This window comes from Adiantum capillus-veneris, chromosome 4 (genome assembly GCF_014529385.1).
Source record: "Adiantum capillus-veneris isolate H3 chromosome 4, ASM1452938v2, whole genome shotgun sequence".
Taxonomy (NCBI): Eukaryota; Viridiplantae; Streptophyta; class Polypodiopsida; order Polypodiales; family Pteridaceae; genus Adiantum; species Adiantum capillus-veneris.
Genome location: NC_140934.1, coordinates 987,644 through 1,276,001, shown reverse-complemented (window position 1 = coordinate 1,276,001; position 288,358 = coordinate 987,644). Strand labels below are relative to the sequence as shown.

At 43.4% G+C, this 288,358-nt stretch overlaps 2 protein-coding genes and 3 pseudogenes across 3 annotated transcripts; 3 read left to right on the top strand and 2 right to left on the bottom strand.

The window, feature by feature from the left end:
* Positions 1 to 46,952: 46,952 nt before the first annotated feature.
* Positions 46,953 to 47,533, top strand: LOC147458602 (splicing factor U2af small subunit A-like; annotated as a pseudogene).
* Positions 47,534 to 148,167: 100,634 nt separating this feature from the next.
* On the top strand, positions 148,168 to 252,526 carry LOC147458600 (TOM1-like protein 1). 2 transcript variants are annotated; one of them, XM_086510053.1, is made up of 4 exons: positions 148,168 to 148,863; positions 149,235 to 149,486; positions 247,788 to 247,958; positions 251,835 to 252,526. In XM_086510053.1, exons 1-4 carry the CDS (start codon positions 148,297 to 148,299, stop codon positions 252,069 to 252,071), a joined length of 1,227 nt encoding a protein of 408 aa, XP_086366179.1. In that variant the 5' UTR covers positions 148,168 to 148,296; the 3' UTR covers positions 252,072 to 252,526. The 2 variants fall into 2 exon arrangements, with proteins under 2 accessions (XP_086366179.1, XP_086366180.1); XM_086510054.1 differs by lacking the exon at positions 247,788 to 247,958 and having other exon boundaries at positions 148,173 to 148,863; positions 251,835 to 252,433.
* On the bottom strand, positions 214,678 to 218,432 carry LOC147458601 (uncharacterized). The gene is made up of 6 exons (XM_086511701.1): positions 218,188 to 218,432; positions 216,325 to 217,240; positions 215,622 to 216,193; positions 215,172 to 215,523; positions 214,908 to 215,069; positions 214,678 to 214,824 (listed from the first exon to the last, which is right to left on the bottom strand). The coding sequence occupies exons 1-6, from the start codon at positions 218,430 to 218,432 to the stop codon at positions 214,678 to 214,680; spliced, it is 2,394 nt and encodes a 797-aa protein (XP_086367827.1).
* Positions 252,527 to 257,566: 5,040 nt separating the features above from the next.
* LOC147458599 (uncharacterized) lies at positions 257,567 to 270,392 on the bottom strand (annotated as a pseudogene).
* Positions 270,393 to 270,494: 102 nt separating this feature from the next.
* Positions 270,495 to 271,215, top strand: LOC147458598 (uncharacterized; annotated as a pseudogene).
* The last annotated feature ends 17,143 nt before the right edge of the window (positions 271,216 to 288,358 follow it).

Genomic DNA, 288,358 nt, shown 5'->3' with positions numbered 1-288,358 from the left:
CACCAGTTCAATTCCTACTTCCATCAATGCAACCACCGCCACAATCCCCACTTACACTCATCCTATGCCCACCACCAATTGGAAGCCGCACACTAAGTTTTGTTGGTCTTGCAAAAGAGGTCAAGATGAAGATAACAGAAGAAGGGTCAAGCGAGAAGTTTGTTCAAAGGACTGAAGCAGTGGAACAAGAGGTTAAAGAATCAAAAGATGCTACCCCAGTGAAGGAGGTAAGTCAAGAAAATTGTGTTACAAATGTTAGTACATCGCTAACCTTGAATGAAATAGACACCAAAGCAATCAATCAACAACATTGGGCAGTAATGGTAAGAAGGTTTAAGGTGTTGATCAAGCCTTGTCAGAGTAAGAGGAATGTAAAGAGCATGGAAGACCCAAGAGAAGAGGAAGACCAGCCTGCTAGCAAGGATTTACAGAAGATAGACAATGTATCAAGCAAAGGGGGAGTTTAACCAGAGGACCATAATGAAGAGGTAAGTATGAATGAAGGTTTGGATCTGGATATTGTTCCAGAGGCTTGGCAGCTGAGCAAGACTTTATTGTGTAGTATCATAGACTTGGAGATGGTTAATGCCTCTAGTCTACTGAAAGGTGTTATAAACTTGATGGGTAATGCCTCTAGTTTATGTGAGGTTGTTCAGAGTAAGTTTGATGATCAACATGTTGCCAACCTTTTAAGGATGTTCCAAACTCCTCCACAACATAGCATTGTGCTTGCATGAGATGCATCAGACCTATGGTTATGGTTAACCACTAGGACATATAGAGGTAAGATCAACATGGAGATAAAAGTTAAGGAGTTATGGATAGACAAAAGGCTGATAGAATGCAAGAATGAAGGCCTCTTTCCCAATTTGGTGCAAATTCCTACAAATAGTGCATCTTCTCTTTGGAGAGAGGTGAGTGGATTATGCTTGTATTTAAGCCGCAAGGTATGTGGCTTACTATCAACATCAGAAAAGACAGCTGACATGTTTGAGCACACCCAACAGGAGCAAGATATGCTTGCTGGTATTTCCAGCTGTGGCAGTAAGCAAGATTTTGAAGACAGCTGGAGCTCACCACACCAACAAGGCGGCCATATATGGTGGATTCTTGGCACACTCTTGGGAATCATAATCTTCAGTTCTGCCTTTGCAGGAGCCAAGATGCTCATTTTCCCTCTCGCTACTAGTGGTTACAAATTTGGTCCTATTTGGCATGCAAATTTTATTGTTCAGTCACTGCAGATAATGATCCTATTGTTTACCTGGGATCTGGGAGGACACTAGCATAAAGTTCTGGAAGCCATGGGCTTCCCATTTAATCAGCCCACACTATTCCAAGGAACAGGCTATCATCCGGACCTGTTGCAGATTCATGGATATCACAAAAATCTCACCAATGGCCAAATGAAATGGCTAGTCTAGAAGGCAACTCGATATCGGCTCCTATAGATCAACTAAAGAAGAATCAAAGGCAGGGCTAGAGACATGAATGCCTCTAGCCAAAAGGGGAGGGGTAATGATAGCCGGTTTTCAAAAATCAGGAAAAAAAAAGAGAAAAGTTTCTTTTTTCCTCTGCCCGAAGCATAGCGACACCGTCGGAGGGCTCGGCAATGTGCTGGTCAACTGGTGGGCCACGGAATGGCGCAATTTTAGCCCTTCATCCACGAGTATAAAAGACCTCGAGTGGCCCGTCTAACACTTTGAAAAGGAGGAAAATAATCTATCTAGTTAGTGAAAGGCTCTCCGTACGAGAAGACTTGCCTGCTCTAATCCAATATGCCACCCTCGTTTATGGCCACTTGCAAGCCGCGACCACAGATCCCCTTGCCCTCTTGGCCTCACCGACATCACCTAGCTTGTCACACCCTCGTCATCCCCTCAACCGCCTACAAGCCCTGACCCTCCCCTCGCTCTTGCCAAGCTTGGCCTTATACCCTGCTCGTCATCCCGCAAGGCTAGTGACCCCGTCAACACCACTTGCTCAGCTTGCCCCCTGCCATGGCCCACGCGGCCCAGCTCTGGCGGCACCCCTGGTCATGGCCCGTCACTGTCCATCATTAGCCCTCCGATGGCCGACTTTGACAAGCCGCAACCGCAAGAAAGAACCCCAATCGTGGAAGCTTAATAATGCAAAAAAATAAATAAATAAATAATTTCCTCCCCTACACTATAGCCACCCTCTCTCTCCCCCTTGCTCACGCATGCGTCCACAGGGGCCGCCCCTCCCTTGGCATCACTCTCTCCCTCTCCGCCATTATCTCTCTCTCTCTCTCTCTCTCTCTCTCTCTCTCTCTCTCTCTCTCTCTCTCTCTCTCTCTCTCTCTCTCTCTCTCTCTCCTCCCTCAGCCAGGTGCAAGTCAACCTCCCTCTCTCCTATCCATTATCTCTCTCTCTCGTTTCTTGTGTAGCGGCCAGACCAGTCCGAGAATCCCTCTCTCTCTCTAAACACCCACCACACACACACACACACACACACTCTCCCTCTTTCTCCCCAACTCCCTCTCCCTCTCCCACCCTCTCTCCCCCTCTTGCTCTCTCATGCTCACTCCCTCTCTTTCTTGCCTGTAGTCGGCACCAGCCAGGGAACATATTATTATTCTCTCTCTCTCTCTCTCTCTCTCTCTCTCTCTCTCTCTCTCTCTCTCTCTCTCTCTCTCTCTCTCTCTCTCTCTCTCTCTCTCTCTCTCTCTCTCTCTCTCTCTCTCTCTCTCTCTCTCTCTGTAGCTGCAACCACCTGAGAAATAATATATATATATCTCTCTCTCTCCCCACAAACCCTACACACACACACACACACACACTCTCACCCCCTCCCTCAATCTCGCCCTCTCTCTCTCTCTCTCTCTCTCTCTCTCTCTCTCTCTCTCTCTCTCTCTCTCTCTCTCTCTCTCGCGTACAAACACAGACACACACACACACACGCCCACACACTTACCCCAGTCTCTCTCTCCCCAACACCCTCCTCCTCTCCAACACTCCCTCTCTTTCTCTCTCTTTTTCTGCGTAAGCAGCTAGTATAAAAATGAATAAATAAACAAATATGTATATATAATAGTCCCTCTCTTTCTTTCTCGTTCCCACACACACACTCAGATACGTACATATACATACACACACACAACCCCCACATACATACACTCATAGCACCTACACCCTCACACAGTTACATATACCCACACATGCATTTACGCACTCACGAACATATGCACATACTACACGAGTACAAAGCACATGCATGCACACAATCAAATAACATAGCACGCCATACACACACACAAGAAGGAAAGCAAAAGAACTCGGCAATCGATGCCCAACACAAAAAGGAGAAAGACAACCAAATCATGTGGTGGCGACACCGAATCAAGAAATGATGCCCAAAGGCATGCCTCGACCGGCCCCAAAACTGGCAAAAGCGCTACACCGATGCACCATCTTCAGACAATCATAACTTTCACACCGAGAATCCGTTTGAGGAGCCGTCTAGACCAACTTGCAAAGCATCTAGAAGAGCATATTCTACAGTATCAAAATAGCATCTCAGGCACCTTTACTTGCCACCCCAACTGGACCATTTTGGGGACTTTTTGACCAAAAAAACCGCGTTAGACATACACTTCCACTATCATTTTCCTACCCAAGTCCTCCACATTGTCCTTGGCCCTTTGTCCTCCACTTGCTAGCACCCATGGCTTCGCATAGAGCGTTTTCTCGCAAAGACTGACTTTGGTTGCACCAGGATTCTACCTGCACGGTTGGGGAGAATACTATCGTTCTCACACATAGCCCTTATTGTAGTAGCATTCTTCAATCACTTGATTTGTCCATTTCTATTCAATGGTGCACCACTTTAGTTGCTTAGCCTCTGGCTTGGCAAATGGGCTAATCATCTTCAGCACCTCCCCTATGAGTCTCTCTTGATTTACCTTCGCTTCATTTCATTGTGCTAATTTCACAAAGTTAGTTCCACTTTGTTGAGATGATGATTCATCATCTCTGTCGCTTTGATCTCCATCCCTATAGATTGCACAATTATCCACTAGGAATAAAGCCTCTTTGGTTAACTCATCTAGAGTGGGGCTTTTCTTCATATACAAATCCTTTTGAAGGTCTGTATTTCTCAAGCCTTGGATAAATATCAACAGGAGTCTGGATTGAGTAGATAATTCTTCCATTGGAGATAATTTCACGTATCGTTTCAACCGTAGGGCTGCCTTCCTGACAAATTCCCCCTCTTTCTGCTTGAACTTGTGGATTTGAGAGACAATATTGTGGGCTATCTGTTAGAAAATAAGACGTAGCTAAATAGATAATTGAGTAGATTACTTAATGGAGAGAGACAGATTTATATACACGAGATTATAGAGTAGAGAGAGAGAGAGAGTACACATGATATACGTGGTTCACCCAATGTGGGCTACGTCCACGGAAAAGCAGTCACTCAATGGCTTTAGTACTTCAAAACAAGAAGTAGTTTACAAAGGGATTATACCCTTAATGGAGCTCCCGCCTTGCTTCACTCTCACCACCTCACACTCACCTTGTTGCATCAACTTCACACTATGAAATGTGTGTAGAAATGGCCTCCTTTTATAGGCCAATAGGGCTGCCCTCTCTTATGAGAGACAGCCATGTGTAGCCGCCCTTGTGCGAATAAGTCCAAATCGGACCCTCCAATCCGCCCATGTGTGGCCGCCCTTGAGAAGACAAGTCCGCTTTTGAATTCGGCCACCGGCCATTGACTTCCGACCACTGGCCACCGGTCATTGACTTCCGACCACCGGCCATCGGCCATTGACTACCGGCCACCGGCCAACCGACCGGTTGTTTTTCGACCACTTTTCGGCCGCCGTCCGGCCATAATATTCCGGCAAAAAAGAATATTCCGGCGAAAAAAGAAGTCTCGGGGGCCTCCGCCCCCAAGGCCTTTAAAGTTGCCCCTGATTCTTGTCCATGAAAATTTTGGTTTCCGGTGAGTGATTTTCCTTCACGCACGATAGCTTCTCCTCATAATGGGGGCCTTACAAATGTGCGCTTTTACCACAGAAAATTACAAGGGTAAATCAAGCTCCATACTTAACAATCTCCCACTTGGAGACTGATCTCCAAACCAAACCTGTGACTGCTTTCCATTCTGGCTTCTTATCCTTGAATGCCGATTGAAGATGAGCAAAAGCTCAACTTCTCCTTGTTGACCACCTTTGTAAACATCTCTGCAATATTTTCACTTGTATGCACCTTTCCTAGCTTTAGTTGTCCCTCTTCCAAAAGAGTGTGTATGAAGTGATATCTCACCTCAATGTGCTTTGTCCTTGAATGAAAGGCTGAGTTCTTCGCAAGATGGATAGCGCTTTGGCTATCACTGTACAAGACACAATTGTCTTGTTTGAATCCAAGCTCTTCTAAGAATCTGTGAAGCCACAGAATTTCTTTGCTTGCCTCCGTCATTGCTACATACTCTGCTTCCATGGTAGAAAGTGAAACCACTTTCTGCAGCTTTGAAGCCCAGCTTACTGTTGTGCCTCCAACCGTGAACACGTAGCCAGTAGTGCTCCTTCGAGTATCTTTGTCACCTGCCATATCTGCATCAGCATACCCTTCTAGAAAAATATCAGTTCCTCCAAAATACAAAGCATTTGTTGTTGTCCCTTTTAAATACCTAAGTATCCACTTCATAGCTTGCCAATGCTCTTTACCTGGGTTGTCCATGAACCTACTCACAACTCCCACTGCATGTGCAATGTCTGGCCTTGTCCATACCATAGCATACATTAGAGAACCTACCGTTGCAGCATATGGAACTTTAGACATATAGGCTATCTCCTCTTGTGTCTTTGGACACATATCCTTCGTTAGTTTAAAATGACCAGCCAAAGGTGTAGAAACTGGTTTTGCATTTTGCATTGCAAACCTTTCTAGTACCTTCTTGATGTAATCTTCTTGAGATAGCTTTATTGTCTTCTTCGTCCTGTCCCTTGATATTTTCATACCAAGTATCCTCTTTGCAGCACCTAAATCTTTCATTGAAAAAGATTTGGACAGCTCCTGTTTTAGGTCTTTGATGTCCTGCATGTTAGCACTTGCAATCAACATGTCATCAACATACAACATTAGGATGATGAATTTCCGATCTCCCAAATTCTCCGTGTAGACGCAGTGATCCAAGTTGCATCTTGTGAATCCATGATCCAACATCCATTGATCAAACTTCAAGTACCATTGTCTTGATGCTTGCTTTAAACCATACAAGATCTTCTTTAATCTGCAAACCATTTTCTCCTTACCTTTTACTTCATACCCCTTTGGTTGAAGCATGTAGAATTCCTCCTCTAATTCACCGTGAGGGAATGCCGTATTTACATCCATTTGCTCGAGATTTAGATCATGAGCAGCCACAAGGCTTAAAACAAGCCTAATTGAGTTCATTTTTACAACAGGAGAAAATATTTCATTGAAGTCAATACCTTTCTTTTGAGAAAAACCTTTTACCACAAGCCTAGACTTGTACCTTTTCTTCCCACCTTCTTCTTCCTTTAGCTTGTACACCCATTTGTTTTGAAGTGCCCGCTTACCTTTAGGCAACTCAACCAAATCCCATGTTTGGTTGCGATGTAGTGAGTCCATCTCCCCTTGCATGCTCTTCGTCCATTCTTCTTTGGATTCATGTTGCATAGCTTCTTCATATGATTCCGTCTCTCAAGAATCTGAGATCAAGAGATGGTTGAAGGAAGGAACAAACCTTTCTGGAGGTCTACTTGCTCTTGCAGATCTTCGGGGAATAGGTTGAGGCTCCTCATTTGGTTGACGTTATTGCACATTGTCACCGTTTGCAGTCCTTGAGTCTTCACCGTCCTCAAGCTCCATGTACTCATCACGTGTTTCTTTTGTTTGTTTTCTTTCCAAGTAATATTTATACATATTTTGTTCGTTAAAAATTACATCCCTACTCCTTAAGATTTTACGATCTTCAGGATTCCATAGGCGATACTCAAAGTCTCCTTCTCCACAGCCAATGAAGAAACACTTTTTGGACTTTGCATCTAACTTTGATCTTAGGCTTCTATCTATGTGCATGAAAGCCTCACACCCAAACACTTTGAGAAATGCATAATTCACCGATTTACCTGTCCATGCCTCTTCTGGAACTCCCCCATCCAATGCCGTTGAGGGTGACCGATTGATTAAGTACACAGACGTACTTACAGCTTCCGCCCAAAGCTCAAGCGGTAGGCCTGCATGTATCCGCATGCTTCGTGCTCGTTCCATGATTTTCCTGTTCATCCTTTCCGAAATCCCATTTTGTTGAGGTGTCCTTGGGGTTGTCCTTTGCCTCTGAATTCCATTGCTAGCACAAAAGCTTTCAAAAGCTTGGCTGCAATATTTGCCTCCATTGTCGGATCTGAGGCATTTAACCTTGGTACACCGCACTGTCAACTTCTGTAGTTGCTGCACAAGCTGAAGATTGCGTGCTAACAGTACACAAGTAAAGTGTACCGACTTTTTCACCCTTGGCAACCACCAAAGATCCCTTTGAGATCTTCCACCATTTGTTTCCGAATGCAATGTTGTGACCTTCATCGTCCAATTGTCCTGTAGAGATCAAATTTTTGCGAAGAGAAGGAACATGCCTAACATCTTTAAGCTTCCATTCATTTCCGTTAGCAGTTTTGACAGAAACTGTACCTTTGCCGACAATCTCACAAGATTCATCATCTCCCAAGTATACATACCCAAAATTACCTTTGGTGTAGTCTTGGAAATGTTGCTTGTGTGCTGTCGCATGGAATGAAGCCCCGGAATCTACTATCCAAGAATTAGACACATTGTCTAATGAGAGAATTAGAGCATCTTGCTCTACTTTACCTACCACATTGGCCTCCGATGTTGGCTTGTTGTCTTGAGACTCTGTCTCCTTCTTCTTCTTGGACCAGCAATCCTTCTTGACGTGGCCCTTCTTGCCGCAGTTCCAACATTCAAGAACTGACTTTGTGCGTGACTTGCTCCGCCTTGAGCGATCACGACCCTTTTGGTTTTTGAACCTCTCCTTAAGCCTTCCTCTTGTTTCCACTGATAGTGCAGCACTTGATGATTCTCTTGTGCTTCTCCTTCGCATTTCCTCGCTTAGGAGAACACCCACAACATCATCAAACTTAAGAGTATTTGTGCCAGAGATAGAATTACTTACAGCCATCACAAGGCTGTCCCAACTATCCGGTAGAGATGATAGTATAAGGAGAGCTCGCACTTCGTCATCGAAATTGATTTTCACTGATCGAAGTTGACTTATGTTTGTGTCAAAGTAATTTAGGTGTTCTGCAACTGAACCATTCTCTGCCATCTTTAGATTGAACAAGCGCTTCATAAAAAATACCTTATTGGATGCCGATGGTTTCTCGTAGAAGTCGTCAAGTGACTTCATCAAGTCCTCCGTGGTCTTCATCTCTGAAACATTGAAGGCCACCGTTGACGCCAAGCTTAGCCGGATTGTTCCCAGTGCCTTTCGATCAAGGACAATCCATGCTTCATCTGCCATTGTTGCGGGCTTCTTCGCAAGACCGCCTAGTGGAAAATAGAGGTCTTTCTAGTAGAGATAGTCTTCAATCTACATCTTCCAATGTTGGTAGTTTTTGCCGTTGAACTTCTCAATCTTGAGCTTCCCTTCCTCCGCCATAACTCCCACTCAATTCAAGGAATCCTTTCCTTGAGATAATTTAGCTACGAGCAAACCTTGCTCTGATACCAGTTGTTAGGAAATAAGACGTAGCTAAATAGATAATTGAGTAGATTAGTTAATGGACAGAGACAGATTTACTTAATGGAGAGAGACAGATTTATATACACGAGATTATAGAGTAGAGAGAGAGAGAGAGAGAGAGTACACATGATATACGTGGTTCACCCAATGTGGGCTACGTCCACGGGAAAGCAGCCACTCAATGGCTTTAGTACTTCAAAACAAGAAGTAGTTTACAAAGGGATTATACCCTTAATGGAGCTCCCGCCTTGCTTCACTCTCACCACCTCACACTCACCTTGTTGCATCAACTTCACACTATGAAATGTGTGTAGAAATGGCCTCCTTTTATAGGCCAAAAGGGCTGCCCTCTCTTATGAGAGACAGCCATGTGTAGCCGCCCTTGTGCGGTTAAGTCCAAATCGGACCCTCCAATGCGCCCATGTGTGGCCGCCCTTGAGAAGACAAGTCCGCTTTTGAATTCGGCCACCGGCCATTGACTTCCGACCACCGGCCAACCGACCGGTTGTTTTTCGACCACTTTTTGGCCGCCGTCCGGCCATAATATTCCTGCAAAAAAGAATATTCCGGCAGAAAAAAAAAGTTGCCCCCGAGGCCTTTAAAGTTGCCCCTGATTCTTGTTCGTGAAAATTTTGGTTTCCGGTGAGTGATTTTCCTTCACGCACGATGGCTTCTCCTCATAATGGGGGCCTTACAAATGTGCGATTTTACCACAGAAAATTACAAGGGTAAATCAGGATCCATACTTAACACTATCCCTCTTTGAGAGAATTCCTCCATAAATTCGTCAAAAACTTCTTGGATGATCTCAAAATCCCGTCTTTCAACAGAATCAAACCAAGTGGCGGCGTCCTCCTCTAAGGTGAGTCCAAATCCAACAAATTGTGTATCAAAGTCGCTAGCCTCTTCTACTCGGATCACTCTCAAGAACGTTGCCACGTGATCGCTAGGGTCTCCTTCTCCTGAATACCTCTTGTGGACCCAAGTTTAGACTTGAGAAGGTCTAATTCATCTGTGATCTACAAGACTAACTGTGGAATCTCCTCGTCTCGTTCATGTCTCAACCTTTCATCAACTACTTATTCCATTCCATAACCTCTATATGACCTTTCAACTAGTGGTTCCGTTACAAATCTTCTTTCGGTTTTGATTCTCTCCATATAGGGGAATCCTGTTGTGGCCGGCATCGTTGCCTGTCCCTTGCTCTCCTTAGGATAAGAATAAGACTAAGTGGGCATGGGTGAGACTATAGGGGTCACATATGATCCGTTTGTAATAGGGACTTATCCTCTATAGAACTCCTGTTCGCTTGTCACTACGAGTCGCAACCATGATTGCAACTTTTCAGGATTTGGGTTGAGATACAAAGGAAAAATTGGCGTTTCTATCGTCCCAGCTTGCTTAGTTGGAAATTTGGTCGTATCCTCTATTTCCTCAAAGGGATTGGTAGATTTACTAGGAGTAGGGTTTAGTCCTTGAGTGGCAGTGAGGTCTATTGGAATTACTCTAGTGGTTATCAATCTTGCTACCTATGCTTTCTCTATTGGCATATACTCTTGTCCATATTTTTCAACATATATTATGAGACTCCCTTCACGTGATTCATATGAGAACAAGTACAAAGTCTGTTCTGTGCCTAACTCAAAGGCATATGGTGTTGGACATCGGAAACATGTCTTGACTCTCCCATTCAAGTATTCATAGATTCCTACTATTCCTTGGTTAGTCACCACTTTAGTCACCTTCTTGTCAAACACTAGGGTGGTGTTAGAAAGGTCTATCCGAAGAGGTATTTCGGTAATTTTAAAAAACATCTTCCCTTTTACCACATTATCCCCATATTTGTTGTACTTATCTGGATCCTTAAGATAAGGTAATGTATTCCCTCATCATCACGGAATCTATCCCCATCATTGTAAACTAGAAGGGAATCCACTCATTCTACTAGTTTTTCCTCAATACATATGCTTTTTTGTCCCCTTTCATCAGCATATACCAGAGCCCCATGGGCATTTGGTCCTTCTAAGTAAAGGGTTGTAAACCTTATTTTCCGAGGAGGGTTCTTAGAGGTGCTACCTCCTCCTACTTGGCTTGGTCGATTAACAGCAGTATTCTAGTCAGCCATGAGGTAAAAAGATTGTTCAAAAGAGGTGTCATCCCACTACCATCTTCTATGATTGGTGCTAGTGGATCTATTCTAGCTTGGGCCACACTCTCCTCCATAGACACTAAGCTGACCTGATCTCCTTGCAAGATCTTTGGTCTCTTTGGAGGTTTCTCCCTGATCTTAAATACATTAATTCCTTAACACGCCACTATCAATTCAAACATTTTACCTTAAATGTTCACTCTGTGGTTCCTTACTTTGGCTATTTCAACTCTCCAATTGGTTGACTGATTGCACTTCCGATTGGTCTTGACTTGCTGGGACTTGTTTCTGGCTATCTGTACAAAACTTTAGACTCTGCAAATTTTTGTCAATAGTGATTATCACTGTAGTAACATTCAGTATATATTAGTAAGACCATGCTAGTACTTCCCGTCCAAAGTTTGTTTTGGGAAGGGTTGGGGTTCCTTGTGTATGTTCTTCTCACTGAATTGACTGGTAAAATGGGTTGTTAGAGTTGAGTGGAACACTCTAACTCTAACAGTTAACTGGAACACTCTAACTGCTAGGCTACCAACCGCCTCTCACCCATAGACTACCATTTTTGGAAGGTTTTGCACCAGTAGTGCACATCCCGTACTATGGAAGGCCACCAAAAAATTGCTCTTAAAATTTGAAACAAAATCTAGTCCTTACCTTGATGCTCACTCTCCTCATGACACTGTTGCAACACCATGTTGATTTCTTCCTTGTAAAGCACCCTTCGTAACACTTCATCTCGTGCGTAGACCATAAGATCTTCCCCTATCAAGGTGAACTTGCAAGCCTTCTGCACTATCTTCCTGTTCTGCAGCCTACATAAGCCTTCTGGACACTAGCCCAAAATCAAGAAGTCTTCTATCTCCTTCAAAGTTTCCCTCCCTGCATAAATGGTTGGGGCCAAATAAAAACCTGTAACATGTACCTGTACTCTATTGCTTGCAAGCTGGTATGCCTCTTGGTTTTTCTCCCTTTTGAAGTGCTTGAATTGAACCTTCTCAAAAAAATTCAACAAATTTTTAATGGCAAAAAACCAATGCTTCAATGAATCCTGCTTGTTGAGATGTAGCAGTAGATCTCCATGTAGCTCCATGAAGCCCTTGCCACGCATAATCTACCTTTGATTTGTCTTAGTAGATTTTCAAGGCCTCCATCTCTTACTCTACAAGCCATATCCAAGGTTAAATCCACAAGACATATACTTTCTCTTTCTCTCTCTCTTACACACACACACACACACACAAATTTTGAAGCACATACAAGCATCTTCAATCAACTATAGTGTTGGCATATATATACCATAATTTCTTGACAATACACTCATCCACCTTTGTAATCCGTTGGTTGAGAAACATTTAAAATCGATCAATGATAAGGATACCATATGGTTACCATGAAGATACCATTAGGTGACCTTCTGATTACCATAAGGCTCCTATAAATATTTATTATAACTATCTAAGGTAACCATAAAGATAGCCAATGATAAGGATACTATATGGTTACCATGAAGAAACCATCAGGTAACCTTCTGGTTACCATAAGGCTTATATAAAATATTTATTATAGTTATCTAAGGTAATCATAAAGATACCTAATGTAGCCATATGGTTACCCTAAAATAATGACTCAATAATATTTTGGTTACCATAAATTGTCCTTATGGCTACCCTAAGATAACCATAAAGATAACTAAGGTAACCCTAAGGTAATGAATTGATAACCTTTTGGTTTCCATAAGGCTACCATAAATTATCCTTATGGTTACCCTAAGGTCACCTTAAAGATACTTATTAAGGTAACCATATAGTTACACTATGTTAATGACTCAATAATCTTGTGGTTACCATAAGGCTACCATATGCATATAAACAACGCATGATCACCATAAGTAAACCTTTGTCTACCCTATGGTAACTATATGGCTATCATAAGGCTACCATCTACATACAAACATAAGCTAACCTTTTGGCTCTTGTAAGATAACCATAGTGCTATCACGAGCTAACCATATGGATACCATGTGGTTATCCTAAGGAAACTATGGGTGGATGCATGGTTAGGTGATACACTATTATAGTGGTAGCTATCACGTTTTTTAAATCAAAATATTAAATAATGAGTATCACTATCTAATTAGAAGTCTTTTCCAGGACCTATCATAGGAAGGACACATCAAACACCTTCAAATGAGCTATTGAACACTGAATTTGGAGGTGACATTGGAAAGTTGCGCTAGAACCTATAAGATGTCTTGAACATAGGTATTAAGTTCACCTTATCATGCTTACACCCCTATATGGTTACACTAAGGTAGCCATAGTAACCCTAAGGTCACTTTACCATTACCCTTGAGGTAACCATAAAGTAACCCTAATGAGAATATATGGATATCCTAAGGTTACCATGTGGCTACCTTGGCTACGCTATGGTAACCTTATTGTATCCATAAAGATACCATAAGTTACCTTGTGGTTAGCCTAAGGTAACCATAAGGTAATGACACATTGACCTTACGATTATTATAAGGTAACCATAAATTACCCCTATAGTTATCCTAACGTAACCATAAAGTAACCCTAAGGCTACTATATGGACACCTCAAAGTAACCATAAGGCAACCTTTTGGCTATCATAGGGTAACCTTTTAGCTACCATAAGGATACCATATGTTTTTCATAAAGATAACATATGATTATTATGTGGTTACCGTAAGATACTCATAAGGCTACCATATATGCCTACCTTAGGGTAACCATATGGCTACCTTGTGCTTTCCATAAGGCTACCATATGTTTACCCTAAGGTAACCATAATGTAATCTTATAGTTACTATATGGTTACCCAAAGGTAACCATATAGTAATCCTAAGGTTACTATATGTAATCATATGGTTACTATATGCTTACCCTAAGGTAACCGTAAATTAACCTTAAGGTTACTATATGACTACCCTAAGGTTACCCTGTGGACGTAATGGCTACTATATTGTTATCTCATGGCTACCTTACGGAAACCATAAGGTTACATTAAGGTTACCCTAAAGCTACCATATGGTTTTCATAATGCTACCATATGGTTACCATGTGGGTACCATAAGACTATCATTTGGTTGTCATGTGGATACCATATAATTACCATGTGGTTATGAATGGTTACCTTATGTCAACCATAAGACTACCTTTTAGGAACCATAAGGTTACTTTAAGGCTACCATATGGTTTCCATAAGGATACTATATTGTTACCATGTGGTTATCTTATGGAAACCCTAAGGCTACTTTATGGTAATTATAAGGTTACCATGTGGTTATCTTATGGAAACCCTAAGGCTACTATATAGTAATTATAAGGTTACCATGTGTGTGTGTGTGTGTGTGTGTGTGTGTGTGTGTGTGTGTGTGTGTGTGTGTGCACGTGTGTGTGTGGGAAACGAGTCAAAAGTTTTTGCTGGGTGTGTGTGTGAGTGTGTGTGTGTGTGTGTGTGTGTTGTTTGTGTGTGTGTGTGTGTGAAAGAGAGAGAGAGGGTGAGATAGAGGGGTCGCCGTTTCACTATCAATGAGAGTTCACTACCATCGTTGCCACCATAATGAAGGAAGGAGAGTTTGCCATTGCCACGATGGAGGCAGGTCACTCTAAGATTCTCTATGGTTTATTCACAAAGCTTCTTGTGTGTGAAAGCTTCAAAGAAGCTAGAAGTTTCTTTGAATCTTGTAGGGTTGTACGTGGTCTACACCTGCTATTCTTTTCAATTTAAAGATAGATTGTTTCCACATTTGTTTTTTCATTTGTTGCAATGTATATACCCACATTACAATGTATACATCCATGTCTACAGTTGCTATTATTGACACATTTATAACCGCATTGATTGTTTCTCAAGAAAAAAAAAAATTTCACAAATTCCAAAGACCTACCCACCTAAGGGCACCATGAGTAGCTATGGTCAATGGCTATGGTGAACTATTTCTAGATTTGAACTATAAATATAAATAAACCCCCCACCCCCCACCCCATATTATTTCTATATCATTTTTTACATGCAAATATTTTGGTTAATTTATTTCTTCTCATTTGATAGTTAAATAGGAAAAACGTATTGAAAACACTTACTTTCCCATAACGTGGTTGGGTCCTTTTTATCCTTTATGTTTTTTGAAGTTCTCAAACCCTCATGTAGGGTGCATAGGATATCATGGTCCCACCATCGAGACCAGCTTGGCATCGGTGGCTTAGTGATTGTATGCCCTATCCCCATACACAAATTGTAAGAAGCTCATTAGGAGAAATTTGGACTCAGTTTCGGCCCCATAATAAGTTCCACATCACCTTAGAGAGAGAAAATGAAAATGCTAAATAACACATTTTAGGTGATGCTTTTTTGAGCCAACAAGGCACCAAACTTTGTCTTTGTCAGGTAGCCACTGTTTCCCTTTTCTTATCCTTCATTCAGCGTTTTGGGAGAGGTCAGTGGGCGTTTTTAGATTTCAGCCCTAGCACTATTCCCTCTCTTGTAGATCAGCGAGTACTTTCAATTTCAGCCCTTTCGTCGCTAAAAGTTCGCAAGATCCACGAGCGCTAGCCTCTAGATAAGTTCAGTACTTTTGCAACCCATTGAGCCTCTCCTCGGTCCTTCCCTCAGGGGGACAGGCTCGTGTTTACACTCACTAGTCCGTACCATTGCGGTCGGGTACTTTGATAGCCCATTGAGCCTCTTCTTGGCCATTCCCTCACCACATTGAGTGCTCCCATTGCTACCCATCATTGGCATCATCAAGATATATGTTTTTAGCCTCTCATTCCTCACATCAGGAGTGCAATTTAGTCCCAGATCTACCCCTTGGTGGCTATCTGCAATCACACATCCAGAAGGATCCAAAGGTGCATCAAATCAGCCCCAAAGATGCCTTATCTCAAGGAGTTACCGTAGCGAAATTCCCCATTCGAGTCAGTAAAGTTTGCACTTGAGGTATTGCATGTGTGTACATTCCATTTAGGCAATCAAAAGCAAATACCTCATCAGCAATCGTGTGGGGGCCCCTTGAGAGGGTTGGTCGGGACCCCATTGGGTCTCTCTCTCTCTCTCTCTCTCTCTCTCTCTCTCTCTCTCTCTCTCTCTCTCTCTCTCTCTCTCAAGAAATAAGAGGAACCATCATTCATGCTAAGAAGCATTATTAACGCAAGGAAAGAAGTGAATATTTGTGGACGTGTAAAACTTAGATTTTCACCATTGCAATTTTGTTGCAACTAGCATTGGTATCAGAGCTTTGAAGATTTCGCACTAATCTACTATTCCCCAAAAAGTTTTTTTTGCCTCTCTTGTGTTTTTGCTTGTGTAGTTAGCCCTTTGGTGTATACTCCTCTCTCTCTTTGAAGAACATGCCTACCATTGTGTGTAGGATCATGCACCTTGAGCGTTGGGAAATAGCAACCAATTGTATATTGGGTGTCGCATACGGGTGCACTGACGAGGGGGTAGATAGTCTCTCAAAGAAGTCTGTGATCTTCCTTGAACCAAGAGCAAAATCCTTGCATGGTCAACACTCTTAGCGCTATGGAGACCTCCACCAATGAAGACGGCAAGCAAGTTCCACCTATGGATTCTCACATTGTGTGTAGGACCGTGCGCCTTAAGCGTCCGAAAATAGCAATCAATTGTATACCAGCTGTTGCATGTGGGGTTTGCCAAGAGGGTAGATAGTCTCCCAAAGATTAGTCTACAATCTTCCTTGAACCAAGAGTGGAAATCCTTGCATGGTCAATACTCATAGCAAGATGGAGACCTCCACCAATCAAGAAGGTAAGCAAGTTCCACCTATGGATCCTCCCATGAGTCCTCCCCCTACCCCTTCCTCTTTGCCGCTAAATCCCATGGATGCCATGATGCGGATGATGGTGGTGCAACATGAAGAATCATGCCATCAAGAGCATGTGGAAGTGGAGGAGGCACGTCGACTAGAGCGTGCAAAATCGATGGAGCGAGAGGAACTTCGACCGAAGCCGACGCTTGTAGGCTGGAAACGGCAGCCATGAGTGATCTCTTCACAACTCTAGAGGTCTGATCCAATACCCCACCTTCAAAGTTGGATTACAAAAATCTTGCCAAGACCATCACAAAGGTGACCAATGCTACATGAATGGCCAACAAATTAATTCCCAAGAAGATTACATTCAGTAAGTACAACGGTAAGATGGCTGCTATTGTCATTTATTCTTGGTTTTATCAATTTACATCGTATTTTGTGGCGGTTAAAAAGGCTGATAATAACAAAGTTCTCTTGGCTTCCATGTGTCTCACGGGTGATGTCATCACCGAGAAGGATGCATGAATGGAGAAAAAGGAGGAAGCCCACAAGGCATAGTTTGGAGGAGTTTGAGGAGGATCTAAAGACTTGCTTCTTGCCCTCACAGTATCTGAAGGGATTGAAGGAGGATTTTCGGCCTTTGTCTCAACAAAGTAAACATCTGATGTCATATGCTAACCGCATATCTCATCTAGTTGGACAATGGAGGAAATTGGATATGGAATGGTTGGAGGCCTTTCTCTTTGTATTGGACCTCTCAATCAAGTTTGACATGGAAGTCGGGGATCCAAAGACATTGCAAGAGGCTATATGCTTGACATGGAAGCCCGTGATCCGAAGACATTGCAAGAGGCTATATGCTTGGCTCAAGTTTGATGTGGAAGCTGGTGATCCGAAGACATTGCAAGAGGCTATACACTTGGCTCAACTCCAAGAGATGAAGAACAACAAGGGTAAGCTCAAAACGGCTAACGATAATGGTAACTCTTCCTCTCATGACTTCTCTAAAGACAATGACAACAATTCTAATGGAAATGGTAATAATAAAAAGATCTCTTCTAGTTCTTCTCAATCTAATTCTCCATCTACATCTCAATCTAAGGGCGATAAATCTAAGGAAAGGGGTGAAGGAAAATATGATAAACCTCAACTTGTTTTTGATGAAAAAATTGCTCAAGGAGTTTTAGCCTTTAGGTGGTCAGCTAAGTAGAGAAGAACAAGCATTGTATGCAAAGGAACGTAGGTGCTTCCATTGTCATGTTGTAGGTCACATGAAAAATGAGTGTCCTAAGAAATAATCTAAAAAGGAAACCTATACTGAATCACCTTTTGACTCTACACCTCAAGTGAATGCTATGAGTGTGGTAGAGCAAGAAGCTAAGCAGGAAGGGACTTTTGAAGAGGATGAACTCATAAATTATTATGGACATGCTAATGGTCAAAGGGTCATTGTGTGCTTGATTCTAGAAGTTCTCATGATGTCATAAGTGAATATCTTGTGAAACGTGCACACCTTCAGACTTCTCATATCCCCACACTCCTGGTGCTGGCGTTCTCTGAAGACATGGACTCTAAAGAATGTAATGATGTCAAATTGGTCATTCAACAAACTCAATTTACTTGTCGTTGTGTAGTTTCTAAGCTTGCAAGATTTGATATCATTTTGGGCAATAAGTGGTTTTGCATGTTTAAGCCTATTGTCGATTGGGAGAAGTGATATGTCTCATTAGTGACAATGTGTTGCAACCTATCCTCATTCGGGGCCAGAGTGGCATTCTCTCTCTCCCTCTCATTTCTCATGTCTAGGCTAAAAGAGAGCTATGTCGAGGAGCCCAAGTGGCGGTCATCTATATCAACCCCACATAACAAAACTTGGGTATTCCTGACAAGTATGGTGAGTTGTTTGAAAAGTCTGAGCACTTGTTTCTCTAGGACGATCTTCCATTTACACTCCTTTCCAAGAAACCTAAGGATCATGTCATCAAACTAGTGGATGGAGCTCAACCTGTAAGTTAGTGTAAGTTTCCATATTGTTTGAACAAGGATAATGAAGAGGAGCTAGAGCACCAACTAGGTGAGTTGTTGTATAGGGGTTTCCTACTGTAAGTCCTTTTGCTGCTCCAATTATTTTCGTTCATAAGAAAGATGGCTCATTGTGGTTATGCATGGATTATAGGGCCCTTAGTAAGATGACAGTCAATAATAAGTTTCATATGCCTCATATTAAGTACATCTTGGAGCGTCTCAATGGGGCTATCGTGTTTTCAAAGATTGACTTGAAAAGTGGCTAACACCAGGTAAGAATCACAAAGCGAGAAATCTATAAGATGACCTTTAGGACCGAGCGAGGATCCCTTTGTACTTTTTCCTTGAAAACGACCATGGTGAGGGTAGTGCAAGCCTTTGTACATGCCTTTTGAAGTGCAATCGAGCCACTACTGCCCCATCTTGCTGTTGTTTCTCCTTCCCCCCTTCTCTTTCTCCTGTTGTTGTGTTTCCCTTTGCTGCAGGCACTGTGGAGGTGTGTGCCCCCCCGGACCGATGGTGTTTTATGTGAGAGAGTGGATGTGTGTGTGTGTAAGGGTGGAGACAGATCATGGCAGTAGGTGTGCATTGTGCGGTGGATTTGTGGAGTGTGTGAGCAGTAGAAATTGAGAAGGCAGTAGTGAGAGGTGTGTTTTTGAAGGTGTTTTCTGAGAGGACATGGGTGTTGTGGATACCCTAAGCTATAGAGAGTCCCTTGTGTTTGTGTCAGGCGTGTTCCCCCTCTCCAACATGCACAACATATGAGGGTCTATATCATGCAAGGTCTTACTTCAAGGTCTTCCATCTCCTCTCCAATGCTTGAGGGTCTATATCATGCAAGATCTTACTTCAAGGTCTACCATCTCCTCTTCAATGCTTGAGGGTCTATATCATGCGAGGTCTTACTTCAAGGTCTACCATCTCCTCTCCAATGCTTGTCCAACCAAGGTTCCATTGAAGCATGGAGAGAAGCAAGGTCCACCACCCAAGCTAGTACTTGTTTCCACCACTTCAAAAACCCATGATATGTTGTCCATTGGGGTTTTTGTTTCAAGGTTCACTACTTGTCCAAGGTAGGTGCTCCACTGAAACATGGAAAGAAACAGGTCTCCTCCACTTGTATAAGCTAGGCCCCATTGAAACATGGAGAGAACAAGCTCTACCACTTGTCTGAGCTAGGCTTCATTGAAACGTGAAAAACCCATGATATGTTGTACATGGATGGTTTGGTTTCAAGAGGCACCACTTGATTAATCTAGGATACTTTGCAATATTTAGAGAGGTCGAGCTCCACCACTTGTCTGAGTTAGGCTCTACCAGAACATGGAGAGAAGAAAGCTTCACCACTTGTCCAACCTTGGCTAGAAGCAAGCTTAACCACTTGTACAACCTTGGCTTAATGTATGAAGATAATCAAGGTTCCACCACTTCTCCAAGATAGGCATATATAAGAACTTTAAGGTCCACCATGTGTACAGTCTATGATGGTTATAACAAGAGGGGTTTCATTTCAAGGTTGAACACATATCCACCTCTACTTCTCTAACCTCAACTCCATTGAAGCATGGAGAAAATCAAGGTCCACCACCAATCTAAGCTAGGATCCTTTGAAGCATGAAGACAAGCAACACTAGCTTTCCTAAATATGTATGTGGGAACCTCCACAAAGCCCATGATTTGTCAACATATCCTATGCTGCAACATGTGGAAATTGATTTGAAGGTCCACTCTATGTTCAAGCTAGAATTCATTTAAGCATGGAGAGAAGTAATATATACCTTAGTCCAAGATAGGATTCATTGAAACATGAGAGAAGAAAGGTTCACCACTTGTCCAAGCTATATGTGGGTAGTTCGGTTTGAAGGTACTTTACTTGTCTAAGGTGCACTTCATTGAAGCATGGAGAGAAAGAAGGTTTACCACATGCCCAAGATATGTTCCATTGAAACATAAATAGAAGCCATTTCCACCACTTTCTCAAGCTAATGTAACAAATTGGTGTTGTTTCAAAGTCCACCACAATTGTCTGAATTAAACTCCATGGTAGGTCCATCACTTGTCCAAGCTAGGCTAGATCTAATGTATCATATGAAGAGGATATTAACACAAGGTCTAAAACTTACGAAAGGCAAGATCTTAAGTCATTAAGTTTAGGTTAGTCTTATATTTTTAATCTAAGGATTCACCATTCAAACATTAACTACTTGATATGAAAAAGATAGACTCAATCAATACTATATAAAACAAAATCTAGCATTAAGAGTATCAAATTGCCAAAAAGAAACATTAACATGTTGGATAAGTGCAAAATGTACATCTCTCCATTTTCAAATAGTCCTCCAATGATAAATGATGCTCTTTGTCTTCTTCTTCTTCTTTTGGAGAAATCTCCTTTTCAATAGACACATTGTCATGTGGTTGTAACATGGATTGTTGGGTTTGAAGGTTGGCCCACTCTTTTATATCAGCATGGGCCTTAGCAAAGTCTAGAAGCTTGATTGCTAAGGTTTTTTGCTTCTCTAATCTCTCAACCAAGCACATAACTTCTTTTTTTTGTTGTAGTCTTTCTTGTGCAACCAAGGAACCATCACCAAAGAGATCAACACGCTTGCGGTCTTCAAAATTATGTGTGAATGTAGTGCTTGACCAAAGCACTTATTTTGGCTTCCAAATATCATAAATCTGACAATGTATTCATTTGCTACTTGAAGAAATGAACAATCAATCGACAGGAAATGTTACTCTGATCTTCTTCTTAATTATTCAAAAGCATTACCTTGTTCGAAGAAGGCAATAACTGCTAGGAAAATTGCTCCTTAGTGGAAAGTGATGCAAGACACCACAATGGTAGCTCAGATCATCTCCCAACCTTTGGAATGCACATTGTAAATTTGTAAATTTAGTGAAATCCACAAATGCAAGAAAGACAAACCTGGGATCTGTTGACCCTCCAGCAATAGCAAAAATCATATCCTAGCTCGCTCAATGGGCCCGTCAGACCTGTGTCTCGTCGTCGTACCCGTCCACATCCCATCGGCCTTGGTCCACGTAATCGGCCTCTTTGTTGTATCGCGTCTAGTGGAGAGTTGTAGGGTCACGAAGTCGTCAGAGGACAAACACCCGGCCCGTCAACCCACCTCGACGTAAAAGACATGTGTCGTCCTGTTTGGTAGTCGGTTTAGGCCCGTTGGTGCACCCAACATCAAACGGCCGGCCTCGTCATGGTGTCATTGTGGAGGTCATGTCATTGTCTCGGTGCTTCACACAGAGACTGGCTCTTCGTTCCTCTTATCGTCCCATTGTCAGATGATGCAGACGGCGTTGGGAGCGCCACGATGCCGCGGCAGAAATCACATTGCATCAACAACCATGGGGACCATTGCAATGCTTTGTTTTAATTAAACTGTCGAAACGGAGCAGGCCAAAGGGTGTTTGACGGAGTCGGTAGCACTGACGAGGCTCACGGTGTGCTTGAGATGGCCTCTATTAAACATGCGACCAATACACTTAAACAAGGTAGGATAATACTGTGAAGGGGAAGATGGAAATACCACGCTCCCAGTTGAATTAGAAGGTGTCACCACCATGGCTATTCTTGACAGTGGAGCTGGTGTAGCCATCGCGACAAAGGATGTATGGAAGAACTGGGGGAAACCAGCTTTGAGGACCACTAGGATGAAGTTGCAACTTGCTGATGGTTATATGGAGAGACCCATAGGACTTATGGCTTGTTTGGAAGGCAAGAAGTGAAAAACCCAAGAAACTTTAGGTACCATTTGCATAAGAGAGGTCTCACTAATGAGGGAGCACATCTCTCTCTGAAAGGCCTTGATCGCATCTATGGCCAGGGAGTCCATGCAAAATAAATTGTTTGTACCGGGACGGATGGAGTTGAAACAAACCCAGGGGTGAGACCATATAATTTTTGTAAATAACTGGTTAGTTTAGCACCTTCAGAAGAGAACTTGGCTAACTCTCCTTTATGAGCAAGTGTCAGGGCGAAAATGTTTTCAATGAATTCAGATAGCTCTGCCACCCCTTCCTTAGAATTGTTGACAAGTTGGGCAAGGGTATGGACACATTTATCAAACGACATGGTTTGAACCAAAGAGTTGGCTAGATCAGATGAAGCCCCTACTATCAGTTCAGATGCCATAGGGTCATGAATGCATCTAAGTGCTTGAAGTGAGGCTTTAGAAAGAGGCTTCGTAGGAAGCTTTAACCCTTGAGATAGTGCTAAGTTCTACATAGTCCATAAAAAGTTATTTAGAGAAATATACCACCAAATGTAAGAATTGTAGCCTCTTTAATCTTCAACTGACCAAGAGAACATATAAGGACCGTGTCAAGAGAGCCCCATCCCTCAAGGATCAGTCCAAGGTAAAACTATCTAGGACAGACATCAAGGGATTAAAATATAGTAACTAGGTCTTTTGAATAGTATCAATACTATTCTTAGTGCTAGGTGTGTGTGTTGTCCAATAACAATATAACATATACACCAAAGAATCCTTTCAAATTACAAAACACACTAGAAACTATGTCAATGAAACGGTGGTATAATTCCCATTCATAGTACAGAACAGTCTTTATACACAAGTGTTGAAATCAAATCCCAGAAGATATAATAGTCCGCCATCTTCAAGCCAAAGAACTTTGAAAACCATAGTGGAGAAGGTACCCCTCACCTACACCCATGGAAACAACACAACATATAGTCAGCATTGGCACCGTATGCAGGTGATGCATGGGTATCCCTCATGTTATAGATGTCACCCAACTAGATTGCTTTCAAAGACAAATAGTAAAAACCATAACATATATTTAGAGATGGTTTCATTTACAAGGGGTTGTAGGGAAGCCAAATGGAGCCCTTTTTGCTTTGCAAGTTCTCATCGGATAAGGTCGGGGACGAGTTTTATGAGGTTTTTTAGCCCCGAAGTGAACCACATATACATGTTTCTTAACTTTAGAAATTTTGGCATTAATTGTCGCTATTTTTTCCGGTTCAGGAATAGTGCTCATATGTGCAGTCCAACTATACTTTCGAGTCACCTATAACACAAAGAAATGTTAGTAATTGTGTACTACTCCTACCTAGATGGAGTCAAAGAAACCATTCTAGAGTCCCTTAGTTGTTCCATAAGCCAAGGGAGTGTATCATCAATGCCCATTACATAATATGAAAATGATGCAATAAGCCACCATATTCGGCCATATGAGCAGCCATAAGGTACCATGCACGGCCATACTTGGCAACCATATTCAACCACAACCCTGTTTAACCATATTCACAACCACTTGGCCATATGAGCAGCCATATCCAAACGTAGAAACCATATTTGGTGCCACATGGGAAGCCTTAAGTACCATGCACGACCATATTCGGCCTTATTTCACACCCTTCACCACCATAATCATAACCATATTCGGCCACAACCATTTTTAACCATATTCTCAACCAATCATTCACAACTAAATTCAACTACATGAGCAGCTTTGCCCATGATCTATCACATAATGATCAACAATTATAGACCATACTTGAGTAAGATAGGTAAGCTTAATACCAAACCCTAGAGGCACCACGTCAAAGAAATATAACCGCAGTAGCTGCCCCCAAAAAACATTACCAAGCCACTTGACTTAAACCCTAAGGTAAGTTAGTACCTACTATAAAATAGGGTCATCTACCAATTTGTAAGAGAAACCATCAGTCTTACAAGGTAACCATTAACCTGCATTGAAAAAGACCTTTCAATGTATTTTACTACCCATACACATCCCTACGACAGTTTATAGGTAAATATTGGCAATTATGATTGAACTCAAAAGAGATTTAAAAAACAGTGTTGTGGTTACCTAAGGGTCGAAGAAGTAGCCAATCATTCCCATAATAGTCATAAACAAGAGCATGCATGAGTTTTATACTGCTATATTGTTATACCGGTACTAGTGTACTGGTACTGCTATACTGCAATACTGGTATTTTCATATTGGTATACTGGTACTTGTCTTAGATTAAAAGTGCTAGTACTAGTTGTGGTAGCACTGGTAGTATTGGTATACTGGTATTGGTAGTACTGGTATATTGGTACTAGTATATTGGTACTGATACACCAAAGAATCCTTTCAAATTACAAAAGACACTAGAAATTATGTCAATGAAATGGTGGTATAATTCCCATCCATAGTACAGAATAGTCTTTATACATAAGTATTAAAATCAAGAGCCTGAAGATATAAAAGTCCGCCCTCTTCAAGTCAAGAAACATTGAAAACCATAATTGAGAAGGTAACCCTCACCAAAGGGTTGGAAGAAGTAGCCAACTATTTGCATAACAGTCATACATCGACTTAGTATAGTTAAGAACATGCATGAGTTCTACTACCATATCAAAGGTGAATCACAACACAACCAAGCAACTCAAACAATAGTCCATATTGGATACAAAGTCACCTGAGATTGAGTCGGAGCAGCTAGCTCCATAATAGCTTGCTTGTCTTTGCCTTTTGCCATAGAGCTAACAACACATATCCCCTTGCAAGTTAAATCCTCATAATCTTAAGGTACAGACAACCTTTCACTAGTACACACACATACCACAGACGCACACCTGTACCAATGCTAAGTGAGCATGGAATCTCACCTTTTATAGGCTTTGTTTCCAGTATCCACATTCCATTCATAGCAGCAAGGCGAGTTGAGGGCAAGGCAAGTCCGTCTTCAAGAGGGGGAAGAACCAACAGTTCCGCCTCATATAGAGAGAGTGTGTGTGTAAGAGAGAGAGAGAGAGAGAGAGAGAGAGAGAGAGAGAGAGAGAGAGAGCGTTAGCGATATGTTGTAGAGTCGATGTCGTAGGAGGGAGCCACCGCGTCATCAAGCATATTAGGACACATTGTACAGAGTGAGGCTAGCTCGTAAAAACCCATTAACTTCCTTAAATCACTAGGTGTTAGGTACAGTATATTACACAACCACCCACAAATTTCTTATTACAAATTTCACCTTGTAAATACAAACCCCTTTTTTTACAAGAGATTTCCTAGGTCAATACAAGATATTGAGGTTAATCCCCAGTTAGTTATACCGAGGTCATGGCAACAAGCCACTCCTATATCCAAAAGGAGTTTAATCCTTGTATTAATAGCAGCATGTATGTGTGTGTGTGTGTGTGTGTGTGTGTGTGTGTGTGTGTGTGTGACACACACACACACAGAGAGAATCGCTTGGAGGGCCCACAATGTGGTTGAGAGAGGAAACTGTGTAGGTTTAAGTCATGGCTGAAAGTATGAGGGAAGCAAGTTCAGATGTGAACAAATGTTGATCACTCTACTAGTGTGTGGTACTTATACTCTCTAGCTTATAGTGAACATAATGTACATAATCAATGTGACTCTTCTCCATTGCCTAAGTGCTCCATCTTGCATCAAAGGGAGTGGGAACTAACTTCAAAGGTTGCAGTAGTGCGTATTGTCAACAAGGGGAGGGACTCAAGCATATAAGTTGTGAGTACGGTTTCTAATTTTAGCGAAGAACATGATTGTGTAGTTGGGGGAAATATGCGTGGTGTAATGCATGAAGTGTGATTGGATTCTTTCACAACTAGATTGCATTTGTAGGTGTGTGTGTGTGTGTGTGTGTGTGTGTGTGTGAGTGAGAGAGAGAGAGAGAGAGAGAGAGAGAGAGATAAAATGTAAAGCTTTAAGAAAGGAGGCTTTTGAAGTTAAATGTAAAGGCTAAAGCCTAAAGAAAGTGGGCTTTTGAAGTTAAATGACAACTTCTAAAGCTCATAGAAAACAAGGTGAAAATTCACTATGGCCTACATAAGGCTATTTGAAAATGATTCCATAATAAAAGGCTTCTGTATGAGAGAGCAACATAGAAAGTGACTAGTGTGTACGTCTAGATGATGCCATGGCTTGACGGAGAATGGTTCCTATTGTAGCTTTTTGTTTTCTTTTTCTTTGCAACACTCACAATTGTGAGTGAATTATATTGAGCATCCAAAAAAATCACAAGGTTTTGTCATGCTCATGTTAAGCCATGACAACATCCAGGAATCATAATTACAATGGCTATTAGTGTTACCATATACATGTGGTAGTGATGTGTGTGAACACACTAGGACCGCCGGGGCATTTTTTCCCTCTTTAGGAGGTTTTTTCCCCCGTGCATTGTATATACGCCCATCACTCTAGGGCTATCCATCTTTCCATTGCACACTAAGGAATACACTCTCTATTGTGTGCCTTGAGCTTCCTTCGTCTTCTCCAAGCTGTGTGTGTTTCTCTGCAACCCTAATTCCAACAATTGGTATCAGAGCAGGTCACGTCCTCCCGGGCTTAGTCGCCAGCTGCTCCAGCACACGCCTGCTCACTTTCTCCGATTTCAGTGAGCTTTGGCGAGCGTTCGCAGGTCGACAAATATTTTGGGAAAGCTCAAAGAGCTAGGTCTGCTCAGAATTTTGATTTGGGCTCATTTCGGCCTCCGTTTCCACTACGGGCAGTACTGCACAGGTTATTTCGTCATTTTGTGCAGATTTTCTGTCAGTGCCGTTTTCTGCATAACAGGTGCCTTATAGTCTTCTACGGTTTGTGCTATATAGCACAAGTTGTTCCCGCTCCATTTCTCCTATTTTCGGGCAGTTTTCACATCAGGTGCAGCATTTACCATGGCTGACAACAACAACACAGATGTGTTCAAGATGTTTGCTGCTGAGGACAGGTTGGATGGGGACAACTACCCTATGTGGGCTTATATGATGCAACACGTTCTTGTGTCAAAAGGTGTCTGGAACATTGTGCAGGGCATTGATGTACGTCCTGGTTCTGAAGATGTAGGCGATATTGAGGATGTTGCAGGTCTTGCTGCAAGGATTGCAGCTGTTAGAGTTGTTTTGCCTACAACAGAACAAGCTCGTTGGGATGTTAAGGATGCGCAAGCTCATGCATTGATTGCGTTGTCTGTGAAGCGCACCATTATTCCTCACATCCGTTCAGCAAAATCTGCAAAACAGGCTTGGGATATTCTAGCAGGTCTTTATGCAAGCCGCAATGAGGCTAAAATTGCTTTGCTGCGTAAAGAGCTAGAGTCGAAGATTATGCATGAGGAAGATGATATGGACACTTTCCTTGCTAGTGTCAAGGATATCAATGAGCAACTCATTTCTGCAGGTGAAGTCATTTCTGACAGTTCCCTTGTGCAGACTGTTCTTGATGCCTTACCAGATTCCTACCAGACTTTTGCTAGTACTTGGAGACTGATGACCCAAGGAAATCCTGAAGTTGTCAAGTTTGATGCATTATGCACATTGCTGTTGCAAGAGTCACTTTCTAGAAAAAACAAGACTAGGCAGCGTGCAGTTGAACAGGCTTTTATTGCTTCTCAAAGAAAGGGTGGTAACAGTAATGCAGCCACTTCTTATGGTTCTGCTGCGAGTGGCAAAAATTATGTTCCTAATGCTTCTGCTGGCAGCACTTCGTCTGGCAATTCTGGTGATAAGGGCAAAAAGAAGATGCGTTGCCATTATTGTAAAGCCAATGATCACTTGATCAAGTCGTGTCCTAAGTTGAAGGCCAAAGAGGCTAAGAAGAAAGAGGGTGGTTCCACTGCAAATGCTGGTTCCACTACAAATGCAGCCATTGTTGAGTCTTCTGTGAAAGGAGATTGTGATGCTGATGTTGATGCAGAATGGGCTTTTAGCGCAGAGTGCACTTACAATCCTGCTGTCCATGATGCATGCTTGTCAGTTGCTGCAGATTCACATGTGTGGTATTTCGACAGTGGTGCTACAAAGCACATTGAGGTGCATTACCACTATGTCAGGGAGAGGCTCTCAGCAGGAGAGATCAGCTTGGCTTATGTGCCAACACAGGACAACCTTGCAGATCTTTTCACAAAGGCATTGTCTCGTGAGAAGCTTGAAGCTTTTCGCAAAGCTTTGGGCTTACTCCCCTTTGTGGACTGATCCTGTCCTCAGGGCATGGCACTTCCCTTTACTCATGTGCCAGCTCTCGTTCACCGCATCACTCCAGGGGGGATTTGTTACCATATACATGTGGTAGTGATGTGTGTGAACACACTAGGACCGCCGGGGCATTTTTTCCCTCTTTAGGAGGTTTTTTCCCCCGTGCATTGTATATACGCCCATCACTCTAGGGCTATCCATCTTTCCATTGCACACTAAGGAATACACTCTCTATTGTGTGCCTTGAGCTTCCTTCGTCTTCTCCAAGCTGTGTGTGTTTCTCTGCAACCCTAATTCCAACAATTAGAGCAGCCACTCCTACAGATGCCCAAGGTTTGCCCCCCGTCCCAGGTTTTTCATCTGCTAACAACAAGGCACAAGTAGTCCTAGAACAATCCTCCGAGTGATGCTTGCACCCGAGTGCCCATATTAGAACTTTGCTTTCCTGTATAATTTCTACGAAGCTTGCCACCTCAAATCCTCCTACAAAACCCCGGCGGTTCCTTGTTTGCCATACATTATGAAAGAAGTATCTGACAATTTGAGTGCTGACGAGAAGTGCAGGACTACCTAAGTTTTTACCTCCAAAGCATAGGTCAGCCTTGAAAAAACTAATTTTCCATGTTCTTTGGATCCACTTGCATACTTTCCCCGTGATGCTGGGCAGTCCATGAAAAGGTGGGTCAGATCTTCACTAGTCAGTCTGCACCCCGAGCATCGATCTGACCCAATCCCTCTCTCGTAAATCTTCACCCCCATCGGTAGAGCACCCCAAATAACCTTCCATAAGAAATCCTTCATGTACTGTGGAACCTTTGGCATCCATATGTTCTCCATTACATGCTCCCATCTTTCCTCCGGCCATTGCTTTTTCCATAGCTTATTAAGGGGGCTAGACCAATTCTTCTTTTGCATCATTGTCTAATAAATGATTTTATTATGGGGTTTCCACAAGAGATTGCTTCTGGGCCTTTTACCAGGCTTTCCAGTCCAACTCCGAGTCACAAATTGGCATCACTAGATTGTCAAGTTCTTTCATCACTTTGTGGACAAGCAAAACCTCCAAGCTATTGAGTTGGTACTCGGCAATCATAAGGTGAATGGTTTTCCAACTCTTATTGACACTATCCTAGAAGTGGTCAAGTCGGATCAGACCCTTATTATTCAACTTCCTTCAGCTTTTTGTTTTCTTAATCTATTTCTCCACTCAGTATTGTGAGTTTGGCAAAAAAAAAAAGTGACACTAGTTGCTTTTTTTTTTGCAAAACTCAAAATGGTGAGTGAATAATATTACCGGAACCACAAAATTATAATTTTAAGGCATGCTCGAGCCGAGCCATGACATCTAAATATATAGTTCATTATTACACTTTTTAGAAAAAACATAATACTTTATTGTGATATCATGACTTAAAATACTAGTGTCACTTTTAGTATTTTAAGACATGTGATATCACAATAAAATATTATTTTTTCTTTTAAAGTGTAAAAATGAACTATTTAGATTACAATATATTCCAAAAGCATATAAAAAATCGCTTGACACAATACTTAATGTCCCTCTTTAAAGGCACACATACACAAATGTCAACACCTTCTCACAAGGGCCCAGAAGAAATAATTTTTAAAAAAATTATTATCAATAGCTTGCCAGTGGTACTAATCCACAACCTTTATCCAATGGTCTAGAGATGCATCCAAAATCCAACCCTTTACTAAGGACTACTTATGTAGTCCAAAAAGGCTTTTGACATAGCACTAGGGCTAGCCATAGGCTATGTCAAAAGCCTTCTTTTTTGGCATGCTAAAGACCTTAGTATCATGTGGGTGAAGGTAGTTCAATTCTAATTGTGAGACATGTGTCTCTCAAAAGAGCCTAAAAGTCTTGAAGAAAAAGAAACGTTGTCCCTTTCAAATGTTATTTTCCAAAGTTACATTGGATTTTAAATCCTATTTCTCAAATCAAAGATTTTTTAAATGCTATTTTTCAAATCAAAGCGGCATTCACTTTTTGGGCATATTAAAAAAAGCTTTAAAGAACAAGGATTAAAGAGTGCATTCATAGGAGTTTGATCGCATGATGTGAACTAGGGATTCATTAAAAAAATTTAATATTGTAATTTATAAAGAGTCCTTTTATTTAAGGACTTTAAAAAAAATTCTTTCATTAAATTATTTTATAATTTTTTAGATTATTAAATCTATCTTTTCTTATAAAAGCAATAAAATAATTTTTTTGTTTTGGTTTGTCTATGTGCGTTGTTACTTTATTGTTTTTATTTGATTTCTTTTGTACTTTACTTATGCTAATGTGCAACGTGCACCTTTCACCTTATTGTTTAAGTGGGGTCTTTTGTAATATATAATCCATTTGTGATTATGTATGTATATTGAATAATACAATTTTATATTAAAACACAAAAAATACCATGTGTTTAGACTTACTCTCCATAATTCTCATTCTCCCCTTAATTCTCATTCTTCCCTTAACTTAGCACGCCTTCATGTCTTGTCACCTTGTTTTTTTTAATAACCTTCAAAAGCTGTCATTTAACTTCAAACCCCCCTTTCCTTAGGACATTTTAACACAAACACACACACACACCATAATTTCCTCTCTGCACCCACCCCACTCTCCTTCCTTAGCCTTTTTTTTTTCCCCCCCCCCCTTCCTCTCTCTTTGGTCCCCTCCCACCCCATATCCCCCCCTTTCCGTCCCCAATTTTTGGCACTCTCTCTCTTTTTGGCCCCCTCCCACTCTACACTCCTCCCTTCACCGCCCTCCCCCCCCCCCCCCCCCCCCCCCCCCCTCTCTCTCTCTCTCTCTCTCTCTCTCTCTCTCTCTCTCTCTCACACACACACACACACACACAAACATGGCCCAATGGATTTTGGTCTTTGAAGAATCCATTAGGTCACGCTTCATATATTACACCACTTATATTGCTTTCAACCATAAAACCATACTTTTTGTTTTTTTTTTTTTTTTTTAAACCGTATTTGCCTTTATATGTTTAAGCCTATCCTTTTGTCAATGGTACACATTATCTTAGCCATTTCGCTTAGCTCCCACTCCACCTCGATCCAAGAAAGGGCATCGAGGCAATGGAAAAGATTCACATCAACTATGCAAAATACGATCACTACCTCCCACCCAATATTCCTCTCTCCCTCCCCCTCCCTCTTCTTTTTTTTTTTCACTCACACACACACACATACACACAACCGCCAATATATTTTGGCTTCTAAAGAATCCAATGGGTCATCCTTTATACATTACACCATCCATATTGCCCCGACTATAAAACCATGTTCTTCACTAAAAAGTGAAACCCTACTTATCCTTATATGTTTGATCATATCCCTTTGTCGATGGTACACTTTCTTAGCCATTTGGAATAGCTACCACTCCCCTCGATGTGAGATGGAGCTTTGGAGCAATCATCAAGTATGCAAGAAGGGACACTAGAGCAATGAGAGAGAGAGAGAGAGAGAGAGAGAGAGAGAGACTACCTACTAAGAAAATTAGGGAGAGAGATGGAGATGGATAGATAGAGATGGTGCTACCCATGATATATATATATATATATATAGAATCCACATGAAAACTCAAATCATGTTAAAACTTGAAACCAGGGTGTGGATAAATCCTAAAACTTGTGGGAAAAGCAATCTGTGAAGAAGAAAATGAAAGATGTGTAAATCTAGAAGAGTCTTATTTTACGCACGTCGAAGATAGAAAACTCTCCAGAGGGGGTATTTTAACAAACTTTCAACTCATAGGGTCTATTTAGACCATAAGACAACTCCTCAGTGAGTGCTTTATTTTTGGGAACTTTTAATTTAGAGCTTTTTTGGAAATTATTTGGTCTTTTCAAGTTGTGAGTAGAATATGGAAAAGTCTTGTAGTTGTACAAAGTTTTTGACTTTCCATTGCATGATACTTTTTGTTTGTAGAATTTGAAAAAATCTTGTAGTTGTACAAAGTCGTTTGACTTTCCAATTGCATGATACTTTTTGTTTCGTATATTGTCAACCTTCACTTTCTCAATCCACTTTCAACATCCCAATTTCCTTAGCTTTCCAATTTCAAATTTCCCATTGCACCTCCCAATGTTTCAACTTAAAATAATTAAACACTTTTTCCTTTTTCAATTTGAGGAGACCTCATCAACTCTTAAAAACAAATAGTCTACTCCCTTTATGATAGGTTTTTAAGTCAAGGGAAACCGAGTGATAAGTGCATTGTGCTTAAAATCTACATAAAATACATGATCTCAAGTGTTGATTTAGTGGACCATACACATTAAAGTTAGTAGCAAAGCATTGAGTAAAAAGGTCCAAACAAGCCATGATTTAATAGTAACCTTGATTAGAAAGAGTAACACTGTGAGGAATATGTTGAGTCTATCGATCTTGAGCTTCATGAAGAGTGTCTCTCTATTAAGACAAACATTTCTTCAAACACTCGTTGTTTTAAGAGGAAATGTAATCACTAATCTTAGAGTCGTTGTCATTAATTTATTTGGGTTTTTAGCCATAATATATAGCATAGGATGTTTCTTTTTGTCATCTCTTATGTAGCATTTAATGGCCTAAAAACTTGTGTGTAGCGGAAATTAACATGAACATAGTGGGCATTTCATTAGAATAGATTCCGAATGAAAATTACAAGAGTGCTTGGGTGGAGAGAGCAACAAAAAGCATAGCACCTAGTTAGATAGCATGAACAATACTTTCAAAAGAGAGAGAAATTAAGCTATTGACAACTGTTGAGGACCGGATTTTCATGGAGCCCGTCCCCCCTCCAAAAGGCTTTGTATTATGGTTTCTCCCATCAAGAGAGACATTGTACAATACAATTCTTTGTGTTCCTTCAAAACTAGCTAGTGCAATGAAGATGAAAGCTTCATGCACTAAGCAAAACACTTATCAAACACAACATCGATTATCCCCGGTCTCAGACCCAAGACCTCACACACCTTCGAAGATGGTGAGAGCTAGCAGGGTATGAGAGTAGATTGAGAGGAAGTAGGAGTATTCTTACGAGAAAGATGTACATCTCCTCACATAATCACTCATATTAGCATAGCTTAGCTTAGTAATTAGCATGGTAGAGGAGATGAGCATGCATTGAAGCTTGGCTCTTGGTTGGATTTGCATCACAAAGCCAAGAGTTGGGAGAGAGAGTCTTCTTTACTTCACACATGAGATTTTGTGAGTGTGTGTGTACTAATGTCTTGCAAAAATCAGCCCCCTCTCTCTCTTGGTCGACCCCTCTTGCTATTTGCGCATTGCTACCCTCTCATTGGACCTCCCTAGGGCTAGCCAATGACAATTAAGCAGCATAAGTGATATCCTTCAGACATGTGTCCCCCTTTCCCCTTTTGTGAGAGTTGTAGGTAATTTAATAATTCAACTAAACTCTCATTGGACCCCTTTGCCTCCTAGCCAATAGGAATCAGGCGAGCCATTGGGCTGCTGAATGCTCATTGGTCCCCTTGGGAGACTGTCCAATAGTCTTCTAGAGGGCTTAATTCTCATTGGTTCTTTTATTAAGTGTTTTTAAATTTATTAAACTAGATTTACTCTAGCCTAATTCTCATTGGTCCACCTCCAAGGCCATCCAATAGGAATTGGGTACACCTTGTGGGCATCTAGGCTAGGGAGCTGACATGTGTCCCTCATTCCTTTTGTGTAAAGGGAGCTTGTGTGTGTGTGTGTGTGTGTGTGTGTGTGTGTGTGTGTGTGTGTGTGTGTGTGTGTGTGTGTGTGTGTGTGTGTGTGTGTGTGTGACTTTCTCTCTCATCCCCTACAAGCTAGGCTCGCCCCCTCTTATGTAGGGATTTGTAAATACTTTTTGACACACACAAAGCATCCAATTCCCCCATGGTTGACCTTTGGACACAACCTTTGAATTTTGGAACCTTAGCATTTTGGAAGTCTTAATGGGCTAAACCTTAGGGTCTTTTAAGCCCATTGTTGCACATGGATCTTTTGCAGATGAGATGGCCCCCCCTTTGGATCCCTATTTTCCCTCCTTTGGATCCCTACTGTGGCCGGTCTGCTAGCTTAACCAATATTCTAGATTTTTCTCCCCTAGCACTTCCCCATATTAAATGATCAGTTTAACATGAGAAAATCATTTAGGAGAATTAGATATTGATTATTATGACATTACCTCTCTCTTGAAATCATAGTCGTCCTGGACTATGGTGTAGAGAAGATAAAGCATATTCATGAGTCCTTTTCTTAGCGGGTAGAGGATCCCTATGTTACCCTACGACATCATTCCACAATGGATGATTAGTCCATTTGGTGCTTGAGAACCTAAGGCTGCCGCAAGCATGTCTGCACATTAGTCATATCAATCTTCCATATTAGAGTGACAAGTTCTACTTGGTGTTTGGGAGACGTTGTCTCCGCAAACTTGATCTAAGCATGCATACTACTTCATTTTTGTGCACAATAAAGAAAAAGAGAGTCTTATAAGACAAAAACTTTGTTCATTTTTAACATTTTGTACATTTGCTTACTCTTGGGAAGAATTGTAAGCATTGACAAGATTTAGGTTATCCTTTAATTGTATGCCTTGCATCCATCTGGCATCTTCAAAAGGATAATTCTTAAACTTAATAAGATATCGTCGGATAGTCTTACCGCCTCTTAGTACCTTGTCTTCATGTCGGAGAATGGACTCGGGCTGCAACACCTCCTCTTGGTCCTCGATCTCCGGTGGGTCTTCAATAGTTGTTTCTTGAGGTGGATCCCCTTTGTAAGGCTTTAATAGGCTCACATGAAAAGCATTGTGTATGAGCCAATGATTGGGAAACTTGAGTTGATAGGCCATCTCATCGATTGGCCTAAGAACTTGGAAGGGCCATAGTACCTTTTTGCTAGTTTAGCGTAGTACTTTTGGTGTCCCGTAGGATTCTTGCCCGTTGTGTGCCTTAATCGAGCCTTGGGAAACTTTAATAAGACCCAATCATTTTCTTTAAAGGATTGGGCTCTTATGTGCTTGTCAGCAGCAGCCTTTTGCCTTTGCTGTGAGATAGAGATAGCATCCTTAATCTTTTGAAAAGATTTTTGTAGGTCCCGGCTATACTCATCTGCAGTGAAGATCTTCCCATGTACCTTAAGTAGCAAGGGACTTTTTGATCTTCCCTCAATTACGTCGAAAGGTGCTTTTTCCATGGAAGTATGTACAGTGTTATTGTAATCATACTCCATCAAGGGTACGTACTTCTCCCATTGGGATCTTTGATCTACTTCTGTTACATAGGCTTTTAGTAGATCGAGAATTGTTAGGTTGGCTATTTCACTTTGGCCATCCGTTTGTGGATGATAGGCCGAAGAGAAATTTAGCCTTGTCCCTAAATTCTCAAAGAGATCCTTCCAGAAATTAATGGTCATTCTAGGATCTCTATCCGACACTATGGACATTGGCAAGCCATGGTACTTGAAATTTTTGGAAATGAAGAGGGTTGCCATTTAATGGGCTTTGATAGTCTTTTTGACAGGTATAAAATGAGCTTGTTTACTGAACCTGACTACTATCGTCCATATTCCCGTATTCCCATGGATAGACTTAGGCAATCCAAAGATAAAATCCATGGATATGCTCTCCCATGGTGAATTAGGGATTGGCAAGGGTTGAGGAAATCCAAGTTGCTTCCCTCTATCAAATTCTGTCTTTTGGCATACCACACATTTAGAAACATACTCTTGTATGTTCACTTTCATGGTAGGCCAATAGAAATATGTTTCAATTCCCTGTAAGGTAGACTGAATCCCTCTATGCCCCGCATAAGGTGGACCATGAGATTCATACATTACTTTCTCACGTAGTGAGTTAGTAACACATAGTCTATTGCCATAGAGAAGATAACCATCTTGTAAAGTAAATGGTTCTTCTTTCTTCCCTAATGCAAGGGCTGAAATCACATCTCTAAAATCGGGATCAATAGCATACTCATCTATCATTGAAGATAGATCATTGTGAGTTGCTATGGAAACCGCATTCACTCTCTGCCATCTTGAGAGTGCATCAGCTACTTGATTATGCTTGCTAGCAATGTGAGCAATATGAAAATGAAATTGCGAAAGGAAATTTGCCCACCTCATTTGTTTGTCAGAGATCTTGGTCTGCGTCATGAAGTACTTAAGACTTTGGTGATCCTTTCGCAGAATGAAAGGAGTCCCCAATAAATAGTGCTTCCATGAGTCTAAGGCATGTAGAACTGCAAGGAGTTCCTTTTCATATATGCCTAGAGCTTGCTCAACAGGGTCGAGCCTTCGACTTTCATAGCCTATGGTGTGCCCGTCTTGGAGCAAAACATCTCCAAGGCAATCACCACAAGCATCACATTGGACCTCAAATGGTTTTGAGAGATCGGGTAGTGTAAGCACAGGTTGAGAGATAAGCTTTTCAAAAGCATTGTTCTCCTTAGCAGACCATGTATACCTAACGCTTTTCTTTGTTAGTTCATGTAATGGTCCCGCAATTTGTGAGAACTTTTCTATGAAGCGTCTATAGTATGCACACATACCTATAAAGCTTCTTAGTTCATGAAGATTCTTTGGTTTAGGCCATCCTTTTATTACCTCTAACTTTGATGGATCCATTTGGATGCCATCTTGAGAGATAATGTGCCCTAAATATTGAATCTCTTGCAAGAAAAATTCACTTTTCTTTCGATTAACATAAAGTTTATTCTCTCTTAAAACTTGAAATATTACCTGGAGGTGTTTCTTGTGTTCGTCTAATGAATTAGAGTAGATGATAATATCATCAAAGAACACTCCAGTGAAGGTTCAATGAGGCCTGAACAGCTTCTCCATCAAGCGGTTGAATGTGGCTGGTGCATTGATCAAGCCAAAAGGCATGACAATGTATTCGTAAAGACCAAATGTAGTGCGAAATGCGGTCTTTACAATGTCTTAATCAACTATCCTTATTTGATGATAGACACTTTTTAGGTCAATCCTACTGAAGTAGGTTGATCCTTGTAGCTTATCAAATAGGTCTTCTACCCGTGGAACGGGAAACCTATTCTTGATAGTGATCCTATTTAGTGCTCTATAGTCAACACACATACGATGTGCCGTCTTTCTTTTGCACTAATAGCACAGGTGAGCAAAATGGAGATGAGCTAGGCCTAACCATGCCCTTCTCAACTAACTCATGCACTTGCCGCATAATCTCCTCTTGTTGAGCTTGAGAAACTCTATAGGGAGGTTTGTTAGGCGGTGAACTTCCTGGAAGAAGTTCAATTGCATGGTCATCATTACCTCATTTAGGATAGTAGCTCATAAGGGATGTCGTCAATAAAAAACATCTTGAAACCCCTTGAGAAAATTGGATAACTCTAATTCCTTTTGGTTGCTTTTATTTTCTTTTTCTAAAGCATTAGGTTCATTTTGAGAATCTTTAACAAAAATCATGTACACGGAAATAGAGCTCTTTATTGACTTGTTGAAAGTTGGTGTATGTACAATGGGAATAGTGTTACCCATTTCCTTAGCATCTATATACATGTCTTTTTCCCTGAACTTAAAGGAGATTCTCCTTTCAGGGAATTTAACATTGGCAGTCAGGCGATCAAACCATGGTGCCCCTAGGATTACATCCTCATGCTTGAGAGGAGAGATAAAGAAGTCCTCTTTGTCCACATAGCTTTGGACATGAAGCCTCAATTTCCCGATTAAGGGAGTGACTGAAGCTTCTTGCCCCTTGAAAGCACTGTTTGCGGGTAGGACATCTCCCATCTCGTAGGCTTGTATGCCTAGCTTGGTGGCCAACTCTATAGATATAAAATTGTGAGTAGAACTAGGGTCAAAGAGAATAAAAGCATCATGTTCTCTTACCTTTCCCCAAGCATGGCATGGAGGAGATCTTTTGTGGTGAGTTTGGTGAGTCTCCTCCTCTTGGATTTCAACCAAGGTAGCTTTAGGAGGATCTTGGCGGTTGTTCTTTTGGGGACAAGCGTGGTATGTATGCCCTTGTTCGCCACACTTGAAACACCGATTATCCTTGCGATAACACTCAATCTCTTCAGGAGAGAGTTTGTTTTTACCTTTGTAAACTCCCTTCTCTTTAGCTTTGTTGGAGTTCCCCTTAGGAGACTTTTGGACATTGTCCTTCCCCTTAGGCTCGTTGGAACCCTTGTTTTCCGTGGGCTTATTATTTCTTTTAGCCCCCATTTGGAAATTGATTCAAGAGGTCACCATAGTATGGTGTATTACTGTCGATATGGCCCGTGGACTTTGGGAGTTGACATACTCTGCCATTTCTTCGGTTAAGCCCGCACAAAATTGTTCCTTTTGCTCTCCAAAATCTAACTTTTTGAAGATAGTGGTTTTGAGTTGTAGGTCCCAAAACTTGTCTACATATTTGTGGATGGATTCATAGGGAGAGAGCTTTAAGCTTCTCCATTCGGTGAGTACTTTGGCTTTAGCCTCGGTGGCCAAAAACAACTTCATAATGGAATCTCTTAAAGCTTTCCATGTTCGCAGAGCTTCACCGTTGGCTCGTACGCTAGACCACCATTGCCTGGCGGACTTTTGAAAGTGCATAGCTACATGGCGTAGCTTAGAGGACTCCGTGAAGCCCTCATCTCCAAATGCCGCATCAAACTATTGGATAAAGGCCAAGACTTTGTCCGTAGCACCAAAGGTGCCATCATAGGTAAGGAAAGAGATGCTCTTCCCTCCCTCTTTGAACTTCTTCAGCTTGGACGACCTCTTCCATGCGGAATAGGATTTTCTATGGCCTCTTCTTTTTGATGGTTCAAAGGTTGCACCATCACTTTCTTCAGAAGGTGAAGAATTTGAGAAAGGTGGAGAAGAGGGTGACCTCTTTCTTGCCTTTTTCTTGTCTTGATCTTCATCGTCTTCACCATCACTTTCATGAGAGGAAGAGGATGAAGAAGATGGAGAAGAGGGTGTCCTCTTTCTCGCCTTTTTCTTCTCTTTCTTTTTATCATCCCTCTTTGAATTATGGTGTGGAGAAGGGTGTGATGGTCTTCTCCGCTTTGGGGGTGATGGAGAGCGTTTAGCCCGCCGTCTTCGTGGAGCCATCTCCGCCGAGGTGGCGGGAGACTCACTTCTTTCTCGTTCCTTTGGTGGAGGCTCTTGAGTTCTCCTTTGGGAAGGAGATGCATCATCAAGAAGTAAATTCTTGAGCCCTTTGTATGGATTCTCTTCTTCTTCCCGAATCGGAGAGAGACCTCTTTTGAAAGTCTCACAAGGAGGCTTCCTAGGTGTTCTCTCGTCATGGTGGTGAGCTTGGAAAATCCCATGAGCACGGAGCTGCCATTGCACTTCACTTTGGAGAGATGGATTGCCCATGGCTTGTTGAAGCCTAGAAGCAAGATAGTTAACAAGCATCGAAGCATCATTAGTAGCTTGCTCATTAGTAAAATCAAAGTTATCAACATTAATTTCACTCTCTTTACTATTCTTTGAATTGCTGAAAATCTGAATCTACAGATGAATGTTGGGGATGGACGATGCCCCCCAAGGCAACATCAAATGGTCTCTCTGACATGCAGCATCTCCCAATGGAACACACAACCCAACTCACGCAATGCCAGCACAGTAATACATCACGCACAACAGCAAAACAGGCTCAGCAGAGAAATAGGCTCAGTAGAGAAACAGACGCAACAGAGAGACAGACTCAGCAGGATCGCCAAATGTGTAGGGGTTCGGCAACACATGAAGAAAAACAAGCTAAACAATCCTCATAAGGCTTAATACAAGAATCAGACTCAGCAGAATAACACAGAGACAAGATCAAACAGAGCAAGGAGGAGAGATTAGGGAAAACTCAGAACTCGTATTCATCTTCAAGAAAGGCTTACAGCTCGAGAGATCATCCCTCCCAGTCGTCCTCTAAGCCCATGAATTGTCCAACACGAAACAGTTGTAACTGCCCAAAAGAAGTTCTTGGCCAAATATCTGACTAAGCAGAAATCCGACTCAGAAGAAATCCGACTCAGTATAAATCCGACCCAGTAGCATCTGACTGACCAGAATCCGACTGACCAACATCTGACTGACCACTAAATTGTCATACTGATGTGCCTGTCAACATCTACTTACTCACAGGCAATTAATAGTACCAACCATTTATAGCTAGCTTGAGGACCTCCCTTCTTGAGCAAGAAAAGAGAAGCCTTGTGCTCTGATACCAATGTAACATTTACTGGACTTAAAACTTGTGTGTAGCGGAAATTGTGGGCATTTCATTCGAATAGATTCCTAATGAAAATTACAAGAGTGCTTGGGTGGAGAGAGCAACAAAAAGCATAGCACCTAGTTAGATAGCATGAACAATACTTTCAAAAGAGAGAGAAATTAAGCTATTGACAACAGTTGAGGACCGGATTTTCATGGAGCCGGTCCCCCCTCCAAAAGGCTTTGTATTATGATTTCTCCCATCAAGAGAGACATTGTACAATACAATTCTTTGTGTTCCTTCAAGACTAGCTAGTGCAATGAAGATGAAATCTTCATGCACTAAGCAAAACACTTATCAAACACAACATCAATTATCCCCGGTCTCAGACCCAAGACCTCACACACCTTCAAAGATGGTGAGAGCTAGCAGGGTATGAGAGTAGATTGAGAGGAAGTAGGAGTATTCTTACAAGAAAGATGTACATCTCCTCACATAATCACTCATATTATCATAGCTTAGCTTAGTAATTAGTATGGTAGAGGAGATGAGCATGCATTGAAGCTTGGCTCTTGGTTGGATTTGCATCACAAATCCAAGAGTTGTTGGTGTAGGCCTCCCTTCTCACAAGCTTGGAGTAGATGGTAAGTTTTCTATTAAAGCTTGAGAAGGAGAGAGAGAGAGTCTTCTTTACTTCACACATGAGATTGTGTGAGTGTGTGTGTGATAATGCCTTGCAAAAATCAGCCCCCTCTCTCTCTCTTGGTCGACCCCTCTTGCTATTTGCTCATGCTACCCTCTCATTGGACCTCCCTAGGGCTAGCCAATGACAATTAAGCAGCATAAGTGATAGCCTTCTGACATGTGTCTCCCTTTCCCCTTTTGTGAGAGTTGTAGGTAATTTAATAATTCAACTAAACTCTCATTGGACCCCTTTGCCTCCTAGCCAATAGGAATCAGGCGAGCCATTGGGCTGCTGAATGCTCATTGGTCCCCTTGGGAGACTGTCCAATAGTCTTCTAGAGGGCTTAATTCTCATTGGTTCTTTTATTAAGTGTTTTTAAATTTATTAAACTAGATTTACTCTAGCCTAATTCTCATTGGTCCACCTCCAAGGCCATCCAATAGGAATTGGGTACACCTTGTGGGCATCTAGGCTAGGGAGCTGACATGTGTCCCTCATTCCTTTTGTGTAAAGGGAGCTTGTGTGTGTGTGTGTGTGTGTGTGTGTGTGTGTGTGTGTGTGTGTGTGTGACTTTCTCTCTCATCCCCTACAAGCTAGGCTCGCCCCCTCTTATGTAGGGATTTGTAAAGACTTTTTGACACACACAAAGCATCCAATTCCCCCATGGTTGACCTTTGGACACAACCTTTGAATTTTGGAACCTTAGCATTTTGGAAGTCTTAATGGGCTAAACCTTAGGGTCTTTTAAGCCCATTGTTGCACATGGATCTTTTGCAGATGGCCCCCCCTTTGGATCCCTACTGTGGCCGGTCTGCTAGCTTAACCAATATTCTAGATTTTTCTCCCCTGGCACTTCCCCATATTAAATGATCAGTTTAACATGAGAAAATCATTTAGGAGAATTAGATATTGATTATTATGACATCTTAAGACACCAACTTCTAGTTTCTAAAGGAAATAAGTTCTTGTGTAGGTAAGCAAAACAAGAAACGGAGATCTAGTGTGTCAAGGTGGAAAACAAGGGGTAAGAAGTGTCTAGAGAAATGCATAGAAATCCATTTGAGAAAATAGATATGGTGTAATATTAGTAGGCTATTTTAAAGATCTACCACCTAAAGTGAGTATGGGGTGCATGTTTACATGAGTCTTATAAACATGTATCCACTTTGAAAGGCAAGGGAATGAGAAAAAAGCAAGGCAAGGTGGCGGATCTTTAGAGGATACTCAGTGACAATGAATATGTACATTCCTCCTTCATCGATATGAAAAGAAACAATAAATCACATAATTGTTTTTTGTGTCACTAGCCCATTAAAGCTTCATTATGGTATATTAGCTCCAAATACTTTCTCTCATTTTTTGACGTTCCTTGTTTGTTGGTGTGTTGTGATTCCTTTTTTAAGTGCTAGGAGGCGTGGACCACCCCAACATACAAAGTATAAAATACATGAGAATTTATTAGGTAGGACAATACATAAAGAGGATACAAGTTCAAACCTTAAACTTTTTGAGCTAAAGCCCTAAGTCCATGTCTTACAAATATACATATCTTTTTTTATATGAAATGATGTTAAATCATAGCCACTTCCTCTTGTCCTTTGAGATCCATTCCAATGTGTAAGTATGTAATTATTTTTTGAATTCTTTTAGTATTGCATTAGGAAATCAAAACCATTAGCAGCGGTTGCAATGTCTTTTCCATTATTATGTCCAAAAACCTTTTTTTTTTAAGCCATACTAGCAATTGTGAGTGGAGTTACTATATTATCTCATCAACTAATCTACAATGAGCCTCAAGCACTACATGTGCCTTGAAGGGAAAACATTTCCAAAAAGGTGATGTAGAATTCATAACAAAAGACCCTTTTTATTCCTTATCCACTAGTAGCTTTATCCAAAGTTCAGCACTCTGCTTTTGCCATAGAGGGCACCGCCTGAGTAGCCAATATAACTTAGTGCATGTTTCCATTATTTGGCTTATGTAGATGTTCCAAATCTTGACCCTATTCAATATATAATCTTGGTGCTATCACACACAATATCATTGAATTGAGCTACCACAACATTTTTCTCAAAGACACAAAGGTTTTCAACTTTCCAAATGTGCTTCAGAGAGCAATATTTCACTCTATGAATGCACACAAGAAATGCTTGGTGCTAAAATATTCTTCCCCTTGAAACCAAGTCATTCCTAAAGAAGAGCACCTTCCAAGTCCTTTGTAGCCAATTGCAAATTTTGGTGACAAGACCTTGCAAGAAAGGGTAGTCTTTGAATAGATGCAAGGGATCTTCAAAAGCTGCTTTGTACCCAAAGCAACTATTTGTGCAAATCCCTTTGGCAAGAATCTTAATCCTAGTAGGGGTAGGCCCCCACAACACCTTCCAGGTGATTATCTTCATTGAGTGTGACCATTTTACTTCCCAAATGTTGTTTATACATTTTAGCGACTTCTCTTTTGATCAATTCACCCTTTGACAACTGGATGAGCGGAGTGAACTAGTCCACCCTATAATTCCATAGAACTTTGGCTTTACTGATCAATAGCCTTTCAATTTCACCAACTAGTACACATTCTTCCAACAAAAGTTGTCGTCATTCTAGAAAGTGTCAACTTGGAGATCCTTTGTTATTCCCCTTTTTAGTAACTTCCCTCCAAAAGATAATCCTTCTAGCTTGGAAATCCAAGGGACTAATGTAAGTCGGAGCACCTAAATATATAAAAGTCTCTTCCTATTCTAGTGATGATACCACTAATTTTCTCTTTTAAAGTATCTCCCCCCCAGCAGCTAAACCCCTTTAAAAAATCAAGCTAGGAGCTAGAAAATTGTCATGCACTTTGTATGATCCTTCCATGGGCCTCATCTCCAGAAGAACTCTACTTTGTCAATCATATCCCAAGCCATCACCGCCTCATCTTGCCTTTGATTTTTTAGGGAGACTACTAGCTTTGCACACATGGCTTTTGCGTGTAGTGTTGGGTTCAAGATCCCAATACCACCTAGGTCCCTTGATCTTATCACCCATTCTCATGTCCCCCACTACCATTGAGATGTGTCTCTTGTAATATTCTTCCATATGAACCTTTTGATGGGTTTTAAAATTTCTTTTCAATTGCATATGGCCATGTTTAAAACAGTTGAGACAAAGGATATGTATGTATGGAATCATGAAGGAGTTAATCATAGCCACTTTGTTGTGAAAGGGAAGAGTGCATTCTCCCATCTTCTCATGTTATTGTTAATTTTGTTTAGAACTCCATGTTTGTGTGAGATGTCCACCCCTACTGGTGCATTGAGTTTTTTGAACACTTTGACTTTTGAAATAATCTTTTGGCAGGGTTAATCGAGTTGTTTACAGCTAGTTGAAATCAATCTTGATTTTTTGATGCCACACTTAGGGGTTGATGTAGTTTCAAACATTTGCACATTCTTAAGAGTTCTTTTGAGCATTTGGGAGTTGGATTTTATGAAGAGTAGAGGATTGTCATCAAACAAACTGAGAATCATCCTTGAATCTCCCCTTCTGTACCATTTTCCTCAAGCAAAGACACAAGTGGATGTGAACCAATTGTAAAATGTAGCAAGGCAAATGGACCATTTTGCGGCACTCTTACTACATTGTGTCCAATAGTACGTTACATTACCTCAACCTGTTAGAGATTAATGTTATTAAACAACCTAATCTTTATTCTTGTACATGTGAAATCATTTGATCCTCTTACTAATGAAAGGGATATAACCCTACCTTTCTATTGGTCTCGAAGCCATTTTCCTTATGATCTTGCATGAAAATTTTCTCATGTTCGTGTTTATCATGTGCAAGTTATCTTGTTTGGTTCTCTCTCTCTCTCTCTCTCTCTCTCTCTCTCTCTCTCTCTCTCTCTCTCTCTCTCTCTCACACACACACACACACACACACACACACACATTGGACCCTAGAAAAACTGATGTTTGTGTTTGTGTTTGTGTTTGTGTTTGTGTTTGTGTTTCTGTGTCACAAAGTGTTTTTGTGTGTCTCTCTCACACACATTGGATCTCAATAAAACAAATGTGTGGTGTTTGTCTTTGTGTCTGTGTGTCCCAAAGTGAGATTGGTGGAAGAAGGGAAATAGTTTTTGGAGCAATGATTTCCACATATATTTTTTTCAATTGCATTATTATTTGCAAGATTCTTGGTATTCCCAACTAAGATCGTCAAGTTGTCTCTCTTGCATCCAATATTTTGTGTTGTTTCTACTTTCCTATTGTAGCTAATATAATCGTTAAAAGAACAGACTAGGGCAACGGATAGACTATGTGTTTGAATTTTGCAAGAAACTAATACTAATGTGCTAAAAATATAGTATATTTTTCCAAAAAGTGAGTGCATTTGCTTGATTGAAAAAAGGCCACGTTGGTGGACGGACTGCGTGCTCGTCCGCCAATGTGGCCTTTTTTCAATCAAGCAAATGCACTCACTTTTTGGAAAAATATAATATATTTTTAGCACATTAGTATTAGTTTCTTGCAAAATTTAAGCCAAAATCTTTTTTCTCCCTCTCAAGTGACCTACTTCAATTTCCAAACGGCTCAAGGCTCTCACCACGTGTGAATCGAGGCTACCTTGTGACAAGATACTTTATAAAATGTTTTTCAAATCTTGAGCTCAGTGGTCGTTTGTGCGCGCGGACGAGCAGCATGCTCTTGAACGAGAGAAGGACTCCTAGCCTGGCTCATCACATCCAGACCCTCCATCACCATTCCACTCCTATTGGTGGCTACGGATGATATGTGTCTTGAAGCGGCATGGGAACCTCAAGGTTCTTTGGATGCATACCTAGTAGAATTCCAAAACTTATGTCAGTGTGTCGACTATTGTGAAGCTGCTTGGCCCTCGCTTGCTCAAGTTCTTTGCAGGGAAGAAGCGACCTAATTGTTGGGAGCTTTGAAGGACCTGATCCCTATACTGTTGGCCTTGTTGGCACGTGAGGTGATGGCATCTCTCATTAACTCGTATGCGCAAAACAATTTCCCGCTCTCCACATATATGGAAGTGGCACCTTGAGGAGGATGCTTCAGTTATGTAGCTTGGAGCTGTTGAATGTGAATCTTGTGGTGTCATTAAGGCATATGCGAGAGGAAGAGATGTGCAGCCTCGTGTGCACGGTGCTATGTAGCTGGACGGCGAGGGGAGGAGAAAGTGGAGTTGCGGCCATGATTATGAGCCACCACAAATGATATCATCTACAAAATGATGATGGTCAAGAAGATAGAGGATGTTTTGTCAAAGAGTGGCAAGGGGAAATTGAAGCTGTTGAACTTGGTGGAGGAAATTCATTACCTGATGGGTATCTTTTATGTGGGTCATTTCATCCTAGCTTTCACCTGCAACCAGCTTGACAAAGAGAATGGCAGAGCACTTGGCATACATTTTTGGCACAATTGAAGGATAGAGTGAATTGTGCTTTCTACTTCAAGATCGGGGCATGCATGCTGGCATGGAGATCGTTGCTTCCTGGTATTTTGCAATTTTGCATTGCTTAGTCTTAAGGAGAATGTTTGGTAGATACTTTGCAACTTAGCAGACAAAGGACGAGGTGCAAAAAAGATTGGGGTTTTTTTTGGGGTGTGTGTGTGGAAGTTTCTGACCCTCTCTCCCTCTCCATTTCATTTTTGCCCAACACATCTACCTCAACATCTTTGAAGAGCTTGGGAAGTTTGAGGAGCTGGAGAGTTTACACATTTGCAATAATCTTGTCGTTGATCACATGGTTGGAAATGTGTATGCACAATTCCAGGAAGAGGAGCAAGACACTGCTGCTTTGCAAGGATTGACTGGACGATTTTATGTAGGCCACCCAATTATTGTAGATTGTTCACCGGTTATAGATTTTGGAGAGGCTACTTGTCAATAGTTTGAGGAAATTGTAACCAGGGTGGATGTTGCAACTTTATGCATGCTATGAAAATTGGCAAGGGAAATTGGTAGGGATCGAGCTCAAAAGAAATTTGTTTGGAAGCTATGGAAGGCATGTAGGAAGTAGGAGTTGCAACCCTCAAATCAAATTATAGTCCCTGGGGAGATTGCGACACACGAGAACGATATGGAAGTCACGGGCATTCAAGGTATGCTTATGAATATGGAGATTCTAATGTTCAGAGATCACATGTACAAACAATGTGAAATTTTACTCAGTTTTATCTTAGGCGCGCCTAAAATGGTTGCACCTATCTGTGGGGTCTACTTCAACTTTTATCACACAATTGGGGTCTCCACATCTTGCCAAAGTCAATCCTGGTGTCAAAATGACAAAACTGATTTTTTGGTTGGAGATTTGTTTTCAGCGCGCCTAAGATAAATCTTCTCTATTTCAACATATTTTTGGCCAATGTGACTTGGGTTAGATTTAACATGTGATTTCAAGCTTGTACAATGAGTTACACAAGGCTTCACTGTTTTTGATCCCGTAGCCTGGTTTTCTAGTTCTCTTGATGTTCTTACGCTTACACAACTCCAAATTTGATGAAACTTGCCGAGGAGGGGGATAATAATTATGCAAGCTTTTAATTTAGAGCTTTTGGTACAAATTTAGAGCTTCTTTAACTGTGTGATCAAATAGGCTTATTGTATATGAGAGTGTTCCCAAATGTACAACTCTTTGACATAATTTTAGATCTATATTTAAGAGTTCAAATTAAAATCTATTTTGTGTGCAAAGTTATATTCAACAAGAACATTTTTTGGATTCTTTAAGCTAAAACATAATGCATATCTTAAAATTGTATTATTTATACCCATTCTATCCCACAAAAATAGAATTTTACATACTTGTTCTATAGACATGTGTCTTTTCTCTTGTTTATTAATGGCTAACCTTAAGGTTACTGAGGACACAATGTAGCCTTTCTCCTCACAAAGAAGATTGAGAGCTAGTTGCTCTACTAATCTAGATTGAGGCACTTTGTAGTCTGAAAGGGTTTTCAAAAGTGAATCAGTAGTAGATATAATGCACTACATAATACAAAATATTTCTCAAACATCAGAACTTATCCATATCTTGCATAGCAAATCCAAGTGATTCTACCTTCCTCATTGTTGGGTATGCAAGCCCAATTGTGGGAATGTCTAGTGTGTCTGGTGTCTAGCCTGTGGGAATACCCTCATAAAGCATACAGGGAAAGGTTTGTTAAAGGTTAAGTTTTGCATGGCAAGGAAAATCTATATATTGTAAGCTTTACAAAGAATTAACAATCATAGCATGTGTTTGTTTTTCTTGCTGTGTCGAGTAACTCTCTCTCTCTCATTCTGCTCTTCTCTTAGCCATGGCACCCCACAAGCTACACCCACCATAGCCTCGACTCCCAACACTCATTACCATCCAAGCCCCTTTCTCTCCTAGATAAGGTTGGAGTATCCAATTTACCTATTATCATTTTAGTGGTTCTACCTACCTCATTATGATCCAAGACCCTTTCTCTGATAGATCAGGTTGGAGTAGCTACTATTGAAGCAGAGGAGAGGCAACTCACGGAGTGCCAACAATGAACCATGTTAGGAGAATTATAGCCAATACCATGCACTCTGCATGGTTGTAAATTTTTTACCTCATATTGTAATGTTTGCATATCACAAATAATCTTGGGATGAATCATAAAATGAAATAGACATTGAACATCAAGCAAAATACTTAGAACCATCCCACAAAATGATAAATGCCTTCACAAAATCATGACATAAATACACACCTATTCTTAGACACAAAAATAATAACAAATTCAAGTAGGCAACAAACCAAACCCCCATTGGAATCAAAACAAAGGTTCGGTGCATCTCAATGCAATTTTGTGAATATCTTGTTGGGAGAGGAAAGATTAAGTTCAAGATCTTGTAATTCAAAACATCTTTGTTTACTATATGTGAATGCTACATCCTAGCTTGCTTTAGATGTATATAAATATTCAAGCCACTTCTTAGATACCATAGTAGATAATATATCATTTACAAACATGATATGGTGAGTTAGTACTACTACACAATGCACACTCAAAGACAAACTTTTCTACCTCAAAATTTTCAACTTCAATAAGAACTCACAAGGAAAATCAAGCTTTATTAAAACCCAAAAATATAAAACATGCAAGAATAATGTCATCAAAATACATTTAGCTTCCATCATTAGGCCTGAGTGACTACATGCTTTGAGCACCATAACAAATGTGACTATATTTGGGGAGATCCTTTGCTATATTTGGACCTGACAAAAAATGATCATAGATCTTTCTTTGCCGACCCTTGCCAGCATATCCTTTTTATAATCTAGTCCCATACACTTCATCTAGAAACAAACCCTTGCTTTGCACGTGCAAAAGCAACCCACAAGAATTCACCATCAACTGGGTGTTGGGTACTTGCAATCGAAGATGTAGCAATTCTCTCGTTGTCCCTCTCTCAACTTAGAACTATAGCCAAAAGAGCTATGGGTGCTACACCAAATTCCTTTCTCTCTCTCTCTCTCTCTCTCTCTCTCTCTCTCTCTCTCTCTCTCTCTCTCTCTCTCTCTCTCTCTCTCTCTCTCTCTCTCTCTAAGAAATGTTGCCAATAGGGGTACGGGTGCTACACCAGATCCTCTCTTTGGGAAAACTTTTTCTATATTACAATTCTTGATATCTAAATATCTTTACATTTCATCCCTTACAATGCATCAATATACTTTTGCATTTGACATACACCGCAATATTCATCCTGCAAGTCAGTAAAGTTTGATCTCTATGCCTTGGTGGGCTTGGCGGAATATAGCCTCTGCTTAGTCAATCAAGCATGGACGTTCATGCCTCTTGAGAATTTATCTTTGAATTTACATTTCAAAAATCTTAGTCATTTAAGCATAAAAATTACCTCAAGCTTTGGGCAAGGTTCCGACAACCACTTTAAGCATCTTAGCACCTCATGCTTGGGTACGATTCCCACCTCGAGGTTAGCCCTAGCTTGCGTAAGGTCAAAGGATTTTTTAACACTAACTTTTGGAGGTCTTTAATGAAGCTAACCCTAAGGTCTTTTAAGCTCCACTAGATGCACATTGCTCTTTGATAGAATACCTCTGTTTGGACCTCTTTTGAGATGTAACCATCTCTCCTCTTAGTCCCTTGCTGAGGTAAATCTAGAAGCACTTATTGCACATTGCTTTTTGGTAGACCATCTGTTTGGTGGATACAGGCGTATACAGGCGTATGCACACCAAACCCTATGGACACTCTATTTTTTTTAAAGAAAGCCATATAATTCAGCCTAAGATGAGTTGTAATCATGATGTGATTAGACAATACCCTCTTTATTTCTCTAAGTCTACACCCTTGTAAGAGGACGGATGGCCATGAGAAAGCCCCCTAACTTTTAAAGTCAAAACCCTTAGTTTTGAGGGAAGAAGGATCGTTAGCTGGAAGAAGGAAAAAACATGCACTGTGGAGGCTTTTTGTGACTACAACTTGTAATCTTCTTTTCTCCTGAGCTGGTAATCAGAATTCAATTCCGAATATCACATTGCGTTCCTTGTCTCTTACTCTACAATCTAAGTGTAATCATTTTCAATTCTGATGTGGTTCGCGATGTACTATTTGTGAGCTAAATGTATTGATTTGGGGGTTAAAATGGTTGTTTTTTTATGTTTTGACCAGGATAAGTGTTTCTATGCTTAAGGAAGACCTTTCCAAGTACTTCTGTTTCAGTTTTTTGCACATTTTTTGTGACGGATCGTGATTTATGTACCTTGCTTGATGGTGATAGAACTTGGTAGGATTGAGTCCATAAGTGTTGTGATACCTCTCCTTAAGTTTCGTGGCATTCCAGATTTGTTTAATTACCAAAAAGGCGTGATGACGTAAAGTTGTGAGATTGGACGCATATTGATTGTCTAACTAGGAAGTGGTTGATTTGCTTTTATCATAGAACGAGCAGCGCCTGAGTTCACTTTGGTGAGATTGACACTCTCATTAAGTCTCCGTGCCCCATCCCGAGTCGCTTCCTTGCATATTGACATTATGTTAGTACAAAAGAGCTATGCTGCAAACGTCCGTCGCGACGACCCGCTAACATTGGCGCCGCTGCCGGGGAAACCGGTCCTCAGGTGGTGAGTGACTTAGTGTACAAAGAAAAAAAAAATCTCCCTTCAAGCTTTTGATACCCGTTCTGCTTACCCATAGACAGTGAAGCAGCTAGACGTAGGTTTAGTTCTTGATAGAGACTTGAGTCCAAGACTAGCCATTGCTATTCCTTAACAACAAAGAAAGTTGTGAGTGAAGTACAAGATAGTATTTCGTTCTTTGATTTTTCACATGCTTGGAAAGGCCTGTTCCACCACACACGTTGTTGTTATTTTCGTAATGTTAAGTTCAGTTATGTTTGCAGATTCATTTTAGTTTATAAGAGTAGGTTAGGAAACAAATTACACCATCATTTGTGGCCAAAAGGATCGAGGGAAAAACTATCAAAAACCTTATTTTGGTGTTGAAGACCATAACTCTGAAAAGATGAAGAAGTGATGGTCAGAGCTTCAAAACTGGACCAAACCCAGTAAAACTTTCAAGAAGGGGATAAAAACACTTATTGGAAAAGACTTGCAAAAAACTTCCAATTTGCCTATCCAACATGGATCGCGATCCATGTACCTTTTTGGCAAAATATGCCAAAATTATTTCCTTTGCTTAGAACAGGCTCTTAGGCATTAGAACCTTGAGTTTGGTGAGAATTAGAGGGCTAGAAGATTATAAAAATCAAAAGATTGGGGTGAGCATACCAAAACCTTGGAAAAAGGGGAAAACATGAAAAAACTGAACTTTTACTTGCCCAAATCCAAAAAGGGATGAGAATTGGGACGAACTAGAAGCAAGGAATCAAGAGAACCATATTTCATGTCTAGATGCTTCCCAACATGGATCGCGATCCATGTTCCAGGTAGACATCTGACAGTAAGATTTGACCAGTGTACTCCTGATTCCTAGTTGAACAACTTTTCCAAAAGGAGCCATAGACAAAAAGTGAAAAAAGATGGTCAAAATACCAAAAAAGGAGTGGTTTGCAAAAAACCTCAAAACAGACACAAAAGTCGTCTTTTCACTTGGAAAAAACTGATCAAATCTAAAAAGACTTGGGGAATAGCATCATCATACCTTGTGTGATCAGCTCACAAAGTGTCAGTCCAAAATCTGCCAAACATGGATCGCGATCCATGTACCTTTTTGGAAGTTTGAGCTGATAAAAGGCAAGCAAGGAAGTGACAACAGTTGGAGCACTTTATCCTAAAGGACCCTTATCAAAAAATTTCAAAATGTAAGGTTTCCAGTTTCTGAAACCTTAAAGATTGTATAAAGCTTAATCAATCTGATATGATTATTGAAATAGCAATGTAGAACTGTCTGACCGTGGCAAATATTGGTATTTTTTGAATCTTAAGCACAACAAACCCCGGGCTAAAAATTTTCAGAACAAAATTTCGATAAAATTTGGAAAAGTTACGGGCTCTGAAAGATTACACTAGGAATTTAATTAGTTAAGTAAAATTAATTGGTTTCATTAATTATTATCAATAACGACTTTCTTATCCTAAGGTTCTAGAAATTACTAATATTTCCAATTTTCATCATTAAAAATCAGAGAAATTAGTAAAAATCAATTCTGTGTATCAGGGGGGCTGTGTGGGGTAATGATGAACTCTCCCAGACTAGATTTAGCAGCAAGGGGCGTTCTTTGACCTAGTTATTGCCATTTTCCAGCATGTGAGTGCTCAGAAACCTATAAATATCACTCTTGCTTCACTACTTCAGACAGACTCGGAGTCTTGACACACTCTCTCTCATCTAGAAAGACCGCTACGCAGAAATCACTAGACATTAAGCTCTAGTTAATTAATATAAATGGTAATTAGCATAATCCTTCTTAATTAGCCAAGCTAGAGTAATCTATTTTCTTAATAAATTAAAGATTAGGTCTATGTATACTCATAAATCCTCTTTTAATTAAATATTCTCTATTGAATGTTGTAATTAAGCTTAGGGTTATTAAGATAATTAATTATTATATCATATTAGGGCTGAATTTGTCCATATTAACCATAAATTATTAGAAACTATATTAATTAAGTTTAGATTATGTTGAGATAATTATAAGAGCTGCATTAGATAGTCATTAAGCTAGAAAAATTATCTCATAATTTTTTGAGTAATTTTTATAATTAATTAGGAGGAATTACACTATTTTTTAGAAAAAATTAAAGAGAAAAATAATCAAATTGATTCAAAATGTTTTGATCTATTTATCAGAGGTTAATTACATGTTAGGGAACCTATGATAATTATGTAAAGCTCAAATAATTAATCTAACTTATTACTTTAGCAGAATTACTCTGTTCTTAGGATAAATTAAATAGGGAAAATTAACAAATTGATTCAAATTTCTTTGAGTTATTTCTTAGAGGTTAATTACGTGTTAGGAAACCCATAGCAATTATGTCAAGCTCATATAATTATTTTTTCTAATTACTCTAGCAGAATTACTCTATTTTTAGAACAAATTAAATCGGGGAGATTAGCAAATTGATTTAAACTACTTTGAGTTATTTAGTAGAGTTCAATTACATGCTACAAAACTCGTGCTAATTATGTCAAGCTCAGATAATTAATTTACCTAATTACTTTAGCAGAATTACTCTATTTTTAGGATAAATTAAATGGGGGAAATTAGCAAATTGATTCAAATTGATTTGAGTTATTTATCACAAGTTAATTACATGTTAGGAAACCTGTGATAATTATATCAAACTCAGATAACTAATTTACCTATTTACTTTAGTAGAACTACTCTATTTTTAGGACAAATCAAATGGGAAAAGTTAGCAAATTGATTCAAATTGCTTTGAGTTTTCTATTAGAGGTTAACCACATGCTAAAAAATCCGTGATAATTATGTCAAGCTCAAATAATCAACTTACCTAATTACTTTAGCAGAATTACTCTATTTTTAGAACAAATTAAATGAGGGAAATCAGCAAATTGATTCAAATTTCTATGAGTTATTTATCAGAGGTTAATTACATGTTAGAAAGTTCTTTTTAATTAGTTCAAGCTCAAATAATTAATTTACCTAATTACTTTAGTAGAATTACTCTATTTTTTGGACAAATTAAAAGGGGGAAATTAGTAAATTGATTCAAAATGCTTTGAGTTATTTATTATAGGTTAATTACATGCTTGCAAACCCATAATTATTCTTTTAATCTCAGATAATTAGTTTACCTAATTATCTTAGCAGAATTACACTGTTTTTAGGACAAATTAAAAGTGTGAAAATGCAAATTGATTCAAAATGCTTTAAGATAATTATCAAAGGTTAATTACATCTTTAAAAACCCATGATAATTATGTTAACCTCAGATTATTAGTTTACTTAATTATCTTAGTAGAATTACACTATTTTAAAGAGAAATTAAAAGTTTGAAAATAGAAAATTGATTCAAAATGCTTTAAGATAATTAATAAAGGTTATTTACACCTTAGGAAACCCGTGATAATTGTGTTACACTCATATAATTAGTTTACCTAATTATCCCAATAAAATTACATTATTTTTTAGGAAAAAATAAAAGGGGAAAATAGTAAATTAATCCAAAAACCTTTAATATAAATATCAAAGGTAGAACACACCTTGAGGAATCCGTGACAAATACCCCAACCTCAAATAAATAGTTTAAGTACTTATCTTCAATAAAAGTAACCGATTTTGCATATAAACTAGAGAAAGGAAATTAGTAAATGAATTTATCTACTTACCAAATAAATACCTGAGGTTCAAAATCACTATTGAAGGGTGGGAAAATCACCTCGGCATAAATGGTTGGTATAACAAATTACTATCAGTAAAATTCTACCTAAATTAGACCATAAGTATAGAAGGGAAAGGTTATAAATCAAATTTATGAAAATTCTTAGAATATATTCAATTTCAATTTAGGATGATTAATCCATTAGCCGATAGAAATTTATAATTTACTAAAGCTAAAATGGAATATAGATTAAGGATAAACCTAGTTAAAGGGCTTCCCAAATTAAATTGTAATTATTGAAAATTACTTATAGCATAAAGAAGTTATAGGAGGAATATCTCATCAAATTAACTATCAAGGATACCTACTTACTTCAAAAATCCTTATTTTTGGATTTTTTTTTAAAGGAAAAAAGAAGATTATTCAATTAAACTTCTAATCGATTAAGTCTTTTTATAAGGCTGCCGACATGGCTCCAAAGAGAACCAAGGGAAATCCTCTTACCAAGGAAGAGGATGTTAGCAATAAAAGAAATAAAGCCACTAATGACCATGAGGCTGGGCCTAGCCATAGGCCAATGGAGGAAAGTTTACGAGCTCCCGCCCAACAGCACATGGACGAGCAGTCCCAGGTGGATTTCTATTTTGTTCAATTAAATTTTTTAAAGTTCATTTTTAAGTTAGCATTGCATACATAAGGAGTGAGTACAAATAAGAAAAGAAATAATTGACCAAAAATGGAGGGTGACTTCCAACGTGCATTGTTATAATGTAGGAAAGAATTGTTTGGGTTAAAACTTGTTGAATTAAGAAAGATATGATTGATCATCCTTAAGACAGCTTGTCTCAAGACACCTCCGACTCCTTGGTATAAATTGATGATAATGATTGGCTTTCTAGCCACGGATAAGTCGGTTACCCCCATGAACATTGAGTTTCTACTCCGTGTCATGCCTCGATGTTTCTACATAGGTTAGGATACCGTTTTTTTATCCTAGGATAGCCGCTCAGTTACATGGGCAACTGGTTTAGTGTATGGGCACCCGGAACCTTGGGTAGGGGTTTATCCACTCCGGATTATGAATAAGGAATGGGTACCGTTTTTTTCACCGTTAGGTGGTCTTGAGACAAAAAGAGTACTGGTCGGGGTTATTATGGATAATGTTTTGATTGAGAGTACCCTGTCTTAAGTTTAAAGATGTCTGTTTGCTAAAAGAATATTTTCAATACTATTTTCAAGGGCTGTTTTAATAAAATCCTGTTATGAAGGATAAAAGGAATCATTATTTTAATTGTGATAAGAACGTGGTAATAATTAAAAAACAAGAGAATCATGTGTGAGTGGAGGGTGGTAAGTGGGGATTGACTAAGGTTGTCAATCATGGACGGGTGGACCTGATTAATCAAGTAACTATCCATCCTTGCGCACTAAAACGTTTAGAAAACTTCTTCACTTGGAAGAGGAGTCCACCAACGGCTGTGCCTTCACATTTGTTAGGGGGGAAAATGTTGGAATTAGGGTTGCAAAGAAACGCACACAGCTTGGAGAAGACAAAGGAAGCTCAAGGCACACAATAGAGAGTGTATTACTTAGTGTGCAATGGAAAGATAGATAGCCCTAGAGTGATGGGCGTGTATACAATGCACGGGGGAAAAAACCTCCTAAAGAGGGAAAAAATGCCCCGACGGTCCTAGTGACACATTCACACACATCAATACCACATGTAGATGGTAACAAATCCCTCCTGGAGTGATGCGGTGAACGAGAGCTGGCACATGAGTAAAGGGAACTGTCATGCCTTGAGGACATGATCAGTCTACAAAGGGGAGTAAGCCCAAAGCTTAGGGGAAAGCTTCAAGCTTCTCACGAGACAATGCCTTTGTGAAAAGATCTGCAAGGTTGTCCTGTGTTGGCACATAAGCCAAGCTGATCTCTCCTGATGAGAGCCTCTCCTTGACATAGTGGTAATGCACCTCAATGTGCTTTGTGCGAGCATGAAAAACTGGGTTCCTCGCAACTGCCAATGCGCTTTGACTGTCAGTGTAGATAGTGTTGGCAGTGTCCTGTCCAACACCCAAATCAGCCATAAGGTGTCTGAGCATACACACTCAACCCTAGCTGTGAAGACTCCCCTGTACTCAGCCTCACAACTCAAAGTGGCCACAGTAGGTTGCTTCTTGCTCAACCATGATATACATGAACTGACAAGCATGAAACAAAAACCACTTGTGGACACTCACGTGTCAAAACAACCAGCCCAATCTGAGTCCGAAAAATCATGTAAGTCTGGCGGAAATCATCCCCCCTTGGGATAAAACAAGCCAAGATGTAAAGTGCCACTAAGGTAGCACACAATCCTCTTGACAGCCTGCCAATGCTTAGACCCTGGGCTATGCATAAATCTGCTGACCTGTGAGATTGCAAACTGACTATCTGGCCTTGTGTTGCATACATAAATGAGGCAGCCAACAGGAGTTTGGTAAAGAGTGACATCATCAGGATCGCCAGCATCATGTAGACTCAACTTCAAACCTGTTTCCATGGGAGTGGAAATAGGTTTGCAATCCTCAATTCCAAACTTATATAGCAATGTCTCTATGTAACTTTTCTGGCACAAGGCAATACCACCATCACACTGCTTAAACTGTATACCCAAGTAATGATGCAATAGCCCCAAATATTTCATCTTGAAAGTAGCATTGAAATCAGCCTTAAATTCAGCAATATGTCTCTCATTTGGTCCAGTGATCAGCAAATCATCGACATAAAGAACCACAATTGATTAGCAAATCATCGACATAAAGAACCACAATGAGAAGTACATCATCCTCACGCTTTACATACAATGTGCTTTCTATTGGACTGTTACAAAAGCCTCGTTTAACCAAATGAGTGTCAGCTTTCTCATACCAAGCATGAGGAGATTGCTTCAACCCATACAAAGCCTTCTTACATCTACACACTTTGTCCTCTTGTCCTTTTATGAAAAAACTGCGAGGCTGCATTACATAAACTTCCTCAAATATGTCACCATTCAAGAAAGCAGTAACAATGTCTAATTGATGTACATCCCAACCAAAATGAGTTGCCAATGCACATAGAAAACACACAGTAGTCATACGACAAGCGGGAGCAAAAGTCTTTTCATAATCTATGCCTTTTTGTTGTGCATAACCCTTTGCAACAAGTCGAGCCTTATGGCGATCGATCTCACCATCCGGCTTGCGTTTCCACTTGTAAACCCACTTTGTACCAATGGTCTTTTGCCCAGGAGGCAAATCACATAAATTCCATGTGTCATTTTTTATAAGTTCATCATATTCTGATTGCATGGCAGCCATCCAATTTTCTGAATTATGTGCTTCATCAAAAGACAGAGGCTCCTCAACATCATGTAAACTAGACACAGCCAAAGCATAACAATATGATGCATAAGATGCATGGCGAGAGCCTGAACAAGTACGACTAGACAAAGGTGCATCCAATTTACTGTCATGCAAAGTGTGCTCCAGCCATTTTGGCATACCTCTAGCCTGCTCATTTTCAGCCCTTTCCTCATCAAGTACATCATGTACATCTGCATCAGTAATAGCCTGATCTATAACATTTTCAGAAACCCCCATAGGTTGTACGTTTGCCTCATTGGAACTTACATTCGTATTTCCACCACTGAAAAGAGGCAACAAAGTGTCATAAATGTCCTGTGAGCTTACATTACTGTCTCTAGTACATGACATCAAGGGCTGAATAGAATCTTCCACAAACACTACATCCCGTGAAACCAGAATATGTTTGCGGATGATCCAACCTGTAACCTTTTCTTTGAGCACTATAACCAACAAAATTACATTTGACAGCCTTATCATCCAATTTTCTGCGCTGTGTTTGTGGCACCAAAGCATATGCCAAACAGCCAAAAACACACATGTGCTCAATAGAAGGCTTTCTATCGTCCATGCTTCATATAGAGTAATAGACTGCAAAAATTTTGTAGGACACCTATTTAGTACGTAAGTGGCACACATGATGGCCTCAAGCCAAAAAGAATGCGGCAAAGCTTGACTTTTGACCATACATCGTGCCATTTTCGTAAGTGACCTGTTTTTCCTCTCAGCAACACCGTTTTGCTGAGGTATATAAGGCACTGTACATTGGTGTTTTATCCCACGACTAGCCAAAAATGCATTAAATTCATGAGACATATACTCCCCCCTCGATCAGAACGGAGGGTGCCCATAGTACATTTCGAGACATTTTCAGCCATAGCCAGAAATTATTTGAAGCACATAAAAACTTCGGACTTCGCTTTAAGCAGAAATACCCATGCATGCCTGGAGTAATCATCAACAAAAGTCACGAAGTACAGGTAATTGCCCAAGGACGGAGTTTGCATGGGCCCACAAACATCACTATGCACAAGGTGCAACCTGCATGTGGCCCGAACTGAACCATCCTTTGGAAACTTAGAACGCTGCATCTTACCCAAAATACAGCCTTCACAAACATGTCTGACAAGTGCGTCAAGAGGCGGAAAAGAAGCAACCATATTAGATTTCTGCAAACGCAGCAAACTGGCAAAATTCATATGACCAAAACGTGCATGCCAAAGTTTTGCATCTGAAATAGCCCTTGAATCTGCAACAGCATTTACAAAATTTTATCCACACTTGTCATACAAAGTGAGCTTACACAGTCCACGGCACAAAAGGCCAAATGCAACAATATCCTCACAAAATTGAGATCATGAACTGTACATCTATCATCCACAAATTTGACTACAAGTCCAAGTCTAGAAAGTGCCGATACAGACAAGAGATTCATCTTGATCCCAGGCACATAAAGTGCATCAACAAGTGTGAAAGAACTGCCATTAGCAGCAATAAGCACAATCTTTCCAACTCCCTGAACCAGATAAGAGGCATTGTTGGCACAAGTGACTGAATTCCCGTGAGGGACAGACTTGAGAGAGGTGAACAATTCACGATGTGAGGTAATGTGCTTTGTAGCACCATTGTCAAAATACCACACATGTGAATCTGCAGCAACTGACGAGCATGCATCATGGACAGCAAGATAATAAGTGCACTCTGCTAAAAGCCCATTCTGCATCAACATCATCATCACAATCTCCTTTTACAGAAGACTCAACAATGGCTGCATTTGTAGTGGAACCAGCATTTGCAGTGGAACCACCCTCTTTCTTCTTAGCCTCTTTGGCCTTCAACTTAGGACACGACTTGATCAAGTGATCATTAGCTTTACAATAATGGCAACGCATCTTCTTTTTGCCCTTATCACCAGAATTGCCAAACGAAGTGCTACCAGTAGAAGCATTAGGAACAGAATTTTTGCCACTCGCAGCAGAACCATAAGATGTGGCTGCATTGCTTCTAGCACCCTTTCTTTGAGAAGCAATAAAAGCTTGTTAAACTGCATGCTGTCTAGTCCTGTTTTTTTTGGAAAGTGACTCTTGCAACAGCAATGTGCATAATGCATCAAACTTGACAACTTCTGGATTTCATTGGGTCATAAGTCTCCAAGTACTAGCAAAAGTCTAGTAAGAATCTGGTAAGGCATCAAGAACAGTCTACACAAGGGAATTGTCTGAAATGACTTCACCTGCAGAAATAAGCTGCTCATTGATATCCTTGACACTAGCAAGGAAAGTGTCCATATCATCTTCCTCATGCATAATCTTCGACTCCAGCTCTTTACGCAGCAAAGCAATTTTAGCCTCATTGTGGCTTGCATAAAGGCTAGCCAGAATATCCCAAGCCTGTTTTGCAAATTTCGCTGAACGGATGTGAGGAACAATGGTATGCTTCACAGACAATGCAATCAATGCATGAGTCTGCGCATCCTTAACATCCCAACGAGCTTGTTCTACAGTAGGCAAATCAACTCTAACAGCAGCAATCCTTGCAGCAAGACCTGCAACATCCTCAACATCGCCTACATCCTCAGAACTAGGACGTATATCAATGCCCTGCACAATATTCTAGACGCCCTTTGACACAAGAACGTGTTGCATCCTATAAGACCACATAGGGTAATTGTCCCCATCCAACCTGTCCTCAGCAGCAAACATTTTGAACACATCTGTGTTGTTGTTGTCAGCCATGGTAAATGTTGCACCTGATGTGAAAAACTGCCCGAAAATAGGAGAAACAGAGCGGGAATAACCTGTGATATATAGCACAAACCGTAGCACCTGTAATGCAAAAAACGGCACTGACAGAAATTTTGCACAAAATGACGAAATAGCCTGTGCAGTACTCCCTGTAGTGGAAACGGAGACCGAAATGAGCCCAAATCAGAGAAAGTGAGCAGGCGTGTACTGGAGCAGCTGGCGACTAAGCCCGAGAGGACACAACCTGCTCTGATACCAATTGTTGGAATTAGGGTTGCAGAGAAACGCACACAGCTTGGAGAAGACGAAGGAAGCTCAAGGCACACAATAGACAGTGTATTACTTAGTGTGCATTGGAAAGATAGATAGCCCTAGAGTGATGGGCGTATATATAATGCACGGGGGAAAAAACCTCCTAAAGAGGGAAAAAATGTCCCGGCGGTCCTAGTGTGTTCACACACATCACTACCACATGTACATGGTAACAAAAAAAGCGTTGGTTGAGGATACCTTAGCCCAATTGTGGCAGTTATAGGGCCGAAATAGTTTTTTGGGCTTTTAATACGTTGTCTCGTTTTCGCTGCGAGACAGGACTAGGTCTTCTTCTAAGGCTATAGACCCAAGCCATTGTCAATGGTAAAGGTCTATTCCTTGGATTTTTCTTGTTTAGAGACTCTGATTTTTATCAAACCTAGAGACCTGTCAAGGACTCCATCCCGATCTTGGTATTGGCGGGTTGGGGACCTTACACAAAAAGAGGGCAAAAGGTGGAAAAAATCAGATCAAGGGGGAAACCGCTGAAATAAACCCTAAAATTCACTTTTGTCTGTCCTCAAAATCTTTAAAGCATTCAAAAACCATATAGTCAGCATCACTAGGCCAAGGACTAGCTGTGGGACAAAATTCAGTGTATTTTGACACAAAGGAACATGGATTGCGATCCATGTTCCCCTAACACAAATTGATACCAAACTAGTACCATAGCTAGAGAGCATCATAGAGAGTCTAGTTGTCCTTCCAGAGTTGAAATTGGATGCAAGAAACCATTCCAAAAGCTCAGAACTGACAGAAGCTCAAGCAAAGTGACAAAATCAACTTAGCCTCCAATCCAGAGATTCATTTCTAAAAAAATTGGTACCAAGAGACCTCTTAATCATGTTAAATCTGATGTTAGCAACAGAAGTTCAATTGGCTTCTCAACATGGATCGTGATCCATGTACCTTTGAGTCAGAATAGAGACAGAAACTTACCATACAAGGAGCTATTCCATAGCAACCTGGTGCTTCTTTCAAAATTGAAATTGGATCAAAATTGTTGAGGTTGTGTAGGGAATTGTGTGCTAAGTTTTGTCGAACAAAAGCAAGAACTAACAAGAACGGTTGTAAGCTTACAGGTATCAAACAAATTCTTGACAGGTTGCAAGTAATAGAAGATACTACCCAATAAGCAAGATCAAACGGGAGATTCAAACTATTTAATGAGGTAACTCGGTTTGGATTTTTTATTACCAATTCTTCATGAATTTGCGATCAGAAAGATTGTACCAGAATAGGAACCCCAACATCTTTGATCAATGGAGTAATCACTTGACGGAAGAAAGTGTGAACCAAAGACCACTGCCGCCTTTGGAACCCATTTTAGAGGAGAGTTTCTCTGACACTTTGGCTGAGAGATCATACGGCCTCATGACTAAAGATTCTAACAAGTCAAACCCTAAGGGAATAGCTTCGATGGGTGCAGGTCCTTCTCAACCTACATCTGAGTGAAATTGTTGAAATTGAAGTTTCAATTTGAAAATGTGCTTAAAGCCAAAATCTATAAGGATCGAATGGACCGCTACTGTGCTAAGTTGAAAAATAAGTCGAGTGAGTTCAGAGACCTTGTAGATGTTGATTATGACGGGGATAGATATTTTGACCGAGAGGGAATGATGTACCTAGTGGTTCATAACCCTTTTATTGTGGATAAATGGGGAATGACCGGCACCAAGGACAAGGTAGATAATGAGCTGGCTGATGCACCACCCAAAATGGAGAAACAAAATGTGGTACTCAAACGCACCAATGAGACAGAGCGCCTTAACACAGACAACACATATGTGGGGCTTTATAAGTTCAATAATGGAAAACAAACACTCTATTACAAATGTGACGAGCCCCACATCAAAGAATTAACAAACCAAAAAAACTTGTATATTTACACGTACATGGAGGGTAGAAGTATTCAGTGGTCATAATGGACAAGTATGGCCAAAATTACTCTCTAATGGATCAAAACAAATTAGAGAGATATACATATTTTGGAGGACCACTCCACCAATACTACGTAAATTCGAAAGAGGTAAAACCCACGACTACTCATATCAGACCTGAGACTGTACATGAGAGCCCCTTGAGAACCAGAGTGGAGGATTCTTATGGACATGAACGAGTCCTAAAAATAGAACCTTTAGGATCAACGGCGTCTAGGGCTTCCATGAAGACACATAGGGGCAGTAACACATATTTAGGAATTTTGGGAACTATTCAAGTCCATTTTTTCAAATGCTACCTAAACTAAAGTATTTTTTGTTAAGTTTGACCTCATACTTTGTACATATTTTGTTTCTCTATTGCAATGGATTCATTTACTAGAGTATTGAAGTATAACCCCGCTCATCTTTGCATATATCAACCTAAGTAGCTATGTAAAAAGATAATATTTACAACAAGATAAATATGAGCTTGGTAGCAATATCAAGGGGTTAACCAAACACATATGTGTCCTTTAACATTGTGTTTCCTCTTGTACATATTTTCTTTCTCTATCGCAATGGAATCATCTATTAGAGTGTTGAAGTATAACCCCACTCATCTTTGCATATATCAACCTAAGTAGCTATGAAAATATTGTTCTCCTAAAAACATTTTAAAGGCCTTCACCTGATCATTTCTACAATTTTGAGAAATGAAGGATGTTCATTGCATATTCCACTCATGTGAGGGTGGATGGCATCTTTTAAATCACAAATGTGGGGACTCTCTCTTATGGAGTGAATGATCGTGCTTGCTATTTCAATTGAATAATATGTAAATGTAGGGTACTTCCATGAAATTATTTTCATGGGTCTAGTACCCTTTGACTGCATGTATATCTTAAATATTAAGAAAAATATATAAATGCATTACTATCTAGCAAATCAAAGAGGATTGGGGTATGGTTGAACCTTTAGGAATACATCTAGCAAAGAGACGAACATAGATGAGAGAGAAGTAAAGAGGAGAGGGAGACAATACACTAGATGTAGAACCCCAAGAGTGTGTATAATAGACACACTAGACATGTATATATCACTTTAGGACCTAGGGTTAGGGAGCTATATATAGCACACATTATATATAGCTCCAACATTCCCACTCAAACAAAGGTTCCTGACTTTGGATGAAAAAACTTTTGGAGGGTCCATGGAAAAACCCATAGCTATACTATATACACATGCTGCTGGAAATTCAATAATCCTAAATATACATTTGAGTTGTAGAGTAGTCTCAATATCTTTGAGCCCCCGTACATGCTACTTGACATGATTTTTTTCCTGTAAACAATAGTAAGTCAAGAAACATATGAAGATGTGAAGGTTATAAATAACCATGTCACATTGTCTTAGAGTTGCAATGCTGCTCTAGAGACAACAGAGAAACAAACATGATATCGATGTAGTCACATGTGCACATGTATACAATGTTGGCACAAAATAGACATGATGGGGCCCCTAAAAATTCAAATCATATAATCGTCATGTTGTCATGTACCATGGCATCAAAGATGCTAACTTTAAATTTCTTATATGATCATCAAGTTTCAAATACAAAAATGAGATGCTAAAATTTACAACAATATCAATGATGATCATCAAAGGTCAAATACAAAATGAGATTCTGATATAGAAGACAATTTTTCTGTGATGAGTACCAAAGTAGCTTGATACAACTCACGGCTTCAAGAACCAAAAAACCATGGATGGAGAGAATAAAGATGAATACTTGCACTATTAGGAATGATGGCCATGGATGAAGAGAATGAAGACATATCATGTAGCCTCACCCTGCATCATCAAGATAATCAGTACATTACTTATGAAAATAGATGTATTTTTGAAATCATCTTATGGTAGCCTGCATGGCGATCTTCTAACATAATATGTAGTAAAACACCGGCATGCCATGGTCTCACATACCATGAAATCATGGAGCTCATCATGTCATTAGAGATGCTACAATATGAGCATGACAAATAAAGATTTGTAATCACTAATGACATGATGTACACACACAACCCCACCATGGTATCATGTATCGTGACTAATTGGAGAGAATAAAGCCACATCAAGATACATGAAACATCGTAAATGAATGTTGAATTAACCAATACTATGAAGCAATGCAAGAAATTATGCATCAATTCAAGTCCTCAGACATGGTAAGTCAATTGCAGCCCATGGATATCAAAACTCGCCTACCAGTGTCAAGAGTTCAAACCCCCTCCTATATGTTGTTAATCAGACTTTTACTTGTTTTTAGCATTCAGACAAGAGGCTTCTCACCATGAACACACAATGAACTTGATATGAACACACATTGCAACATGACACACTAATTAAAGCTTGCTTTGCCCCTCTTCTGAACAAAGAAGTAGCTAATAATGCATTCACTAAACACAGGGGCACATAGGGGCAGCGTGCGATCTTCCCTTACTATCTTTCAATCTTACAAAAGTCATCTTCCTACTTTAATTTTTAGTCACCCCATGGAAATTGATGTAAGTCATAGATTGATGAAGAGACAAATCCTACAATGATGAGGGATAACACATAATGGAAGGTAAAAATATGAATGTAAACTTATCATACAAGAGTTGGGAACTCCATATCCACGTGAGAAACCTCGTAGATGAAGTGATCATCATAGAAACTATGATACCATGTGGAACCTAAGGAAGATATAGCACAAAGGTTAACATAGACAAGACAAAAGTAGAGAGGAGAGGGAAGTGATACACCAGATGTAGAGGCTCAAGAGTGTGTAGAACATGCATAAGCACTAGACATGTATATATAACTGCTAGACTGTGCAGGGCATCTCTTTGAGACCAAAGGTAGGTAGTATCTCTCATGAAGGGCACAAGCATCCCTCATTTTGCAACTCAATAGCACATATATGAAGGATGTATCCATGAGATAATTTCATGGGGGTGGCATCCTTTGTTTATCTTCAATAGATTTAATAGTAGCTAGAAAATACAAAAGCATCATTATCAATTAGCATCATGGGGAGTGTGGTTCACCACTCAAATGCACAACCTTCTATCACATGCTTAATTGGTGGATACATCTTTTGACCACCAAGAATGGTAGAATTGTCTCTTAATAATAAGCACAAGCATGATTTCTTTTGGGAGAGAGTAGTATGTACTATGGGATCTAATTCCATGAGATAGTTCCATGGGGTAGTCACTATTTGTTTGTATTGACTACTTAATATTTTACCAACTAGAATTATTGAAGTCCCTCTCTATAGCCTCAAAATAAAATACCAATTCTATATATTCTAGTCTTATTATTAAACTAGGATAATAGAATCTATGCGTTTTCACATATCCATATCCTTCTTATGCGAATAACATTATACCTCACAAGACTTTTTAAGGATGAGCAAGGGATAATCCCCCAACAATCGGCTTTGATGTATTGAATAGATACAAAATGTTGAGTTAAGATATTCAAATGTTTAAAGAATTACTAGGCAAAAGTTTTCTAGCTAGAAATAGTCCTACTAGAGTGCTCATGAGGCTTGAATATTAAGTCTCTAGGTCATGAGGCTCAAGCGACTCATAAGGTAGAGACTTTGAAAGATGGATTTCAATTAGAAAGACTTTTTAAAGAGTCTATAGATCGTGAGGTTTTCATGAGCTAGAGATAGTGCAACATATAGTCTTGCAGATAGTTTCTAGAGATAGTGCAACATATAGTCTTGCAGATAGTTTCTAGAAAGAAATATTCCTCCAAGAGTTCTCATGAGGATTAATAATTGAATCTTTAGGTCATGAGGGTCAATAACCTCATAAGCTAGAGACTTTTAAAATGTATTTCAACTTGAAAGAGCTTTATAGAAGTCTACAGGTCATGAGGCTCTCAAGATTAGCATGATTGACACTCTTGAGGATGATTCCTAGCTCAAAATAGTCCCACTAGAGTGCTCACAGTCTTCAAAAGTGAGTCTCCAAGTCATGAGCTCAAACTTAAATTCGAGCCTAATGAGCTAGAGTCTCGAGAAGATGATCACAAAGAAAGAGTTGTGGAAGAGTCTCTAGTGAATGAGGCTCAAACTTAAGTTTGAGCCTCATGAGGTAGGACTCTTGTATATTGCTTCTAGCTTGGAACAGTCCTACAAGAGTGTTCGTGATGCTCAAAAATTGAGCTTTTTGATCATGAGACTCAAATACAATTTTAGGCCACATGAGACTCAAACAAAGGTTTAGGCCATACAACAATTCAAGCGTTGTGAGCTACACTCTTTTAAAAGTTTTCTAGGTAGAAAGAGCTTTACTAGAGTGTTCATGAGGCTTGAAAATTGAGTGTCCATGTCATGAGGCTCCAACTTAAGCTCGAGCCCCAAAGCTAAAGATTGAATGCTCCACTAAAACAAGTCATACTAGAGTGCTCACATGAGGCTTGAAAATTGAGCATCCAAGTCATGAGGCTCCAGCTTAAGTTTGAGCCCACAAACTATAAAGTGAATGCTCAACTAGATAGAATTTTGACAAGAGTCTTTGTCTCAAGAAGCTCGTGAACGTAAACTTGAGCCTCATGAGCTTGAAAATTGAGTCCCTAGGTCATGAGGCTCACTCTTTGAAGATGATTCATGGCTCACAAGAATACCACTAGAGTGCTCACAAGGCTTGAAAAGTGAGTCTCCAACTCATGAGGCTCAAACTTAAGTTCGACCTTCATGAGCTAGAGATTGAAGAAGATGATCAACTAGGAAGAGTTGTGGAAGACTCTCTGGTGCACAAGGCTCAAACTTAAGTTCAAGCCTCGTGAGATATGACTTTTTAAAAAAATAAAACGAGTACTCAAGCGTGCGAAAACGACTTCATAAGATTAGCATAGGTGCCAAAATTAGTGGGTAAAGATACGGAGAGTACCACCAAACGCGTTTCGCTCTAATGAGCTCATCAGTGGTGGTGTTAGAGGGAATGAGTTTGTAAGACAGGAGGAGGCAAGGGGTTTATAAAGGGAGCTTGGAGGAGTCTTTGGAGGTTTCTATCTTGGGGGGCATCACTTTTTGGGAGAAGTTGCTATTAAGGCCAAGTACTAGGGTGCAATGAGGGGGGGGGGGGGGGGGGGGGGGAAGTTATGGTGAGTTAGGTGTGGATGTCAAAAATACCGGGTTTCAAGGTACAAGTTTGTGGGAATGAGAGGTTGGGGGTAGAGGTGTGAGGGGGAGGGGCTATTTTAGGTGAGGGAGAAATGTAGTGATGAAAACAAGAGCGCAAGGAGTGTCCAAAGGATAATTCACGGGGAGGGAGGGCGGTTTATCCAAAAATTGAAGCTCTAGATGGTATGGTGCTTTTATTTTAAAAGGAAAATTCAGTAACCTCAATTAAAGGCTAGATGTATACAGGTGGTTTTGGGATGGCTTGGGAGGTTTTGAAAAGAAACTGTGTGCAAGGTAAAAAAGGGAGGGGGGGGGGGGTTAAGGAGGGTGTGAACTATGCACCAGTAGGCTGTGGATGTTGGGGCCTAAAGTCCCACAAATAGTAGGCCTAGGGAGGTAGGAGAGGTCAGCATCAAGCTGGCAAGCTTTTGAAATGGGATTGCTAATATTTTGAGAGGGTAGTAATCTTCTAGTTGTAGGTGTGAAGGGGATTTTGAACACGGTGGGTGGATTTTTTGTTATTTTGTGCCAAGGAAGAAGAGAGAGGTGCGGTTAAGGTAAGAGACCTTGCAAAAAACATTTTGGAGAAAGTTAGGTGGTAACCCTTAGCCCGAAGGCGTAAGTAGAAGAGGTTGCGGAGGTAGAGGTATCCCTTCACGGTTGATTCTCTAATACAATATCTTTTGAGCTATGAGATGATGAATGTGACTTTTTGATGTGTTGGGTGCCAGGAGATCCAAGGGATATAGTTGTAGGCATTCAAAGTTTTTTGAAAACAATGGGAATCCAAGAGGCTAGATGCAGCGAAGTGGGTACCTTCAAAGAATTCTATGTCAAGGATAATGGCCCGAGTAGAGGAGATGGTTTTAGAGATTTTGATGTGCTCTTGAAGAGGTTCACCATATGTGCTTAAGAGAAAAGTAAGGGTTTTGAGGGACCCTTTCCAAAGTCCAAAGGCATCATCCACATATCTTTTGAAGTAGAGAAGATTAGGGTTATGTAAGAGCGGGCAAGAGGCTTCCAAGTGGCAGAGGAAAAGACATGCATATACTACGGCAAAGTTTGAGCCCACGGAAGTGCCTTTGGCTTGTTTCCAAAATTTTCCTTTAAAGGTAATGTAGTGATGAGATAGTATGAGGGAGGCAAGGGAGAGTATAAAGTGAGATTCACATGCCTCACCTAAACTAGAAAGCAGGTATGAGACTCAAACAAAGTTCAAGGAAACTCTATGTAACTAGAGGTTAGTATCATAAATTTAGCCGTAACACATTACCATAGCCTCAACACATAGCTATTATTTTGTGTGTATACGCAATGACAAAATTGGAAACATGACCCTAACATTGTTGATATGGAAGAGCAATTGTTAATAAATAGCACTTCCATCAAATAGTGCACCACAAAACATTTTTTTTTTGCAAATTCAAGACATTTTAAATAGAGGCCAATGGAGTCAAAAGCATCATCTTCAAAGAGTACAATGTTAAGAAACATGGATAACAAATGAGAAACAAAAATGGACTTGTTTACAAGCCCTTACTAAAGCAATTCTAATGCCAAGGAGATCTCAAATGAAGATGGTATTTGGAAACACCAAGATAACAAAGGAAGAATAAGAACATGTTAACAAGTACTCTTAGTTATGTACTAAATTCATATTTACAACAAGATAAATGTGAGCTTGTAAGCAATATCAAGGGTTTAACCAAATACATATGTGTACTTTAACATTGTATTTCGTTTTGTACATATTTTGTTTCTCTATTGCAATGGATTCATTTACTAGAGTATTGAAGTATAACCCCGCTCATCTTTGCATATATCAACCTAAGTAGCTATGTAAAAAGATAATATTTACAACAAGACAAATATGAGCTTGGTAGCAATATCAAGGGGTTAACCAAACACATATGTGTCCTTTAACATTGTGTTTCCTCTTGTACATATTTTGTTTCTCTATCACAATGGAATCATCTATTAGAATGTTGAAGTATAACCCCACTCATCTTTGCATATATCAACCTAAGTAGCTATGCAAATATTGTTCTCCTAAAAACATTTTAAAGGCCTTCACCTGATCATTTCTACAGTTTTGTGAAATGAAGGATGTTCATTGCATATTCCACTCATGTGAGGGTGGATGGCATCTTTTAAATCACAAATGTGGGGACTCTCTCTTATGGAGTGAATGATCGTGCTTGCTATTTCAATTGAATAATATGTAAATGTAGGGTACTTCCATGAAATTATTTTCATGGGTCTAGTACCCTTTGACTGCATGTATATCTTAAATATTAAGAAAAAGATATAAATGCATTACTATCTAGCAAATCAAAGAGGATTGGGGTATTGTTGAACCTTTAGGAATATATCTTGCAAAGAGACGAACATAGTTTAGAGAGAAGTAAAGAGGAGAGGGAGACAATACACTAGATGTAGAACCCCAAGAGTGTGTATAATAGACACACTAGACATGTACATATCACTTTAGGACCTAGGGTTAGGGAGCTATATATAGCACACATTATATATAGCTCCAACATTCCCACTCAAACAAAGGTTCCTGACTTTGGATGAAAAAACTTTTGGAGGGTCCATGGAAAAATACATAGCTATACTATATACACATGCTACTGGAAATTCAATAATCCTAAATATACAATTGAGTTGTAGAGTAGTCTCCATATCTTTGAGCCCCCGTACATGCTACTTGACGTGATTTTTTTCCTGTAAACAATAGTAAGTCAAGAAACATATGAAGATGTGAAGGTTATAAATAACCATGTCATTGTCTTAGAGTTGCAATTCTGCTCTAGAGACAACAGAAAAACAAACATGATATCGATGTAGTCACATGTGCACATGTATACAATGTTGGCACAAAATAGACATGATGGGGCCCCTACAAATTCAAATCATATAATCGTCATGTTGTCATGTACCATGGCATCAAAGATGCTAACTTTAAATTTCTTATCTGATCATCAAGTTTCAAATACAAAAATGAGATGCTAAAATTGACAACAATATCAATGATGATCATCAAAGGTCAAATACAAAATGAGATGCTGATATAGAAGACAATTTTTCTGTGATGAGTACCAAAGTAGCTTGATACAACTCATGGCTTCAAGAACCAAAACCATGGATGGAGAGAATAAAGATGAATACTTGCACTATTAGGAATGATGGCCATGGATGAAGAGAATGAAGACATATCATATAGCCTCACCCTGCATCATCAAGATAATCAGTACATTACTTATGAAAATAGATGTATTTTTGAAATCATCTTATGGTAGCCTGCATGGCGATCTTCTAACATAATATGTAGTAAAACACCGGCATGCCATGGTCTCACATACCATGAAATCATGGAGCTCATCATGTCATTAGAGATGCTACAATATGAGCATGACAAATAAAGATTTTTAATCACTAATTACATGATGTACACACACAACCCCACCATGGTATCATGTATCGTGACTAATTGGAGAGAATAAAGCCACATCAGGATACATGAAACATCGTAAATGAATGTTGCATTAACCAATACTATGAAGCAATGCAAGAAATAATGTATGAATTCAAGTCCTCAGACATGGTAAGTCAATTGCAGCCCATGGATATCAAAACTCGCCTACCAGTGTCAAGAGTTCAAACCCCCTCCTATATGTTGTTAATCAGACTTTTACTTGTTTTTAGCATTCAGACGAGAGGCTTCTCACCATGAACACACAATGAACTTGATATGAACACACAATGCAACATGACACACTAATTATAGCTTGCTTTGCCCCTCTTCTGAACAAAGAAGTAGCTAATAATGTATTCACTAAACACAGGGGCACATAGGGGCAGCGTGGGATCTTCCCTTACTATCTTCTAATCTTACAAAACGCATCTTTCTACTTTAACTTTTAGTCACCCCATGGAAATTGATGAAAGAAATAGATTGATGAAGAGACAAATCCCACAATGATGAGGGATAACACATAATGGAAGGTAAAAATATGAATGTAAACTTATCATACAAGAGTTGGGAACTCCATATCCACGTGAGAAACCTCGTAGATGAAGTGATCATCATAGAAACTATAATACCATGTGGAACCTTAGGAAGATATAGCACAAAGGTTAACATAGACAAGACAAAAGTAGAGAGGAGAGGGAAGTGATACACCACATGTAGAGGCTCAAGAGTGTGTAGAACATGCATAAGCACTAGACATGTATATATAACTGCTAGACTGTGCAGGGCATCTCTTTGAGACCAAAGGTAGGTAGTATCTCTCATGAAGGGCACAAGCATCCCTCATTTTTCAACTCAATAGCACATATATGAAGGATGTATCCATGAGATAATTTCATGGGGGTGGCATCCGTTGTTTATCTTCAATAGATTTAATAGTAGCTAGAAAATACAAAAACATCATTATCAATTAGCATCAGGGGGAGTGTGGTTCACCACTCAAATGCACAACCTTCTATCACATGCTTGATTGGTGGATACATCTTTTGACCACCAAGAATGGTAGAATTTTCTCTTAATAATAAGCACAAGCATGATTTCTTTTGGGAGAGAGTAGTATGTACTATGGGATCTAATTCCATGAGATAGTTCCATGGGGTAGTCACTATTTGTTTGTATTGACTACTTGATTAGTAACTGAACAATCCAAAGCATCATGATCTAGTAGCTTTCAAATCCATTTACATAATATTTTACCAACTAGAATTATTGAACTCCCTCTCTATAGCCTCAAAATAAAATACCAATTCTATATATTCTAGTCTTATTATTAAACTAGGATAATAGAAGCTACGAGTTTTCACATATCCATATCCTTCTTATGCGAATAACATTATACCTCACAAGATTTTTTAAGGATGAGCAAGGGATAATCCCCCAACAATCGGCTTTAATGTATTGAATAGATACAAAATGTTGAGTTAAGATATTCAAATGTTTAAAGAATTACTAGGCAAAAGTTTTCTAGCTAGAAATAGTCCTACTAGAGTTATCATGAGGCTTGAATATTAAGTCTCTAGGTCATGAGGCTCAAGAGACTCATAAGGTAGAGACTTTGAAAGATGGATTTCAATTAGAAAGACTTTTTAAAGAGTCTATAGATCGTGAGGTTTTCATGAGCTAGAGATAGTGCAACATATAGTCTTGCAGATAGTTTCTAGAAAGAAATATTCCTCCAAGAGTTCTCATGAGGATTAATAATTGAATCTTTAGGTCATGAGGGTCAATAACCTTATAAGCTAGAGACTTTTAAAATGTATTTCAACTTGAACGAGCTTTATAGAACTCTACAGGTCATGAGGCTCTCAAGATTAGCATGATTGACACTCTTGAAGATGATTCCTAGCTCAAAATAGTCCCACTAGAGTGCTCACAGGCTTCAAAAGTGAGTCTCGAAGTCATGAGCTCAAACTTAAATTCGAGCCTCATGAGCTAGAGTCTCGAGAAGATGATCACAAAGAAAGAGTTGTGGAAGAGTCTCTAGTGCATGAGGCTCAAACTTAAGTTTGAGCCTAATGAGGTAGGGCTCTTGTAGATTGCTTCTAGCTTGGAAGAGTCCTACTAGAGTGTTCGTGATGCTCAAGAATTGAGCTTTTTGATCATGAGACTCAAATACAATTTTAGGCCACATGAGACTCAAACAAAGGTTTGGGCCATACAACAATTCAAGCGTTGTGAGCTACACTCTTTTAAAAGTTTTCTAGGTAGAAAGAGCTTTACTAGAGTGTTCATTAGGCTTGAAAATTGAGTGTCCATGTCATGAGGCTCCAACTTAAGTTCGAGCCCCAGAGCTAAAGATTAAATGCTCAACTAAAACAAGTCATACTAGAGTGCTCACATGAGGCTTGAAAATTGAGCATCCAAGTCATGAGGCTCCAGCTTAAGTTTGAGCCCACAAACTATAAAGTGAATGCTCAACTAAATAGAATTTTGACAAGAGTCTTTGTCTCAAGAAGCTCGTGAATGTAAACTTGAGCCTCATGAGCTAGAGACTTTTGCAAGTGGTTTCTAGCTAGAAAGAATCTTGTTAAAATCTGTAGCTTAGCAAGCTTGAAAATTGAGTCCCTAGGTCATGAGGCTCACTCTTTGAAGATGATTCATGGCTCACAAGAATACCACTAGAGTGCTCACAAGGCTTGAAAAGTGAGTCTCCCAGTCATGAGGCTCAAACTTAAGTTCGAGCTTCATGAGCTAGAGATTGAAGAAGATGATCAACTAGGAAGAGTTGTGGAAGACTCTCTGGTGCACAAGGCTCAAACTTAAGTTCGAGCCTCGTGAGATATGACTTTTTAAAAAAATAAAACGAGTACTCCAGCGTGCGAAAACGACTTCATAAGATTAGCATAGGTGCCAAAATTAGTGGGTAAAGATAGGGAGAGTACAACCAAAGGCGTTTCGCTCTAATGAGCTTATAAGTGGTGGTGTTAGAGGGAATGAGTTTGTAAGAGAGGAGGAGGCAAGGGTTTATAAAGGGAGCTTGGAGGAGTCTTGTGAGGTTTCTATCTTGGGGGACATCACTTTTTGGGAGAAGTGGCTTTAAAGGCCAAGTACTAGGGTGCAATGGGGGGGGGGGGGGGGGGGGGGGGTTATGGTGAGTTAGGTGTGGATGTCAAAAATACCGGGTTTCAAGGTACAAGTTTGTGGGAATGAGAGGTTGGGGGTAGAGGTGTGAGGGGGAGGGGCTATTTTAGGTGAGAGAGAAATGTAGTGATGAAAACAAGAGTGCAAGGAGTGTCCAAAGGATAATTCACGGGGAGGGAGGGCGGTTTATCCAAAAATTGAAGCTCTAGATGGTATGGTGCTTTTATTTTAAAAGGAAAATTCAGTAACCTCACTTAAAGGCTAGATGTATACAGGTGGTTTTGGGATGGCTTGGGAGGTTTTGAAAAGAGACTGTGTGCAGGGTAAAAAAAGGGAGCGGGGGGGGGGGGGGGGGGGTTTAAGGAGGGTGTGAACTATGCACCAGTAGGCTATGGATGTTGGGGCCGAAAGTCCAACAAATAGTAGGCCTAGGGAGGTAGGAGAGGTCAGCATCAAGCTGGCAAGCTTTTGAAATGGGATTGCTAATATTTTGAGAGGGTAGTAATCTTCTAGTTGTAGGTGTGAAGGGGATTTTGAACACGGTGGGTGGATTTTTTGTTATTTTGTGCCGAGGAAGGAGGAGAGAGGTGCGGTTAAGGTAAGAGACCTTGCAAAAAACATTTTGGAGGAAGTTAGGTGGGTAACCCTTAGCCCGAAGGCGTAAGTAGAAGAGGTTGCGGAGGTAGAGGTATCCCTTCAAGGTTGATTCTCTAATACAATATCTTTTGAGCTCTGAGATGATGAATGCGACTTTTTGATGTGTTGGGTGCCAGGAGATCCAAGGGATATAGTTGTAGGCATTCAAAGGTTTTTGAAAACAATGGGAATCCAAGAGGCTAGATGCAGCGAAGCGGGTACCTTTAAAGAATTCTATGTCGAGGATAATGGCCCGAGTAGAGGAGATGGTTTTAGAGATTTTGATGTGCTCTTGAAGAGCTTCACCATATGTGCTTAAGAAAAAAGTAAGGGTTTTGAGGGACCCTTTCCAAAGTCCAAAGGCATCATCCCATATCTTTTGAAGTAGAGAAGATTAGGGTTATGTAAGAGGGGGCAAGAGGCTTCCAGGTGGCAGAGACAAAGACATGCATATACCACGGAAAAGTTTGAGCCCATGGCAGTGCCTTTGGTTTGTTTCCAAAATTTTCCTTTAAAGGTAATGTAGTGATGAGATAGGATGAGGGAGGCAAGGGAGAGTATAAAGTGATATTTTTGCGGGTCAAAAAAGTTAGAGATGTAGGAGTTGAGAGCAATGAGGCCTTGCTTAATGGGGATGTTAGGGTATAAGCCTTCCACGTCAAAAGTAAAAAGGAGGGTGTTAGGTGGAAGGGGAAGTTTATCCAAGTCTTGGATGAGGGTAAGGGAGTTTGCAAGGTGTTGCTTTTGGCCAAGGAGGATTGGGTAGAGTTTTATAGGGAGCCAGATAGGTGCTTTTTCAAAAAGGTAACCCTTATAGGAGCATATAGGGCGAGAGACAATGGATGGTCGAGACTTTAGGAATAAAGTAGATAGGACAGGGTTTGCGAGGTTTATTAAGGGTGGAGAGAATAAAGTTCCGCTCCATAGAGGGGAGAGCGGAGTAGCGAAGGGTGATAGAGATAAGAAGGGAAGCTAAGAAGGCAAAAGGGAAGTTAAGGCAAGGTTCATAGGTGGAGTGGTTATTGAGATGTTAGAGGGCATCTTTCTCATACCAATCTAGTGGTAAGATAACTACGCCAAGGTTTTTGTCGACTGGTTTTATGATTATTGACGAGTCCAAGGAGAGGCTAGATAAAGCTTCAATGACAAAACGGGGTCTCTTTGAAGTGGGAAAATTACAAGCATTTAGCATGAGGTTAAAGTTATGATGGTTAGTGGACAAAATTTGGTTAAGATGGGGGTTTATTAGGGGGGGTTTCCAAAGTGAGTTGGTTTCCTTAAAAGGAGAGGGGGAGGAGGGTTTAAGGTTTTTGAAGAAAAACTTAAGATTGAGATTTCTTGAAAGATTGCGGTGTGAGTTGAGGAGCAAGAGAGGGGAAGGGTTTAGAGGGGGAGGGATGTATTTTAAGCCTAAGGCCAAACTTCTCCTTTTGGAGAGGGAGAGAGCTCGAGGTGCCAAATTGTGGATTTTGTAGTTAGAGATACCATGCTCCAAGGTTGAAACTTGAATTTTTCCAAAGAGCAAAAGTTTGTAGCCTTATGGATTAGTGAGTGGGAGCCGCAACTTTCTTCTAGTTCTTCCTTTGTGGGGTGGGGGTACGGGAGTGTTATTAGAAATCCAAATATATGGGAGGAGGGGGGGTTTAGAGAAGTAGAGGTGTACCCAAATGTATGGGTGACTAAACCCTAATCCCTCTTTTCCCGAGTGGTTATTCTTGTGGTGCATGGAAACATTACGGGAGTGATCCTTGTTGTGTGGGTGTGGGTAAGGGTGGTTGGGGATTTTTTGAGATAGAATAGAGGAGGGACTAATGGAGGTGGGTGTAGGATTGAGGATTTTAAGGGGGTAAAGAGGATAGGCGGGGGTGTTGGGAGAAGGAGTAAATTTAGGTTTTTTAGATAGAGGGAAGGACTTTTCAAGGGAGGGTTTGGAGGAAGGTTGAAAAGGTCGTTTGTTGGAGGTTATAAAGGATGGTTGGGGATAGGGGTGGTGGTGTTTAAAGGTTCTTGGCGTTACAACCGGTTTTTTGGAGAGGAGGTGGGCCGGTTTTTGAGAAGGAGGGAAGACCATCTTATGTGGGGAGGCGGAAGGGGAGGCATGACACTTGGGAGGAATTGTATGGAATTTTTTTGTGACAACTTGTTCCACAAGTTCTTTGATGGTTTGCTCCTTGGGGAGTGAGAGCACCTCTTCTTCAATGTTGTTGATGGCCTTCTTGCGGGCAAGTTTAGCTATATCCTCTTTTGAGGTAGCGAGGTGTGCATTTACAACGTGGGTTTGAATATCCGAGAGGAAGCTTAGGAGGGATGGGGCTTTACATTGTTGTAACTTGAGGCTCCAAGCATGTTTGGAGACTAAGGGTATGGAGACTTGGAGTAGCTTTAGTAGGAGATCATTGAGCCATTATTCTAGTAAAGCATGATAGCCATCAAGGTAGGTTTGCAAATTATCAATGAGGAGCGCTTGTGCTTGTACAAGAGCTTTTGTGCAATCTAATTGATATCTAATAGTGAGTGAGGCAAACTTAGCATTGAGGAGGGCTTGAGCTTGTGTATCCTCTAGGGATAGTTTTGTTGGCTTCATACAAAGGCTATTAGGTGCTCTTTGATTACAAAGTAGATCATTGAGGTGCTTAAGGAAGATTTTAGCTTTTCCTACTTTACCATGAAGCTTCTTATATTTTAAAAGTGAGTTGGAAATAATCACCTCAAAGTCCCGAGGTTGCTTGAGATGTGGGAGAACCTCTTCATTGGTAAGGGGGGCGGTTGAGGATAGGCCAACATGTTGAGGGGTTGACCGTTTGCCGGTTTGGGCTGGAATGGTCGTAGCCATAGTAGGGGTGCTAACATTATGGTTTAGTTCGCCGTTTCCTTTTGCAAGCACCGAAGAGAAATGAAAGGACTCCTCCAGAAGATGCTCTAATTCTTCCGTGATGTTTTCATAGGGGTTGGTTGTAGCGTCATCCTTATTTATAGAAAGTAGAGTCAAGGTGGTCGGGTGAGAAGCCGAGGTTTCCTCTCTGCATATGCGGCAGTCGAGATGAAACCGGGGAGCGAAGGGCCGATAGCCATAGAGGAAGGGAGATCCGGGGCGAGATTGTCGTGGGGTTGCGGCGGAGTTGGAGTGTTGGCATCCATTGGAATAGAGAAGGTGACCCAAGGGATTGTAGGGTGTAGGGCTAATGGCAAGGCGACCAAAAGTGGAGGTCTTGGCGGGTAAAATGAAAGTTTGAATCACTGTGTAGAGGACTGAGTATCAAGATCCAAGTTGGTTAATGAACAAGCTAAAGTTTAAAAAAAAGGAAGGTAAAGATTTTAAGCTAAAGGTTGGAGAGCTTAAGCACGGCTTATTGTGTAGGTGTGTGTTTGGTTATAGTAAAGGAAGTGGAGCAAATGGGCGGGGGTTTTTTGACAAAGGTAGGGGAGGGAGGGCAGTTAAACTCACAGGGGAAGCTTGTAAGAGAGAGGGAGCATGCGCTCCATGGTTGAATGTAGAAGGGCCTTTACATGCGCCATGTTGTAAGTAATGCCGCATTTTGTATGCAGTATGCCGTTACATGCGCCATGCCGTCAGTAATGCCGCCGATTACATTCAGTAAGTCGTCAGGTGCGCCAAGCTGCATGTGTTGCCGAATTTGCATGCAAGTGTGTTTCTTGTCAAGTGTGCCAAGTGTTGTAGGTATTGCAGCACAGGAGTGCTTTCCTCATTGCGGAATTGCAACGCAGCAGTGCTTTGCTTATGGTGATTAAAGCAGCGCAGCAGGAGCTCCGTCAGGTGCGCTAGGTGCTCCGTTAGGTGCACCAAGTGCTGCAGCGCAGCAGGGTTTTGCTCATGGTGGTTAAGGTGGCGCAGCAGAAGCTCCATCAGGTGTGTTGCAGCGCAGCAGGGCTTTCAACAGGGTTTAATGCAGCACAGCAGGGCCGTACACTACGCCAGGACGGCTGTCGCGGATGCCGAGCTGGAGTGGCGCGGGTCCTTGTGTGGTTGCCGCAGGTGTACATAGTAGCGCTGCTGCTATGGAGGCCATAGCCAAAGCTGCAAATTGAGCTATGCGATGCAGGGAAGGTAGTGAGTTAGGCGCAGCATGGGAGGAGTCTATTGTGCCGACGGCAGTGTAGGGTGTTTGCTAGGAGAGGATATGGGAAAAAGCACTTGGTGCTGGAGCTTACAAGTCGTTAGGCAAGACAATGGGGATGTGAAGGCAGTGGAGAGGCTGCTCGTTAGGCGAGAGAGTGGGAGGTACCTATTGAGGTGAAAGCGGGAACCCGTGTCTTGGGAGATGGGTGGAAAAGACCCAAAGGGTAGCCAGAGCTTAGGACCACGAAAATAGAGAGGATAAAAAACAAGCAAGTTAAATTTTGAAGGCTGTGGGTGTAAGGTTTCAATTCCAAGCAAGTTAAGTATTAAGGGTGTAGAGGCGTAAAGTCGTAAAAAGGGGAGGGGGGGTAACCAAGAGAAAAGGGCCGCGGGGCGGGAGGGGAGAAAAAGCCTTTGAAAAGGAAAGGAAAATTTGCTAAAAGCGGTGAAGGAGTGGAGAGAAGTCGTGCAACGCTTGTAATGATCAAAAATTCAAACTTTTTGAAAAATTAAACGAGTACTCAAGCGTGCAAAACGACTTCATAAGATTAGCATAGGTGCCAAAATTAGTGGGTAAAGATAGGGAGAGTACCACCAAACGCGTTTCGCTCTAATGAGCTCATCAGTGGTGGTGTTAGAGGGATTTATTTTGTAAGAGAGGAGGAGGCAAGGGGTTTATAAAGGGAGCTTGGAGGACTCTTTTGAGGTTTCTCTTGGGGGACATCACTTTTTGGGAGAAGTGGCTTTAAAGGCCAAGTACTAGGGAACAATGGGGGGGGGGGGGGGGGGGGGGGGGGGTGAAGTTATGGTGAGTTAGGTGTGGATGTCAAAAATACCAGGTTTCAAGGTACAAGTTTGTGGGAATGAGAGGTTGGGGGTAGAGGTGTGAGGGGGAGGGGCTATTTTAGGTGAGAGAGAAATGTAGTGATGAAAACAAGAGTGCAAGGAGTGTCCAAAGGATACTTCACGGGGAGGGAGGGCGGTTTATCCAAAAATTGAAGCTCTAGATGGTATGGTGCTTTTATTTTAAAAGGAAAATTCAGTAACCTGACTTAAAGGCTAGATGTATACAGGTGGTTTTGGGATGGCTTGGGAGGTTTTGAAAAGAGACTGTGTGCAGGGTAAAAAAAGGGAGCGGGGGGGGGGGGGGGTGGGTTTAAGGAGGGTGTGAACTATGCACCAGTAGGCTGTGGATGTTGGGGCCTAAATTCCAACAAATAGTAGGCCTAGGGAGGTAGGAGAGGTCAGCATCAAGCTGGCAAGCTTTTGAAATGGGATTGCTAATATTTTGAGAGGGTAGTAATCTTCTAGTGGTAGGTGTGAAGGGGATTTTGAACATAGTGGGTGGATTTTTTCTTATTTTGTGCCGAGGAAGGAGGAGAGAGGTGCGGTTAAGGTAAGAGACCTTGCAAAAAACATTTTGGAGGAAGTTAGGTGGGTAACCCTTAGCCCGAAGGCATAAGTAGAAGAGGTTGCGGAGGTAGAGGTATCCCTTCAAGGTTGATTCTCTAATACAATATCTTTTGAGCTATGAGATGATGAATGCGACTTTTTGATGTGTTGGGTGCCAGGAGATCCAAGGGATATAGTTGTAGGCATTCAAAGGTTTTTGAAAACAATGGGAATCCAAGAGGCTAGATGCAGCGAAGCGGGTACCTTTAAAGAATTCTATGTCAAGGATAATGGCCCGAGTAGAGGAGATGGTTTTAGAGATTTTGATGTGCTCTTGAAGAGGTTCACCATATGTGCTTAAGAGAAAAGTAAGGGTTTTGAGGGATCCTTTCCAAAGTCCAAAGGCATCATCCACATATCTTTTGAAGTAGAGAAGATTAGGGTTATGTAAGAGGGGGCAAGAGGCTTCCAAGTGGCAGAGGAAAAGACATGCATATACCACGGCAATGTTTGAGCCCATGGCAGTGCCTTTGGTTTGTTTCCAAAATTTTCCTTTTAAAGGTAATGTAGTGATGAGATAGTATGAGGGAGGCAAGGGAGAGTATAAAGTGAGATTCACATGCCTCACCTAAACTAGAAAGCAGGTATGAGACTCAAACAAAGTTCAAGGAAACTCTATGTAACTAGAGGTTAGTATCATAAATTTAGCCGTAACACATTACCATAGCCTCAACACATAGCTATTATTTTGTGTGTATACGCAATGACAAAATTGGAAACATGACCCTAACATTGTTGATATGGAAGAGCAATTGTTAATAAATAGCACTTCCATCAAATAGTGCACCACAAAACAATTTTTTTTTGCAAATTCAAGACATTTTAAATAGAGGCCAATGGAGTCAAAAGCATCATCTTCAAAGAGTACAATGTTAATAAACATGGATAACAAATGAGAAACAAAAATGGACTTGTTTACAAGCCCTTACTAAAGCAATTCTAATGCCAAGGAGATCTCAAATGAGGATGGTATTTGGAAACACCAAGATAACAAAGGAAGAATAAGAACATGTTAACAAGTACTCTTAGTTATGTACTAAATTCATATTTACAACAAGTTAAATGTGAGCTTGTAAGCAATATCAAGGGGTTAACCAAATACATATGTGTACTTTAACATTGTATTTCGTTTTGTACATATTTTGTTTCTCTATTGCAATGGATTCATTTACTAGAGTATTGAAGTATAACCCCGCTCATCTTTGCATATATCAACCTAAGTAGCTATGTAAAAAGATAATATTTACAACAAGATAAATATGAGCTTGGTAGCAATATCAAGGGGTTAACCAAATACATATGTGTCCTTTAACATTGTGTTTCCTCTTGTACATATATAGCAATGGAATCATCTATTAGAGTGTTGAAGTATAACCCCACTCATCTTTGCATATATCAACCTAAGTAGCTATGAAAATATTGTTCTCCTAAAAACATTTTAGAGGCCTTCACCTGATCACTTCTACAGTTTTGAAAAATGAAGGATGTTCATTGCATATTCCACTCATGTGAGGGTGGATGGCATCTTTTAAATCACAAATGTGAGGACTCTCTCTTATGGAGTGAATGATCATGCTTGCTATTTCAATTGAATAATATGTAAATGTAGGGTACTTCCATGAAATTATTTTCATGGGTCTAGTACCATTTGACTGCATGTATATCTTAAATATTAAGAAAAATATATAAATGCATTACTATCTAGCAAATCAAAGAGGATTGTGGTATGGTTGAACCTTTAGGAATATATCTAGCAAAGAGACGAACATAGATGAGAGAGAAGTAAAGAGGAGAGGGAGACAATACACTAGATGTAGAACCCCAAGAGTGTGTATAATAGACACACTAGACATGTATATATCACTTTAGGACCTAGGGTTAAGGAGCTATATATAGCACACATTATATATAGCTCCAACATTCCCACTCAAACAAAGGTTACTGACTTTGGATGAAAAAACTTATGGAGGGTCAATGGAAAAATCCATAGCTATACTATATACACATGCTGCTGGAAATTCACTAATCCTAAGTATACAATTGAGTTGTAGAGTAGTCTCAATACCTTTGAGCCCCCGTACATGCTACTTGACATGATTTTTTTCCTGTAAACAATAGTAAGTCAAGGAACATATGAAGATGTGAAGGTTATAAATAACCATGTCATTGTCTTAGAGTTGCAATGCTGCTCTAGAGACAACAGAGAAACAAACATGATATCGATGTAGTCACATGTGCAAATGTATACAATGCTAGCACAAAATAGACATGATGGGGCCCATAAAAATTCAAATCATATAATCGTCATGTTGTCATGTACCATGGCATCAAAGATGCTAACTTTAAATTTCTTATCTGATCATCAAGTTTCAAATACAAAAATGAGATGCTAAAATTGACAACAATATCAATGATGATCATCAAAGGTCAAATACAAAATGAGATGCTGATATAGAAGACAATTTTTTTGTGATGAGTACCAAAGTAGCTTGATACAACTCAGGGCTTCAAGAACCAAAACCATGGATGGAGAGAATAAAGATGAATACTTGCACTATTAGGAATGATGGCCATGGATGAAGAGAATGAAGACATATCATGTAGCCTCACCCTGTATCATCAAGATAATCAGTACATTACTTATGAAAATAGATGTATTTTTGAATTCATCTTATGGTAGCCTGCATGGCGATCTTCCAACATATTAGGTAGTAAAACACCGGCATGCCATGGTCTCACATACCATGAAATCATGGAGCTCATCATGTCATTAGAGATGCTACAATATGAGCATGACAAATAAAGATTTTTAATCACTAATGACATGATGTACACACACAACCCCACCATGGTATCATGTATCGTGACTAATTGGAGAGAATAAAGCCACATCATGATACATGAAACATCGTAAATGAATGTTGAATTAACCAATACTATGAAGCAATGCAAGAAATTATGTATCAATTCAAGTCCTCAGACATGGTAAGTCAATTGCAGCCCATGTATATCAAAACTCGCCTACTAGTATCAAGAGTTCAAACCCCCTCCTATATGTTGTTAATCAGACTTTTACTTGTTTTTAGCATTCAGACGAGAGGCTTCTCACCATGAACACACAATGAACTTGATATGAACACACAATGCAACATGACACACTAATTATAGCTTGCTTTGCCCCTCTTCTGAACAAAGAAGTAGCTAATAATATATAATTCACTAAACACAGGGGCACATAGGGGCAGCGTGGGATCTTCCCTTACTATCTTTCAATCTTACAAAAGGCATCTTTCTACTTTAATTTTTAGTCACCCCATGTAAATTGATGTAAGAAATAGATTGATGAAGAGACAAATCCCACAATGATGAGGGATAACACATAATGGAAGGTAAAAATATGAATGTAAACTTATCATACAAGAGTTGGGAACTCCATATCCACGTGAGAAACCTCGTAGATGAAGTGATCATCATAGAAGTTATGATACCATGTGGAACCTAAGGAAGATATAGCACAAAGGTTAACATAGACAAGACAAAAGTAGAGAGGAGAGGGAAGTGATACACCAGATGTAGAGGCTCAAGAGTGTGTAGAACATGCATAAGCACTAGACATGTATATATAACTGCTAGACTGTGCAGGGCATCTCTTTGAGACCAAAGATAGGTATTATCTCTCATGAAGGGCACAAGCATCCCTCATTTTGCAACTCAATAGCACATATATGAAGGATGTATCCATGAGATAATTTCATGGGGGTGGCATCCTTTGTTTATCTTCAATAGATTTAATAGTAGCTAGAAAATACAAAAGCATCATTATCAATAAGCATCAGAGGGATTGTGGTTCACCACTCAAACGCACAACCTTCTATCACATGCTTGATTGGTGGATACATCTTTTTGACCACCAAGAATGGTAGAATTGTCTCTTAATAATAAGCACAAGCATGATTTCTTTTGGGAGAGAGTAGTATGTACTATGGGATCTAATTACATGAGATAGTTCCATGGGGTAGTCACTATTTGTTTGTATTGCCTACTTGATTAGTAACTGAACAATCCAAAGCATCATGATCTAGTAGCTTTCAAATCCATTTTCATAAGATTTTACCAACTAGAATTATTGAAGTCCCTCTCTATAGCCTCAAAATAAAATACCAATTCTATATATTCTAGTCTTATTATTCAACTAGGATAATAGAAGCTACGAGTTTTCACATATCCATATCCTTCTTATGCGAATAACATTATACCTCACAAGATTTTTCAAGGATGGGCAAGGGATAATCCCCCAACAATCGGCTTTAATGTATTGAATAGATACAAAATGTTGAGTTAAGATATTCAAATGTTTAAAGAATTACTAGGCAAAAGTTTTCTAGCTAGAAATAGTCCTACTAGAGTCCTCATGAGGCTTGAATATTAAGTCTCTAGGTCATGAGGCTCAAGAGACTCATAAGGTAGAGACTTTGAAAGATGGATTTCAATTAGAAAGACTTTTTAAAGAGTCTATAGATCGTGAGGTTTTCATGAGCTAGAGATAGTGCAACATATAGTCTTGCAGATAGTTTCTAGAAAGAAATATTCCTCCAAGAGTTCTCATGAGGATTAATAATTGAATCTTTAGGTCATCAGGGTCAAGAACCTCATGAGCTAGAGACTTTTAAAATGTATTTCACATGAAAGAGCTTTATAGAAGTCTACAGGTCATGAGGCTCTCAAGATTAGCATTATTGACACTCTTGAAGATGATTCCTAGCTCAAAATAGTCCCACTAGAGTGCTCACAGGCTTCAAAAGTGAGTCTCCAAGTCATGAGCTCAAACTAAAATTCGAGCCTCATGAGCTAGAGTCTCGAGAAGATGATCACAAAGAAAGAGTTGTGGAAGAGTCTCTAGTGCATGAGGCTCAAACTTAAGTTTGAGCCTCATGAGGTAGGACTCTTGTAGATTGCTTCTAGCTTGGAAGCGTCCTACTAGAGTGTTCGTGATGCTCAAAAATTGAGCCTTTTGATCATGAGACTCAAATACAATTTTAGGCCACATGAGACTCAAACAAAGGTTTAGGCCATACAACAATTCAAGCCTTGTGAGCTACACTCTTTTAAAAGTTTTCTAGGTAGAAAGAGCTTTACTAGAGTGTTCATGAGGCTTGAAAATTGAGTGCCCATGTCATGAGGCTCCAACTTAAGTTCAAGCCCCAGAGCTAAAGATTGAATGCTCCACTAAAACAAGTCATACTAGAGTGCTCACATGAGGCTTGAAAATTGAGCATCCAAGTCATGAGGCTCCAGCTTAAGTTTGAGCCCACAAACTATAAAGTGAATGCTCAACTAGATAGAATTTTGACAAGAGTCTTTGTCTCAAGAAGCTCGTGAACGTAAACTTGAGCCTCATGAGCCATGGACTTTTCCAAGTGGTTTCTAGCTAGAAAGAATCTTGTTAAAATCTATAGCTTAGGAAGCTTGAAAATTGAGTCCCTAGGTCATGAGGCTCACTCTTTGAAGATGATTCATGGCTCACAAGAATACCACTAGAGTGCTCACAAGGCTTGAAAAGTGAGTCTCCAACTCATGAGGCTCAAACTTAAGTTCGACCTTCATGAGCTAGAGATTGAAGAAGATGATCAACTAGGAAGAGTTGTGGAAGACTCTCTGGTGCACAAGGCTCAAACTTAAGTTCAAGCCTCGTGAGATATGACTTTTTAAAAAAATAAAACAAGTACTCAAGCGTGCGAAAACGACTTCATAAGATTAGCATAGGTGCCAAAATTAGTGGGTAAAGATAGGGAGAGTACCACCAAACGCGTTTCGCTCTTATGAGCTCATCAGTGGTGGTGTTAGAGGGAATGAGTTTGTAAGAGAGGAGGAGGCAAGGGGTTTATAAAGGGAGCTTGGAGGAGTCTTTGGAGGTTTCTATCTTGGGGGGCATCACTTTTTGGGAGAAGTGGCTATTAAGGCCAAGTACTAGGGTGCAATGAGGGGGGGGGGAAGTTATGGTGAGTTAGGTGTGGATGTCAAAAATACCAGGTTTCAAGGTACAAGTTTGTGGGAATGAGAGGTTGGGGGTAGAGGTGTGAGGGGGAGGGGCTATTTTAGGTGAGGGAGAAATGTAGTGATGAAAACAAGAGCGCAAGGAGTGTCCAAAGGATAATTCACGGGGAGGGAGGGCGGTTTATCCAAAAATTGAAGCTCTAGATGGTATGGTGCTTTTATTTTAAAAGGAAAATTCAGTAACCTCAATTAAAGGCTAGATGTATACAGGTGGTTTTGGGATGGCTTGGGAGGTTTTGAAAAGAAACTGTGTGCAAGGTACAAAAAGGGAGGGGGGGGGGGGGGGTTAAGGAGGGTGTGAACTATGCACCAGTAGGCTGTGGATGTTGGGGCCTAAAGTCCCACAAATAGTAGGCCTAGGGAGGTAGGAGAGGTCAGCATCAAGCTGGCAAGCTTTTGAAATGGGATTGCTAATATTTTGAGACGGTAGTAATCTTCTAGTGGTAGGTGTGAAGGGGATTTTGAACACGGTGGGTGGATTTTTTGTTATTTTGTGCTGGGGAAGGAGGATAGAGGTGCGGTTAACGTAAGAGACCTTGCAAAAAACATTTTGGAGGAAGTTAGGTGGGTAACCCTTAGCCCGAAGGCGTAAGTAGAAGAGGTTGCGGAGGTAGAGTTGTCCCTTCAAGGTTGATTCTCTAATACAATAGCTTTTGAGCTCTGAGATGATGAATGTGACTTTTTGATGTGTTGGGTGCCAGGAGATCCAAGGGATATAGTTGTAGGCATTCAAAGGTTTTTGAAAACAATGGGAATCCAAGAGGCTAGATGCAGCGAATCGGGTACCTTTAAAGAATTCTATGTCGAGAATAATGGCCCGAGTAGAGGAGATGGTTTTAGAGATTTTGATGTGCTTTTAAAGAGCTTCACCATATGTGCTTAAGAGAAAAGTAAGGGTTTTGAGGGACCCTTTCCAAAGTCCAAAGGCATCATCCACATATCTTTTGAAGTAGAGAAGATTAGGGTTATGTAAGAGGGGGCAAGAGGCTTCCAAGTGGCAGAGACAAAGACATGCATATACCACGGAAAAGTTTGAGCCCATGGCAGTGCCATTGGTTTGTTTCCAAAATTTTCCTTTAAAGGTAATGTAGTGATGAGATAGGATGAGGGAGGCAAGGGAGAGTATAAAGTGAGATTTTTGCGGGTCAAAAAAGTTAGAGATGAAGGAGTTGAGAGCAATGAGGCCTTGCTTAATGGGGATGCTAGGGTATAAGCCTTCCACGTCAAAAGTAAAAAGGAGGGTGTTAGGTGGAAGGGGAAGTTTATCCAAGTCTTGGATGAGGGTAAGGCAGTTTTGAAGGTGTTGATTTTGGCCAAGGAGGATTGGGTAGAGTTCTATATGGAGCCAGATAGGTGCTTTTTTCAAATAGGTAACGTTTATAGGAGCATTTAAGGTGAGAGACAATGGATGGTTTGTGGAGTTTAGGGATAAAGTAGATAGGACAGGTTTTGGGAGGTTTATTAAGGGGATAGAGAATAAAGTTCCGCTCCATAGAGGGGAGAGCGGAGTAGCGAAGGGTGATAGAGGTAGAAGGGAAGCTAAGAAGGCAAAAGGGAAGTTAAGGCAAGGTTCATAGGTGGAGTGGTTATTGAGATGTGAGAGGGCATCTTTCTCATACCAATCTAGTGGTAAGATAACTACGCCAAGGTTTTTGTCGGCTGGTTTTATGATTATTGAAGAGTCCAAGGAGAGGCTAGATAAAGCTTCAATGACAAAACGGGGTCGCTTTGAAGTGGGCAAATTACAAGCATTTAGCATGAGGTTAAAGTTATGATGGTTAGTGGACAAAATTTGGTTAAGATGGGGGTTTATTAGGGGGGGTTTCCAAAGTGAGTTGGTTTCCTTAAAAGGAGAGGGGGAGGAGGGTTTAAGGCTTTTGAAGAAGAACTTAAGATTGAGATTTCTTGAAAGATTGTGGTGTGAGTTGAGGAGCAAGAGAGGGGAAGGGTTTAGAGGGGGAGGGATGTATTTTAAGCCTAAGGCCAAACATCGCCTTTTGGAGAGCGAGAGAGCTCGAGGTGCCAAATTGTGGATTTTGTAGTTAGAGATACCATGCTCCAAGGTTGAAACTTCCAAGAGGCTTCCAAGTGGCAGAGGAAAAGACATGCATATACCACGGCAAAGTTTGAGCCCATGGCAGTGCCTTTGGTTTGTTTCCAAAATTTTCCTTTAAAGGTAATGTAGTGATGAGATAGGATGAGGGAGGCAAGGGAGAGTATAAAGTGAGATTCCCATGCCTCACCTAAACTGGAAAGCAGGTATGAGACTCCAACAGGGTTCAAGGATACTCTATGTAACTAGAGGTTAGTATCATAAATTTAGCCTCAACACATAGCTATTATTTTGTGTGTATACACAATGACAAAATTGGAAACATGACTTTAACATTGTTGATATGGAAGAGCAATTGTTAATAAATAGCACTTCCATCAAATAGTGCACCACAAAACAATTTATTTTTTGCAAATTCAAGACATTTTAAATAGAGGCCAATGGAGTCAAAAGCATCATCTTCAAAGAGTACAATGTTAATAAACATGGATAACAAATGAGAAACAAAAATGGACTTGTTTACAAGCCCTTACTAAAGCAATTCTAATGCCAAGGGGATCTCAAGAAGATGGTATTTGGAAACACCAAGATAACAAATGAAGAATAAGAACATGTTAACAAGTACTCTTAGTTATGTACTAAATTCATATTTACAACAAGATAAATCTGAGCTTGTAAGCAATATCAAGGGGTTAACCAAATACATATGTGTACTTTAACATTGTATTTCCTTTTGTACATATTTTGTTTCTCTATTGCAATGGATTCATTTACTAGAGTATTGAAGTATAACCCCGCTCATCTTTGCATATATCAACCTAAGTAGCTATGTAAAAAGATAATATTTACAACAAGATAAATATGAGCTTGGTAGCAATATCAAGGGGTTAACCAAATACATATGTGTCCTTTAACATTGTGTTTCCTCTTGTACATATATCGCAATGGAATCATCTATTAGAGTGTTGAAGTATAACCCCACTCATCTTTGCATATATCAACCTAAGTAGCTATGAAAATATTGTTCTCCTAAAAACATTTTAGAGGCCTTCACCTGATCACTTCTACAGTTTTGAAAAATGAAGGATGTTCATTGCATATTCCACTCATGTGAGGGTGGATGGCATCTTTTAAATCACAAATGTGGGGACTCTCTCTTATGGAGTGAATGATCATGCTTGCTATTTCAATTGAATAATATGTAAATGTAGGGTACTTCCATGAAATTATTTTCATGGGTCTAGTACCATTTGACTGCATGTATATCTTAAATATTAAGAAAAATATATAAATGCACTACTATCTAGCAAATCAAAGAGGATTGCGGTATGGTTGAACCTTTAGGAATATATCTAGCAAAGAGACGAACATAGATGAGAGAGAAGTAAAGAGGAGAGGGAGACAATACACTAGATGTAGAACCCCAAGAGTGTGTATAATAGACACACTAGACATGTATATATCACTTTAGGACCTAGGGTTAAGGAGCTATATATAGCACACATTATATATAGCTCCAACATTCCCACTCAAAAAAAGGTTACTGACTTTGGATGAAAAAACTTATGGAGGGTCAATGGAAAAATCCATAGCTATACTATATACACATGCTGCTGGAAATTCACTAATCCTAAGTATACAATTGAGTTGTAGAGTAGTCTCAATACCTTTGAGCCCCCGTACATGCTACTTGACATGATTTTTTTCCTGTAAACAATAGTAAGTCAAGAAACATATGAAGATGTGAAGGTTATACATAACCATGTCATTGTCTTAGAGTTGCAATGCTGCTCAAGAGACAACAGAGAAACAAACATGATATCGATGTAGTCACATGTGCAAATGTATACAAAGATGAATACTTGCACTATTAGGAATGATGGCCATGGATGAAGAGAATGAAGACATATCATGTAGCCTCACCCTGCATCATCAAGGTAATCAGTACATTACTTATGAAAATAGATGTATTTTTGAAATCATCTTATGGTAGCCTGCATCGCGATCTTCTAACATAATATGTAGTAAAACACCGGCATGCCATGGTCTCACATACCATGAAATCAGTGAGCTCATCATGTCATTAGAGATGCTACAATATGAGCATGACAAATAAAGATTTTTAATCACTAATGACATGATGTATACACACAACCCCACCATGGTATCATGTATCGTGACTAATTGGAGAGAATAAAGCCACATCATGATACATGAAACATCGTAAATGAATGTTGAATTAACCAGTACTATGAAGCAATGCAAGAAATTATGCATCAATTCAAGTCCGCAGACATGGTAAGTCAATTGCAGCCCATGGATATCAAAACTCGCCTACCAGTATCAAGAGTTCAAACCCCCTCCTATATGTTGTTAATCAGACTTTTACTTGTTTTTAGCATTTAGACGAGAGGCTTCTCACCATGAACACACAATGAACTTGATATGAACACACAATGCAACATGACACACTAATTATAGCTTGCTTTGCCCCTCTTCTGAACAAAGAAGTAGCTAATAATGTATTCACTAAACACAGGGGCACATAGGGGCAGCGTGGGATCTTCCCTTACTATCTTTCAATCTTACAAAAGGCATCTTTCTACTTTAATTTTTAGTCACCCCATGTAAATTGATGTAAGAAATAGATTGATGAAGAGACAAATCCCACAATGATGAGGGATAACACATAATGGAAGGTAAAAATATGAATGTAAACTTATCATACAAGAGTTGGGAACTCCATATCCACGTGAGAAACCTCGTAGATGAAGTGATCATCATAGAAGTTATGATACCATGTGGAACCTAAGGAAGATATAGCACAAAGGTTAACATAGACAAGACAAAAGTAGAGAGGAGAGGCAAGTGATACACCAGATGTAGAGGCTCAAGAGTGTGTAGAACATGCATAAGCACTAGACATGTATATAACTGCTAGACTGTGCAGGGCATCTCTTTGAGACCAGAGGTAGGTATTATCTCTCATGAAGGGCACAAGCTAGCATCCCTCATTTTGCAACTCAATAGCACATATATGAAGGATGTATCCATGAGATAATTTCATGGGGGTGGCATCCTTTGTTTATCTTCAATAGATTTAATAGTAGCTAGAAAATAGAAAAGCATCATTATCAATTAGCATCAGGGGGATTGTGGTTCACCACTCAAATGCACAACCTTCTATCACATGCTTGATTGGTGGATACATCTTTTGACCACCAAGAATGGTAGAATTGTCTCTTAATAATAAGTACAAGCATGATTTCTTTTGGGAGAGAGTACTATGTACTATGGGATCTAATTCCATGAGATAGTTCTATGGGGTAGTCACTATTTGTTTGTATTGACTACTTGATTAGTAACTGAACAATCCAAAGCATCATGATCTAGTAGCTTTCAAATCCATTTTCATAAGATTTTACCAACTAGAATTATTGAAGTCCCTCTCTATAGCCTCAAAATAAAATACCAATTCTATATATTCTAGTCTTATTATTAAACTAGGATAATAAAAGCTACGAGTTTTCACATATCCATATCCTTCTTATGCGCATAACATTATACCTCACAAGATTTTTTAAGGATGAGCAAGGGATAATCCCCCAACAATCGGCTTTAATGTATTGAATAGATAAAAAATGTTGAGTTAAGATATTCAAATGTTTAAAGAATTACTAGGCAAAAGTTTTCTAGCTAGAAATAGTCCTACTAGAGTCCTCATGAGGCTTGAATATTAAGTCTCTAGGTCATGAGGCTCAAGAGACTCATAAGGTAGAGACTTTGAAAGATGGATTTCAATTAGAAAGACTTTTTAAAGAGTCTATAGATCATGAGGTTTTCATGAGCTAGAGATAGTGCAACATATAGTCTTGCAGATAGTTTCTAGAAAGAAATATTCCTCCAAGAGTTCTCATGAGGATTAATAATTGAGTCTTTAGGTCATCAGGGTCAAGAACCTCATGAGCTAGAGACTTTTAAAATGTATTTCACTTGAAAGAGCTTTATAGAAGTCTACAGGTCATGAGGCTCTCAAGATTAGCATGATTGACACTCTTGAAGATGATTCCTAGCTCAAAATAGTCCCACTAGAGTGCTCACAGGCTTCAAAAGTGAGTCTCCAAGTCATGAGCTCAAACTTAAATTCGAGCCTCATGAGCTAGAGTCTCGAGAAGATGATCACAAAGAAAGAGTTGTGGAAGAGTCTCTAGTGAATGAGGCTCAAACTTATGTTTGAGCCTCATGAGGTAGGACTCTTGTAGATTGCTTCTAGCTTGGAAGAGTCCTACTAGAGTGTTCGTGATGCTCAAAAATTGAGCCTTTTGATCATGAGACTCAAATACAATTTTAGGCCACATGAGACTCAAACAAAGGTTTAGGCCATACAACAATTCAAGCCTTGTGAGCTACACTCTTTTAAAAGTTTTCTAGGTAGAAAGAGCTTTACTAGAGTGTTCATGAGGCTTGAAAATTGAGTGTCCATGTCATGAGGCTCCAACTTAAGTTCGAGCCCCAGAGCTAAAGATTGAATGCTTCACTAAAACAAGTCATACTAGAGTTCTCACATGAGGCTTGAAAATTGAGCATCCAAGTCATGAGGCTCCAGCTTAAGGTTGAGCCCACAAGTTATAAAGTGAATGCTCAACTAGATAGAATTTTGACAAGAGTCTTTGTCTCAAGAAGCTCGTGAACGTAAACTTGAGCCTCATGAGCCATGGACTTTTGCAAGTGGTTTCTAGCTAGAAAGAATCTTGTTAAAATCTGTAGCTTAGGAAGCTTGAAAATTGAGTCCCTAGGTCATGAGGCTCACTCTTTGAAGATGATTCATGGCTCACAAGAATACCACTAGAGTGCTCACAAGGCTTGAAAAGTGAGTCTCCAAGTCATGAGGCTCAAACTTAAGTTCGAGCTTCATGAGCTAGAGATTGAAGAAGATGATCAACTAGGAAGAGTTGTGGAAGACTCTCTAGTGCACAAGGCTCAAACTTAAGTTCGAGCATCGGGAGATATGACTCTTGTCGATTTCTTCTAGCTTGGAAGAGTCGTGTTCATGATGCTTTAAAAATTGAGCCTTTAGGTCATGAGACTCAAACATAAGCTCACATCACATGAGGTAAACACTCAATTTGAGCCTTGTGAGATACAAACTCTTTTAAAAAGTTTTTAGGTAGAAGAGCTACCATAGAGTGCTCATGAGGCTTGAAAATTGAGTGTCATGAGGCTCGAACTTAAGTTCCACCCCTAGAGCTAGAGATTGAATGCTCCACTAAAATGAGACATATTGGAGTTCTCAAATAAGGCTTGAAAATTGAGCATCCAAGTCATGAGGCTCTTGCTCAAGCTTGAGCCCACAAACTATAGAGCGAATGCTCAACTAGATAGAATTTTGGCAAGAGTCTTTGTCTCAAGAAGCTCATGAACGTAAGCTTGAGCCTCATGAGCTAGAGACTTTTGCAAATGGTTTCTGGCTAGAAAGAATCTTGCTAAACTCTTTAGCTTAGGAGCCTTGAAAATTGAGTTTGTAGGTCATGAGGCTCAAACTTAAGTTCGAGGCTCATGAGCTAGAGACTCTAGAACCATCGAGTGACAGTGCATTGGTAGTTGGTACTAGTGGCTTTGTTTGTCATGGGGTTAAGCCTATTTGTCGTAGAGGTAGAAAAGCATTTAGGGCACTTGGCTAAGCTTTGCTAAGCTCTTTGAGTAGGTGTAACAAAAGGACAGCAAAAGAGAGTGTGTCTAGCTCTTGGGCAAAGAGAGTGCAAGTGCATGGGGTGAGCTCGGATGATATCTAAAAGAGAGGTGGTGCTCCCGCACACCACACACTTATCAATTTTGGACAGCTGCATGATCTTCACACATTATTGTAGGTTACGTACGTGTACACAAGATAAGCTAGGTCCAAGGACCAAAGGCGGTCGACCGCATATGGTTTCCCTTTCCTCTACTACTGCTGGTTTCATTGAGCAACACATTGGGTGCAACTGACATCGACTATGGAGAGGCTCACAAAAGAGGCACTGGAAGGCTCTATGCAAAGGCAAGGTTCACAATGGCTGCAGAATAACAAGGATACTTCGGTGCAGGCATCAACATGCCAGGTTTTTGGATGTGAAGTGCATAAAAGAGGCAAAGAAGTGAAGTGAACATGCAGCAAGAGGTAGAAGATTCAGCGGATGTTGTGAAGTGATGATCAGAGGTAGACGATCTTACTCATGCTACACACATCTACACATACCATCCGTGGCCCCCTTCGTCTCAAAGCTTGAAGACCTTGCCATCACCCACAGCCAGCATCGGTTGATACATGACGAGCAGAAGGTTCAACAGCCTGCTTTCGACAGGAGCCTCATGAAAGCATTCAACAGAGCTGCATTCCTTTATCGGTCGCATCGAAGCACGCCGATGCAGAAAATGTTGGAGCAAATGGTTACTCACATTAGGTGGACATCACAGTACTGAGCGGTTGAGTTTGAGTTTGAACCCCTTCAGCATCTTGACCAAGATGCTTTGGTATTCTATTTGCAGAATATCAAGCTATGTCAGCATTGCCGCAACTCATGGAGATTCAGCACGTCCCGTAAAGTGATCAGAGGTAGAAAATGTAGTGCATGCCGTGATCTGCACGTGTCCCATGAATTGATCAGAGGTAGACAACTTTAGATAGTAGCATGCCTGAACAGAGAGTGAAGGAGTTTGTGAGAGATGCGATTGGTTTTCTCTCTCTCTCTCTCTCTCTCTCTCTCTCTCTCTCTCTCTCACACACACACACACACAATCCACATGGAGTTTGGAGGGCTCAAGGCATAGCATATAGTGCCACAGTTCATGGCGTGCTCATGACATAGCAACGCGAGACAGGGCATGGCGGGCTCACGACACAGCTACGCGACAGGACATGGCTAACACGTCACTACTTCTCCATCATCAGTTTCAAATTTTGAAACTAACGTCTGATTACAAATTTGACTAACCTTGCTGTCAACTTTGACGAAGTTAGGGTCGCTTCACAAACGTTCGTAAATGTCCTCCACACCTTCCACGTGGGGACAAAAGATCGCACACTGCATGCGTTTTGGATGTCCACAAGCTGCACAGGATGGGTGATGGGGGAGATGCCATTCGAGCATTGCCACAATGTGTCCGCCGACTTAGCTACCAGCTAATGACCATCCACTTGGGTTGTGAAGCTATTTGAGGAATGTACGATGAAGTTGTGCCCTTCTATTGGAAGGATGCAATCATTTGAGAATATTTGTACTCGTTTGTGAAGCCACCCTTAGTTAGTGTACACAGTTTCTATGTGGTTCCTCACGCTTGCTCGAACTATAGCTCGAGCCTTGTTGCCTTCAAAACTTGTTGTCTTTGCCTCGAACTATAGCTCGAGCCTTTAGTCTTCGAAAACATGTTGCATGTAGTTGTGTAAAAGAAATATCAAGTCCTAGCTATGTATCATAAGCCTGTTTATACAATTTCTCATCATTGATCCTAGCCTATGACCTAAAACAATCTCATAAGATTTTGTGAACAGGGCACCACATACCTATCTTGGTGTTGTTGGGGCAAAGAATCACCATGTTGATGGGGGGCATGTGGTCCAAGCAGACGCTCATGAGTGTGAGTTTCTTACATCAAGAATGTATAACATCTCTTGCAAATTTCTTCTTGTTATTAGTTTTGATTTCTGTAATCTTGTAGTTTGCTATTTTGGATGTTTAAGCTAAAAATCACGTATCACGTGGAATCTTTGAATTGCAGGTCACTCTTGAAGCCTCAAACTCCAGTTTGAGCCTTGCTGGAAGAGTGTACAAGAGAAATGCTACAAAAGTTTTCAGATCAAAACATTCATCTTAATCCTTCTTGTTTTCAGTATGAGAGAATTTACAAGTTCCTAGTAAACTTTCACAAGATGTTTTACAAATTCTCAAAATACATCCCAGTGTGAACTCACAACATCACAGGGTTTTGTAATGGATGCATCACATATCTTGCTATGTACTATTGACCCTTTTCGTCCAATTGTACATGGCTAGGTATATGCTTCCCAAGAAAAATCTCCCGATGTTATGCTCTATAAAAAAACGATGAGATAAAATTCACCGCATTTCTACATGTCTTGTAACTTTGTACATGAAGCATCTTGGAATTTTGGGTTGTTTGATCGCATACTCTAAAACCAAATACTAATGGAAGTTTTGTGATGGGTGGCTCCTCGAGCATAAAATTAGATTGAACATGACATGCTTCTATAATCTTCACAAAAAGTACTTGGAAAGGCTTTTAGAACATCAACTTTCATTTGATTAGTTCAATTTTAAGATGCGAGAGAATTTGTAAGTTTCTTTCGATGTTCACAAGAAATTTTTAGTAAATTTTTATATGACTTCCTATTTGTGTCATATTATCTCAACATCATGAGCTTTTGTGTGGGGGCATCCTATACCTAGCTAGATGCAATTGACACTTGTTGGTATAATCTTCATAAAAAGTACTAGGAAAGTCCTTTTAGCTTAACAAATTCTCGTATTATTTCCCATATTGTGGCATACCACAATACCATGAGTTTTTTGTGTGGGAGGAACCACATACCTAACTTGGTTTTATTGGGACAACTAAACTCAAAGCAGATGGAAGACGAGTGTCCCCTTGATCTCCAATGCACATTGCTAGTATATGGCTTCTCCCTAGAAGCTCCTAATGTTGATCACTATATGGGAAAATGTGAGAGAAAGTACACAGCTTCCTACGTACAAGTGTATGCTACCACTTGTCAGTTTTTGCATGAAACTTTCTTTTGGGTTTTGGGTTGTTTTCTCTTGTAATGACTGTTCTAGCTAACTCACATTTCAACATTTCAGCTTTATTAAAACTCAAGCCCCCACTTTTAACCATCTAAGGTCCTCCAAGGTTCTTCAAATTCTCTTTCTACTTCTAGAATAAGGCAAAGTTGTTCACTTTACAATTCAATAATCAATGTTTCCCATTCCTTTGTATACTCTTCATCCCAATCTAAACATCAACAATTTCCAAGTTCTCTGTATATTCCTGATTCCCAGCACAATGCACTTTTTGCAAGTTAGTAGAATTAGACACGCAACTCTTGACAACAATGCAACCTAGCAAAGTTGACACCAACAGTTGACAATAATGCAACCTACTAACAATGCAAACTCTACTCTAGAACTTGACACCCAAATCTTGACAACAATGCAACCTAGCAAAGTTGACACCAATGGTTGAAAATAATGCAACGTACTAACAATGCAAACTCTGCTCTAGAGCTTGACACCAATGGTTGACAACAATGCAACCTAGCACAATGCAACCACCACCACTCAAGAACTTGGTTCACAAAAAATTGTCCCAAAATTCCTAAATATGTCTTCAGTATTGTTCCTGCATCACTTACACCACTGGAATCTCTCCGTCTATTACACGAGATCGACTTGATGAACGTATAGCGCATAGGAGACCATTGTTAGTACCAAGAGGAGATTATGAACCAAGAGAAGCCACACCAGGGGGACCAGAAGTTGTTAGAATGGTTGAAGAGGCCAGGCGCATGCGACCATCTCAGGTGGCAAAATGCTTACCCAAAAAGTATAATGGATCTGGAGATCCGTATGCCCATGTTTCAATCTTCAACAAGTATTGACAGCGGAACAGGTAATTGATTTCCACACTCGATATGAAGGATTTGGGTTGACATTGGAAGGTACTGCCCTGACTTGGTTCCAACCATTAAACAGCTTGGAATTCCCAAGTATTGAGTAACTTCTCAGAGAATTCATTGAGGAATTCTCAAAAAGAGGGATCAAGCATAACATTGTCTCCTAGATATATGCATTAGGAAAAAGAGAAAGTTAAGGAAGCATCACTTCGTTTCAAGCAGTACATAGAAAGATGGCCTGCTCGAGAACTACCTCAGGATGAAAGACTATCAGTCCTTTTCATAGAAGGATTGCAAAATGACACGCTCAAAAAGGACTTGCACTTGAAGGCATGTGTAACCTTTGAGCAAGTCACGAAAGAGGCTTTGTATCTTGTAGATAACTGCAAAGCATATGGGGAGGTGATTGAAGACCTCTTCAACCACGAGTGAGTCCACGACAAAATTTGGAGGGCAAAACCCAACTGTGCCAGATGTTGATCAAATGATCGAGGAAGTGATCAGGAGGATAAACCAAGGAAATAGGACGAACCCAAACACACGACAACTGGCCACCCAAAAATGCGATACTTGTGGAGGAGATCATCAACCCAGTGGTGCAACCTTCAACAAAGTCTAGGAGTGAACGCATAGCGAATATTGAAATGGTGTGCTACCGAACAAAAATGGACAGACCATAAAACTCACAAATGTTTCTATAATCGGAACTATGTTAGAGAGAGACAATACGGACCACAGGGGGGCAACAACTTCCGCCTCCTCCAAGGTACCTAGTGGGGCCAAATAATGCAATCTTGGGTCAGGAAAAAGCTCAACCTGTGTTGGGACATCAACCTCCCTTACACCAGGAAAATAGGGCTATGGTAAGGATTTCTCAACCCATAGAACCACCTTCTGATCAGAGTATGATCCAGGTAGTCTCATATCAAGAAGATTCAGACAATACTTATGAAATGGAAATTCATAGGAATGCATATGCTCTAGAGGGACATAATCCATGGATAATTCTGGAAGAAATGCCCAAGCCTTCATACATAGCACAACCAACCAAAAATCATTACTTGGTTGATGAGAATATGCTCATGTTTCTGGCAAATCAGGGCTATAAACCTAGGGGCTACCCTCCTAGAACATGACAACCGATGGGAGCTCCACAAGCTTCTCCACCAGCTATAGGACCATGCTATGAATGTGGCGGTGATCACTAGGCTAGAGTTTGTCCAAACAAAGGAGAACGGGTGAAATTTTTTGGATTATGTGACGGATGCACGACCGACCATCTTATTCCACATTGCCCAAAAAACCCCCAAAAAAAAAAGCAACCATGAATTAAATAGGGATTGTGCCAAGCTCAAGTGGATCAGAAACAGAACCTAGAATTCCGATAAACGCGATCACTAGAGCTCAAGCACATGAGGTAGCAAGGAGCATCCCAGCCAGCCAAACAAAGATAGACAACTTGTCTGTTCCAACCCCTAGAAAATCCTGGAAGGCAAAACGAAACAAGATGAAAGCCAAAAGAGAAAAGGAAAAAACGGCATTGGAAAACAAATTGCTGAAAACAGGGGAACGACTTCAAAGTGAAAGAGACCTTAAGGGCAACAACAAGATAAAGAAACCATCGGATCTGCCATCAGGAGGGTCATTATTAGTAGACAAGGTGTTCGAACCTTTGGATGCAATTCTGACAGCTTACGAGGCATGGCTAAAGCCTAACCAAACCCAAGAGGATAGGTGGTTAATGTACCCTCATCCAGGCTATGAGAAAAAGAGGCTAAAGATGTGCAAGGAGCTCTTCAAGCCGCTCAAGCGCTTATGGACCCATCAGTTCCTACGACTCCAAAAATCAAGGTACTCATACGAGAAAAGATTCACGAGTTAGAGGGGTGGGGAATTGAAGAGAATAACCTACCCAATCCTGTAGATGAAACACCTTTGGATACGAGGGTGGTAGCCAATACAACAGATGGAATGCATTCTCAAGTACCACTACCAATTCCGGAGGTATAAGAACAATGGGACAGATCAGGAATAAAAAAGATGGAAGTGCCACACTTGTGTCAGCTCCTATCCCAGAAATCCACCTACAGCATGAGCTATACCCAAATAACATCCGGTCATTGTATGGCGATGCAGGCACATCAATATCAAAAGACAGTAAACCGTAGTCATTGAAGACTTTACCTTCATTAATTGGTAACCCTGAAACTCGATCGGAAGTAAGGAAAGTCCCATCTCAATGGAAAGCCAATCCTAAGATGATGGATACTAAAACTCTTCACGAGTTGATGTCATCCCCTATACGTTGTACACTGACTCTGTCAGAGTTACCGCATATCAGACCGCATCTTTGGGACGAGGTCGGGAAAAAATTTGGAAAAAATAGGGCTGGTAACTCCTTCACCCGAGGCTTCTTGAAACACACTAAAGACACAACCCTTGAAACAAACTAAACATGAGCCAGTACCAGTAAACAAGGTAGGGGATTATTGTGAAGGTGAAGAAGGAAATATACCCTACCGGTAGAGTACAAGGACATAAAATCGGTAGTGATATTGGATAGTGGAACCGAAATTGTCATAGCCACCAAAGCAATGTGGAAAAAATGGGAAAAACCTGCTCTAAGAAAAACTAGAATGAAACTTCAACTAGCGGATGGGTACTTGGAGAGACCTATTGGAATCTTGGAGCAGATTGTAGTAACCTCTTGTGGAATTGCATATGAACACACATTTGCTATAATGAATTTCGATGAGAGCATCAATTTTGATATCATACTGGGTAGACCATTCATGCTTTAGCTCAAAATGGTGCAAGATTGGGGCTATGACTATATCTATGTCAGGAACAAGGATGTCACTACAAAAATTAGTGTCACGGATCATAGCTATAGAGACATAGAAAGAACCCCAGGAGAAGACTCACATTCCACAACTGACCAGGATGGAGGAATACCGGCTTGGCTCCAGAACAAAGCTCACCAATGGATAGGAGAAGCTTTGGATTGTGGAAGTCTAAAAAAGGAAAATTGCATTCTTGATAGGACTGCACAAGACGAAGCATACATACCAAATCCTTTTCCAGAAGAGATGTTCGAACCTTTTGGATGGCAACAAATACTAGCTACTCTTGATGTTTGTGTAAACGAGGTGACCCTCACCAAATTCTGTGATGAGGAAGGGTATGATATCATTCCATTCCAAATGATGAATGTCCGCCTAACTCCGAAGACAGAGGAAGACGTACCTGACAAGGAAGGGGTGGCCGAGTGCCGTCGCATAGTGGACAAAATCTCTGTAAGAGACCTTGTCCAAACGGATGAAGAAGATTTTCGAGACTCAACTGATAAGACGCTAGAGGATAACATGGACGACGAGCTATCTAGTAGCTCGAGTCAGAGCATCAAACAGAAGGATCGACGAGTGATCTACTATGATTTCCCAAACCAAAACCCTCAAAGACAATGCAAGTATCAAGATAAACACAAAAACAACCACAACAAGCACAACGAGGATGCAATACCTCTATTAACTGACAAAACACAGTACGTGAGGTTAGTCAAAGCAACTGACTGCCTCAAGGACAGGATATCAAAGCAATATATGAAACCTGACTCAAACAAAACAAAATCAAAACAAAATCAAAACAAAAACCAAAAAAAGAGAAAAATACCAAAAAATCGATTAAGTTGTTCAAAATGGAGCGCAAAGTCAAATACAATGAATTAAAACGAGCTTTGAAAGAAGTCTGAACAACAAAAATGGAAACTGATGAGGAATCAAATGATGATAAATTTGATGCACCTTCCCACTATAAGAAGTATACCATTCAGGATAGGAAGAGAGTGGTGCACAAACCCAAACAATTTCAAAGAATATCTCAGACAATTTCTGGAGATCTACATGGATGATCTTTGTGTTCATTCCCATCAACAAAGTGACCACATCACTCATCTGGGAAAAGTCTTTGAAAAATGCAGAACGTATCGTATTTGCTTAAACCCGAAAAAATGCGTCTTCATGGTAAGACAGGGTAGAATTTTGGGCCACATTGTGTCCAAAAACGGAATTTCAACTGATCAAGAAAAGGTGCAATAATTGTTGCACTACAGAGACCAACGAAGATAAAAGAAGTGCAAGCATTTATGGGGCATTGCGGATACTACATGCGTTTCATATATATGTATGTTGTAATAGCGAAGCCATTGTACGCCCTCATAACGAAGTTCAAATGGACGGACAAATGTGAGCAGGCTTTCCAAAAATTGAAGCAACATTTAATTTCGGCTCCAACTTTACAAGCCCCTAACTGGAGCAAAATCTTTCATGTCCATGTGGATGCATCAGCCTATGGCATCGGGTGCATATTAGCCCAGCCAGGAGAGAAGAAAATGGATTTTCCCATTTGCTACTCTAGTCGGCAACTAAACAATGCAGAGAGAAATTATACCACTACAGAAAGAGAAGGTCTGGGAATGATCTATGCTGTCAAGAAATTTAGACCTTACCTTCTAGCAAACAAGTTTGTCTTCTTCGTGGATCATCAAGCACTGCTATATCTAGTAAACAAACCTTGCAACACTGGAAGAATTGTTTGCTGGTTTATATTGTTGCTTGAGTTTGACTTCACGGTGGTCGTAAAAAAGGAAACCACACACCAAAGAGTAGATCATCTTTCACGACTATTTCAAGGGGAAGCACCTGAGGGTGTTGATGATGACCTTCCTGATTCATATATGTTTAACATAGAACTCGTGCCGAGATGGAGCAAAGATGTCGTTCCTCTACTCACAATAGACTCATTGCAGATAGAAAGACAACCATCAATTATCCATCAAACACGAAATCTCCAACTTTTAGCAAGACGGCTGTATGGATGGGATACTGATACTATGTGTACAGCCCAAAGATACCACCTTCTACCTCAAACAAGCTCATATACAAAATACGGGATTTCACACTGGTGAAACACATACAGGCCAATGGTTACAAAGACTAGGCGTCTACTGGCCAAACATGGAACACAGTGTCTATAAATATGTAAAATCATGTGATAGTTGTATAATGCAGCCCCCAGTGGAACATGCCACCATGTTTCGTGTAGTACAAGCACCTAAACGGAGTGCTCACATAGTTGAGTACTTAAAAAACCAAACCTTTCCAACGGAATGGGGCAAATCAAGAATGAAAATTGTCACAAAAGAGGCCAAACACTATCTACTCGTTGCCAACCAACTGTATAGGCGGGAAAAGAACAAACAATTACGGCTTTGTGCTACAGAAAGCGAATATTACATCATCCTAGATCAAGCACACTCAGGACAACCAGGGGGACACTTCCCTGTTGATAAAACGTCAAGGCTCGTGCTACACTCAGGCATATGGTGGCCAACCCTGTTCATGGATGCAGCAACATACGTCAAACGATGTGATGAATGTCAACGCACAAAACCACCCCAAAGGAGAGATGAAATGCCACTGAGGCCAATGATAGGTGTACGTGCTTTTACCAAATGGGGCATTGACTTCATTGGTCCCATCATACCTCTAGGATACAGGACTCACGCACAATACATCATCGTAGCAACAGACCACATGACAAAATGGGCGGAAGCAAAAGCAACCCAAAAAAATGATGCAAGGGCTACAGCTCGGTTCCTTTTTGAAAACGTCTTTACGCTATATGGACTACCAATCAAAATAGTGAGCAATAGGGGAACACACTTTGTGAACGACATCATTGAAAGCCTCCTTGATGAATTCATGGTGGTCCATCACAAGTCATCACCCTATCATCCGCAAGCCAGTGCACAGACAGAGAGTACCAACAAAATCCTATGCACCATGCTCACCAAGATAGTTAGTGACTCAAGGAATGATTGGGATCAAAAGCTACACACAGCCTTATGGGCTTACCGTGTAGGTTTTAAAACTTCCATTGGAACAACTCCCTTTAACCTGGTAGGTGAAAATGAAGAGAAATCAATGGACTTTGGATGTGGCTAATTTACAATCCATTATGTCGACACCAATTCAATTGCAAAAAGAAGAGACACAGACTAAACTTGTCAAGTCGGTACCTATGAATAAGGTCGACGACTATTGTGAAGGGAATGAGGGAAACATGACCCTTCCAATACAATATAATGAGGTAATAACTATGGCTATTTTAGACAGTGGAGCAGACATAGCCATAGCAACCAAAGCTATTTGGGAAGCTTGGGGAAACCCAGCAATTAGACAAACAAGAATGAAACTACAATTGGCAAAGGAACACAAAGAGAAACCAATAGGCCTACTAGAGAATGTGATAGTCACCTCCTGCGGGATTGACTACCAGCACACTTTTGCCATTGTAGACTTTGGTAAGAGACTCAATTATAAAATCATCTTTGGAAGACCGTTCATGAGACAAATACAATTAATCCAAGACTGGGGCAACAATTATCTCTACCTCAAACAAGTAGGGACAGTTACTCGAGTGAACTTGAAAGAGCATTCTTACAAGGATGCCTTGAGGACACCAATACAAGAATTGAACTCAAAAACTTGTGCGGAAATTAGCTGCCATCATGGGTACATAAAAACACTCCAATTTGGATATGTGGTGCTTCTCAATCGGGAAGCTTACAAAAGGAAGACTATGTTCTAGAAGAGATGTAAATGACGCAGATTACATATCAGAACCAGTACCTGAACATTCGTTTGAACCCTTTGAATGGACTCAAATCCTGGCCACCATGGATGTATGTGTTAATGAATATACAGCCACACAATATTGTGACGAAGAGGGATGTGATATAGTCCCCATCCACATTGTATCTCTTGAGATGATCAAGATGCAACATGTCTTCTCTGATCACTATTACAATGCTATGGATGAGTGGGAAGAATAACCAATTACAACTAAGGGATCAGACTCTGTGAAGGAGCAAGTAAGAGCCAAGCTTCTACTCAAAGGAAGGGAAGAAATATTTTTTGAGTTTCCAAACCAATACCAAAGATGCCAACAAAGATATCGGAAAAAACGAGACCATAGCTTAAGAAAGAAAACTACAAAATGACCATTGGAAACTAAAACTCAATTCTTAATGAAAGCGAACGTAGCGGACTGCATAAAAGACAAGATAATTGGAAGATAACTATAAGGTGCAAGCTTTGTCCTAGAATACAAGTCAAGGAGAGAAAAAGTGGAATTATCCCACATGAAGTGGTGCAAGGCTATAGAGCTACTTAAAGCTCCTTTCATGAATGAATAAACACAAGTCTATTTTGCATTACATCTCCCTTGTATTACATTACATTTTCTTGAGTGAAAATCTAGCCAACACAGACTCACTTCTGTGTGCAATTTTTCTCTTTCATCCATCCTAGCTAGCACGATCTCGTCCTTATCAAGTGGTATCAGAGCACGGTGGTGCATCCAAAGTTGGTATGTGCAGGGAAGTGCTCAATGCCAGGATGTGGATGCTAGCAGGTGTAAGACAAAGGGTTGTGGAAGACACAGGAAAGCAGGTGCTACGGGAAATGTATGCCTAATGCGGTTTTTAGGCCAAAAAGGCTCCAAAATGGTGCAGTTGGGAGTTGGGATGACATGTGAAGGTACCTAAAGTGAAATGTTTGTTCCCTAGAATGTGGAGTTCAAGTTGTTGTGCAGGCCGATCTAGACGGCTCGTCAAACGGAACCCCAATGTGAAAGATATTCAAGTTTAAAGATAGAAGGTTTGCACATCCCCGACAGATAGAGCAGTTGGGGACATATTGCTGGAGCAGATTTGGAGTGATAGACACGCACTTCTTGAATTATGGAGCATGCCTATCTTTTCAGATTGAAAATCAGAGCTCTACAAAGAAAGTTATGGTCAATTGAAAATTTATCGAGCATCGGGGTGCTCACCCGACTGCTTTGGAAATCGGTCCATCTAGCATCATTTTGGGTTCAGCTAGGTTCTCAAAGGTAGAGCACTTTATATGGATTTGGCAGGAAGTTGCTACTTGTCAATCGGATTCACAGGCGGCAAGATGTGCCAGTTTGAAAATTGAGTGCAGTTGCCCGAAGGAGAGTGGCAAATGATTTTTCTCGTTTTTAGTGGCCTTGGTTGGCGGCCTCAGCAAGGTCAAGATGTGGCAAGGCCGGCGGGAATCGGAGTCACTGGAGTGGACTACCAGTCGTTCATTATGGCAAGGCCATCAGACTTGTGAGCACCAAGTGGCAGGGTTGAGAAAGTGGAGTGGAGAAGTGTTTTTTTGTAGGACTATGGAGGTTCTTTTGAAGCCCATGGGCTTGGGATGAGGACAAGATGCCACATGGTGGCCACATTGGCCCCAAATGTGCAAGCAAGAACCAGGATTGGCGGGTACTTGTAGTGGTCCATGCCCCTTTAGCATTGTGTGAAGGGGGTGAGAGAGTTCTCTCCTAGTGCATAGCTATGACGCTCAGTGGGTTGGCATTGTTGTGTGCACCGCCACGGCGGGTAGTTGGAGGTTTTGGCACTTGAGGCATCACAACGGCACTCCTGGTGGTTGATGTCAGTTGGGTGGTAGTAAATATGCTATTGATGTGTCTGTCCCGTAAGGGGGTTGGTTTCCCACGGGCCATCGGCCCCCACATCTTTTGAAAACAAGGGCGAGGGCACTAGCGACCTCGCTAGTGCCTCCCTGGCTTGAAGTGAGCAGACGGGAAGACAAAGCTCCCGGGGTGTTCATGTGTAAAGGGGAGAGGGCACAAGGGGAGGACTCATATGGGGAGACAGAGCCCCACTGAGGGTGCTAGAGAAGAGAGAATCCAAAGTGTCTGGGCAATCAAAGAGAGGGGCAGATCCAAGAGCTAGAGTGGGCAATTAGAGGTCGATCAAAGGCAGGTAGAAGTGGTCAAAGGGTAGCCTCCCAAAGGTGGAAAAGGAGGAGAAAATAAAATACAAAACAATAAAAAATTCCTAGGGGCACTAGCGACAACGCTAGTGCACCCCCTCTCAAGTTCAAGTGCAAAGAGTAAGAGCGTATACAAGGCGGCTACCCCTCCCAAAAGTTACCAAATTGAGATGCAAGGTGGACCAATCATAGGCCAGTTGCCCAAATTGAAGAAGGCACCTCTGTAAAAGTCATTTCTTAGTCATTTTTAGGGGTTCTTTGCCTGCCCTTTGTAGGGGAGGCAAGGTAAATGGGTGTTTTTTTGTAAGGGTCTTTTTTGTGCAGAGTGTGTGCTTGCAAAGCCCCAAGTGTGTGTTTTCTCGCACGGTGACCATCTGGGTGTGTTGTTTGATGTAAATGAATTGTACATGGTGTTTTGAGCAGTGGTGAAGCTTCCATGGTGTTTCTCTCGCATTGTTTCCCCTCTACCCCTTCTCTACTTCTTCTGCTTGTGTGTGCGGTGCTGGTGCGGATGTGTGTCCCCCTGGGGCCCTTCTTTGTGTGCATAATGGAAGTGAGACTGTGGTTTTGTGTGCAACAACAGCGTGTGGTGTGAAGCGAGCCGTGACGTCCATGTGTAGCTGAATTTGTGCGTGTTTATGCATCGGTGTGAGTGCAGGCGGTGGCCTGCTAGCGTGTGTTGAGAGTTTCGAAGGTGAACTCTAGTGGATTGGCGTGTTGTGTATGCCCCTATAGAGAGGCAGTCTTTTTGTGTGTCAGGTGTGTTCCCCCATTCCCCCTCTCCATCTTCTGGTGCCCCCACTGAGGATCCGTTTGATGCTCCTAGTTGAAGTCAAAATGGTGATTTTTGTAATGCCAAAGGTGCGGCCTTTGAAGAGCAGGTGCTATTAGAGATGGCATGGACAAGTTTTCCCATTTTCATCGAGCTTGAAGATGCAAAAACTTGGTTCCAAGACTATGGATTGTTCGTGCGATATAGGTGTTCCCACTCCTGGTTCGCAATAAAGTGAGGCTATGGTTCAATGGCCTACATGATGAGGAAAAGAGTGATTGTGAAGCCCTAGAGGCGGCTTTTTTAAGCAAATATGTAGCGGATGCATAGCTGGACAAAGTGAAGAAAAAGCTTGATGGATTGAAGCAGAGCTTGTAAGAGGATTTTCAAGCATTCATATGGGAGTTCAAAGTCCTTTAGGGAAAGCTGATCAAGGTAACTGCTACAGAGAATATTGGTTTTTTAAAGTTGAGTAAATTCATGGATTTCCTGCATGAGGAAGTGCATGACAAGGTCAAAATAGATGGCCCGGTGTCGTATGAGGAAGTGGTGGCTTTAGTGAGAGGGCGGACCATAAAATTTATAAAGAAGCGTGCAGCTAGACGTGTTTTGCCAAGTGCGATGATGCCAAGTGGTGTGATGCGGTGTTAACCAAGGCACAAGTGATGCAAAGAGAAATGCATGTGCAAGAAGAAGCAAGGGTTCTTTGGCTACTGAGAGACAGGGTGGTTTCCATGTCGAGGATGCCGGCTAGAGAGGCTCCAATTGTGGAGGATGTACAGGTAGTTCTAGATCGGACAAAGGGTGTGTTGCCAAATCAAGGCATGGCTATAGAAGTTTCATTGAAGTGTGGAAAAAGTCAAAGATTGCGGTTTGCAGATGAGATTGAAGCAGTGAAGCTAGAGGAGCTTCCCGAGCTTGAGATTGAGGAAGAGGCTGATCCAAGTGACAGCAACTCTATGGATACAGACACGAGTTGGGGGACCAAATCGTCTCAATCCAGGTATGATGAGTATGATCTCTTGCATGTGATTGGAGAGGTAGTAAATGTGTGCGAGGAGCAGGATGAACTGCAAGCCGAGATGCTTGATGAAGACCAAGTGGAGTAGTCTAGGCCTATAGGTGATGATATGCAGGTAAAGGTGATGTGTGGTGCCATGCTAATGGCCGTGTTGATGAAAGTGGCAGTGGAATGTGCTATGGTAGTGCAACACGTGTGAAACTTGCCAAAAGGGATAGGGCATCCTTGCCTATGGTAGAGGAGCATGATGCAGGGGAACAACAAATGATTGAAGCCGACAAGCAGGTGGTGATAGTCGACCTTGAAGGGACAATGGACAAAACGAGGAGCTCGATGATGCTAGAATTGAGTGCATGATAGGTGAGAAGGCAAGTGTGGAGCCAAAGTGCAGCGGATGCGCTCTATGCCAAGTGGTATGGATTTCGAGGCAATGTCCAAGCTTTCCCAAGAGGTTTATGAGTGGCGGTTGAAGGGAATGCTGATAGAAGCAGTTGTGCAATGGGTTGTTGATCAAGTACATGATTTGGTAGAGGGGGACCTCACTTTACATGGTCGGGAAGGCGGGTTAGGTATGTGTGCAAGTATGTCTTTGGATGGTGAGCACAATGGTGCTCTATTTGGTGTGTTTGGTGATTCTAGGTTGCAAGTCAGCAGTTTGCCAATGACTGCATGGAGTGATAGAGATATGATGTTGGCATTTTGGGTGTGTGGTTGGTTATGTGCATTGGGGTGGCGCTATGCAAAGCTGTTACAGGTGGATGGAGGTGATTAATGGTAGGTGTTTGATCCAGGTGGATGATGACAAGTAAACCAGGGGATTTGGCAACCCGCTTGAGCAAAAATGGCGGGTAGTAGGTGAAATTTTTTGTACATATGGTAGGCAGTCTTGTGGTGTACAGAGAGCTTGTTTGGAGTGTGCAGTTTTAGAGTGCAATAACCATGTGTCTCAGGGGTGGGCAATGATGGTGCAGCCAAATTTGGTCTCTGTAGGGAAGTGCTCTATGCCAAGATGTGGATGCTAGCAAGCTTAAGACAAAGAGCTCAGGCCAATGTGGAAGACCCAGGCAAGCAGGTGCTAGAGGAAATGTATGCCTGATGTGGCTTTTTTGGCCAAAAAAGGCCCCAAAATGGTCCGGCTGGGATGACAAGTGAAGGTGCTTGAAGTGAAATGTTTGTGCCCTAGAATGTGGAGTTGTGAAAGCCAGTCAAGACGGCTCATCAAACAGAGCCCCGATGTGAAAGATATTCAAGTTTAAAGATAGAAGGTTTGTAGATCCCCGACGGACAGGACAATTGGGGACAGATTTCTAGAGCAAATTTGGAGTGATAGACGCGTACTGCTTGAATTATGGAGCATGCCTATCCTTTTGGATTGCAAATCAGAGCTCTACAAAAAAAGTTATGGTCAATTGAAAATTTGATGAGGGCCGGGTCTGTGCCCACCCAACCGCTTTGGGAATCAAGCCACCTAGCTTCATTTTGGGTTTGACCAGGTTGTCAAAGGTAGAGCACTTTATCTGGATTTGGCAAGAAGTCGTTGCCTGTCAATCGGATTCACAAGCGACAAGATGTACCAGTTTGAAAATTGAGTGTAGTTGCTCGGAGGAGAGTGGCAGATGATTTTTCTTGTTTTTAGTGGCCTTGGTTGGCAGTGGCAAGGTCAAGATGTGGCAAGGCCAGTGGAATGGAGTCTCTGGAGTGGATTATTGATCGGTCATTACGGCAAGGCAATCGAACTTTTGAGCACCAAGTGGCAAGGTTGAGAAGGTGGGGTGGAGAAGTGTTTTTCTTTTAGGACTATGAAGGTTCTTTTGAAACCCATGGGCTTGGGATGAGGATAGGATTCCATGTGGTGGACTCGTTGGCCCCCCATGCGCAAGCAAGAACCGGGATTGGAGGGTACTTGTGGTGAGTTGTGCCCCTTTAGCATTGTGTGAAGGGGGTGAGAGAGTTCTCTCCCAGTGCATAGCTATGGCGCTCAGTGGGTTGGCACTACTGTGCGCGTCGCCATGGCGGGCAGTTGGAGGTTTTGGCACTCAAGGCAGCACAATGGTACTCCTGGTGGTTGACACCAGTTGGGTGGTAATGAACACACTGCTGATGTGGGAATCCCGTAGGGGTTGGTTTCCCATGGGCCATCGGTCCCCCACATCTTTTGAAAGCAAGGGCGAGGGCACTAGCGACCTCGCTAGTTCCTCCCCAGCTTGAAGTGAGAAGGTAAGGCGAGCAGGCGAGAAGACAAAGCTCCCGGGGTGTTCATGTGTAAAGGGGAGAGGGCACAAGGGGAGGAGTCATATGGGGAGAGAGAGACCCGGACAGTGCTAGAGAATAAAGAATCCAAAGTGTTGGGGCAATCAGAGAGAGGGGCAAATCTAAGAGCTGGAGTGGGCAATTAGATGTCGGTCAAAGGCAGGTGGAAGTGGTCCAAGGATATCCTCCCAAAGGTGGAAAAGGAGGAGATAATAAAATACAAAAAAATAAAAAATACCTAGGGGCACTAGCGACATCGCTAGTGCATGCACCCCCTCTCAAGTTCAAGAGCAAAGAGTAGAGAGCAGATACAAGCGGCTACCCCTCCCAAAAGCTACCAAATTGAGATGCAAGGTGGACCAATCAGAGGCCGAGTTGCCCAAATTGACAAAGTCACCTCTATAGAAGTCATTTTCTAGCCATTTTTAGGGGTTCTTTGCCTGCCATGTAATGGAAATGGCCTATGAACTTTGAGAATATCGGAATTAAGAGAATTAGAGTGAGCATTTTTGTGAGATTACTTTGAGAACATAGAGGGTGAACTTAATTGATGGTAGCAACATGAACATAGTACTTAATTAACTTGGCATGAACAATACTTTTGCAAGAGAGAGAGTATTAGAGAACATGACAATAGTTGAGGACCGGATTCACTTGGAGCCAGTCCCCCCTCCAAAAGGCGTTTGTATTATAGATTTTCCCATCAAGAAAGACTTGTTACAACACAATCTTTGTGTTCCTTGTGACCTTGGTGATGCTGTAAAGATGGAAAACTTCATGCATCACGAGCTTAACATAAACTTTGCAAAAAGCATTAACTATCCCAAGCCTCAGTCCCAAGGCCTCAAACACCTTCGAAGGTGGAGAGAGCTAGCGGGGAATGAGGGTAGGGAAGAGGACGAAGAATCATCCGTAGGAGAAAGAAATTGTTCCTCACTTATCATCACTCTTCTTGCTTAGCATAGCATTATAGCATAGTAATGAAGATGAAGAAGAGGGCAAGCTTAAGCATCGTGTGCGCGTCTGTCGCACGTGTCAATGCAAGGAACTTGCCAATACACTGTGTGCGATCCACAAATGGCTCCAAGCACACAACAAGCCTAAACTAGTAAGCTTAAAGATGGCGATCCTATGTCACTCACCACTCTACGCTTGCTGTCGTGGAGGATTCCTCGCCGCGAAGAAGAGGGAGACGCCGCTATGCCACGCTCAACGTCTTCACCGCCGTCGTGCCTTTGTAATGCTCGATCGCACACACTCCCTCTCTCTCCCTCTCTCACTCTCTCACACATACACACACAAACACAAGGAGATGAAGAAGAAGAAGATGGAGATGGAGCAAGAGCACTCTTCAATTGCACAAATGAGAGAATGAGGTTTTTTAGGCTTATATTGACTTTTATATGGGTTCGCCCGTTCACATTTGGGCGCTCACACTTAGCCAATCTTACCCAAGCGTTAAACGTTCTAGTTTTAGAGTGCACCTCTCATTGGCGATCACTCTTAACCATTCCTATTGGACCGACAAGCCCGCTACCTGACTCCACCAAGTAAATAATACAACGTCTATCGTAGGTGATAGGGTGTCCGTGAGCCGTGAGAGTTAACATGCCCCCCTCCCTGATGTAGATTCCGTCTTCGGAAGCTATTGAGTTGAAGCTCGTTCGTCGAGGTGAAAGAGTGTTTGAGATGAATGTCCTTAGTCTTCTTCAGTCACTGCAAAATCAAACAACATTGGCACAGTAATTCCATTCTCATATATAATTAAAAAGCATATGTAGTTGTAGGCAGACAATTTGATTGGTAACATAATTTTAAACCATTTGTCAGCAATAAACATTAAATTTCAATATAATCAAACGCATAAACAATTGTAAAGGTAAAAATTAAACAAGTTTGGGGTCGCTAATTTAACGGTCAAAAGGCACTAAAGATCGACTATTAATACCATGGGTAAGCTTCTTAATTTGCTCTGGTCAATTAAGTTGTTTAATCGCAAGAGCCAAGTATTTCATGTTCGAGGGCTAACTAGAGGCTATACCTAGAAGACCTTGTAGTTAAGCTACGATAAAAGGAATTTCTCATGAAATCATCGTCTGACTGATTACTTTTTCTTTGACCCACCAAGTCTTTTCACAGTGATTCAATTTTGATGTGTGCTTATTTTGTATGCCTTGGGTTTTTTGTTTTTCAAGGAAAAGCGCCCACACGGGGAACCTCTAGGGCTCTAGTACCATAGGCGATACATGTGAGTAGAGTACCCAATCAAGCTGAGATTTCTCTTCCCGCTTTAAGATTTTACTTTTTTTTTTTGTTCATTTTCAACATTTTAATTTTGTAACTTTGAGGGGTCATATAACACTGTTACCCTCCCCAGGCTCATCACACTAGTAAACTCCCTTTATAATATTTAAGCTAAAGGTCAATAGGGACTAAGCCCACTAGAAAGCCCTAGTACCCTAGTGCATTTCACACAATGCTGCCTGAATCGGATTAAGAACCTAAGTAACCATTGATTATTAGGAAGGCATTCCCCATGGTATTAAGAGAAGATCTCTAACACCTAGCTTGGTCAAACTAGCTTAGTCGGACTGCTTGATTTTTAAACCTAGACAAGTGATTATGACAAAAAACTACATTGAATTTAATGTTTGATACTAAGCAAATGCACTAAATATTATGCTACCAATCACAATTAAAGTAGACAAACATGGATGCAAAAAGATAAGGGGCAATGCTAATGGACAAGAAACACCTGTTTGTGTTGATGGTCACGCTTGATTTGAAGTGTGAATGAGAGAAAGATTCCATGAAGGTCCAAATCCTAACAACAGCAACACATTCCTCTATACACTAGGAAACACAAAGAATACCTCTAGGAGGCACATCAATCGGAAGAAAGAACTTTGCTAATCACTAAAGTCTAAAACAGAAACACTCCTATCGTACTAATCTTACCTATCCTCCATCACTCAAGTGATGAGGATCAAAGGTGTTTTATGGCATAGGTTTTTGCTTCAGTGTACCGGATGCGAATGTGTAGGTCTGAGTCAATGTTTTGACTTTTATTGTGCACACTCGTTTGTTAATTGCTCTTGCTCTTTATTATTTTTGTTTTAAAGCTTTATATATACATTCCCTAAGATTGGGAGATTGAGAGGTCAGGGAGGAAGGTTAAGAGGGGAGCAAGTGAATTATGGATGTCAGCAAACACTCCCCCCTTCCTTGGGTAGATCATACTGTTTGAAATGTGTTCGTCAGCCTTTGAAACCAATTGTTCCAATTGGTGATAGGTGAGGATTTTTAACAATAGTTTTCTATTACCTTAGGTGCCTCGTCGAGTTGCAAGGGTGGTAAGGTACTCTCCCAGGATCGAACTTGAAGTGATTCATCAGGTGATGCTTGAACACTGGGAGGTGTGGATTCCTTTGTAGCTTCATGGAGGTTCACTATTGTAGGTGGAGGCTGGGAGAAGCTTTTACCTCTATGGATGCATTACATGAGGAGCTAAAAGATTCATGGGACTCCCCCCTTCCTGAGCTAGGTGGAACAAATCGTTCTTTCTTCGGTACCCAGACTAGCTCTGGAGCGGGTGTGTAGCATTCTATGAGTTTTTTATTTCCGCAATCGTTGATTCGTTTTGGAGCTACAGGATTGGGCACACATGGGTCGTTTTGGCACCCAGATTTGATCATTTTCTTGATAATAGCCTTGGGCTACCAATAGTCGTTTAGGAATCCAATGCCACATTTTTTTACTTTTCTTGGATCAAGTGGGACGTTTCTTACAAGGCTCTGTTTTTTAGCATCAGCCATGGTCGCTAAAGAAGCTTTAGGGACCCACTTGTATGTTCTCTTCGTTATATGAGGATGAATCTTATCAGAAGCTATATGCATTGCTTGTAGCATATTTAAGGGTACGAGTGGTGGCATTTCATCCCCCTCAGGTGTTACCCAGGTCGTCCCCCTATTTCCCCAAGTGTCTATGGCTGCCGCTAGGTGGACCCAATCCACATTGTCCGAGTCAGTCATCCCAGGTAGTACATCCATATAAGGAGAATCTTCCCCAACATCAGTGTCCACTTTACACATTGGAGAGGGGGAATAGGGGACACACCCAGCACACAACACAATGCCTCACTATAGCCCAGGGTATACACAGCACCCCAATCCACTAGAGTTCACCTTCAAAACTCAAAACTACCCGCAAACAAACCACCGCTTTCACACAACCATACGCACATACGCCTTGCAATGCACCAAATAGACTCAATCACTCCGCTTTGCTAAATTCACAGCCTTCCACACTCATACAACCTCTCTCTATCTCTCTTTGCACGACAAACCTCGGGGGGCACACACGCCTACACACGCCCGGAAACACACACACACAAGCAAAGAAGAGAAGGGGGAAAGGGGAATGACGGCCAGAAACAGTAGGGAATAGTCTTCTAGCATAGGCAATATCATGTACAACCAACACACCACCGGCATGAACCTCGGCAACCAAAAACAATGGCTCAAAGACCTTGGCAAAAAAGCTCACATTGGCCAAAGACCCTAAAAAATGAACATAAATCTCCTTTTATAGGGGTGTGCCTAGGAGTCCCTAAAAGAAAAATGGAATCCTCTTCCATGTCATGCACTTCATTTGGAGTTCCTTTTAGCATTTGATTGCATTGCCAACACTTGGCCTAGTTTGTTTTTGGAAACCTTTGCATGCTACACCTCTTGCCCTTATCCCTTCCACTTTGATTGACCTCCCGCACTTCCTTTTTGGCCTTTGAGCGCCCTTGGCTTGGCTTACATCTTCAACCCTTGTCGGCACCTCCTTTACAGCAGGACCCCTCCCCTACCAAGGCAATAGCGATGTCTCTATTGGGGGGGGGGGGGGGCTTCTCCTCAAAAAAATTAATCCCCTTACGAGCGCGGGCATAGCCCCTACTGCATGCCACATCATCAATGAACTCAACCACCGCGGGCGCCACCGCCGCCCCGCCTCACCGAAACCGCCACCGACGGCCACACCGCGCCGCGCGCAGCGCTACACCCACGAACGCCATAGCTACGGGGAGGGGAGCTCCCCTCCACCACTTGGATACCATTGGAGAGGTCACGCCGTAGCTTATATATCGCGGCCTCTTGGCCCCCGAATGCGCATGTGGGATTGTGAGTGCTGCCATGTGTCAGCTCCACAGGCCCACTGCCTTTTGAACTTCAAAAAAATCCCTTCATTTTCTTAAAACAAAAAACTTTTTGGCCTACCTTTATCTGGCTCTCCCATACTGGTCCAATCTCCTACTGCCAATCTGCAAAGCCCTTCTGAAACTCCATCTTCCTGGCTACAATCACCCTCTCTGTATCTACACTTTGACTCCTCGGCAACTTCGAAACAAGGCTTTCAAAAAGTGAAAAACTCATCTGCAATCCAATTTGGACAAAGGCATCCCATTTCCCGACTGCCATATCTTTCCGCTCCGGACTCCGTTTGGCATGGAGTCACTTCTTGCTAGCTCCGTATGATGCACATCCTACTCTAGAACTTCGTCGAGGCTCAAAAGATGCCATATTGCACATTTTCCAATGTGGCCAAGTGGGCTCAGACCCGGCCCCCGAAAAAACTTCAATTGATCATATCTTGCAAACCATGGCTCCGATCCGCAATTCGAAAAGACAAGTAGGCTCCATGAATTGAGCTCTACACATCTATACCCCAAGTTCCACTTGGATCACCTGTCCCCAGCTGCCCTGTCCGGCAAGAATCTACAAACCACTAAGCTTTAACCTTCAATAACTTGGGCTCCGTAGCTCGGATTGATAAGCCGTCTGGACCTGTTCCTTCAGCACTTCAAGCTCTTCATTCTTGGACCCAAAGGCTACTCCTTGCATCTCCTTCACTTGCTACCCCAACTGGCCCCTTATGGAGCCTTCCTTGGCCTATAAGCCGCATCATGCATACACTTCCGCTGCCACCTGCCATCCCATGATTTTCCTAGCTCCTTCAGTCCTTTGCCATGCCTCTGCTTGCCTGTACACATCTGTCCATGCCACCTTCTAGAGTCGAGACACTTTGGCTGCACCATCATTGCCCACCCCCCTGTTGAGCATTTATGCTCAACCACAAAAGAGCTTTATTCTACTATAAACTTCAAAACCTATCACACACTATGAGAAAACTAAAAACCATATGTACACTATTTTACTGCATCCTACTGCCAAACCTTCAAGTGGGTTGCCCCACCCCCTGCATAACATAGCTTCCACCTGGATCAAACACCTGGCTCTGTTCACTTTCATCCATCTGCAACAATCTCCAATAGTTTCCTACCCAAGCACCTAGACCTCCATGTGTGTAGGCTGCCCATAGCATACCTTCTGCACTCCATGCATTCCTTTGCAACCTGTCTACTCCATACCAAGCAGCACCAAGCATATAATCATTAAAAAAAACATGTACCTAACACCAGGTTATAACACATGTCTGACCCTCCCTCCCGACCAAATAAAGTGGAGGCCTTGAGCGTTTACCCATGTACCTGCTGAATTAGCCTCCATAGAGCTGTATCTACCATCTTTTTCATCAACCATAATTCACATACGTTCACTGGAAGCAAAGCCACTTCTTGAGATTCTCCTTTCTCCACCATTGGACATGTCTACTGCATTGGAATATCCTCCGTCTTTGGCATCACAACCTCCTCTTTGGCCACACACTCAATTCGAGCATCATATAGACCTTCCTTGTCAACCATCCCTTCAAGGTCGATCAGCACCACCGCTTGGTCAGCTTCAACCAACTGCTCTTCAATCACCTCTTCCACCGCTGCATCATGCTCCTCTATGGAAGAGAGAAACTCGTTCTCTATTGCATCCATCTCTATTTCCTCCATAGACACGGCCGCTTTATCTCTCTTGGAAAAATCCTGCACATGTTGCACCACCATGGCACCTTCCACTGCTACTTTCATCAGCACAGCCATTAGCATGGCACCACATACCACCTTCACCTGCATTCCATCATCTGTAGGTCTAGACCGCACCTTTTGGCTTTCATCAAGCACCTTGGCTTGCTCTGTTCCCTGCTCTTCTTGCACATGTGCTATCACCATATCATCAAACATATAAGAGGGAAACTTTACCTTTACCAGTTTGGGTTCATTAGATTCCGTCTCCTCGTCATAGGATGTGGACTCATTGATACTCTTCTCCTCGCTTGTATCCCAGCAAATTGAGCTTGTATCATCATCGGCATCGGCATCATATACCGACTCCATATCAACATCTGCATCCACTTGCTGCTCCACAAAAGCTTGACCATCTTCACCACTTTGCAAACTTTCTTCATCAGTTTTCGATCCCTTGGTATCTGCATCTCGATTGCATTCTGGTACCTTTTCATGCAAATCTTCCACAAGCACATGCTTTACCTCTTCAATCCGTACCGGAACCTCCACATCTGCTACCGCTTTTGCATCTTGGTTCACCTCGACATGGAGCTTCTCCTCGTTGACAAGATCTTCCACCCTCGGCACATGCACATCATAAATCGGAAACCTCCAAGGAACATAACCAATAGTAGGTATTACCTCCACAGGCCTTGCATTTTGCACAACTGGAATCACCTTTGGTTGGACCCAAGAGCACTTAGCCACCTCCGCAACAATAGGCATATAATCTGTTGGCTTTAACATACCCAACTCCAGCTTCCGCTTCACCTTTCTGCTCTTTATCTTTGCCAGATAGACCATGTCTCCATAGGTATCAGCACCATCTTCGACCTTTTCTCTAATCCTCGGATGCAAGCACTCTAACAACTTTGACAGCTTCAAAGATTGATTGCTTTTGACCCCAGTAGCAATCTCTAACTGCTTCCAACAAGCTTCAAACTGCTCAATGAAAATAGAGAAATCTTTACTTACATCCTGGTGTATCGCCTTCAACCTTGCACCGGCTTTTTCTGCCGTAATCACCTCTCGGAACTGCTCCAAAAACTGACTGTGCAACCTTTGCCATGATTCTCTATCACTACTCTCTAAACCTTTGAACCACACCTTGGCTCGTCCTCGCATCAACAACGGCACCGTCTGTAACCTTTTTGAATCCATACGCATCGACAACAACCATAATTCAAAATCAGCTAACCAATCCTCAGGATCCTTGACGCCCGTAAATATGGGGCCAAAACCTGGCTCCACTATCTCTCTCAGCTGCAACCTTGACCATCAAACATCTCGACCATCAGCCAACCGCTTCGTTGGCTAAAAAACCACTTCGAACCGCAACTTGGAGCATCAGACAGCTCCTCAGTGGGGGCACCAGAAGATGGAGAGGGGGAGTAGGGGACACACCCAGCACACAACACAATGCCTCACTATAGCCCAGGGTATACACAGCGCCCCAATCCACTAGAGTTCACCTTCAAAACTCAACACTACCCGCAAACAAACCACCGCTTTCACACAACCATACGCACATACGCCTTGCAATGCACCAAACAGACTCAATCACTCCGCTTCGCTCAATTCACAGCCTTCCACACTCATACAACCTCTCTCCATCTCTCTTTGCACGACAAACCTCGGGGGGCACACACACCTACACACTCCTAGAAACACACACACACACACAAGCAGAGAAGAGAAGGAGGAAGGGGGAATGACGCCCAAAAACAGTAGGGAATAGACTTCTAGCATAGGCAATATCATGTACAACCAGCATGAACCTCGGCAACCAAAAACAATGGCTCAAAGACCTTGGCAAAACACCTCAAGCAAAAAAGCTCACATTGGCCAAAGACCCTAAAAAATGAACATAAATCTCCTTTTATAGGGGTGTGCCTAGGAGTCCCAAAAAGAAATATGGAGTCCCCTTCCATGTCATGCACTTCATTTGGAGTTCCTTTTAGCATTTGATTGCATTGCCAACACTTGGCCTAGTTTGTTTTTGGAAACCTTTGCAGGCTACACCTCTTGCCCTTATCCCTTCCACTTTGGCTGGCCGCCCGGACTTCCTTTTTGGCCTTTGAGCACCCTTGGCTTGGCTTACATCTTCAACCCTTGTTGGCACCTCCTTTACAGCGCGACCCCTCCCCTACCAAGGCAATAGCGATGTTGCTTACAGGCGCGGGTATAGCCCCTACTGCATGCCACGTCATCAATGAACTCAACCACCGTGGGCACCACCGCCGCCCCGCCTCGCCGAAAGTGCCACCCAAAACCGCCGCCAACGGCCACACCGCGCCACGCGCAGCGCTACACCCACGGATGCCATAGCTACGGGGAGGGGATCTCCCCTCCACCACTTGGATACCATTGGAGAGGTCACGCCGTAGCTTATATATCGCGGCCTCCTGGCCCCCGACTGCACATGTGGGATTGTGAGGGCTGCCATGTGTCAGCTCCACACGCCCACTGCCTTTTGAACTTCAAAAAAATCCCTTCATTTTTTTAAAACAAAAAACTTTTTGGCCTACCTTTATCTGGCTCTCCCATACTGTTCCAATCTCCTACTGCCAATCTACAAAGCCCTTCTGAAACTCCATCTTCCCGGCTACAATCACCCTCTCTGTATCTACACTTTGACTCCTCGGCAACTTCGAAACAAGGCTTTCAAAAAGTGAAAAACTCATATGCAATCCAATTTGGACAAAGGCATCCCATTTCCCGACTGCCATATCTTTCCGCTCCGGACTCCGTTTGGCATGGAGTCACTTCTTGCTAGCTCCGTATGATGCACATCCTACTCTAGAACTTCGTCGAGGCTCAAAAGATGCCATATTGCACATTTTCCAATGTGGCCAAGTGGGCTCAGACCCGGCCCCCGAAAAAACTTCAATTGATCATATCTTGCAAACCATGGCTCCGATCCGCAATTCGAAAAGACAAGTAGGCTCCATGAATTGAGCTCTACACATCTATACCCCAAGTTCCACTTGGATCACCTGTCCCCAGCTGCCCTGTCCGGCAAGAATCTACAAACCACTAAGCTTTAACCTTCAATAACTTGGGCTCCGTAGCTCGGATTGATAAGCCGTCTGGACCTGTTCCTTCAGCACTTCAAGCTCTTCATTCTTGGACCCAAAGGCTACTCCTTGCATCTCCTTCACTTGCTACCCCAACTGGCCCCTTATGGAGCCTTCCTTGGCCTATAAGCCGCATCATGCATACACTTCCGCTGCCACCTGCCATCCCATGATTTTCCTAGCTCCTTCAGTCCTTTGCCATGCCTCTGCTTGCCTGTACACATCTGTCCATGCCACCTTCTAGAGTCGACACACTTTGGTTGCACCAACGTGTAACAATACTACAATGGGGCTGAGTGAACTGTGGTTTCAGATCTGTAGTCAATTATAAACTTGTTTCCTAGAGGATGTGCTCGACCAGTTACAAGATCCACTCGAATGACAGAATCTTGGAATTGCAAGTAGACATGGTTTTTAGACCAATCATGCACCATTTTTGCTTCCATCATGAAAGGACGTCCTAAGATCATTTCCGATGCCATAGTGTGTTTGGAGAAATCCATAACAATGAAGGTGATCCTTATTTTATGTCCAAAGACCTTGATCTTGAGATCTTCTAGCATCCCAATAGGTTTAATGATAGACCCATTGGCCATCTTCACTACAATGGTTGTAGTCGCAAGGTGAGGTCTTCCCATAGTTTCCCAGCAAATTTTAGTCACAATGCTAACCCCAGCGCCACCATCAAGGATTCCCTTCACAGTTAATCCCTTAGTAGTGATTGGTATGGTTGCATTGGATTCATCACCCTCAAAGTATTGTCCCAACTTGTTAACAGGTATTTCTATAACAAGGTTCTCATCTAGGTTGGGTTGTGGATCTAAGTGTTCCTCCTCTATTGGCATCTCCGCAGCTCCATCCATCTATGCAAATTGTGGTAGCCCAAACTTTAGTTCTCCATTAAGGAAGGCTCGAAGAGCTGAGAGATCAGGGTCTTTATATAGTTTGGACATGATGGTGGTTCTAACTTCTAAAGACATGAAATCCATCAATTTGGCAATGTTTAACGGCACCTTTTGGCTTTGAGTCCCTTTACGTGGGGAAGATGGGATCTCCATTTCTTTGATAGGATCAAGTAGTCCCTCTGTAAACATTCTTTCCATCAAGAAGTGAGTACGCCCACTTTCCCATGACTTTAAGTCACTTTCTTCTTAGATGACACTAGGTATGACTAAGGGTCTATGGACTTGGTGAGGTTGTTGTTGCGTAGGGAACACGGTGTCTGTAATCTGGATCTGCCTAGGTGCTGGTCCTAGATCCCTTTGCTTATCTTCTACCAAACTCCTTAATTGCTTGACTCGCTCAATCTCCTCTGTAGGGTTTGGATAAGTTCCGATCTTCTTCTTGGATCCCTGCCATTGTGGCTCATGAAGATCCTCCTTTTTGGTTTCTATCTTAGTGGTTGTTTTGGTCTCCATGGTTTCACCTACATCAGAATCTTCGTCAGCGTCGTTCATATATACGGGGTCGTCACTAGTCCCTATGTTGGTCTTTGAACTGGGGTCTGACTTCGCTGCTTTTTGCCATCTCTTCCTTCGTGTTTTCTTCTTTTTCTAAGATTGGGCAATTGATGTCGTGTCTCTTTTCTCAAGGATATAATTTTGTTTTTGGAGCATCCATCGTGTGAGTACGTTTACTGGTACCACAGGTGTACTGTGTGATGGCTCCTCGGTAACTTCAATCAAGTTTAATGGCATGATCTTCGGTGCATTTGGATTATTTGGACATTGGGCAATCAAATGATCTATGCCACATCGATTACACATGAGTATCGGCATTGTATCGGCATTGTAGATGTGCTCTCTTGATTGGTTTGCATTAGTGTGGCGTTCTTTTGTAGCCTAATAGGACACTCGGCTACACGATGTGGACCTCCACACTCATAGCATTGAAGAGGTGGTCTCTTAGCAGTGTAATTGATATTTTGGCCTCTTGTCGCAAGAGCAGCTACTTGATATACAGGTTTGACTTGTCTCCAATAGTTCTCCATGTAGTACTATGGACTTTCTTCAAGCATATCCATCCCATAGGCAATATTAGGATCTATATCTTCCTCACAGCCTTCCAAACAAGCAATAGATGACTCACAACCCACTTGATTCATAGAAGTGATTCTCGGATGTGGTGGTTGCGGTCCTAGCACTGGAGGTGGTAAGGGTGTTGTTTGAACAACATTTTGGGCCCTAGGGACCATGTGTTGTGATGTTTGTTCAAGAGGTGGGGCCGGCATCAATGCAGGAACTCGAGGTGTGTTTGTCCATGCTAAGGTTGGTCTATTGTCCATCGCGCGCTTAAATACTATGCAATCCTTAGCTTGATGACCATACCTCCCACAGGCATTGCAGTTCCCATTGAATTTTACTCTAAAAGTAGGGCATTCATTGGTACTATGCGGTCCATAGCATACTGAGCACCATAGTTGCTCCCTTCTTGGATACATATGATTGGTTTGCGGAGCACGGTTGTCTCTAAGACTCTCTTGAATAGCCTTGGTGAGATCTGCTAAAGTCATCTCAGGTATCTTTAGCTCCTTAGCAATAGGCTTTAAGGTCATTGGCTGATGCCCCGATGCTTGTGAGCTAATAGATTTAGGCTCAACAGAAACTCTTTCTCCTTGAATCATTAAATTATCCTCCAATTGGATCGCACTGGTGGTGACTGGTTTCCAAGTGGTGATACCTCTAATGACTAGACCATTGCAGATATCCTCATGTCGTAATCCCCTAATGAATATATCAAGAAATTGGTTATTATTGAAGCGCTCATTTGGATTGCAACGAGAATTCAAATGCTTCAAGCGACTAATAAAGTCTCTCACTGACTCTCCTTCCTCTCGTTGGGCTTTCTGGAGCTGAGAGGCTACACCCCAAAGCACTCACTCTCGTATGTATTCTTTCAAGAACAGACTCCTAAGAGTAGGGTAAATCGTTTTTTCTTCCACCCTTAGGGTTCTATACCAATCCCCTGCCTTCCCACTTAAGGTTAGGCTTAAAGCATTGCTCTTATGCAGGTCATTGTGTTCCCCTAGAGAATCGCATATTTTTTCAAACACTTCGATATGCTTTTCCACATCCCAGTCTCCACTAAATTTTTGTGTGAGCTTGGCTATTTGTACTGCCTTACTTCTAAGCTCTCTATCAGGCGTGTTACACATATTCTCAGCAATAGATCGACCAATAGCTTGAGCAAATGTTGCCAAGTCACCTAAGTGAGCAGGCACCGTGGGTGAAGGCGCTCCAGAGACTACATGTGAAGTAGGTATTGGCATTGGGTTCGGCGCGTAGGAAGCCCTTGGGTTCCACGTTGGGTACGGTGTTGTGCCATGTGGTGGCCCAAAGTTCATATGTGTGGCCCTAGGCATAGCATACGTCAGATGTGACATGCTAATGCTAGCCAGTATGGTCCCATGGAAATAAGAACTTGGGTGTTGTGGTTGTGGAGCATAGGTAGTTGAAACAATGGGTGGAGTAGGGACTACATGAGTACCAGGACCCATGGGTGTATACGATTGGTACACACTTGTAGGTACTGTTGTAGGCATTGAGCTACCATGTAACGATGATTTACTAGCAAACGAGGTCCATGGTGTATTTCTCGGCATGCCCATCATTGGGGTAGGCATGGTAGCCATGGTGTCATCAAGGGAAAGATGAGCTAGACTTGGAAAGGTAAAGCTATCACTTGTGGGCTCAGATTGCACCGAAATCCCTAGCAAAACAACATATGGGAGATCCATCGGACTTACCGAGGGAGACTCTATTTGCAATAAGGTCGGTTGTTTAGTCTTTCATGTATCTAAGAATCTCATGAGACTTGTTGAAGGCATGTTGATCCCCTTATTCTGTCTCTCTAACTCAATGACCCTATGGATGACCTCACAAACTCTTTGTTGTTGATCCTCTACACTAGTAGCACCCATTGTGGATTGTAGGACATCTAACCAACCCACGTGATAGGTGTGATTTGTGTATAGGTCGGTCACAGTTTTCGTTTGTAGTTCGTACTCCCAGTTCTCATTTAAGAACTCTCCATCTAGGATTGAGGTGCTAGGGGTGTCCTTTGAGCTAGATGCAATGTTTCTTTTTAGGGGTTGGCCCTTACGAGAGAGAGAGAGAGAGAGAGAGAGAGAGAGAGAGAGAGAGAGAGAGAGAGTATACACTCCCACCCCCCCCCACCCCTACACACACATTCTCTCATTGTATGGAGTGCAAAGTGCAAGAGCTCCATCTCCTTCTCCAAGCTTGTTGAGAAGTGGAGAGCCTACACCAACACTCTTGGCTATGGAACGCAAATCCAACCAAGAGCCATGCTTCAATGTGTTAACCGTCACGGCTCATGGACACCCTATCACCTACGACAGACGTTGTAGTATTTACTTGGTAGAGTCAAGTACCGGGCTTGTCTATCCAATAGGAATGATTAAGAGTGATCGCCGATGAGAGGCGCACTCTTAAACTGGAACGTTTAACGTTTGGGTAAGATTGGCTAAGTGTGAGTGTCCAAATGTGAACGGGCGAGCCCATATAAAGGTCAATCTAAACCTAAAAGACCTCATTCTCTCATTTGTGCAATTGAAGAGTGCTCTTGCTCCATCTCCATCTTCTTCTTCATCTCCTTGTGTGTGTGTATGTGTGAGAGAGTGAGAGAGGGAGAGAGAGGGAGTGTGTGTGTGGTTGAGCATTACAAAGGCACGACGACGGTGAAGCGGTTGAGCGCGGCGTCTCCCTCTTCTTCATGGCGAGGAATCCTTCATGAGAGCAAGCGTAGAGCGGTGAGTGACACACCATCGCTATCTTTGAGCTTACTAGTTTAGGCTTGTTGTGTGCTTGGAGCCATTTGTGGCTCGCACACAGTGTATCGGCAAGTTCCTTACATTAACACGTGCGACAGATACACACATTTTTGGCGCCGCTGCCAGGGAATGCCATACACTAAGCTTGAATGGCACTCTGTGCTTCTTTCGTGGTGCAATTTCAATTGTAGGAACAGTAGGGAAGGAGGGTGTGTGTGTTGAGAAGAAGGATTTTGTGTTACTACTGTGTATTTTTTTTTGTTAATGGAGTTTTCAAAGGTACTGTGTTTTTTCTCTGTGTAAGGTGTTAGTATTAAGGTTGTTAGTTCTGTGTAATGTAATGTATAGTAAGTAGCAAGTAGATCTGTGAGAGCTAATAGAGTGTGTTAGTGTGTAACAGTAGGTGTATTAGTTGGAAGTAGGTAGGTAGAGTGTGTGTGTGCTCTTGCGGAGGCCGCGGCGACCGTATCCTTTTTTTTTAAAAAAAAAAACTAAAAAAAAGTAAAAAAAATTTAAAGGTAGGACGGGATCGGGAATATCTTCCAGACCCAAGCCTAAGCTCGCGCTCAGGCTTAGGCCTCAGTCGCCTTTTAAAATTACATATTTTAGCTTCACATGTAGCTAAAAATCGATTTTTTGAGGACCAAAGGAGCTTCAGGTGTCCGAACGTTGTGCTGTAAAGCACACCGCGACCCTCTGAGTGAGACGCTTGTTTCGAGCTATCATACACTTTAATAAAAAAACCAATCATTAGAAAACATAAAAAAACATAAAAAAACGAGTGAAAACTGATGCCTAAAAAAGTAAGCGGTTAACCTTCGAGGTTATTCGCCGACGCTTGTAGGTTGTCAAAAGCACATGCATGTGTGCTCTGGTCGTGTGCTAGAGACGGAGCAACTAGAGAGAATTTTGACTTATGCGAGTTCTCAATATCCACCTACATTAGGTTCCCGGCCCTCGGTGGGGACCCAAGGTAGTACAAACCAAGACTCGAACATAGCGGCTAGTGACCCTTCCTCTGACTACGACATCATGGAGGGTTTCCCAATGCCTAATCCTGATAGCTTAAGCCAAGACATGCATGCCATGAGTCCACGGTCCGGGCCGAGCGTGCTTAGCCGCTTGAAGGAAACCTTTAGTAGAGCCACTCGCTCCGAACATGGAGCTAATGATGTAAATGAGGGGGGTGGGGAAGTAAATTTTCCATTCATGACCAACGTAGACCCTATGTCCTTAGAGGATGTGTACGTGAATACTCCATTCACTGCACCCGCTGACTCTTCAGAGCTATTCCCCTTCGAGGTTATATTACCTGATGGTAGAAGCCTTGCCGAAGTGCAAGAGGTTGAGTGGTATATCCTTGTAGCGAGGGAAAAGGAAATAGAGAGCTTACACAAGGCGGAGCAACAAAGAGAGTTAAAATCAAAAGCTCCTATGTCAATATCCTTGCTAGGACAGCAATCGAGTGCTCTCCTCTTTTTCCTCTTTGAGAGAAATAACTTAATTATTTATTTATTTTTATCTAAATTCTCATTGGACCCCTTTAAAACTTATCCAATAGCATTCAAACAAATCATGAGGGCCACATGTGGAGGATCATTTGAACATGTGCCTTTTATGCTTATTAAGTCATTTGGTTGAATTGAATACTTCAAGGACTTAGTCAATCAAGCATGGAAACGTTGATGCCTCTTGAGAGTTATCTTTGAATTGAATACTTCAAGAGCTTTAGTCATTTAAGCGTGTGAGAAACACCTCAAACTTTTGGGTAAGGTTCCCACTAACACTTAGCAAGCCAACAAACACCTCATGCTTGGGTAGGATTCCCACCTCAAGGTCAGCCCTAGCTTGCCTAAGGTCAAAATACTTTTGAACATTAACTTTTGGAGGTCTTTAATGAAGCTAACCCTATGGTCTTTAAGCTCCATTAGGTAGCATTGCTCTTTAATATACCATCTCTCATTTGGACCCCTTTTAACCTTGGCCCCGTGTTGAGACAGATCCATAAGCACATGTCTATATTCTAACCCTTGTTCCTGTTTATTCTCCCACATTAAATGATCAGTTTAATATGAGAAAACCATTTGGGTTGGTTAGATATTAGATTTTATGAAATTATCTCTATCTTGAAATCATAGTCATCGTCAACTATGAGGTAGAAGAGATAAAGTCTTAGTCCTTAGTCTACGTTTCTTAGCAAGTAGAGGATCCCTTTTCACCCTGTGACATCATTCCAAAATGCATGACTAGTCCATTTGGTGCTTGGAAGACATAGCTACCGCAAGCATGTCTGCTCTTTAGTCCATATCATACTCCCAAAGTAAAGTGACAAATTCTACTTGGTGTTTGAGTGACGTCGTCATCACAAACATGATTCTAAGCATGCATACTATTTAAATTTGTGCACAAAATAGGATTAGTCTTATAAGACAAAAACATTGTTCATTTAGAAAGCATTTACATTCGCTTACTCTACTGCAACATTGTAAGCATTGACAAGGTTCATACTATCCTTAAGTTGTATTCCTTGCATCCGTCTAGCATCTTCAAATGGATAATTTTTGAACTTAATAAGATACTGTCATATAATCTTACCATGCCGTAGTAAAGGATAACTTTGGGTTGTAGCACCTCTTCTTGGTCTTCAATTTTTGGAGGGTCTTCAATAATTGGTTCTATTGGTGGCTCTCCTTTGTAGGGCTTAAGTAGGCTCACATGAAAATCATTGTGTATGAGCCAATGGTTGGGCAACTTGAGTTGATAAGCCATGTCACTGATTGGCTTCAAGATTTGAAAAGGACCATAATATCTTTTTGCTAATTTAGCATAATACTTTTAATGGCCCGTAGGATTTTCTCTCGTCATTTGCCTCAATCGAGCCTTAGGAAACTTAAGTCCCAATCATTTTCTTTGAACGTTAAGGCCCTTCTCTGCTTGTCAGCAGCAACTTTTTGCCTTTGTGGAGAGATGGATATAGCCTCTTTAACCTTTTGAAAATATTCTTGTAGGTCACAGCTATTCTCATCAGCAGAGCAAAGATCTTCCCATGTACTTTAAGTAGCAAGGGACTTTTAGGTCTTCCCTCTATGATCTCAAAAGGTGATTTTTCTATAGTAGTATGGATAGTATTAATGTAGGCATAGTCTACAAGGGGTAATTACTTCTCCCATTGTGATTGTTGATCTACTTATGTAACATAAGTCTTTAGTAGATCGGGTATCGTAACATTGGCTATCTCACTTTGGCCATCCGTTTGTGGGTGGTAGGCCGAAGAGAAATTCAATCTTGTACCTAGATTTTCAAAGAGACCTTTCCAAAAATTATTGGTCATTCTATCTCACACGATGGATGTTGGTAATCCATGGTGTTTGAAAATCTGAGATATGAAGATGGTTGCCATTTGGTGTGCCTTAATAGTCTTTTTTACAAGAATAAAGTGTGCTTGCTTGCTAAACCTGTTGACTATTGTCCATATTCCGGTATTCCCATGGATAGACTTGGGTAATCCAAAGATAAAATCCATGGATATACTCTCCCATGCTGAATTAGGGATTGGCAATGGCTAGAGTAATCCAAGTTTCTTCCCTCTATCATACTTAGTCTTTTGGCATACCATACATTTTGAAACATACTCTTGTATGTCCACTTTCATGGTAGACCAATAGAAGTTTGTCTCTACTCCTCAAGGAGTAGGTTGAATGCCTCTATGCCCCGCATAGGGAGGAGCATGGGATTCATACATGGCTTTCTCACAAAGGGAGTGGGTAACACATAGCCTATTGCCATGGAGAAGATAACCATCCTGCAAGGTGAATGGTTCCTCTTTCTTCCCCAAAGCAAGGGATGACATTACATCTTTGAAGTCAAGGTCAATAGCATACTCATCTATCATGGAAGATAGATCATTGTGAGTTGTTATAGACACCGCATTTACTTTTGGTCGTCGTGAAAGTGCATCGGCCACTTGATTGTGCTTACCAGCGATGTGAGCAATATGAAAATAAAATTGCGAAAGAATATTTTCCCACCTCATTTGTTTGTCAGAAAGCTTGGTTTGCGTCATGAAGTACTTGAGACTTTGGTGGTATGTTCGTAAAATGAGTGGAGTCCCCAATAAATAGTGCTTCCATGTGTCTAGGGCATGTAGAACAACTAAAAGCTCTTTCTCATAAATGCCCAAGACATGTTCATCCGTATTGAGCCTTCGGCTCTCATATGCTATGGCATGCCCTTCTTGAAGCAAGGCTGCTCCAAGGCAATCACCACAAGCATCACATTGGACCTCAAATGGCTTTGAGAGATCCGAAAGCAGGAGGATTGGTTGAGAGGTAAGGTTCTCTTTGAGCGTTTCAAAAGCTTTTTGCTCCTTAGCAGTCCATGAATACTTAACGTTCTTCTTTGTTAAGTCATGTAATGGTCCTGCTATTTGAGAAAATTTTGCTATGAAGCGTCTACAGTATGCACACATACCAATAAAGCTTCTTAGCTCATGTAGATTCCTTGGATTAGGCCATGCTTTATTACCTCTAACTTCGATAGATCCATACAGATACCATCTTGAGAGATAATATGACCTAAGTATTGAATCTCGTGAAGGAAAAAATTGCTTTTCTTTTGGTTGAGAAAAAGCTTGTTCTCCCTCAATGCTTGAAAAATCGCTTGGAGATGTTGCTTGTGTTCCTACAAAGACTTGGAGTAGATGATGATATCATCAAAGAAAACTCCAGTGAACTTGCGATAGGGTCTACATATTTTCTCCATCAAACGATTGAATGTGGCTGGTGCATTGGTCAAGCCAAAAGGCATGACTAGATATCCATAAAGACCAAACGTTGTACAAAACGCAGTCTTTAGGATATCTTTATCCACTATCCTTATTTGATGATAGCCACTTTTAAGGTCAATCCTACTGAAGTAGGTAGAGCCTTGTAGCTTATCAAACAAATCTTCTATCCGAGGCATAGGAAATATGTTTTTGATAGTGATATGGTTTAATGCTCGATAGTCCACACACATACGGTATGTACCATCTTTCTTTTGCACTAAAAGGACTGGAGAACAAAAGGGAGAGGAGCTAGCCCTCACCATTCCTTTGTCTAACAATTCTTGTACTTGCCTCATGATTTGCTTTTGTTGAGCTTGGAAAACTCGATAAGGAGCTTGTTAGGCGGTGAGCTTCTTAGTAGGAGCTCAATTCGATGGTCATCATCCCCTCGTTTTGGAGGTAAGTCCATAGGGATATCATCGATGAAAACATCTTGGAATCCGTTTAGAAAAGTAGACAAGTCTAACTCTTCTTGATTCCTACCATTTTCATTTGGTAAACCATTAGTGTCATTAGTGGATTCTTTGACAAAAATCATGTACACAGAAATTGAGCTTTTCATTGACTTATCAAAAGCTGGTGAATTTACAAGTGGTATAGTATGACCAGACTCATTAGCATCTATACACATGTTCTTTCCCCTGTAGGTGAAGTAGATTCTCCTTTCAGGGAACTTCATGTTGGGAGCCATGCGATCAAACCATGGCGCCCCTAGGATAGCATCCTCATGTTGGAGAGGAGAGATGAAAAATTCTTCTAATTTGTCGACATAGCTTTGGACATGAAGCCTCAACTTCCCAATCAAGGGAGTACCGGAGGCTTGATGTCCCTTGAAAGTTGTGTCAACCATTACAATATCTCCCATCTCGAAAGCTTGAATACCCAACTTGGTGGCCAACTCCGTTGATATGAAGTTGTGAGTAGAGCGAGGGTCAAATAAGATGAAGACATCATGCTCCCTTATCTTTTCCCAAGCAAAGGAGAGAGATGATCCTTTGCAATGAGCATCCTCTTTTGGAGCTTCGATGGTGGAAGCCCTAGGAGTCTCATTGCGGGCATTTTTCTTGGGGCAAGAATGATAGCCATGTTCTTGCTCCTCACACTTAAAACACTTATGGTCCTTGCAAAAAGCTTCAAGCTCTTCATGAGAGATTTTGTTTTTACCTTTGTAAACTCCCTTCTCCTTGGATCTATTGTTGTTGTTGTAGGAAGTGCCTTGGGAAGAATTTTGGACATTGGTTTTTCCCTTTGCGTCATTTTTGTCTTTGTTTTCCATGGGTTTGACATTCCATCTAGCCCCTTGTTGGAGATTGATGCGGGAAGCAACCATGGTGTGGTGGATTACTTCGGTGATAGAACCAGGTCGTTGGGAGTTGACATACTCAGTCATTTCTTCAGGTAATCCCACACAAAATTGTTTCTTTTGCTCGGCGAAGTCTATCTTTTGGAAGATAGTAGCCTTGAGATGTAAATCCCAAAAATTTTCCACATATTTGTGAATAGACTCATGTGAGAGAAGCTTCAAAATGTGCCATTCGGTAAGTACTTTGTCCTTTGCATCGCTTGCAAGAAATTGCTTCATGATGGAAACTCGTATATTTTTCCATGTCTTTGGGACTTCACCATTGCCACGAAGGCTAGCCCACCATTGATGAGCCAATTTCTGGAAGTGCATAGCTACAAGGCGTAGCTTGGAGGACTCCATGAAGCCCTCGTCTCCAAAGGCCGCATCAAATTGTTGGATGAAGGCCAATACTTTGTCAGTGGCACCAAAGGTGCCATCATAGGTGAGAAAAGAGATATTCTTTCCTTCCTCTTTGAACTTCTTGAGCTTTTGTGATCTTCTCCATGCATGGTATGATTTGCGATGTCCTCCCCTCTTGTATTCTCTAGGAGAATAACCATAGCTTTTTTCGGGAGAGGAGGAAGGTGAAGAAGAAGGAGAAGAGGGTGACCTCTTTGTTGACCTTTTCTTCTTTTGTTTCCTCCTCGAGGGGTGCACTATGTAATCATGTTAATGTATAACGTGAGTTCAAAAGGATGGGTTTTAAAATGCAAAAAATTTATGCAATTTAACAAAGATACATTAAAATAAGGGGTTTTTATATTCAATTTTGGAAAAAAAAGTAAAATAAGGGATCATTTTATTCATTTAGACATGTTAAAAGAGGGGTTTTTTAAATACCCCACGAAGGCACGTTATATAGGGGGTACTGAACGATGAACCCCCCAAGGTTTCTTCTCTTCCCTTTCAGAGTGACGAGGAGAAGGACTGTGTGTTGACCATTTCCTCATGGGAGGAGTTGGCGATCGCCTAGACCGCCATCTTCGTGGAGCCACATCTTCAGAGGAACTAGGGATTCATTACTTTCTTGTTCTTTGGATTCCTCCTCTCGTATGGGAGAGAGTCTTCTTTTGGGGGTCTCATCAAGAGGCCTCTTAAACTCTCTCTGCTCTTGGAGAGGAAGAGAAATCCCATAAGCACGACGTTGTTAGGTAACTTCGGCTTGCAAAGTAGGGTTTCCCATAGTTTGATGCAGCCTAGTAACAAGATAATTGATAAACATGGGGGTTCCATCATTAGCACCTTCATGTGAAAAATCAAAGTTATCAATGTTCATTCTACTCTCTTGGTTATTGTCAGCCATGCTAATTATACTTATGTGTTTACTTTTGTATTCTTTGGCAATTCAAAACCTTAGTTCCTCTTAGTATCTACACCCACGGCTCGAATTGGTTAATTATAGAGAGTAGTGGGCGGGTCTAACATAGCAGAATTGTCGAGGGATAGCTCCTTTCGGTCTTTATATGGCTCCATAATGGTAAAGCCGTAGGCAAGTCTAAAAAGACCCCATTATTAAGACCAAAGCTTCCGAGGTGTGCACCATATCCCACATAGTGGGCTCAACAAAACCGATAATATCCCAGTCCCACTTACCCTAATATAATTAACAAAATCAATCATTAATAAGCTACTTTAGGACCTCTCTTCTTAAGCAAGAAAAGAGAAACCAAATGCTCTGATACCAATGTAATGGAAATGGCCTATGAACTTTGAGAATAACGAAATTAAGAGAATTAGAGTGAGCATTTTTGTGAGATTACTTTGAGAACATAGAGGGTGAACTTAATTGATGGTAGCAACATGAATATAGTACTTAATTAACTTGGCATGAACAATACTTTTCCAAGAGAGAGAGTATTGGAGAACATGACAACAGTTGAGGACCAGACCATTTACTTGGAGCCGGTCCCCCCTCCAAAAGGCATTTGTATTATAGATTCTCCCATCAAGAGAGACTTGTTACAATACAATCTTGGTGTTCCTTGTGACCTTGGTGATGCTATGAAGATGGAAATCTTCATGCATCATGAGCTTAACATAAACTTTGCAAAAAGAATTAACTATCCCAAGCCTCAGTCTCAAGGCCTCAAACACCTTCGAAGGTGGAGAGAGCTAGCGGGGAATGAGGGTAGGGAAGAGAAAGAAGAATCATCCATAGGAGAAAGAAATAGTTCCTCACTTATAATCACTCTTCTTGCTTAGCATAGCATAATAGCATAGTAATGAAGATAAAGAAGATGGCAAGCTTAAGCATTGAAGCATGGCTCTTGGTTGGATTTGCATTCCGTAGCCAAGAGTGTTGGTGTAGGCTCTCCACTTCTCAACAAGCTTGGAGAAGGAGATGGAGCTCTTTCACTTTGCACTCCACACAATGAGAGAATGTGTGTATGTGTGTGGGAGAGTATTCCCCCCCCCCCCCCTCTCATGCTTGGTCCACACCTCTCTCTCTCTCTCTCTCTCTCTCTCTCTCTCTCTCGTATTATTTTATTATTTCATTTGGAGATGTGTCCTCTTTTTCCTCTTTGAGAGAAAGAACTTAATTATTTATTTTTATGGATCTAAATTCTCATTGGATCCCTTTAAAACCTATCCAATGACATTCAAACACACCATGATGGCCACATGTGGAGGATCATTTGAACATGTGTTTTTTATGCTTATTAAGTCATTTGGTTGAGTTGAATACTTCAAGGACTTAGCCAATCAAACATGGAAACGTTGATGTCTCTTGAGAGTTATCTTTGAATTGAATACTTCAAGAACTTTAATCATTTAAGCATGTGAGAAACACCTCAAGCTTTTAGGTAAGGTTCCCACTAACACTTAGCAAGCCAACAAGCACCTCATGCTTGGGTAGGATTCCCACCTGAAGGTCAGTCCTAGCTTGCCTAAGGTCAAAGGACTTTTGAACACTAACTTTTGGAAGTCTTTAATGAAGTTAAACCTATGGTATTGAAGCTCCATTAGGTAGCATTGCTCTTTAACATACCATCCCTCATTTGGACCCCTTTTAACCTTGGCCCCGTGTTGAGACAGATCCATAAGCACATGTCTATATTCTAACCCTTGTTCCCGTTTATTCTCCCACATTAAATGATGAGAAATCATTTGGGTTGGTTAGATAGTAGATTTTATGACATGTCGTTTACAGGAGAGCAAAGGTGAATGGGTGTTTTTTCCTAAGGGCCTTTTTGTGCAGAGGTGTGTGCCTACAAAGCCCCAAGTGTGTGTTTTCTTGCACGATGACCATGTGAGTGTGCCGTTTGATGTAATGAGTTGTACATAGTGTTGTAAGCAATGGTGAAGCCCCCATGGTGTTTCTCTCGCGTCGTTTCTCCTCTACCCCCTTCTCTACTTCTTCTCCTTGTGTATGCGGTGCCGGTGCTGATGTGTCTGCCCCCCGGCCCAATTCTTTTGTGAAAAATGGAAGTGAGAGTGTGGTTTCGCGTGCAGGAGCGACATGTGAAGCGAGCCCTGAAGTCCATGGGTAGCTGAATGTGTGTGTGTTTACACATCGGTGTGTGTGCGGGCGGTGGCCTGCTAGCATGCGTTGAGAGTTTCAAAGGTGAACTCTAGTGGATTGGGCTAATGTGTATGCCCTGGCTATAGAGAGACAATCTTTTTGTGTGCGGGCGGTGGCCTGCTAGCATGCGTTGAGAGTTTCAAAGGTGAACTCTAGTGGATTGGGCTAATGTGTATGCCCTGGCTATAGAGAGACAATCTTTTTGTGTGTCGGGTGTGTTCCTCTATAGCGAGGATGCTATCTAGGTTCATTATTATGCATTTGTGTGTTAGTATGATTAGCATTCCTTAATCATCATTAGCTAGATCTATTAGGTTTACTCTCCTAATACATATTGCATGCCTAATTAGTATTAAATTGGCTAGCTTGAGCTTGTTCTTGAGTTAAAGACTCTGGACCACTACTCACTGGCTAATTGGAAGCCTAATTATCATTAGAGCTCATTAATTTTCCATTAGAAACTTGCATTTGCATTCAATAGTTGCTCCTCACTTTAGCAAAATTGGCATTTGCGATTGATGTGTGTGTGTGGGTGTGTAGCCCCATTCGAGAGCTTCCCGTTAAGCCTACCCATGATAAACTCAGACTTCATCTAGATATTCTAGAGCTTGATTAATTTTGCCCTCTTGCACACCCTCACTCTCTAAAATTGCTGCAATAGAAGCCCAATTTTGTGTGTGTGTGTGTGGATTTTTGCTTCATTTAAACTCATTATCTTATTTGTGAACCCCACGTGGTGAGAACACCACGTGGAACACCCTAATTTAGCGAGTTCAACCACACACAAAAGGTGCCCACGCTTGCATGCCCACTGGGCAAAATCAAACCAGACGGTGAGGCAAAATTTAATAAATCCCTCGAGTTCGTGAGCACCCAGCCTGCATACTCAAAAGCTCCCAAGTATTGCTAAGCGACAGCTAATCCGCCCATCGAAGTGAGCTAGCATAACCATCGGCTCATCACTTGTTGCAAGCCCTCGATATTTTTTTATGTTGTCTTCTGTTGCATGCATCATTGCCCACTCCAGGCTAGGAGTCTCAAGCCTTTCACCATCTTACTAAGAGGAGCTTTCAACCCCTTGCATCATGTGTTGTCAGCCTAATCCCCGCGGTATTCTTGAATTCTAGAGCTCAGACACATCGCAGTTGGAAAAGGTTGCGCACCGGAAGCTTGGAGAGGATTAAATGGGAGGGAAACCTAAACAGGACAGTAGCAGCACCTTCATCATCCTTATCGTCATCATCATGGAAGATTGAGCTACATTTGTGAGAGTGGGTCCTGGAGGCCTTCCAAGTATGATGATCTTGTGTGATTTCCCAACATAGCTCACGTGCTATCTGCACCTACTAATGCACACTGCCCCAGTGACCCAAGGCAGCATACCAAACCACCTATCCTCCCACACACGATGCCAAGCCCTGCATTGCCGATCAACAATCACCAAGCCGTGCCGACATCGCAAGCCCTTGTTCACACGGCTTGATTCATGTGCAGCTCCACTACCCACCTCCTCAACCTTGCGGCCTAATCTTGGTTCGAACCTCTGTAGAGTGCCAAAATACTTTACAAATAAGATAAAAAAAATAAAAATATAAACTCAAACTATACCTTCCCACACAAGAACCGCTTCCCACACTGCAGTTTCAAGCCCAAGGCCTTCATGCCTCCAAGACAAAGGCCACCAAGCGAGCAGGCCCGCTTTCTTATTGCACGAAGGCAACTTCTGTTCTACCAAGCAGAGGTTCACACATCGAGCCTTCTCCAAGGAAAATAATCCAAAGCCTTCAAAAGTTCAAAAATTTTGCATCCAAGCACAACAATTTTGTAATGTATTTCACTGCATCCATCAGTAAGGAGGATAATGTCATTGTGCTATTGTACGGAGTCGAGAAACTAGCCTTGGAGAGTCTCCAAGTGCAAAGACCGCTCCAAAGCACCATAAGAAAATTTCAAAATTCACTTCAAGGGGAGGGAAAATCAGCAACAACATTATTAGCATTAGCAAAACTTTTACTATAATATTTTTGCATTGCAATTGTTTTTTCAATAAAGCCTGATTGCACAACACAAGTGGGGAAGAAGCACTTGTTCAAGGGGAGGATACGAAGACAAAAACCATGAAGTAGTTGAAGAAAAAGCATTTAAGAAGACGAAGGTGCTCTTGGATTAGACCGAAGCAGACATTTGTCAAAATTTGCTCTTGGATTAGAGCATTTCTTTTTGCTCCTCAATTGGAGTGTTATGTTGTTTGTCTCGTGGATTGGGGATGTATGTTTTCTATGCTCCTAGATTGGAGATGTTCTGTTTTGCTCCTGGATTGGAGTGTGCCAGAGATGTCAGTTTCTTCACTTTCTTGCTAGTCCAATCTCAAGGGGAGTATTGTAAGGTGTGAGCTTTGTCCTAGAGTACAAGTCAAGGAGAGAAAAGTTGGAATTATCGCACATGCATTGGTGGAAGGCTGTAGAGCTACTTAAAGCTCATTTCATGAATGAATAAACACATCTATTTTGCATTACATCTCCCTTGTTTATGGCGATCTTGTGATGGCTTAGCAAATACTCAAGATCGTGTTTAAATGAGTCCAAGTTAATTGATCTTGGAACCTAATTTGCTTGAGTGATAATCTAGCCAACATAGACTCACTTGTATGCGTGATGTTTTCCTTTCATCCACCCTAGCTAGCACGATCCCATTCCCATCAATATCCAAACGTAGAGCATGCAAGGATACAAAACCAAATGAAACAACGTTGATTAAGCCATATAAAATCAAAGGGAAAGAACCTCTAATGACCAAGACGGAGCAAAAAGCAAAATACAAAGAACTGAAATGAACCTTGAAAGAAGTATGGACCACAAAAAGGGAATCAGATAGTGACAAATTAGTGTTCCAATGCATTATAAGAAATACACTTTACAAGATCACAGGATCATTGTAGAGCAACCCTTGCGACCATGAATAGAACCGGGATAGTCCTATGAAGGGCTGGAAAATGCCAAACAAATTGACCTTGCCGAGCCTGGAGAAGAGCCAAAACCGGCATACATAGCCGAGGATCTATTGCAAGAAGAAGAGGAGATTCTCATGAAAACGTTAAAAGAATACATGGATGTTTTTACATGGTCTTATAAAAATCTCAAATGGGTGGATCTTGCCATATGCAAGCACACTATCCCTATGAAAGATGACCCTAAGCCAAGTAGACAAAGACTATTCACCTATAATGAGACCTTTGCCAAGAAAATTAAGGAAGAGATAGAGAAACTCAAGGAAGCTGAGTTTATCTATGAAATAGAACACACTGATTGGGTATCACCAATTATAGTGGTACATAAAAAGAATGGAAAACTTAGAGTGTGTGTAAATCTCAAAAAGGTGAACTCCACCACCATACGCGATAAGTATCATCTCTCCCATCACTGATCGCCAACGAAAACCCTTGAGTACAATACTCAAGACCCACCTCTTGCATAGCATAGCATGTTTAACTGCATTGACATCAATAGCAGTATAGGGCCAATCAGGGCCATGCATAGACACGACTTGTAACCTACGCACTACACAACCAGAATACTCAGTTATTCCGACAGATCGAAGCAAGGAGGGGGGGAGATGAACTGAATCTGAAAATGGAAAAATCATATCGATCTGGAAAAGTATCACTCATGTGAAAAATCCGGAGAACATCACCTTCTTGGGAGCTCCATAATAGTTAACAAGGATTGCCTACCATGCTATCGGCAGGTAGAGCATTTACTGCCTGTACCAGAGCAAAATCTATGACTACTGAACAAGAATGAAGAAGAATAAGTGCAGACGAGAGCTCCACCAGTGGGGACCAGACTAAGGACCAGACTAGTCGATGTCCCTAGCCAAGAGACAACTACTACAGCAAAAGCTGCGAAAAGCGACAAGGAAGAAGAAGAGCCAGCAGAGGAAGACACTCCTCTCAAAAGAAAGAAATGAGAAAAAGGGAAAGCAAAGGTAGAGGACACCAAAGCCACAAAACGGCTACGACTGTTGCAGCAATAGAGGAATGAGTCCAAAAAGTAGCAAGAGTAGAAAGAGAGAAGGCGTATTTTGAGATGGAAAGAGGACTCAAAGGGGACTTTGAGGAAAATTGGAAAGCATCTCCAAGAAGAGTCAAAATCCGAAGCAAACACCCAATGTTTGATGAAAAGGACGATCCTCTCAAATGAGAGACTAGACATGGCCAATGTTTGTGTTGAATCATACAAAGAAGCCATGGAATTCAAAGAAAAGGAATTGGTTGAACTAACTACAAAGACACAACGGATTTGGAAACTCTCCATACAAGAAATCATAAGCAAGAGCAACAAGTCACAATGGCCACCTTAGCTCTATAGGAATCTACTTCAACAATCAATAGGCTACAAATTCAACTAAACATCGCAAATACTTAGTTGGCACAATCAGAAGGCAAGTGCCAAGATCAAAATACAACCCCACTGTAGCCACACTATAGGGCACAGATCAGGCATACAAAGCAGTGGATCAGAAGGTTAAAGACCTTGAGATGGAGCTGAAGTTAGAACAAATGCAAAGAAGAGAGCTCTCTATTGGGTTCATGCAACAGGAGGATAGATACCAATAGGAAATAGATTAACTAAAAGCAGAATTGTGCAAAGCTCAAGCAGCCACCATGACATAGGCTACCACACCAGAGGAAGGACAAGTAAATTCCGTAATGCAAGATCAAGATATCCTACAATTTATGGATTTTGAAGTGGCAGCCACCAGAGAGGCCAGTCTTCTTGATCTAGATATTTCTCATGATGAAGCTGGACCCTCCTCTCAATCAAAAATCTTCAATGTTAAGGAAGAAGTAGAATTAAAAAAGTGGGTGGAAGAGGAGACAGAGACCATCTGGAAGGAAGCCATACAGTGGGAAGAGCGGATACTGCATTCCATCAATGTCAACCTCCTCACACCACCAGATATCAATGAGGCATGGCATCAGCAAGCTCCACCCTTTCCACTTATCAAATTTGAAGTACTGCAGATCAAAGAGAGGTTACTCAAAGATTTCCAAGCCGACCCAACACTGGCACATCCCAAATGGTAGGAGATCTGGTTGAACCGACACCCCATGTATCTGATCTTATATACAAATGCCAACTCATATCAAAGAAGATCCTGTGTAGTGCCCAATACCAAGAGTCCAAAGTTGGCAGGAACACTTTCTTCTCCAACAAAAGCGGCCTACTTGGCTCAACTACCCAAGGTTTCCATCCCCTTTAAATAACCAATCCACAGAAGACTACATGGTGGAAACATTGTCCTCAACCAATCAGCTATCTTGCGGCATTCTGGATTTACCATGCATCATGTTGGTAAAGATTGCAAAAATGCTCTTAACTTGTTTGCATACTTTTCACCGTGCAGAGCAAACAAATGCAACGTGGATTTCCTTTCTCTAAGGTGCCAAGGGCTTATGCTATGATTTATCAGGCCAGTCCTTCAAAGAAGTGCTTCATTGATTTTATGCAAGGGTGATTTTTTTACCATCCTACCATCATCACCAATCTACGAGCAAGATTTGTCAGTTATTCCGCAATTGGGCAAAGAAATGAAGTAACCATACAGTTTATGTCAACTGAAGATAAAGAACTCCACCTCACATACCAGCAAGGCCTCGAGCAGCACACACAAAGGACAGTGGCAAGGAAGCCCAACCACTACTTAGCAACCTAAGTAGTTGTGTCGTGGACGACACAGGCAAGGAGGGGGGAATGTTAGTTACTTAGCTAACAAGAGCTGAAGAAAGAGCATCAAAAGGGGTGCCATTCATTTTCTGAAGCCAATCAAATGTATTAAATCCCTTTGTATCACTAAAAAATCCCGCAAACTCCAAAGCTGTTGTAATATTATTGATTGCTAATGAGTATGAAGGAGTTGAGGGCCTCCAAGTTTGTAATCATATGCAATTCTAAGCTTTGTATTGGGCCCAAATAGCTAGAAATCCATTCTTTAAAACTTGGCTAAGGTATAAAAGCCAACTTTTGTAATTAAAAACCTAAGTCTTTGAATAGTGAAAGTAAGCCTTTGCTGCAGAAGCTCAACGTGAGTCTACTGTTCCTTTGATTCTTCATGTCTCTCTTGTACAGTGTTGCATTTCTATTCCGAGCATACCAACGCATTTGCAAGTGAAAGCTCTTTCATTTAACATAAGTTTCTCGCGATGAAAGTGTGATTTTAGTCGTGTTGTCTACAAGTTGATTTCACTCTCTATGCACCATACACGCACCAAAACTGGTTTTTGACCTTATGAATAGGTAAGCATGGCTAGAGGAAGTTGTAGAGTGCTTCGGAGTCCGAAATTGATTAATTTGAAATAGGTTGTTTATCTTAGACGCGATTTTGTCTGAGTGTCAAAAATGACATTTGAGTACACAGGAGTGTTAAGGATACTCTGCTCATGCTAGGCATAAAGTTCTGTTGCATTCGAAGACTCGTAGCTATCCCAAATCATCAGAACAAGCTTGTGGTAAGGAAAGTAACTTTTGATGTCTGACACACATTTGAGACTGAGATAGGTAGGAGTGGCTTCGACTTGGGTTTTTTGAGAGATTAGCTATCTCTTGTAACCTCCATGCACTAGTCGGGTCAAGTACGCCCCACGGGTTGCCAATTTTTATGTATGTGGTTCTCACTTTGCTAGCATTGATATGGTGAGGATTGGCAGCCCACCGATAGTTTTTGGAATCTCTCAAGGGCAAATATAAGCATGATGAAACATACTCCAAAGGGTGGAGCCATGTGAAAATTAGGGATTCTTCTCACTCCTATGCTGGTAGTGTGTCTTCAACCTCCACACCCAGCTCTCCTCTTTCGAGTGATGAACCGCAGAGATGGAAGAATTTTTCCATAGATGATGGTTACCTACTCCATAAGGGGAGAGTTTGTGTATCGCCTGACACAGACATTTGGCACCAAATTCTTTATGAATGTCATGAAAATCCTTATGCAGGACACCCAGACATAAAGAAAACTTATGCACTCGTACGATGACAGTTTTAGTACCAAGTTTACATGGGTATGTTCAAGATTATGTCTTGCGTTGCCAAAAATGTCAAGTGAATAAAGTAGAGCACCTACAAGCAGGAGACGATGTCGGTGATGGGCTGAAAATTGAAAAACGTTGGCTGATTTGAGGACTGAATCTAAAAATGCTCGGATTATGGCTGAAAACTGAAAAACGCTGGCTGATCTGAGGGTTGAATCTAAAAACGCTCGGACTATGGCTGAAAATTGTAACTTTTGGAACATGTAGATGGTGATGCGAATCTGCTTCTCAACGAGGCTTGGGCTGTTTTCAGTGGATGCGAAGTAAAGACATCTCTCCAAATGTAGTCACCCACGCTTGCATCTTGAATATCCAGGACGTCAACTCATGGAGTGCACACATTGCAGGATATGCCCAACATGTGCAAGGACAGGAAGCTTAGGGTTAATACATCTCTCCAAATGCAATGTAATGTGCAGCCCAAAGAGATTGATGGCAAATGTAGTCACCTACGCTTGCATCTTTAATATCCAGGACGTCGACTCATGGAGTGCACTCATTACAGGATATGTCCAACATGTGCAAGGATAGGAAGCTTAGGGTTAATACATCTCTCCAAATGCAATGTAAAGTGCAACCCAAAGAGATTGATGGGATCGTCGGTAGATGCCTGGATCTGCGAGGCTAAGGGCTGAAAATGCAAAACGCTAGGGATGCTAAATGGGATTTGCAACTGTGACGAGGCTGTGGGCTGATGTGTTGTCACCCATGTCGGTGATGGGTTGAAAACTGAAAAACGAATCCTTGCACGAAAAGGAACAGAGGCTGTTTGTGTGATTCACGAGAATGGATGATTGTTCTTTGTCGCGTGAATGTAACAACAATCCCATCTTACTACATCTTCAAAGGCTATAGAGAAAAGCGTGGATGACAGTGGAGCTTTTTCAAGCATGACTAAATCATTTCAAAAGTGCAATCATGCAAGAGATGGGATTTGAAAATTGACATATGTCGATATTAGATGGGCATGGTAGCCATGTCTCCCTATAGGTGGTTGAGACTGCTCGTGATGTCGGCAATGAGATTGACATCTCATGAGCTCCAACCTTTGGATGTCTCTGTTTTCAAATCCCTAAAGGTAAACTTTCACAAAGAAAGGAGTATATGGTAGCAAAGAACATCACATTCTTAGGCCAGTAAGAGTGAATTAGCCTCTATTGTGGCTAGTGGTTGGGAAAAGTGTGCCTCAACTTAGCCTTGGGCTCGTTGAAAAATCAACACAGTCAGTTGAAGGGAGGGGGAGATGGAGAAAATCTGCTTGGAAAATTCAAGAAAATAGAGCTAAATTGTTAAAAATTCTAGTTATTTTGAAAAATTCCTCTTTGGATCAACCCTAAAGGGTATTTTGTGGCAAAAGCTTTGAAGTCATCTTTAACATAAGCAAACAACAAGGCTGGATTTAAATCAACTGGAATATGGTCACACAATCTAGATGCATGGAAATTTGTTGGAATGCCATGCGATCACATTGCAATCCTTGAGTAACCAAACAATTCTAAGTGTTTCTTCGGTCAACCACGATACAACCCATTATAGTGATGAATACATAAGTGCCAAATAGTCCATCGGACTTAGTCACGGAAGGTGAGGCAACTCATGTGTTAACGTCAATGGCAGATATCCAACAAGACATTGCCAATGACTCCAAAAACTTTGCAAGTAACAACACTTTATTAGCATTGTTGCAACAACCTGAGTGTGTAAGGAATGTCAACAATCAAACATAAGCAAGAACACTTGAAAATAAAGGCATCTATTCAATAGAGGATGATTACGCAATGAAAACATAAACCCCTCTTCAAGCACAAGATCTACAAGTAGATCAGGGAATGAAAATCGGAACCCAAATTCAAGCACAAGGCCCATGAGCAAGTTTGGGACCAAAGACATGAATGCATGCTCAAGCACAAGACCTACGAGCACATTGGTGAATGAAAACATAATTCTTTCCTCGAGGACAACACCCATAAGCAGATATGGAGATGAAAACCCGATTCCATGTTTAAGTGCAAGACCTATCACATGTTAAGAAGCATGTCAAGAGCCAAATGAAGAAGCGAGAATCATTGATCTACTACATGTGCCAATGATGCAAGTTTTGTGCGATGACCTTCATGAGAAGCATTTATGGACTACATCAATAGCGTGGTTCTCACATCAACCCAGATGTGCAGAGCATGAAGGCTAAAATTGCAAAGAAAGCGGAGATTGCAAAGGTAAGAGAAGAGCGCAAGCTACTCTAAACCTTAAAACAGATTACAACTCGAATGGAATTGTTTTGATGACACCATCTTCATTACGAAATCCCTTTCCACTAAATTATCCCAAACTCTGTACTTATCTTACATGAGCATTTTGTCATTACTTTTGATATCTAATACGAATTCTACAATTCCTTTCTACAAATCTCACATGAGCATTTGTGATAGACTTATGGCTAATTTTAACTAAATCAAATGATGCCAGTATGTTGGTGTAAGTAAGTAAAGTCTATTATATTCATGCCTATAATGATTTAGCATCTTTTGTGCCATTGTAAACCTTAACTAAATGATTTGGCATAGTAACAATAAATAATAAGCATGCATAACACAGAAAAGTAAGATTTGTCTATGTTATCAATAAGAAACCACCCATTAGAAGTCAAGATTGCCGGTGTAAGTAAGTAAAGTCTATTATATTCATGCTTATAATGATTTAGCATCTTTTGTGCCATTGTAAACCTTAACTAAATGATTAGGCATAGTAACAATAAATAATAAGCATGCATAACACATAAGAATAAGATTTGTCTATGTAAACAATAAGAAACCACCCATTAGAAGTCAAGATTGCTAAGTGAGGATCGGCTAGAGCAACCTCACCTCTTATGATGTTGGACAACCCCTAGGAACACATGTCCTACAAATACAAAAGATACAAATGTCACCCTTTTAGATAAAGCCTTGTTCGCAATAGCTTAGTGTCTAGAGACTTACCGCCAACAAGCTGCAATGACCTTGACTCCTCAAAATTCTTTAGCCATATTGAAACCCTACATCTCAAGCACATATACCCTGTCAACTCCTCCGCCCACCCCCAAATCTGAGCAATTGTAACCGACTCGTGGGTCTCATATAGAAAAGTAGCAAAGAATGTGATTGGCAGGCTGGTAGGTAGACAAGGAAGACCTCTTTGGCGAGTCTCATGTGGCATTAGAAATACATCTATAGAATGCATATGCTTGCCACAAACTAGTTTCAATACTTCTCCCATTGAAAATTTATCATCATCACAACTCTAGCTCTTCTGTATGTATTAGCAAGGCAAGCTGAATGGAGAACATGTGGTTGTTACTCTTGATAAAGAATTTCAATGTCCACTTGTCCATAGCTAGCCATTGGGCAAGATGAAAGTTGTCTCAAGTGCCAAGGCTCTAATTAGGTGGCCAACCACTTCCACCCGCAAACTAACTTGCAACATCAATACAAGATAGGTCGCTCGCTGAGAAAGATGAGGCGCTTAAGAGCTGGAGTGGAAGGCACAAGAGGGGGAGGAGGCTCCCATTCTCATCATCCGCTGGGAACCTCCACTGAGCACGATCCCTTATTCGCAATGCTGCACTCGACCACAAGTTCTACTCAGGTTTTGACCACCTATTCTTGAGGAGCCCTATGTGTATCTCTATCATCCAATTAGGTGGTTGTTAGTACTGGGACTCTGCATAAATCAATATGAGTGTTATCTCCACAGAATAGATGAATGGATTTACAGAGATTGATTGGCTAGTCGTGCATATGTACTCAGCATAGAACCATGACACTTCCTAGCGAGCAGATTTACTGACGGTAGATGGCAGATTTACAGGCAAGTAAACTTGGTGGCGGCAAATGGCGAGCTTCGTACTGGTCACATATGACGAGAATAACCACATTCTTTTGCTCTGGGACTGGGCTCTCGCCGTACACCTATTGGTGAAGGCACACTTCAAGAGGGTGACATGCAGTACACTAAGACGTTGCCTAACGTGGTGCTCATTGGTTGAATAAGGATAGCTTCCGATTCTATCTCACCTCCTAGAAGGGGTAGGCCTAAGTGGATGATGTTCACGACCCCCAAAAATGAAACAAAGAATTAAAAAACTGCCATGCTCACGCATCCAATGCCAACCTTGGAGGCACACTCTACTAGTGAATTTTTTTCCAAGGTCCCGCTTAAAGGTTGTTAATATGGCCCCTACACCCTATGAATGCTATGCATAGTGCTCTCGAATCGGCAACAGTAACAGCAGAAGTCAATGGTTGCCCTGTGTCGCCTTTGCACTTGTTGTAAGGGATAGCTCTTCGGCCTGAGCGATGGCGGACAATTTGAGGGAAAAGCTAGCATCGCTGAGCGGGAAACTGAAGGTGGGGGGAGCGGAGGTGAGCAAGAAGGTGAGCACAAGTATGGTGACTGCGGGCGACAAAATGAAGGAGCTTTTCAGGGTACCGACACCTGCAGACAAGCTAATAGAAGAGCTCACATCAGAAGATCCCCTGCTTCCACAGGCAGGATTAGATTGGGCCAGAATCATGGAGCTTTGTGATTCCATTCGAAGTAGGGAAATCAGTGGCCAAGAAGTAGTGAAAGCCCTGAAGAAAAGGCTTATGGTCAAGGCAACTAACAGTACTGTCTCCCTGGATACCTACACTTGCTCCAGAATTCAGCTCCTCACCCTTACCCTTATTGAGTCATGTGTCAAGAATTGTGAGCACCTCTTTGTCGATGTCGCCAATGAACGCCTCCTTGATGAGATGGTAAAGATTGTCGATGATCCCTCTACCTCCATCGTTGCCCGAGATAAAGCTCTCAAGCTCATTGAAGCTTGGGGTGAATCGGCACCTGAGCTCCGAAACCTTCCCATGTTTGAAGAGACTTACAAGGTCAGCTTCCTATGCAGTAAGCTGAGATACTTTCTTGAAATATTCCTAGAGGGATGTATACTCCTCGAGTCAGACATGCACATGGACTTACACATGGACGTGGATAGCAAGATTTGCCTATAACTTCAATGCTTGTAAGAGTAGAGCTGCATTGGATGTATCATATAATCTGACATATTTGGGCTCCCCATGCACATGTTAATTTTCCTTTAGTAGAAAGGCTCTTTGCTTGATCTTAGCAACTCAAACTAATCAGGGTGTGTGCAATCATAATCTGGCTTGATTCCTGGGGTAGTTTTGCCCAGGAAATTTGTAGCTGCAGTATATTGCTTAACATTGATGTGTTTTTGACTCCGTCCTCTATGTTGCAGAGTTTGAAGTCTCGTGGAGTTAAATTCCCGTTGCGAGACTCAGAGAGCTTGGCACCCATTTTCACCCCTCCGCAGACTGTTGCTCCCAGTGAGAAAGTTCATAAAGTGCGAAGGACCTACAGAGATATTGTAGGAGACACACAGGATGATTTAGCTCTTCCACCAACTGAGGAACTTATTCATACTGCTCAAAATTCATTAGACCTACTCTCAACTGTGCTGACTACTTCACCACAGCAAGAGGCCTTTCAGGTATTTAGTTGGGTACTGCATGATACAAAACGACATTAATTGTTAGTCAAAGGACAATTTAAGGCATGTGCTCCAACTTTGTTCTGGCCTGCATTTTTTGGAATGTTGATCGTGTGGATATTAGCTACGTTGCTTGGGTGAGACACTACTGAATGCTTTCACAATCAATTCAAGAACCATTAGCTACATCCTAATTAGTCAAATGAAGCCACAACTCAAAACTCTGACATGCTACCAAAAGGGGTGCCGGACTTAACCAAGAACGCTATTCATAAGCACAAGATCACATGAGATGTCTATTTTGACATTATGCATGGTTCTTTTTATATTAATAAGTCACAGAGTACAATTGCCAGGGGTTCCACTTTGCAACCGTGTAACCATTGAGGACAAAAAGCAACTGTGTCACAAAAACTAGCTGGCCTCAAAAGCAATGCCTGCTAAAAACACAGTGCCCGAAAAAGTCAATTGCTAGCTCTCTCTCTCTCTCTCTCTCATCTCGTCATTCAAGATTTACATCACTTCATTGATGAGTCAAGATAAAACGTTGCAGACATTTCATCTTATAGATATACTCAAACAAACATAATTTGCAAGAGTACATGAATAAATCATTTTAAAGGAATTCGTACCATAAACATCTTCAGATCATGGAAATCAGTCTATATCATATAAAGTCACTGGGTAGAGTACTATCAGCCTGTTAGTACCCCCAAAATGTCAAAAGACAAATTGGTTGACGTTACCTCATTCTAGGCAATTTGTGATAGAGGACTGGAGTGGCTCAGCATGCATTGCATTAGATTCAACGTGCTGATTCGATGTGCACTTTTTACTAGGTGCAATAGAGGTGTTGATGGTGATAGCTCAGGATGAGTGCTCTACATGATACACAAGGTTCCTTTTACTCAACAAGAGATGTACAATGAAGAGAGAGAGAGAGAGAGAGAGAGAGAGAGAGGACTAAAAGAAGATGGGGTCCCAAATCCCCCTCCGAGGGTCCCCAGAATGGTATTTGCTTTAGATTGCACAATTGCTGATACAATGGTTTTAGATGATATGATATTGAAGGGATCATGCACTGGATGCTTGGTACTGAGAGGCTTAGGGCTCAAATCTGAAAACGCTAGGGCTATCTGGCAAAGATATGCAAACGTGGTTCGCTAATGCTAGAGGTTGAGGGTGCTACCGACCCGTGTATGGGCTGAAAACTCAAATTGCTGGTGCTGCTGATGGCCGACAATGCTAACGCGAGGCTGATCTGCTGAGAGGATGTTGAGTGATGAAAATGCCAAGGCTGATTCGATGAAAACGCCAAGGCTGATCTACAAGTGAAAACGCTGGTGGGCTAATGGAAAATTGAGGGAGAGGATGCAATAATGCTGATGCTTATGCTGGGTACTGTGGGCGTTGACTGCCCATGCGGTGCTTCTGATTTGATGCTCAAGGGTGAGCCCAAGGCACACTTCCATAGGTTCTGCAAGGTGAGCCTCTAGTGTTAGAAGATCAGGTCCTAGTTTGCAGATTTGTGCCAGATAGCCCTAGCGTTTTCAGATTTCAGCCCTTAGCCTTTGTGTACCAAGCATTCAGTGCATGATCCCTTCAGCATCGTAGCATCTAGAAACATTGTATCAGCATTTGTGCAATCTAAAACAAATACCGGGGGACCTTTCGAGGGGGGTTTGGGACCCCATATGGTGTTAGTCTTCTCTCTCTCTCTCTCTCTCTTTCCTCATTGCACATCCCTTGTTAAGTAAAAGGAACCTTGTGTACGTGCGGAGCACTCATCTTGAGTTGTCACCATCAACACTTCTACTGCATCTAACATTGGTATCAGAGCATATGCATCCTACTTAAAGTGCTTGGACATGCGGGTCCTCTTAAAGGCTCACAAGGTTGCCAAAACACTTCCTAGGCTGTCCTAAACCCTAGAAGTACGAGTTATAACTTGCCCACATGCACATAGGGTTAGATGTGTACATGACACTTTTGGAATAGTCGGGGCTAATGTAACAGGCTTGGACACGTCAAGCGAGAAATCAACATCAACACAAGAACAGAAATTGCAAATCTCTGAACTTGAAGCGAGAGAGGAGCCCCAAAGATTGGCGCCCCTTTTGGTATTTTTTCATTATTGCTCTTCGCAAAGTACAACTCTCAAGGGTCCAACTCTCTGCGAGACTCTACGTCCAAATGCTCTTCGGAAGAGTGGCCCCAAGGGTCCTTATAAACTTACAAGGGATGCTCAAAAGCAGAGTCCCAAAAGCATCTGATTCAAAAGCACAAACTTCCAAAAGCTTTGACTCAAAAGCCTTGCACAAAAACTGTCAACTTAGCCGACGCAAATCGCGGAAACCTGTACAACAGTGCTTAGAGGCTCAACGCGATTTACAGATTTCAGCCTTAGAGCTCAAGCTTTTGTCTTTTTAGGTTTTAGGCCCCTCGGCCGATGCTCCACAAGTGGGGTAGAGTCAGGTTTGTTTAAAAAACTCTAACCCCTTTTGCTTAGAAGCCTTGTCCACCATAGTCACAGGGGTCGGAGGGGACGGGGCCTAGGGACGGCCGGTTCCGGGACGGGGACGGGTGGGGACGAACGGAAAAGTGCACGCTAGGCGGGAACGTAGGGAAACGTTCTGGGGACGGACGGGGACTGGGTTTTTTTTTTTTCCGAGAAAAAGATCCTTCTATTAGTTAATGAAAACTGCCCATAGGGCTACAACCACCTCTGCAAGAGAGGGCTACAACAAACATGATAGGGAGACTCTCCCAATGAAAAAACAACATATATACAATGAGGCTAAATCAAGAGAGAGGAGGAGGGAAGAGCCACACAGGTGGACGGTAGTGCCATCTGAGCACACCCTGGACTATGGTGTAGAAAGGCCCAGGACGCCAGAGTCGAAGGAAAGCCTCGCGGCGCTCCCGCATGCGGTTAGAGCTGCCCTGTAGTCCCTCAAGCTGTCCTCTGAGAGTATGGATAACCTCTAGCCAAAAGTCACGAACAGTCTCTGCTGGTGGCACTGGGCGAGCCTCAAAGATGTGGAAACAGCGGGCCCGCCAGATGAACCAAAGTGTCGGGCCACTGATGAGCTCCCAACACTCCTCTCTCTCACTGCACCACTCTTGTGGAGTAAGCTCTGTAGCAGGCTGGAGTGGTCGCCCCCCCTTATCACTATCATCCTGCTGGTGGAAGATAGCTCAAATTGAAGTGCCGGGCCCGTGAGGGTGGACCAAGCCGCTGCCCCCCAAGTGTACTGTCGAGACGTGGAGAGAGCAGGCATCAGCCGAAGAACTTGTAGCCATACCTGCTGGGCCGAGGGACAGTCCCAAAGACAGTGACGTTGACTCTCCACCAAATGGTCACAAGCTGCACATGCGGTCGAGAGACCACTATGCACAAGCCAGCTCCCTACTGCTGTAGCTTTGTGTGCAACCAGCCACTGAAACAAGGTGACTCGCCTCGGTTGTCTAGAGTCCCACAACCTCTCCCAAAAGGCTGCCAAGAACTGGACCGTAAGACCCTCCTCGTGCCAATGATGTGCTGCAGCGGGGTGTGCCTCTCCCTGTGCTGCTAGTATATGACGTCCCAGTCGAACAATGTACTGAAAGAACGGGACTCCTGGGTGGTCTCCAGAAGAGAAGGGGCCCCTCCATAGCCACTCACCAGGAACCCACTATACTCGTGCCAATGGACAACACTCCCAAGCCCACAGTCTCCAGTGTCCAGTCTGAAGAGCTGCTGGGTCAGGGTCTATGACGCAAGTCCTCCCACAGATGCCCACTACTCGGATCCTTTGAAAACAGCACTCTCTGCAACTCGCTCTAGTCGTCCCCCACCTTGAAGCTCGAAGAACAGGACTGGGATAGTCTCTGAGTAGGCCCTGACTGAGATGAGAACCTCCAGTCGTGTGAAGGCTTCCATCCACCGAGGTGCTATTGGCTCGAGAGGCGTGAGCCACTCAGCTGGAATTGACTCTGAGATGTCCTGATGTCACCAGCGTGTGACTACTATCTATCCTTTTTGTTGATTTCTTTCTTATTATCTATTTACTTTCACTTTTTGGAAACATCCCTCGGGAAATCTAACTGCCCTGCATTGCATAGCTAGTGTGGAACTGTCCAGAGGGAGTCTAGGCCTGAGGGCAAGACAGCACTAAGGTTGGACAAGGACTATGGTTAGCCAAGTGGGGTCATTGACTAGCCAAAGTGGAATCCTTTGCTACAGAGGCTACATTTCAGTTCTGGATGTGGCCGCAGTGTACAAAGAGGGTCGGATGACCTAGAAAGATACAATGGCAGCATCTCCTAAAATTTAGGGAACTGCTATTTTGGGACTTGAAAATGTGTTGACGTCATTACCTCCGGAATGACAAGGGGAACATTTTCTTACTCTGTCGTGAAGTCAACTGGGCAACCGGTTGGGATATTTTTAGACGGCAACCCCGAAACGGGAAAATGCTTATAAATGTGCCAAGTGGCACCTTCTGGTGCACTTGCCTCATGCAACAATAAGTGGCGCTGAATTTAGGAGGGGGAGAGCCTCATTTTCAGATTTGTCACAGGTTAAGAGCTATGGAGTGCTTGCTTTCCCTCTTATGCACAGTGCGGTGCCAGGAGTGATGCCCTGCACGCTACACACTGCCCTCTCTCTCCCCTTTGGCAGTATGTTATGCCCCTCTAGTGGGCTCTTCATTTGACCAATGTACAGTTGTGTGGGTTCATGCGCGATTGCCGAGGCAAGAGCCTCTTGCACAGGTACTGGATTAGCAGCTAATCCCCCCGCAGGTACAGGTGAATTCGGAGAGGTTTCACGCCAGAAATCTCGTCCGATTCAAAGGGCAAGTAGCCCTACAGGTGCGGGAGCTCGAGGACTTGCTACGGATGCGACCGGCACGCGAAACGGAGCCCGAAACAATAAATTACAGCGTGCTGTGTATTTTTGCAGGTTTAGGGTTTTGGCCCTAAACGGACCCTAATACCCCCAGGAGGTTCGGGGACGCAAGGCGACCGCTGTACAGGTGATCTGGCGCATTTTCAGGGCTGAAAACAGAGAATTCAGCGTGCTGCAGATTCTCGCCAGGTTTTGCAAAGTGCCCGTATGCGTCGGGAAAGTCATTCAATGCGTGGGAATACTGACTGTGAAGGGTTCTAGTACAGTTATGCTGCCGAAATCGGGCTGGAACAGTGGAAATTCAACCGAGTTCGTGCGGGGCAGCTTGTAGGGAACCATAGCGTTTATTCCCTCTTTTGAACAATAAAGAAATACCGAAAGGGGCGCCTAAGTTAGGGGCCAATCTGGTGTCCGTCTACTCATACAGGTGCAATCTAGCAGCCTGTATCCCTCTCCCCTTTGTTGTGTCTTGAAAGTACAGGTAAAATAGACGACTAATAATGGGTGAAAGCTAAATCAAGGTTTGAAGTAAAGTCTACCGCCCTTTTTGGATTGAACAGGCCGGTTTCATGGTTCCATTGACGGGATTAAATCACTTTTTCCCATAGAAGTGAGCCTTGGTCAGTTTTGGCCTTGAAGACACAGGGGATCATAGACCAGACACAGGGAATTGCAATTATGGCTGACAGACCAGATGATGTGACTGAAGAGGTTTCCTCTTCACAGGGTCAACAGACACATGAAGTGGGTGAGTCCTCAAGAACACCACAGACAGATGACGATATATTCAGGACCCAGTTGGCTACTGCTGTGGCTATGTTCACACAAGTAATGCAGAACCCGAGGTTTTTAGCCTTTCTGCAACCTCCTGTTCTGTCTCAGCAAGTTGGGTCACTGGATCATATTCAAAAGCCTGTTAAGGCTCGAGCACAAGTGATTCATACCGTACAGTCAATGGAAACACCTGTACACTTGACGGAGAACATGCAGTCTCCACAACCTATGCGTAAGGTGCAAGAACAGGTGGCTGAGATGCCAGTTTTTCAAGCTGTACCAGTTCAGCCCGCCACCTTTCAGCAGCCTATAGCTGGTTCTAATGGGCAGGGAAGCAACCTACAGGCTATGCAATATGTCTGCCCACCACCTTCAGTACACCCTGGCTATTTTGGAGGTGGATCCGTATTCCAGAGCATGGCTGGTCATGCACCTGGAAATCAGTTTTATACGCCAGGAACAGTGTTTGGGGGTGCTCAAACGATGATGCCCAACCCCATGTACAGTGTCATGGGTATGCAACCAGGGTTTCAGAGCACTCAGGGCCAATTTGGGATGCCACAAGCAAATTTTGGTATGGCTGGAATTACAAATCAGCAGCCAAATATGGCATTTTCAGGTCAAGTTAATAGCGGCCAAGGAACACAGATGAACCCTAATAGTGTTCCCATGATTCAGTCACTTCCATATGACAATTTAACGCCGCTGGAGAGGCCAACTCCGTACAAAGAAGGTGGCAAAGGTGTGTCATTCACGACCTTTACAGGGTTTGATGACAGGAAGAAGGCTCTTTCATTCCTCCAGCAGTTTGACAAGGCCTATGCAGGGGGAAACTTTACAGAGGCTTCAAAGGTCCGCAAGGCAGCCACTTTCTTGACAGGTAATGCGGGACAATGGTGGACAACTTTATTGCTTCAAGGGCAAGCTCCGTCCACATGGATTTACTTCAAGCAGATTTTTGCAGCAGCATGGTTATCTGATGATTTCGAAGCAGATGTCATGACAGAATGGCACCAGCTAAATGCTGCCACTTGCAGAAATCTGGATGATTACAATCGGAAGTTTTGGAAAGCTCTACTTCCAGTAACTTCCTATAGGTTTGTGCCATTGACATAACAAATTGAAAAATACTGTTGTGGCCTACCCAAAGGATTGAGAAAGTACTGCACGAAGACAAAAGTCACTACTTTGACGCAGTTCATCGAGGTAGCAAACACTGGCAATGGTTTGCTCAAGGGAGAAGATTGTGAATTTAACACTGGCGTCAAGGCAGGATCAGGCAAGAAAAATTCAGCCAAGAAGCACGTTTCCAATGAGGCTCCTAAAGGGACTCAGGAGTCAGCCAACACAGGGAAAGACAAAGCTACGGCTGAATCAGAAAAAGGACCAGCAAAGAAATGGAAAAGACGTTTTCCTCGCAAGTCAGAAGAGCAAAAGAAGGTCCTGAGGACAGAGAACAAATGCTTTATATGTGAGCAGCCTGGCCACATTGCTTACAACTGTCCTACAAAGAAAAGGCCAGCTGATTCTGAAGACAAGGAGGACAGGAAAGGAAAGAAGCCCATGGCTGGTCTAGTGCCAGATATGGTGGGCGACAAGCCAAATTCAGATGCAAGTGAGCTTTGCAGAGCATGGGGAAAGGTCAGGGATCAAACAGTGCTTATCCTCTTTGATCCAGGTGCCAAAGCCAACTTCATTTCCCCAGAATTGGCTTCAAAGTTGGGAATCAGACCTGAAGAGATGGGGTATACAGCAGAGGTAGGTTTGGCATGTCCTGGCCATACAGAGGCTGTGACACCCATCATTGGAAAGTTGCGTCTACATATCCAGTCCTATGTAGATGCTGAAGAATTTTACATCATGCCACTGGACGGATGTGATGTGTTGTTAGGTATTCCTTGGTTGTCTCGTGTACAGGGAATCCTGGATGCCTACAACAAAAAGATCACTGTACAGAGCAGGGGAAAGACTCATATTCTGGATGTAAAGCTTAAAGGGGAGTCTATTCCTACTGTATCAGCTTTTGCTATTATTTCTGTAATGAAAAAGCATCTTTCTGCGTACTTGGTTTTTGTACGTGAAGTGTCAGATTGTGATGAATCAAATTTATCTATGCTAGATAAAGAAAGGTCAATGTTTTTACAACAGTATAGTGAATGTTTTTCCGATTCATTACCGTCTCAATTACCGCCAGAGAGACCCGAGGACCATGCGATAGATTTGGTGCCAGGTAGTAGCCCACCAAATAAGCCTCCGTACAGGGTTAGTGCGGCTCAGCAGAAAGAGATAATGGGCCAAGTACAGGAGCTGTTAGAAAAGGGGCTGATTCAGCCCAGTTTATCTCCATTCTGTTCTCCAGTGTTGTTGGTGCAGAAAAAGGATGGCTCATGGCGTATGTGCATAGACTACCGTGCACTGAACAAGAATACCATCAAGAATAGGTCCCTATACCTAGAATTGATGATATTATGGACAAATTAGAAGGAGCAGCTATGTTTAGCAGGATAGATCTAAAGAGTGGGTACCATCAGATCCGCATTAGATCAGAGGATGTGCACAAGACTGCTTTTAGAACGACGTTTGGCCTTTACGAATTTTTAGTGATGCCCTTTGGTCTCACAAATGCTCCTGCTACGTTCAATAGGATGATGGACAGAATTTTCCGTCCACACCAACAGTTTGTTGGTACATTCTTTGATGACATGATAGTCTACTCAAAGAATGAAGAGGAGCATAGGCATCACTTGGCCATTGTGTTCAAAGAGCTACGCAGTCATAGGTTGCTCATCAATGCAAAGAAAAGTGAGTTTTTTCTGGAAGAGATTCACTTTCTGGGACACATTGTCTCAAAGGATAGTGTCAGAATGGATCCTGCAAAAGTTGAAGCGATCAAGTCATGGCCAAATTTGAAGACGGTGCATGATGTCCGAAGCTTTTTGGGACTATGCTCCTATTACAGAAGGTTTATCCGAAATTTCGCTGAGATTGCTTCACATTTACATGCTCTTCAAAATAAGGCAGTCACCTTTAGATGGACACAAAAAGAGATTTCAACTTTTAATCTCTTAAAGGAAAAGATGACTTCAGATCCAGTCATTGTGTTGCCAGATCTTAGGAAGTCATTTGTGGTCCAGTGTGATGCCTGCGGTAGTAGCATTGGTGCAGTGCGAATGCAAGATGGCAGGGTAGTAGCCTATGAGAGCAGAATTTTGCAAGGGCCAGAGATGACCATGCAGGTCTATGAGAAAGAGTTACTGGCTGTGATTCATGCGCTCTTAAGTTGGAAACACTACCTGCTAGGTGCAGACTTCGTTGTCCAAACGGACCATCAGACCTTGCGGTACTTCTTGACACAGACAAAGTTATCTAAGAAGCATATGCGATGGGCAAATATCTTGTCCATGTTCCATTTTCAGATTGTTCATGTGGAAGGCAAGAAGAACGTTGTGGCTGATGCCTTGTCAAGGAAGCCACAAATTTCAGCTGTGTCGATTCCTTATCATTATGAACTTGATGATATGAGAGAACAGTATGCAAATGATGAAGATTTTGCAAGGGTCTTCGAGCAACTAATGGATGGACAACGTCATGAACACTATCTTCTCAAAGATGGTTTCATGATGATGCATGGCAGATTGTGTGTCACAAAGCCATTGCGACGCAAAGTTATGGAAGAGAGTCATGTCCCACCGTATGCAGGGCATCGTGGTATCGATGCTACAGTTAAAGCGGTTGAGACATTCTTCTACTGGCCTACATTGAGAAGAGATGTGGATGCCTTTGTGCGAGAATGCCTAATATGCCAAAAGGTCAAGTTTGATAGGCAAAAGGCACCAGGGTTATTGCAACCACTACCTATTCCAGATAAACCATGGGAAAGTATTGCTATGGATTTTATCTTTGATCTTCCGAGAACGCAGACAGGAAACGATGGTATTTGGACCATTATTTGCAGATTGAGCAAACAGGCTCATTTTATTCCTGTCAGGAAGAAGATAAAGCCAGATCAGATGGCACGCTTGTTTATGAGCAATATTTTCAAGTATCATGGCATGCCACAGTCGATTGTTAGCGACTGTGATCCACGCATGACAAGTTTGTTCTGGAGAGGTTTGTTTGAGAATATGGGCACCACGCTCAAATTCTCTTCGTCATTTCATCCTCAAACAGATGGGCAGTCAGAAGAGGCAAATTCTACTGTCCTAGATCTGCTGAAGTGTTATGTGTCAGAGCATAAAGGAAAGTGGGAGCAGTATTTGCCATTGGTGGAGTATGCATACAATAATACAGTGCATTCATCAATTGGCAAGGCACCCTTTGAGATAGTTGAAGGTGGCAAGAAAGTTCCTCCCATACTGCATACAAAGGACAAGATATTTGAAGCAGATAAGTATGTTCAGGACATGGATGAAATGTACAAGAAGGTCAAAGTGGCCTTAGAAAGGACTCAGGCAAAGCGAAAGAAAGCAGCTGATCGTTACCGTCGTGAAGTGGTATATTCACTTGGTGATTGGGTGCTTTTACGCTTTGAAAAGGCAAGGTTAAAGAAAATGAAGGGCAAGGAATGACTGTTTCCAAAGCTCAGCATGCGTTACTATGGGCCTTTTCAAGTGTGCGACATAATCAGTGATGTTGCATATAGGCTGAAATTGCCTGACAGTTGGAAGATTCACAATGCGTTTCATGTGAGTCTTCTCAGACCCTATGTGGGTGATGTGCCAGAAGATATGCCAGCTGAAGATCAGCCAGAAGTCGAGGAACTTGACGAGATCTTGGTCCCTGAACAGATTTTGGCACACAAAGAAAGGAAAGTGAAAGGCAAGGTTGCTAGGCGTTACTTGGTAAAGTTCAGAAACTATCCACCAATGGATGCTAAGTGGATGGAAGAAGGTGAACTTGCAGAGTCACCAACTGTGTTATCACTTTACCTTGAAGCCTTCGGTTTGCAACCTACCTTGACCCCTTGAGTTTCAAAGCTAAATGGATTGTCAGTGTGACAATGGCTTCTGAAACAAATGATGTACATGGTATTTAAAGTGAGCTCAAATGAAATACCTGTTACATGAATGTTAGAGCTGTACAGATTGTCAGTTTGGCAATTGCTCTTATGGAATGTCCAAAAGTTTGGTTAGTGCTATAGAAGTGAGTATTTCTTGTCAGTTTGTCAAGGATACAGTGATTGCTTCTATTGAACAGTACATGTGTAACTGCATTCTTAAACTGTCGGTTTGGGTATGCTCGAAAGTGTTACGGGATCCAACGTGTACTATAAGACAGTGGCAAAATGTGCAGCTACCATTTTGTCATTGGAAAGTTAGTGACTCAAAGCAATGGCAGAGTGCGAAGCTACCACTATGTCATTGGGACAGGGTTCACACGCAGGCAATACATGAGTCGACGAGGTGTTGAATACACCAGGGTTGACAATGAGCATGTATGTGTCGTATATGTGTCGACAGGTGTTGAATACATCAGTGTTGACAGTAAGCATGTACGACATAGATGCAAACGAGGACGTTTGAGATTTCAAGAGGGGGGTATGTCACCAGCGTGTGACTACTATCTATCCTTTTTGTTGATTTCTTTCTTATTATCTATTTACTTTCACTTTTTGGAAACATCCCTCGGGAAATCTAACTGCCCTGCATTGCATAGCTAGTGTGGAACTGTCCAGAGGGAGTCTAGGCCTGAGGGCAAGACAGCACTAAGGTTGGACAAGGACTATGGTTAGCCAAGTGGGGTCATTGACTAGCCAAAGTGGAATCCTTTGCTACAGAGGCTACATTTCAGTTCTGGATGTGGCCGCAGTGTACAAAGAGGGTCGGATGACCTAGAAAGATACAATGGCAGCATCTCCTAAAATTTAGGGAACTGCTATTTTGGGACTTGAAAATGTGTTGACGTCATTACCTCCGGAATGACAAGGGGAACATTTTCTTACTCTGTCGTGAAGTCAACTGGGCAACCGGTTGGGATATTTTTAGACGGCAACCCCGAAACGGGAAAATGCTTATAAATGTGCCAAGTGGCACCTTCTGGTGCACTTGCCTCATGCAACAAGAAGTGGCGCTGAATTCAGGAGGGGGAGAGCCTCATTTTCAGATTTGTCACAGGTTAAGAGCTATGGAGTGCTTGCTTTCCCTCTTATGCACAGTGCGGTGCCAGGAGTGATGCCCTGTACGCTACGCATTGCTCTCTCTCTCCCCTTTGGCAGTATGTTATGCCCCTCTAGTGGGCTCTTCATTTGACCAATGTACAGTTGTGTGGGTTCATGCGCGATTGCCGAGGCAAGAGCCTCTTGCACAGGTACTAGATTAGCTAGCGGCTAATCCCCCCGCAGGTACAGGTGAATTCGGAGAGGTTTCACGCCAGAAATCTCGTCCGATTCAAAGGGCAAGTAGCCCTACAGGTGCGGGAGCTCGAGGACTTGCTACGGATGCGACCGGCACGAGAAACGGAGCCCGAAACAGTAAATTACAGCGTGCTGTGTATTTTTGCAGGTTTAGGGATTTGGCCCTAAACGGACCCTAATACCCCCAGGAGGTTCGGGGACGCAAGGGGACCGCTGTACAGGTGATCTAGCGCATTTTCAGGGCTGAAAACAGAGAATTCAGCGTGCTGCAGATTCTCGCCAGGTTTTGCAAAGTGCCCGTATGCGTCGGGAAAGTCATTCAATGCGTGGGAATACTGACCGTGAAGGGTTCTAGTACAGTTATGCTGCCGAAATCGGGCTGGAACAGTGGAAATTCAACCGAGTTCGTGCGGGGCAGCTTGTAGGGAACCACAGCGTGTATTCCCTCTTTTGAACAATAAAGAAATACCGAAAGGGGCGCCTAAGTTAGGGGCCAATCTGGTGTCCGTCTACTCATACAGGTGCAATCTAGCAGCCTGTATCCCTCTCCCCTTTGTTGTGTCTTGAAAGTACAGGTAAAATAGACGACTAATAATGGGTGAAAGCTAAATCAAGGTTTGAAGTAAAGTCTACCGCCCTTTTTGGATTGAACAGGCCGGTTTCACCTGACACATGTGTTGCACCCCTCTCATGCCCTGTAGCTGGAGCCCTTGCACCTCCTCTGACAAACCTGTGAACTCTAGCCAGTCACCTAGAGAGCGTGCTGGACCTGCTGCCATGGGACCCCAGGAAACATGAGGCCGACTACCAACCAAGTGGCCTCTCTGAGTGCTAACCATGGGGTTCCAGACGAGGGGTTGTCGTAGGCGCTCCTCCGTGCACGTCGGCTGTCTCTGCTCCAAGCCACGCCGTAAGAGCTCCCAAGATCGAAGCAAACTCACAGCAAAGCAGTCCTCCAGTCTCCTGCTCAAACCAACTCTGCGCATCTATGTAAAGATCCATATGGTCGAAGGTTGCCAAGGGCCTCCTGACCGAGGCACCCTGGCACGAAGCCGCTGTAGCAAGAACTCCTTCCAGGGCTCCTCACCTGGAAGAAGTCCTCTGAGGATGAACTTCCCAAGAAGGGCTCTGCTCTGCTGTGCTGGATCAATGATCCCAAGCCCTCCGTGAGAACAAGGAAGCGTGATGACGTGCCAAGCCACCTTGGCTCGGGCTATCTGAGTGTCACGTCCTGACCAAAGGAAGTTCCTGATCAGCCTCTCTACCTGGCGGATACAAGAACTCGAGAAGATCCAGCAGGAAGTGATGTACTACATAGTCGCCAACAACACCTGGTTGGCAACTACTACTCTGCCAGCTAGAGAAAGTCGTGCTGAGCTCCAATGTAACAACTTTCTCCTGATAGACAGGAGAAGGGGAGCAATCTGCTGCTCGTTGAAACAAGTCCAAACCAACCTGACAACCCAAGTACCGAACTGCAGTCCCTGGGGGAATCCACCTGAAACCCTCTCCTGGCATCCTATCTGGCACATGAGCACTACCAACCGAGAAAGCCACTGTCTTTCTCTAGTTGATCAGTGTGCCCGATGCACAACAGAAGGTCTCCAAAGCCTGCTCACATCTGTGAAGGTTGGCCTCCTGGCTGTCATGGATGCTTGAGAGTCAGTCGCTGCCTGCATCATCGCCTACATCATCGCTAGAAGGATCTAGAAGATTCTAGAAGTTTCTAGAAACATGGAGAAGATTCCGGAAGAATCTAGAAGTTTCTGGAAAGCTCTAGAAAGTTGAAGAAGGATTTAGAAGGTTCTAGAAGGACTAGAAGGATCAAGAAGTTTCTAGAAGCTTGGAGAAGATTCCGGAAGGATCTAGAAGGATGAAGAAGTTTCTAGAAGCTTGGAGAAGATTCCGGAAGAATCTAGAAGTTTTGGAAAGCTCTAGAAAGTTGAAAGAAGGATCCAGAAGGTTCTAGAAGATTCTAACCTCCTCAAGAAGAACCTAGAAAGTCCTAACCTCCTCAAGCACTAGCATAAATAGGGGTTTTGGGCCACAAGCCCCTCAGTCTTGCCAACACCAGATGTGAGGCTCCTATGAGGAAATCCCTCTTCTAGTTCTTATGTTCAAGTCTTGTCCTTGCAATCAAGCCTTGTCTTGTACTCAAGTCATGTAATCCAAGTCTTGTATCTAGCTCTCTTAATAAAGTATTAAGTCTTATAATCAATATTAAGCTTATCATCAAGTCCAAGCTCTTGTATAGTGTGAGCGCCTCCTCTCGCTCTCTTCTAGCTCTATACGCGCTCATAACACTGGCCATCTAAGTTCAAGGCTGAGTTGTCGGCAAACTCAGCGTCGAGTAGCTCATCTCCCCAAATAGGGAGTGCTAAGCCCCGTAGACGAACCTGCTGTGACACCAAAAACCTGCTCATCGCCTCCGCATAGAACATAAAGAGGAAGGGGACAAGAGGACAGCCCTGTCTGACCAAGCGTGTAAGCATGAAGCGATCACCTCTACCTCCTGACAAAAGTACCTGACTGTGAGCCTGTCTGTACAAGGCTGACACCCCTCTGATCCAAGCATCTGAGAAGCCCATCCTGCGTAGAGTGCCCTCTAGAAAGTCCCGGTTAACTTTGTCGTATGCCTTCTCAAAATCGAGAAGAAGAATCACGAGGTCCTCACCACGGAGTCGTGCCAGGGGAGAAGCCTCCCAAAAAGTAAAGATGTTGTCAAGGATATTGCGTTCCTTGACAAAACTTGTCTGGGTCCCATGTATAAGGCTCTCTAAAAGTGGCTGAATCCTCAAACTTAGAGCCTTGACAAGAATTTTGTAGGCTGAGTTGAGGATGATGATGGAGCGCCACTGTCGAATCTCATCCAAGGAGCCACCCTCCTTGGGAATGAGGTAGATCAGGCCCTCACTCATGCTGGCAGGCATCACTCGTGTGTACAAAATGTACTGAAAAGCACTACTGAGATCTGGGCCAAGTAGGTCCCAGTACTCCAAGAAAAAGCTGGGAGTCAACCCATCCTCACCTGGACAGCTACCACGGGGGAGGGCCTTGAGAGCCGTGTGCAGCTTCTCAAGCTGAAGCGGCATCTCTAGCCTCTGACGCATCTCCTCAGTCACAAGACAAGGCATCTGTGCCCAAACCTGCTTCCTGCATGCATCCTGCCGCTCTGACTGGGGCTCTGCAGACAGTAACTCACGGTAGAAGTCAGTAGCAACTGCATGCATATCCTCGGGTTCACAAGCAACTGACCCGTCGGGCCTCCTCAACTGACTGACCTTGGCATGCGAGTGCCGAGGTCCCACTGTTCAAAGAAAGCACCAGTGACTCTGTCGCCCACCTGAGTCCACTTAGATGCCTGTCGGTGGAAAGCAAACTCATGTCGCCTCTCCTCTGTGCCAGCAAGCTCCTGTCGAGCCTGTTGTAACTGCTCCTCCAACCAAGGACTGCCTGGATGCTGCTTCCGCATCCTCTGTAATGAAGCAATGCCCCGTCTGAGACGCTGCTCCTCCTCTCTCGCTGCAGCCCGGCGAGCCAGAGACTCCTGAAGAAAAAAATGGCTAATCTGAGCTAGGCCTGAGGCCACTTTGTCAGCAGGAGAATCCTGCCTGTCCATGCCCTTTGTCCAGAGAGCCTCTACCCTCTCTCTGAGTGCTGAGTCCAACAAGACCCTCTCTGGGATGCGAAGCATCGTGCTCCCACTCCTCTGGCTGTCTGCCACTGTGAGGATCACTGGTGCATGGTCCGAGAGGAGGTCCCTGCCAGGGTGCCCACTGACCCTCCCAAGTCACTGAAGTGGTCACTAGTGTAGAAGCGATCTATTCGCGATAGAATCACTCCTCCCACTCTGCGGTCCGATCGAGAGAAGGCAAGATTGTCTGGGGGCCTCACAAAACCAGAGTGCTGCCATGTATCCGAGACCCTCAGAGTCATACAAAACCTCTCCCAAGCTGCCAACTCGACTCCATGCACAGTAGCATGGCTGCCATCAACCCTATCAAAAGGGTCCTCCAACATGTTGAAGTCCCCTCCTATGCACCAATGATCTGCTTGCGGCAGAGACTCAACAATCTGTGACCAAAACTCTGCACGAGCACTCGCCACATTGGGCGCATAGATGTTCAAGAAACCCACTAGGCCACCCCGAACCTGCATAGTAATCCACTGAGCCCTGCTTGGCACAATAATCCCTCTGCCCACAATGGCCTGTTGCAATGAGTCTGCAATAGTTATACATACCCCACCCTGGATGCCTCCAGGTCCAAAAGCAGCTGACCAAAAAGTATCGTATCGTCCACGCAAAAGCTGACCACATCGCCGAATGCGGCTCTCACATAGATGGTGCTCCTGAAGCATAAGAAGACCAATCTCTCCTCCCACAAGGCAACGATGAAGCTCCTGACACAATCGGCCCCGTTGACGCTGAAATTGGGGCCCACCTAGTCCCTCCACGTTCCATGAGACGATCCTCATGGGGAGTGAGAGAACAGATGCTGCCGCAGCAGTTAGACGGGCTATCTTCGAGGCTGGCTTGGTTGGGGAGTAATCCGCATCCGAGCGTCCTCTAGATAGGCGTGACTGCAATGAGTGCCTAGCCCAAGCCCAAGCAGAGCGAGCCATGCGTAAAGCAACCTCCTCTGTCGAGGAGTCCTCATGAATGTATACAAAGCATGGCAAACATTGTGTATCAGCAAAGTAGTAAACCACAATGTGCCTACATCCTGTTGAGTCTGGGGGTGTCACCGGAAGCTTGGCCAATGGCCACAAAGTCTGTAGCATGTCTGTAACTCCTAGTTCTCCCATGTGGTGAGAGAACTCTAGGACCTGTGTATGCAACCATCCCAACATTGAGTCGAGAGTCCACGCTGTCTGGGCCTTGCCGCAAAGGGTGGAGGAGAAACCAACTGCTGAGTCCAAGGCCTCTGTCCCCCTAGCGGCAAGGAACAGAGCATGGACCCTGAAGCAGGCTGCCTTATGGTCTGTTGAGGGATCGCCGAGAAAACGAGTGAAGCCGTAGTCGAAGAAGTCCCAGCGGCGCCGGATGTCAATGCTCGTCATACCATGAGGGATAGCTGGAAGGGAAGATGTCTGTACCTGCAGAGGGGGCCGTAAGAAAGGCTGACCCTCTCTCGCTAGGCGACTTGTGGCAAAGGCGTTGCCAAGAGATCTCCTAGCCGCCGGAGAAGGCCCTGCCCCCTGGGTCGATTATGGAACTGGAGGAGGAGGGGGGGGAGAAGGAGCTGGGGGAAGCGGTGGAGAAGAGGGGCGGGAGGGGGCGACAGAGGTAGAGGGGCGAGGTGAAGAGGCGGTGGGAGCAGAAGGCGGGGGGGAGGATGAGGAAGAGGGGGGGCAACTCTTGGGGGGGGAGGGGCTGTCGAAGGTGAAGCTGGGGTGGGGCCTGGAGCAGGGACCTCCTGCTCAAGAGGACCAAAGCGGTTCCCCGTGGGAACCCACTGCTGCTGAGTAGGCGCCTGAGGGCCACTCTGAGTGCCAGACTGACGCTGTGGCCCGTGTCGTCGTCTACCATGGGCCTGCTGCCATCCCTCCTCCGTTGGAGCCCGAGGCTCGGAGGGTGGCTCTGCATGTGTGTGCTGTCTCTGTCTGTGGCTGCGGGCCAGGCCTGGCAGACTGGGGCTGAGGCTGTGGTGTAGGTCAAGGCCTCCTCCGTGGACAGGCCTTCGCTAGATGGCCCATCTGTCGACAAATGAAGCACTGGTTCGGGAGGCCTGAATAGTCCACACTTTGTCTAAACCAACCCCACTCACCCGAGGCAAAAGAATAACCTTCGGGAGCGTGTGAGTGTCTCTGACCAAAACTCGAACTGAGGGAATGCCAGCCGCCTTTGGCAGCTACTGATGCTGCCGTCCGAGGTGTCTCCAGGACAGTCCCAATGGCTGAGCCGATCCTGGATAGAAGTGGTAAGTACTCCCTCCGCAAACCCGGATAGCAGACCGAGATGGGGATGTCTGCCTCCTCTACTAGAACATCCGAAGCAGGGTCGAAACCATGTCTCCACTGTCAAAAGTGGGCACGTGCTGCTCGGATGGTCAGTGGACTCATGGCGATGACCTTGGACACCATCTCGGAGGTCTCAAACTCGATCTGGTAGTAGCCTCGTCCGAGTATCTGCACGTCCAGGATCTTGCCCACCTCTGCGAGAAGGCGGCCTTGGAGAAGGTCACGCAGCTCTCCTTTGCTAGGTCGGGTGCCGAGAATCTTGCAGATGACAGAAGTCGCCTGCAATCGCTACCTTTGCGGCAAGGCTCGCTTGCTCTGTCGGTGAAAGAGCAAGTCGGATGGTGGGCTCAGCGGGGTTGGGCGAGGGGGCTTCGGGCGAGTACCTCTGGGGCGGAGCTGGAGGCTCCATCTGTGTCTACTGCTGTGGCGAAACGAACGAGCGGTGGAGAAGGTCTGCAGACGAGCGCCGAGCACTTGCCCTAAAGGACAAATGCTACACGAGCCAATATGCAGGAAAAAAAGGGGGGGGGGGGGGGGGGGGGGGGAGCAGCTGGATACTGTGTGGGAGCGCAAGCGGGATTGGGGGGGGGAGGGAGTATGGCAACGCGCAGGCAGGCAGCAGGCGGCCCGCAGGGCAGCGCGATACCAAGAGGGGGGCAACGTGTGGCTGTGGGGCAGCGCACAGGAGCGGCGGGAATGGGGGGGCAGCACGCTGGGGTAGGCGGGAGTGGAGGCAACGTAGGGGCAGCGGGGGGGGGTGGGGGGGCAGCAGCAGTAGCGAGTGCGTGACACTTTGGGGGGTCTCCTCCACGGGGACTGGGTTTTGAGTTCAAGCTTTTGTCGTTTTAGGTTTTAGGCCCCTCGGCCGGTGCTCCATAAGTGGGGTAGAGTCAGATTTAAAAAAAAAACTCTAACCCCTTTTGCTTAGACACCTCGTCCACCATAGTCACAGGGGACGGAGGGAACGGAGCCTAGGGACGTGGGACGGCCGGCTCTGGGATGGGGATGGGTGGGGACGAATGGAAAAGTGCACGCCAGGCGGGAACGCAGGGAAATGTTCTGGGGACGGACGGGGACGAACAGCAATCAAGGGTCAACCATTTTTAAATTTGAAAATGTGACCGTTTTAAACGGCCGGTTCCACTCCCAACAACCATTTTTTGGAGGTTTGAAGCAACCCAATGGCTATAAAAGCCACCCTTTGGGTCACTATGTCTCAACTGTCAAGCTCTCCACCTCAAGTTCTCTACCCTCTCCTCGAGGCTCGCCGCTCGGATCTCTACCCTTGAGTCTTCTCTCTACCATTATCTCTATCCTCAAGGCTCTCCACCTACTCTCCCCCTCCTCTACCCTCTCAACTTTCAAGCTCTCCTCTACTCTTTCTCCACCTTCACGCTCCACCATCATGTCATCTCAAGCTAACTCCTCTTCTCAAGCCGGCTCTTCTTGAAGGAGGCCGGCCGTGCAGACATGGTCATAGTGGGATGAAGTCAACTCTACCGGGCGTGGTCAAGGTGGCAGTGCAAGGCCATGGACATGCAAGCTATGCCCGTACAAGAGAACGGGTGGTGCAAACAAAGTGCGAGCCCATCTTCTTTATGAACCCGGCCACGAGGTGAAGTTTTGCCCCCACATTACACGCGAGAAGAGGTTGGAGCTTCTTGAGAAGCTCGCGGTGTATGAGGTCGCCAAAGCAGCCAAGAAAGGCCGTTTTGTTGCCGTTGATCCCTCCGCCACGGCGACACCGCGAGAGCAAAGGCAAGCCAACCTTGGCTCCACCTCTCAAGCGTTCCAAGTCCAATGCATCCACATTGGGGGCTTCCATTGCGCATCCCCAAAGCACCCTCAATAAAAATTGGAATCCTAAATTGAGGGAAGAGGTGGATAGGTCGGTTGCCCGATTCTTCTTCCACGACCACATTGCCTTCCATGCTTCGCGGTGAGTGTGCATTGTGACTTATGCACATTGCAATCTCTAGTTTTGTATTTCATTATGGGGTCTCCATACTAACACAACATGCTCTTTTTTGTCTTGATAGGTCTCCATACTTTTTTTTTTCCGAGAAAAAGATCCTTCTATTAGTTAATGAAAGCTGCCCGTAGGGCTACAACCACCTCTGCAGCAGAGGGCTACAACAAACATGATGGGGAGACACTCCCAATGAAAGAACAACATATATACAATGAGGCTAAGTCAAGGGATGGGAGAAGGGAAGAGCCACACAGGTGCTCGGTAGTGCCATCTGAGCACACCCTGGACAATGGTGTAGAAAGGCCCAGGACGCCAGAGTCGCAGGAAAGCCTCGCGGCGCTCCCACATGCGGTCGGAGCTGCCCTGTAGTCCCTCAAGCTGTCCTCTTAGAGTATGGATCAGCTCTAGCCAAAAGTCACGAACAATCTCTGCTGGTGGCACAGAGCGAGCCTCAAAAATGCGGAAACAGCGGGCCCGCCAGATGAACCAAAGTGTCAGGCCACTGATAAGCTCCCAACACTCCTCTCTCTCACTACACCACTCCTATGGAGTAAGCTCTGTAGCAGGCTGGAGTGTATGTCGCCCCCCCTGTATCACTATCATCTTGCTGGTGGAAGATAGCTCAAGCTGCAATGCCGGGCCCTTGAGAGTGGACCAAGCCGCTGTCCCCCAAGTGTACTGTCTAGCCGTGGAGAGAGTAGGCATCAGCCGAAGAACTCGTAGCCACACCTGCTGCGCCGAGGGACAGTCCCAAAGACAATGACGCTGACTCTCCACCAACTGGTCACAGGCTGCACATGCAGCCGAGAGACTACTATGCACAAGCCAGCTCCCTACTGCTGTAGCTCTGTGTGCAACCAGCCACTGAAACAAAGTGACACGCCTCGGCTTCCTGGAGTCCCAGAGCCTCTGCCAAAAGGCTGCGAAGAACTTGATTGTGAGGCCCTCCTCCTGCCAATGAAGTGCTCCAGCGGGGCGGGCCTCTCTCTGTGCTGCAAGTATATGACGTCCAAGCCGAATAGTGTATTGAAAGAAGGGGACTCCTGGGTGGTCTGTAGAAGAGAAGGGGTCCCTCCATGGCCAGTCGCGAGGATCCCACTGTACTCGTGCCAGTGGACAACACTCCCAAGTCCATAGCCTCCAGTGTCCAGTCTCAAGAGCTGCGTGGTCAGGGTCTATGACGCAAGTCCTCCCATAGATGCCCACAACTCGGATCCTTTGGAAACAGCACTCTACTATCTGCGGGGCCTCTACTGCAACTCGTTGTAATCGTCCCCCACCTTGAAGCTCGAAGAATAGGGCTCGGACAGTCTCTGAGCAGGCCCTGACTGAAATGAGAACCTCCAGTCGTGTGAAGGCTCCCATCCATCGGGGTGCTACTGGCTCGAGAGGTGTGAGCCACTCAGCTGGAACTGACTCTGAGATGTCCTGACACATGCTCTGCACCCCTCTCATGCCCTGTAGCTGGAAACCCTGTACCTCCTCTGACAAACCTGTGAACTCTAGCCAGTCACCTAGAGAGCGTGCTGGACCTGCTGCCATGGGACCCCAGGAAACATGAGGCCGACTACCAACCAAGTGGCCTCTCTGAGTGCTAACCATGGGGTTCCAGACGAGGGGCTGCCGTAGGCGCTCTTCCGTGCACATCGGCTGTCTCTGCTCCAGGCCACGTCGTAAGAGCTCCCAAGAATGAAGCAAAATCACAGCGAAGCGGTCCTCCAGTCTCCTGCTCAAACCAACTCGGCGCATCTCTCTAAAGATCCATCTGGTCGAAGGTTGCCAAGGGCCTCCTGACTGAGGCACCTTGGTACGAAGCCTCTGCAGCAAGAACTCCTTCTAGGGCTCCTCACCTGGAAGAAGTCCTCTGACTATGAACTTCCCAAGAAGGGCTCTGCTCTGCTGTGCTGGATCAATGATCCCAAGCCCTCCTTGAGAACAAGGAAGCGTGATGACCGACCAAGCCACCTTGGCTCGGGCCATCTGAGTGTCACGTCCTGACCAAAGGAAGTTCTTGATCAGCCTCTCTACTTGGCTGATACAAGAACTCGAGAAGATCCAGCAGGAAGTGATGTACCACATACTCGCCAACAGCACCTGGTTGGCAACTACTACTCTACCAGCCAGCGAAAGTCGTGCTGAGCTCCAATGTAACAGCTTTCTTCCGATGGACAGGAGAAGAGGAGCAATCTCCTGCTCGGGAGACAAGTCCAAACCAACCTGACAACCCAAGTACCGAACTGCAGTCCCAAGGGGAATCCACCTGAAACCCTCTCCTGGCATCCAATCTGGCACAGGAGCACTACCAACCGAGAAAGCCACTGTCTTTCTCCAGTTGATCAGTGCGCCCGATCCACAACACAAGGTCTCCAAAGCCTGCTCACATCTGTGAAGATTGGCCTCCTGGCCATCTAAGTACAAGGCTGAGTCATCGGCAAACTCAGCGTCTAGTAACTCATCTCCCCGAATAGGGAGTGCTAAGCCCCGAAGACCAACTTGCTGTGACACCAAAAATCTGCTCATCGCCTCCGCATAGAACAGAAAGAGAAAGGGGGCAAGAGGACAACCTTGTCTGACCGAGCGTTTGAACTCATCTCCCCGAATAGGGAGTGCTAAGCCCCGAAGACCAACTTGCTGTGACACCAAAAATCTGCTCATCGCCTCCGCATAGAACAGAAAGAGAAAGGGGGCAAGAGGACAACCCTGTCTGACCGAGCGTTTGAGCATGAAGCGCTCACCTCTCCCTCCTGCCAGAAGCACCTGACTGTGAACCTGTCTGTACAAAGCTGACACCCCTCTGATCCAAGCATCTGAAAAGCCCATCCTGCGGAGAGTGCCCTCTAGAAAGTCCCAGTCAACTCGGTAGTATGCCTTCTCAAAGTCGAGAAGAAGAATCACAAGGTCCTCACCATGGAGCCGTGCCAGGGCAGAAGCCTCCCAGAAAGTAAAGATGTTGTCAAGGATACTGCGTTCCTTGACAAAACCTGTCTGAGTCCCATGTATAAGGCTCCCTAAAAGTGGTTGAATCCTCAAACTCAGAGCCTTGGCAATAATTTTGTAGGCTGAGTTGAGGATGGTGATGGGGCGCCACTGTCGAATCTCATCCAAGGAGTCACCCTCCTTGGGAATGAGGTAGATCAGGCCCTCACTCATGCTGTCAGGGATCACTACTGTGTGCAAAATGTATTGAAAAGCACTACAAAGATTTGGGCCAAGCAGGTCCCAGTACTCCAAGAAAAAGCTGGGGGTCAACCCATCCTCACCTGGACAGCTACCACGAGGGAGGGCCCTAAGAGCCGTGTGCAGCTCCTCAAGCTGAAGTCGCATCTCTAGCCTCTGGCGCATCTCCTCTGTCACAAGACATGGCATCTGTGCCCAAACCTGCTCCCTGCATGCATCGTGTCGCTCTGACTGAGGCTCAGCCGATAGTAACTCACGGTAAAAGTCAGTAGCAACTGCACGCATATCCTCGGGCTCACAAGCAACTAACCCATCGGGCCTCCTCAACGGAATGACCTTGGCATGCGAGTGCCGAGGTCCCACTGTCTCAAAAAAAGCACCAGTCACTCTGTCACCCACCTGAGTCCACTGAGATGCCTGTCAGTGAAAGGCAAATTCATGACGCCTCTCCTGTGTGCTAGCAAGCTCCTGTCGAGCCTGCTGTGACTGCTCCTCCAACCATGGACTGTCTGGAGGCTGCTCCTGCAACCTCTGTAGTGAAGCAATTCCTCGTCTGAGACGCTCCTCCGCCTCTCTCGCTGCAGCCCGGCGGGCCGAAGACTCCTGAAGAAAAAAGTGGCTAAGTTGAGCTAGGCCTGAGGCCACTCTGTCTGCGGGTGAAACCTGGCTGTCCATGCCCTCTGTCCAGAGAGCCTCTACCCTCTCTCTGAGTGCTGAGTCCAACAAGACCCTCTCTGGGATGCGAAGCATCGTGCTCCCACTCCTCTGCCTGTCTGCCATTGTGAGGATCACTGGTGCATGGTCCGAGAAGGATGTCCCTGCCAGGATGCCCACTGATCCCCCCAAGTCACTGAAGTGGTCACTAGTGTAGAAGCGATCTATCCGCGATAGATTCACTCCTCCCACTCTGCGGTCCGATCTAGAGAGGTAAGACTGTCTGGGGGCCTCACAAAACCAGAGTGCTGCCATGTATCCGAGACCCTCAAAGTCATACACAACCTCTCCCAAGTTGCCAAGTCGACTCCATGCACAGTAGCATGGCTGCCACCAATCCTGTCAGAAGGGTCCTCCAACATGTTGAAGTCCCCTCCTATACACCAAGGATCGGCCTGCGGCAAAGACTCAACAATCTGTAACCAAAACTCTGCACGAGCACTCGCCACATTGGGCGCATAGATGTTCAGGAAGCCCACAAGGCCACCCTGAACCTGCATAGTAATCCACTGAGCCCTGCCTGGCACAATAATCCCTTTGCCCACAATGGCCTACTGCAATGAGTCCGCAATAGTCATACATACCCCACCCTGGATGCCTCCAGGTCCAAAAGTAGCTGACCAAAAGGTATCATATCGTCCACGCAAAATCTGACCACATCGCCGAATGCGGCCCTCACACAGATGGTGCTCCTGAAGCATAAGGAGATCAATCTCTCCTCCCACAAGGCAACGCTGAAGCTCCTGACGCAATCGGCCCCGCTGTCGCTGAAATTGGGGCCCACTTAGTCCCTGCACGTTCCATGAGACGATCCTCATGGGAAGCGAGAGAGAACAGATGCTGCCGCAGCAGCAAGACGGGCTATCGTCGAGGCTGGCTTGGATGGGGAGTAATCCGCATCCGAGCGTCCTGTAGATAGGCGTGACTGCAGTGAGTGCCTAGCTCAAGCCCAAGCAGAGCGAGCCGTGCGTAAAGCAACCTCCTCTGTCCAGGAGTCCTCATGAATGTATACATAGCAAGGCAAACACTGCGTATCAGCAAAGAAGTACACCACAATGTGCCTACATCCTGCTGAGTCTGGGGGTGTCACCGCAAACTTGACCAATGGTACAAAGTCTGCAGCATATCTGTAACTCCAAGTTCTCCCACGTGGTGAGAGAACTCTAGGACCTGTGTATGCAACCATCCCACCACTGAGTCGAGGGACCACTCTGTCTCGGCCCTACCATAGAGGGGGAAGGAGAAACCAACTGCTGAGTCCAAGGCCTCTGTCCCCCTAGCGGCGAGGAACAAAACATGGACCCTGAAGCAGGCTGCCTCATGGTCTACTGTGGAATCGCCGAGAAAACGAGTGAACCCGTAGTCGAAGAAGTCCCAGTGGCGCTGGATGTCAATGCTCGTCAGCCCACGAAGGATAGCTGCAAGGGAAGATGTCTGAATCTGCAAAGGGGGCCGCAAGAAGAGCTGACCCTCTCTCTCTAGGCGACTTGTGGCAAAGGCGCTGCCAAGAGATCTCCTAGCCGCCGGAGAGGGACCTGTCTCCTGAGTCGACTGTGAAGCTGGAGCAGGAGGGGGGGGGAGAAGGAGCTGGGGGGAGCGGAGAAGAAGAGGGGCAGGATGGGGCGACAGAGGTAGAGGGGCGAGGTGGAGAGGCGATGGGAGTAAAAGGCGGGGAGGATGAGGAAGAGGGGGCGAACTTTGGGGGGGGGGGGAGAGCGGCTGTCGAGGGTGAAGCGGAGGTGGCGGGGCTGGCGTAGGGATCTCCTCTTGCTCAAGAGGAACAAAGCGGTTCCCCGTGGGAACCCACTGCTGCTGAGTAGGCACCTGAGGGCCACTCTGAGTGCCAGGCTGATGTTGTGGCCCCTGGCGCCGTCGGCCACGGGCTTGTTGCCACCCCTCCTCCGCTGGAGCCCCAAGCTCAGAGGGTGGCTCTGCATGTGTGCGCTGTGCCGCTGGCTGTGGTTGCGGGCCAGCCCTGGCAGGCTGAGGCTGAGGCTGTGGTGCAGGTCGTGGCCTCCTCCGTGGACAGGCCTTTGCTAGATGGCCCATCTGTCGGCAAATGAAGCACTGGTTCGGGAGGCCCGAGTACTCTACACTTTGTCTAAACCAACTCCCACTCACCCGAGGCAGAAGGATAACCTTCGGGAGCGTGTGGGTATCTCTGACCAAAACTCGAACTGAGGGGATGCCTGCCGCCTTGGCATCTACTGATGCTGTCGTACGAGGTGTCTCCAGGACAGTCCCAATGGCGGAGCCAATCCTAGAAAGAAGTGGTAAGTACTCCCTTCGTAAACCCGAAAAGCAGACTGAGATGGGGATGTTTGCCTCCTCTACTAGAACATCCGAAGCCGGGTCAAAACCATGTCGCCACTGTCGAAAGTGGGCGCGTGATGCTCGGATGGCCAGTGGACTCATAGCTATAACCTTGGACCCCATCTCGGAGGTCTCAAACATGATCTGATACTAACCCCGTCCGAGAATCTGGACATCCAAGATCTTGCCTACCTTTGCGAGAAGGCGGGCCTGGAGAAGGTCTCGCAGGTCTCCTCTGCTAGGTCGGGTGCCGAGAATCTTGCAGATGACCGAAGTCGCCTGCAATCGCTCTACCTCTGCGGCAAGGCTCGCTTGCTCTGTCGGCGAGAGAGCAAGTCGAATGGTAGGCTCAGCGAGGTCGGGCGAGGGGGCTTCTGACGAGTCCCTCTGTGGCGAAGCTGGAGCCTCCATCTGTGTCTACTGCTGTGGCGTGAGAAGAGGGCGACGGGAGGATGCTGCAATGAGGCGCACTAAGCACTGCCCCAATGACTGACGCAGTGCTGGAGGGGCCAAATTGCAAGGAGCTCACTGGGCGGAGAAAAAAACACAGCGGGCAGGGGGGGGGGGGGGGGGGGGGGGCTAAAGCGTTAGCGCTGGCAGTAGCGTGAGGGAATGGCGGGGGTGGCAAAGGCGGGCAGTTAGCACGGGCGGGCGGACAGGGCAAGCAATGGCGGGCAGGAGGCAGTGGGGCAGGGCAGCGGGTGGGTGGACAGTGAGCAGCGCTGTGGGGGGGGGAGCGATGGCAGCAACAGCGAGGGCAGGTGTCGATATAGATAGGTCTCCATACTTTTGAACCATGGTTACGAAAATAGGGGAATATGGCTCCTCTTATGTGCCATTTTCATCCGAGAGGCTTTGCACCACCCTCCTTGACAAAGAGAAGCTTTCCGTGGAGCAAGCGGCCCAAACAACAAAGGATTTGTGGGAGACCAATGGCGTCTCTCTCCTTGTAGATGGATGGAGTGACACTCGCAAGTGGTCCATCCATGGAGTGGTGGCCTACTCTTGGGGGGAGACGTACTTTGTGGAGTCACACGATGTATCTGACAGTGGCAAGGCCGCAGATATGCTTGCTACGGAGTGGACAAGCACCATAGAGATCATCGGCTCGGAGAATGTCCTTTGTATGGTTGCAGATGGAGAGGCGTCAAATAGGGCAGTCGGGGCTATCATTGAGGGCATGTATCCCACTATCCATGTCACATTTTGTATGGCGCTCTACATCAGCAAGAGGGTTGAAATGCCGAGAATGGGCCGATGACGCCGCTTGGTGGGAGGAGGTGAAGACTCTTGATGCCATGGTCAAGCCCATTCTACATCTGCTTCGAGTTGTGGATAGCTTGCAACCATGCATTGGTAAAGTCTCTGAAGCCATGGATCGGATGATAGAGACACTTGAGAAGCTTATGCCTGACCCTATTTAGTATGTGGAGATTTGTGGCTTGTGTGAGTCTAGGTGGAATGCATACTACTCTACACTGCATGCAGCGGCTTATGTGCTCGACCCCGAGTTTCAGGGAAGGTGTCAAGACCGGCAAGGAGGTGAGCAAAGGATAGCGGCTTGCATTGGAGCGCCTTTAGCCTAGCAGTGACATTAGGCGCAAGATTAGAGATGAGCTACTCAACTACAAGCAAAAGAAGGGCCCTACGGATGTGTAGATGCACAGGTTGATCGCAACAAGATTGGCTTGGTTTTGTGGTGGGAGGACTAGGAGGTGATGGCCCACATTTGCGCGCTTGGCGTGTGTGTGGGTCTTGCTTTATTTTAATCCTTCATGTCACTTGGGGCCCCATCGTACGGGGTCCCCATAAGTTGGTAGGACTTCTTCTTCTGTTACTTGTTCTTCTTAGGGTTTAGGCCCCTCGGCCAGCATCTGCAAGTTGGCTCCCTTCTTTAGGGCTTTGACATATCAGCAGTTTGTGACATCTCCCCTTCTTGAAAGAGAGTAATCGTCCGCGATTATAGCATATCTGCAAAACAACTCAAGTTAGCTCAAAAATTTCTGATGGTCATTCCGAGGGACAATCAGTTTGCTCTTTTTGTTAAGGAGTTAACTTCTCCTTTCGTCCAGATTGTAACTCTTGATATTCCGGTGTAGTAAAATTAGCCATCACACCCAGACCGTACTGATCTTCCATGGGTGTGTTGATGCACTAAAATTACATACCCAGGCAATCTCATCACAATGCAACACAAATGCTTTACAAGACATAGAAACATAAAGCCGCCGATGAACACTCCTCCCGCATAACCTAACAATGTCCAAGCCAGGAGATATTCAATGACTCCCGCATCACTCCTCCGGCATAACCTAAAAAAGGTCCGGGCCGGGAGATATAGAGGCCTTTTACAACCAAACGCCCCCCAGACCGTAGCCTACGTCGTTTGAGGTGCTGAGAGTAACCACTGCTCATACTTCTTAATACTCCTCCCGCATAACCATCCAGGTCTGGGCCGGGAGTCACAACAACAATACTCCCCCAGTAAATAACCACAAGGGTCCGGGCCATGAGTAAAAACACCACTTTTCAATCATTCAATACAATAACCACAAGGGTCTAGGCCATGAGTATGAACAAGCATTCTCAAACATAATTTCTCACTACTCCACCCGGGAGTAAAATCACCAATCACTGAAACCAGTATTAAAACCAGAGTCAAACATTTCAAATCGGCACCAAAACAGGTTCAAAACAGATACCATCCATTTCAAACAAATTTCAAACAGGATCACCAAACAAGTTCTCAAACAGATTTTAAACTTAAAAAGCAATCTCGACATCAGTCAAGCTCGAAAAGTCGACTGACTTTCCATCCTGAAACCTGTAGGGTTAGGTTCATTCCATAGGGTTGTAGCCGAGCACAACATGGTGAAACCGGCCTGTTCAATCCAAAAAGGGCGGTAGACTTTACTTTAAACCTTGATTTAGCTTTCACCCATTATTAGTCGTCTATTTTACCTGTACTTTCAAGACACAACAAAGGGGAGAGGGATACAGGCTGCTAGATTGCACCTGTATGAGTAGACAGACACCATATTGGCCCCTAACTTAGGCGCCCCTTTCGGTATTTCTTTATTGTTCAAAAGAGGGAATAAACGCTGTGGTTCCTACAAGCTGCCCCGCACAAACTCGGCTGAATTTCCTCTGTTCCAGCCCGATTTCGGCAGCATAACTGTACTAGAACCCTTCACGGTCAGTATTCCCACGCATTGACTGACTTTCCCGACGCATACGGGCACTTTGCAAAACCTGGCGAGAATCTGCAGCACGCTGAATTCTCTGTTTTCAGCCCTGAAAATGCGCCAGATCGCCTGTACAGCGGTCCCCTTGCGTCCCCGAACCTCCTGGGGGTATTAGGGTCCGTTTAGGGCCAAAACCCTAAACCTGCAAAAATACACAGCAGGCTGTAATTCACTGTTTCGGGCTCCGTTTCGCGTGCCGGTCGCATCCCTAGCAAGTCCTCGAGCTCCCGCACCTGTAGGGCTACTTGCCCTTTGAATCGGACGAGATTTCTGGCGTGAAACCTCTCCGAATTCACCTGTACCTGCGGGGGATTAGCCGCTAGCTAATCCAGTACCTGTGCAAGAGGCTCTTGCCTCGGCAATCGCGCATGAACCCACACAACTGTACATTGGTCAAATGAAGAGCCCACTAGAGGGGCATAACATACTGCCAAAGGGGAGAGAGAGGGCAGTGCGTAGCGTGCAGGGCATCACTCCTGGCACCGCATTGTGCATAAGAGGGAAAGCAAGCACTCCATAGCTCTTAACCTGTGACAGAGACTTGCAAAATGAGCCTCCCAGCTATAAATCACGTTTTTGCCTTCTCTATAAGTAGTAAACTGGCCTCAGAGTGCCAAGTGTCACTCATTTGTGCATTTTCCCGCTTTAGACCCTCGGGTCTAAAAATATCTCACCTGCAGCCTCTGTTGACTTGGCCACAGAGTAACAAAATGATCCCCATGTCAAACTGCACGTAATGACGCGAAGACATTTTCAGGTCCCAAAATAGCAGTTCCCTAAATTTTAGGAGATGCTGCCATTAGATCTTTCTAGGTCATCCGACCCTCTTTGTACACTGTGGCCACATCCAAAACTGAAATGTAGCCTCTGTAGCAAAGGATTCCACTTTGGCTAGTCAATGACCCCACTTGGCTAACCATAGTCCTTGTCCAACCTTAGTGCTCTCTTGCCCTCAGGCCTGGACTCCCTCTGGACAGTTCCACACTAGCTATGCAATGCAGGGCAGTTAGATTTCCCGAGGGGTGTTTCCAAAAAGTGAAAGTAAATAGATAATAAGAAAGAAATCAACAAAAAGGATAGATAGTAGTCACACGCTGGTGACATACCCCCCTCTTGAAATCTCAAACGTCCTCGTTTGCATCTATGTCGTACAAGCTCCTAGTCAACATTGATGTATTCCACACCTGTCGACACATGTACGACACATACATGCTCATTGTCAACCCTGGTGTATTCAACACCTTGTTGACTCATGTATTGCCTGCGTGTGAACCCTGTCCCAATGACATAGTGGTAGCTTCGCACTCTGCCATTGCTTTGAGTCACTAACTTTCCAATGACAAAATGGTAGCTGCACATTTTGCCACTGTCTTATAGTACACGTTGGATCCCGTAACACTTTCGAGCATATCCAAACCGACAGTTTAAGAATGCAGTTACACATGTACTCTTCAATAGAAGCAATCACTGTATCCTTGACAAACTGACAAGAAATACTCACTTCTATAGCACTAATTAAACTTTTGGACATTCCATAAGAGCAATTGCCAAACTGACAATCTGTACAGCTCTAACATTCATGTAACAGGTATTTCATTTGAGCTCACTTTAAATACCATGTACATCATTTGTTTCAGAAGCCATTGTCACACTGACAATCCATGTAGCTTTGAAACTCAAGGGGTCAAGGTAGGTTGCAAATCGAAGGCTTCCAGGTAAAGTGATAACACAGTTGGTGACTCTGCAAGTTCACCTTCTTCCATCCACTTAGCATCCATTGGTGGATAGTTTCTGAACTTTACCAAGTAACGCCTAGCAACCTTGCCTTTCACTTTCCTTTCTTTGTGTGCCAAAATCTGTTCAGGGACCAAGATTTCGTCAAGTTCCTCGACTTCCGGCTGATCTTCAGCTGGTATATCTTCTGGCACATCACCCACATAGGGTCTGAGAAGACTCACATGAAACGCATTGTGAATCTTCCAACTGTCAGGCAATTTCAGCCTATATGCAACATCACTGATTATGTCGCACACTTGAAAAGGCCCATAGTAACGCATGCTGAGCTTTGGAAACACTCTTTCCTTGCCCTTCATCTTCTTTAACCTTGCCTTTTCAAACCGTAGAAGCACCCAATCACCAAGTGAATATACCACTTCACGACGGTGACGATCAGCTGCTTTCTTTTGCTTTGCCTGAGTCCTTTCTAAGGCCACTTTGACCTTCTTGTACATTTCATCCATGTCCTGAACATACTTATCTGCTTCAAATATCTTGTCCTTTGTATGCAGTATGGGAGGAACTTTCTTGCCACCTTCAACTATCTCAAAAGGTGCCTTGCCAGTTGATGAATGCACTGTATTATTGTATGCATACTCCACCAATGGCAAATACTGCTCCCACTTTCCTTTATGCTCTGACACATAGCACTTGAGCAGATCTAGGACAGTAGAATTTGCCTCTTCCGACTGCCCATCTGTTTGAGGATGAAATGACGAAGAGAATTTGAGCGTGGTGCCCATATTCTCAAACAAACCTCTCCAGAACAAACTTGTCATGCGTGGATCACGGTCGCTAACAATCGACTGTGGCATGCCATGATACTTGAAAATATTGCTCATAAACAAGCGTGCCATCTGATCTGGCTTTATCTTCTTCCTGACAGGAATAAAATGAGCCTGTTTGCTAAATCTGCAAATAATGGTCCAAATACCATCATTTCCTGTCTGCGTTCTTGGAAGATCAAAGATAAAATCCATAGCAATACTTTCCCATGGTTTATCTGGAATAGGTAGTGGTTGCAATAACCCTGGTGCCTTTTGCCTGTCAAACTTGACCTTTTGGCATATTAGGCATTCTCGCACAAAGGCATCCACATCTCTTCTCAATGTAGGCCAGTAGAAGAATGTCTCAACCGCTTTAACTGTAGCATCGATACCACGATGCCCTGCATACGGTGGGACATGACTCTCTTCCATAACTTTGCGTCGCAATGGCTTTGTGACACACAATCTGCCATGCATCATCATGAACCCATCTTTGAGAAGATAGTGTTCATGACGTTGTCCATCCATTAGTTGCTCGAAGACCCTTGCAAAATCTTCATCATTTGCATACTGTTCTCTCATATCATCAAGTTCATGATGATAAGGAATCGACACAGCTGAAATTTGTGGCTTCCTTGACAAGGCATCAGCCACAACGTTCTTCTTGCCTTCCACATGCACAATCTGAAAATGAAACATGGACAAGATATTTGCCCATCGCATATGCTTCTCAGATAACTTTGTCTGTGTCAAGAAGTATCGCAAGGTCTGATGGTCCGTTTGGACAACAAAGTCTGCACCTAGCAGGTAGTGTTTCCAACTTAAGAGCGCATAAATCACAGCCAGTAACTCTTTCTCATAGACCTGCATGGTCATCTCTGGCCCTTGCAAAATTCTGCTCTCATAGGCTACTACCCTGCCATCTTGCATTAGCACAGCACCAATGCTACTACCGCAGGCATCACATTGGACCACAAATGACTTCCTAAGATCTGGCAACACAATGACTGGATCCGAAGTCATCTTTTCCTTTAAGAGATTAAAAGCTGAAATCTCTTTTTGTGTCCATCTAAAGGTGACTGCCTTCTTTTGAAGAGCATGTAAAGGTGAAGCAATCTCAGCGAAATTTCGGATAAACCTTCTGTAATAGGAGCATAGTCCCAAGAAGCTTCGGACATCATGCACCGTCTTCAAATTTGGCCATGACTTGATCGCTTCAACTTTTGCAGGATCCATTCTGACACCATCCTTTGAGACAATGTGTCCCAGAAAGTGAATCTCTTCCAGAAAAAACTCACTTTTCTTTGCATTGATGAGCAACCTATGACTGCGTAGCTCTTTGAACACAATGGCCAAGTGATGCCTATGCTCCTCTTCATTCTTTGAGTAGACTATCATGTCATCAAAGAATGTACCAACAAACTGCTGGTGTGGACGGAAAATTCTGTCCATCATCCTATTGAACGTAGCAGGAGCATTTGTGAGACCAAAGGGCATCACTAAAAATTCGTAAAGGCCAAACGTCGTTCTAAAAGCAGTCTTGTGCACATCCTCTGATCTAATGCGGATCTGATGATACCCACTCTTTAGATCTATCCTGCTAAACATAGCTGCTCCTTCTAATTTGTCCATAATATCATCAATTCTAGGTATAGGAAACCTATTCTTGATGGTATTCTTGTTCAGTGCACGGTAGTCGATGCACATACGCCATGAGCCATCCTTTTTCTGCACCAACAATACTGGAGAACAGAATGGAGATGAACTGGGCTGAATCAGCCCTTTTTCTAACAGCTCCTGTACTTGGCCCATTATCTCTTTCTGCTGAGCCGCACTAACCCTGTACGGAGGCTTATTTGGTGGGCTACTGCCTGGCACCAAATCTATCGCATGGTCCTCGGGTCTCTCTGGCGGTAATTGAGACGGTAATGAATCGGAAAAGCAGTCACTATACTGTTGTAAAAACATTGACCTTTCTTTATCTAGCACAGATAAATTTGATTCATCACAATCTGACACTTCACGTGCAAAAACCAAGTACGCAGAAAGATGCTTTTTCATTACAGAAGTAATAGCAGAAGCTGATACAGTAGGAATAGACTCCCCTTTAAGCTTTACATCCAGAATATGAGTCTTTCCCCTGCTCTGTACAGTGATCTTTTTGTTGTAGGCATCCATGATTCCCTGTACACGAAACAACCAAGGAATACCTAACAACACATCACATCCGTCCAGTGGCATGATGTAAAATTCTTCAGCATCTACATAGGACTGGATATGTAGACGCAACTTTCCAATGATGGGTGTCACAGCCTCTGTATGGCCAGGACATGCCAAACCTGCCTCTGCTGTATACCCCATCTCTTCAGGTCTGATTCCCAACTTTGAAGCCAATTCTGGGGAAATGAAGTTGGCTTTGGCACCTGGATCAAAGAAGATAAGCACTGTTTGATCCCTGACCTTTCCCCATGCTCTGCAAAGCTCACTTGCATCCGAATTTGGCTTATCGCCCACCATATCTGGCACTAGACCAGCCATGGGCTTCTTTCCTTTCTTGTCTTCCTTGTCTTCAGAATCAGCTGGCCTTTTCTTTGTAGGACAATTGTAAGCGATGTGGCCAGGCTGCTCACATATAAAGCATTTGTTCTCTGTCCTCAGGACCTTCTTTTGCTCTTCTGACTTGCGAGGAAAACGTCTTTTCCATTTCTTTGCTGGTCCTTTTTCTGATTCAGCCGTAGCGTTGTCTTTCCCTGCGTTGGCTGACTCCTGAGTCCCTTTAGGAGCCTCATTGGGAACGTGCTTCTTGGCTGAATTTTTCTTGCCTGATCCTGCCTTGACGCCAGTGTTAAATTCACAATCTTCTCCCTTGAGCAAACCATTGCCAGTGTTTGCTACCTCGATGAGCTGCGTCAAAGTAGTGACTTTGGTCTTTGTGCAGTATTTTCTCAATCCTTTGGGTAGGCCACAACAGTATTTTTCAATCTGTTCTGTCAATGGCACAAACCTATAGGAAGTTACTGGAAGTAGAGCTTTCCAAAACTTCCGATTGTAATCATCCAGATTTCTGCAAGTGGCAGCATTAAGCTGGTGCCATTCTGTCATGACATCTGCTTCGAAATCATCAGATAACCATGCTGCTGCAAAAATCTGCTTGAAGTAAATCCATGTGGACGGAGCTTGCCCTTGAAGCAATAAAGTTGTCCACCATTGTCCCGCATTCCCTGTCAAGAAAGTGGCTGCCTTGCGGACCTTTGAAGCCTCTGTAAAGTTTCCCCCTGCATAGGCCTTGTCAAACTGCTGGAGGAATGAAAGAGCCTTCTTCCTGTCATCAAACCCTGTAAAGGTCGTGAATGACACTCCTTTGCCACCTTCTTTGTACGGAGTTGGCCTCTCCAGCGGCGTTAAATTGTCATATGGAAGTGACTGAAACATGGGAACACTATTAGGGTTCATTTGTGTTCCTTGGCCGCTATTAACTTGACCTGGAAATGCCATATTTGGCTGCTGATTTGTAATTCCAGCCATACCAAAATTTGCTTGTGGCATCCCAAATTGTCCCTGAGTGCTTTGAAACCCTGGTTGCATACCCATGACACTGTACATGGGGTTAGGCATCATCGTTTGAGCACCCGCAAACACTGTTCCTGGCGTATAAAACTGATTTCCAGGTGCATGACCAGCCATGCTCTGAAATACCGATCCACCTCCAAAATAGCCAGGGTGTACTGAAGGTGGTGGGAAGACCTGATGCATAGCCTGTAAGTTGCTTCCCTGCCCATTAGAACCAGCTATAGGCTGCTGAAAGGTGGCGGGCTGAACTGGTACAGCTTGAAAGACTGGCATCTCAGCCACCTGTTCTTGCACCTTAGGCATACGTTGTGGAGACTGCATGTTCTCCGTCAAGTGTACAGTTGTTTCCATTGACTGTGCGGTATGAATCACCTGTGCTCGAGCCTTAACAGGCTTTTGAATATGATCCAGTGACCCAACTTGCTGAGACGGAACAGGAGGTTGTAGAAAGGCTAAAAACCTCGGGTTCTGCATTACTTGTGTGAACATAGCCACAGCAGTAGCCAACTGGGTCCTGAATATATCATCATCCGTCTGTGGTGGTCTTGAGGACTCACCCACTTCATGTGTCTGTTGACCCTCTGAAGAGGAAACCTCTTCAGTCACATCATCTGGTCTGTCAGCCATAATTGCAATTCCTTGTGTCTGGTCTATGATCCCCTGTGTCTTCAAGCCCAAAACTGACCAAGGCTCACTTCTATGGGAAAAAGTGATTTAATCCCGTCGATGGAACCATGAAACCGGCCTGTTCAATCCAAAAAGGGCGGTAGACTTTACTTTAAACCTTGATTTAGCTTTCACCCATTATTAGTCGTCTATTTTACCTGTACTTTCAAGACACAACAAAGGGGAGAGGGATACAGGCTGCTAGATTGCACCTGTATGAGTAGACAGACACCATATTGGCCCCTAACTTAGGCGCCCCTTTCGGTATTTCTTTATTGTTCAAAAGAGGGAATAAACGCTGTGGTTCCTACAAGCTGCCCCGCACAAACTCGGCTGAATTTCCTCTGTTCCAGCCCGATTTCGGCAGCATAACTGTACTAGAACCCTTCACGGTCAGTATTCCCACGCATTGACTGACTTTCCCGACGCATACGGGCACTTTGCAAAACCTGGCGAGAATCTGCAGCACGCTGAATTCTCTGTTTTCAGCCCTGAAAATGCGCCAGATCGCCTGTACAGCGGTCCCCTTGCGTCCCCGAACCTCCTGGGGGTATTAGGGTCCGTTTAGGGCCAAAACCCTAAACCTGCAAAAATACACAGCAGGCTGTAATTCACTGTTTCGGGCTCCGTTTCGCGTGCCGGTCGCATCCCTAGCAAGTCCTCGAGCTCCCGCACCTGTAGGGCTACTTGCCCTTTGAATCGGACGAGATTTCTGGCGTGAAACCTCTCCGAATTCACCTGTACCTGCGGGGGGATTAGCCGCTAGCTAATCCAGTACCTGTGCAAGAGGCTCTTGCCTCGGCAATCGCGCATGAACCCACACAACTGTACATTGGTCAAATGAAGAGCCCACTAGAGGGGCATAACATACTGCCAAAGGGGAGAGAGAGGGCAGTGCGTAGCGTGCAGGGCATCACTCCTGGCACCGCATTGTGCATAAGAGGGAAAGCAAGCACTCCATAGCTCTTAACCTGTGACAGAGACTTGCAAAATGAGCCTCCCAGCTATAAATCACGTTTTTGCCTTCTCTATAAGTAGTAAACTGGCCTCAGAGTGCCAAGTGTCACTCATTTGTGCATTTTCCCGCTTTAGACCCTCGGGTCTAAAAATATCTCACCTGCAGCCTCTGTTGACTTGGCCACAGAGTAACAAAATGATCCCCATGTCAAACTGCACGTAATGACGCGAAGACATTTTCAGGTCCCAAAATAGCAGTTCCCTAAATTTTAGGAGATGCTGCCATTAGATCTTTCTAGGTCATCCGACCCTCTTTGTACACTGTGGCCACATCCAAAACTGAAATGTAGCCTCTGTAGCAAAGGATTCCACTTTGGCTAGTCAATGACCCCACTTGGCTAACCATAGTCCTTGTCCAACCTTAGTGCTCTCTTGCCCTCAGGCCTGGACTCCCTCTGGACAGTTCCACACTAGCTATGCAATGCAGGGCAGTTAGATTTCCCGAGGGGTGTTTCCAAAAAGTGAAAGTAAATAGATAATAAGAAAGAAATCAACAAAAAGGATAGATAGTAGTCACACGCTGGTGACACATGGTCCATCAGCTCTTGGACAAACAGTGTTTCTTTGGCGGCGATGGTAGTCCCAAGATAGCAATCACACTGGACCTCCAAGGTCATCTGCTCGTGAAGAGACATCTACTGGGAGATGTCGAGAAATTTCGAGTTATAATCTGCTAGGGTTTCCATGGCAAGCATTTCAGGATACCCCACTTTGGTAGAAGTTGCACTCCGCAGGAAGTTGTCAGAAACCATATAACATAGGGCAAAAATAATTCTTGAAAGCTTGCCAAGTCCTTGGAGTGTGCTGCTTGGTAGCCATAGACATCAACATCTGCATGGCATTGCTTTTGAGAAAAATAGTGACTCAAGACAAATCTTGGATCCTTCTCTTGCAAGTGATCTTTATGGCTTATGCCCTGTAAGGCATGAGCGGTGAAGACGGGAGCGTGCCCAATGTGTGATGAAATAAGGGTGGGAGTGACTAGTGAGTTCGGGGTCGGAGCACGAAATTAAAATTTCCAATGAACTTTTGAAATTGCAATCTTGCTCTGTCTGCTCCTTGGTAGGACTGGTATGCTTCAGAAAAGCACACGCTTGATGCTCTGATACCACTGTCACAAGACAGGCACCACGTGCCAATAGAAAAGAACAGACTGAACAAACTTTTAGCACTTCAATAGCAACTGAACTAAAAGAGAGAGACGACACGCGACACGGAGTGGCGGAATTCCACTCCAGAGAGTATTGGCCCCAAACCTTGGCGCCCCTTTCGATATTTCTTTATATTGCATCAACACTATACAAGCCGGTACTCCAGACTCTGCACCGTCTTTGGGAAGCATGCCAGAGAATGAGCCCTAGCCTCATATTTGAAGGCCCTTTGAAACCAGCCTGTTCAATCCAAAAAGGGCGGTAGACTTTACTTTAAATCTTGATTTAGCTTTCACCCATTTAATTTGTCGTCCACTTTACCTGTACTTTCAAGACACAACAAAGGGGAGAGGGATACAGGCTGCTAGATTGCACCTCTATGAGTAGACCGACACCAGATTGGCCCCTAACTTAGGCGCCCCTTTCGGTATTTCTTTATTGTTCAAAAGAGGGAATAAACGCTGTGGATCCCTACAAGCTGCCCCGCACACACTTGGCTGCATTTCAACTGTTCCGGCCCGATTTCGGCAGCATAACTGTACTAGGACCCTTCACAGTCAGTATTCCCACGCATTGACTGACTTTCCCGACGCATACGGGCACTTTGCAAAACCTGGCGAGAATCTGCAGCATGCTGAATTCTCTGTTTTCAGCCCCGAAAATGCGCCAGATCACCTGTACAGCGGTCCCCTCGCGTCCCCGAACGTCCTGGGGGTATTAGGGACCGTTTAGGGCCAAAACCCTAAACCTGCAAAAATACATAGCAGGCTGTAATTTACTGTTTCGGGCTCCGCTTCGCATGCCGGTCGCATCCGTAGCAAGTCCTCGAGCTCTCGCACCTGTAGGGCTACTTACCCTTTGAATCGGACGAGATTTCTGGCGTGAAACCTCTCCGAATTCACCTGTACCTGCGGGGGGATTAGCCGCTAGCTAATCCAGTACCTGTGCAAGAGGATCTTGCCTCGGCACTCGCGGATGAACCCACACAACTGTACATTGGTCAAATGAAGAGCCCACTAGTGGGGAATACCATACTGCCAAAGGCGAGAGAGAGGGCAGTGCATAGCGTGCAGGGCATCACTCCTGGCACCGCATTGTGCATAAGAGGGAAAGCAAGCACTCCATAGCTCTTAACCTGTGACAAAACTGAAAATGAGGCTCTCTCCCTCCTAAATTCAGCGCCAACGCTTGTTGCATGAGGCAAGTGCACCAGAGGTGCCACTTGGCACATTTATAAGCATTTTCCGGTTTCGGGGTTGCCGCCTAAAAATCTCCCAACCGGTTGCCCAGTTGACTTCACGGCAGAGTAAGAAAATGTTCCCCTTGTCATTCCGGAGGTAATGACGCATACACATTTTCAGGTCCCAAAATAGCAGTTCCCTAAATTTTAGGAGATGCTGCCATTGTATCTTTCTAGGTCATCCGACCCTCTTTGTACACTGCGGCCACATCCAGAATTGAAATGTAGCCTCTGTAGCAAAGGATTCCACTTTGGCTAGTCAATGACCCCACTTTGTCTAACCATAGTCTTTGTCCAACCTTAGTGCTCTCTTGCCCTCAGGCCTGGACTCCCTCTGGATAGTTCCACACTAGCTATGCAATGCAAGGCAGTTAGATTTCCCGAGGGGTGTTTCCAAAAAGTGAAAGTAAATAGATAATAAGAAAGAAATCAACAAAAAGGATAGATAGTAGTCACACGCTGGTGACATACCCCCCTCTTGAAATCTCAAACGTCCTCGTTTGCATCTATGTCGTACATGCTCCTAGTCAACATCTGTCGACACATGTACGACACATACATGCTCATTGTCAACCCTGGTGTATTCAACACCTCGTCGACTCATGTATTGCGTGTGTGTGAACCCTGTCCCAATGACATAGTGGTAGCTTCGCACTCTGCCATTGCTTTGAGTCACTAACTTTCCAATGACAACATGGTAGCTGCACATTTTGCCACTGTCTTATAGTATTCGTTGGATCCCGTAACACTTTCGAGCATACCTAAACCGACCGTTTAAGAATGCAGTTACACATGTACTTTTTAATAGAAGCAATTATTGTATCCTTGACAAACTGACAAGAAATACTCACTTCTATAGCACTAACCAAACTTTTGGACATTCCATAAGAGCAATTGCCAAACTGACAATCTGTACAACTCTAACATTCATGTAAGAGGTATTTCATTTGAGCTCACTTTAAATACCATGTACATCATTTGTTTCAAAAGCCATTGTCACACTGACAATCCATGTAGCTTTGAAACTCAAGGGGTCAAGGTAGGTTGCAAATCGAAGGCTTCAAGGTAAAGTGATAACACAGTTGGTGACTCTGCAAGTTCACCTTCTTCCATCCACTTAGCGTCCATTGGTGGATAGTTTCTGAACTTTACCAAGTAACGCCTAGCAACCTTGCCTTTCACTTTCCTTTCTTTGTGTGCCAAAATCTGTTCAGGGACCAAGATCTCGTCAAGTTCCTCGACTTCCGGCTGATCTTCAGCTGGCATATCTTCTGGCACATCACCCACATAGGGTCTGAGAAGACTCACATGAAACGCATTGTGAATCTTCCAACTGTCGGGCAATTTCAGCCTATATGCAACATCACTGATTATGTCGCACACTTGAAAAGGCCCATAGTAACGCATGCTGAGCTTTGGAAACAGTCTTTCCTTGCCCTTCATTTTCTTTAACCTTGCCTTTTCAAAGCGTAAAAGCACCCAATCACCAAGTGAATATACCACTTCACGACGGTGACGATCAGCTGCTTTCTTTTGCTTTGCCTGAGTCTTTTCTAAGGCCACTTTGACCTTCTGGTACATTTCATCCATGTCCTGACCATACTTTTTTGCTTCAAATATCTTGTCCTTTGTATGCAGTATGGGAGGAACTTTCTTGCCACCTTCAACTATCTCAAAAGGTGCCTTGCCAGTTGATGAATGCACTGTATTATTTTATGCATACTCCACCAATGGCAAATACTGCTCCCACTTTCCTTTATGCTCTGACTCATACCACCTCAGCAGATCTAGGACAGTAGAATTTGCCTCTTCTGACTGCCCATCTGTTTGAGGATGAAATGACGAAGAGAATTTGAGCGTGGTGCCCATATTCTCAAACAAGCCTCTCTAGAAGAAATTTGTCATGCGTGGATCACGGTCGCTAACAATCGACTGTGGCATGCCACGATACTTGAAAATATTGCTCATAAACAAGCGTGCCATCTGATCTGGCTTTATCTTCTTCCTGACAGGAATAAAATGAGCCTGTTTGCTGAATTTGCAAATAATGGTCCAAATACCATCGTTTCTTGTCTGCGTTCTCGGAGGATGAAAGATAAAATCCATAGCAATACTTTCCCATGGTTTATCTGGAATAGGTAGTGGTTGCAATAACCCTGGTGCCTTTTGCCTGTCAAACTTGACCTTTTGGCATATTAGGCATTCTCGCATAAAGGCATCCACATCTCTTCTCAATGTAGGCCAGTAGAAGAATGTCTGAACCGCTTGAACTGTAGCATCGATACCACGATGCCCTGCATACGGTGGGACATGACTCTCTTCCATAACTTTGCGTCGCAATGGCTTTGTGACACACAATCTGCCATGCATCATCATGAACCCGTCTTTAAGAAGATAGTGTTCATGACATTGTGCATCCATTAGTTGCTCGAAGACCCTTGCAAAATCTTCATCATTTGCATACTGTTCTCTCATATAATCAAGTTCATGATGATAAGGAATCTACACAACTGAAATTTGTGGCTTCCTAGACAAGGCATCAGCCACAACGTTCTTCTTGCCTTCCACATGCACAATCTCAAAATGGAACATGGACAAGATATTTGCCCATCGCATATGCTTCTCAGATAACTTTGTCTGTGTCAAGAAGTATCGCAAGGTCTGATGGTCCGTTTGGACAACGAAGTCTGCACCTAGCAGGTAGTGTTTCCAACTTAAGAGCCCATGAATCACAGCCAGTAACTCTTTTTCATAGACCTGCATGGTCATCTCTGGCCCTTGCAAAATTCTACTCTCATAGGCTACTACCCTGCCATCTTGCATTAGCACTGCACCAATGCTACTACCACAGGCATCACACTGGACCACAAATGACTTCCTAAGATCTGGCAACACAATGACTGGATTTGAAGTCATCTTTTCCTTTAAGAGATTAAAAGCTGAAATCTCTTTCTGTGTCCATCTAAAGGTGACTGCCTTCTTTTGAAGAGAATGTAAAGGTAAAGCAATCTCAGCGAAATTTCGGATAAAGCTTTTGTAATAGGAGCATAGTCCCAAGAAACTTCGGACATGGTGCACCGTCTTCAAATCAGGCCATGACTTGATCGCTTGAACTTTTGCAGGATCCATTCTGACACCATACTTTGAGACAATGTGTCCGAGAAAGTAAATCTCTTCCAGAAAAAACTCACTTTTCTTTGCATTGATGAGCAACCTATGACTGCGTAGCTCTACGAACACACTGGCCAAGTGATGCCTATGCTCCTCTTCGTTCTTTGAGTAGACTATCATGTCATGAAAAAATGTACCAACAAACTACTGGTGTGGACGGAAAATTCTGTCCATCATCCTATTGAACGTAGCAGGAGCATTTGTGAGACCAAAGGGCATCACTAAAAATTCGTAAAGGCCAAACGTCGTTCTAAAAGCAATCTTGTGCACATCCTCTGTTCTAATGCGGATCTGATGGTACCCACTCTTTAGATCTATCATGCTAAACATAGCTGCTCCTTCTAATTTGTCCATAATATCATCAATTCTAGGTATAGGGAACCTATTCTCGATGGTATTCTTGTTTAGTGCACGGTAGTCTATGCACATACGCCATGAGCCATCCTTTTTCTGCACCAACAACATTGGAGAACAGAATGGAGATGAACTGGGCTGAATCAGCCCCTTTTCTAACAGCTCCTGTACTTGGCCCATTATCTCTTTCTGCTGAGCCGCACTAACCCTGTACGGAGACTTATTTGGTGGGCTACTGCCTGGCACCAAATCTATCGCATGGTCCTCGGGTCTCTCTGGCAGTAATTGAGACGGTAATGAATCGGAAAAACAGTCACTATACTGTTGTAAGAACATTGACCTTTCTTTATCTAGCATAGATAAATTTGATTCATCACAATCTGACACTTCACGTGCAAAAATCAAGTACGCAGAAAGATGCTTTTTCATTACAGAAGTAATAGCAGAAGCTGATACAGTGGGAATAGACTCCCCTCTAAGCTTTACATCCAGAATGTGAGTCTTTCCCCTGCTCTGTACAGTGATCTTTTTGTTGTAGGCATCCATGATTCCCTGTACACGAAATAACCAAGGAATACTTAACAACACATCACATCCGTCCAGTGGCATGATGTAAAATTCTTCAGCATCTACATAGGACTGGATATGTAGACGCAACTTTCCAATGATGGGTGTCACAGCCTCTATATGGCCAGGACATGCCAAACCTGCGGCTGCTGTATACCCCATCTCTTCAGGTCTGATTCCCAACTTTGAAGCCAATTCTGGGGAAATGAAGTTGGCTTTGGCACCTGGATCAAAGAAGACAAGCACTGTTTGATCCCTGACCTTTCCCCATGCTCTACAAAGCTCACTTGCATCTGTATTTGGCTTGTCGCCCACCATATCTGGCACTAGACTAGCCATGGGCTTCTTTCCTTTCCTGTCCTCCTTGTCTTCAGAATGAGCTGGCCTTTTCTTTGTAGGACAATTGTAAGCAATGTGGCCAGGCTTCTCACAAATAAAGCATTTGTTCTCTGTCCTCAGGACCTTCTTTTGCTCTTCAGACTTGCGAGGAAAAGGTCTTTTCCATTTCTTCGCTGGTCCCTTTTCTGATTCAGCCGAAGCTTTGCCTTTCCCTGTGTTGGCTGGCTCCTGAGTCACTTTAGGAACCTCCTTGGAAACATACTTCTTCGTTGAATTTTTCTTGGCCGATCCTTCCTTGACGCTAGTATTGAATTCACAATCTTCTCCCTTGAGCAAACCATTGCCAGTGTTTGCTCCCTCAATGAGCTGCGTCAAAGTAGTGACTTTTGTCTTCGTACAGTACTTTCTCAATCCTTTAGGTAGGCCACAACAGTATTTTTAGATCTGTTCTGTCAATGGCACAAACCTATAGGAAGTTACTGGAAGTAGAGCTTTCCAAAACTTCCGATTGTAATCATCGAGATTTCTGCAAGTGGCAGCATTAAGCTGGTGCCATTCTGTCATGACATCTGCTTCAAAGTCATCAGATAACCATGCTGCTGCAAAAATCTGCTTGAAGTAAATCCATGTGGACGGAGCTTGCCCTTGAAGCAATAAAGTTGTCCACCATTGTCCCGCGTTCCCTGTCAAGAAAGTGGCTGCCTTGCGGACCTTTGAAGCCTCTGTAAAGTTTCCCCCCTGCATAGGCCTTGTCAAACTGCTGGAGGAATGAAAGAGCCTTCTTCCTGTCATCAAACCCTGTAAAGGTCGTGACAGACACACCTTTGCCACCTTCTTTGTACGCAGTTGGCCTCTCCAACGACGTTAAATTGTCATATGGAAGTGACTGAAACATGGGAACACTATTAGGGTTCATCTGTGTTCCTTGGCCGCTATTAACTTGACCTGGAAATGCCATATTTGGCTGCTGATTTGTAATTCCAGCCATACCAAAATTTGCCTGTGGCATCCCAAATTGGCCGTGAGTGCTCTGAAACCCTGGTAGCATGCCCGTGACACCATACATGGGGTTAGGCATTATCGTTTGAGCACTCCCGAACACTGTTCCTGGCGTGTAAAACTGATTTCCAGGTGCATGACCAGCCATGCTCTGGAATACCGATCCACCTGCAAAATAGCCAGGGTGTAGTGAAGGTGGTGGGAAGACCTGTTGCATAGCCTGTAGGTTGCTTCCCTGCCCATTAGAACCAGCTATAGGCTGCTGAAAAGTGGTTGGCTGAATTGGTACAGTTTGAAAGACTGGCATATCAGCCACCTGTTCTTGCACCTTAGGCACAAGTTGTGGAGACTGCATGTTCTCCGTCAAGTGTACAGGTGTTCCCATTGACTGTGCGGTATGAATCACCTGTGCTCGAGCCTTAACAGGCTTTTGAATATGATCCAGTGACCCAACTTGCTGAGACGGAACAGGAGGTTGCAGAAAGGCTAAAAACCTCGGGTTCTGCATTACTTGTGTGAACGTAGCCACAACAGTAGCCAATTGGGTCTTGAATATATCATCATCCGTCTGTGGTGGTCTTGAGGACTCACCCACTTCATGTGTCTGTTGACCCTGTGAAGAGGAAACCTCTTCAGTCACATCATCTGGTCTGTCAGCCATAATTGCAATTCCCTGTGTCTAGTCTATGATCCCCTGTTTCTTCAAGCCCAAACTGACCAAGGCTCACTTCTATGGGAAAAAGTGATTTAATCCCGTCGATGGAACCATCAAACCGGCTTGATTCAATCCAAAAAGGGCGGTAGACTTTACTTTAAACCTTGATTTAGCTTTCACCCATTTAATTTGTCGTCCACTTTACATGTACTTTCAAGACACAACAAAGGGGAGAGGGATACAAGCTGCTAGATAGCACCTGTATGAGTAGACCGACACCAGATTGGCCCCTAACTTAGGCGCCCCTTTCGGTATTTCTTTATTGTTCAAAAGAGGGAATAAACGCTGTGGATCCCTACAAGCTGCCCCGCACACACTTGGCTGAATTTCAATTGTTTCGGCCCGATTTCGGCAGCATAACTGTACTAGGACCCTTCACAGTCAGTATTCCCACGCATTGACTGACTTTCCCGACGCATACAGGCACTTTGCAAAACCTGGCGAGAATCTGCAGCATGCTGAATTCTCTGTTTTCAGCCCCGAAAATGCGCCGGATCACCTGTACAACGGTCCCCTTGCGTCCCCGAACCACCTGGGGGTATTAAGGACCGTTTAGGGCCAAAACCCTAAACCTGCAAAAATACACAGCAGGCTGTAATTTACTCTTCGGGCTCCGTTTCGCATGCCGGTCGCATCCGTAGCAAGTCCTCGAGCTCCCGCACCTGTAGGGCTACTTGCCCTTTGAATCGGACGAGATTTCTGGCGTGAAACCTCTCCGAATTCACCTGTACCTGCGGGGGGACTAGCTGCCAGCTAATCCAGTACCTGTGCAAGAGGCTCTTACCTCGGCACTCGCGCATGAACCCACACAACTGTACATTGGTCAAATGAAGAGCCCACTAGTGGGGCATAACATACTGCCAAAGGGGAGAGAGAGGGTAGTGCGTAGCGTGCAGGGCATCACTCCTGGCACCGCACTGTGCATAAGAGGGAAAGTAAGCACTCCATAGCTCTTAACCTGTGACAAAACTGAAAATGAGGCTCTCTCCCTCCTAAATTCAGTGCCAACTCTTGTTGCATGAGGCAAGTGCACCAGAAGGTGCCACTTGGTACATTTATAAGCATTTTCCCGTTTCGGGGTTGCCGTCTAAAAATCGCCCAACCGGTTGCCCAGTTGACTTCACGGCAGAGTAAGAAAATGTTCCCCTTGTCATTCCGGAGGTAATGACGCAAACACATTTTCAGGTCCCAAAATAGCAGTTTCCTAAATTTTAGGAGATTCTGCCATTGTATCTTTCTAGGTCATCCGACCCTCTTTGTACACTGTGGCCACATCCAGAACTGAAATGTAGCCTCTGTAGCAAAGGATTCCACTTTGGCTAGTCAATGGCCCCACTTTGTCTAACCATAGTCTTTGTCCAACCTTAGTGCTCTCTTGCCCTCAGGCCTGGACTCCCTCTGGACAGTTCCACACTAGCTATGCAATGCAGGGCAGTTAGATTTCCCGAGGGGTGTTTCCAAAAGGTGAAAGTAAATAGATAATAAGAAAGAAATCAACAAAAAGGATAGATAGTTGTCACACGCTTGTGACACCCTTGGTCTATGAAAAGCAGTTTACATGAAAAGCCTTCAAACTCAAAAGCTTCTGGTCCAAAAGCAATGCCAAAAAGCTTCCAGCGTAAATCACGGAATTCCTTACAACAATCAGTGCAAAACGCGAAAATCCGTACAGTCTGCCACGTCATCATGTCAGCGCAATTTCCGGAGTTTCCGTACATCCGCCACGTCATCAGTTGCTCCGCCAGCCCTTTTCTGTGTGTGTGTGTGGGTTCTGCTTTATTTTAATCCTTTATGTCACTTGGGGCCCCATCGTACGGGGTCCCCATAAGTTGGTAGGACTTCTTCTTCTATTACTTGTTCTTCTTAGGGTTTAGGCCCCTCGGCCGGCATCTGCAAGTTGGCTCCCTTCTTAAGGGCTTTGACCGTCAGCAATTTGTGACAAACTCTGCCACTTGTCTCATGTCGTGCATCTCTTTCAGTTTAGTTGTTATTTGAAGAGCTTAAAGTTGTTCAGTCTGTTCTTTTCCGTTGGCACGTGGTGCCTGTCCCCATTACAATGGTATCAGAGCTTTTGTGTGCTTTGCTAGAAGCATATCGGTCCTTCCAAAGGGCGGACACAACAAGATGGCGCTTCCAAGCTTGACATGAAACTTTATTAAAGAATCTTCGTGTCTCGACTCTGGACTTATTAGCCATTCCACCCTTGCTCCATCGCATATCGGGCGCGCTCCCGTCTTCATTGCTATGTCTTATAGGGCATAAGCCATAAAGATCACTTGCAAGAGAAGGATGAAGGATTTTTTTCAAGTTCTGTTTTTCTCAGAGGCAGTGCCATGCAGTGATGGATGTTTATAGCTACCAAGCCGCACACTCCAAGGACTTGGCAAGCTTTCAAGAAATTTTTTTGCCCGAAGTTATATGCTTTCAGACATCTTTCTTTGGAGTGTAGGTGCTGGCAGAGTGGAGTATCCTGAAACGCTTGCCACAGAAACCCTAGCAGATTACGACTTGAAATTGAGTTGTTAACCTTGGAAGTCCAGTGTGATACCATCACCGCCATAGGAACACTGTTTGTCGAGGCTTGTTTCGACTATTCAAGCGCTTATGGACCATGTTGCAATTGGCTACAACCTTATGGAAGAAATCTAACCCTAATTTTGGTGCAGGTTTTTGGATGGAAAGCCAATCGTCTTTTCGAGCTCGACTGATGTCGATATTGCTTTTTAAGATTGAACTTTGTCTGCTGAGATGTTTGGGGAGCGTTTCGTTGTATGCTTGAACCTACAAGCGATGCAAGCTGCAGTCTGGAGAGTGTTTGGTTGTATCAGTCCTCTGAGCTCATGGCTTGGATATTTGCAGGGGGAGTGACAAGGTAGTCGTTGAGTAGCTTCATACTGCAGACCGTTTGTCTTGGGGGATTGTTCAACGGCGCTGTTTGTTGTGTCTTGTAACATGCATATGTGAGCATTTGTGTTGCATTGTGATGTGCCAACCACTGAATATTCCTTATTGGATGAGATACTTCTGGGAAACCAAGGACCGAGGATATCAAGAGCTCCAATCTGGAATGAGACTCCTTATTGGATGAGATACTTTTGGGAAACCAACGACCTAGGATATCAAGAGCTCGATCTGGATTGAGAAAACTGATTGTCCCTCAGAATGACCCTCAGAAATTTTTGAGTTAACTTGAGTTGTTTTGCAGATATATGGTAAATGTGGACGATTACTTTCTTGCAAAAAAGGGGGGATGTCACAAACTGCTGACGTGTCCAGCCACTGAAGAACGGAGCCAACCTGTAGATCTCGGGTGAGGAGCTTGAACCCTAAGAAGCATTAGCAGAAGAAGTTTTATCAACTTGTGGGACCCTGTCGGATGGGGCTCAGGTGACCTAAAGGGATTAAATAAAGCAAGACTACACACAAAATGCATTGCATAAAATTGATGACGTGGCAGTTGTACGGACGCCCTGCAATTTGCGCTCACATGTTGACGTGGTAGTTGTACAGATTTCCGCATTTCACGTTGCTGGCTGCTGACGTGGCAGGTGTATGGATTTCCTTGAAATGCAGTGGCAGCTTTTGGCGCTAATGCTTTTGGACCAGATGCTTTTGAGTTGATAGCTTTTCATGTAAGTGCTTTTGAGAGGCCAAGGGCCTATAAATATGAGCCAAGCGCTCATTCTCTGGCATGCTCCCGCGTGGAGGTGCAGAGCGTTGTACCTTGTTCAAGCAATATAAAGAAATACCGAAAGGGGCACCAAGGTTTGGGGCTAGTGCCCTCTCGGGGTGGAACTCCGCCACTTGTCTCGTGTCGTGCATCTCTTTCAGTTAAGTTGTTATTTGAAGAGCTTAAAGTTGTTCAGTCTGTTCTTTTCCGTTGGCACGTGGTGCCCATCCCCGTTAGAAATTTAGCAACAATCTTCAACCTACTACCCATTGGTTAGGTAGCTCTGTGAACAATTCCAAGAAAGATGTGCAGGCACAACAAATCTGCCAATCCATCTCCTCAAAGAAAACACCCATAGAAACTTGCTACGGAAGTGTTGAAGATCCTATTGCCTTCTCTTTGAAGACGAAGTTGAAGGTGGAGAAGAGAGATCATTGAGGTAGAAAGAGACAAGACATCTTAGAATGAGGGAGAGAGAGAGAAAGTGAGAAAGATCTTGGAAACGCTCTCCATAGTAATAACAAGCTGCTCATACAATTGACCAAGGGTGGTCCGGCATAGAATTGACATACCCAATGGATAGAACTGAGGTACACACAACTGTGACTGCTACTGACATTGCCAACTGCTCCTACACATGAGACCATTGACACGGCCTCAACATGGGCTGCTCTAGCCTCATGAGAAAGAGGGTCTGGCTGTTCTTGACTTGGACACTCCAAGTCAAGAATCAATCACGACAGCACCAAATAACCACTTCAAACAATTCACAGATCACAATAGATTTGCACTGGCCCGGCAGAGTTCCGTGCCTAGAGATATTGGCCCCAAAGACTGGCGCCCCTTTTGGTATTTCTTTTTGTATTAATCAATGATCAAAGTACAAGAGAGCGGTTAGGGTTTCACTCTCAGACTCTGCGTCCAGATGCTCTGAGAAGTGAGGCCCTCACCACTAATTTAAATATTACAAGGGATGCCCAAAAGCAGAGCCCCAAAAGCTTGAAAGCAAAAGCAGATTCTCTCTCTCTCTCTCTCTCTCTCTCTCTCTCTCAAAATGAGAGTCAGTAAAAAGCAAGTTCTCTTTTTCTCTCTTTCTCCCAAATCATAGCAAAAAGCTGAGATTTGCGTCGCTCAAAATTTCCAAAATAAATAAATAAATAAATAAAATTTTCACCTCCACGATTTCTGGAAATTAGGGTTTTTGGTAGAAATTAGGGTTTTTGGTAGAAGTTAGGGTTTCTGCTGTTCGTAGCCATGTCATCACTTTGTGACATACCCCCCTCTTGAAAGCATTGTAATCGACCGCGACTACGCCTGCAAAACCGCAAAAGCCATAAAACGTCTTAGCAGACACTGACTGTTAGTACCTACGTACTAGGAACACACATCTAGCACATGTACAAAATCGGCAGTCACATCACACGACATCACATGAAATCACATGACATTCATTCGGATCTTAGAGCATGATTTATCGGCAATGTAGCTAGCAATCACATTTAGGTCCAATCGGGACCTCATCGATGTCCGATTGACTAATCCCTATTGCAACCATGTCTATTCGAGATCAAGTAGACCAAAATGCTGCAGTCATTTCGTCTATCAGTTCCTGCACTCAAAAGAAGTGAAGAAACAAATCAGTATCATTATCAAGAATTCCATTTCATAAAGTCATCCAGCAGAATACTGTCAGCTATCAGTATCCCTGAAGCTCAAAGAGACATCAGTGACTTTAGTATCAAAATCGAGGTATCTGTTGACAATGGAGCGGAGTGACTCCCCTCTTGTGCATCCCGATTCCCACTGCACTAGATCTCCGGCCAAGCTGAATTCTGGGTTCCCTTTGGAGTAGACTATGCTAAACCAAAACATCGAGGTAAAGTTTCACAATCTGAGGAGTATCTGCTAGGTCCTCCTCCTCCATCCACTTCGCATCAAATGCAGGAAAGTTCTTGAACTTAACCAAGAACCGTCTTCGGACTTTACCTTTCTTCGTATTGTTATGTGCCAAAATCTGTTCAGGAACAAGGATCTCCTCGTTTTCTTTCACTTCGGGTTGCTCATCAGACTCCCCATCATCAGGCACATCACCCTTAACAGGTTTCAAGAGACTCACATGCAATGCATTGTGAATCCTCCAAGTATCTGGCAGTTTCTTCGGAAGGAGACATCATTTATCTTGTCAGTGATCTAGAAAGGTCCGTAGTATCGCATACTAAGCTTTGGAAAAAGCCTCTCCTTTCCCTTTTTCTTTCGTAGGCATGCCTTCTCAAAACGTGAGAGCACCCAATCATCCTCCTTCAGTTTCAAGTCGCGACGATGGCGATCCGTTGCCTTTTTTTGTCGTTCTTGAGACTCCTGCAAAGTCTCACGAACCTTGGCAAAAGCCGTATCCAAATCTCGCGAATATTCATCCGCTTCAAATATCTAATCTTTCGTGCTCAGGAAGTATGGAACCTTCGCAGCACTTTCAACAATCTCACATGGCGTCTTCCCCGTCGAAGAGTGTATCGTGTTATTGTAGGCAAATTCCACCAAAGGTAAGTTCTTTTTCCATTGAGTCTTCTGATCCAAGATACAAGACTTCAATAAATCTAAAATCACTTAATTGGCAATCTCAAATTGCCCGTCAGTCTGCAGGTGGAACGATGACGAGAACTGCAATTGCGTGCCAATGTTCTCCCAAATTGCCTTCCAAAACAAACTCATAAATCTGGGGTCTCTGTCGGAGACCATCGTCTCAGACGTGCCATGTAATTGGAAAATCATCGTGATCTTTCTGTGTTCTCGGGAGATCAAAAATGAAATCCATTTCAATACTTTTCCAGCGGTGGGTGGATATGGGTAAAGGCTTTAACAATCCCTGTGCCTTATGCCTGTCAAAATTGACCTTCTGGCATACTAAGCAACTGCGCACAAACTCTGCCACATCCTTTTTGAGTCTCGGCCCAAAGAAGTATCTCTCTATCCCCTTCATGGTGGTAGCAATGCCGCGGTGACTCGTAAAAGGTGGACAGTAGCATTCAATCATAACCTTTTCCCTCAACGGTTGTGTAACGCACAACATAGTCTTTTTCATCAAGTAGCCTTCTTGAAGGGAGTATCCAGCTACTGTCTCCCCATCCCGTATCCGCGTGAAAATATATGCAAAATCTTTATCTGTGGCATACTGATCGACCATATCCTCGAAGTTCCTATGATGTATTGCGGAAATAGCCAGAACCAACGGCTTCTGAGACGAAGCATCTGCCACCACATTCTTCTGTCCCTGCACATGGACAATCTGGAAGTGAAACTGTGACAAGATGTTCGCGCACCGCATCTGCTTTTCCGAAAGCTGCTTCTGTGTCAAGAAGTAGTGCAAACTCTGATGGTCTGTAAAGACAGTAAAATTCGCTCCGAGTAGGTAATGCCGCCACTAAGTAAGAGCATGGATAACTGCCAAAAGCTCTCTCATATATCTGTGCTGTCATCTCTGGCCTAGAGAACAATCGGCTCTCGTAAGCAATGACATGGCCTTCTTGCATCAAGACTGCACCCAGACTACGACCATAAGCATCACAAAATACTTCAAATGACTTCTACAAGTCCGACAAAGTCAAATCTGGTCCTGTAGTCAATTTCTCTTTCAATGTCTGAAAGGCACCTCTGTTGATCCCCACGAGAAAGGGACTCCTTTTTGTATCAAGATATGCACAAGGGGAAGCAACCTCTGCAAACTTTCGTATGAACCGCCTGTAGTTCGAACACAGTCCCAAGAAGCTTCTAACTTCATGGACATTCTTCAAATCGGGCCAATCACAGATAGTCTCTATCTTGGCCGGGTCCATTTGCGCTCCTGTTGCTGAGACAAAGTTTCCGAAAAAAAAAGTATCTCTGAAGCATATGATCTCTATGTTCTGCTTCATTCTTGGAGAAAACAATGATATCATCAAAGAAAGTGCCAACAAATAGCCTGTACTCTCGAAAAATCCTGTCCATCATCCGGTTAAATGTCGCAGGAGCATTGGTTAAGCCAAAAGGCATCACCAAAAACTCAAATAACCCAAAAGTCGTCCAAAGCCTGTCCTGTAGACGTCTCCCGGCGCGATTCGGATCTGATGATATCCACTCTTCAAGTCAATCCTGCTAAAGCACGAGGATCCCTGTAACCTGTCGAGTATATCGTCGATCCTAGGAATCGGAAATCTGTTCTTGATGGTGATTTTTTGTTGAGAGTTCTATAATCGATGCACATTCTCCAAGATCCGTCTATCTTCAAATCCAACAATAGTGGAGAGCAATACGGTGAAGTACTATGCTGGACAAGACCCTTTTCCAAGAGGTCTTTCACTGGGTTCATAATCTTTTCATTCTGTACTCGGCTCACACGGTAAGGTGGCCGGTTCAGTGGCGTGCTTCCAGGTATCAGATCAATGGTTTGATCTTCAGGCCCTCTGAAAAGCAATCGGCATGAGTGTGGAGAAAAATCTTGGCGTTCTTTTGATCAGGTCAAAACATATTCAATCTTTATCCATCGTTCTGTTCTCTCCCAAAAGAATGAGTAAGAAACTGAAGTTCATCAAGTACAATCTCTAAGCCCTTCATTTATTAAAGTCGCTTTCTCGGCCCGGTAGTCAACCACAGCGTAGTTCTTGTGGTACCAAGGGATCTGAGTAGAACGTCACTCGCGTGCCCTGAACACCCCTGTCATTGCAAACGAAGTTTGCCAATGCTTGGTGTAATGGCAACATCCCATCTGGGTGCCAATCGAACTACCTCCGCCTGTGGCGTCAGTTTGTCGGGCGTAATTTCAAATTGAGTCACCAATTCCAAGTGAAAAGAAGTTGGCCTTGGCTGCTTCAAAAGAGCTTCCCGATTCTTCACTTTGCCCCAAAAGCGGCAAAGTTTGTACTTTCATTCATTAGATTCGGTGCAGGTCCCATGCCAAGTGGTACCATTTCTGCTTTTCTATCTGCCTTTTTTGCCACGTTCCTCAGCTGCTCTCGAACTCTTAAGCCTGTCGTCGTTCTTATCATTCTGTTCTTTCGGTGCCTGTTTAGGGCACTGCGCGGAGATACGTCCATGTTCTCCGCATCCAAAGCACTTTCCCTCCCTGATGAAGCGAGCTTTCTCCTGAGAAGTAAGCTTGGGTCATGCATCCTTCTTCTCTGGGTTGCTCTTTTTCCTTCTACTTTCATTCCCAAAAGTCTGTTCGGCTCGTTGTGTCATGGCCTCATCTGTGGGGTAGGTCAGACTGCCAGAGTGAATGGCAAAGCCCCTCTTCGTATGACTCATCAACTTCTGAATAGAAGCTGACTTCTATTCCAAGCAGTGATCTCGGATCTCTTTAGGTAGACCCAAGGTAAACCGCTCAATCTGTTCTCTGAACGAGATCTTCTTGAATGAAGAGGCGGGTAGAAAAGAGCTCCAGAATCTTTCACAATAAGCATTGATTGTATCTTTCTTGGTCATCCGAAGATGGTTTCAAGCAGCTCGTACATCTCGTTCATATTCTTGCGTCAACCAAGAACAAATAAAAAGCTTCTTAAATTTCAGCCATTTATTTGGCACAGTCTTGTTTAAAAGAAGCGTGGACCACCAAGTACGAGCATTCCCTTACAGCAAGAGGCAGCTCTCCGAATCTTGGAATGCCCTGAATAGTGTCCTCCCGCGAAAGCGATGTCAAACTGCTGTATAAAAGACAAAGCCTTAGAAGCATTTGAGTATCCTGAAAAAGTATCAAACTTGATCGAGTGGCCACCTTCCTTAAACTCTCGGACTTTCTTGCTTTTATCTTCGAGAAAGTCATACTGGTTGGCTTTGTAAAAATTCTTCTTGTTCACATAAAAGTTTCCGTCATCGGAATCTGAGCGGTCTGTAGACGAGTCCTCAGTAGAACTGTCAGTCTCTGGGCGAGATTTGGCCTTCTTTGTCTTTCTCTTGCCCTTTCCGAAGCGTGCTTCTTGCTTCACTTTTTACCTTTTCTTTCTTCTTGGCTCGAATCCGAAGAGCTAGAAGAACTGTCAGAAGAAGAACTGGGTACTCCTTCAAATCGAACACGCTTTTTCTGTTTCTTTGCCTTGTCAAAAGTCGACTGACAACCCAAATATCCCCGGAAGTCGGTGCTTTTCTTCTGCTTTTTGCCGTGCTTTTTGGCTTTCTTTTGCGCGTCAAAAAGCTGAGCAATCCGTGCATCAACCACGTCTTGTAATTCCTTCTCTGTATACTGCTTGTGATCAAAAGGTTTCTTGAGAGCGGGTTTCAATGGTGGTGTAGTGGTTTTCTGCCACTGTGCATGCACTTCCTAAAAAGAAGTCTCGCTCATAAATTTTTCCAATTTTGGATCGTTCGCAAAACTGAGCATCATCTTTGTTGCATCGCCGATCAATTGACGACGCTTCATCTCTCTTTGCTCCACCTGAGTAGGCCGAGGCGGGGCATACTCTCTGTCTGAATCTTCGTTGTGATCCCAGCCCGCATCTCTAGATGCAGAGGGAGTCGACTGATCCTTGCGTGAAGCCATAGGGTGCTGCAGAAAAAATAAAACTGGGATCGGATTTCCCGTAAAGGAGAAATCGGCCGTGCTCTGATACCACTGTAACAGACTTGGACACTCCAAGTGAAACCGGCCTGTTCAATCCAAAAAGGGCGGTAGACTTTACTTCAAACCTTGATTTAGCTTTCACCCATTATTAGTCGTCTCTTTTACCTGTACTTTCAAGACACAACAAAGGGGAGAGGGATAGAGGCTGCTAGATTGCACCTGTATGAGTAGACGGACACCAGATTGGCCCCTAACTTAGGCGCCCCTTTCGGTATTTCTTTATTGTTCAAAAGAGGGAATAAAAGCTGTGGTTCCCTCCAAGCTCTGCCCCGCACAAACTCGGCTGAATTTCCACTGTTCCAGCCCGATTTCGGCAGCATAACTGTACTAGGACACTTCACAGTCAGTATTCCCACGCATTGAATGACTTTCCCGACGCATACAGGCACTTTGCAAAACCTGGCGAGAATCTGCAGCACGCTGAATTCTCTCTTTTCAGCCCCGAAAATGCGTCAGATCACCTGTACAGCGGTCCCCTTGCGTCCCCGAACCTCTTGGGGGTATTAGGGTCCGTTTAGGGCCAAAACGCTAAACCTGCAAAAATACACAGCAGGCTGTAATTCACTGTTTCGGCCTCCGTTTTGCATGCCGGTCGCATCCGTTGCAAGTTTTCGAGCTCCCGCACGTGTAGGGCTACCTGCCCTTTGAATCAGACGAGATTTCTGGCGTGAAACCTCTCCGCATTCAACTGTACCTGCGGGGGGATTAGCTGCTAGCTAATCCAGTACCTGTGCAAGAGGCTCTTGCCTCGGCAATCGCGCATGAACCCACACAACTGTACATTGGTCAAATGAAGAGCCCACTAGAGGGGCATAACATACTGCCAAAGGGGAGAGAGAGGGCAGTGCGTAGCGTGCAGGGCATCACTCCTGGCACCGCACTGTGCATAAGAGGGAAAGCAAGCACTCCATAGCTCTTAACATGTGACAAATCTGAAAATGAGGCTGTCCCCCTCCTAAATTCAGCGCCACTTCTTGTTGCATGAGGCAAGTGTACCAGAAGGTGCCACTTGGCACATTTATAAGCATTTTCCCGTTTCAGGGTTGTCGTCTAAAAATATCCCAACCGGTTGCCTTGTTGACTTCACGGCAGAGTAAGAAAATGTTCCCCTTGTCATTCCGGAGATAATGACGTCAACACATTTTCAGGTCCCAAAATAGCAGTTCCCTAAATTTTAGGAGATGCTGCCATTGTATCTTTCTAGGTCATCCGACCCTCTTTGTACACTGCGGCCACATCCAGAACTGAAATGTAGCCTCTGTAGCAAAGGATTCCACTTTGGCTAGTCAATGACCCCACTTGGCTAACCATAGTCCTTGTCCAACCTTAGTGCTCTCTTGCCCTCAGGCCTGGACTCCCTCTGGACAGTTCCACACTAGCTATGCAATGCAGGGCAGTTAGATTTCCCGAGGGATGTTTCCAAAAAGTGAAAGTAAATAGATAATAAGAAAGAAATCAACAAAAAGGATAGATAGTAGTCACACGCTGGTGACATACCCCCCTCTTGAAATCTCAAACGTCCTCGTTTGCATCTATGTCGTACATGCTTACTGTCAACACTGATTTTTTTAACACTTGTCGACACATATACGACACATACATGCTCATTGGCAACCCTGGTGTATTCAACACCTCGTCGACTCATGTATTGCCTGCGTGTGAACCCTGTCCCAATGACATAGTGGTAGCTGCGCACTCTGCCATTGCTTTGAGTCACTAACTTTCCAATGACAAAATGGTAGCTGCACATTTTTCCACTGTCTTATAGTACACGTTGGATCCCGTAACACTTTCGAGCATACCCAAACCGACAGTTTTAGAATGCAGTTACACATGTACTCTTCAATAGAAGCAATCACTGTATCCTTGACAAACTGACAAGAAATACTCACTTCTATAGCACTAACCAAACTTTTGGACATTCCATAAGAGCAATTGCCAAACTGACAATCTGTACAGCTCTAACATTCATGTAACAGGTATTTGATTTGAGCTCACTTTAAATACCATGTACATCATTTGTTTCAGAAGCCATTGTCACACTGACAATCCATGTAGCTTTGAAACTCAAGGAGTCAAGGTAGGTTGCAAATCGAAGGCTTCTAGGTAAAGTGATAACACAATTGGTGACTCTGCAAGTTCACCTTCTTCCATCCACTTAGCATCCATTGGTGGATAGTTTCTGAACTTTACCAAGTAACGCCTAGCAACCTTGCCTTTCACTTTCCTTTCTTTGTGTGCCAAAATCTGTTCCGGGACCAAGATCTCGTCAAGTTTCTCGACTTCCGGCTGATCCTCAGCTGGCATATCTTCTGGCACATCACCCACATAGGGTTTGAGAAGACTCACATGAAACGCATTGTGAATCTTCCAACTGTCAGGCAATTTCAGCCTATATGCAACATCACTGATTATGTCGCACACTTGAGAAGGCCCATAGTAACGCATGCTGAGCTTTGGAAACAGTCTTTCCTTGCCCTTCATCTTCTTTAACCTTGCCTTTTCAAAGCGTAAAAGCACCCAATCACCAAGTGAATATACCACTTCACGACGGTGACGATCAGCTGCTTTCTTTCGCTTTGCCTGAGTTCTTTCTAAGGCCACTTTGACCTTCTTGTAAATTTCATCCATGTCGTGAACATACTTATCTACTTCAAATATCTTGTCCTTTGTATGCAGTATGGGAGGAACTTTCTTGCCACCTTCAACTATCTCAAAAGGTGCCTTGCCAGCTGATAAATGCACTGTATTATTGTATGCATACTCCACCAATGGCAAATATTGCTCCCACTTACCTTTATGCTCTGACACATAGCACTTCAGCAAATCTAGGACAGTAGAATTTGCCTCTTCTGACTGCCCATCTGTTTGAGGATGAAACGACGAAGAGAATTTGAGCGTGGTGCCCATATTCTCAAACAAGCCTCTCCAGAACAAACTTGTCATGCGCGGATCACGGTCGCTAACAATCGACTGTGGCATGCCATGATACTTGAAAATATTGCTCATAAACAAGCGTGCTATCTGATCTGGATTTATCTTCTTCCTGACAGGAATGAAATGAGCCTGTTTGCTGAATCTGCAAATAATGGTCCAAATACCATCATTTCCTGTTTGCGTTCTCGGAAGATCAAAGATAGAATCCATAGCAATACTTTCTCATGGTTTATCTGGAATAGGTAGTGGTTGCAATAACCCTGGTGCCTTTTGCCTGTAAAACATGACCTTTTGGCATATTAGGCATTCTCGCACGAAGGCATCCACATCTCTTCTCAGTGTAGGCTAGTAGAAGAATGTCTCAACCGCTTGAACTGTGGCATCGATGCCACGATGCCCTGCATACGGTGTACTGAAGGTGGTGGGAAGACCTGTTGCATAGCTTGTAGGTTGCTTCCTTGCCCATTAGAACCAGCTATAGGCTACTGAAAGGTGGCGGGCTGAACTGGTACAACTTGAAAGACTGGCATCTCAGCCACCTGTTCTTGCACCTTAGGCATAGGTTGTGGAGACTGCATGTTCTCCGTCAAGTGTACAGGTGTTCCCATTGACTGTGCAGTATGAATCACCTGTGCTCGAGCCTTAACAGGCTTTTGAATATGATCCAGTGACCCCACTTGCTGAGACGGAACAGGAGGTTGCAGAAAGGCTAAAAACCTCGGGTTCTGCATTACTTGTGTGAACATAGCCACAGCAGTAGCCAAGTGGGTCCTGAATATATCGTCATCTGTCTGTGGTGGTCTTGACCACTCACCCACTTCATGTGTCTGTGACCCTGTGAAGAGGAAACCTCTTCAGTCACATCATCTGGTCTGTCAGCCATAATTGCAATTCCCTGTGTCTGGTCTATGATCCCTTGTGTCTTCAAGGCCAAAACTGACTAAGGCTCACTTCTATGGGAAAAAGTGATTTAATCCCGTCGATGGAACCATGAAACCGGCCTGTTCAATCCAAAAACGGCGGTAGACTTCACTTCAAACCTTGATTTAGCTTTCACCCATTATTAGTCGTCTATTTTACCTGTACTTTCAAGACAACAAAGGCGAGAGGGATACAGGCTGCTAGATTGCACTTGTATGAGTAGACGGACACCAGATTGGCCCTTGACTTAAGCGCCCCTTTCGGTATTTCTTTATTGTTCAAAAGAGGGAATAAAAGCTGTGGTTCCCTACAAGTTGCCCCGCACAAAGTCGGCTGAATTTCCACTGATCCAGCCCGATTTCGGCAGCGTAACTGTACTAGGATACTTCACCGTCAGTATTCCCACGCATTGAATGACTTTCCCGACGCATACGGGCACTTTGCAAAACCTGGCGAGAATCTGCACCACGCTGAATTCTCTGTTTTCAGCCCTGAAAATGCGCCAGATCACCTGTACAGCGGTCCCCTTGCGTCCCCGAACCTCCTGGGGGTATTAGGGTCCGTTTAGGGCCAAAACCCTAAACCTGCAAAAATACACAGCAGGCTGTAATTCAATGGTTCGGGCTCCGTTTCACGTGCCGGTCGCATCCGTTGCAAGTTTTCGAGCTCCCGCACGTGTAGGGCTACCTGCCCTTTGAATCAGACGAGATTTCTGGCGTGAAACCTCTCCGCATTCAACTGTACCTGCGGGGGGATTAGCTGCTAGCTAATCCAGTACCTGTGCAAGAGGCTCTTGCCTCGGCAATCGCGCATGAACCCACACAACTGTACATTGGTCAAATGAAGAGCCCACTAGAGGGGCATAACATACTGCCAAAGGGGAGAGAGAGGGCAGTGCGTAGCGTGCAGGGCATCACTCCTGGCACCGCACTGTGCATAAGAGGGAAAGCAAGCACTCCATAGCTCTTAACATGTGACAAATCTGAAAATGAGGCTGTCCCCCTCCTAAATTCAGCGCCACTTCTTGTTGCATGAGGCAAGTGTACCAGAAGGTGCCACTTGGCACATTTATAAGCATTTTCCCGTTTCAGGGTTGTCGTCTAAAAATATCCCAACCGGTTGCCTTGTTGACTTCACGGCAGAGTAAGAAAATGTTCCCCTTGTCATTCCGGAGATAATGACGTCAACACATTTTCAGGTCCCAAAATAGCAGTTCCCTAAATTTTAGGAGATGCTGCCATTGTATCTTTCTAGGTCATCCGACCCTCTTTGTACACTGCGGCCACATCCAGAACTGAAATGTAGCCTCTGTAGGAAAGGATTCCACTTTGGCTAGTCAATGACCCCACTTGGCTAACCATAGTCCTTGTCCAACCTTAGTGCTCTCTTGCCCTCAGGCCTGGACTCCCTCTGGACAGTTCCACACTAGCTATGCAATGCAGGGCAGTTAGATTTCCCGAGGGGTGTTTCCAAAAAGTGAAAGTAAATAGATAATAAGAAAGAAATCAACAAAAAGGATAGATAGTAGTCACACGCTGGTGACACCAAGTCAAGAATCAATCACGACAACACCAAATAACCACTTCAAACAATTCACAGATCACAATAGATTTGCTCTGGGCCGGCGGAGTTCCGTGCCTAGAGATATTGGCCCCAAAGACTGGTGCCCCTTTCGGTATTTCTTTTTGTATTAATCAATTATCAAAGTACAAGAGAGCGGTTAGGGTTTCACTCTTAGACTCTGCGTCCAGATGCTCTGAGAAATGAGGCCCTCATCACTAATTTAAAGATTACAAGGGATGCCCAAAAGGAGAGTCCCAAAGCTTGAAAGCAAAAGCAGATTCTCTCTCTCTCTCTCTCTCTCTCTCTCAATGAGAGTCAGTAAAAAGCAAGTTCTCTTTTTCTCTCTCTTTCTCTAAAATCATAGCAAAAAGCTGAGATTTGCGTTGCTCAAAATTTCGCAAAAAAAATAAAATAAAAAAAAATCACCTCCGCGATTTCCGGAAATTAGGGTTTTGGGCAGAAATTAGGGTTTGCAGGATTTTTTGGGTTTCTTGCAGAAATTAGGGTTTCTGCTGTCTATAGCCACGTCATCACTTTGTGACACTGGCAAGATCTCCTCCTAGCAAGAGAATTGATTTGGAGTGAGAGGGACACGTCTCACGACAAGGGTGCCATCTAGAGAGCATAGGACATCTCCACTTCGTTGCCTGCACCCCGGATGTGCTCTGCATCAAGATGATTATTGTCTCATCTGAGTGCTTTGAGAAGAAAAACGTAAGGAGAAATCTCGTTGCAACCCATCAATTGCCTGGCAGTGTTGTCCTACTGCTTGGGATGAAAAACGCTAGGGTTGAATGGGGAAAAACGATGGGGTTGATCTGTAGCAAAAATGCTAGGCTGATTTGTACCCCCTACCCACCACCCATCCTAGGACTGCCCCCTAGGGGCACCTTGCACCCTAGGGCACTTTGCCCCCTCCCCCTCCCCCTCCCCCTCCTGCTGGTACCCCTGCCGTCCCTATATACCTTCAGAGGTCTGGGTCAGCGAGCTGTCCAGCAGCCCCCATGACCTCTAAAGTAGGGAAACATGCAAGAATTGGCACGTGATGCCCACAAGGGCTCTAGAAAAAATACCGCAAAGGTTGGGAAAAATACTCCCAGCTTGTAGGAGCTTGATGGCCATGGAACCAAGCCAAAACCAAGGCTAAACATGGCTAAACACATCCCGACATGAGAAAACAACCTCACACTGGCCGGGTATAGCCATGAAACAACCCTCAGTCTCTTAACACCTGTCCTTGGGAAAAACTGGGACCAACTGGACAAATCCAGAGAGATGCTTGAACTCTAACAAATTTTGCCATAATAGATGTGCAGATGGAAATTTCCGAGTGTTTCAAGAATGAGTATTTGACAGATAAAGACTTTGGAGATGTTTTTGATGGGTTAGATGTGGAAGCGTGTTGCCCTAATCACCAATGGCGTAGAATTAGGCTATGGAGGGTGAAGCCTTAACTTGGCCATGGTGTTAGGGTTAGGGTTAGAGATATGGAGGTTAGGGTTATGCTCTGCCAATTGCAAGAGCATAAAGAGAGAGAGTATAAACACAATGATAGAGTCAAAGTGCAATGCTTCATTAGAAAATAGCCTCTTAAATAGGCTTTGTGCTTTACAGTCATTGCTAGAGAGGTTGCACCCTCTTGCTATTGGACCATGTCATCATTTATCTCTTCCTAGGTGGCTAGAGGGCTTTCCCACATGGTGCCACAAGTTGGACTTACCCTAACAATCGCCCCCTTAAGCCAAACTTGGGGTTTACAAAGACTTCATGTGTTTTGGTTCATATGGTTGACACATAGGTTTCACATAGATAAGGGTATTGTTGCACATAACACAAAAGGTATTGCACTCACACAAATTGTCTCCCCTCAAACACAAATTTGCCTCCCCTAGACACAAAGGGTGTAGGCACACAAACATGAGGTTGTAGGCATACACACAAGCCTCTCTGGCACAAAAGGGTAAGCACATAAGTCTCCCAAACACAAGGGTAGACACACAAAGCTTCTCTAACACAAATGAGGGTGACACACAATTGAGTGCACACAAATTCACATTGTTATTGTGTTGTTTGTTTTGGAGGATTTTCTCCCCCGCACAGATCTTCAAAAGTTGTTGTACTTGGTCGTCGTTGTCCTTGCCATACCTTGATGTTGTTGTTGTAGCTTCATCTTCCTGTGTTGTCGTCTTCATCTGCATGTCGTTGGTCCGGTTTGTTAAGAATACGGCCTTCTTGGCTAATGGTGTAAAACACACATACATAGCAAGTGTAGTGCTCGTGTGTGTGCTCATGACTATGGGCGGTCGTATCGTATACATGATGTATAGGTAGTGTCTCAAAGCCGTGTACATGGTGCTTTTGGACACAAATATTTGCATTAGTGTCTCTAGATGTGCTTGTGGGTTCAAACAAGACTCGGATATAGCTTGATGTGAGGCTACCATTGAACTACTTCTCTGACATTTGACGGGGGTTAAAGCTCTTCGAACTGGCTCTGAGCTGTTGTTTCAGTGTGAAAACCTTCCAAGATGAAAAAATCTCAAGAGCTTGGCCCTTGATACCATAGTCACATGGAACGACGGGTCGAGGTGGGAAACAGAAATGGAAACGGCGGGTCGAGATGGGACGGCAAAAATTAGGGAACAGGGACGGGGTCAGAACGACAAAAAAAAAGAGTTTTTTTGGCAATTTTTTTACCTACACACATGCCACACACATAGAGTATCAATTTGACCACAAATTTTACACTAAATAGACCAAAGAACATGAGTCATATAGATGCAAATGTGCTAATAAAACATCGATGGATACAAAATGAAAAGTACATGCCACAAGGGCTCAAAAAGGACAAGTCTCAAGGATAACAAAAAGTGTAAAGGGCTAGGTAGAGGAGTAGATTCTAGAGTGATCATCAACAAGGTGGAAAGGTACGTAAGGTACGGTACGTGTTCGGTACGTACTGTATGTAGTACCGAATGGATTGAGTGGTAAGGTACGTAAAATTCGCAAGGTTTTTTTCGAAAACGTCAAAAACCTACAATACGGTCCGTACTTGATAATAAATTCATAAGTATCACTTCTAGGATATTAGCTCACTGTTCTACAATCCAAGGCGAGTCATTACCACTTTCTCGACATTCAATATTCACAAACAAATACAATTCAAAGCTTCAATTCTCTCTCAAATGTACTTCAACAAACTTCAAACTTCAAACTACAGAGAACTTCATATTCATCATGATTTGCACACTGTATAGTATTCGACAAACGAGACTTGAAACTTGAGAGGCAATACAATTCATAAAGTACTGAAATGACACAGAATCATAGATGGTAGACCGTAATCTCATCAAAATACCAAGATGAATCATGATAGAATCCATACAAAAAAATGACATCTAATAAACCATAATCCACAAAGAAAGCCACAAGTCCCGACTCAACAAAACTACGAAGCATGCTAGCAGTTGCACTGCTGCAAAGTACATACTACTAACTGAATGAGAATAAAAAATCCACATCAGACTCTGAAGATGAGGAGTCCATGTTTCCATATGTCAAGACATTGCCCTCCTCATCAAACTCTGGCTCAGTAGTGGTGGGATCTCCTGAAGCACCCGGCTCCAGCTCAAGTGGGTCGTCCTCCTCTGAAGTCTGAATGAGACGCACTGCCTCATTTGCTCGAACACGGCTACTACGCATAGGCAACTTCCCTCGTTGAATGCTCTCCCGTCGTGCTCTCTCTGGATCTCCGGTCTCCAGGCAAAGAGGGATGTTGTGAGATCATGCTCGGGACCGAGTGACCCGCCGATCCACACTCTCAAGCTCTCTATGGACCTCTCGTAGGATCTCCTCTTGCTCATCTCTGATCCGGCAGTGCATCTCCTCCGCAGTAGGGTCTGGAACCATCTTGATTTCAGTCGGATCTACCTGCTCATAAGTACAAGTAGCCAAGCGTCAACTCACAAGTTGAGAGTCTACTAACCAAGTAACATTAATCTTTTAAAACTTACCTGCTTGGGTGATCCCAAAGCATGAAAGCTACGCACGAGCTTCATGTTCGCTCGGCAGTAGACCAACTTCTCCAATTGCGTAGTGCTCAAGCGGTTTCGAATCTTCGTGTGCACAAGAGAGTACGCGCTCCAATTGCGCTCACAAGCGCCAGCTGAGCAATCCTATGGACAATGGACATTCACACGAGAAATGGGAACATTCAACATATGAACATTGCCAAATGAGCATTGAAAATCACGAAAACATCCAAGAGATTATAATACCTGTGAGAGAATGCGTAGTGCAAGTGTGGCCAAATTTGGATGACCGGCTCTTCCATAGTTTTGCCACCAACTGAGTGGAAGCTTGGTAGCTTCCCGTCTCAAGGACACACTCCTCAAGAAAGACGGTCCCAAATTGTTCATGTAGCTGCTCATCTCATTGTCGATCTCCAGTTGCTCATCTTCAGTGAACATAATGTCCATATACCCTGATCGCAATGTAAGCAAACTACTCTCTGTAAAAAGCTCTAGAGTCTTGTAGAGAGGATGGAGTATAGCAGCCATCCCATGAATGGGACGACACATATATATCCATCGGGTCTCCACAATGGCAAGAATGTCATCCCGCCCGCAACTCACAAGTGACAATACTTCAGAGTTAAGATTTAAAACAAATACTTTTTCCAAAGATCAAGGCTGAGCCAAAATATGATACATGACACGAAGACTTACGGCTCTGATGTCAAGGAGGCACATGTTGCTATGTGCTGCTTCATTTGCATAAACAGATGATACACAAGGCCAAGAGTGGATCCCTCCATGTCTGTCACACGCAAGAGAACGTAGAGAGGCTGGAGAGCCACTATCAAGGAGTGCACCTCTGCCCAAAAGCTCTCATCCAGAACTTTCCTCTGTATGTACTTGGTAGGCTCAGTCTGTGAATGGTGCATCAATCGACACTTAGGGTCCACGACTGTCTGCAACAGTGGATCCCTCAATCTGTAAAGCCTCTGAAGTACTAGGTACATGTATGCAAACCTAGTCCTCGAGGGACGCACCATGTCTAGTGTACTGTGACTCCTGAATATAGCAAGTGCCTGATGTTTTTTGCGGAAGAAAGTAGTCATCTTCGCCGCATCAGAAACAATAGGCTGTACCCAAGACAGCTTGCCAATATCCTTGCCAATATCCTCCATGAGCAAGTCGAGGCAATGTGCAGCACATGGAGTCCAAACTATGTGAGGGAACTCCGCCTCAACCATCTCCCCCATAGACTTGCAGTTGGACGCATTGTCCGTGACAACCTGCAAAACCATACGAACAAGGTGGCTTATTACTTACAAGATACAACTACTAAATAGTAAAAAGCAAAAGAGTGAAGACTGATTAGAGATGGCGTATACGAAGTGAGAGAGAGCCATGGATTATGGAATACCTGCACCACATTATCCTTCCCGACCTCCTTGATGGCCGTCTGAATGTGCCCAAAAATGAACTCCGCATCAACGTGCTCACCAGCCTTGCCCGCGTCCACGGCACGTAGGAAGTATGTACCAAGGCAAGAGGAAACAAGAATGTTGATAATGTGGCGTCTGCGAATATCACTCCACCCGTCAGAGATGATGGTATAACCAAACTGTTGCCACCCAGCTTTCACTGGGACCAATGCTCTGTCAATGATCTCTCGCTGCTCATCTAACATGGATGTGTGCATCTTTTGATAATCCAAGCCACTCCAAGAATCTGTGGCACCAACTTGTGCAATGGCTCGAACCATTCGCTTCCATTGCTCTGTCCGCAAGACACTAAATGCAATGTTGCACTCTATGAGCGTGCGAGCAATCTCTGTCTCTGCAATCTTTTGCCACTCTTTTACCCAAGACTGTGCTTGGACACGTGAAGGCAAAGTAGACTGTGTATACACGCGTGTCTCTTGATCTGTATCCTCATCTACATCTTGAGAACAACGAGCCCTTTTCCTGCTAGTGTCCTTTTCTTGCTTTGTCCCTGTATCTGACAAATCTGTAAACAATGCATTTTGCAAGGCATCCTGTGTTGCCTGATTTGCTTTCTTACCCTTGGATGAGGGAAGACCCCCTCCCGGGAAGTGCTCCAACCTCAAAGCATCCTTTATCGCGGGCGGAATAAGCTTGCACCCTCCGCATTGGCCAGTAGTGCCGATGCCAGTAAGGTGCCTCAACACACGCGTCACCGTACTTGTCTTCTGTTTTCCACAATATTTGCAGGCCCAAGTACGTGTTCCTGATCCTGCTTGCCCTCCTGTATTTACCACCGCAATGACAGCGGTGTGTGCGCTCCAGACTGGGTTGGGTTTGTGAGGCATGGTGTACCTACAGATAGGTGAACAAAAACATTGATGCTATCGCGAGAAACACACAAGGTATCCGCGAGGGAGACGGGAGAGACTCGCGAGGACGAGCACTTACCTTTACCGCGCACAAGGTTGCTCTGCAGGTGAGTTTGCAGAGCTCTGTCTGCAATAAACAGGCGCCCAAACTCTCTCTGTAGTACTCTGTAGTCAATAGTTTGCAATAAACAGGCGCCCAAACTCACTCTGTCTCAATAACCAGGCGGCCAAACCCCCAAAACAGAGGCGAAATTAAATCCGAAAACGCGAAGGGGAAATTTGTTTTTGTTTTTTTTTTTGGGGGGGGGGGGGGGGGGGGGGGGGGGATAGTACGGTTCCGTACGGTAGTGTACGGACGTACGGTACCGTACGGATCCTACCTTGATCATCAAACTCCCGAAGTGCTTGCATGCTGAATCTCCACATCATCGTTGTAGTCGAGGGTGTCAGCTACATATGAGGCCTCGCGGTCCTCCTCTAGCTCCTCCAAAAGTGTCTCGGCTGTAGATGGATTCTCTTGTGCCATCTCCCACTCAGTGAAGGGATCTGCCTTGTGTGTGACGCTCTTGGAAAGCATGCGCAAGTTAGCGCTCACAAACACCAAATCATTGGCCCTCTCGACCCCAAGGCGATTCCTCTTCTTAGAGGGCAATGTGGCTGTACACACTCCATAGTTGCTCCAGCCTCCAAGCAACTAGTGGTACATGCTTGGCTAAGGACACGAACAGCCAAGCGTGGCAAATGTGGGCCATCTCCTCCATAGTCCTCCCACCACAAAACGGAGCCAATCTTGCTGCAATCAACCTGTGCATCTACGCATCCATAGGAACCCTTCTTTTGCCTGTAGTTGAGTAGCTCATCTCTAATCTTGTGCCTAATGTCAGTGCTAGGCTCAAGGCGCTCCAATGCAAGCCGCCATCCTTTGCTCACCTCCTTGTCGGTCTCTTGAGCCTTCCCTGAAACTCGGGGTCAAGCACATAAGCCGCCGCATGAAGTGTAGAGTAGTATGCATTCCACCTAGACTCACACAAGCCACGAATCTCCGCATACTGAATAGGGTCAGGCACAAGCTTCTCAAGTGTCTCTATCATTTGAATCATGGCTTCGCAGACTTTGCCAATGCATGGTTGCAAGCTATCCACAATTCGAAGTAGGTGTAGAATGGACTTGACCATGGCGTTAAGAGTCTTCACCTCCTCCCACCAAGCGGCGTCGTCGGCCCATTCTTGGCATTTCATCCTTGTTGCTGATGTAGACTCCCGCATGGCATGAAACTCATCACTAAGAAAGAGGCCCCTTAAGGCTCCGCCACATGTAGACAAGCGGCCTAGCATAAACCAATTGAATGCAAATCTTGTCTCTGAATATTTGAGCCAGGACAAGTGGCTCCTCTTTGAGAACTCATGGCGCACTTCTTGATGGTTGAGTACAAAGGTCACAATTTGATTGCCGTCACTAATGGTGGGTGAAATCCATGACAAACTCCCTATGTCCTTGAGGAGGTTGTTGAGGCAATACGCCATGCAAAATGTGACATGGATAGTGGGATACATGCCCTCAATGATAGCCCCGACTGTCCTATTTGACGCCTCTTCATCTGCAACCATACAAAGAACATTCTCCGACGTGATGATCTCTATGGTGCTTGTCCACTCCGCAACAAGCATCTCCGCGGCCTTGCCACTGTCAGATGCTGTCACAAATTGATGACATGGTAATGCAGCCCGAACACACACACTCGCAAAGTGCTGACGTGGTTGACTGTACGGACACACGAAAATTGCGTTGATTGGCTAATGACGTGGCAGTTGTATGGACGCTCGGAAAATGCGCTAGCAAGCTGATTGTACGGATTTTCTCTTTTTGTGCTGATTGATTTTAATGGCAGATTTTTTACCAGTTGCTTTTGAGTTTAAAGCTTTTGGGGCTCTGCTTTTAGCACCCCTTGTAATTTTTATAAGTGACCCAAGGGGGCTCACTTCTCAGAGCATTTGGACGCAGAGTCTGAGAGCAAGCAACCGCGGGCCGGTTGTACTTTGCTCAAAGATCCCTTTTCTCGCGACAGTTATGGATTCCAAAAAGAATCAATCGACCTCTTTTGCAACCGTTGAGGCGGGAGGAGGCAACGCAGAAGATTTAAATGACTTAACAGAAGATGAGTACGGGTCACCTCGGCCTACACAATATGAACTCCGGGAGATGCAGTCGACGCAATTCTGGGGTTCTTGCAGGCTGCCACATCATCAATTTGTGACAGCTCTTTTCTACCAATCTCTTCATTTAAGGTCACCTTTAAGGAACAGATTGAGCGGTTTTGCTGCGGACTCCCTACAGAGATCCGGCATTACTACCTTGAACAAAAGTCGGATTCTATTCAAGAATTAATGGGTCATGCGAAACGGGGTTTCTCTATACATTCGGAGAATTCGACTTACCCCACTTATTAAATCTTGACTCAAAGAACTAGACAGACCTCCCAACAATGAAAGTAGAAAGGAAAAGAGTTTCCAAGAAAAGAAGGATACACGACTCCGATTGGCTCTTCGAGAAAGGGCTAATTATCTCAAAGAGGGGAAGTGTTTTGGTTGCGGTGAACAAGGGCACATCTCCGCAAAGTGCCCCAAAAAGGCACAGCAAGGACAGGCTGAAGACAGGCCAGAGAGTTCTAGAGTGGCAGAGGAACGTGGCAGAAAAGGCAAGATGAAAGCAGGACTGATACTAGATTGCATGGGAACCGACCCAAGGCCAGATTTGAAGAATGTTCATGAAGTTAGAAGCTTCTTGATTCTTACTATAGGCTGTTCATTCGGAAGTTGGTAGAGGTAGCTTCCCCTTTGCACATTTTGACTTAGAAAGGAGTCCCTTTCTCGTGGAGACCGACAAAGGCGACTGCCTTTTAGACACTTAAAGAAAAAGTAACTACTGGACCAGTGTTGGCTTGCCAGACTTGGAAAGGTCATTCGAAGTATATTTTGATGCTTGTGGTCGCAGTCTGGGAGCGGTCTTAATGCAAGAAGGCCATGTGATTGCCTATGAAAGACGATTGTTTTCAAGGCCAGAATTGGCAGCATTTGATTTATGAGAAAGAGCTATTGGCAGTGATCCACGCTCTCACTCAATGGCGACATTGCCTACGGAAGGGGGAGCCTTCCGTTCCTTTAATGAGAGAGTGCAAGCGATCACAAACAAGTGGATAAACACTGTGAATGAAGGTGCTGAGACTGAGAGATAGAGAGAGAAGAATACGACACCAGACAAGTTGTCAAACCCTCCTCCGAAGGCCCTTCTCTCGGTGGCGAGAGAAGTCTATGCTATTGATTGCACAAAACTAGTACAAGATGCTGATGCAAACTCGTGAAGCTTATGATGCAATGTGTGTCTAGGTTGGAGACGACGGTGACGACTACGTATGGTTGAAAGTGCTCCTTTCAGGCTGTTCTTTATCTGCTGCAATCGCTGGATCTATCTGCTGAATTTGCTGCTGAAAACGCTGAGTTCTGCTGCTGCAAAAACGCTGACTTTGCTGGTTCAAAAATACCGAATTCTGCAGGTGCAAAAACGTTGAATTGCTGGCTTTGAAGCGCTGTGTTGCATTGCTGAAAAACGCTGATATGCCAGGCTGAAAACGCTGAGGTTTAGGGGCTGAAAACGCTAGGGTTCAAGGAATGGTTCTTGCTTGAGAAGTTCTCCAGAGGGCCTGCTACACTTGGTGCCTGTGCTCTCCTTCCTCTTCAGCCAGATTTCACTAGTGCTAGGTTTTCTTTTATATTGGCTTGGCTCATTTGCCCTACCTAGTTCCCAACAAAAGTCACTTAAAAATAATAAGTGAAAAATGGCTAAAATAGGGAAAATAGATTCTATGCACCAGAAAATGCTCTTGATGGATTCTGATGGTAATTGTTAGGTGCAGCGGAATGAATGTTGTATTTTCTTAAGATTAGTGATCTTTATTGCTCAAGGTTCCTTTTAGTTCTTAGGGAAAGAGAGAGCTTTCCGTCTTATGGAGAGTGCTATGATCACGAACAAAGTGAGTGGATATTGTGCGTGCAAGTGAATGAAACTGAGAGAAGGAGAGAGAAGAGATACGACACCCGAGAGGTTGTAAAACCCTCCTCTGAAGGCCCCACTCTCGTCGGCGAGAGTGGTCTACTTTGATTGCACAAAGGTGTACAATGCGTATGCCATGGACTGATGCAACTTGGACTATGCTGACGACGACGACGGTGATGACGACGACAACTTGATGGCTGAAATCTGTGGTCCTCTATCTGCTGAATTTCGAGACTGTTTCGGTGGCTGAAAATGACTGTTTTGGCTGCGTTTTCTTGGGCTGAAAATGGGGGACTGTTGCAACCAATGGGGATGAAATCTTCTACTGTATCCTAGGGCTGGAAACGCTGTGGATCTGATGTGGTTTGGGCTGGAAATGCACTAACGTTGGCTGATTCTGTCTCTTGCCAAAAACGTTGGGGCTGTGGAGACCAAAAACGCTAATGGGCTGCAATGGAAAAACGCTAGCAAAGCTGAGATTTCCGGCGATGATGGGGATCTGCAGTTGCTAGGATGCTGAGGGTGATGGTGGCGACTTTGCAATGGAAGGAAGCGCCAAGTGCTAGGAAATGCCCGCGAAGATGGGGATCGAAAAACGCTGGGGGTGCTGGGGGGGGGGGGGGGGGGTTTGGGGTTGGGGTGGGGTATTGCTGAGAAGTTGCCTTTTGAGCGGGAAGCTCCTGCTGCCTCCTTGCCAGAAAGTACTAACTTGGGTTTGTTTATATATTAACTTAGCAAAATTGCCCTACCTACTTTTGTTGGAAAGTCACTTAAAAATAATAAGTGAAAATACCAAAAATAAGAAAAATAGGCTAAATGCACTGGAAAATTCCCCTTACTGAATATGTTGGATTCTGAAGGGAATACTGATGATCATGCTGTGTGCAACTGGAGGATATGCATCTATGCTAAGTGACTGGGCATGCACGGTCTACGAATAGACTCACAAAAGTGCCAGATCACTGCTAATCTAGACTTGATTGGACTGACTGAACCCTGCCGTGGTGTAGCTTGTCCACAGACACATAGGGTTGGGATGTGTCACGTGACAGTAATGCTGATGATCATGCTGTGTGCAACCAGAGGATATGCATCTACTCTTAAGTGCCTGGGCATGCACGGTTTGCAAACAGACTCACAAAAGTGCCAGAACAGTTCCTAAGCTAGGCTAACTGAACCCTTGTCATGAAGTAGCTTGTCCACATGCACAAAGGGTTAGATGTGCACGTGACATCCTCTCCTTTTTAAAGTGAGGTACTGGTACCGAGCTGCATGGCTTCCTTGTACTCTGCCAACAACTCTGGATAATCTTTGAAAAACTCTTCGTCGACCCACACTGCTTCGTGGGTTCCTTGATCTTTGAACTTCAAAAAGTATTGTCTCACTTGCTTCTTTGAACCATGTCGAAACCGATGTAACAACACTTGCTCCGGCTCCATGACTTCTGCTTCATCGATGATCTTCGGCTCTTCTTCTTCCGAAATGTTCTTTGGAGGTGAGTTAGGCAATTGCAATTTCATTGAAACCTCATTTATCTTTTTAATGATTGGAAACGGACCATACATTCTAAAAGACAACTTGGGACACTTCTTTCCAATTTGCTTAAGACGTTGTTTCATGATTCTTAAATACACTCAATCCCCTTCCTTGATCAAAACATCCTGACGATGCTTATTAGCCTGCCTTGAATAAGATCCCTGAGCCTTTCTTAGCCGAAGCTTTACACTCTCAGAAATCTCATCCAATGACTGACTTTCAACATTAGCATCAGGTACTTGACTGACCGAGCGAGTCAAAAGTGTCTGGAACGGGCGGCCAAAAGCTGCCTCATACGGAGTTCGACCAATGACAGAGGAAAAAGAGTCATTCAAAATAGCCTGAACCAATGGGAGATAGAGCTCCTAATGAGACTGCTGATCATGCACAAATAACTTTAAAACATCAAAATCCAACTGATTGTAAATCTCTGTCTGACCATCTACTGTGGATGAAAAGCTGATGAAAAGTTCAACTTAGTGTCAAAATTTTCAAAGAGTGTGCGCCAAAAATTGGACGTGAACTTAACATCCCTATCTGAAACAATCGATTTTGGAAAACCACAGAGGGGGTACCAATGCTTTATGAACAACCGTGCCACATCTTGTGCAGTGATTGTGGCCTTACAAGGAATTAACATGCAAAACTTGTTGAAACGATCAACAATTGTTAAACATTGAGTGTTCCCTGAATGCAAACTAGGTGGAAGGTTAGTCACACAATCCATGGAAATATCTTGAAAAGGTCCATCGGGAATAGGTAGCGGAAGCAAGAGACCTTGCTGCTTACTCCGAGGAGCTTTTATCTTTTGACATATAGTGCACTGTGTGACATAATGAGACACATCTTTTCGCATTTTAGGCCAATAAAAGAATCTTTCTATTTTTCCCAAAGTGGTGTTCATTCTCCTGTGCCCACTCGTGAGAGAATCATGTGCATCATGCAATATGGTTGGCCTGAGAGAGGGCAACACACATAGACTTTGACGAAAATACAACAAACCATCACGAATGAGATAGTTGCTTGGCCCTTGGGAAGCAAGAGCCTGCAACCATTGCTTACCAAACTCGGAATCCGCATACTGGTTCTTCATGCTGTCGAAAGACACACCCTAAATAGAAACTGTGGATCTTGACTCAAGAGCCCAAAATCTATCCTTTGTGACTCAACGCATCTGCAACAGGGTTAGCTTTTCCAGGCACATACTCAATCAAACCTCCAAATTGCTCAAAAAATTGTGACCACCGTGCTTGGCGATCACTCCAATGTGCACTAGGCATAGACTGGAGCCACTTGAGGGCTTGGTGATCTGTGCGAACTATGAATTTTCTACCATAAAGAAAATGCTTCCAATGCTAAAGAGAGTGATTGACAGACAAAAGTTCTTGATCGTAAACTGAATAGTTCTTTTCTGCACTATTGAGCTTCCGGCTAAGGAGAGCTTCCGGCTAAGGAAAGCTACTGGATGACCATGCTGCTGAAGCACAGCGCCTATGGCGACATTGCTCGCATCCGTCCATACCTCAAAGGGGTCATCCCAAGAGGCAAGGATGAGACACAGCGCTTTTGTCACCGCAACCTTGAGGGCTGCGAAAGCCTCAATGGCTGCTTCGGGCAATTCTATGCGCTGACGGCGAGTCTTTATCCCTTTCAAAACATCAATCACAAGTGCGGCAATGCGTGCAAAATTCTCTATGTGCGAACTATATGCTTGACATAAACCAAGAAAAAAACGCACATCATATGCAGTTTTGGGCAAATTCCAATTACGTACCAGTTCCGCCTTCGCGGGGTCTATAGAGCTTGATGTCTTCTGCAGAAATGATATAACCTAGATAAGTAACTTCAGTGAGAAAAAACTCAGATTTCTTAGCTGCAATGTACAACTGACACTCATCCAAACGGGTTAGTACCCTTTCGACATCCTTTTCATGTTGTTCCCACGATGTAGAAAAAGTGAGAATATCATCAAGAAAGATTAACACACATACACCAACCATATCATCGAAACGGCCTACCATGAGACGATTAAATGTACCCACGGCACCTGTCAATCCAAAAGGCATAACCACATACTCTCATTGCCCTCGCTCTGTGCAAAAACCGGTTTTGAAGATGTCGCCTCTGAATACCCGTACCTGATGGTATCCACTCCTGAGATCGACCTACTGAAAACCTTTGCCCCATGAGCCTATCAAGGATATACTCAATGCGAGGCATTGGAAATTTGTTCTTGACGGTCGTCTTGTTCAAGGCTCTGTAATCAACACACAAACGAGACGAACCATCTTTCTTGCGGACAAACAAAATAGGAGCAGCAAAAGGACTTACACTCGGACGTATAAATCCTCTAGCCACCAACTTGAGTTGCCGCTCTAACTCTTCCTCCTGTGTCTTGTTCAAACGGTTGGGAGCCTTACTAACAGACCGTGCCCCCTCCGTAAGCTCGATGCGATGGTCCTCCGGCCCGCTCGGGTGGGAGACGGGGTGGAAGATCATCCTGCAAAAAGAGATGCTTAAACTTAGTAAACAAAGCTGAATACCTGTGTGGAGCTTGAATGCTCTGGGAAACTGGAGCAGCATAGATGAATGCCGCTTGTGCTCCACGTCGTAATTGACGCTTTACCTGCACATGAGAAATGAGAGGCAAAGAATGCAGACCCTCCTCAACACGAATGATCATGGGAGAGTTACTCTTGGCATTTAATGTGAGAGTGTTGGCCTCCCAATCAATGAGAGGGTTATGCTCCCGAAACCATCTAATGCCCAAAAGCATATCACATCTTGAGAGAGGAACACGAGAAATTTCCTACGGAAAGCAGCTTGTTGAATTGTAAACAACACATCAAGGCACTCTTTCGTGATGAGAGAGTCCATACCGACACCTCGAGAGGAGATTCCTGACTAACCTCTAGGCGGGCTCTCTCAACAAGAGAGGCACTAATCACATCATGCATATTGCCTGGATCAAACAATATGATAAAACGCTGACCCTTTACATGCCATAACACTTCATGAGAGATTCATCAATGTGTGTGTCAGAGACATGAGAAGATTCAGCTTGGTTCATTAAAGTGCTTGTGGTTGTTGCGGGTGCCTCAGGTTCTTTAGGTGGGGCTGTCTTCGGACAAGCCTTCTTAATGTGACCCTTGACGTGACATTGATAACATCTACCTTCCTTAGCATAAATCACTTGTTCTTCAGCCGTTATGTATCCTCCTATAATTCCTTGTGCGGCTTTTTCATCCAGGGTTAGCTTAGGTTTTGCAGGTGCTTTAGCTTTACCCTTAGATTCATTTTGAGAGTTCTTTTCCGAAGGATTAGAGAAAGATGGGCTAGAAGAGTTACCATTCTTACCATTCTTACCGTTCTGGGAGGTACTTTGAGAAGTCTTGTTTTCCTTAGGCTTGCCCTTGTTGTGCTTCATCTCTTGAGAGAGAGCCATTGCTACCGCCTTGTTGAGATCCGCGAGGTCGAAGACTTCTACATTAAACTTGATATATTCGTCCAACCCAAAAAGGAAAGCCTCTTTGCGCTCATCATCTGATTTGCGTAATTGGGTGTCGAGTTGCTAAACACGGTTAGAAAAAGACATGACTGGCATACCATTCTGCTTCAACCGCGCTAGGTATTGTGGTGGCATAAACCGCGCCTTGAGCTTGTCTGGGAAGTCGGCACAATTGAAGGAAAGGGGCGCGTCTTCGTCGGCTTCCTCTAGGTGCGCGGCCAACTGTGCCTCTGCCATGCGTGGTACCAATTAATGGCATCACCGGCAGGTACATGGCTGTCGTCAAAACCTTGCTATTGCCCGTCTTCTTAGTTGTCGCAAAATAAGCATTAAATTGATGCAACCAAGAATGAATAACAGTAGCATCCATCTCACCATCATACTTACTGAAAGTCAACTTCTCGATGATGGGGTTGTTGGAGTCCAAATCTCGGCTTGCGCCACTTGATGAACCACCGACATCTTTGGCTGGCTCGGGTTTTGAGGTGAGAACCTGTCGGACCAACTCTTGCATGTGTAGGTCTCTTTGCACCTCACGCTCTGCCTCCAAAGCCGCTCGTCTTTCTTCGGCCACCAAGCGTGCTTGCTCACGCTCATGCTCAATAGCTGTCTGTCTTGCTTCGGCCGCCAAGCGCGCTTGATCGCGCTCACTTTCCAAAGATGCCTTTCTTTCTGCTTTTCTTTCTTTTCGTTCCTCGGCCGCCAAGCGCTCTTCGTGATCCAAGGTTTCTTGTTTGTTTTGGCATTCACGCTCCACTGCTACCTGTCGTTCTGCTTTTCTCTCTCGTTGTGCCATCGCAACGTGATTCTCTTCTTGTTGTTGTGCCATCATGTCCATCATCGACTTGACCAAAGCCTCCATAGGATTTGGTGCAATTTGTGGCGTAGATGGGGAAGGGGGAGGGTCAGAAAAACCTCCTGGTCGGGGAAAATTCTTCTTCGCCATTGCCATGCTCATTACATCCATACGAAGTGTCCATTCTGCTTCGTGTAATGACCATACACGGAAGTCGTGGGTTCTTAAGTTCCCGAGGAACTTGGGTTCTTGTGGGTCTTGGGGTTCTTCTTTCGCTTGCAATCCGTGCTAGAGAAGGATCTTTTCTTCACCCGAGCTCGTCTCTTTCCCGCGGGTGCACCCCTTGGTGGCCTTGCGCTCACACCAAGGTTTCTTTTTTCCACCTCACGTCGATTGGCCGGCCGCTAAGTTCACGGTCTGCTCTCAATGAGTGAAAAGAGAAACAAGGGGAGACTGGACAAGCCCTTCTTTCTTGGGTTTCCTATCACTCTTCAAAAACACGATTAGGAATCGACCCGCCCAAGAGGTCTTGGGTTACGTGCGATTGCAACAAGCAAAAAAAAAATCTTGTGGTTCTTTCCTTGAGTAATACAGAACACTGCCAAAGCTCTGATACCCATGTAAGGTGCAGCGGAAGTGAATGTTGAACTTTGCTCAAGATGAGTGCTCCGAATTGTGCTCAAGGTTCCTTTTACTTATGGAAGGGAGAGCCTTCCGTTCCTTTAATGAGAGAGTGCAAGTGATCACAAATAAGTGGATAAACACTGTGAATGAAGGTGCTGAGACTGAGAGATAGAGAGAGAAGAATAGGACACCAGACAAGTTGTCAAACCCTCCTTCGAAGGCCCTTCTCTCGGTGGCGAGAGAAGTCTATGCTATTAGTTGAACAAAACTGGTACAAGATGCTGATGCAAACTCGTGAAGCTTATGATGCAATGTGTGTCTAGGTTGGAGACGACGGTGATGACGACGTATGGCTGGAATTGCTCCTTTCGGGCTGTTCTTTATCTGCTGCAATCGCTAGATCTATCTGCTGAACTTGCTGCTGAAAACGCTGAGTTCTGCTGCTGCAAAAACGCTGACTTTGCTGGTTCAAAAACGCTGAATTCTGCAGGTGCAAAAACGTTGAATTGCTGGCTTTGAAGCGTTGGGTTGCATTGCTGAAAAACGCTGATATGCTAGGCTGGAAATGCTGAGGTTTAGGGGCTGAAAATGCTAGCGCTTTAAGGGCTGAAAACGCTAGGGTTCAAGGAATGGTTCTTGCTTGAGAAGTTCTCCAGAGGGCCTACTGCACTTGGTGCCTTTGCTCTCCTTCCTCTTCTGCCAGATTTCACTAACGCTAGGTTTTCTTTTATATTGGCTTGGCTCATTTGCCCTACCCAGTTCCCACAAAAGTCACTTAAAAATAATAAGTGAAAAATGGCTAAAATAGGGAAAATAGGTTTTTGTGCACTAGAAAATGCTCCTGATGGATTCTGATGGTAATGCTAATGATCATGCTGTGTGCAACTAGAGGATATGCATCTACTCTAAGTGCCTGGGCATGCACAGTCTGCGAACACTCACAAAAGTGCCAGAACACTTCCTAAGCTAGGCTAAGTGAACCCTTGTCATGAAGTAGCTTGTCCACATGCACATAGGGTTAAATGTGCACGTGACATACTCGGAGCTGATTTCACGATCTTTACTGATCATCAGAGTTTACGCTACTTCTTGTCACAGAAGTAGCTTATGGAAAAGCGGTGGGCTAACATCTTGTCACAGTTTCACTTCCAGATTTGTCCATGTGCAGGGACAAAAAAACTTGGTGGTAGATGCATTGTCTCAGAAGCCCCTAGTCTTGGCTATTTTCCGCGATACATCATAGAAGCTTCAAGGATATGGTTGATCAGTACGCCACCGATCCGAATTTTTCCGATGTATTCATGCGAATAGAGAATGGGGGGTAGTAGCAGGATATTCCATACGGGATGGCTACTTGATGAAGAAAACGATGTTGTGCGTTACACAGCCGTTGAGGGAAAAGGTTTTGACTGAGTATCATTGTCCATCTTTTACGGGTCACCGCGGCATCGGCACCACCTTGAAAGGTGTAGAGCGTTATTTCTTTTGGCCGAGACTCAAGAAGGATGTGGACGACTTTGTTCGTAGTTGTTTAGTATGCCAGAAGGTCAAGTTTGATAGGCATAAGGCACAAGGATTACTACAGCCTTTACCCGTTCCCACCCGCCCTTGGGAAAGTATTGCAATGGATTTCATTTTTGATCTCCTGAAGACACAAAGTGGACACGATGGCATTTGGATTGTCATCGACAGATTTAGCAAGCAAGCTCACTTCATTCCAGTAAAGAAAACATTCAAGCCGGATCATTTAGCAAGACTGTTCATTGCATAGATATTTCGATTACATGGCATGCCTGAGACAATAGTCTCCGACAGAGATCCCCGATTCACGAGTTTGTTTTGGAGGGCTATTTGGGAGAACATTGGCACACGGTTGTAGTTCTCGTCATCATTCCACCCGCAGACAGATGGGCAATCTGAGATTGCAAATTCAGTTGTTCTGGATTTATTGAAGTCTTACATCTCTGATCAGAAGACTCAATGGGAATATTTTTTGCCTTTGGTGGAATTTGCCTACAATAACACGGTTCATCTTCGACGGGGAACGCGCCATTTGAGATAATTGAAGGTGCTCCGAAGGTTCCACCCTTCCTCAACACTAAAGACAAGATTTTTGAAGCCGACCAATACACGAGGGACTTGGACATTGCTTTAGCCAAGGTCTGGGAGGCTTTCGAGAAATCTCAAGAACAACATAAGAAGGCAGCAGATCGACGTTGCCAGGATTTGAAATTAAAGGAAGACGATTACGTTTTAAGAAGGCACGCCTAAGAAAATGAAAGGGAAAGGAGCGACTTTTTAAAAAGCTTAGCATGAGGTATTATAGCCCTTTCCAGATTAAAGAAAAGATAAATGATGTCTCCTTCCGACTCAAGCTGCCCGATACTTGGAAGATTCACAATGCATTCGATGTGAGTCTATTGAAGCCTTTTAAAGGCGATGTGCCGGTTGATGGGGAGCTCCTTAGTTGATGGGGAGCCTAATGAGCAATCTGATTGCGGTGGCAGGCTGACTGTACGGATTTCCGCTTTTTGTGCTGGCAGATTTTTGACCAGTTGCTTTTGAGTTTAAAGCTTTTGGGGCTCTGCTTTTAGCATCCCTTGTAATCTATATAGGTGACCCAAGGGGGCTCACTTCTAAGAGCATCTGGATGCAGAGTCTGAGAGCGAGCACCCGTAGGCTAGTTGTACTTTGGTCAAAGTTTAATATAAAAAGTAATACCGAAAGGGGCGCCAGTCTTTGGGGCCATTATCTCTTGGCACGGAACTATGCCGAGACGTGTCGACTCTCTTTTGATTTGTAAAGTGTTTTTGAAGTGAATCTCTGCTGTGTCGTGGTAGAATCTTGACTTGGGGTGTTCAAGTTTGTTACAGATGCATCATGTGACTCCATAAAATACGTCTCCCCCCGAGAGTAGGCCACCACTCCATGGATGGACCGCTTGCGGGTGTCGCTCGATCCATCTACGAGGAGAGCCGCCATTGGTCTCCCACAAATTCTTTGTTGTTTGGGCCACTTGCTCCACGGCAAGCTTCTCTTTGTCAAGGAGGGTGGTGCGAAGCCTCTATGATGAACGTGGCACATAAGAGGGGCCATATTCCCCTATTTTTGTAACCATGTTTTGAAAGTATGGAGACCTATCAAGACAAAAAAGAGCATTTTGTGCTAGTATGGAGACCCCATAATGAAATACAAAATTAGAGATTACAATGCACACTCAATGCGATTCATGGAAGGCAATGTGGTCGCGGAAGAAGAATCGGGCAACCGACCTATCCACCTCTTCCCTCAATTTAGGATTCCAATTTTCGTTGAGGGTGCTTTGGCGATGCGCAATGGAAGCCCCCGATGTGGATGCATTTGGCTTGAACGCTTGAGAGGTGGAGCCAAGGTTGGCTTGCCTTTGCTTGCCTTTGCTCTCGCTTCTCAGGTGTAATGTGTGGGCAAAACTTCACCTCATGGCCGGGTTCATGAAGAAGATGGGCTCGCACTTTGTTTGCACCACTCGTTCTCTTAGACGGGCATAGCTTGCATATCCATGGTCTTGCACCGCCACCTTGACCATGCCTGGTAGAGTCGAGTTCATCCCACCATGACCATGTTTGCATTGCGGGCCTCCTTCGAGAAGAGCCGGCTTGAGAAGAGGAGTTAGCTTGAGATGACATGATGGTGGAGAGTGTAGGTGGAGAGAGAGTAGATGAGAGCTTGAGAGTTGAGAGGGTAGAGGAGGCAGAGAGTAGGTGGAGAGCCTTGAGGATAGAGGTGATGGTAGAGGTAGAGAGCCTTGAGCATAGAGGTCTGGTGTCACACGACGGGCACCACGTGCCAATAGAAAAGAACAGACTAAACAAACTTTTAGCACTTAAATAACAACTGAACAGAGAGAGAGAGAGAGAGAGAGAGAGAGAGAGAGAGAGAGAGAGAGAGAGAGAGAGAGAGAGAGAGAGAGAGAGAGAGAGAGAGAGAGAGAGAGAGAGAGAGAAATGAAATGAAATGTTATATTAACGTCTTCAAAAGGCCAAAATGACCTATGAGACCAATCAGTTACAAAATAGTGAATCTAATACCATGTCTGGGTACAAAAGAACTAGAAAAGAACTAGAAGTGGAACAAAATACTACTACTACTACTACAATCTAAAACTACGTGGGTGTAGCAGCTGATACAATAGGTACCCGGTAAACTGGATGTAAGAGTGTGTGAAACAAAGATGGAAGAAATGGTGAGGATCCATCCTCATCTACACTCTGGATGTCGAGAGAGTGGCTCGAATCTTCTGTTGTAGTCTCCGTCGATGCTGTGTAGCTCCTCTCCTCAGTCGCGGTCGTCTGTATCTCTGTAGCTCCAATGCTCGGTTGATGAGAGTGCCAGTAGTGGTCGAATGAGTGTGGGACGAGCTCTGCAGTGGTGGCTGCTCCTCTGGCTGTCCCATATCTAGTGAAAAGAAATCTGTAATGTGTCTCTGGGACTGCCTCTCTCTAGCTCTCCCCAGTAAAGTGTCTCTATACCTGTGTAACTCAAGTAGATATAGTCCAAGACATCTTTGATCCTCATAACTCATGACCCTAGATAGAGGACCAAAACCCTCTCTGAATAAGCAGTGGAAACGCCCCCGTATCTCATAGAACACTGTGCAATGACATATGTAGTGCAACTCTGTCTCTGGCTCTCTCTGGCATAATCGGCATATCCTGCTGTCTGCTGGTATCCCTCTGAATCTACCAGTCTCAATCTCGAGCTGATGTGAGGATGTGCGTATCTGACCAATGGCACAACGCAAACCATGAGACATATGTGTGTCCATGTAGCTGAGACGACACGCGACACGGAGTGGCGGAATTCCACCCTAGAGAGTATTGGCCCCAAACTTTGGTGCCCCTTTCGGTATTTCTCTATATTCCATCAACACAGTACAAGCCGGTACTTCACGCTCTGCACCTTCTCCCAAAAGTGTGTCAGAGAATGAGCCCTAGCCTCATATTTAAAGGCCCTTTGCCTGAAAAGCAGTTACAGTGAAAAGCTTCAAACTCAAAATCAACTAGCCCAAAAGCTGGCGCTGAAAATCAGCTAGCGTAAGGAGCTCGCTACTGCTGCGCCCCCCCCCCCCCCCCAAAGCGCTGCCTGCCCTGCTGCCCGCCTGCCTGTCTGTCCCCGGTGCATGCCTGCCTGCCTATCCCTGCTGCCCGCCATTGCTGCCCCGCTGCCAGCCCACCCGTGCTGCCTGCTCGCCTCTGTTGCCCCCGCCATCCCCTCCCGCCGTTGCCAGCGTTACAGCTGTAGCCGCCCCAGCTCGCTAAACCCCCCCCCCCGTCTGTTGCCCGTCGGTGCTTCTTCTTCACCCCAACAAATCCTTGCATTTCGGCCCCTCCAGCACTGCGTCAGTCACTGGGGCAGTGCTTTGTGCGCCTTTTTGCAGCATCCTCCCGTCGCCCTCTTCTTTCGCCACAGCAGTAGACACAGATGGAGGCCCCAGCTTCGCCACAGAGGGACTCGTCAAAAGCCCCCTCGCGCGACCTCGCTGAGCCCACCATTCGACTTGCTCTCTCGCCGACAGAGCAAGAGAGCCTTGCCGCAGAGGTAGAGCGATTGCAGGCGACTTCGGTCATCTGCAAGATTCTCTGCACCCGACCTAGCAGAGGAGAGCTGCGAGACCTTCTCCAGGCCCGCCTTCTCGCAGAGGTGGGCAAGATCTTGGATGTCCAGATTCTCGGACGGGGTTACTATCAAATCGAGTTTGAGACCTCCGAGATGGCGTCCAAGGTCATAGCTATGAGTCCACAGGCCATCCGAGCATCACGTGCCCACTTTCGATAGTGGCGGCATGGTTTTGACCCGGCTTCGGATGTTCTAGTAGAGGAGGCAAGCATCCCCATCTCGGTCTGCTTTCCGGGTTTACGGAGGGAGTACCTACCACTTCTATCCAGGATCGGGTCCGTCATTGGGACTGTCGTGGAGACACCTCGTACGGCAGCATCAGTAGCTGCCAAGGCGGCTGGCATTCCCTCAGTTTGAGTCTTGGTCAGAGATACCCATACGCTCCCGAAGGTTATCCTTTTGGCTCGGGTGAGTGGGGGTTGGTTTAGACAGAGTGTGGAGTACTCGGGCCTCCGGAACCAGTGCTTCATTTGTCGACAGATGGGCCATCTAGCGAAGGCCTCTCCACGGAGGAGGCCGCGACCTGCACCACAGTCTCAGCCCCAACCTGCCAGGGCTGGCCCGCAGCCACCGACAGTGGCTCAGCGCACACATGCAGAGCCATCCTCCGAGCCTGGGGCTCCAGCAGAGGAGGTATGGCAGCAGGCCCGTGGTCGATGACGACAGGGCCCATGCCACAGCGTCAGCCTGGCACTCAGAGTGGCCCTCAGGCGCCTACTCAGCAACAGTGGGTTCCCACGGGGAACCGTTTTGGTCCTCTTGAGCAGGAGGAGATCCCTGCGCCAGCCCCCACCTCCGCTTTACCCTCGACAGCTTCTCCCACCCCAGAGTTCCCCCCCTCTTCCTCATCCTCTCCCCCGCCTTCTGCTCCCGTCGCCTCTCCACCTCGCCCCCCTACCTATGTTGCCCCATCCCGCCCCTCTTCTCCACCACTCTCCCCAGCTCCTTCTCCCCCCCTCCTACTCCAGTTCCCCTGTCGGCCCAGGAGACAGGGCCTTCTGCAGCGGCTAGGAGATCTCTTGGCAGCGCCTTTGCCACGAGTCGCCTAGCGAGAGAGGGTCAGCCTTTCTTACGGCCCCCTCTGCAGATTCAGACATCTTCCCTAGCAGCTATCCCTCGTGGTCTGACGAGCATTGACATCCGACGCCGCTGGGACTTCTTCGACTACGGCTTCACTCGTTTTCTCGCCGGGCAGAGTTTTGGTCACAGATTGTTGAGTCTCTGCCGCAGGCAGATCATTGGTGCATAGGAGGGGACTTCAACATGTTGGAGGACCCTTTTGAGAGGATTGGTGGCAGCCATGCTACTGTGCATGGAGCGAGTCGGCAGCTTGGGAGAGGTTATGTATGACTTTGAGGGTCTCGGATACATGGCAGCACTCTGGTTTTGTGAGGCTCCCAGGCAGTCTTGCCTTCTCTAGATCGGACCGCAGAGTGGAAGGAGTGAATCTATCGCGGATAGATCGCTTCTACACTAGTGACCACTTCAGTGACTTGGGAGGATCAGTGGGCATCCTGGCAGGGACCTCCTTCTCGGACCATGCACCAGTGATCCTCACAGTGGCAGACAGGCAGAGGAGTGGGAGCACGATGCTCCGCATCCCAGAACGGGTCTTGTTGGACTCAACACTCAGAGAGAGGGTAGAGGCTCTCTGGACAGAGGGCACGGACAGACAGGACTCTCCTGCAGACAGAGTGGCCTCAGGCCTAGCTCAGATTAGCCACTTTTTTCTTCAGGAGTCTCTGGCTCGCCGGGCTTTAGCGAGAAAGGCGGAGCAGTGTCTCAGACGGGGCATTGCTTCATTACAGAGGATGCAGGAGCAACATGCAGACTGTCCATGGTTGGAGGAGCAGTTACAGCAGGCTCGACAGGAGCTTGCTAGCACAGAGGAGAGGCGTCATGAGCTTGCCTTCCACCGACAGGCATCTCAGTGGACTCAGGTGGGTGACAGAGTGACAAATGCTTTTTTTGAGACGGTGGGACTTCGGCACTCGCATGCCAAGGTCAGTCAGTTGAGGAGGCCCGATGGGTCAGTAGCTTGTGAGCCCGAGGATATGCGTGCTACTAGACGCTGAGTTTGCCGATGACTCAGCCTTGTACTTATATGTCCAGGAGGCCAATCTTCACAGATGTGAGCAGGCTTTGGAGACCTTTTGTTGTGCATCGGGCGCACTGATCAACGGGAGAAAGACAATGGCTTTCTCGGTTGGTAGTGCTCCTGTGCCAGATTGGATGCCAGGAGAGGGTTTCAGGTGGATTCCCCCAGGGACTGCAGTTCGGTACTTGGGTTGTCAGGTTGGTTTGGACTTGTCTCCCGAGCAGCAGATTGCTCCTCTTCTCCTATCCATCACGAGAAAGCTGTTACATTGGAGCTCAGTACGACTTTCTCTGGCTGGTAGAGTTGTAGTTGCCAACCAGGTGTTGTTGGCGACTATGTGGTACATCACTTCCTACTGGATCTTCTCGAGTTCTTGTATCGGCCAGGTAGAGAGGCTGATCAGGAACTTCCTTTGGTCAGGACGTGACATACAGATAGCCCGAGCCAAGGTGGCTTGGTCTGTCATCACGCTTCCTTGTTCCCTGGGAGGGCTTGGGATCATTGATCCAACACAGCAGAGCAGGGTCCTTCTTGGGAAGTTCATAGTCAGAGGACTTCTTCCACGTGAGGAGCCCTGGAAGGAGTTCTTGCTGCAGAGGCTTCGTGCCAGGGTGCCTCAGTCAAGAGGCCCTTGGCAACCTTCGACCAGATGGATCTTTACAGAGATGCGTCGAGTTGGTTTGAGCAACAGACTGGAGGACCGCTTCGCTATGAGTTTGCTTCGATCTTGAGAGCTCTTACGGCGTGGCTTGGAGCAGAGACAGCCGACGTGCACGGAGGAGCGCCTACGGCAGCCCCTCGTCTGGAACCCCATGGTTAGCACTCAGAGAGGTCACTTGGTTGGTAGTCGGCCTCATGTTTCCTGGGGTCCTATGGCAGCAAGTCCAATGCGCTCTCTAGGTGACTGGCTAGAGTTCACAGGTTTGTCTGCGGAGGTGCAGGGTCTCCAGCTACAGGGCATGAGAGGGGTGCAGAGCATGTGTCAGGACATCTCAGAGTCAGTTCCAGCTGAGTCGCTCACGCCTTTCGAGCCAGTAGCACCCCGGTGGATGGGAGCCTTCACACGACTGGAGTTCTCATTTGAGTCAGGGCCAGCTCAGAGACTGTCCCAACCCTATTCTTCGAGCTTGAGGGTGGGGGACGACTACAGCGAGTTGCAGTAGAGGCCCCGCAGGTAGCAGAGTGCTGTTTCTAGAGGATTCGAGTTGTGGGCATATGTGGGAGGACTTGCGTCATAGACCCTGACCCTGCAGCTCTTGAGACTGGACACTAGAGGCTATGGGCTTGGGAGTGTTGTCCATTGACACTAGTACAGTGGAATCTTGGTGAGTGGCTTTTGAGGGACCCCTTCTCTTCTGCAGACCACCCAGGAGTCCCCTTCTTTCAGTACACTGTTCGGCTTGGACGTCATATACTTGCACCACAGAGAGAGGCTCGCCCCACTTCAGCACGTCATTGGCAGGAGGAGGTCCTCATGGTCGAGTTCTTGACAGCCTTTTGGCAGAGGCTTTGGGACTCCAGACAGCCGAGGCGCGTCACCTTGTTTCAGTGGCTGGTTGCACACAGAGCTACAGCAGTAGCAAGCTGACTTGTGCATAGTGGCATCTCGGCCGCATGTGCAGCCTGTGACCAGTTGGTGGAGAGTCAGCGTCACTGTCTTTGGGACTGTCCCTCGGCCCAGCAGGTGTGGCTACGAGTTCTTTGGCTGATGCCTACTCTCTCCACGGCTAGACAGTACACTTGGGGGGCAGCGGCTTGGTCCACTCTCACGGGCCCGGCACTTCAGTTTGAGCTATCTTCCACTAGCAGGATGATAGCGATACAGGGGAGGCAACCTACACTCCAGCGTGCTACAGAGCTTACTCCACGGGAGTAGTGCAGTGAGAGAGAGGAGTGTTGGTAGCTCATTAGTGGCCTGACACTTTGGTTCATCTGGCGGGCCCGTTGTTTCCGCATTTTGGAGGCTCGCTCTGTGCCACCAGCAAAGACTGTTCGTGACCTTTGGCCAGAGCTGATTCATACTCTCAGAGGACAGCTTGAGGGACTACAAGGCAGCTCCGACCGTATGCGGGAGCGCCGCGAGGCTTTCCTTCGACTCTGGCGCCTTGGGCCTTTCTACTATCCACCTGTGTGGCTCTTCCCTCCTCCCATCTCTTGATTTAGCCTCATTTTATGTATGTTGTTCTTTCATTGGGAGAGTCTCCCATCATGTTTGTTGTAGCCCTCTCTTGCAGAGGTGGTTGTTGAAACCAGCTTGTTCAATCCAAAAAGGGCGGTAGACTTTACTTCAAACCTTGAGTGAGCTTTCACCCATTATTAGTCGTCTATTTTACCTGTACTTTCAAGACACAACAAAGGGGAGAGGGATACAGGCTGCTAGATTGCACCTGTATGAGTAGACCGACACCAGATTGGCCCCTAACTTAGGCGCCCCTTTCGGTATTTCTTTATTGTTCAAAAGAGGGAATAAACGCTGTGGATCCCTACAAGCTGCCCCGCACACACTTGGCTGAATTTCAACTGTTCCGGCCCGATTTCGGCAGCATAACTGTACTAGGACCCTTCACAGTCAGTATTCCCACGCATTGACTGACTTTCCCGACGCATACGGGCACTTTACAAAACCTGGCGAGAATCTGCAGCACGCTGAATTTTCTGTTTTCAGCCCCGAAAATGCGCCAGATCACCTGTACAGCGGTCCCCTTGCGTCCCCGAACCTCCTGGGGGTATTAGGGACCGTTTAGGGCCAAAACCCTAAACCTGCAAAAATACACAGCAGGCGTAATTTACTGTTTCGGGCTCCGTCTCGCGTGCCGGTCGCATCCGTAGCAAGTCCTCGAGCTCCCGCACCTGTAGGGCTACTTGCCCTTCGAATCGGACGAGATTTCTGGCGTGAAACCTCTCCGAATTCACCTGTACTTGCGAGGGGATTAGCCGCTAGCTAATCCAGTACCTGTGCAAGCGGCTCTTGCCTCGGCAATCACGCATGAACCCACACAACTGTACCCAGCTTAAAATTCAGCGCCCCCTTCTCTTGCATGAGGAAAGTGCACCAGAAGGTGCCACTTGGCACATTTATAAGCATTTTCCCGTTTCGGGGTTGCCGCCTAAAAATCTCCCAACCGGTTGCCCAGTTGACTTCACGGCAGAGTAAGAAAATGTTCTCCTTGTGATTGCGGAGGTAATGACGCAAACACATTTTTAGGTCCCAAAATAGCAGTTTCCTAAATTTTAGGAGATGCTGCCATTGTATCTTTCTAGGTCATCCGACCCTCTTTGTACACTGCGGCCACATCCAGAACTGAAATGTAGCCTCTGTAGCAAAGGATTCCACTTTGGCTAGTCAATGACCCCACTTTGGCTAACCATAGTCCTTGTCCAACCTTAGTGCTCTCTTGCCCTCAGGCCTGGACTCCCTCTGGACAGTTCCACACTAGCTATGCAATGCAGGGCTATTAGATTTCCCGAGGGGTGTTTCCAAAAAGTGAAAGTAAATAGATAATAAGAAAGAAATCAACAAAAAGGATAGATAGTAGTCACATGTTGGTGACATACCCCCCTCTTGAAATCTCAAACGTCCTCGTTTGCATCTATGCCGTGCATGCTTACAGTCAACACTGATGCATTCAACACCTGTCGACACATGTACGACACATACATGCTCATTGTCAACCCTGGTGTATTCAACACCTCGTCGACTCATGTATTGCCTGCGTGTGAACCCTATCCCAATGATATAGTGGTAGCTTCGCACTCTGCCATTGCTTCGAGTCACTAACTTTCCAATGACAAAATGGTAGCTGCACATTTTGCCACTGTATTATAGTACACGTTGGATCCCCTAACACTTTCGAGCATACCCAAACTGACAGTTTAAGAATGCAGTTACACATGTACTCTTTAATAGAAGCAATTACTGTATCCTTGACAAACTGACAAGAAATACTCACTTCTATAGCACTAACCAAACTTTTGGACATTCCATAAGAGCAATTGCCAAACTGACAATCTGTACAGCTCTAACATTCATGTAACAGGTATTTCATTTAAGCTCACTTTAAATACCATGTACATCGTTTGTTTCAGAAGCCATTGTCTCACTGACAATCCATGTAGCTTTGAAACTCGAGGGGTCAAGGTAGGTTGCAAACCGAAGGCTTCAAGGTAAAGTGATAACACAGTTGGTGACTCTGCAAGTTCACCTTCTTCCATCCACTTAGCATCCATTGGTGGATAGTTTCTGAACTTTACCAAGTAACGCCTAGCAACCTTGCCTTTCACTTTCCTTTCTTTGTGTGCCGAAATCTGTTCGGGGACCAAGATCTCGTCAAGTTCCTCGACTTCCGGCTGATCTTCAGCTGGCATATCTTCTGGCACATCACCCACATATCTGAGAAGACTCACATGAAACGCATTGTGAATCTTCCAATTGTCAGGCAATTTCAGCCTTTATGCAACATCACTGATTATGTCGCATACTTGAAAAGGCCCATAGTAACGCATGCTGAGCTTTGGAAACAGTCTTTCCTTGCCCTTCATCTTCTTTAACCTTGCCTTTTCAAAGCGTAAAAGCACCCAATCACCAAGTGAATATACCACTTCACGACGGTGACGATCAGCTGCTTTCTTTTGCTTTGCCTGAGTCTTTTCCAAGGCCACTTTGACCTTCTTGTACATTTCATCCATGTCCTGAACATACTTATTTGCTTCAAATATCTTGTCCTTTGTATGCAGTATGGGAGGAACTTTCTTGCCACCTTCAACTATCTCAAAAGGTGCCTTGCCAGTTGATGAATGCACTGTATTATTGTATGCATACTCCACCAATGGCAAATACTGCTCCCACTTTCCTTTATGCTCTGACACATAGCACTTCAGCAGATCTAGGACAGTAGAATTTGCCTCTTCTGACTGCCCATCTGTTTGAGGATGAAATGACGAAGAGAATTTGAGCGTTGTGCCCATATTCTCAAACAAGCCTCTCGCGAACAAACTTGTCATGCGTGGATCACGGTCGCTAACAATCGACTGTGGCATGCCATGATACTTGAGAATATTGCTCATAAACAAGCGTGCCATCTGATGTGGCTTTATCTTCTTCTTGAAAGGAATAAAATGAGCCTGTTCGCTGAATCTGCAAATAATGGTCCAAATACCATCGTTTCCTGTCTTCATTCTCGGAAGATCAAAGATAAAATCCATAGCAATACTTTCCCATGGTTTATCTGGAATAGGTAGTGGTTGCAATAACCCTGGTGCCATTTGCCTGTCAAACTTGACCTTTTGGCATATTAGGCATTCTCGCACAAAGGCATCCACATCTCTTCTCAATGTAGGCCAGTAGAAGAATGTCTCAACCGCTTTAACTGTAGCATCGATACCACGATGCCCTGCATACGGTGGGACATGAATCTCTTCCATAACTTTGCGTCGCAATGGCTTTGTGACACACAATCTGCCATGCATCATCACGAACCCGTCTTTAAGAAGATAGTGTTCATAACGTTGTCCATCCATTAGCTGCTCGAAGACCCTTGCAAAATCTTCATCATTTGCATACTGTTCTCTCATATCATCAAGTTCATGATGATAAGGAATGGACACAGCTGAAATTTTTGGCTTCCTAGACAAGGCATCAGCCACAACGTTCTTCTTGCCTTCCACATGCACAATCTGAAAATGGAACATGGACAAGATATTTGCCCATCGCATATGCTTCTCAGATAACTTTGTCTGTGTCAAGAAGTATCGCAAGGTCTGATGGTCCGTTTGGACAACGAAGTCTACACCTAGCAGATAGTGTTTCCAACTTAAGAGCGCATGAATCACAGACAGTAACTCTTTCTCATAGACCTGCATGGTCATCTCTAGCCCTTGCAAAATTCTGCTCTCATAGGCTACTACCCTTCCATCTTGCATTAGCACTGCACCAATGCTACTACTACAGGCATCACACTGGACCACAAATGACTTCCTAAGATCTGGCAACACAATGACTGGATTTGAAGTCATCTTTTCCTTTAAGAGATTAAAAGCTGAAATCTCTTTCTGTGTCCATCTAAAGGTGACTGCCTTCTTTTGAAGAGAATGTAAAGGTAAAGCAATCTCAGCGAAATTTCGGATAAAGCTTTTGTAATAGGAGCATAGTCCCAAGAAACTTCGGACATCGTGCACCGTCTTCAAATCAGGCCATGACTTGATCGCTTGAACTTTTGCAGGATCCATTCTGACACCATACTTTGAGACAATGTGTCCGAGAAAGTAAATCTCTTCCAGAAAAAACTCACTTTTCTTTGCATTGATGAGCAACCTATGACTGCGTAGCTCTACGAACACACTGGCCAAGTGATGCCTATGCTCCTCTTCGTTCTTTGAGTAGACTATCATGTCATGAAAAAATGTACCAACAAACTACTGGTGTGGACGGAAAATTCTGTCCATCATCCTATTGAACGTAGCAGGAGCATTTGTGAGACCAAAGGGCATCACTAAAAATTCGTAAAGGCCAAACGTCGTTCTAAAAGCAATCTTGTGCACATCCTCTGTTCTAATGCGGATCTGATGGTACCCACTCTTTAGATCTATCATGCTAAACATAGCTGCTCCTTCTAATTTGTCCATAATATCATCAATTCTAGGTATAGGGAACCTATTCTCGATGGTATTCTTGTTTAGTGCACGGTAGTCTATGCACATATGCCATGAGCCATCCTTTTTCTGCACCAACAACATTGGAGAACAGAATGGAGATGAACTGGGCTGAATCAGCCCCTTTTCTAACAGCTCCTGTACTTGGCCCATTATCTCTTTCTGCTGAGCCGCACTAACCCTGTACGGAGACTTATTTGGTGGGCTACTGCCTGGCACCAAATCTATCGCATGGTCCTCGGGTGTCTCTGGCAGTAATTGAGACGGTAATGAATTGGAAAAACAGTCATTATACTGTTGTAAAAACATTGACCTTTCTTTATCTAGCACAGATAAATTTGATTCATCACAATCTGACACTTCACGTGCAAAAATCAAGTACGCAGAAAGATGCTTTTTCATTACAGAAGTAATAGCAGAAGCTGATACAGTAGGAATAGACTCCCCTCTAAGCTTTACATTCAGAATGTGAGTCTTTCCCTTGCTCTATACAGTGATCTTTTTGTTGTAGGCATCTATGATTCCCTGTACACAAAACTACCAAGGAATACCTAACAACACATCACATCCGTCCAGTGGCATGATGTAAAATTCTTCAACATCTACATAGGACTGGATATGTAGGCGCAAATTTCCGATGATGGGTGTCACAGCCTTTGTATGGCCAAGACATGCCAAACCTGCGTCTGCTGTATACCCCATCTCTTCAGGTCTGATTCCCAACTTTGAAGCCAATTCTGTCGAAATGAAGTTGGCTTTGGCACCTGGATCAAAGAAGATAAGCACTGTTTGATCCCTAACCTTTCCCCATGCTTTGCAAAGCTCACTTGCATATGAATTTTGCTTGTCGCCCACCATATCTGACACTAGACCAGCCATGGGCTTCTTTCCTTTCCTGTCCTTTTTGTCTTCAGAATCAGCTGGCCTTTTCTTTGTAGGACAATTGTAAGCAATGTGGCCAGGCTACTCACAAATGAAGCATTTGTTCTTTGTCCTCAGGACCTTCTTTTGCTGTTCTGACTTGCGAAGAAAACGTCTTTTCCACTTCTTTGCTGGTCCCTTTTCTGATTCAGCCGAAGCTTTGGCTTTCCCTGCGTTGGTTGGCTCTTGAGTCACTTTCAGAGCCTCCTTGGGAACATTCTTCTTCGTTGAATTTTTCTTGGCTGATCCTTCCTTGACGCCAGTGTTAAATTCACAATCTTCTCCCTTGAGCAAACCATTGCCAGTGTTTGCTACCTCGATGAGCTGCGTCAAAGTAGTGACTTTTGTCTTCGTACAGTACTTTCTCAATCCTTTAGGTAGGCCACAACAATATTTTTCAATCTGTTCTGTCAACGGAAGTTACTGGAAGTAGAGCTTTCCAAAACTTCCGATTGTAATCATCCAGATTTCTGCAAGTGGCAGCATTAAGCTGGTGCCATTCTTTCATGACATCTGCTTCAAAGTAATCAGATAACCATGCTGCTGCAAAAATCTACTTGAAGTAAATCCATGTGGACGGAGCTTGCCCTTGAAGCAATAAAGTTGTCCACCATTGTCCCGCATTCCCTGTCAAGAAAGTGGCTGCCTTGCGGACCTATGAAGCCTCTGTAAAGTTTCCCCCTGCATAGGCCTTGTCAAACTGGTGGAGGAATGAGAGAGCCTTCTTCCTGTCATCAAACCCTGTAAAGGTCGTGAATGCCACACCTTTGCCACCTTCTTTGTACGGAGTTGGCCTCTCCAGCGGCGTTAAATTGTCATATGGAAGTGACTGAAACATGGGAACACTGTTAGGGTTCATTTGTGTTCCCTGACCGCAATTAAGTTGACCTGGAAACGCCATATTTGGCTGCTGATTTGTAATTCCAGCCATACCAAAATTTGCATGTGGCATCCCAAATTGGCCCCGAGTGCTTTGAAACCCTGGTAGCATGCTCATGACACCATACATGGGGTTGAGCATCATCGTTTGAGCACTCCCGAACACTGTTCCTGGCGTGTAAAACTGATTTCCTGGTGCATGACCAGCCATGCTCTGGAATACAGATCCACCTTCAAAATAGCCAGGGTGTACTGAAGGTGGTGGGAAGACCTGTTGCATAGCCTGTAGGTTGCTTCCCTACCCATTAGAACCAGCTATAGGCTGCTGAAAGGTGGCGGGCTGAACTGGTATAGCTTGAAAGACTGGCATCTCAGTCACGTGTTCTTGTAGCTTAGGCACAGGTTGTGGAGACTGCATGTTCTCCGTCAAGTGTACAGGTGTTTCTAGTGATTGTGCAGTATGAATGACCTGTTCTCGAGCCTTAACAGGCTTTTGAATATGATCCAGTGACCCAACTTGCTGAGACGGAACAGGAGGTTGCAGAAAGGCTAAAAACCTCGGATTCTGCATTACTTGTGTGAACATAGCCACAGCAGTAGCCAACTGGGTCCTGAATATATCATCATCTGTCTGTGGTGGTCTTGAGGACTCACCCACTTCATGTGTCTGTTGACCCTGTGAAGAGGAAACCTCTTCAGTCACATATCTGGTTTGTCAGCCATAATTGCTATTTCCTGTGTCTGGTCTATGATCCCCCGTGTCTTCAAGCCCAAACTGACCAAGGCTCACTTCTATTGAAAAATGTGATTTAATCCCGTCGATGGAACCATGAAACCGGCCTGTTCAATCCAAAAAGGGCGGTAGACTTTACTTCAAACTTTGAGTGAGCTTTCACCCATTATTAGTCGTCTATTTTACCTGTACTTTCAAGACACAACAAAGGGGAGAGTGATACAGGCTGCTAGATTGCACCTGTATGAGTAGACCGACACCAGATTGCCCCCTAACTTGGGCGCCCCTTTCGGTATTTCTTTTTTGTTCAAAAGAGGGAATAAACGCTGTGGATCCCTACAAGCTGCCCCGCACACACTTGGCTGAATTTCAACTGTTCCGGCCTGATTTCGGCAGCATAACTGTACTAGGACCCTTCACAGTCAGTATTCCCACGCATTGACTGACTTTCCCGACGCATACGGGCACTTTACAAAACCTGGCGAGAATCTGCAGCACGCTGAATTCTCTGTTTTCTGCCCCAAAAATGTGCCAGATCACCTGTATAGCGGTCCCCTTGCGTCCCCGAACCTCCTGGGGGTATTAGGGACCGTTTAGGGCCAAAACCCTAAACCTGCAAAAATACACAGCACGCTGTAATTTACTGTTTCGGGTTCCGTCTCGTGTGCCGGTCGCATCCGTAGCAAGTCCTCGAGCTCCCGCACCTGTAGGGCTACTTGCCCTTCGAATCGGACGAGATTTTTGGCGTGAAACCTCTCCGAATTCACCTGTACCTGCGGGGGGATTAGCCGCTAGCTAATGCAGTACCTGTGCAAGAGGCTCTTGCCTCGGCAATCGCGCATGAACCCACACAACTGCACATTGGTCAAATGAAAAGCCCACTAGAGGGGCATAACATACTGCCATAGGGGAGAGAGAGGGCAGTGCGTAGCGTGCAGGGCATCACTCCTGGCACCGCACTGTACATAGGAGGGAAAGCAAGCACTCCATAGCTCTTAACCTGTGACAAATTCCGAAAATGAGCCTCCCCCAGCTTAAAATTCAGCGCCCCCTTCTCTTGCATGAGGAAAGTGCACCAGAAGGTGCCACTTGGCACATTTATAAGCATTTTCCCGTTTAGGGGTTGCTGCCTAAAAATCTCCCAACCGGTTGCCCAGTTGACTTCACGGCAGAGTAAGAAAATGTTCTCCTTGTGATTCCGGAGGTAATGACGCAAACACATTTTCAGGTCCCAAATAGCAGTTCCTAAATTTTAGGAGATGCTGCCATTGTATCTTTCTAGGTCATCCGACCCTCTTTGTACACTGCGGCCACATCCAGAACTGAAATGTAGCCTCTGTAGCAAAGGATTCCACTTTGGCTAGTCAATGACCCCACTTTGGCTAACCATAGTCCTTGTCCAACGTTAGTGCTCTCTTGCCCTCAGGCCTGGACTCCCTCTGGACAGTTCCACACTAGCTATGCAATGCAGGGCAGTTAGATTTCCCGAGGGGTGTTCTCAAAAAGTGAAAGTAAATAGATAATAAGAAAGAAATCAACAAAAAGGATAGATAGTAGTCACACGCTGGTGACAGTTGTAGCCCTATGGGCAGTTTTCATTTACTAATAGAAGGATCTTTTTCCTGGAAAAAAAAAAATCAGCTAACGTAAATCACGAAAAAAGCAACCTTCGTGTGAGCGTAAGGCCGCCAATGGGTGCACCCGCAAAGAGAACTTGAGCTTGGGTAAGAGAAAAGCCTTCTTAAACGCAGATTGCAAGCCAAGAATCTCAAGAACTCAAGAACCTCAAGAACCCTAGAACCCCAGGTACCCAAGAACTCAGTGCATGGTCATCACCCGAAGCGGGATGGATACTTTGCGTGGAAGGTGATGAGAGTGAAGTTGGAGAAGACGAAGTTTCTACACCAAGAGGATTGTTCCCCCATCCTCCCCCACCTCCATGTATGTCATGGATTGCACCAAACCCTATGGAGGCTTTGGTCAAGTCAATGATGGAGACGATGATACAACAAGAGGCGCAACGCGCCACCATGGACCGCGACCGTGAAGAAAGAAGGGCAGCTATGGAGCTTGAACGTGAGCAAGCACGTGAAGCTCAACATTTAGCGACCGAAGAAAGAAGGGTAGCTATGGAGCTCGAGCATGAGCAAGCACGCGAGACTCAACGCATAGCGGCCGAAGAGAAGCAAGCGGGTATGGAGTTAGAACGAGAGGCACAGCGGAATCAACACATGCAAGAGTTGATCCTACAGGTACTCTCCACGAAAGGCGAGCCACTCAAGGAGGCAGACGAGTCATCACGTAGCACAGGTAGAGGCGATGACTCCGACACTCCAGTCACTGAGAAGTTGACGTTTAGTAAGTATGATGGTAAGATGGATGCATCTGTTGGCTGCATCAATTTAATGCTTACTTTGCGACTCACAAGGAAACAAGTAACAATAAAGTTTTAACGGCTGCCATGTATATAACAGGGGATGCCATTAATTGGTATCAAGCTTGGCAGGAGTCACAGTTAGTTGAACATCTTGAGCATGCAAGAAGATTAGTGTGGTCTTAAGCGAAATGGCACTCTTGTTACGTTTTTTTCTAACCGTATTTTGCAGATTGGCATCCAATTGCGCAAATCGGATGCCAAACGAAAAGAGGCTTTCCTTTTTGGGTTAGATGAGTACCCTACGGACTACAACACCGCAGTGGCGATAGCTCTACGCCCAAGAGATGAAGCACAACAAAGGCAAACCTAAGGAGGCCAAGTCGTCTCAAAGTACCTCTCAGAACCCTCAGAACCCACCGAATGGTAAGAACAGTAAGACCAAAGATAAGCATAATGGTAACTTCTTCTTCTCAATCTTCTCTCACACCTAGAGCACAGAACTCTCACAATGAATCTAAGGGAAAGAACAAATCTCAAGATAAACCTAAGTTAACACCTGATGAAAAGTTTGCTGAAGGAATTGTAGGAGGTTGGTTAACTTTAGAAGAACGAGCCACTTATGGCAAAGAAGAAAGATGCTATCAATGTCACACCCCAAAATGATACTCGGGTTTGTTTCAGAAGTATGACCATCTTTTCTTACAGGATGATCTTCCACCCCGTCTCCCTTCCGAGCGTCCGGAGGATCATCGTATTGAACTCATGGAGGGGGCACAACCCGTCTGTAAGGCTCCCTACTGTTTGAACAAGTCTCAAGAAGCAAAGTTAGAGCGGCAACTCACCGAGTTAGTGGCCAAGGGTTTCATACGCCCTAGTGTAAGTCTTTTTGGTGCTTCTATTTTGTTTGTTTGCAAGAAAGATGGGTCGTCTTGTTTGTGTGTAGATCATAGGGCACTCAACAAGACGACCGTGAAGAACAAGTTTTCAATGCCTCACATTGAGTATATTCTCGATGGGCTCAATGGCGCGAAGGTTTTTAGCAAAGTCGATCTCAGAAGTGGGTAGCATCAGGTAAGGGTATTCAAGGGCGACATCTACAAGACGGCTTTGAGACGGCTTTCTGCAGAGAGCGGGGGCAACGAGAGTATGTTGTTCTGCCTTTTGGATTGATAGGTGCCGTGGGTATGTTTGATCGTCTCATGGTAGATCGTTTTGGAGAGATGATTGGCGTGTGTTTTTATTTTCCTAGATGACTTTCTCATTTTTTTTGCCTCATGGGAACAACATGAACGAGATGTAGAAAGGTTTTAGCCCGTTTAGATGAGTGTCAGCTGTACATTGCAACTAAGAAGTCATAATTTTTTCTAACTGAGGTTACTTATCTGGGCTATATCATTTCTGCAGAGAGTTTCAGGTTGGACCCCGTAGAGGTAGAACAAGTTTGTAATTGGGATTTGATCAAAACTGCATATGATGTGCGTTCTTTGCTAGGTCTGTGTCAGGCATATAGTTCGCATATAAAGAATTTTGCACGCATTGCCGCACCCATGATTGATGTTTTGAAAGGGGTGAAAACTCGCCGATAGCGTGTTGTTTTGCTCGAGGTAGCCATTGAGGCTTTTGAAGCTCTCAAGGTTGCGGTGATTGAGGCTCCGTGTCTCATCCTTGCCTCTTAAGATGACCTCTTTGAGGTATGGACAGATGCGAGCAACGTTGCCATAGGAGCTGTGCTGCAACAGCATGGCTGTCGAGCTGCATTTCTCAGTAGAAAGCTAAACAATGCTAAAAATAATTGTTCTATGTATGATAAGGAACTTCTCTCTGTCATTCATTCTCTCAAGCATTGGAAAGATTTCTTGTATGGTAGAGAGTTTACTTTGCGTACTCATCATCAAGCCCTCAAATGGCTTCAGTCTATGTCTAGTGCACATTGGAGTGATCGTCAAGCACAGTGGTCTCAGTTTTTTGAGTAATTTGGAGGGTTGATTGAGTATGTTCCAAATAAAGCTAACCCTGTTGCAGATGCGTTAAGTCGCAAAGGACAGATTTTGGCTCAAGAGACAAGTTTAGCAGTCTCTATTTCAGGAGTCTCTTTTGACAACATGAAGAACAAGTATGTAGATTCCGAGTTTGGTAAGCAATGGTTACAGGCTCTTGCTTCCCAAGGGCCTAGCAACTATCTCATTCGTGAGGGTCTTTTGTATTTTGTCACCGTCTTTGTGTGTTGCCTCCTCTTAGGCAAGCCATATTGCATGATGCACATGATGCACTCACGGGTGGGCACAGAGGCATGAATATTACTTTAGAAAGGGAAGAAAGATTCTTTTTTGGGCTTTAAATGCGAAAAGATGTGTTCAAGTATTTCACACAGTGTTCCATTTGTCAAAAAGTCAAAGCCCCTAGGGGTAAGCAACAAGGCCTCTTGCTACCGTTGCCTATTCTTGAAGGCCCATTTCAGGACATTTCCATGGATTTTGTGACTAATCTTCCACCTAGTTTGCATTCAAGGAATACTCAGTGTCTAACCATCGTTGATCGTTTCAGCAAGTTTTGCATGTTGATTCCTTGTAAGACCACAATAACAGCACAAGATGTAGCACGTCTGTTCATTAAGCACTGGTATCCCCTTTGTGGTTTGCCGAAGTCGATTGTGTCAGATAGGGATGTCAAATTCACGTCACATTTTTGGAAAGCACTTTTTGAAAATTTTGGCACCAAGGTCAATTTTTCGTCCGCATTTCACCCACAGTCCGATGGTCAAACTGAGATCTACAATTAGTTGGCTTTCGATGTTTTAAAGTCCTATGTGCATGATTAACAGTCTCTCTGGGAACAGTATCTCCCCTTAGTTCAAGCAATTTTGAATGACTCATATTTCAGTGCCATTGGTAGGACTCCGTATGAGACAGCATTTGGCCGTCCGTTTCAGTCTTTGTTCACTAGATCGGCCAGCCAGTTGCCTGATGCCAATGCTGAGAGCCAGTCTTTGGATGAGATTACTAAGAGTGTGAAGCTTCAGCTAAGCAAGGCTCAAGAATCTTATTCTCATCAGGCTAACAAGCATCGTCAGGATGTTACTATCAAGGAAGGGAACTGGGTCTATCTTAGGATCATGAAGCAACGTCTCAAGCAAATAGGAAAGAAGTGTCCAAAGTTGTCTTTTCGTATGTATGGTCCTTTTCCAATCATTAAATAAATGAGGTTTTATGAAATTGCAGTTGCCTAACTCATGGTCAATGCACAACGCTTTCCATGTTTCTTGGTTGAAGTTGTTTCATGGAGACCCACCAAAGGACATTTCTGACGAAGAACCCGAGATCATTGATGAAGCAGAAGTCATGGAACCGGAGCATTTGCTGCATCGGTTTCGCCATGGTTCAAAGAAGCAAGCACGACAATATCTTTTGAGTTCAAAGATCGAGGAACCCATGAGGCAGTGTGGGTGGATGAAGCATTTTTCACAGATTACCCTGAGTTGCTGGCGGGCTACAAAGAAGCCATGTAGCTCGGTACGGGTACCTCACCTCGAAAAGGGGGGGATGTCACGTGCACATCTAACCATATGTGCATGTGGACAAGCTGTCCTACTTCTAGGGTTTAGGTAGCCTAGGAAGTGTTCTGACAACGTTGTGTGCCTGTACGCAGGCCGTGCATGTCCAGGCACTTAGAGTAGCTGCATACCCTCTGATTGCACAACCCATGATCACTAGCATCAGTACCCAGTACCCAACATGAGCATTTTCCACCGCATGAACCCAGTTTTGCACTTGCATGTGAACCACCTCTTATGTCACTTATTTTATAAGTGACTTTAAATAAAATCCAAATCGTGGGGCTTAATGTGTACTGCTCGACCCAGTTATCTGGGGCTATATAAGTGGCCTTAGGGCGCCTGCAAGAAGAGAGAAGACACAAGGAGAGCACAACACCCAGCAGACCAGCAGTAACCTCAGGCACTCCAGCGTTTTCTCAAGCAGCAAGACCAGCGTTTTTGCATCCAAGCATCAGCATTTTCCAGCCAGCAAGACCAGAGTTTTCAGATCAGCCCTTAGCCTCGCCGCACCGCCTTTCCCGGTAGCCGATCCTCTCCAGTTCTCCCTACCACAGCATATCAGCCAGCGATCTGTTTTCAGCCGCCAGCGTTTTCAGTTTTCAGCCTTGACGCCTCGGCTACAGCAGATCCGGTCCGTAGTGTCGCATTTGCAGCAGATCCACAGCGCTCAGTTTTCAGCCAGCCTTCAGCCTAGCGTTTTTCATTTTTTCAACCCTCAGTCTTCGTCGTCGTCGTCGTCGTCAAGTACCACAGCATCTAGAAGCATTGTACCAGACCTTGTGCAATCTAAAGCAAATACCTCTCTAGCAATAGCCCCCCCTTGGAGGGGGATTTGGGACCCGATCTGGTGTCGTTTCTTCTCTCTCTCTAGCACTCTTATGCACCTTGCACTCACAGTTTTCCGCTCTCTTTGTTTTGGTCATTGCACATTCTCTCTCTAAGAAAGGAACGCCGTTGCGCAATTGGGGAAAGCATGAACTTCAAAAACTGCTGAAAGTTTTGCAAGTGCGGTAAATTTCCTCAAGGATGCTTTGGGATTAAACTCTTACTAGCTGGTCTCTCTCTCTCTCTCTCTCTCTCTCTCTCTCTCAGCACCTTTTCGATGATATATGTGCATGTGTTCTTAGTAGTGTTTTCGAAGTCTGTATTTTGTATGTGTACAAATTCTAATCTTCTGAAGGAGTTCTTTTGTCATGTAGGACGAGCTTGCCGGTACTCTTGTAGAGCAATGTCATCAGTCTCAGTTCATGATTCAGAGGATTGTGGAACGACTGAATGGGAATGAAGCGTTGCTTTTTGAGGCATTGAATTTGAATGATGAGCTTCAAAAAGTTATCGCGAAGTATGAGGAAATGCGGGCCTCAGTCGTAGCAGAGAATGCCCCTCCAACAAGGTCCTCAACATCTCTTCAAGCAGAAGACATCAAGTCTGCTTGAGGTTCTAAAATTGCCACAATTGGCACGCGACTTCTGAATATCCCGCGCTGAAAATTTTACCTGTCAATCATATGATTGTGCATAGGGGGGTTGCATGATGAGATGTGCCTCAGCCACTAGGCAGTGAATTCAACTCCAGATCTCAACACATCGCAAAAAAGGGACACCCTTTCACGCGGATCTACTATGGCCTTTCTGAACGTGTGTTTATTTGACTGACACTCCTCTATGGCCCTCTGCCTGTAGTACGGTAGTGGCATACATGCAAAGATTGTAACTCTTTGGACTGTGGCAATTTTGCAATAGAAAGGGGAGATTATGGATAATGATTGTTGCAATTTCAAAATCACTTTGGATGTGAACATTGCTGTTGTTAGGTTTAACAGCCCGCTTTTGCTAAGCATGGATGTAACATGCTGAGGTGGCATGTGCAAAAAGAGGAAGGTTTTGAGGCTTACTTTTCTTTCCTCTTTATTCTAACTTAAGACTTGTCTCAATGGAAACTAAGGGAATTGTAACACAAAGTTAATCATGCTAATGCCTGTAGGTTAGAAGAAGTCTGCGTGGGCGCAGGTGTAGGTGTGTGCGCGTGTGCAGACATGCTTGAAAGACAAAGTGGAGCTGCCGCTGCCTACATTTCTTGCCCATGTTTGAATATGAATTTGAAAGTGAGAATTTGGATTTGCCCATGTTTCGATGGCAACTTGTGCTTGTCAAGGGGAAGAAACTTTTTCTTTCAAGAACACTTGAAAGAAATGGCAAGATCATGGTATTCGAGCAAGAAGTATAACCCTAATCTCTTTTGAATATAAGAGTAACCTGTTTGGGGGCTCTGACCATCTCGGTCACTGACTGTGGTAACAGGGATTCGAGAAGTTTCAGTGCTATCAACCTTCATCACAGATGTTGCCCCTATGTCCTTCATCAGGAAGGCTCTTTCCAATGATGTGACTAGTATCAGCAGCATTGCCATTTCTCACTGATGCTCCCTCTGTGTCCCAGATTGCAAACGCATAAAAGTAAATCAATAACAGTTGCTCAGAACTCCAATAGTATTCTCTTAAGCCCATGTCTCTTTGAATCAAGAAAAATAGTCGTGTAAGTAGAATGCCAAAACAAGAGCTCAATCAAACTGGACTTGATGAGTGTCTAAAGCTTTCATGGCCTCTCTTTGGTTCTAGTCAGCTGGTGGATTTTTGCTTGCACCAAAGGAGCACAAGATTTTCTCCACACTTGGCCATGGGTGAAAATTGCAAGGTGTCCTTGCATTTCCTAGGGAATGGAAACTTTAATGGTTGCCCGTTCCTTAGGAAAGGCTTTAATCCAATTTGCCTATCAACAATATAAGGCCAACAATTTGCTATCCATCCCAAGTTTTGTACAATTTCCCAAGAAAATTTCTTTGTTGTGGCCATCAAAAGATTGCTTGAAAATTTGCATAGCTAAAGATCTCAATTCTATTCATGCATTCATATAGCAAGAGGCACATGAAAGCAACAAAAATGAAAAAGAGTCAATTGCCAAATTGTTTAAGGAAAAAATGAAACAAATTAAGACTAGATTGGTTAAGCAAGATACTAAAGTGCAGCAACCAACACCAACTAGGAATCATGGGATTTTATCATTGTCCATTGCCATGGTTGTGTCACAATTTTGAAGCATATCCCAATAGATGTTGGATGTTAAAAAATGCAGCAACAATCAGTGCATTCTTTATGGATAGCAAGCTGCTCTTCATACAATCATTCCACAACGAGCGTTAAAGATAAATATACACCAGCTTTCTCGAATATAGAAAATGGAATGAAATATGTGCATTTCTTTCTTCAAAAAGCAAAAGTTAGTTGTGTTCTTTCTTCTATTTATATAAACAACCATTCCTTATTGACTTGTAGACCATTAATTTTCCCTTTGAGCAATGACCTTTTATAATCCTCATCGTAAAACCCTCACTAATTTCATCAGGTTATCAGGCAATGAAAACTATCATTTCTCTTACTTAAAGCATTGACCACATCATTTTCGTAGAAATAACGGGGATTACCGTTGAGTTTCCCTTTTTTAACATTACTTACGTAATCGTTATCATTATTTACTGCTAGAAATGATTTTACACTTGCTCCATTATATTTCACTTCCTATCCACCATCGTTATTGGCCTTAACGCCATCATTGTGAACCTCGTAAGCATTGTCTGTGGCCTTGATACCATCGTTGTTGACAACGTACCTTTAATATATATTATATAGAAAAGATGCTAGCAAATTTTTTGTGGTTGGTCTAAAGTTCAGTTTTTTTCTCTTTTAGCTCTCGATATGCCGGTACATATGGCTAGAGAACTAAAGGTTTGAGTGGGATTTGGCTGGGGTGGAAACCGACATGTTAGCATTATCAGTCCATTACAAGGTCAGTGCATTAGCTTGTAGCTATGGGAAAAGAGGGATTCCCTGACTTAAAAACAAAACATGGTGTTTTTTTTGCTTTCTCTTTTGTTGAGGGAAAAAAAGGACACTCAACCGCAAGCAACAAAGGCAAAGAAGCTTTCACGACTTCCCACAGTGTAGCCATTACTTCCAAAATAGCTGGTTTCATCGTTATGATCCAATTATTGAAAAGTGTTCTCACGCTTGTGGGGCGAAAGGACAAAGGAGGACTCCTTTTCTTGCCTATAGGTTCATATGGTCCAAAGGACTTCAACAAAGGAAATCTTTAGAGTCGTAGCTCTTTGATTCACCCCTAGCCACAAGTCATCCCCGTATTTTGCCACATATGTGAGTTTGGTCCTCTAAGGCAATGGAGAGCTTGATTCAACCTGCTGGTGGCTAGATCAACCGGTTTTGATCAAATAGAGACATGCGTGAGTTCGGTCCTCTAAGGGCTCTATGGAGAGCTTGATTCAACCTACTTGTGGCTAGATCAATCGATTTCGGGTCAAATAGAAACAATGCTGAAGATTCAACCTCATTACGCCTACACCTAATGGCTTAAGCCATTGTTTCCATTTATTCGCTCACCCATTATGCAAAAGGTACGTCATTAAAGTGGAATGTTTACCAACCAAGAGCCGACAACGGGAGGGTTCTCTCAAGGCAAACATTAGCGGCTTTGCCTAACTACATCGCTTTCTTAGCTTCGCATATGTGTTCCATCAAACAGTAGTGGCTTTGCTTTTGTTTTCTTAGATTAGCTCTTTCGACTGATGGTTTGCATTGGATTTAAGGTTTTTTACTCCTAGCATACAGTTGGGTCTTTCCACCTTTTGCTCACGGTACTTGTGGTATGCTATTGGTCATTGAGGAATACTTAGGCTGTGAGGGTGGTCCCCCTTAGTCGCTATAAAGCGATCATTATTCAAACGCGGTATTCACGTTTTGCAATAGGAATCAAACTTGTTAGGAAAGATTTACGGGGCTATGACCTTTGGCCAGATCTTTCAACCCTTTCATAATTCCTTGAGGAAGGGGTGAAGAAATTGGGTGTCCTCGCCTTCTCCCTACTACAAGTTCTCCGCCGTTCAAGACCAAGGAAAGCGGAGGTCCTGTTCTCGGGGTCCCTTCCCCTTTCTTTGCCTAATCTGCTTTCTCTCATTGCTACTAACAGAGTCTCAATTGATTTCCTTTCCTTTAGCTACAACGATGTTTCATTTTGTCAAATTTCTCAAGTCTGAGGTTGAGTCATAGCACAGGGCATGCCCGACAAGCTTGGATATGGCTTTTTTTTTTGGAAACGCATGCATCACATACGATATCTTCCCATAGCCTTTCGTCTTTGGAAGCCTCCTTTTTTCTCAATGCCTAAGCATCCATCTAATGCATTCTTTTTTATGTTGTAGGAATTGACCCACCAGACACCGTACAAAATCTTAATGAGTGTTTGATTTACATTTGCGTAACATTCAGCATGTGGCTGCGTCTTTACTGTATTGGTGAACTAGAAATGGGAGACTAAATTGACTCAGGATTCATTTTTGTCTTGAATTTGAACCACGAGCAACCCTAGATGCATACTAGGTAGCCTTAATCTTGATTTTGAGGACAACAAGGACCAAAGTAGTCAAATCTGCTACTTATGGTTTGATAGGCCAAGATCTAGCAATTTCAACGAATGTGCAAGAAAGCCAAACCACTACTCTAATCCCATGTTGAATTGCTGTAAGAGGCAAAACAGCAATTGCCTTGCTTATTTTTAATTTTTAGTATAATATATAGAGACTAAGAAGTATGTCTTAACTCCGTATAGATCTATTGAATCACCCTACATGGGGCAAGGGATAATAAATTTTTATCCAAAAACCTTAAATTAATATCTCTCATTTAGCATATATCACTATTAATAAAACCATCTATAGCTTCTTAAATAACGATTCTAACATTAATAACATTTGATTTCCTTGTTTCCATGCCATGTAGAGATCATTACTTTTACGTGTACATTTTCCTACCCACTAGATATAGACACACCTTTATGCCATAAGCTTTTGCAATATTATTGATTGATTCCATAATAAGAACCATCTTCTTAACTCAGAATTAACTAAATCTTCTACCTTGATGATACGGCGAGTAAATGACTAATCAACACTCCCAGGGAGTTAACTGGTTACTTCACGAATGTAGGGCTGGAAAAATTAATCCAACTAATTCATTACTTTATTTTCATTAATGTCAGTTTTGCTTTCACTATTATTGGATCCATTATTGTTGTTATCTACGTCTTTTATTTTACTTGTTAGTAAATATTGTTAATAGAAGCAATCTACTCTTCTTGGAGGGAGGGTAGTCACGCTTCCTTTCCATCGATATCAACTATGAAGTGTTTTAAAAACAAACCTAGCTAGTATAATGCTAACGGGGAAAACAAGATTTGAACCCTAATAAAAGAAAAGAGTCGATAATCAAATGTTCATAGCGTGCCATGCCACCCCTATTTATGATCGAGATAGCCACGCGTTCATGCTAATTATAATGTTGGCTTGAAGTCTGTTTTGCCATGCCACTTGGTTTTTTTCTTTATCCTAGTATCGCTTGCATTAAGCAAGTAAAAGAAGTCTGAGTGTTATTGTTCTTCGAGCGAGGTTTTCCGAGCGATCCTAGTTTCCGAGTAGGTCTTGGCAGAAGGGTACTCCTTAGAAGGGTACTCCTATTAGACAAGGTGGTCTGAGTCACTTCAATACATGCTCCTATTCCGTTCTCGAATACATATTGACAAGAATGGATTTTGTTACTTGAAAAGGACATAGAGAACTTTACCTACAAGAGGATACATACTGCATTGATCAATACGAACGGAATACCTAAATCAATTGTTTATTTATATACACCCTAATCTCATGTCTAGAGAGAGAGAGAGAGTGTGAGAGAGAGAATGCAAGATTGCAACAATAACAATATACATTTAAATGGAAGACTCTTGGATACTAAATTTTTGTTATAAAAAAGACATAACAGATTATAGTTGAAAATAAGGATTTCATGTACGATCAATGAAACAAAATGTCACAGTAATTTACAATGATTCACATTCATCATCAATGTAAAGGTTTCAAATGGAGCGGCACTCTTCCCGTTCCATGTCGAATCGTTTGTCTCTACACATGCTCTTTGCCATTGCTTCGGCGTACACGGGCAATTGACTTTGCATGGAAGGAACAAATGAGATCTTAATACATATCAAGAAATCCATACAAAGGAAAATAATTAACATATTCAAATGTAACATCTAATACATAACATTTCCAATGTAAAATGTGTGTTAACCCTCACGGCACACGGACACCCCATCACCTACGACGGACGTGTATTATGTATTCGATAGAGTCAGGTACCAGGCTTGTCGATCCAATAGGGAAAGGTAGAGTGATCGTCGATGAGAGGCGCACTTTAACTTGGACATTCAAGGGATTAGTTGGTTAAGCATGGGCGCCCAAGTGTGAATGGGGTGAGCTCCTATAAAAGCCAACTAAACCTAATTTTTACTCATTCTCTCATTTGTGCAATTGAAGAGTGCTCTTGCTCCATCTCCATCTTCTTCTTCTTCACCTCCTTGTGTGTGTGTGTGAGAGAGAGAGAGAGAGAGGGAGAGTGTGTGTGCGATCGAGCATTACGAAGGCACGACGGCGGCGAAGCGGTTGAGCGCGGCACGACTGCAGCTTCTTCTTCATCGCGGCGAGGAATCCACCACGAAGGTGAGCGTAGAGCGGTGAGTGACACACCCTTTGTTTCCTTGAGCTTGCTAGTTTAGGCTTGTTGTGTGCTTGGAGCCGTTTGTGGCTCGCATACGGTGTATTGGCAAGTCCCTTGCTTCGACAGTGCGGCAAGGAGCGCACATTTTTGGCGCCGCTGCCGGGGATATGCCCTACACTAAGCTCGGTTAGCACTTTACGCTTTCTTCTGGTGCAATTTCTATCATAGGAAAGGCAGGGAAGGAGTGTGTGGAGATTTCTGTTTTTTGCGTTTTCTGCATTTGCTGTCAAGTTTCAATTTCTGCTATTGTCTGCGTTTTTTCAATTTCCGCAATTTCTGCATTTTCAAGTTCGGCGTTTCCAATTTCTGCAATTTTCTGCATTTCTGCGTTTTTTTAATTTTCTGCAATTTCTGCATTTTCTGCAATTTCTGCGTTTTTTTGCAATTTCTGCATTTTTTGCAATTTTCAGCAATTTCTGAATTTCTGTGTTTTTTCAATTTCTGAGTTTTCTGAAATTTCTGCATATCTGCGTTTTCTGCAATTTCTGCATATCTGCGTTTTCAATTTCTGTATTTTCTGCACCCAAAAAAAAGAAAAATTATTGTTTCTCAAAAAATTTTTTTTTTAAATTTTTTCTCCCAAAAAAATAAAAATAAATAAATAAATAAATAAATAAAAAATCAGAAATAAAAAACGCGAGCGAGCGGACGGCTAAATTTTTTGAAAATAAAAAACGTGACTCTTAAAACGGACGGGTTGGTTTGTATAAAAGATAGATCGGGATCGTTTTCCCAAGCCCAAGCCCAAGCCCAAGCCCAAGCCCAAGCCCAGGCCTCAGTCCTCAGTCCTATGATATATACTAGACTCACTCTTATATATATACCCTACTCCCTCAAGAGAGAATGAGAGCATGTGGGACAAGTCCTCCACTCTCCTCCTTTCTCTTCCCACTTGCACCCTTAGACTTTTTAGTTTGGGCCTAGTTCCCTACTGGAAATTGACAGTTTTAGGGATTCCGAGGGCATAGAGTGACCAAACGGAGGGCTGTAAAGCACGGCACGACCCTCTGACCGATACGCTCGTTTCGAGCTATCACACGGCCCATTCCACGACACGCTCTAAAAAATCTAGCAAAAAAACAAACAAAAAACACGCTAAAAACTAGTCACAAGGCCTCCTAGAGCAGCTTTTTGACACCTTAGGGTATCAAAAGCACATGCACTTACGCTCTGGGCGGGTGCTAGAACACGAGCATATTGAGGGTGCCTCTGTTCATACGGACACCCATTACCCATCCACGATAAGCTCTAGACCCTCAGCGGGGACACAAGGTAGCACCACCCAAGACCCTAAAATAGCCGCTAGTGATTCCTCCTCCGACTCAGAAATCATGGAAGCATACCCTACCCAAAACACTGAGAGAGAAGGCCATGCACCTCCCAAAGCTCCACAGCCTAGTACTAGTATGTTTAGCCGTTTCATGGAAACATTAGGTAGAGCTACTCGCTCGGAACCTGATGCAAATGAAGCACACGAAGGGGGTGGGGAAGTGGACTCTCCTTTCACATCGCACGTGGACCCCACACCCCCAAAGAGTGTCCATGTGGATATCCTGCCAACTTCTTACCAAGAAGGCCCTGTTGAGCTGCCTCCTTCAGAAGTTCCCTCTAGAGTACCGTTGGTGACAAGTAAAACCACGGGGAGCAACATTGCTTCTACCTCACAAGAAACCGTTAACACGTCGACTCTAGAAGGATTGTTCATTAATGATCATTGGACATACGACCTCCACACTGAGGTGTTGACGGATCTACACTCTGGCCACGCCTACCATGTAGGATGGATAGAGATTGTACAATCCACCTCTAGTGCCACGAGCATCGAAGATCAACAGAAAATGATCTGTAATGTTATCCATGGCATTATTCAATCAGAAAGGCAAAACCGAGGGGTAAATATACTCTCAACTGGCCCCATGAGATTTCTGGATACGAGCAAGGCTCAACAGCCTACTCTATCACAAATGGAGACTCCTCTAATGAGCCCCATGGACCCATCTTACGTCATTTCACCTGGGGTCTCTATGCAATCTGAGCCTCCGAGCGAAAACTTTAGCTTCCCTAACTTGGCTCAACCCTCTATTAAGGAAAACATAGTGCTCACTCCAGGGATAAGCCTGACAGAGAATGTACCGATGATATCTACGGTTAGCGCAGTGCCACTACCTAGTGTCGTAGTACCTAATATGGGGCCTCGACCATATGTGCCTCTAGCCCCTTATGCACACATGGCCCCCACACCTCCAATAGTACCACTTGCTTATGCTCCTCGAGTGCCGCTCCCTAGCTCTTATCCGAGTGGACCTATGCCCGGTTATGTTCCATATCCTGCATCATCCACACATATGCCAAGACCGGTACCCGTCCCTCTCCCACATATGATTCCAAGAGTACCTCCACCGGCCCTGCTTCCTCACATAGGTGACTTGGCAGCATTTTCTCAAACCATAGGTCGATCTATCGCGGAAAATATGCGTCATGCATCTGATAGAGAGCCTAGAAGTAAGGCAGTACAAATTGCCAAACTCATGCAAAAATTCAATGGGGACGAAGATGCTAGAAAACACATTGAAGTGTTTGAACAAGTATGTGATTCCTTAGGGGAACGCAACGAACTACATAAGTGCAATGCCTTAAGCTTGACATTAAGTGGGAAGGCTGGAGATTGGTATAGGACCCTAAGGGTGGACGAGAAAACAATCTACCCTACCCTTCGAAGGTTGTTTCTAAAGGAGTACATACGAGAAGGTGTGCTTTGGGGTGTAGCATCTCAGCTACAGAAGGCCGAACGTAAGGAAGGAGAGTCAGTAAGGGACTTCATTAGTCGTCTAAAGCACTTAAACTCTCGCTGCCCTGTAAATGAGCGCTTCAACAATAACCAACTGCTTGATCGATTCATTCGAGGGTTGAGGAATGAAGGAATCTATAATGGACTAGTGATTAGAGGTATCACAACCTGGGAAGATGTCACTGCCAATGCAATCCAATTAGAGGACAACTTGATGATAGCAGGCATGAGGGTGTCTACCGACACGAGATCCACTAGCTCACAAGCCATTGAGTATGAACCCATGACTGCAAAGACCATTGCCAATGAGCCAAAGGTATTTGAGACATTCTTGACAGACCTCACCAAGGCAATCCAAGAGTCTCTTAAGGATAATCGACCCCCTCAAAATAGTCACATGTATCCAAGAAGGGAGCAACAATGGTGTTCCATTTGCTTAGGTCCACATAGCACTAGTGAGTGCCCTACGTTTAGAGTAAAATTTAATGGAACTTGCAACGCATGTGGTAGGTATGGTCACCAAGCTAAGGATTGTTTAATGATCAAACGTATGATGGCAAATAGACCATCTGTAGCCTGGATGGATGCACCCCGAGCTCCTGTATTGATGCCTGCTCCACCTGTTCAGCAACTACCGCAACACATGGTCCCTAGATCTCAAAATGTTGTACAAGCTACACCGCTACCACCTCCTGTGCTAGGACTGCAGCCCCCGCATCCAAGAGTCGCCCCTATGAACCAAGTGGGTTGCGAGCCATCAAATGCTTATCCAGATGGCTGTGAGGAGGAAATAGACACTAGTATTGCCTACGGACTTGATACATTGGAAGAGTGTCCTATATACTACATGGAAGATTGTTGGGGACAAGTCAAGCCGGTTTATCAAGCTGCTGCTCTCGCATCCAGAGGTCAAAATATCAACACCCAGGCTAGGAGGCCACCTCTTCAATGCTACGAGTGTGGTGGACCACATCGAGTAGCGGAGTGCCCTATTAGGCTGCAAAAGAATGCTGCACAGATGCAAATGAATCAAGGGAGCACGTCTGCAATGCCAATACTCACATGTAATCGTTGTGGCATAGATCACTTGATTGCCCAATGCCCCTATAACCCAAATGCGCCTAAAATCACACCCCTAAATTTGGTCGAAATTGCTAGTGTGACATCGCCAATACCACCCGTCGCACCCGCTTATGCGATTACACGGTCCATGCTTCAAGGGCCAGGCCATATCCTCGAAGAGAGAGATACCGCGTCAGTTATCCAAGCAAAGAAAAAGAAGACACGAAGGAAGAAGTCGCAGAATACGGAAAATTCAAAGCCAAGTTCCAAAACAAACATAGGAACAGGAGATGACCCCGTGTATATGAATGACCTCGAGGATGATTCAGATTCAGTCGAGACAATGGAGACTAGAACCAATACCACAAAGGGAAAGATCGACAAGGAAAACCGTAACATGGGACCAAATGAAAACCGAATGAGAGAAAACCATAAAGAGCCTCTGAAAACACCACAAGTGTTTCCAAATCCAATCTTTCCAAATCCAATCCAAGACCCCCAAGATAAACCGCAGGGGCAAAAAGGGAAGAATCGTAAAAAGAAGATTGGGACGTACCCAAACCCAGTAGACGAGATTGAGCAGGTGAAACATCTAAGAGGTTTAGTGGAGGAGACTCAAAGGAAACTAGAACCAGAACCCATGCAGGTCAAAATTCATGACACAGTGTTTCCCACACAAGTTCATCCACCCCACATGAACCATAGACCGTTAGCCATATCTAGTATCATCCAAGAAGGGAGTGAGGACAGGACATCAGAAAGTGAGCATACACCCTTCTTGTTGGAAAGGATGTTTAACTAAGGAATACCTGATCCCATTGAGGAATATGAGATTCCATCCTCACCAGTTCCTAGTCAAGGACCTACACCCTGCAAAACGCCAATGAATGTTGCCAAACTAGTGGACTTCATGTCTTTTGAGGTCCGAACCACGATCTTAGCAAAGCTGTATGGAGATCCTGAGTTATTCCTTGCACTTCGAGCATTCCTTAACGGAGAGCTACAAACGGGATTATCGCAGTTTGCGCAACCAAATAGGCCTGAATCGATTATGATTGATGAGGAAAATCATGTGCAATCACTTGACTTAGATGGACACGAGTCTGTGATCGAGGTACCCATTAACGAATTAGGGCAGTATTTTGAAGGCGACGAGTCTAATGCGACCCTACCCATCACTACCAAGGGATTAACTATAAAGGGAATTCTTGATGGTGGTGCGGGAGTTAGCATCGTTACAAAAGATTGTTGGGAATCCATGGGAAAACCCCGCCTCAGTGTTACTAACATTGTGGTAAAGATGGCAAATGGTACCATAGCCAAACCTATGGGGATGCTCAAGGATCTTAAGATCAAAGTTCTAGGACACAAGGTACGACATACGTTCATTGTAATGGATTTCTCTAAACACCTTATGTCATATGAAATGATTTTAGGACGACCATTCATGAGGGAAGCACAAATGGTTCACGATTGGTCTAAAAATCATGTCTATTTGCAATTCCAAGACTCTGTCCTTAGAGTGGATTTGGTGATTGGTAAGGTACACCCCTTAGGGATTAAAACCATTATTGATCATCGCTCTGACACCACAGTTCACTCGGCCCCACTACAATATTGTTACACTTGTAAGAAGGATACAGACATTGGCCAAGATTCTCCTTATATGGATATACTACCTGGGATGACTGAGTCGGACAATGTGGATTGGGTCCACCTAGCATCAACCATAGACACTTGGGGAAATAGGGGGACGACCTAGGTAACACCTGAGGGGGATGAAATGCCTATACCCTTAAATATGCTACAAGCAATGCATATCGCTTCCGACAAGACTCATCCTAAGGTAACAAAGAAAACATACAAGTGGGTCCCTAAAGCTTCTTTAGTGACCATAGCTAGTGCTAAAAAACAGAAGCCTTGTAAGAAACGTATCACTCGCTCCAAGAAATGTAAAGAAACGTTGCGTTGGATTCCTAAACGACTATTGGAAGCCCAAGGATACTATGAAGGAAATGATCAAATCTGGGTGCCCAAACGTAAAGTGTGCTCTTACCTATCACCCGGCCCAAGTGAGCCCAATGCCGTAGCTCCAAAACGAATCAATGATCGTGGAAAGGAAAAAATCACAGAATGCTACACACCCGCTCCCGAGCTAGTTTGGGTACCAAAGAAAGAACGAATTGTTCCACCTAGCTCAGGAAGGGGGGAGTCCCATGAAGATTCTAGCTCCTCCTGTAATACATCCATAGAGGTAAAAGCTTCTACACAGCCTCCATCTATAGTAGTGGACCTCCATGAAGCTACAAAAGAATCCACACCTCCGAGTGTTCAAGAATCACCTAATGAACCACTTCAAGTTCGATCCTGGGAGAGTACCTTACCACCCTTGCAGCTTGACAAGGCACCTAGGGTAATAGAAAACTACTGGCAAAAATCCTCACCTATTACCAACTGGAACAATTGGTTTCAAAGGGTGGCAAGCTCATTTCAAACGGTATGATCTACCCAAGGAAGGGGGGAGTGTTTGCTGACAGTCATCATTCATTTGTTTCCCTCTCAACCTTTTTCCCTGACCTCTCAATCACCAATCTTAGGGAATGTACATATAAAGCTTTATACTCACAAAAAAAAACAAAAAAAAAGAGCAATAGCAATTAGCAAACGAGTATGCACATTAAAGTCAAAACATTGACTTAGACCTACACATGTCACATCTGGTACAGTGAAACAGAAACCTATGCCATAAAACACCTTTGATCCTCATCACTTGAATGATGGAGGGTAGGTAAGATTAGTACGATAGGAGTGTTTCTGTTTTAGAGTTGAGTGATTAGCAAAGATCTCTTTTCCCACTGATGTGCCTCCTAGAGGTATTGTTTGTATTTCATAGTGTGTACAGGAGCGTGTTGCTGTGGTTAGGATTTGGACCTTCATGGAACCTTCAAATCAAGCGCGACCATCAACACAAACAGGTGTTTCTTGTCCATTAGCATTGCCCTTATCTTTTTGCATCTATGATTGTCTGCTTTGATTGTGATTGGTAGCATAATATTCAGTGCATTTGCTTAGTATCAAACATTTAATTCAATGTAATGTTTTGTCATAATCACTTGTTTAGGTGTAAAAATCAAGCAGTCCGACTAAGCTAGTTTGACCAAGTTAGGTGTTAGAGATCTTCTCTTAATACCATGGGGAATGCCTTCCTAATAAACAATGGTTACTTAGGTTCTTAATCCGATTTAGGCAGCATTGTATGAAATGTACTAGGGCTTTCTAGTGGGCTTAACCCTATTGACCTTTAGCTTAAGTATTATAAAGGGAGTTTACTAATGTGATGAGCCTGGGGAATGTAACAGTGTTATATGACCTCCCAAAGTTACAAAATTAAAATGCTGAAAGTGAACAAGCAAAAAATCAAAGTGCCACAATGTAAAATTTTAAGCTGGAAGAGAAATCTCAGCTTGATTTGGTACTTCACTCACATGTATCGCCTATGGTACTTGAGCCCTAGAGGTTCCCAGTGTGGGCGCTTTTCCTTGAAAAGCAAAAAACCCAAGGCATACAAAATAAGCACACACATCATAATTGAATCAATGTGAAAAGACCTTGGGGGGTCAAAGAAAAAGTAATCAGTCAGGCGATGATTTCATGAGAAATTCCTTTTATGGTAGCTTAACTACAAGGTTTTCTAGATATAGCCTCTAGTCAGCCCTCGAACATGAATACTTGGCTCTCGCGATTAAACAACTTAATTGACCACAGAAAATTAAGAAGCTTACCCATGGTATTAATATTCGATCTCTAGTGCTTTTCGACCGTCAAATTAGCGACCCCAGACTTGTTTAATTTTCTACCTTTACATCTGTTTATGCATTTGATTACATTGCAATTTAATGTTCATTGCTATCAAATTGTTTGAAATTCTTTTACCAATCAATGTGTCTACCTAAAACTGCATATGCTTTTTAAGAGAATGCCATTACTGTGCCAATGTTGTTTGATTTTGCAGTGACTGAAGAAGGCTAAGGACATTCATCTCAAATGCTCTTCCACCTCGACGACCCAGCTTCAACTCAATAGCTTCCGAGGACGGAATCTACATCAGGAAGGGGGGCATGTTAACCCTCACGGCACACGGACACCCCATCACCTACGACGGACGTGTATTATGTATTCGATAGAGTCACGTACCGGGCTTGTCGATCCAATAGGGAAAGGTAGAGTGATCGTCGATGAGAGGCGCACTTTAACTTGGACATTCAAGGGATTAGTTGGTTAAGCATGGGCGCCCAAGTGTGAATGGGGTGAGCTCCTATAAAAGCCAACTAAACTTTATTTTTACTCATTCTCTCATTTGTGCAATTGAAGAGTGCTCTTGCTCCATCTCCATCCTCTTCTTCTTCACCTCCTTGTGTGTGTGTGTGAGAGAGAGAGAGAGAGGGAGAGTGTGTGTGCGATCGAGCATTACGAAGGCACGACGGCGGCGAAGCGGTTGAGCGCGGCACGACTGCAGCTTCTTCTTCATCGTGGCGAGGAATCCACCACGAAGGCGAGCGTAGAGCGGTGAGTGACACACCCTTTGTTTCCTTGAGCTTGCTAGTTTAGGCTTGTTGTGTGCTTGGAGCCGTTTGTGGCTCGCATACGGTGTATTGGCAAGTCCCTTGCTTCTACAGTGCGGCAAGGAGCGCACAATGTGTTTCCTTAAATTGTGAGTATTCCATATATTGTCACCAACCATGATAAAACAAAAGCATATCCAAATACGGAAATAGAAGCCAAACATCACATAAACATATATTGAAATACTACTATTTACCTAGAGCTGGCAATAAATTTCTATAACAAAAAATCCATACAAAGGGAGAAGATTAACATATGAACAACATAACATCCAAGAACATCACATAACCGAAGCAACTATGTTCCAAAACCAATGAGTTTTACATAAATGTCACTTTGCAACAAAACAAGAGCATAATTAAACATGGCAATACAAACCAAACATCACATAAAAACAAACCACACTTTCAAGAAGTCCATAATAGTAATAGTCTCAAGAGACAAGGGCCTCACTAGTCATATGGATTGAAACCTGCAAGTGGATCCACCTCATCATCTGCCTGCGGCCTACTAACATCGTCATGGTTGCTCTGTTGCATGTAAGCCAAAAGAAGAGGCTCTACATACGTGGTCATCAAGAATGTATCCAGATCGATAGATTCACATACTCTACCAGTGTGCATGCATGTCTTAAGAATAGGTGCAGTACCACATCCCATCTCAATGCACACACCACCTCGACGACAATACAGGTATAGAAAGCATGCTGAAAATGTATGACTCCTCTCTAGTCCCCCACGCCACTGCTGCCCGACGAGATCCAAAGTACGCAAATCATCCGGAAGATAATGATAGGCAAGGGTATCTAAAGGATGCATGCCGAAGGACTCAAAGAGGGGTGTACTCTCTGCAATGAAAATAGGAGGATCTGTAGCTCGGCGTCGAACCATAAAAAAGCATTGACGTAGAACACTAGCAACAAAAGATAATAATATCCAATTAAACCTTAATTTAAGAAACTCATGTATTTTTGAGCATTTGAACGTAATATAATCATCACTATACTCACATCTGTGCGAATACCACCAATCTCCTTGTATCCATATGTAGAATGGTGAATGACAACCACTCGTCTCACTATCTCCAAATCGTAAACGCGAACATAGCGCTCAATCCACCCAATTGTGGAATCACCTATAATATAGTTGCACCGTCTTAGAAAAGTTTCAATAAGTAGAAGCCAAAATAAACATAAATGTTAACAACTATTAACTTTAACAAATACCTGCCATAGAGGCCATCACCAATAACCATCCCAAGTCTGCCAAAGTAGATGCTGCCAAAGCAATCCCATAGCGCACATGGTCCTCAGAAACAAAATCCCAGGTGGGACAAGGATCGTCACCACCTTGAGTGCCTCCAAATGGCAAGTCAAGGAAAATGAAGTCAGCTGCCCAATCCAAAGCTTTTCCCCTCTTTGTATAATTAACCCCTGAAGGCTTATTTTGCTTGATGAACTCGTGCACACTATAAAAGGTATCATTTTTTCTTCCTCCCGCAAAATCCTTCCCAATGATGATGTAATCACCAACCACTACAATGCTTTTGGGATTCTCAACATGAGGTGTGTATCCCAAAGAATGCGCTGCAAGATAAATAAATTGTGTAGTCCTTTTGGAAAGTCTCTTTTGACCTTTAAGAGAATTCCCTTCAGGATCACAAGAGCATGATATCAATAAGGTTTTCCTCTCAAAACACATACGGATAAGAGAATAGAGAGAGAGAAAGATAGATAGAGAGAGACAGAGAGTCTTTGTGTATGTGTGCACACTCGCACACATAAATGCAAAGACATCATGTGGATACTTGAGAGACATACACACATAGACTAATGTATGTAGAAACATGATATGTATATGTGTGTATATATATACATATATATATACACACACATCTAAGTACTTACATGCATACAGAGACATTTATATATGTATGTATACGTACACAAGTAAGTAGGTATGTATGTGTGTGAGTGCATGTGTATATAAACACTATTAAAATATTTACTAAAGAATCAAAATAGATGTGGATCTTGGAATTCAAACCTTGAGTGCAATCCTCTGTTTCCAAGTCCTCCATATGATGAGAAATATCAAAGGACTTTTGGCTTTCAACATCAATCCTTTGTTTCTCAACACGCTTCTCTTTTTGCTTATCTACACAAAATTAGAATAAAGAGCAAAACATTATTGAATACCAACAAACCATATTTACATTTAAAAAAAACAAGGCAAATTACAAAACATAATACATGATTCAATACATCACTTATACAAAATTTCAAATTATCATACTCTTTCTTTGGTCCACTTCTTTTGGAACCATGGTTAATATTTGTGAATAGAGCTCCTTCTCTCTATTCAATACATGACCTCCTTCAAGATCTATCCACCATGGACAATTGTCAAGCTCCCATCGTGTACATTGATGCATAGCACGTGGGTACATACAAGTCTCTTCATTTAGGGTCAAAAGCCATTGCTTTGCCCTTACTGGAATACTTGGCACATGACCTTTTTCTTGCAAGCAAACAAAGTAACTACCATGGACAATGAAACAATTATCAAAAACATGATTTTATCTTTGTTATGAAATTAAAGTAACTATCAAGTAAATTCATTCACACATCTTCACCTAAAAAGTAGCCTCATAGAGGCTTTCAATATCATATCCTCTTTCTTGACATGTTTATCATTGCTCTTTTTCTCCTTTGGCTCTCCTCGAACCTCAAGAGGAAACAAATGTGTCCTCATCTCTATCTTCACCTCTTCATAGTAGTCAAATAGAGAGAGATCAAGAGGCACAATCACCCCTCCCGGCACATCCATAAAATCGACCAGCACCTCCTTAGCTTTATGGTATATCTTCTCAAGCACAGCTTCTCTTGTAAGCCAACTTTAAGAAGAAAACATAATTTCATGTATTATTTTTGTCAGCCTATAAACCATGCAATGTATACGATCATAAAAAATTGTTAGGAACTCACTATCTATAAAGATGATCCCCTCGTGCAAGACCATACATAGATCTTGTGGCTTTGTTTGCCTCCAACAAAGTCAACCAAAAGATTTTTGACTCGATTTGAACATCACATAAAGCCAATAAATTCAATTTCTCAAGCGTTGCAAAGCTTTCGGGCCCCCATTTGAGAGACCATACCTTTGACCGCCAAGTATCTCCATGATTGGGATCGACAATATTAAGGATCTAAAATTAACTTAGTGAATTCAATAATTTATCTAAACAAAGTAAATACACACACAATTGTTCATTGAGAAAGACTCACCTTTCCAATCCTATCACCATATCTTGAAGCCAACTCCTCATTCTCCTTCTCTTCAAACAATCGAAGCTCTTCATCTGACATTTTCAGTCTTGCATCTTCAACCTTCTTGTTTAATGCTTTACTTATTTGCACCTAGAAAAATAAGGGAAGGATTCAAATCCATTGTGAAAAGCTTACATCAAGGAATACTAAATTCATGTTAGAAATATATACTACATAAAACTTACATTAAAAACTAGCTTCCCGAGATATCTACGTGTGAGAGGATACCACGGCTTAGCACCTTTGGTACTCTTCTTTCTGATACGTGCAATCAACATTCTATCTCTCTCAGGTAGGTCTTTGAGGTACTCCCCATGATCAGCAGAACAAATTTTTGCACAATTTACTAGTTCATCCCTCAAGGTTGTGGTCACCAAGGCATGTGTATTCAGACTACATGTTCATAAGCAAGATAAATTCACATAAACATAAATAAACTTGAGAACTATAATAACTAAAAAGAGCTACAGAGCTTCCAGATCTTTCCTCATCGGCGCGCATGCTACAACACCTTGATGTCCTATTGTGTGAGAGGCTATAGAGAGTGAATCTGAAAACTAGGTTTGGAAGCTTGACAACTCTCAATCTGTGCCTCTGCCACAATATGGTGGAAATAATTGGGCCAGTGTCTTGCATGTTGTTGACTGCAGGAAGGTGCAGAGCTTGAAAGGCTTTGAGAATTTAGAGAGCTTGAAGGGCTTTGAGAATTCAGAAGGCTTTGAGAGCTTGAAAGGCTTTGAGAGCTTGAAAGGCTTTGAGGAACTCACACTTTCTGGGTTGAGAGAGTTGAGTGAATTTACTTTGGTAGGCTGTCGCAAATTGAGGACCTCAGTAGGCATGATGTGATATGGGGAAGCTCAGATAAGGATCTTTCAAAATGTAAGGATCTTGGCGAACTTGTTGTGTATTGTGCGAATGGGGTGAATGGCACAGATACCATCAAACACAGCTCCCATGACTTGCTCAGCTTGAAAATTCTGCACCCACTCTTTGATAGTATTTTGGGGGCAGTCCTCCAAAATTCAAACCCAACACATGATGCTTTATGGAAAGGCCTTGGGAGGAGGAATTCAAGTCGAATTGTCCAGAATGCAATCGTGAGAGCAGCAGTCTTTCCTAGCAAGTGCTTGACAATCTGTGTGGAGGAAATTCCACTAAGCAAATGCACCTGAACAACCTCTCACCTCGGTCGAAAAAACAGCCTGTATAAGAAAACAAAATGCAAAAAAACACCCCAAAAGCAGGCCGCGCCGGCGCGCCCTGCTTTTGAGGTGTTTTTTTTGCATTTTGCAGGCTAATACACATTATGTAGGCCAAGACATTATGCAGGCCAAAACACTCACATGAGGTTAATACACATTATGCAGGCCAAGACATTATGCAGGCCAAAACACTCACATGAATGGAGCTACCATTTCAATGTTTGTATTAACATTAAAGAGAGTACATGGAAATAAGTGCGTATTTGCTCCCCATCGAGTATCTCGAAAGATCACTCCACTGGTCGCCCACAATGAAATAGCCTAGGTCTTCAAGGGCCTTCCTCTTACGCGATTCCTCTTACACCTGCATCCTCACTTTGCCTAATAAAAGCAGAAACAACAACAATCTCAGGAATTACTCATATGCCTAATATGGGTTTTCAACAATTGTTTACCTTCATCCAACATCAGGTCGCCTTACAATGCCTACAATATATCTCTATCAATAGAGAGACAAACGATGATCACTCAAAACAGGATCTGATTGATCAGGAGGTGCAAAGTTTGAACAGACATTCCAAAATCTAAAATTTGCCCCCCATTCTTGATCACACCAACTTCCCACCTAAAACCCTCCCAATCCAGAAAAACATCGTCAACAGACAATAAAAAACAATTATATTTTGTCCAGTTTGATATGACCTGCCCTGATTTTCCATTTTCAAAATCTTCTCACCCATACAAAAAGGTCTTCTCATTCATGGAACTCATTGTCACTATGGAAGATGTCCTCTGCCACGGCTTCTGCCTGTACTGCTTACCTAGGCTCCCCCCTCGTCCGTAGCCCACATTCACTCTTAAATAAAAGCATAACGAGCCAAGTCTCACCATTCCTGAGCAAATAAGTGATCAACCTACAATAAACGATCTGCAAACGATCTACAAACAAACGATCTTCCAAGCCCGGGGTTACTAACCGTGCATCTCTCTCTCTCTCTCTCTCTCTCTCTCTCTCTCTCTCTCTCTCTCTCTCTCTCTCTCTCTCTCTCTCTCTCTCTCTCTCTCTCTCTCTCTCTCTCTCTCTCTCTCTCTCTCTCTCTCAGAGTATAGCATCAGGCCAAATTTCTGCAATACAAATTTGAAAAATCTGAACCAAACGCTGTCTCTTGAATCGACTGAAAACTGAACTTGCATCGACTGAAAATTTCTGCAATACAAACTGAAAATCTGAAGCTTGAATCGACTGAAAACTGAACTTGCAGATGCGCAACCCAAAAGGAAAACAAAATGTCAAAAAACACCCCAGAAGAAGGGCACGCCGGCGCAGCCTGCTTTTGAGGTGTTTTTTTGAGCATGGAGTGGAGAAGAGATATGTACCTCTGAGGCTTTGCCGTTTTTTTTGATTTGTTCATCTTCACTCTGTTCTTGAGAGAGGGCCTAGCAATGAGAATGTTCTAAGCAGGCGTACCACATTTAGATTGTTATTTTTTGAGTGTTTTTCAAGGCTCTAATTTATATAAGGTATTCAAATTAATATTAGTCCCTCTATAATTTCATTATGTGAAGATTTCCCACTCTCTTTTCTCTCTCCTCCCTTTGTTGGGAATAGTCCACCTTTATGGGCATGCCTTTTCTAGAGTGAGAGATGGAGAACGAGAGAGAGAGAGAGAGAGAGAGAGAGAGAGAGAGAGAGAGAGAGAGAGAGAGAGAGAGAGAGAGAGAGAGAGAGAGAGAGAGAGAGAGTCCGTAGCCTTCTTTTGTTTAGCATTATTTTTATGATGACAAGATTTAGTGCATCAAAATTTTAAAATTATGTGATCATTCATAAAATAGAGGTGCATTCATGACTGTTTCACTAGAATTCCCCTTCAGTTGGTTCAACGCACTGTTTTTACTGTCGTCCCGTTTTGACATATCACTAGCCTGTTTCTGCAATCACCTACCTGTTTCTGCAATCACCTGCCTGTATCTGCAATCACCTCTCACCTACCGGTTTTTGCCTGTTTCTGCCCATGTCAACCATGAGTAGATTCATCACCATCTATGGTCCTTCTCCAAGACAGAAATTAAGTGTTGATTTTCAGAGCAGGTTTGTGGAAATCAAGCTAAATCTTCTTGAGGAGTATTTTGACTTAGAAGGGGTGCCTTTGTCACTTAAGCCTTTGTCACTTAGCCATGAACAAGTAAAGTTTGAGACTCTTCTACTCTCCACTGGTGAAGAAGGATTTCTTCTTGATGCAGAAATATATCAATTCTATAAGATTTTTATTGATATTGAGACTCCTACTTCTGTTGAGTTCATTCCTATTGAAACACCAAAAACTCACAGTGTCATTGATATGATTAAACAACTGCCCTTAAATAGTAGCTTGCATGTCGCTATGCAAAGTGCTACAAAGATTGTTAAAGTTGAAGAACTGCCCAAAGTTTACGATGGGTACATTGCATTTGAGCTCCCGCCTTGTGAAGAGAAGTCAACAATGCATGGAATGGAGCAGAAGTATGACGGTCACTCTTGGATGGAGTACGTCACATGCAGCTCAGATTGTTTTGATGGTGTTGTGTGCTTGAGTCGTTCTCCTGGACACCTTCGGTGCGTCAATATTGATTGTCCTCACTACTTGAGACTACATTATCAAAATGAAACACACTGGAAAGGAAGAATGAAAAAAAGTTGTCCTGTTGGTCTTGTAGGGCTTCAACATGGTAATATAGTTTGCAAGCACTGCTCACAAATGCCTGAGTGTGTGGATTTGTGTCATGCAATAATTTACTATTGTGTGCCTAGAGATCATTTCAACACTACAAGATGTGCGATTCATCTGGGTAATCATAAGCACCCTTATGAAGAGGGTGTGAGCAGAGCCATTGAAAAACAAATAGAGGAGAAGGTTGCAACACGTGCAAAGCTAAATCCTTTCACTACTCCAAAACAACTGGAGGGTGCCGTTACTCAAGATCTTATTTTGGACATGCTAATGAAAAACAACCAAGAGGGGAACTCAGAGATTGGAGAGGATGAACTTGCAGACATTCTTGAGTATGCCACTCCTCTCTCAAATAAAAGGAGGATAGGAAGATGTTTAGAGTATGCCAAAAGAGAGAAGAATATCACTTCAATGGGACTTGAAGCTGTGTTAAACTTGAAGAATCGTTGCCGCTACCCTTTCATACACAGTGTGTTGTTCCCAGGGCAATTAAGTGACAAACATCAACCACATGTTTTTAAAATGTCAATTAGGGGACCTGGTAGTGGACTTGATTTGATTAATAGAATGAGACCTGGTGGAAACTTGCAAGAAATGTGGGTTCATTTTGATCACATACATAGAGTTTCTGACTGGCCCACAATGTCTGCACATGTATATGACCCTTATGTGCATTCTCTTTTGACTATTGCCACATGTGAGTTCAAGGTCGAGGATCGCTTTGCTCAAACTGAGTTTTGGAAAATGTTGAATTCTGTGGTTTATGAAAATGGTTTTGAAAAACTAGAGTTTCGTGGATTCATGGCAGATGAGGCAAATGCAAATTGGCTTGCAGTGCGTGCAGTTTACTTTGGTGGGGCAAAAAAAAAGGTACCTGAAAAAGAGAGGAGTTGTACTTTCCATTGGGAGCAGAGCATGGTTCACCACACACGTAAGTGTATCCGTCCTTCATTTCAGGAGGAGCATAAATCCTTGTGTCGAAATTGGCAAAATGCACCATCTGATGTGGCTGCAGATAACTGCAAGAATGAAATTAGAAAATTTTGGCATGTAGGTCATGCAATCAAGGATGAGATACCATCATTGGAAACTTGGCTTGCTTGGTGGGATGTGAGAGCATTCCACTGGGGATCTTGGTTTGTGAGTCAAGATGAGTCAGGTGTTTTTGTGCCCACTACTAATCTAGCAGAGGCTAAACATGCAAGTATGCGTGTTGGAGTTGGTTTTAAAAGCCAAATATCCCTTTATGAGGCCACAGGATTTGACATGTCGATGTCTATTTTGCAAAGTGTGAAGTGTAATGCATACTTGAAAGGTATTCATGCTGGAACAGGCCCTGGAATACAAGATATGGCAGAGAGATTCAATAGTCAAAATGCAAGCCGGACATTGAATAGAAAACTAGCAGACCTTGCTCATTCATCTATGGTTGAAATGGGGATTCAGTCTCCAGAGATGCAACATTCTGCAATGGGTAAGCGGAGTGTGCATGCAAAGCGATCGCTGTAGGTTGATCCAAGAGACATTAGAAAATTTCGGAGGTCATTTGGAGGGCCTTGTAAGAAATTGTATTTCTCTCTCTAGAAACTTTTTTTAAAATGCACTTGCACCTTGTGAGTACGTCCAAAAGGACAACCAGACACTCTAAAAAGTAGATTTATATTCCCAATCGTCCTTGAAAACGGTCACTTTTTTATTTAATGCGAGCGTCTTTTTCAGGAGGCAGGTGCGGCGCATTCAATGCAGCTTACGTCATCACTGAAAGTTGAAAAGTCACAAACTGTAAAATAGTGATAGATTTTGAGGATTTTGACACCACCAATGCATCCGGAACGCCAAAATACCTTAAAAACGAATGTCTACTTGTCTCATTCCGACATCCGGAGAGGCAAAAAATGTCAAAACCCCCCCAAAAATGGGCTTTTTACTAAAGGCGCGCGAGGAGGCATTCTAAAATTTTAGAATGCCCCTCTGCGCGCCGTTAGTACAAAGCCCATATTTGGGGGTTTTTTGACACTTATCTTTCCAAAAAGCCCCTTTTTAGAGGTTTTTGGACATTTTCCTCTCAAAAAGCTCCCTAAAAAAAAGAAAAAAGGGCCTGTTTACTAACGGCGCGCGAGGAGGCATTCCAAAATTTTGGAATGCCCCCTCGCGCGCCGTTAATACAAAGCTTTTTTTAGTGATTTTTGGACACTTATCTTTCCAAAAAGCCCTTATTTAGAGGTTTTTGGACATTTTCCTCTCAAAAAGCTCCCTAAAAAGAAGAAAAAAGGGCCTTTTTACTAACGGCGCGCGAGGAGGCATTCCAAAATTTTGGAATGCCCCCTCACACGTCGTTAGTACAAATCTCTTTTTAGTGATTTTTGGACACTTATCTTTCCAAAAAGCCCCTTTTTAGAGGTTTTTGGACATTTTCCTCTCAAAAAGCTCCCTAAAAAGAGGGAAAAAGGGCCTTTTTACTAGCGGCGCGCGAGGAGGCATTCCAAAATTTTGAAATGCCCCCTCGCGCGCCGTTAGTAAAATGTTCTTTTAAGGGTGTTTGATATTTTTGGCCTCTTTGGATGTCTAAGCGAGGCAATTGGACATTCATTTCTAGGAGATATGTGTGTTCTGGACGCATTGGCAGTATCAAAAGTTTCAAAATCTTCCACCACTTGATAGTTTTGTGACTTTTTGAGTTCTAGTGATGACGTATCCCGTATCAAATGCACCGCATCTACCTTCTGAAAAAGGTGCTCGCATTAAATAAAAGAGAGTGCTCGTCTTCAAGGACCACTAGATTATTAAATGAGGAGAGGGACACCTTTTATATTTTTTTTAATATCGATCTATTTTTCTACGTAACGTAGGCTCTTCTCTCATTGGAGGAGCTTATTTTCCTCTCTCTACCAAAAGGCCCTCCAAAAGACCTCCGAAATCTCCTAATGGATCCTTGAAGAGGATAGTCATAGGCCAGAATTTGTAACTGTTACTGAGGGTCATAGTTACAAAAATAAACCAGAAGGTGAGAGAAAAGGACAATATGTGGAGAGGAGGATTCCAAAGACAGTGTGGGCTATCAGAAGAACCGAACCAGGAAAAAAAATGACTTGTTTTAGACGATTACCAGGGCAAAGTGGAAGATGCGGAGCATACATTAATGCAGGGATTGATAATAGCAAAGATGGAGTACCTGCACCTTGCTTTTGGGGTCGAAGGAAGTATCCTGGAGGTCTTGTGGGTGGGTTTATTTGGTTTTGTAACTCATCCCCAACACACTCTTGGGAGGTTGATGAGGACCATGTTGTTGGCTTGATTGGACCTGCTCCAGGAGTGTGGCCAGTGGATGAGGGAACTTTGTTGCAACCACAAGAGATACAAATCCTTGAGGAAAATGGATTTTCACTTGAATCGGGTAAAAGCGCAATCAGATCAACTTCAGCAAATGCAACATCGAGCTCTTTGCAAGCGCTTAGTTCTTTTCGGCCAAAATTTAGAGACGGTAAGCTTGTTAAGTGGAGATCAAATTTGACCAAAGAGTTCCAGGTCAGCATTCAGAAAGGAAGAACCTTGTCTGCGCAATTGGTTCGTGAGGCCATTGTTTTATGCAATGAGTCTCATATTTTCTACATAAGTACTGAAGGCTCACGAGCATTAGGTGTCAACTACTCAGTGACTCTGAGTGAGTTTCCTCGTTGCACGTGTGAGGGATTTTTGAAAAGAGAAAGCAAACGCTTGACATACATGCCATGTAAACACTTGTACTACGTGTATTTGCAAATATTGGGATTGGATTCATCATCTCACGAGTTCATTCACCAGGCAGCTCTCACAAAAGTCGAATTATTTCAGGCTCTTAGTGGCAGACGCAACAATGTCACAATTTGACAATCACGTGTGTGAGCATTAAAGTCAACTGAGTCTTTTTTACTACACTTAGGTCCTTTTGAGATGAAAATCACGACCAAGCAACATTTAGAAACGTTTTGGTGTATATTGTACATCTTGTACGGAGATGCCTCTTTCGCTACTATCTAATGGATCGAAACTATAGCAATATGAAATCAAACAACATACATTTTGCTATGAAGTTTGGAGTATATTGCCAACAATGTTTTTACTTTTTGTTTTGACACTGTGAAGGAAACAAATTTATTGTAATATTGTTCTAGCAGCTCATAAAGTAGAATTACTGTGATAGATATATATATAGTAGTTATTGGAGGTTGTATATATGTATGTATGCCTATACGTATGTATGTATTGTATGTAGTTTTTTAAGCCATTGTCTATTATGTTCATGGATCTTGGCAGATCACATAGAAGGAATGGTACTTTTGTAGTTGTGAGTGATATTAGTAAGTGAATAGGTTTGCCTTGTCTCATGTTTCTGTCTCCTTGATATTTTGCAAATAGTGTATCCTCAAAGAGTGAGATATGGTCTTCTACCGTGACTAGGTGCCTGTTCATGGGAGCCTCGTAAACCTTCACACTATAGATTTTATCCCCATATTAGACATTTTGGTCATTGAATCTCATTCCAGTACTGTGAATGTATAGACAAGAAGAGTCAAAAACCATATTGGTGTCTACGGATATTTCCCAGTTTTAGTTCGTCCACCAAGTATCCACTGCCAAGACCTGCTCGGAAACTAGGATCGCTCAGGAAACCTCGCTCGGAGATCGGTGTTGACCAAGAAGTCTTTGTTACTACATTCTAGTGACACTATCACATATAGAGTTAACTAACAGTGTCAATAGAAAAATAATTAAACGCTTAAGCACTACCTTTATTTATAAAAGTATAGTGATAAGTAAAGAAAACTATACGTCGTTGTCATCTGTCTCTAGCAGTTTTCTCTATCATATATGTGTATGAAACGAAAGTGCTAGCTAGTATACCATTGTTTCAATTCTACTTACGCTATTTGTTCCTTGAATTCAAAAGTAATCAAGTATGGGCCGCTTTCAAGGTTTTATTGGTGATAAAAAAGAAAAAGAGGTTTAACAGGCACAATTTAATTTTACCTTAAGTTTGCTAACAGGTACAAGCAAGGATTGGTTGTTTACCATACCATTACAAGGGAAATTTCAATAGATCATCCCTATCCCCATCGTTTGCCCTCGATCATTGAAGTTAGCAAAGTAATGTTTTTGGATGGCAGACTAAAAGCCTTACACTCCAAGGCAACTTTTTGTTAAGGTTGCTACATTCTAATTCTTTGAATTGAGCTTAGTTTCTGGCTAGCATAGTGCTATTATAACCGTTTTCATCCATTCCTCTACGTCCAATCGAATTGGCTAAATCCGTAACGCATCATGAAGCAAGTGAATGCATACTTTAATTGTACCAAGCATAAGGGATATACCTCAATTAATAGAGCACCGTCTTTGCAAGTGGGTCATTGTGCTTATGGGTTGGGTGAACTATATGCTTAGGTGGTAATAAATGGTAGTATCCCCCACCTGAACTAATGGCTGACCCAGGAATGTTCAATGAAACCCAAAATTTGCCACTGAGAGATGGACAAGAATGGGTTGTCATGATGCTTTTGTTTTTTTCTTTTTGTAGAAAACAAGCTGAAGCTACAAGGCAACACATCGTTTATTATTTCTTTGAACCAAGTCCTTTTCTTTATTACACCTAGTTTGTAAAGCATAGTTCTTTTCAAAAAAGGTATTCAATTCGTTTTGTCTGCAATTCTTGCTACTATTTCCTTGTGCATTACTGTTGTTGTTGCTTAGTTAGCAATTATATTGATGAGTCTACATAGCAGTCTAGCACACACCTACAAGCTCTAATTAAATAGGCCCTTGCTCCTGCAGGGAAGGGATGTGATTTAAGACACGATGTTTGGTTGCATGCTCCAATTGTCAAATGATCACCGAAGTATAGCACATGATCACTTTTTCATGTAATAAAATCAACATGTCGACGAGGTAAACCCAAGGGCTCCCTTCAAGAGGTTTGGTCGTAATATGAGATATTGTCCAATGGGCAAAAGAAGATATGAAAAGCTTTAGCTAACCTTCAAATAAATAGAGGTAAGATAGGCAACAATTTTCCCCGAGCAAAAAAGTGCTAACTCAAATCTTGGATAATAAAACACTATTGCCGAGCCACTTCTTTTAACCACACAAGAGTAGAGGTAGTTGGGACTGTGAGTAGTACCAAGTACATATTGGGTCAATCGTGAAGTTACAGACAGTGGGTAGGGGAATGGAAAAAATTCTCCTTTTGTGTGTGTTGTACCCCAAAAGAAGAGAAAACAAAGATGTTACAATTGCTAGGGAAACCCTAGTGGAGGTCATGATCGGTTGGCCCTTTCTAGTGGTTCTCCTTTGGTGGATGTTTTGGTGATTGCTGCGTCAGTTGTGCATCTCTCTTTGTAGGTGTGTCTGGTTGTGTTTCTTTTTTGTTTTGGTTTTGGGAGCCCTCCATGGGCATGTTGGAAGTTTGTGGCAGGAGATTCCAACATGGTGGCAGCCATGGATGGCTTTGTATGTATGTAAGTCTTGGGTTAGGGGCTTCCTTGTAAAAAGCTCGAGAACTATTGTGGCATCTTTCGGATTGTATGGGTTCCATGGCTCGGCAACTCACAGTTTTGAGTTTGGCAAAAAAGAAAAAAAGGATTCTACGAAAAGCAAAAGCCCTAACAAATATAGGCTTGGGATATGCCCATTTAGATATTTAGGATCTCATGGTCAATGCAAAGAGAAATGGACTATAAATATATTTTACATAGATAAACAATACCTTGATGGACACAAATCCCCTGGCCCAAAGCTAAGGAAGGTGTGGACCTAGAATTTAACAACAAGCTTCTTGGCCCCATAACGATATGAGCAAAATGTGTGTTCTTTAGTCCAATCTAGGCAACTCATATAAAATATGCATGCAAGATTCTAGTAAGATGAGTCACATAGAGTAACCAAAAAACAAACACCGTAGACCTCGACAATGGGGTAAGTGGTGACCTTAGGGTCGCAAGGAATAGAGATGGCAAGAGAAGGTCTCCTGCTTGGTAGAAAGCTATAGTTCTCATTTGTTGAATATAGCATGAGAAAGAGGAAAGTGATTGCTTCACGCCTTTAGCTTTTATTTGTTTTTCCAACCATTAAACTAACAAGTGGAGACGAGATGAACCCTGCGTTGTAGACTTGACCACACGAATAAAGGTTCAATGGGAATGCAAGTCCTTGAAAGCCCATTACATAAGGGAGAGTGGGGAAGTGGAGAGGGCCCTAAAGGTTTCCTTATGCATCTCGTAAATCTAGCCAACAAAATAACTTCCATTCCAACAAAGAATACTTGACAACAAAAGGACTTATTGGGCCAAAGGCTCTTGGGGTTATTGCCAGGAAAAGCTGCACAACCCCTTCTTTCTTTTTACTTTCTTTTTCTAGTCGAAAAGTAATCACCAAACCGAATAGTTGAATGACTAGCTAAGAGCATATAAAAGTAAGTCAAAATCTTAGTAAAACATAAAGAGTTTGAGATCAATCAATAAAACTAAAAAAAAAATCTTTTTGAAAACACGAGCAAAGCCCAAAAGCTAAAGTGACCCTTTAGGTAATCTATATCCAGGTATACATATATTTAGAGATTGCCTTACATAATCGTATATAATTATTTGAAGAAACAAAGACTTAATAAAAGGCAACCTTATCTCCTCTGCAAGCATTTTCATATTTATTGAAAATCCTTTTTTGAACCTTCGTTCATAAAGCCAACAGAGATATTTAATCCTAGGAGAACTTTTCTGAGACGGATAGAAGCTTTACGTATGGTTTTAAAGCCGGGCCTTTCTAGCATCCATGAGGTGGCCTAGGGACCAATATGATGATTGGTTTATGTACTAATTTTTTGACCAATTCTCTTTCAATGCTACCCAATAATGATATTCTTGTTGAACTTGAGTTTGCTACTCTGATCACTATCAAAGTAGTACCTATTATGTTTAGCATCTTAGGGGCTCTTACAGTGCATAATCTAAATCTTTTCGCAAAAAATTACTTTTTGCTTTTAAAATCAATACTTTTGGTAATAGACTTTATTGCTTCTTGAATAAGCACTAGTTCTTTGGTAAAGTTTTCAACAACTTTATATAGTGAGATTGTTTTTGTATTTTGGATACAAAGTCTTGTTCAAAGACTTCCATTTGGAAATTGCTCTAGCTCCCATCATCGATCGTAGAGCCATTTTGTCTCTTCACATAGGTACCTTGTTTACTCGCACTCATCACATCATTTTACATACATTTCAGTATCCATGAACAAGGTAGGCCACCAAATTCCTCGAATAAGAATTTCTTTTTTAATTTTGTTAGCAAACACCGAGCGAACTTTTTGAGCAAACAAAATACCGAGCAAGCCATACATCTATCAAGGAAAAGATTGACTAAAGAATGTGATTTGTCCACTTGTTTACAAAAGGAAGATGGTGTATATAGCACAATGTTAATTTATGCTCATACTGCCATTGAAGAGATGTTGCCAGATCATGACATGCAACCCAATCATCATGCTTTTTTGGTGAGAGTAGAGACTACTCGTATTAACAACGTGTATGCTGACATTGAAGAGATTCCCTACCATCTCTCTAGAGACACTAAAGACTGCAATATAAAATCCAATTTGCAATAAACTATATTTTAAAAATATTTCACTTCATTTTTTAGTGAAATGTAAACTAACAATAGAAAAAGTATGACTTTGATCTCACGTTTATATTCTATGGATAGACTTTGTTCTAACAGTTAACAAAAGAAATGTGGATGTGACGTAAAACCTTGCAAGGTATTTTGTGTCAAACCATAGAGGTATTATTATTATAATAATCTGTGAAAGAGATAGATATTGATAATTTTGATCTATCACAGTGTTTGAAAAGCCCATAATCCTAGAAATGATCATGGAATTGAGATGTCCCAAAAACCTTGAAAGTAAATATCCATACATTTTATTATAAAGAAAAAAGATTTGGACTAATCTAAATTTTTATAATTGCTAGAATTTGGAAATTTTGACCACACCTTTGCGTCTGAAATGTCCCAAAACCTTAGAAACGAGTGCCCATATGCCTCATTCTAACACCTAGAGACTAGGTTTTGGCCCAAAAAAGGTCATGAAACTACCTTGAAGGGTTCCACGCCGATGTAGGACCCTTTTGGACACTTTTCCCATGGAATTTCACAATTTTGGCCACATGGTTTCGTCTGGAGTTACCAAAAACCCTAGAAACGACTATCCATTCACAATGGATGTTGCTTTCTCCACCGGATATATGAACCCAACCCTTAGCAGTCGGGCAATTTCATCCTTTAGTAAGGATAGTCTTTTTTAGGGTTTTTGGCAATTTTGGACGCAACCATGTGGCCAAAATTGTGAAATTCCATTCTCAGGCTTTTTTGCAAGCCGATTATGGCATGAAAAGCCATCAAAACAACTCTATGCTTCCTTTCCTACAAGTCCTTCTATTACATAATATGTAATAGGCAGGGGATAGTTGTCTCTAATAGTTGTTACGTTTACCTACTTGAGATTCAAACATACTCGTACCTTCTCGTTCTTCTTGGGTACTACCGGAATGGGCAAAACCCAATCTATATACTCAATCTCATAGATAAACTCTGCTTCTTTAAGCTTGTCTATCTCCTCCTTGATCGTTTTTGCAAAAGTTTCATTATATGTAAAGGGGCGTGGTCTGCGAAGCTTTGCACCACTCTTAAGGGGTATTGTATGTTGATAGATGTCTATGTCTATACCTTTACTGTCCTTGTACAACCATGCAAACACATCTCTATACTCTTTGAGCGTGGCTATCAAGAGTTGATCTTTCGTTTTTGTGAGGTCAACGGCAATGTATGCTGGCTTTGGTTCCTCTCCAGGTTCAGCTAAGTCTATACTCTTGGCTTTGACAAGTCCATTATAAGATGTCCTTGGGTCTTTAAGTTCCTACATCAGTTGTTGAACTATGACCTTTTGATCGTGTATTATCTTTTGTAGTGAGAGGGTACGTCAAGCCTATCCATATTTGATCCCTCTTCACTCTCCATCTTGATTGTTTAAACTTCTTTCAAAGTTTTCTTTAATTTTTTATATTTTCATTTATGCTCAATTTATGTCATCCTAGATGACTTCTTGGTTGTGTCTTTGGTTTTTGCCTTGCTTTGTTTCTTAGGATTTGTCTTTGTTGAAGGAGCTTTTGTATATCCCTCTGTGATCTTGTCTTTGATACAATCTGTTTCTCCTACAAGCATCAAATATTGCATTTTTTTCTTCATAAGATGCATAGGTTTTCCTCTTGTTTGCTTTTGTTTTCTTACTTGTTTTGTGTAATACCTTTCTTGTCTTCCAAATTGTTGGTTTGAAAAATCGTAAAAAATTGCCTCTTTTTCTTTTGGTTTCATCTTGTTATTAGTGCTACTCGATAGCTCATCCTTTGCATCTACATCCAGAAGAATATCTTGCGAATCTTGGAATTCATCCTTTGTTACATCACTCAGGTCATCTGATTCCATCCAAAAGGTTCGAACAACTCCTCAGGAAATGGTTTAGGAATATAATCTTTGCCCTCTAATGGTCTCTCTAGGATACAATCTTCTCTCACCAAACTCTCATGTTTGAAATCTCCATACATCCAAAGATGTGCTCTGGTCGGTAACCATGTAGGTATTTCTTGCTCGTTGAGCATTGCTGAGTCAAGTTCCTCTACAAGAGTTCGACTGACATCTCAGTAGCTATGGTCTTTCATGCTGATCCTCATAGTAATCTCCTTGTGCCTTAAGTAGATGTGGTCATAGCCACAATCTTGTACCATTTTAAGTTAACGCATGAATGGTCTCCCTAAAATGACATCAAAGTTGATGCCCTTGTCAAAATCTACTATTGCAAAGGTACGCTCATACTCTGTCCCATACGAGGCTACTATAATATGTTCCAACATACCTACAGGTCTCCAATGTATCCATCTACAAGTTGCAATCTCATTCTTGTTTTCCAGAGAGTTGGTCTTTCCCATTTCTCCCATATCTCTTTGGTGGCAATGGCAACTCTATCACCACTATCAAGTATAGAAATCATTTTGATCCCTTTGTGTTCCATTGGCAAGAAGGTGGTATTCCCTTCTTCCCTTTGACAGTAATCGCCCACCTTGTTTATAAGTATTGGTTTTGTCTTTGTTTTGTTTTATGTCATTTTACCCATTTGGTCATCTAAGGGAATGTCTTAGAGAGGAATTTCCAATCCCATCTTCTATAAATTTTTACCTATAGATGTGGTCTTACAGCTCTGAGAGAGTTATCGTGTAGTGTATAAGAGTTGACATTAGTTCATGTAGGATTTTGGTATCCATTATTTTCAACATTTCCTTTGAGAACGCACCACATTGACCTCGATATTTTTTTGTGTTATCCTATGAAGGAAGAAAAAGTCTTCAATGTTTTAGGCATCGTGCCATTTTTGTACGTGACCTGATTTTCCTCTCAACAACACCATTTTGCTAAGGCGTATAAGGAACTGTACATTGGTGTTTTATCCCATGACTAGCAAAAAATGCATTAAATTCATGAGACATATACTCCCCCCTCGATCTGAACGGAGGGTGCTCATAGTACATTTCAAGACATTTTTAGCCATAGCCAAATTTTTTTAAAAGCACATAAATACTTTGGACTTTGATTTAAGAGGATACACCCATGCATTCCTAGAGTAATCATCAATGAAAATCACAAAGTAAAGGTAATTTTCCAAGGACGGAGTTTGCAGGGGCCCACAAACATCACTATGCACAAGCTGCAACCTGCATGTGGCCCTATCTGAACCATCCTTTGGAAACTTTGAACATTGTATCTTACCCAAAAAATACAACCTTCACAAACATGTTTGACAAGTGCTTCAATAGGTGTCAAAGAAGCAACCATATCAGATTTTGTCAAACGCAGCAATCTGTCAAAATTCAAATCGCCAAAACGTGCATGCCAAAGTTTTGCATCTGAAATAGCCTTAGAATCCACAACTGCATTTGGAAAATTCTACCCACACTTGTCATACAAAGTGAGCTTATATATCCCAGGACATAAATCTGTACATTTGTCATCCACAAATTTGACTAAGTCCAAGTCTAGCAAGTGCACATAGAGACAAAAGATTCTTCTTGATCCCAAGTACATACAATGCATCAACAAGTGTGAAAGAAATGCCATTTACAACAGTAAGCACAACCTTTCCAACTCCCTTGACCACATAAGAGGCATTGTTGGCACAAGTGACTGAATTCCCATGAGGGACATCCTCGTGAGAGGTAAATAAGTCACGAGGAGAGGTAATGTGCTTTGTAGCACCACTGTCAAAGTACCACACTTGAGCATCTACAACAAATGACAAACATGCATCATGGACAGAAGGATCATAAGTGCACTCTACACTAAAATCCCATTCTTCATCAACATCAGCATCACAATCTCCTTTCATAGAAGACTCAACAATAGCTGCATTTGTAGTGGAACCAACATTAGTAGTGGAACCAGCCTCTTTCTTCCTAGCCTCTTTGGCCTTCAAATTAGGACATTTCTTGAGCAAGTGATCATTAACTTTACAACAATGGCAACGCATCTTCTTTTTTCCCTTATCACCACAATTCCCAAACGAATTGTTGCCAGCATAAGCATTAGGAACAAGTTATTTACCACTCGCAGAAGAGCCATGAGAAGTGGCTACATTGCTGTTACCACCTTTACGCTGTCTAGTCCTATTTTTTTTGAAAAGTGACTCTTGCAACATCAATGTGCATAATGCATCAAACTTGACAACTTTTGGATTTCCTTGGGTCATAAGTCTAGAACAATCTGCACAAGGGAACTGTCTGAAATGACTTCACCTGTAGAAATAAGTTGCTCATTGATATCCTTGATACTAGCAAGGAAAGTGTCCATGTCATCTTGCTTATGCATAACCTTCGACTCCAGCTCTTTACGTGCAATGCAATTTTAGCCTCATTGCGACTTGCATAAAGACCAACCAGAATATCTCTAGCATGTTTGGTAAATTTCACTTAATGAATGTGAGGAGTAATAGTGCACTTCACAGACAATGCAATCAATGCATGAGCCTGCACATCTTTTACATCCCAATGAGCTTGCTCAGTTGTAGGCAAAACAGCTATGGCAGCGGCAATCCTACAAGCAAAACCTACAACATCCTCAACATTGCCTACATCCTCAGAACCAGGACACAAATTAATTAATGCCCTGCACAATGTTCCAAACTCCCTTTGACACAAGATATGTTGCATCATATAAGCCCACATAGGGTAATTGTCCTCATCCAATCTATCCTCAACAACAAACATCTTGAACACATTTGTGTTGTTATCAGCCATGGCGAATGGTGCACCTGATGTGAAAACTGCCCGAAAAGAGGAGAGACAAAATGGGAAAAACACATGTTATATAGCACAAACCGTAGAAGACTATAAGGGACATGTTATGCAAAAAACAGCACTGACAAAAAATTTGCACAAAATGACAAAATAGCCCACATAGTACTGCTTGTAGCGAAAATGGAGGCCAAAATGATCCCAAATTAAAAATCTGAGTAGACTAAGCTCTACGAGCTATCCCACAGTATTTGTCAACCTACTGATGCTTGCCAAAGCTCACAAAAATAAAAGAAAATGAGCAGGTGTGTGCTGGAGCTGCTGGCGACTAAGCTCGGGAGGACACAACCTGTTTTGATACCAATCATTGGAATTAGGGTTGCAAGAAAACACACACAGCTTGGAGAAGACAAAGGAAGATCAAGGCACACACCACAGAGTATATCACTTAATGTTCAATGGAAAGATAGACATCCCTAGAGTGATGGGCGTATATACGATGCAGGGGGGAAAAAACCTCCTAGGGAGGGAAAAATGCCCCGGCGGTCCTAAGTGTGTTCACACACATCACTACCACATGTATATGGTAACATCTCTCTCTCTCTCTCTCTCTCTCTCTCTCTCTCTCTCTCTCTCTCTCTCTCTCTCTCTCTCTCTCTCTCTCTCTCTCTCTCAACATCCTTGGCCCAAATAAGTGCTTTTGCGCGCTTTGTTTTATAAGACTTGAATGGAATGAGGATAAGAAACATATGTCGTGCCTACCTTGTACTTGTCTCCCGAGGCTCATTTTAGGAAAGTGGCTAGGAGCTAAGAAAGAAGAGCTTTATTCTTGTTTTTCAGTTATTGGATCTATTTTAAAAGGGATATACGATGAAAGAATAGCTTTCCCTTTTCAATGCATGCATTTTTTTAAAGGGCTTTCTGAGCAAGTGTTCCTTTGCAAAGAAATAAATAGTGCCGCTGTATAGCCCCTGCCG

Excerpts from the sequence above, each read along its gene's own strand:
- LOC147458600 (XM_086510053.1), top strand. The coding sequence starts at position 148,297 with ATGGCGGACAATTTGAGGGAAAAGCTAGCATCGCTGAGCGGGAAACTG. Across the intron at positions 149,487-247,787 it reads CACAGCAAGAGGCCTTTCAG|GATGATCTTCCACCCCGTCT; the intron begins GTATTTAGTTGG and ends CTTTTCTTACAG. Across the intron at positions 247,959-251,834 it reads AGGGTTTCATACGCCCTAGT|GACGAGCTTGCCGGTACTCT; the intron begins GTAAGTCTTTTT and ends TTTGTCATGTAG.
- LOC147458601 (XM_086511701.1), bottom strand. The coding sequence starts at position 218,432 with ATGGTCAAGTCCATTCTACACCTACTTCGAATTGTGGATAGCTTGCAA. Across the intron at positions 216,194-216,324 it reads GGAAGGATAATGTGGTGCAG|GTTGTCACGGACAATGCGTC; the intron begins GTATTCCATAAT and ends ATGGTTTTGCAG. Across the intron at positions 215,524-215,621 it reads GCCTCCTTGACATCAGAGCC|TTGCGGGCGGGATGACATTC; the intron begins GTAAGTCTTCGT and ends GTCACTTGTGAG.